This window comes from Microchirus variegatus (genome assembly GCF_963457635.1).
Source record: "Microchirus variegatus genome assembly, chromosome: 14".
NCBI lineage: Eukaryota > Metazoa > Chordata > Actinopteri > Pleuronectiformes > Soleidae > Microchirus > Microchirus variegatus.
In genome coordinates this window covers 21738982-21968903 of record NC_139815.1, presented here as the reverse complement: position 1 = coordinate 21968903, position 229922 = coordinate 21738982, and the positions used below count along the sequence as shown (strand labels likewise).

The following is a 229922-nucleotide window of genomic DNA, read 5'->3' as shown; positions in this document are numbered from 1 at the left end:
ATGTCGACCAATATTTGAAAATGTTTGAAATGTTTTTTTTTGGTCCAAAATTTGACAAAAACATCATACTATACTATGTCGTCCAAAATTTGACAGAAACATCATACTAAACTATGTTGACCAAAATTTGACAATTTTTGGAAATTTGACAAAAACATCATACTATACTATGTCATCCAAAATGACAATTTTTTTGAAAACATTTTTCTGGTCCAAAATTTGACAAAAACATCATACTATACTATGTCGTCCAAAATTTGACAAAAACATCATACTATACTATGTCGTCCAAAATTTGACAAAAACATCATACTATACTATGTCGTCCAAAATTTGACAAAAACATCATACTATACTATGTCGTCCAAAATTTGACAAAAATATCATACAATACTATGTTGTCCAAAATTTGACAAAAACATCACACTATACTATGTCGTCCAACATTTGACAGAAACATCATACTAAACTATGTTGACCAAAATTTGACAATTTTTTGAAAAAAATGTTTTGGTCCAAATTTGATAAAAACATCATACTATAGCATGTCGTCCAAAATATGACAAAAACATCATACTATACTATGTCGTCCAAAATTTGACAGAAACATCATACTATACTATGTTGATCAAAATTTGACAATTTTTTGAAAAAAAATATTGGTCCAAAATTTGACAAAAACATCATACTATACTATGTCGTCCAAAATTTGACAAAAACATCATACTATACTATGTCGTCCAAAATTTGACAGAAACATCATACTAAACTATGTTGACCAAAATTTGACAATTTTTGGAAATTTGACAAAAACATCATACTATACTATGTCATCCAAAATGACAATTTTTTTGAAAACATTTTTCTGGTCCAAAATTTGACAGAAACATCATACTATACTATGTCGTCCAAAATTTGACAAAAACATCATACTATACTATGTCGTCCAAAATTTGACAAAAACATCATACTATACTATGTCGTCCAAAATTTGACAAAAACATCATACTATACTATGTCGTCCAAAATTTGACAAAAATATCATACAATACTATGTTGTCCAAAATTTGACAAAAACATCACACTATACTATGTCGTCCAACATTTGACAGAAACATCATACTAAACTATGTTGACCAAAATTTGACAATTTTTTGAAAAAAATGTTTTGGTCCAAATTTGATAAAAACATCATACTATAGCATGTCGTCCAAAATATGACAAAAACATCATACTATACTATGTCGTCCAAAATTTGACAGAAACATCATACTATACTATGTTGATCAAAATTTGACAATTTTTTGAAAAAAAATATTGGTCCAAAATTTGACAAAAACATCATACTATACTATGTCGTCCAAAATTTGACAAAAACATCATACTATACTATGTCGTCCAAAATTTGACAGAAACATCATACTAAACTATGTTGACCAAAATTTGACAATTTTTGGAAATTTGACAAAAACATCATACTATACTATGTCATCCAAAATGACAATTTTTTTGAAAACATTTTTCTGGTCCAAAATTTGACAGAAACATCATACTATACTATGTCGTCCAAAATTTGACAAAAACATCATACTATACTATGTCGTCCAAAATTTGACAAAAACATCATACTATACTATGTCGTCCAAAATTTGACAAAAACATCATACTATACTATGTCGTCCAAAATTTGACAAAAACATCATACTAAACTATGTCCAAAATTTGACAAAAACATCATACTATACTATGTCGTCCAAAATTTGACAGAAACATCATACTATACTATGTCGTCCAAAATTTGACAAAAACATCATACTATACTATGTCGTCCAAAATTTGACAAAAACATCATACTAAACTATGTCCAAAATTTGACAAAAACATCATACTATACTATGTCTTTCCAAAATTTGACAGAAACATCATACTATACTATGTTGTCCAAAATTTGACAAAAACATCATACTATACTATGTCGTCCAAAATTTGACAAAAACATCATACAATACTATGTCGTCCAAAATTTGACAAAAACATCATACTATACTATGTCGTCCAAAATGACAATTTTTTTGAAAACATTTTTCTGGTCCAAAATTTGACAGAAACATCATACTATACTATGTCGTCCAAAATTTGACAAAAACATCATACTATACTATGTCGTCCAAAATTTGACAAAAACATCATACTTTACTATGTCCAAAATTTGACAAAAACATCATACTATACTATGTCGTCCAAAATTTGACAGAAACATCATACTATACTATGTCGTCCAAAATTTGACAAAAACATCATACTAAACTATGTCGTCCAAAATTTGACAAAAACATCATACTATACTATGTCGTCCAAAATTTGACAAAAACATCATACTATACTATGTCGTCCAAAATTTGACAAAAACATCATACTATACTATGTCGTCCAAAATTTGACAAAAACATCATACTTTACTATGTCGTCCAAAATTTGACAAAAACATCATACAATACTATGTCGTCCAAAATTTGACAAAAACATCATACTATACTATGTCGTCCAACATTTGACAGAAACATCATACTAAACTATGTTGACCAAAATTTGACAATTTTTTGAAAAAATGTTTTGGTCCAAATTTGATAAAAACATCATACTATAGCATGTCGTCCAAAATTTGACAAAAACATCATACTATACTATGTTGTCCAAAATTTGACAGAAACATCATACTATACTATGTCGTCCAAATTTGATAAAAACATCATACTATGGCATGTCGTCCAAAATTTGACAAAAACATCATACTATACTATGTCGTCCAAAATTTGACAAAAACATCATACTATACTATGTCGTCCAAAATTTGACAAAAACATCATACTATACTATGTCGTCCAAAATTTGACAAAAACATCATACTATACTATGTCGTCCAAAATTTGACAAAAACATCATACTATACTATGTCGTCCAAAATTTGACAGAAACATCATACTATACTATGTCGTCCAAAATTTGACAGAAACATCATACTAAACTATGTTGACCAAAATTTGACAATTTTTTGAAAAAAATGTTTTGGTCCAAATTTGACAGAAACATCATACTATAGCATGTCGTCCAAAATTGGACAATTTTCTTGAAAAAAAAATATTGGTCAAAAATTTGACAAAAACATAATACTATACTATGTCGTCCAAAATTTGACAAAAACATCATACTATACTATGTCGTCCAAAATTTGACAAAAACATCATACTATACTATGTCGTCCAAAATTTGACAAAAACATCATACTATACTATGTCGTCCAAAATTTGACAAAAACATCATACTATACTATGTCGTCCAAAATTTGACAAAAACATCATACTATACTATGTCGTCCAAAATTTGACAGAAACATCATACTAAACTATGTTGACCAAAATTTGACAATTTTTGGAAATTTGACAAAAACATCATACTATACTATGTCATCCAAAATGACAATTTTTTTGAAAACATTTTTCTGGTCCAAAATTTGACAAAAACATCATACTATACTATGTCGTCCAAAATTTGACAAAAACATCATACTATACTATGTCGTCCAAAATTTGACAAAAACATCATACTATACTATGTCGTCCAAAATTTGACAAAAACATCATACTATACTATGTCGTCCAAAATTTGACAAAAATATCATACAATACTATGTTGTCCAAAATTTGACAAAAACATCACACTATACTATGTCGTCCAACATTTGACAGAAACATCATACTAAACTATGTTGACCAAAATTTGACAATTTTTTGAAAAAAATGTTTTGGTCCAAATTTGATAAAAACATCATACTATAGCATGTCGTCCAAAATATGACAAAAACATCATACTATACTATGTCGTCCAAAATTTGACAGAAACATCATACTATACTATGTTGATCAAAATTTGACAATTTTTTGAAAAAAAATATTGGTCCAAAATTTGACAAAAACATCATACTATACTATGTCGTCCAAAATTTGACAAAAACATCATACTATACTATGTCGTCCAAAATTTGACAGAAACATCATACTAAACTATGTTGACCAAAATTTGACAATTTTTGGAAATTTGACAAAAACATCATACTATACTATGTCATCCAAAATGACAATTTTTTTGAAAACATTTTTCTGGTCCAAAATTTGACAGAAACATCATACTATACTATGTCGTCCAAAATTTGACAAAAACATCATACTATACTATGTCGTCCAAAATTTGACAAAAACATCATACTATACTATGTCGTCCAAAATTTGACAAAAACATCATACTATACTATGTCGTCCAAAATTTGACAAAAATATCATACAATACTATGTTGTCCAAAATTTGACAAAAACATCACACTATACTATGTCGTCCAACATTTGACAGAAACATCATACTAAACTATGTTGACCAAAATTTGACAATTTTTTGAAAAAAATGTTTTGGTCCAAATTTGATAAAAACATCATACTATAGCATGTCGTCCAAAATATGACAAAAACATCATACTATACTATGTCGTCCAAAATTTGACAGAAACATCATACTATACTATGTTGATCAAAATTTGACAATTTTTTGAAAAAAAATATTGGTCCAAAATTTGACAAAAACATCATACTATACTATGTCGTCCAAAATTTGACAAAAACATCATACTATACTATGTCGTCCAAAATTTGACAGAAACATCATACTAAACTATGTTGACCAAAATTTGACAATTTTTGGAAATTTGACAAAAACATCATACTATACTATGTCATCCAAAATGACAATTTTTTTGAAAACATTTTTCTGGTCCAAAATTTGACAGAAACATCATACTATACTATGTCGTCCAAAATTTGACAAAAACATCATACTATACTATGTCGTCCAAAATTTGACAAAAACATCATACTATACTATGTCGTCCAAAATTTGACAAAAACATCATACTATACTATGTCGTCCAAAATTTGACAAAAACATCATACTAAACTATGTCCAAAATTTGACAAAAACATCATACTATACTATGTCGTCCAAAATTTGACAGAAACATCATACTATACTATGTCGTCCAAAATTTGACAAAAACATCATACTATACTATGTCGTCCAAAATTTGACAAAAACATCATACTAAACTATGTCCAAAATTTGACAAAAACATCATACTATACTATGTCTTTCCAAAATTTGACAGAAACATCATACTATACTATGTTGTCCAAAATTTGACAAAAACATCATACTATACTATGTCGTCCAAAATTTGACAAAAACATCATACAATACTATGTCGTCCAAAATTTGACAAAAACATCATACTATACTATGTCGTCCAAAATGACAATTTTTTTGAAAACATTTTTCTGGTCCAAAATTTGACAGAAACATCATACTATACTATGTCGTCCAAAATTTGACAAAAACATCATACTATACTATGTCGTCCAAAATTTGACAAAAACATCATACTTTACTATGTCCAAAATTTGACAAAAACATCATACTATACTATGTCGTCCAAAATTTGACAGAAACATCATACTATACTATGTCGTCCAAAATTTGACAAAAACATCATACTAAACTATGTCGTCCAAAATTTGACAAAAACATCATACTATACTATGTCGTCCAAAATTTGACAAAAACATCATACTATACTATGTCGTCCAAAATTTGACAAAAACATCATACTATACTATGTCGTCCAAAATTTGACAAAAACATCATACTTTACTATGTCGTCCAAAATTTGACAAAAACATCATACAATACTATGTCGTCCAAAATTTGACAAAAACATCATACTATACTATGTCGTCCAACATTTGACAGAAACATCATACTAAACTATGTTGACCAAAATTTGACAATTTTTTGAAAAAATGTTTTGGTCCAAATTTGATAAAAACATCATACTATAGCATGTCGTCCAAAATTTGACAAAAACATCATACTATACTATGTTGTCCAAAATTTGACAGAAACATCATACTATACTATGTCGTCCAAATTTGATAAAAACATCATACTATGGCATGTCGTCCAAAATTTTACAAAAACATCATACTATACTATGTCGTCCAAAATTTGACAAAAACATCATACGTACTATGTCGTCCAAAATTTGACAAAAACATCATACTATACTGTGTCGTCCAAAATTTGATAAAAACATCATACTATACTATGTCGTCCAAAATTTGATAAAAACATCATACTATACTGTGTCGTCCAAAATTTGACAAAAACATCATACTATACTATGTCGTCCAAAATTTGACAAAAACATCATACTATACTATGTCGTCCAAAATTTGACAAAAACATCATACTATACTATGTCGTCCAAAATTTGACAAAAACATCATACTATACTATGTCGTCCAAAATTTGACAAAAACATCATACTATACTATGTCGTCCAAAATTTGACAGAAACATCATACTATACTATGTCGTCCAAAATTTGACAGAAACATCATACTAAACTATGTTGACCAAAATTTGACAATTTTTTGAAAAAAATGTTTTGGTCCAAATTTGACAGAAACATCATACTATAGCATGTCGTCCAAAATTGGACAATTTTCTTGAAAAAAAAATATTGGTCAAAAATTTGACAAAAACATAATACTATACTATGTCGTCCAAAATTTGACAAAAACATCATACTATACTATGTCGTCCAAAATTTGACAAAAACATCATACTATACTATGTCGTCCAAAATTTGACAAAAACATCATACTATACTATGTCGTCCAAAATTTGACAAAAACATCATACTATACTATGTCGTCCAAAATTTGACAAAAACATCATACTATACTATGTCGTCCAAAATTTGACAAAAACATCATACTATACTATGTCGTCCAAAATTTGACAAAAACATCATACTATACTATGTCGTCCAAAATTTGACAAAAACATCATACTATACTATGTTGTCCAAAATTTGACAGAAACATCATACTATACTATGTCGTCCAAAATTTGACAAAAACATCATACTATACTATGTCGTCCAAAATTTGACAAAAACATCATACTATACTATGTCGTCCAAAATTTGACAAAAACATCATACTATACTATGTCGTCCAAAATTTGACAAAAACATCATACTATACTATGTCGTCCAAAATTTGACAGAAACATCATACTATACTATGTCGTCCAAAATTTGACAAAAACATCATACTATACTATGTCGTCCAAAATTTGACAAAAACATCATACTATACTATGTCATCCAAAATTTGACAGAAACATCATACTATACTATGTCGTCCAAAATTTGACAAAAACATCATACTATACTATGTCGTCCAAAATTTGACGGAAACATCATACTAAACTATGTTGACCAAAATTTGACAATTTTTTGAAAAAAATGTTTTGGTCCAAATTTGATAAAAACATCATACTATAGCATGTCGTCCAAAATTGGACAATTTTCTTGAAAAAAATATTGGTCAAAAATTTGACAAAAACATCATACTATACTATGTCGTCCAAAATTAGACAAAAACATCATACTATACTATGTCGTCCAAAATTTGACAAAAACATCATACTATACTATGTCGTCCAAAATTTGACAAAAACATCATACTATACTATGTCGTCCAAAATTTGACAGAAACATCATACTATACTATGTCGTCCAAAATTTGACAAAAACATCATACTATACTATTTCGTCCAAAATTTGACAGAAACATCATACTATACTATGTCGTCCAAAATTTGACAGAAACATCATCTATCATCTATGTCGTCCAAAATTTCACAGAAACATCATACTAAACTATGTTGACCAAAATTTGACAATTTTTTGAAAAAAATGTTTTGGTCCAAATTTGATAAAAACATCATACTATAGTATGTCGTCCAAAATTGGACAATTTTCTTGAAAAAAAATATTGTTCAAAAATTTTACAAAAACATCATACTATACTATGTCGTCCAAAATTTGACAAAAACATCATACTATACTATGTCGTCCAAAATTTGACAAAAACATCATACTATACTATGTCGTCCAAAATTTGACAAAAACATCATACTATACTATGTCGTCCAAAATTTGACAAAAACATCATACTATACTATGTCGTCCAAAATTTGACAGAAACATCATACTAAACTATGTTGACCAAAATTTGACAAATTTTTGAAAAAAATGTTTTGGTCCAAATTTGATAAAAACATCATACTATAGCATGTCGTTCAAAATTACACAATTTTCTTGAAAAAAAATATTGGTCCAAAATTTGACAAAAACATCATACTATACTATGTCGTCCAAAATTTGACAAAAACATCATACTATACTATGTCGTCCAAAATTTGACAAAAACATCATACTATACTATGTTGTCCAAAATTTGACAGAAACATCATACTATACTATGTCGTCCAAAATTTGACAAAAACATCATACTATACTATGTCGTCCAAAATTTGACAAAAACATCATACTATACTATGTCATCCAAAATTTGACAGAAACATCATACTATACTATGTCGTCCAAAATTTGACAAAAACATCATACTATACTATGTCGTCCAAAATTTGACAGAAACATCATACTAAACTATGTTGACCAAAATCTGACAAAAACATCATACTATACTAATATGTCGTCCAAAATTTGACAAAAACATCATACTATACTATGTCGTCCAAAATTTGACAAAAACATCATACTATACTATGTCGTCTAAAATTTGACAAAAACATCATACTATACTATGTCGTCCAAAATTTGACAGAAACATCATACTAAACTATGTTGACCAAAATTTGACAATTTTTGGAAAAAAATGTTTTGGTCCAAATTTGATAAAAACATCATACTATAGCATGTCGTCCAAAATTGGACAATTTTCTTGAAAAAAATATATTGGTCAAAAATTTGACAAAAACATCATACTATACTATGTCGTCCAAAATTTGACAAAAACATCATACTATACTATGTCGTCCAAAATCTGACAAAAACATCATACTATACTATGTTGTCCAAAATTTGACAAAAACATCATACTATACTATGTCGTCCAAAATTTGAAAAAAACATCATACTATACTATGTCGTCCAAACTTTTTACAAAAACATCATACTATACTATGTCGTCCAAAATTTGACAGAAACATCATACTATAGCATGTCGTCCAAAATTGGACAATTTTCTTGAAAAAAAAGTATTGGTGAAAAATTTGATAAAAACATCATACTATACTATGTTGTCCAAAATTTGACAGAAACATCATACTATACTATGTCGTCCAAAATTTGACAAAAACATCATACTATACTATGTCGTCCAAAATTTGACAAAAACATCATACTATACTATGTCATCCAAAATTTGACAGAAACATCATACTATACAATGTCGTCCAAAATTTGACAAAAACATCATACTATACTATGTCGTCCAAAATTTGACAGAAACATCATACTAAACTGTTGACCAAAATCTGACAAAAACATCATACTATACTAAAATTGTCGTCCAAAATTTGACAAAAACATCATACTATACTATGTCGTCCAAAATTTTACAAAAACATCATACTATACTATGTCGTCCAAAATTTGATAAAAACATCATACTATACTATGTCGTCCAAAATTTGACAGAAACATCATACTAAACTATGTTGACCAAAATTTGACAATTTTTTGAAAAAAATGTTTTGGTCCAAATTTGATAAAAACATCATGCTATAGCATGTCGTCCAAAATTGGACAATTTTCTTGAAAAAAAGATATTGGTCAAAAATTTGACAAAAACATCATACTATACTATGTCGTCCAAAATTTGACAAAAACATCATACTATTCTATGTCGTCCAAAATTTGACAGAAACATCATACTATACTATGTCGTCCAAAATTTGACAAAAACATCATACTATACTATGTCGTCCAAAATTTGACAAAAACATCATACTATACTATGTCGTCCAAAATTTGACAGAAACATCAAACTATACTATGTCGTCCAAAATTTGACAAAAACATCATACTATACTATGTCGTCCAAAATTTTACAAAAACATCATACTATACTATGTCGTCCAAAATTTGATAAAAACATCATACTATACTATGTCGTCCAAAATTTGACAGAAACATCATACTAAACTATGTTGACCAAAATTTGACAATTTTTTGAAAAAAATGTTTTGGTCCAAATTTGATAAAAACATCATACTATAGCATGTCGTCCAAAATTGGACAATTTTCTTGAAAAAAAGATATTGGTCAAAAATTTGACAAAAACATCATACTATACTATGTCGTCCAAAATTTGACAAAAACATCATACTATTCTATGTCGTCCAAAATTTGACAGAAACATCATACTATACTATGTCGTCCAAAATTTGACAAAAACATCATACTATACTATGTCGTCCAAAATTTGACAAAAACATCATACTATACTATGTCGTCCAAAATTTGACAAAAACATCATACTATACTATGTCGTCCAAAATTTGACAAAAACATCATACTATACCAAGTCGTCCAAAATTTGACAGAAACATCATACTAAACTATGTTGACCAAAATTTGACAATTTTTTGAAAAAAATGTTTTGGTCCAAATTTGATAAAAAACATCATACTATAGCATGTCGTCCAAAATTGGACAATTTTCTTGAAAAAAAATATTGGTCCAAAATTTGACAAAAACATCATACTATACTATGTCGTCCAAAATTTGACAAAAACATCATACTATACTATGTCGTCCAAAATTTGACAAAAACATCATACTATACTATGTTGTCCAAAATTTGACAGAAACATCAAACTATACTATGTCGTCCAAAATTTGACAAAAACATCATTCTATACTATGTCGTCCAAAATTTGACAAAAACATCATACTATACTATGTCGTCCAAAATTTGACAGAAACATCATACTATACTATGTCGTCCAAAATTTGACAAAAACATCATACTATACTATGTCGTCCAAAATTTGACAGAAACATCATACTAAACTATGTTGACCAAAATTTGACAATTTTTTGAAAAAAATGTTTTGGTCCAAATTTGATAAAAACATCATACTATAGCATGTCGTCCAAAATTGGACAATTTTCTTGAAAAAAATATTGGTCAAAAATTGGACAAAAACATCATACTATACTGTCGTCCAAAATTTGACAAAAACATCATACTATACTATGTCGTCCAAAATTTGACAAAAACATCATACTATACTATGTCGTCCAAAATTTGACAAAAACATCATACTATACTATGTCGTCCAAAATTTGACAGAAACTTCATACTATACTATGTCGTCCAAAATTTGACAGAAACATCATACTATACTATGTCGTCCAAAATTTTACAAAAACATCATACTATACTATGTCGTCCAAAATTTGACAGAAACATCATACTATACTATGTCGTCCAAAATTTGACAAAAACATCATACTATACTATGTCGTCCAAAATTTGACAGAAACATCATACTAAACTATGTTGACCAAAATTTGACAATTTTTTGAAAAAAAAATTTTGGTCCAAATTTGATAAAAACATCATACTATAGCATGTCGTCCAAAATTGGACAATTTTCTTGAAAAAAAAGTATTGGTCAAAAATTTGACAAAAACATCATACTATACTATGTCGTCCAAAATTTGACAAAAACATCATACTATACTATGTCGTCCAAAATTTGACAGAAACATCATACTATACTATGTCGTCCAAAATTTGACAAAAACATCATACTATACTATTTCGTCCAAAATTTGACAAAAATATCATACTAAACTATGTGGTCCAAAATTTGACAATTTTTTGAAAAAAATGTTTTGGTCCGAATTTGATAAAAACATCATACTATAGCATGTCGTCCAAAATTGGACAATTTTCTTGAAAAAAAATATTGGTCAAAAATTTGACAAAAACATCATCCTATACTATGTCGTCCAAAATTTGACAGAAACATCATACTATACTATGTCGTTCAAAATTTGACAAAAACATCATCCTATACTATGTTCTTCAAAATTTGACAAAAACATCATACTATACTATGTCGTCCAAAATTTGACAACAACATTATGCTATACTATGTCGTCCAAAATTTGACAAAAACATCATACTATACTATGTCGTCCAAAATTTGACAAAAACATCATACTTTACTATGTCGTCCAAAATTTGACAGAAACATCATACTAAACTATGTTGACCAAAATTTGACAATTTTTGGAAAAAAATGTTTTGGTCCAAATTTGATAAAAACATCATACTATACTATGTCGTCCAAAATTGGACAATTTTCTTGAAAAAAAATATTGGTCAAAAATTTGACAAAAACATCATACTATACTATGTCGTCCAAAATTTGACAAAAACATCATACTATACTATGTCGTCCAAAATCTGACAAAAACATCATACTATACTAATATGTCGTCCAAAATTTGACAAAAACATCATACTATACTATGTCGTCCAAAATTTGACAAAAACATCATACTATACTGTGTCGTCTAAAATTTGACAAAAACATCATACTATACTATGTCGTCCAAAATTTGACAGAAACATCATACTAAACTATGTTGACCAAAATTTGACAATTTTTGGAAAAAAATTTTTTGGTCCAAATTTGATAAAAACATCATACTATAGCATGTCGTCCAAAATTGGACAATTTTCTTGAAAAAAAGTATTGGTCAAAAATTTGACAAAAACATCATACTATACTATGTCGTCCAAAATTTGACAAAAACATCATGCTGTACTATGTCGTCCAAAATTTGACAAAAACATCATACTATACTATGTTGTCCAAAATTTGACAGAAACATCATACTATACTATGTCGTCCAAAATTTGACAAAAACATCATACTATACTATGTCGTCCAAAATTTGACAGAAACATCATACTATACTATGTCGTCCAAAATTTGACAGAAACATCATACTATACTATGTCGTCCAAAATTTGACAGAAACATCATACTATACTATGTCGTCCAGAATTTTACAAAAACATCATACTATACTATGTCGTCCAAAATTTGACAGAAACATCATACTATACTATGTCGTCCAAAATTTTACAAAAACATCATACTATACTATGTCGTCCAAAATTTGACAAAAACATCATACAATACTATGTCGTCCAAAATTTGACAAAAACATCATACTATACTATGTCGTCCAAAATTTGACAAAAACATCATACTATACTATGTCGTCCAAAATTTGACAGAAAAATCATACTATACTATGTCGTCCAAAATTTGACAAAAACATCATAATATACGATGTCGTCCAAAATTTGACAAAAACATCATACTATACTATGTCGTCCAAAATTTTACAGAAACATCATACTATACTATGTCGTCCAAAATTTGACAGAAACATCATACTAAACTATGTTGACCAAAATTTGACAATTTTTTGAAAAAAATGTTTTGGTCCAAATTTGATAAAAACATCATACTATAGCATGTCGTCCAAAATTGGACAATTTTCTTGAAAAAAAAATAAAAGGTCAAAAATTTGACAAAAACATCATACTATACTATGTTGTCCAAAATTTGACAGAAACATCATACTATACTATGTCGTCCAAAATTTGACAAAAACATCATACTATACTATGTCGTCCAAAATTTGACAAAAACATCATACTATACTATGTTGTCCAAAATTTGACAGAAACATCATACTATACTATGTCGTCCAAAATTTGACAGAAAAATCATACTATACTATGTCGTCCAAAATTTTACAAAAACATCATACTATACTATGTCGTCCAAAATTTGACAGAAACATCATACTATACTATGTCGTCCAAAATTTGACAAAAACATCATACTATACTATGTCGTCCAAAATTTGACAAAAACATCATACTATACTATGTCGTCCAAAATTTGACAAAAACATCATACTATACTGTCGTCCAAAATTTGACAGAAACATCATACTATACTATGTCGTCCAAAATTTGACAAAAACATCATAATATACTATGTCGTCCAAAATTTGACAAAAACATCATACTATACTATGTCGTCCAAAATTTGACAGAAACATCATACTATACTATGTCGTCCAAAATTTGACAAACATCATACTATAGCATGTCGTCCAAAATTGGACAATTTTCTTGAAAAAAAAATATTGGTCAAAAATTTGACAAAAACATCATACTATACTATGTTGTCCAAAATTTGACAAAAACATCATACTATACTATGTCGTCCAAAATTTGACAAAAACATCATACTATACTATGTCGTCCAAAATTTGACAAAAACATCATACTATACTATGTCGTCCAAAATTTGACAGAAACATCATACTATACTATGTCGTCCAAAATTTGACAAAAACATCATACCATACTATGTCGTCCAAAATCTGACAAAAACATCATACTATACTATGTCGTCCAAAATTTAACAAAAACATCATACTATACTATGTTGTCCAAAATTTGACAGAAACGTCATACTATATTATGTCGTCCAAAATTTGACAAAAACATCATACTATACTATGTCGTCCAAAATTTGACAGAAACATCATACTAAACTATGTTGACCAAAATTTGACAATTTTTGGAAAAAAATGTTTTGGTCCAAATTTGATAAAAACATCATACTATAGCATGTCGTCCAAAATTGGACAATTTTCTTGAAAAAAAATATTGGTCAAAAATTTGACAAAAACATCATACTATACTATGTCGTCCAAAATTTGACAGAAACATCATACTATACTATGTCGTCCAAAATTTGACAGATACATCATACTAAACTATGTTGACCAAAATTTGACAATTTTTTGAAAAAAATGTTTTGGTCCAAATTTGATAAAAACATCATACTATAGCATGTCGTCCAAAATTGGACAATTTTCTTGAAAAAAAAAATTGGTCAAAAATTTGACAAAAACATCATACTACACTATGTTGTCAAAAATTTGACAGAAACATCATACTATACTATGTCGTCCAAAATTTGACAAAAACATCATACTATACTATGTCGTCCGAAATTTGACAAAAACATCATACTATACTATGTCGTCCAAAATTTGACAGAAACATCATACTATACTATGTCGTCCAAAATTTGACAAAAACATCATACTATACTATGTCGTCCAAAATTTGACAAAAACATCATACTATACTATGTCGTCCAAAATCTGACAAAAACATCATACTATACTATGTCGTCCAAAATTTGACAGAAACATCATACTATACTATGTCGTCCAAAATTTGACAGAAACATCATACTATACTATGTCGTCCAAAATTTGACAAAAACATCATACTATACTATGTCGTCCAAAATTTGACAAAAACATCATACTATACTATGTCGTCCAAAATTTGACAGAAACATCATACTATACTATGTCGTCCAAAATTTGACAAAAACATCATACTATACTATGTCGTCCAAAATTTGACAGAAACATCATACTATACTATGTCGTCCAAAATTTGACAAAAACATCATAATATACTATGTCGTCCAAAATTGGACAATTTTCTTGAAAAAAAAAATTGGTCAAAAATTTGACAAAAACATCATACTATACTATGTTGTCCAAAATTTGACAGAAACATCATACTATACTATGTCGTCCAAAATTTTACAAAAACATCATACTATACTATGTCGTCCAAAATTTGACAGAAACATCATACTATACTATGTCGTCCAAAATTTGACAGAAACATCATACTAAACTATGTTGACCAAAATTTGAAAATTTTTTGAAAAAAATGTTTTGGTCCAAATTTGATAAAAACATCATACTATAGCATGTCGTCCAAAATTGGACAATTTTCTTGAAAAAAAATATTGGTCAAAAATTTGACAAAAACATCATACAATACTGTCGTCCAAAATTTGACAAAAACATCATACTATACTGTCGTCCAAAATTTGACAAAAACATCATACTATACTATGTCGTCCAAAATTTGACAAAAACATCATACTATACTATGTCGTCCAAAATTTGACAAAAATATCATACTATACTATGTCGTCCAAAATTTGACAGAAACATCATACTAAACTATGTTGACCAAACAACATAGTTTAGTATTTCGTTTGGGTGAAATCCATGTTGTAGCTTGTTTTCTACCTTACTACGGTTAGATAGAGATGCCCATTGTGTCACGAAAACGTTTTGCCTATGATTTATTTAACTGCAAACCGCAAATCTTGTGAATCTGCCAAGTTCTGTCTGACTTTACCGAAGCATAAAACCCAGCGTTCTCAGCAGTGGCTGAACTGTTTGTTTCGAAACTTTCGGGCTTCATCAACGAGGTCATGGCATAGAGACGCACCAAAACCGCGTTAATTGGAACTTCCGGTCCATGGGAGCTTTTAATGTATGAAATTATTTGCAGCAGTTGTGGTCATTTTAACATCACAACATTTTTAGAAATGAATTACACATACTTCAGCTTAAGTTTATTCTGGTGCAGTAGTGTTTTCATTCAAAAATGCATTATTTTCATTTACCTTCCAATTTTCAGTCTGCCAAATTAAACCACATATTTGAACTGAACTTGTAATGTTACAATTTTAATTTTCCAGAAAAGAGAAATTCCCATTCGTGGCTGGATTATATTTCCCCGTGTCATAAACCCCATGGGGTGAGGCATATTTTAAATAATGATTGTTGTAAGCCACCACATGAAATTGGTAAGATACGAACATTTAATGATTCACACATGGACCTTGTTGCACCATCATTTCTGGGTTGTTTTCTGTGACAGGTTTGATAAATGAGCTCCAGCTTGTTTAAATAAGCACACGTTTTAAACATTTGTAAGTTTATTCTTGAACTGTTTGACAAAGAAAAGAAGCAGGTCCATTGTCAAGTCTACTTTTGACCATCTTTGTCTGATGAAGAACACTGACTCGGATGAAAGCTCAGACCTTGAGAGTGGAGTTATTCTGTGATAGTTTAAAAAAAAACGTGACCACTGGACTGGTGATCACCGCTAATAAATAAATAGATCCACATTTTAAAAATCCTTCAATGCAATGTTATGTAAAGCAATTTAATAATTTGTTTTCTCAAAATGTTTTTCTCAGTCAAGCTGTAAATCCAAAAGTTCAGTGTCACCACATCAGATGTACTATATAGTCATCAGCAGCCAGAGAGAAACAAGAAGAACGTCTGTTATTGAATGGCATTTCACAATGGAGCTACAGAATATTGAAGATTGAGCTTAAACACATGCAAAAGAAACCAAGTGAGTGGTAGTAAACATACCCCCCCATTCAAAATATATAAGTGCTTGATCAAAATCTTAAAGAGTTTTTTTTTTGTTTTTTTTTCAAAAAAAAGACAATTTTAACCATGAATAAGTAAGAAAATAAAAGTCTCACACAATCTAAAATCACTCAATACATGATATTGCACTTAGAACGCAGCATACACAAGACATTTTACAATGCAGCACATCAGTATGATAACCAACTCAAAGGTAACATGAATATACAAACCAGTCAGAATCAGTGTTGTGCTGGTTTTCTCTGACTCACGAGACTGAGCCGCTTCTCTTCACACGTGATATCGCTGAAATTATTTTTACAAAAAAAGGCCTGTACTACCATAGTCTGTTGCTGATGAACATATGAACAGGAATTCATGCTTTTCACAACAGCAGCTCTTCTTTCATCAGTGACATGTGACTACAATTGCAACCTTCACACGAGTGAATGGTCTTCAAGGACTCGTATCCTAAAATTCTGCAATTTTTTTATTTTATATACATACATAAATTAAACCCAGGCCTTCCACTTGCTTCTTTCTGAGTATGTCGGGACAGTCGTCATATAATCAGCTTCACTTTTAAGCGCCCTCTGTCAGAACAGAGGCAGGCAAAGTAAGCCTTTTCTATTATGGACCCTGGTTCTGGAACAACCTTAAGTCCAAATTAAAACTTGAAATGCTCATCCCTTAATATAATTTTAAACATAGAATAAAGCGAGTAGTCACTTCCAACTGCAGTTGCTTTAATTGAATTTTAAACATGACTAAATATTGCTGCATTGTGCTATAGTCTTTATTTATATTGCCTTTATGGTTTTCTGTTATGTTATTGTGGTTGTCTAGTTGTATGCAACAGACCCTGTCTTAGCTAAGTCTCACTAGTAAGAGGTTACCTAGTAGAATAAGTTTTAAAAAAACTCGGAGGTGGTATCCTTAAAAATCCGTCTTTCAACCCTGTTAACCATGATCTTTGTCACAATTCGGGAATTTAAGTTGCCATTTGTTATCCATACTTTATTTACCACAATCACGACCTTTCCTCAACCATGGTCATCCAATGATCGCTGTAACAGACGTAAATAGAAATGAATCTTTGTGAAAACATAGTTAAAACAAACTAAAAGTGCTAAAAGGCAAAATTCAGGGTTTCAGGGTGGAATTATTCAGCTTCAAACTTAGCAATGGGGTTAATTTTTTTACATTTATGGGGATTTGAAGGTCACACAACATTTTTAGACTGAGGTCACCAACAGTGGCTTTTGTACACATGAGTTAGCGTCAGTATCTTTTATTTATAAACCGGGAAAAGCCTTTGACGCAGCATCGTAGAACATTAAAACACTGGACTCTGAAACAGACACGAAGGTAATTGTCTTAGGCTTAGCAGCTCTTTAAAGCAAGGTGACATGCAAGACCTGTTTTGTGTGTATGAAAAGTCAGTGATAGGTTAAATCAGCAATGGTTTTCGAAGTTTCAGACAGTGGGTCTCCCCTCAGACGAACCATGCCTCTTTACCCTCACAGTTATGGATGACTGTTGATGCCTCAACCGCAGCCAAATGTTGCCGTCTGCTGTACAACAACAAATAATTCAACATAAAAAGGGTCTGTGCTGAGATATTTATTTGTCGCTAACTGTGGGAAACGAAGGAACTGTTAAACTCATGATGTTATGATTTCAATTAATTATATAAATCTTTGTTTTTTCACTCCCCTGAAATGGTTTGGACCACCTCCCTCTCTGAAAACCTCTAAATTAAAGGGGCAGGGTTTTGGTTTTCTTACAATCACAACAATCTATTGTGAGGTCCTCACAGTTTCATCCATCTTTGCTATTAGTAGTAACCAACAGCTCCCTCTTCAGTTGGGAACATAGCTGTGTCCAGATCTTAGAAATGATTAGATGGTCAAAAATATAACAATTAGAGCTGTTCTCCCATGTAAAACCCTTTCTATGTTTTTCGTTAATAATTTCATAAACACTTTTGAACAATTACACAAATAAATAGATTCTGAGGGGGACGAAATATGATTGCAGGTGGGTTAGGCTGGTCATTTGATGAACCTCTTACACTCTGGTGAGTGGGGCAATATTATACAACTTCAGGAGCAAACTGTTTGACTGCTGTGACACACATTTTGCAACAAACATTATATTTTTTGGCCGTAATGTTTTTTTTTAGAATGTCACTGGCAGCAGAAGTTTAGCAGGAAAGTCAAATCTTTCCATTAGATCCACACAGTGGATCGACATATGTCTTCATAATAGGAGGTTGGGTCCAGATCAGAAAATAAAGCCCCCTCTTCATTTCAGGCATTTTGATTGGCTGCTCAGTTGCCTGTACAGGAAGTTAATGAACTGGACTAAAGCTTGTCCATTTTTTTTTTTTTTTACAAACAGTCTGTGCAGTTATACAAGATTCATCTCACACATGATGTCCACCGTGTTCATCTCAATCTGTCTGTCTGCGGTGCTGCTCACTGCCACTAGGTGGAGTCGGCGTCCTGTGAACATGAGCCACAGCATCTGTGTTGGTACTTGTCCAGGTGACACAGCTTTAGTCTCTTCACCACGCTGCAGTACTGGGTTGTGTCCTTGCATTCATCTGCATGGAAAGAAGAGAGTCAAAAGAAGTCGGCACATAGGAGATTTGTTCATTTATAGAGAAATGTATATGAAGCTACACTCACCTGCCTCTTTGTTAGGTTTAACTGCTTCTTAATACAAATATCTAATCAGCAACGCACATGGAAGCATTTAGACATAGTCAAGATGACCTGCTGAAGGTCAAACTGACAGAGGAAAGGGTGATTTAAGTCACTTTGAACATGGCATTGTTGGTCCGATGTTTTTCGGGAAACAGCCAATCTATAGGGATTTTCACACACAACCGTCACAATAGTTTTGAATCGGAAAAGGAGAAACTATCTGGTGAGCAGCAGTTCTCTGTGGGGGAAATGCTTTGTTGATGCCAGAAGTCAGGGGAGAAGAGCCAAAGGGGTTTCATATGATAAAAAGACAACAGTAAGTTACCACAACCAAAGGAGGCAGACGATAAGATAAGATAATCCTGTATTAGTCCAATAATGAGGAATTTACGCTGCATGGAGAACACATGGAGCCTTAAAGCAGAAGAAATGAGGGCAATGTGGGTTGCCAGTTCAAACCCCAATGGGTCCTAAGCCCTGGTGAATGTATGCGTCTCACTGATAAAGCAGATCAGTATTTTTGTTTTCAATCACCCTGTCTAGGGACTAAAGATGTACATTAACCAATGGCTATAATCTGGCATATTAATTTGCAATGTCCCTATTCAAAATAATCAAACAAATTAATACAGATAGGACAGATTATACGGTGTGACTCAAGTCTGTGTACCTAATAAAGTGGCTGGGAATGTAGATTTCTTCGGACACTATGCTCGGGTCTCTGTTGTGTTATTGATCAGTCGTTTACCTGGTTGTTAGTGATAGGTAATTTACTTGGGTTTCTTTCGGCTAACTGTTCTGACATGAACCAGCCAATAGTGGAGGGTCATTAAGTTCATTTACACAAGTACGTGTACTGTGTTTTCTCCTAATGACTTAACACACACACACTTACCACCACAGGTGAAGGTGTTGCAGTGCTGCCAGGTGGGGGGTCGTTGGATCCAGGCACAGTGCTGGTCAGCCAGTGTCCTTCCACTTCCATGATGAACACAATCCACCCTACGGGACTGAAAGCCACTCCCACACACTACGGTGCACGCCCTCCATGGACCAGGCCGCCACTGGACATCGCACAGGTCTGAGGAACAGTTGCGCACTGAGACAGGCCTGAGAAAGAAAATAAAATTGATTTTGCAATCTGGACCTATTTTACAAAGCAGCTTTTTTTTATTTTCTTTTTAAATTAAATGAAGAACCGAGTGGAATAAAATGTGGAATGACCACAAATTTGCAACATGGACCTGGTAAAAATGTTTAGCTTTGTGTTTCTGGTAATAGGAAATAAGTCAATGTTTAAAGAAGAGATTTTGTGGAGTCACTTAGCCGGGAGGAAACGGTCTGTATTTATATAGCAATCATCCTTTTTTATTTGCATTCACATGCTGCTGCCACAGAGGGCAAGAGAAATCTGATGTTAAGTGTCCTGCCCAGGGACACTGTTAGAAGAAGAAGACCTGCTCTACCTACTGAACCACGGCCACCCTATTGAATTATGATTGTACATATATTATACTGTATGTGTTCCCACTGCAGACAGAATAATTGATGTTAGTGGGTGTTATTGGGTTTCTTTCACCAGTGTAAAGATGGATATAGAGAGATACATCAACCTACACATTTTCTGTCCATAAAGGTTCAGTATGTAACATTTAGGAAGGTTGGCAGAAGCAGAATATGCTACCCATAGTTATTTTTGAGTGTAATTGCTTAAAAAATTAAAATCCGATGGCAGTGTATTCAAGGAGCCCTAGTGTTTCACACCAGACCTCTACATTTTGGGAAAAAAACATGCATTCTTAATTTTTATGCCTTCTTTCAGATTAGTTACTCATGTTCATTTAGAATAACAAATTCACTTTATTGATTTGGGCAGCCAAATGCTTAACCTTACCCATCCTGTTCGCCATTTTTAAGCAACACATTTCTTTAAAACTTGCAGCCCGGCACTTAATATCACGTTACAATGAGTTATTTTTGTATGTTTTCTTTATTAAAAGATAGATTTTGTATCATAAATATGTTTATATTGTGAACTATTTACCATTCCATATTAAAAGAAACACTTTTATTTTGAAATAACATGAAATAGCAGCATAAATATATATATATATTTTTTTTACTTGACTGGCCCTCTATTGACCAGACACAGCCCTGGTGTAGACTTTCCATTGTATGTGTGTGTACCTGTAACTGACATCACAGTCTGTGTACAATGAGCCATTGGCATGTTGACACATGACAGATCTCCTCTGAACAGTGGTGGTGGGGCCCAAACATCTGCCTGAACACTGAAATGGAGTAAAAAAAAAAAAAAAAAAAAATCACTGAAGCAGTCGCACAAATCACTTATTTGATCTTAAGTGTTGATTTTATTGTTTAAAGGTACCTTTCCCCATGTGCTGGTCACCCAGGTGGGACAGTTATTGGCGGTGCATTGCTCTGTGTCTTTGGGTCGGCTCATCCTCTCACAGGAAGCTGCTGGCAGGATCCTCACTGCACCTCTGGCATCCAGCTGCTGACAGGAGACCTGCCGCTGTTTCCAACCACTGCCACACGAGGCCGAGCACTTTGACCAATCCAGTGCCAGCCATCTGATATTAAGTTAAAATAAATGTATTTCGAAATTAGCTATAGTTAGTAAGAGACAATTATATATTATGACCTTTTTTTATAACAGCATTGCTGTTGGTCTTTTGGTTGAAAAAAAAAATCTCCTGTGCTACATATGCCCACTGGAGACTGGGAAATAAGCTGTGATTCACACGTACGTGGTGGAGACTTCAACTGAAACACTGCTCGTTTCTCTTTGAATGGATCAGTGTGGAGTATTTACAAACCTGCCTGCTGTTGCTTCACTTTCCTGGCATTGCGTGTGGCAAAAGATGATTCATCTTTCCAAGCAGCAGCATGAGCATTAGCCAATTGAATGTTCTAATAATAACCAAGTACCAGCAGATAAAATATTGAACTCTTGAAGTTACACCATTATCACCGACGTTAAAATACAGTGGTGGAAATAGGCAGATTTATTCCCAATAAGATAATTAGTTCTCTTATCATCCTCCTGTTCACACACTGGTATTGTGAATTAGATTAAGATGGAGCGAGAGATAAGGGGAATCTAATTATTATTATTATTTAATTTATTCTTATTTTTTTGTTATTTGTTTCATTTTCTACTTCTACGCAAATTTCCTCAGCTCCACTCCAATCACATACCCTGGTATATACAGTATATACAGCAGAACAGTATTTCTAAATTTCCTCCAAGTAGCACCAGAGGAAGCTTGTGCACCACTGGTGGTACATGTACCATAGTTTTAGAACCATGGTTCTAACTCAAATATTAGCCAATCGAATCACACAATAGGTTTAGCTCGATAGCTCAAACACTGTATGGTGTAAACGATCACTTTAGCAACCCCTCGCTAAGTAGTTGGCCTCTGCTAACCTCACCAGTTAGCAGCAATTTATACATTAGGGATTATACAGTCAAAAAAAAATAAAATATTATTATTATTATTTTATATTAATGTGTTCAAAAGTGCATTATTCCTTATATCTGCATACTCCCTGTGCCAGAAAATGGCTCTGTATGTGAATTAAAGACCATAATCTTCTAATTGAAAAAGAAAAATATCCAGTGATAAGAGACGACGTTTTCGAAACACTAAACAGGAGCCTAGAGCTTTAATGAGATCTTCATCTCCACGTTGCGTACCTGGGCGGACAGTCCCGTCTGTTGCATGGAACTGGTGACGTGTTGGGTTTGGGTATGTGCTGACACATGGTCTCCTGAACGTCCTTTCCATCCAGTGAGACACAGTGAGTCTTCCGCAGCCAAGATCCTCTGTGTCCACAGGAAGCGCTGCACGTGGTCCAGTCTCCGAAACGCCAGCCATACTCTGCGGAACCAAAATGTTGAAGAATATAAAAATATTTTTTGAAAATGAGTAAATTAAGCAGGCTGGCAAGTACAAGGGCTGCATTTACATGGCTGATAAACATTTGGCGGTTGGTAAACCCGAGGGAACAATTATTTTCCCACTGCCAGAAATCACACTCCAGAATCAACCATGTGTTGTCCTGAATACAGACGGTGAGAAACATGGGTAGATGGAGGTCACTTTTGCATAATGAAACCTTCAGTCTACAGCTGACGAAAAGCTCTGATGAATGATGGCTCATCAATATTCAAAGATGACACGTTGCAAAGCACACCAAGAGAGCTCAGTGGAATTTACCAATGAGACATTTGGTACATCCCACTAAACCCAGATCTGCAGCTGCAGTGACGAGAGGATCAAATATCTTTTTAGAGATTCAGTGCAAGTGTCAAAGAATGTTCTTGGTGTTGACAGCCACAAAAGGAAAAAGTGCAGATTCGCTTGTGTTGTCAGCTCAAATGAGACTTGTGTGAGTGGGGCACTTACTGCTAAGGAGATTATTATCCTCCTACGTGATACGAGCAGCACATTCCATTTTTAATTGTTGTTACTGTGAACGAGTCAACCAGTCAAATACTGTGAGAAGAATGTGAGTGAGCGTCAGCTCCTATTTCCCCTCCAAACCTCCTCCAAAGTGTTCCCAAAGTCAGCTCATTTTAAAATGATGGTGAGACAATTACAGGAGACAACAAACAGTGTGATATTCAACTGAAAAGTGCACTCTGGGGGTTTTCATGACTGAAAATCAACATAGGAAAATCAAATTGGAAAAGCCAGGTGCTGCGTACCTTTTTTAAATTCAGCACAGGCTAGTTTGAATTATTTGCTATGCACACTCATGTTGAGTTGGTGTTTCAGTATCTACTGTAACGAGGCTGGCAAATTCAAGGAGAAAACCACTCAAGTTGAGTCAATGGCTCCTTGTTTAGTAAATGTCGCTTTTCCACTACATGGTCCCGGCTCGCCTCGGCTGAATGAAACAGCCGTGACTTAGTTTTACACGCGACACAAACTAGTGACTTGTAAAGCAGTTGTTTTCTGTGTAACTGAATCATTAGAATCAGTTAATTACAAAGATGTGTTCACAGAATTGTTCAGTACTTCCTGCATGATTGGAGCACAGACTGCGTCTGACTCAGTTACTGAACTGAGATACAGCGGCAGGGGTTGTGATTCGGCTTGCCGCTCGAAATCGTTGGCTTTCGGCAGCGATGTTGCTAAATACTCCTCTGTTAAATATTTAGATTTTTTAGACATTTATGTGCTAAATATTGGAGATTAATGCAAGTATTCCGGACTTTTTGACTGATCTACAGTTCGGCGTTAAAAAAAAACATTTACCAGTTACGTGCCGGTACCATGTAGTGGAAAAGTTTTTTGTTTTCTCTTACAGTTACAGAGTTACAAATCAGTGGAGTTGCCGCTAGAGAACACTGCTAGAGAACACTTTTACACCCAGATGCAGAAAATACAGTCTATACCACACACTCACACATACATGCAGACCAGCTGGCTCACCTTCACTGTGAATGTATATCCAGGCATGCAGCATTTGTCTGTTGCTGTTGGTGAGGGTTTGGCACTGATAGCGGCCTGAGAACTTCACATGAATCGTGTTGACCTCGAGGACACGTCCTCCCACGAGCATCCTGTACTGCAGACCCAGACCAGGACTGCGGGTCAGGGCTGGACGTGAAACCTCCTTCAGGGTCTGGTTATTGTAGTCCCAGCGCACTGGCAATTTGTGGTCGGGAACTACTGGACAACCTTTTAATCGGCAAGAAGCAAATAAAATGTGCATACGACACATTCAGAAGGGGGACCCTACTAATTTAACACATTACAGTCAGTATTCAGACTATTTAGTAAGATACAAATGTGTGTTTGTACACGTACCTATACGTAGAATGTCTCCAGGTTTGATAAAAACACTTGTTCCACGGCGCGACGCCATGAGGACTCGTCTCCTGTTCAGCTCTTGTATGACTGGAACAACCCTGCTTCCTCCAGCGTGATGAGGAGCTGTGTATCATAACACACGCTCACATTCACACCTAGTATACTGCAGATTTTATGATCCTATCATGTGTGCACATAGAGTTGTACAAAACCAATGGAATTGTTTTACGTGAACCCACCGTAGACCTGCAGGACACTCGAGGCAGTGGACTTCCCGATGATGTTAGTGGCGGTGCAGGAGAAGGTGCCTTGGTTGTGCAAAGACACGTTTCTGATCCACAGTGAGCCGGAGGGAAGGGAGACGGTATCAGAGTCTAGCGGTCCATTCCTCCTGTGCCACGTCACTGAGGGAGGAGGAACACCTGACAGACACAGGAGAACATAACACTGAGGATGACAGTGTGAAATTGACAATGAAATAATATCATGTATGGGTTATCAAATAAAAGACGTTGGTAGGTTACAAAAAATAGTGGAAGAAGTGTTTGGATATTTAGCCACTAAGCAAAGGGCTCTCCGAAAAAAATCTATGCCCGTTTAAGTGTATGCTCTTGAGTATATGTTCACACTGCCTCAACAGCCTTATCTGACAGAAGTCCATCGACGAAAACAGCACTTTCAGCTCAGAGGAAACAGAAGCTGCACAGAAGATAGTTAGTTTGTGTCACTTAGGTAAATCAAAGAAACAAAGGACATTCGGTTTCACGAATCAACACAACTTCACTTATTGATTATATGTTCTGTAAACTGAATTCACAAATGTCATCAAGACGAAGTGGCACTCATGTTCTTAAAGGGATCATATGTTTGTGTTTGATATGTAGTTGTATGAGGTCATGACCACCTATGGCAAGTCGTTTTAACAATTAATAGCTAGACTGGATATGTATTACAGATCTCTGTTAGTTAATTCTTCCTATCCACAATGTCATTCTTCCTAGGACAAATGAATGATGTCACTTTTGCCATTCATGTGTATTGGACTTTCAATTTCAGATATCCACAATGACATTCTTCCTATCCACAATGACATTCTTCCTATCCACAATGACATTCTTCCTATCCACAATGTCATTCTTCCTAGGACAAATTAATGATGTCACTTTTGCCATTCATGTGTATTGGACTTTCAATTTCAGATATACACAATGACATTCTTCCTATCCACAATGACATTCTTCCTATCCACAATGACATTCTTCCTATCCACAATGTCATTCTTCCTAGGACAAATGAATGATGTCACTTTTGCCATTCATGTGTATTGGACTTTCAATTTCAGATATACACAATGACATTCTTCCTATCCACAATGACATTCTTCCTATCCACAAGGACATTCTTCCTATCCACAATGTCATTCTTCCTAGGACAAATTAATGATGTCACTTTTGCCATTCATGTGTATTGGACTTTCAATTTCAGATATACACAATGACATTCTTCCTATCCACAATGACATTCTTCCTATCCACAATGACATTCTTCCTATCCACAATGTCATTCTTCCTAGGACAAATGAATGATGTCACTTTTGCCATTCATGTGTATTGGACTTTCAATTTCAGATATACACAATGACATTCTTCCTATCCACAATGACATTCTTCCTATCCACAAGGACATTCTTCCTATCCACAATGTCATTCTTCCTAGGACAAATGAATGATGTCACTTTTGCCATTCATGTGTATTGGACTTTCAATTTCAGATATACACAATGACATTCTTCCTATCCACAATGACATTCTTCCTATCCACAATGACATTCTTCCTATCCACAATGTCATTCTTCCTAGGAAAAATGAATGATGTCACTTTTGCCATTCATGTGTATTGGACTTTCAATTTCAGATATTCACAATGACATACTTCCTATCCACAATGACATTCTTCCTATCCACAGTGTCATTCTTACTAGGACAAATGACGTCACCAGTGCGGTTTCATTACAATTACCGTAAATGTTATTATGACTAGTAACAATTGGATTGAAGATATCTGAAATGGGAGTTTCTCCTAGTACAAATTCTATTGCAGATATCCAGAATGTTCATTCTAGAAATTGAAAGTCCAATACACATGAATAGCAAAAGTGATGTCATTTGTCCTAGGAAGAATGTCATGGTGGATATCTGAAATGTTCTTTTTGGCTAGGAAGAATTGAATTACAGATATCTGTAATACATATCCAGTCCAGCTATTAAATGGCAATGTCACTGACAACATGGCTGCAACAGGGGACACAAGGAATAACTCTGTAATTAGTTATTTGTTCAAATCCTCTACGTCAATGTAACCGTTAATAAATAAAGTTATCTAAGGAAAAAAAAACAAAAAAAGGCTGATGGAGCAGGAGTCTGGATTGTCTGGTTGGGGAAAAACTACCAGGGAAAAAACCCTTATAACAGGGAAAAAAGGTAGAAACCTTAGGGTAGAACCACAGGTGAGGGATCCACTCCCAGGACGGACAGACGTGCAGTAGATGTTACCCAAATGACCCATACACAATGATACGTCCGTCTGTTTCTCTGCTCTCTCGTCAGTGTCCTACCCTCAAAAAATAAAAACAGGGGAGCAAGGCAGCAGCTCCCAGAATGATGTCTCATGGCTTTAAGTGTATGTAAACTTTATGAGCCTTTTTTTAGTAAGTAGCTAAAACCTATTTTTTCCGTGTGGCCCCACTGGCTGTGAGGTTTTTCAGTGACAAGTGAGTGAAAATCCTCGTGTGAAGCTGGTTCTAAGCACAGGAGGTGCATTCAGCACAATTAACTATTATTTTAAAGGGGATGAAATGTCACTTGGTGTGTGAGCACTGGAAGGATCTTTATCCGTTGAAGTGGATAATCTCGTTTGTTTCATTCACAACCATGAAACAGCGGTTGAGATCATGGCTGCTTTGAGCCGCACTAATTCAGAATCTTGTAGGTCAGAAGTGGAACTTTCTTTGTTCTCAGGCCAAAACTACAGTCTGTATGTGAGGACAGCTGCTGATCTGGATTTGGCCCCCGGCACTAGGGTTAGTCAGTCTGATGATATGTGTGTGTGTGTGTGTGTGTGTTCCTTGGCCCTGGTAGATACAGTAAGATGTCTGCTTCAATTTATCACCTTCATTACACAGTCTCTTATTTACTATTATCAACCAGATCAAACATTTCTTTCAGTTTGATCGGGTTTGTTACAGCCTGCAGTCACTTTCTTCTAAAACGTTCACCCATATTATTTAAAATGTTTCAATTCTGATTATATAGGCTTTTAACAACATTTTAAGTGTTTTATTATTTATATCGACAACGATGGTCCCCCACTTGCCTGCGTCCCGTGGCGTGCTCTTCCACAAAGCTGTATTTTCAACCTGATCTTACTTCAGCCTATAGTCTTTAATTTCCTCTCAAAAAGTAATTTAAGACCAAAATGTCCATCTGTGTGAGGACATTTAGGCAAATTTGTCCTCACAGTCATAGAAAGACAGGCACAAACACACACACACTGTGTGTATAATGTAGTATTTTCTTGTTTTAATAGATGTTTTTACCACCAGGTAATTAAATGAGTTGAGTGAAGCTGTCTCAGGTCAGTGTGTGTGTGTGTGCCTGGTATTCCTTACGTTGTGGGGACCTACATCTGTTTATAAACTCACATTACGAAGTCCCCATTACGTAAATGACTACATTTTAAGGTGAAAACACGTTTTAAAGTTATGGTTGGGTTAGCGTTAAGGTCAGGGTTATACTGTAGGATTAGGCCAGTAGTATATAGTAGTTATGGTTAAGGTCAGAGTAAGTCTCCAGGAAATGAATGTAAGTCAATGGTATGTCCTGAAGTCATGAAAACCAGTGTGTGTATGCGAGTGAATACGACCATAACAGTTAAATCTATAAGCTTCTCCTACATTCACCACTGCAGCCACCCCATCGTTCCCTCCATCCACTACAGGAACAGCATCAAACCTTTTTTTTTGTGTGCTTTTCAAATAAATACATAAAACTGAAGTACATACACATTTGTCATTTGTAGCAAAGGACAGAGCAGCGGACTTGTACCCGCTGTGCTGTAGTGAGAGAAGGAGGCGTTTTGAAACACACGCGTTTGGCTGTCATACACCGCTTTGCAGCACATCGACATATATTGTGCTGCATAACCTGGATTTAAAGGTGAAGTAAGTAGTTTATAGTGCCATCTAGAGGAGAGGCTGAAACTTACAACAAAGAACTGCTCCTCTGCTCACCCCCTCCCTTCCCTGAGCGCTACGGTATCCTCAGCCGGCGGGACTTCCGCTACAGGTAAAGAGACGCTTGATTTGTTCTCTCGCGTTTGTCCTTACAGGCTCCGGTAGAAAAATGGAGTCTCGCTGCTAACAGTGGCTATGCAACCGCAGCCCGCGACCATGTTATTTTACATGACTTTTTGAAACACTACGAAAATGAAACAAAAACTATTATACATCGACTAGACAATGCAGGAGCACATAATATAAAAAAGTGGATTTTGGTTTATATAAACCCATAAATACTACACAGTGTCCCTTTAAGGTTATAGGGGATTCATGTTGATGAATGTGTGAGAGAGACAGACAGGGAGGCTGAGTGAGGAGTCAACGAGGGACCAGTTATTTGCTAAAAAGTCTTTTTTCTAGTAAATACACTAATGTAAACATACTTTTATTGAGCAGGAAAATGTCTCAATGAGTTTAAGAACCTCCTTTTTAATGGGGACCTGGCCATGACACTTGGTGGACTTCAATTTCATTACTAGCGCATCTAAAAACAGTGACATATCACAATAATCCCATGTCAGAGCCCTGAACTTGAATAAAAATTGATTTCCAGTAGAGACAGAGAAAAACTTTTTGTTGGTATGATTTTGTGTTGAGCAGTGCGGTCCCACTGAGACCACTGGCTTTACAATGGGATGATGTCACACACATAAAAAGGCTTTTAGGAATATAAAACATTCCTGGTTGACAAATTATGAAAACAAAATGACAAAAAGTGCTGTGACGTACCAGTGACGGGGCAGTGCAGGGTGAGGTTTGCGCCCGGGCGAACGCTGACTCGCTCTCCAACCACAGCCCTAAAGCCGTGTCCCAACACCAGCCCACGGTCTGAAACGTTCCTCCATGACACTGTAATGGCCGGAGGCTCTGAAAGTTCAACCCCACACACACACACACACACAGAAAGAAATCAGTCAGTCAGTCATATATAACTTTAGAATTAATGCTTTATACCATTATAGTCGCTTTGGCGACCCCTAAAGGAGGAAGCTGGAATAAGAAGAAGAAGCTTTATACTTGCATTTTTAGGATGGCAACGTTAGTTTACAATATAAATACTGACAAGAGCAAGTTTGTGAATGATGTTAATTATTTATACTGTCAATTCTGCAACACCTACAAAAAAAATCGTAAACCCTTTCTATGGAAGATTAAGACTTTAATCTCAGAGGTCAGGCTGTTTTTTTCATTTTTTTTCTAATCTTCTTCTGTACATTTCCAAAACGTACACAGTATGTTTAATGAGTGACATACTTCATAAATGAGACCACATAAATACATTGAGCTGAAGTTCATACGATATCTGCTCTTTTAGTGATGGCAATGTGCATGTGAAATATCATATACAGCTGTCTAACGGCGATGATGTTGAAATCGTAGATTTTCATAAGTTTGAGCTTTTTTGTCAAGTGTCTAAAATCAGTTTTTCTTTGTGTTTTCATTGCGAGAACGGGTCTCATGAAGAGAAGCGTGGAGGATGACATGACTACATGTCAGTGCCTCATACAACCACACCTCAAAACAAACAAACAAACTATCCTTTGAAATCTGTCTATTTATTCCACACTGACGCCGACTCCCGCGTTGCTCAAAACAGAAGGAAAACATCATCACTGTTTCTATTAAACCTTTCTTTCGACGGAGAGGATCCTTGAGCGCGAGCTCTCATTTGCAAGGACAGAACAGTGACAGACGCACTCACACATCCTCACAAATGAACAAATTAGAAGTGAAGAAGTAAATATAGAAATAAATGCATTGAATGGAATGGTTGAAGGCAGAGCAAGGAAGAATAGTCGGTGCTGAGTGAGTCTTCAATTAGTGTCTTTTAACAGAGTGTGTTTGAGTGTGTTCTGAAGATTGTTCCATTTGTCAGGGACATACAAGCAGAAAGCAGTCTTCAGTGTTTACTGTAAACGTGCAGCAGACAAGCATAGGTACTGTGTATCTGTGTCCGATAACAGTCTTCACTTTAACAGAGTGGACAGGCACAGGACTTGTTAATAAATAAAAGACAGCGAAGCTCTCTAGTCTCTTCTAATAGAGTCATATTATGATGAGTGAGATCCATCACCAGTTCTGAAGTGTAGAGAAGTGTGGTATTCATGGTTTTAGTGGATGACTTGAATTGATACCATCAAAACTGGACAAAATGACTCACATTACGCTAAACTTTGACTGCACTTATATATATTACATATAATATACTTAACCATCACCCGTCCACCCATACACATACAACAGTTCTGATCGTGGAACACTTCTGACCACACACATCAGGGACTGAGGGAATTCAGGCTTCTTCCAAAGTGGGACCTCCTGCATCTCAAAGCCTGAGGGCAGCAGTAATGGAAAACGATTCCAAACTGTGTAGTGCTGTGCCGGGCCGGGACTATGTAGTGGAAAAACCGCCCTAGGGCTAGATATTCACTGAGTATGTGTGTGAAGTCCTGTTTTATTGATGCCCGGATGCATATGAAGGCCTTGTTATTAAGTTGAATGAGGTTGAGTGTGGGGAGGCCTATTATTTTTGCAGCAGTGTTGGTCACCTCATGTTGAAAAAAACAGGTGGAACAATACAATGCAATTGTCTGAATGATGCTTTGATAAAGTAGCAGTAGTAGATGGAGGATGACTCATAAATTACCTTATATTATACTTCTAATAATTCCTCGGGACACGTACAGGCTCTTGAATCTGTTGCTGACTGATGAGTTTGTGCCATTTTTGGTGATTTGTGTTGCTGTAGATGTTATTATTTGACCTGGCTGAGGGAGCGTTTGTGTGTATACAGCAGCACTGGTGAGCAGGAGCAAAAACGCATTATCCAATCAAACTGCTTAAAGGGGAAGTAAGTAGTTTATAGTGCCATCTAGAGGAGAGGCTGAAATTTACAACAAAGACCTGCTGCTCTGCTCACCCCCTCCCTTCCCTGAGCGCTACGGTATCCGCAGCTGGTCAAATGTCGTCCTCGTCGTCTTTCTCCGTGTCAGCAGATGAGGTTCGTGAGGTGAGGGAGAGGGCGAGCTACCGCGGCCGTAGCAGACGAAGCGGAGAGAGTGGAGGCGGGACTTCCGCTACAAGTAAAGAGACGCTTGTTTTGTTCTCTCGCGTTTGTCCTTGCAGGCTCCGGTAGAAACATGGCGTCTCGCTGCTAACAGTGGCTATGCAACCGCGGTCCGCGGTCATGTTATTTAACATGACTTTTTGAAACACTACGAAAATGAAACAAAAACTATTATACAGCGACTAGACAATGCAGGAGCACATAATATGTATAAAAAAGTGGATTTTGGGTTATATAAACCCATAAATACTACATATTGTACCTTTAAACTGTTTTTTTTTTAGCAATATGAAAACTTTCAGAAGTGATTCAATTTTTCACGGTAGCTTCTTTGTGTTTTAGTAGACCAGCTGCCTTCGTCTGTCTTGACATAAATCACTTTTTGAGTGCAGCGTGAGAACGTCGCAGAGCAACACAAGATCTAAACACCAGGTAAACACCACTACTGATTGTATTCTAAACAGATCAGGAAATAAAAAGGTTAAGGAGAATGTATTCAGTTTGAAGTTTACCAAAGTGTAACAGAAAATATTGTGCCATAATGATAACTGCAACATGAGACCAGTGAATCTGAAAGAAAAGGACCCACCTGCCAACAGTAGCTGAGAAGTCTCTGAGTCGGAGCCATGCTCGTTGGCAGCTGTGCACTTGTACTGGCCCCTGTCAGACACTGTGGGCTGAAGGATGTGAAGTCCTCTGGAGTTATCCCACGAGACCCTGCAAACAGACAGAGAAAACATATTTTGTCTACCCAGCTGTTCTCAGCAGATTAGAGGCTAAACACCGCTCTCTGAGATCTGCGGCTGAAACAGAGGGAGTGACCCAGTTGAGTTGACTGGTACAGCGGGGCTTCTCAAACTTTATGAAACCAAGGATTCCAAAATGTGGGGGTGAAAGGACCAATGTCATAATCCTAACACTGATAAAGAGCATGTTTGCTGTCTTTAAAATAGTAATTTGGGGATTTTTTTTAACCTATAGGTACTATTTTTACAGGGTCCTGAAACTGAACTTTTTAAATTTAACCTTATTTTCTAAGTTTTTGAAAATCATCCTAAATAGACATGGGTTCAGTTGATATTTAGGTAAATGTCTCCCTTGGTTACGACGCCACGTACTGTTTCCTGTCATCCTTTATGTACGTAGACGAGGCCTAAGCACCGCAAACGTTAAGTCGTAATTTCTAGCGATGTGGTTGCCTCTGTCCACTGATTCCATGCAGAACAACGAGCGAGTAATGTTAAGCAAGAGAGAGCAAGTGACGTGACGTCTGGGAAATGCAAATTCCGATACCTCTGGCTCATTAAAGAGATTTACAAAAACTGACTCGCCCAAGATCCCAAGGACAATCACTTGGCCAGATGCAGAGCGTGCTGCAAATCAATAGAAGTGGACGCCATGGGCGAAGCGCGCTCTTACAATTTTGCACTCCCATCTTAAGCTGTGTCAGCACATTCTATCCTTGAATTTTAGGGAATTTGGTCCTGGAAAGTCCTTGAATTTGATGTCAACCAAGGTGTGGGAACTCTGCTATAATTTCTCCCAGTAGACACTGATGTCCTCTCTCAACCTCACTCTCGTTCATACAGTAGGGACACCGGTGCTTCAGTAGTTTCCATATCCAGGCCAAAATGGTCACTTTTAGTGGACATAACAAAGAAAGGCACAATTGCCCCACATCATTCTACTGGAACAGTTCTATAACTATTCACTTACACATCCACATTTATGAACAGCGTGATAAAATCATGGCATTTCCATTTTTAGAGAGGTTTGGATGAGATGATGATATTTTTCTTCAGTTCAGTCAGAACATCTTCTCTGTTTTACTTGCTTCAGTCTTGGTCTCATTCATACGTCTCATCTCCTCTAGTGCATGTGCACCGTCACTTCATTTCGTTTCATCTGCCCCAACAGTACTCACTCGTTTGTAGCGACTATAAATCAGGAATGAAAACGCCGCTTTCAGGCTGAGTTGGCCCTGAACCGTGACGTGTGTGTAAAAACAAAAGTCATCTTGAAGTGAAGTCGCTATAATGAAAGCTAAACTTACCTTTCTTGCATTTTTACACATTTCTTTTGTAATCTTAAATTGCTCTTAATAAGCATATGGCACTCTAAAACGTAAGATAAACCCGCCAGGTTTTGAAACTCATAATAATTTAATTCTAACATAATTATGATAAAAGTATGAGCAATTAAAATATTCGGACCGAATAAAATAATTAGCTGAGCTTCCCGTCTGTCATCTGTCGCCCGCCTCGCCGATCGCTGTCACAGCTTGTGAGCCGCGCGCATCTCTGACAGAGCAGTGCTGCCAACATGTGGAATTTGTCGCTAAATTTTGCGGTGTTTGGAGACTCTCACGTGCAGTTACTGAGCTCAACAACCAGCGTGTGTTCCAAAGCACAGTAACCTCCGCAGTCCCAGTCTACAGACAGAGCAGCGGGGAAAACCTGAGCACTTTGTGTCAAGGCTGCTAATGAATCGTGCATGCGCATAGCCGTTGCCGTTCCGCCCTGGAGGGTGGGACTTTGAGGGAGGCGGAGGTGTTCATGTTCAAATTTTTACTAAGTGCTGTGAGACATGCAAGAAAGGTAAGTATAGCTTTAAAGGTGCATTATGTAATACATTTAAAGCAAGTGGCCATAAAATCCTCCTGATATGTCACAGAGACTCAGGAATAATGTTCATATAACAAACTGAACTCACCAACAACAACAGTACAGACAAAACATTAGCATTAAAAAAAATATATTTTGCAGACTGCAAATCATGTTTATGTTTTGAAATCATGTTTTGGCATGTGGCGCCACCTACTGCCGTCTACCAATTATTGTAGTCAGTAGAGTCTCAGCTCCCCAGCAACCACGGGTTGCCAGTTACGTAAGAAAACGAAACCTAAAAGACCTGTGTTTTGAATTTGAATGTGGTAACTGTTTTTGGCCACATTCTTACATATGGCACCTTTAAGTTTATGCAATTTATTAACCGTTACAGATGAAAATGAATATTATGGTACCAAAAAAACTAAGATCTATAACGAATATCAATAGTGTAATGTGCGGTCAACAGAAAAATTACGGCGCCAAACTCACCCTCAATGTCTAAAAACTACCATGTGCATGTGAACAGGTGAATTTATCAATGAGAACAATCAGAAACATAAATTAAACTAAGGTTTTAGCTCCTACATCGTGAGTCAATCATCTCCACAAAGTCTTCGCAGTCTCATCTGATCCATCATTCATTATCCTTCATCAGTCTCATCAGGTCAACCACCACCACCATCGTCTGTCCTCGTCGCTGCTCAGAGGCAAAAGTCCTCAGCTCAGAAATCCCCCTCCTACCCCCCCCCCCCCCCCCCACCCCTTGTATCCAAAGGCCAGAGACTCAGCACGCTATTTCTTTCAGTTTGTAATAACGTCACCATCTCTCCCGATTGAACTTTATTTAATGATGGCTATCAAGGGTTTCAGAAATGAATGACGAGGTCCCCAGCTTTTTTGTACATTGTTTCACAATGAAGTCCCGTCCTGGGGACCTTTGATTAAGTAGTCACTAATAAAAAACAACAGTCTTCTGAGGTCAGTGGGATACAGCCTTTACTGCTGTGAGTAACATTATATTAAAAGAGCGCTGGTCCCCAGGGAGCACTAGTCATTCATTCCATATCATTACTCGCTCTCAGTTCAGCTTTAAAGGAGTACACTCCCATCCCTGTCATCCTTTCAGAGTGTTGTTGTATCATCAGCACGAGCCCCCTGCACCAAGAATGTAGATGTATTAATTTATTAAATGCCACAGGGAAAGAAATTTAACTCCAGTTTCACAATAAACAGAGGAGAAAACCTCCTTTCTACTGCTACTGATTCATGCTATTTTCATATTAACAAAGGCCGCGTTTTTAGACTGATGAATTCAGTCAGGATCCAGGAACCTCGATCATATCAGGCTGTAGGAAAACCCTGGTTAAAAGTGTCTGTCTGCAACCTTTAGTATTAAAAGAGCCATTTTGTTATCCCATCTCCACCTATAAATTATAAATAAATTTAATCTTTGATCGTTAAAATGAAGATAACATCACATATAAAGTTTTATATGGAGATATACTATATATATATATATATATATGTATATTAGTTGTTTGTTTTTAACTTGTTTGTTGCATTTATGTTGCAGAAAGAAATCATTAAAGAAAGAAAGAACATAAAGATAAACATGTTTTTTTTCAAAGCTACAGGGAGCCACTGCAGGGGAGATGGAGAGCCATAGTGTTATGTTTGTTACAGTATTACAGGAATACACACACCAGATTTATTTTTCATTTTTGTCTAGATAACTTTAATTAGTAATGACTATCAGGATGTGAAAAGAAAAATAATGTTTTAGAAACAAATTATGGACTAAAGCTTTAACACTTCAGTAGATTTGTTTCCAAAAAAGCAGAAAAACCAAAGAGAGAGTGCTGTGCCAGCCATCACATTAAAGAGGACTTTGCGATATACTGTATATGTTCAATAATTTAATACGGCTCTTGAAGGATGAAGTTAACATTTTGAGATTGTTCTTGATAGAAAAAAAAGGCCCCCACCCTGTTCTAAGATTCTCTCTCTGGTGGTTAGAATTAAAGGGCAGTCTGACATTTTGTCAGGAAAAAATATGTTATTTGTTATTTTGTGTCAAAATTGAAAAAGTTCAATATCAGTTTCATCTCATGGATCCAGTGCAGATGAGTCCATGACCTGATTAGACCAGCCAAGTGTCAGAGCAGATGAAGAAAATCCACAACTCAGTTTGTGGTAAGCTCGGCCAAAGATGTCATGCGTTTATCTCTGAGGTACTGAATGCATAGGGATGAAACTGATATCGATCATTTCATCTGATTCTCATTCACGTGGCAACTCTCAAAATGTCAGTGTCCCCTGAAAAGGCCAAGCAAGAGAGCAAGTTGGTTAAAAGCTATTATGGCTACACTAAATGGTTTAAATGAATGACCCTCATTAATATTTAACAGTGTGGTTCTGTGTGCTAAAATAATCATGTGACAAGACGATTTATAAAAAATGTTATATCTCAACAATCTCAGTGTACGAATGTTTCCACAATGATACGTTTGGTGGCTGAAAGCCATCATCGTGTAAACATCACACTCTTCAGATGCCTCCTTCATGGAGTTTACAACGTTAAAGGGGAAATAAGTAGTTTAAAGTGCCATCTAGAGGAGAGGCTGACATTTACAACAAAGACCTGCTGCTCTGCTCACCCCCTCCCTTCCCTGAGCGCTACGGTATCCGCAGCTGGTCAAATGTCGTCCTCGTCGTCTTTCTCCGTGTCAGCAGATGAAGTTCGTGAGGCGAGGGAGAGGGCGAGCTACCGCGGCCGTAGCAGACGAAGCGGAGAGAGAGGAGGCGGGACTTCCGCTACAAGTAAAGAGACGCTTGTTTTGTTCTCTCGCGTTTGTCCTTACAGGCTCCGGTAGAAACATGGCGTCTCGCTGCTAACGGTGGCTATGACCACCGTGGTCCGCGGTCATGTTATTTAACATGACTTTTTGAAACACTACGAAAATGAAACAAAAACTATTATACAGCGTCTAGACAATGCAGGAGCACATAATATGTATAAAAAAGTGGATTTTGGGTTATATAAACCCATAAATACTACACATTGTACCTTTAAGATATGTAATCCAGCCAAGAGGAAGAATTCGTCTAGTCTGGGAATCAGAACTCTACCATTGGAAGTTCAATTTGATCGACTAGTTTTCTTTGACAGCCTATAACCCAGCCTTTTGCCCTATGTCAGCTGCGATTGGCACATTTGAAAATTGTCTATATTGCTGGGCAAATAACACACAAAGATCACCTACTTGTCTACAGACTTCCTTCACAAATCTACACAGGACTGAGGCAGAGAAGGCTCCACTGTCATGTTTGTTTCTGCAAAGCTGTCAAACAAAAACTGGTTCCACCTTTCAGACAGTTCCTCCGATCATCATGCAGAAGCCCAGGGTCCACGCTCCGACCCACTTCTCCATTGACTTCCAGAGAAGCAGAGCTTCTGTGGAAGTGACATTTTTGATGCATTTGTCCAATCACCATCAGCTGAAGCTGAGGTTCAAGTGGTTTTAACGTTGAGGCTGCTACGGGAATATGACAAACAGCTGACATGTTGAGCGTTAAAATGTAAATACAACACAGTACATATATCTGACGACATTATAGAGGAAGCTGAGCTTCCACTGCTGTATGCACTTTCTCTGCCAGACAGAATTTGGTAACAGTTTCTCCAGTGTGTTACCTGTCAGTGCGCCGCAGCAGAACTCCATCTTTGCTCCAGGTGATTGAGGGAGGCGGGAATCCCACTGCAGGACAGCGTATGGTCAGTGATCGGGTGGCATTGGTGAGGAGCACGCTGTGTCCAACGCTCACGTTGATGTTCTTCTGGAAAGCTGGTGTGAGCTTCTGCTGCTGTCGGATGATCCTTGGACTGTTCTCAGCTGTGCCCAGCGAAGAGTGCTCTGACCAGTTGGGTAGACTGTCTGTGATGGAAAAGTACATCCAAACACAAAGTAAGGAACACAGTCAAAGAAGTGATATAAGATTACTGGTCAGCCAATATTTTTTTAAATATTTTTATATAAAATGTTTACCTGTAAACTGATTCTGGTAAATACAACATATAAACTTTGGACTTTCTTTATCGTATTGCAGGAGAGACAGAGCATAAAAAAACAAACTCTAAAAATGTATTCATAATCTACTCTCTATTCTTTTTGAGGGTCCCAGGGGGAGCTGGAGGGGAAAACCCAGCTGATAATAGTTGAAATGAATTATTAATACCTGTAACTAAATGAAAAAGAAATGGTCTTGGGAGAGAACATCCGTATGTTACCACACCTTTAAAGGTAAACACACACTGTACCTCATAGGAACCTGGATTTACCCTTAGCTTGTACTCGTCCCTCTGTTGTCCGGGTCCAGAGCTGAGCAGCAGACATGAGCGTGAGCAGTGATGCGATGAGCTCCGAGGCCTCCTCCTGCTCGATCTGCCCCCTGTCAGCCTGCAGAGTGATGTTGATCAGCTTCTCCTTCAACCGTGGCTGCAGCGAGGCCTCCTGGGCACCAGGGGGCAAAAGAGACACACGAACTCCGATCAAATGGCTACTGTGTGTGTGGCAACTGGGCATTAGATCCTCCCAGCTGGGACTTGGTCTGATTGTAGACTGTCTGATTGTAGACTGTCTGCCAGTTGACCGTCTGCCGCCGCCTATCAGCTGGAGTGTGAAGATATCTGAGGCGGGCCCGGCGACACACTTGTACACCCCGACGTCCTCTGCCGTCACAAAGTGGATCTTCAGAGAGCCAGATTTGGCGACGCCCATGTGTTTGGAGCTGGGTATCGGACGTCCGTCTTTGAACCACCGAATGAAGGACTTGGGGAACCTTCTGACGGGGCATTTGATGACCAGGGAGGTATTAGGTAGAAGATAGGCATGGCCGCCAATGGTCAAGTGGAAGCGTTTCTCCTTGTGGGTCTGGATGTAGATCTTGTGCACAGGACTTAGTGCAGGACATCGTTTAACCCCATCGTCCCAGTTCTTTGCTGGGTGGACAGAGAGAGAAAGAGAGAGTTAAGTGTCGTTTAACACAATGAAATAAGCTACGCCAATAACTGTCATGTTGTCATCAATAAAGACTCTGACCTCATATTCTCTTTTTTTGTTGTTGTTTTGAGGCTGTGGCAGTTACTGGGTGTTTTCACATACTGTTCTCTTCAGACCTGGTATGAACATCTGTCCTAAGTGATCTGATCACATGTGGATAGCTTTAAGTACTACTGTTCACACCTGTCATTAAAACACACCCTGGATGCATTTCCCGTGACCACATGAGATAGAATCTGGCTTCTTCCGTCCTGTATTTTAAACACACACACTTACATTATGTCATGATGTTTTTAACGAGTCCGAGTATACAGATGTGCCTGATGTCAACGTTCTTGTGTGCGTATGTGCAATTGTTATTCAAAGCACGCCGGCTGTTATAACATGAAACGATTTTGACCATTAGAAAAAGAGCTTGCATGTTGATGTTGTGACAGTGGCTACAAACATCAAACACTTGGAATACAGCTGGTCAGAGGATGAGGAGGTGGTCTCTACGCCATCATACTGCGTTCACCTCCAAATGTGATGTTTGGGATCAGATGTGAGGACACAGATTAGGATAGATGTGATTGGATCATTCAAGATTGATGTAAATACCAAGTCTGAAGGGGTTTTTAATGAACACAACTCAGTCCTTTCATGGGGGGGGGGGGCAAAATGCACTTAGTTTAATTTTCATTGTCCATTCAATTGAAAGGAGTCAAGTTCTCTTTCTCTACATATTCTGTATATCTAGTTCGCCTACAACACAGATCTTAAATTTGGATTATGGCTGATTTTCACTTGGAAAAATGTTGTTATTTTGATCTTATACTGCTGCTTCTGCTATTCCTTTATTACTTTGACAATTATTTTCAATATCAAGTTTGTTGCCTTTGCAGCAAAAATGTATGGGTTTGCAACCCGGTCAGAACAAGGACCTTTCTGCATATTCTCCGGTATGTGTGTTGGTTTTCTCCATATTCTAAGGGTTTCGTCCCACAGTACAAAAACATGCAGAGGTTAAGTGGACACTCTTAATTGACCCTATAGGTGTGAGTGTGAGAGTAATTGAGTGGTAACCTGTCCAGGGTGTACCCCACCTTTCACCCCCTATGTCAGTTGGGATTGGCACCAGCAGCCCCGCAACCCTCATGTGGAGGATGAATGAATGAATGAATGAATGAATGAGTATCAAGTCTTTGGCAAACTGAAGGCCGATACAGCAGGCCAGAATGTTGGCAACTGAAAGCAGCTTCAATAGAGATACAATAGTATTGCATATTGGATCTTTAAATGTCTTTGTTTTGCTTGGGGAAACAACTGAAAGAAAAGAAACAGAGGATTTGAGCAGCACTTCAATGCATTACTAAACTACATTACGCACTGGTGCCATGGAATTCTGAATGAACCACAACTGATATTTCTGTACACAACAATAATTGCTGCGCTCTTTATTTCTTTCTTAAAACAGTGATTCTCGTGATATGTGGGACTACGGTTTTATTACTGCATTCATTAGTTGGCTGGATACAGAGCAGCTCACATGTGTCTATTGTCACAACACAGCATTGATTTTGGCTTTTGCAACTTCCATCTGTGTAACATTTACACCTGGTCTTCACAAGGAATGATCCCACAGCTACATTTCGAGATGAGAACATGTCACGTAAAATGAAAATTAGAGTGCGTGACATTGTGCAGGGAATACGTTCTTGTAACAGGACTAAACTCTGTCAGAGGTTTCAACCACAGCCTCTGCTCACAAACACATTTATGTGAGCCTTAGTTAGGTGGTATATATTTTATGTCAACAAGGGGGCCTTCAGTATAGATTATAATTTAGAATCGACTATATTTAACACTGAGTAGAAAAGCAAAGTCAAGTCCACAGAGGCTCGAGATGGATTCGGGCCAAGTAGAGTGACACCTTTATTTGTGCACTAAGCACTAAAGGCCTATCACAGAATAATTCCTGACAAATGAGAGCAGCTAAGGTCAGTGTGAGTAATGATGATTGTAAAACATACTGACTGATGGCCATACTTAGACTATGAGAACATGCAAACAAGATCTCCCAACCTCCCTCCCTTGGATCTACTGGGCTAAAGGTGAAAAGACAAATATATTTGACATCATTAAATTCAATAAAAAAAATTGTTAGATAAGTGCTGGGAGAAGTTTCTTCCTCTGGACAGGGTTAGAAAAATGGCAGCGCAGTTCAAGGCCGTGGTGATTATAAGTGGATAAATAGACGTGATGACCACTGGCTTCACTATCCATCAGAGCATTGGCAAAGTGGACATTTCACCATTTTTACCTGAAAAACCGTATTGATTCTAAAAAGGTTAAGCGAGGTGAGGCTGCAGTGAAGTGCTAGAGTGAGCAGCGTTTACAACAGCAAAGCCAATTGGGTTTGGCAGGTGTGAGGAGTGCACAGTGGTAGAGAACGACATGGGGTTTCGGTGCGTCGTATCTCATCAAATATGACTGAAGTGTAAAGCATCCGTCAAAACTCTCCTTTTCTCTCCTGGAATTAAAGTGATAGTTCAGGTTTTTTTCTCAAGTGTGAGCTGCTGACATAAAGTGGATTTCTGACATACTGTTTTCATGTGCGTTTTCGGGAGAAAAAAAATCAAAATGGAAACAGAGAATTCAATCAAATATTTCGACCTTGCATAAAGGTTTTTTACGTTTGAGGGAGGTGGAAAAGTTGGTGTGAATACAAATAAGTTCAACTGGCAAGCTCTTAAAGGATGGCATTTAGAAATCACGTCACACCAGCTACTGCATCTTTATTGTCATCATACAACCAACATTGCACAACAAAATTTTGAGGTCAGATGGAGGGTTGATCAGAGCTGCTGCGACTGAGCACGCCACCATGTGGACCAACCTGACCAAACATTCTAACATGTTTTGATGGTGGGAGGATACTGGAGAGGCCTGGAGAAAACCCAACAGATACGGGAAGAACATACAAAACTCAGAGACACTTCACACAGAAAGGTCCCAGACCGGGAATCTATCCTTCTTGAGTCTGTGATGCAACAGTGCTAACCACTACTAACCGCTATGCCACCGTGCTGCGTTTTACTGCACTGTTAAAACTGCAGATTAAGGCCGACGGGAGAAGTCCGTACTGATGAGAAAACCACAAAATTATTGCAAATAAACGCGACCATATATCAACAGCTAGTGGGTTTCAGTTTGTCCTGGAGCTCTTCCAAAGTGTTGGAACTGGGTGATTCACATACGGTTACACATACAGTAATAGTTGTGGAAAATGTGGAAAACGTGGCTTTATCCACACTAATGGGTTCTTATGTAAAGTCTAGAAAATGTTTAGTTCTCTATCAGAAATGATATCTGTCCAAACACATCTAAAGAAATGCACATTATACGATCATGTGCAGGAGTAAACAGAAGGCAGTTGGTTGCTTAGCTGCAGAAAATAATACATAAAAGGAACAGCGATGGAGGAAAGTTAAAGCTTGCTAAGACCGCGATGTACGAACTGGACCTATTAGTGAAAGTCGTGGTCGGCAATGCTTGTAAGTTGTTATCCATGTTCTATCGATTAAACAGGGTGTTCCAGACTTCCCTCTTCCAAGCAACACTTTCCAGCTCCTCCTGAGGTGTTACCAGGCCTAATGGGATATGTAATCCCATCATAAGATTCTGGATTTGCCTCAACCTCCCTTCACAGTTGGGTGTGCCGGGAAAAGCTCTGGTAGGAGACCAGTGCCCAGGAGACATCCTGATCAGAGGCCCAAACAACTTCAACCTTGAAGCAGCAGCAGCAGCATCGGCTCCTTGGAAACGCCTAAACTCTTTAACCTACAGTATCTCTATAAAGCTGAGCCCAGACATCCCCGGGGAGAAAACCTATTCTGGCCACTTGTATCCACACTTCTGGTCACTACCCAAAGCTCCCGACCGTAGATGAGAGCAGGTCACGAGTAAATCAAAAGTGTTGCCTTGGGGCTAAATTTCCTCTTCCACCACAATCTGTGTTGCGTTCGCCACAGCGGAGTCGTGATTGATTAGATCCAATCAGGAGACGAAAAAGTTTCTCCGTTTTCAAAACGTTGCAGTTTAATCTGGATGTAGCCCGGTTAATTTTCTCACCGCTAAAAAAACTGGCCAATCACAGTGTAAAGTGACTCCCCATACATCTATTAAAATGTTGAAGCTGTGTCTAACTTAAGCATTTTAGCAGCGCTGAAACTCTTCCCATGACCCAGCCTTCACCTTAATTCTAATTAACTGGCTGTATTTGTGTGTGTGTGTGTGAGAGAGAGAGAGAGAGAGAGAGAGAGAGAACGGGGAGCAGCAGCTGGAGAGAACATTCCATGATACGCACTTGGACTGTGACTCTCAGGAGTCACCGTGACATTTGTAAGGCACTCAGTCATGTGTTTAACAGTCCCAGTTCCAGCTGTGGCGAGTTAGAGGGACTCATGCGGCATTACACAATCAGATTAAGTGGTGGCTCTCTCTCCGACGGTTGGAACAATGTTGTGCGCATTAACTTGCACATGCACACAGTGACTGTGAATGTGCGCACAGTGGAAGAGAACTCCCTCTCCCATAGCTTGGCCTTAAGTCTTTATGTGAACTCGTCAACGCGGAATGAACAGCTGCTTAACCTGACGCAAGATTTTCAGGACTCCTTCCCACATGACGGGACTGCACACATTATTTTTTTGCGCTGCCTGCATGTGCACGAGAGAGGAAAAGTAAGTCAGACAAGTGGAGATTGTGGAGTGAAAAGTGGAGATAAGTGTCAGTGGGATTCAAAAACGAAAAAAATGATCAACTTTGTAAGAACAGGTTGATTATGTGAGGTACTGATGGATGGCTGGATGGCGTATACATGGCTTACAATTCCAGGTGTACATACATTGTTGTTTAAAACACAAGACTCTGGTGTGTTAGCACATTAATAGCACACTAATTGCGTGGCGGTAAAAGAGAACCAATCAGATCACAAGGCGGTTCAGATAGAGAGTACAGTATTTTCTACAGTAAAAATTCTACAGTATTTGATGTTCTACACTAAGACATACTGATCTCTTCTGGTCTGGAGTAACTGTCTAATGGTGCACAGTTCCAGCATGACTCGGCACAGCTTGACTCGTGACTTTTTTATTACCTTCTCTGGCGAACCTGAGCTAATACTAAATGTGATGTTGACAGACTGCAGGCTACAGTGTCGGCACTGGAAGAGTCACAGGGGTGATGCCCCGACACAGGAATCAAACCGAACAATGCCGAAACTGTAGATCAGCTGAAAAAGACTTATAAATCCTGAAAACGTGTGTTAATCTCCAACATAATAGCAAGGAAATGTCTAAAATCTCAACATTTAACAGAGGAGTCTGGTGTATTTAGCAACAGTACTGTTGAAATGCTCCAGTCATGCAGGAAGTACTGAACGATTCTGTGAACAAATCTCAAATGATTCAGTACAGACGAAAACAACTGCTTTACTAGTCACTAGTTTGTGTGTGTGTCGCGTACTAGAGTCGAGCCAGGCTTGAACTGTATAGTGGAAAAGCCATTTAGCCACATGCTGCAAAGCAACCCAGAAAAGGAACATGTCTAAACAACAGTACAGACAAATAAAATGCATGTCAACATCTGCAGAGAGTTTCAGAGATGGCGGGACTGCCTCTGGTCTGTGATCCTAAATTGTGAGTATTTGAATAACCTGCAAATGAAACTATGAAATCAATTTTTCCAGAGATCCTGCCAACTGCAGCTTTAAGGGCACATGATTAAAGGAGGCTTTAGCACAACATTGCAAAACAAAGGCATTGGAATGGCGGCTAATTGACGAGATATGACAAGCCCACTGTTTTTGGTTGAAGCAGGAAAAACCTTCTTTGAATCAAATGCTCAAAAAACATACATGCGAGTGTCTTACTGGGACAGGTCATCATGCGGCAGGTTCGTATGAGTGGTGGGGAAGATAAACCTGAACACTCTTCCCTGTCCAGCGTCACTAGGTGGCCCACATCGCTCATCTGGCGACACAGTTGCTCCCTACGCTGCACTCCCAAACCACAGGTCACTGAGCACTACAGGGTCAAAGGGAATAGAACACAGAAATCAAATGTTTTGTAGTGACTGGGCTTTATGGATATTTGCATTTCTGTTTTAGACTTTGATGGACTCAGTTATGAATCTCATTATATCATTACTGTGTTTATAATAGTAGAACAACAGAACACAACAGACTGAAAATGCTTCTTTAGAATTCGATGGGCTTCGCCATCGCTGCATGCGTTTCTTGGTTGTTTAAACCTTGTCTACATGCCTTTAAGCTATGCCAAGAACAGAGATTATATGGATTACAGAACAGTGAATGATGCAGAAATATTTCACTATTAAAACTCTGGCTTTCATTCCAACTTGCTTCCTCCATCAACTCCGTACACTCACCTTCCCCCATTCTCCTCCTGCGATGTAAGGCAGACAGTCCGCGTTGCTGCAGCCCCTGTTGGCGGCAGGTTTGGGCCCCGAGCAGCTACTGTCCCCCAGCGTCCTGTACGCCCCTGTGGACAGAAGCTGCTTACAGTAGACCTTCCGCACCTGGACACCACGACCACAGGTCTGAGAGCACTGGAGCACAGAGGAGCAATAAGAGGATAGAGATGGAGGTAGGAAATGAGTAGACACACATTCACACACAAACACACACACACACACACACTGGTCCATACCAGCTGCCAGGGTTCGGTCTCCCAGGTTGCAGGACAGTCGACCTGGTTGCAGGGCTGCAGGATGGGAGGTTTGAATTCCTTGCACCCTTCCTCTGAAACACTCTGAATGTCCTGCTGCTCAATGGACACGAAACGCATGCAAAACACACTCCTGGTCTGTATTCCAACGCCGCAGGATGCAGAGCAGCTGGTCCACACGGTCACCTCCCAACTGTAAACGAGAGATAATACAAAAAGTCACAAAGACACAAAGCACTGGTGAATATTAGGCTGCCAGCTCTGTCAACACAATGAAACATGAACATGGCAAATCGCCTTCAGCACCACCCTTTATGGGACATTAACAATATGCTATATGACATTTCACTTGATTATCATCGCAATACAATAATAGTTGTGCAAACTGAGACAGAAATAATGTATTTTCCTGAAGCCATATCCCTTATCAACCCTGTTCCATCTCGTCCTCCTTGTCCTCCCACTCGCACTGTGCAGGAGGAATTAAAGTTGAGATACGGCTGGAGAAAATGGTGCAACTTGAAAATCAAACATTCAATCAAACATGCTCAGCCCTGGCAACATTTAGGGGATATTTATCTCCCACTTTGCACAGCCATCCCTTGGTTGATAGGATGGGATATTCTGAAGTCCTTCATGTAATTGAAAAGATACTTCACATGAGGGAGAAAAAACAGGTATATAATACACTTTAAATTATAAAAATCCACATGGTGAAATGGTGAAATGTAGTAAATGGTATAAGCATCACTTAGGAAGGGTTTAAGGGTTTAGTCTGTGAAACTGTGTTCAGCTCAAAACCAAATCAGAGCGAGATGGATCATCACTGAATTGACACGACAGTCTGGTGCAGACTTAAATTGTCATCATACCATGTTCACAGCAGCTGAAGCCCCGGTTTTTACAACATTTTCCAGGAATTAGTCCTGGAAAACCTGCAAATGCAGAGATTCATCTCTTCACACATTTGACACGTTAGAAGTAAACCCCCCCCCCCCCCCCCCAGGTCCCCTTTGCCTTAGGCCCCCAAATCCGTTGAGACAAAAATCATTCTTGGCATTTTGACACCAACAAATGATTTGAGTTGACTGCTTAACTAGAATCAAATAAATTAATTAAGTGGTGCAATACCCGATAGAATGGGCCACTGAAGACCTGAAGCATTTATGGGAAAATAAAACATAACCCTAAATGAACTACTGCCTCAAAATGTCCCAACAAAAAAAAACCCAACAAAAACTTATTTTAACCATAATAGGGCCAGAAAATGTCCTGTAACTAAGTGCTTTTGGCCATTTTTCCAGAATAACTTTCAATATCTGGCAGTTATTTACAATTTACTGCATGCTAAAATACTATATTAACAATTTTAAATGAAGAAAAACATTTTATTGAGAAAAAACACTAGTTGTACATGAACAACATATTCGGTGTGTTAAATTAGAAATTTGAGCAGTATAAAATATATTTAAAATAACATTTGTTTGAGTCTTTTTCGTAATGTCCAAAAACAGTCAGTGCGACAGTGTGACAGATTTAACAGAGTGGCACTGTTAAACAATAATAATCAACCTGATTTTACCTTACTGTTGTGTATTTTGATCAGATTCCACTTGTAGTCTATCAAATTTTCACAATGAATGAATTCATTAAATGTGATTCTTGTTGTTAAAGTTGAGAAATGATAAGAAATCGAAAATCTGTCCGATATTGTTAGACAAGCATATAGAGTATTTCTGTACTTTTAAGCAAACGTATCATTTGCATGTGATAGAGGACTCTGTCGTGGTTTATGAGGACACTGGATCTCAGACAACAAAGGAACCTCATACCCTGGTCTGTTTATGGCCTTCATAAATTTCACAGCAGACAAAGCACGAGGCAAAAGATGAATTCCCACTGAGGAGAGCGATACAGAGCAGTCATTTGTAGAGGCTGCAGGGTGAGTGGGAGAGTTATAGACAAGCACACTATAACACAGGGATAGGGGAAGTTAAGAAGCCACACTGTGTTCGTCTTGTTGGCCTCTCAAAGTCTCTGGTAGCAGAATATGCACCCTGTGTGTTGTGCAAGTCAGTTGTGTGTGTGTGTGTGTGTGTGTGTGTGTGTGTGTGTGTGTGTGTGTGTGTGTGTGTGTGTGTGTGTGTGTGTGTGTGTGTGTGTGTGTGTGTGTGGGTGTGTGTGTGTGTGTGTGTGTGGGTCCATGAAGCCCCGAATTCTGCAGCTGCTTCCTGTAAATGTCCATTAGGGGAGTGGATGATAAATCACTGTGACGCGAGTCAGATATGAGTCCATTTTGATGGGCAACTGATCATCTGCTGTGTAGAAATACTGTCACACATTAGCATGCACAATGAGATTGGGTACTGTTCACATCTGAATCGATTCTGGCACTGGTTTCTTGAATTTGGTCCTTTTTTTTCTCAGTACTTTCCCTGGAAAAACTAAAATAAGTTGTAGAAGTTTTTTTTTTAAATGTGCAATTTTACTTTTACTCAAGTATGTTTTTTTTTTTTTTTGGCAATACTGTACTTTTACACTACGCACACTAACTCACATGCGTTACTGAGTGAAATAAGAAAATAAATCATGCACTGGAAAATTTGTCAGTGAATGATGAGGACAGGTGAATAAGGACAGAGGACACATGACTGATGAGGACAGGTATATAAGGACAGAGGACAGGTGAATGATGAGGACGGTGAATAAGGACAGAGGACCGGTGAATGATGAAGACAGGTGAATAAGGACAGAGGACAGGTAAATGATGAGGACAGGTGAATGATGACAGAGGCCAGGTGAATGATGAGGACAGGTGAATAAAGACAGAGGGCAGTTGAATAAGGACAGAGGACAGGTGAATGATGAGGACAGGTGAATAAGGACAGAGGACAGGTGAATGATGAGGACAGGTGAATGAGGACAGAGGACAGGTAAATGATAAGGACAGGTGAATGAGGACAGGTGAATGAGGGCTGGGGACAGGTGAATGATGAGGACAGGCGAATAAGGACAGAGGACAGGTGAATGATGAGGACAGGTGGATAAGGATAGAGGACAGGTGAATGATGAGGACAGGTGAATGATGAGGACAGGTGAATAAAGACAGAGGACAGGTGAATGATGCGGACAGGTGAATAAGGACAGGTGAATGAGGGCTGGGGACAGGTGAATGATGAGGATAGGTGAATAGGTGCTAATTCAGGTCCCTGAGTGAGCAAGAAAGTTAAAGCCTTTGTGACCTTTGACCCATTTTGACTGATATATTATGTTTATATTTTATTTTGCCAGCACTTGAATCTTTAAAGGTTCACCTTTAATCAAAAACAATAAAGTGAGATTTGTGTCTCCTTGTCCTTTTTGCACGACAAAAGAAAGAACCCCAACCTTGTTAAAAAAGAAACTAAGTAACTTTTACTCCGATGACATTTTAAACAAGCTACTTTTTTTTTTTTTACTTTATCTTGAGTACATTTTTAGACCAGTGCTTTTACCTGTACATAAGTTAAATAGTATCAAAATAGTGGTACTTTTACTTTTCAATACTCCTTCCATCATCTATGCAGACGTTTAAACTGCACATGCCTGCAGTCAGTGAAAACCAGCAGTGCTGGGCTTCAGGGAAACTCATATTACTTATAGTAAGTGCCAATCCCTGTCAGATACAACAGCTGAGACTGTATTATTATGAGAATACGATATGTGTGTGTTTGTTCTTTCTCAGATCTGCGCTTTGCTGTATCTGAAGGTGGATCATTATTCTCTGTGGTGCATTAAACTAGAGGAGCTGTGCCACTCTCGCTCTCTCACTCGGGAGATCCCATCACTGCCTTCACTTAGCCCTTAAGATGCGGAGATTTGGTAACTATTGATTTAACACTAACGGTTACCCTGTAGTATCAGCAAAAGTCAGTCGGTTTCATTAACACAGAGAGTTTGTGACCCAACCCAAATGCACAAGCTTACATTATTAGGTAAGATAATAACAACCTTCGTGCGAAAGCTAAGTTACAGATTTTAAATTTACAGGCAGGGATGAGTTACACAAAGGCAGGATAGTTTGACTAACAAATACTCTCTATTCAGGAAATTATCTCATTTCTGTGGGTCCAAATTAGGTCAACAAATTTCTAATATCAACTTTCAAATATCAGTGACATAAATTGGCGTGAGGGATTGAAGTTCGTGCGCGTTTATTTTCATTTGTAGTCACATTTCACAAGTCAGCGCTGACCCCGGTGTCTGTACTCCCAAATAGCCACATGTCAAAAAAGACTTGAATTATTCCTTTAATATTCTGTTCAGTGCTGGTCATTATCATCTCCATCATCTTGCCTCCAGTGCAGCCAGAAAAGCATGTGGCCAAAATAAAGTGTAAGTTCACTGCCATTACAAACTGCCTGCTGGCTTTAGCCTCGCTCAGTTGATTTCATTAATGGAACAGAGGTGTATAAATCCACCTTAACTCAAGTGCACAAACGCGCAAGGACTTTTTGTTCCATTTCGAAGCTGGAAAGTATAAAAAAAAACAAAAAAACACTCATCTTGTCATCTGGCCGAGTAATCACTGTATCACTGGCGTGGTTTCCGCAATTACATCAGACCTACTGAACACCTTACGTACTCCCCTTTCTCCGAAAAAATGTGGCTGAGAAACTAATGATTGTTTCATACACCGGTGGCATGCTGTCAGGGCAAGCAAGGCAGGCACTGCACGACCAATTATAGCTAAAAACAGACATCAGCTTGAGCAAAGTGGGGTCTGGGGTCCCCCTGGGGGTCTGCAATCCAAAGCTCTGGGGCAATAACAAGTCATAAATTATACTATTATGCTTCAGTAGGCAGGAGGCAATATTCAGACTTCTGGATGCTTTCAAGACTGGAGTCAGAGCTGAGATGGGGGGAAAATGTTGTGGCCATTTGTGCAGATGGTGGCATGCAACATGCACACTCGTGGTAAGCACTCTTGCCTTTGTAGGCCTTTGTAGCAAGAAGGTTCGAGGTTTGAGACCCGGTCGGAACAAGGGCCTTTCTACATGGAATTTATGTCTCCACTGTGTGTGCGTAGGTTTTGCCCTGGTTCTCCGGTTTCCTCCCAGAGTCCAAAAACATGCAGATTTGGGGATTAGGTAAATTGGGCAATCTAAATTGAATGTAGGAGTGTGAGCGAATAGTTCTATGTGTCCCTGTGATGGACTGGTGATCTGTCCAGGGTGTACAGCCTCTCGCCCTATATCAGCTGAGATAGGCACAGCCCCCGTGATCCTCATGTGGAGGATAAAGTGTTAAAGGTCACATAGAGTGGTCCTGTTGCACATATATGTTAGTTATGGAGGTCTACTTACATATATTAACTTGTTTTTATGGTCAAAAACCTCCTTGTTGCTGTAAACTAGCCGATAGAAATCCTCTTTTCTGACAGTGTTTTTCAGCCGCGATGTTTCAGAGTGAACTTTCACCCCCAGGAGACAGAGTCTTGTGATTGACCAGTACTATCCAGCACATCCGTTCTCAGAAGCGCAGCGCCCGCCTCTGGAACGGTGGATGCACTGCTCCTCATTATCAAAACATTGTTTTAACAGTGTTTAAAAATAGCTTTGTCACGACTCCCCGCCACAGTCCCTTTATGACTTTAAACCGGAGTCAGACCCAGAGTCAGAAGACACTGTCGCTCGTGAAACACCTCCACAACGGACGTTATTCTTCTTCTGCGGTTCAATGTACGTAACCGGATGTGCCCGGACTACCGCCCGGAGCAGGACGATCGGTTGTTCAGGAGAACCGCTGCTTACGTAACTATTACGGGATTTTCAGTGATCTCGTTGAGCCCGAGATTACAATAAAACACAACGTTCTCGGCAATGGCTGAACTGTTTGTTTCGAACCGTCAGGCTTCATAAACAAGGTAATGACACAGATACACACCAAAAAAAACAGCGATAATAGGAACTTCCGGTCTAGTTCCGCTTTAACAAATTGATGGATGTAAATTGACTATGACTAACTTGTGTGTGTGCAAAAGTTACTAACTCTAATTCTCTTGCAGTAAAGTGTTGAGTTCCACCCTAAAATGATAGTTGACCCTCAGATTCTCGCTCGTTTGTTCAGCTTCAGGTTACCGTGCGGTCTCTCACCTTGGGGGGCACGGCTCAGGGTTACAGATGCGGATCATTACCGACGGCCTGCTGGACGAATCACAAAGAGAGTCGTCCACCTCATCACCTTGCTTCCTGTTAACACACTTGACAACTGCTGTCTGTTTCCCTGAACACAGGACATAGACGAGATCCAGTTGGACATGACGCTTATGGCCAAACGAGGCGGGCGCATTTCAACGCCCCAACTTTCATTCGAGAAAACCTTACCACCAGCACATGTAACCGAACAAGCGGTGAAGCCCCTGTAGTCCCAACTGTACGGTTCCTCCGTTTGGGTGTAAGAAATGCCCAGACCTTGGCTACATGGCCCCTGGTGGCAGAGCCTCTCCAGCTGGGGTCTGTCCTTGCCACACTCCTCCTCTGGAAGATCCACCTCTGTCTTGGTGAAGGAGAGCATGACGCGGCACTTCACCTCCCGAGTCTGCTTGCCTGCACCACAGGTGGCGCTACAGGGTGACCAGGACCCGGGTACGAATCTGAACACAGTGGTAGAGGACATGCAGCTGTGTTTAAAGGTACAATATGTAGTATTTATGGGTTTATATAACCCAAAATCCACTTTTTTATACATATTATGTGCTCCTGCATTGTCTAGTCGATGTATAATAGTTTTTGTTTTATTTTCGTAGTGTTTCAAAAAGTCATGTAAAATAACACGGTCGCGGGCCGTGGTTGCATAGCCACTGTTAGCAGCGAGACGCCATGTTTCTACCGGAGCCTGTAAGGACAAACGCGAGAGAACAAATCAAGCGTCTCTTTACTTGTAGCGGAAGTCCCGCCTCCTCTCTCTCCGCTTCGTCTGCTACGGCCGCGGTAGCTCGCCCTCTCCCTCGCCTCACGAACCTCATCTGCTGACACGGAGAAAGACGACGTGGACGACGTTTGACCGGCTGAGGATACCGTAGCGCTCAGGGAAGGGAGGGGGTGAGCAGAGCAGCAGGTCTTTGTTGTAAATGTCAGCCTCTCCTCTAGATGGCACTATAAACTACTTACTTCCCCTTTAAGTAACTAAACATTCCAGAAACTAAAAAGTGGCCCTCTCTTTCTTCATTTTATGGAGTTTGTTTATTGGAGACACATTAAAAGACGGGGTAACTCATGAGACCTCATTTACTAATATGTTCTTAATGTTCTTACTCTCTCCTCGCCAGATTCATGACACCAGCACAATTTGCTCCAATTTGCAGCTTATTTCCATACTGCAGATATTTGTGAAATGCTTTGCTTGTCCATTTTCTACAATCAGCATACTGCCACGTCTGTATTTATTCATTTAACCTTTATTTAACCAGGTGGAACCCATCGAGATAGGAATCTCTTTTCTGAGGGTGACCTGGCCAAGAGGTCAGCAGCACATAGTAAATATTACAGGTTTAGGAGACAATAATGAAAAAACAATAATGTAACTATAGGGTTGCAAAGGGGTGGGAAATTCCACAATTCCAAAATTTCCAGAAACGTTCCATGGAAACTTTAGTTTTATGGAATTTATGGGAATGAGAATTGATAAGAATTAACTGGAAATTTGGCATATTTTAAAGCAGTATGTTGCAAAAGTATTCACACTTATTTGCAAGTAGAACTATATGAATGCTTAATTCTTTCCCTGAACAACAAACACATGAATGTTGACTAGAATATTTCTTACAGCTCCCACTTCAAAATGTCAAATGATACTGAATTGTACAAAAGTGTCTCTAAAGTAGTTAGAAATTATAGTACATATAGTATTATATACAGTAGTACTTGCAGGTCATAATCTACCAGTTGTGAGTAGGAAGTTATAATTCCCTCTCACGCTCCACTGCACTATTAGAAACGTTGACATTTTTTTTACAGGACGTGATATATTTCCTCTAATGGTGTCTGAAAGTGTTTGTGGGTGTACTCACGTGGGATCCTCCGTAGCACTGTAGTGTTCCTCCAGTTCATGGGCTTGTTTTAACCAAGGGACCTTGGCCTCCACCGGCACAGACTCTGACAGAGAGACAGAAAAATTAATCAGGGATCAGTATTCAGTCGAACTATTTTAAATGCAGGCACTGATCCCATCAGTGAGCAGGGTCTGAATACATCATTCATCTCAGAGCAGGTAATTAAGTGCACCAGAAGTGGTGCATTTTACAGCTTAGGCATAATAAATCTGAAGAGACTGAACTGTCCTGGACAAAAAAAAAATGGCAAAACACAAGTGAATATATACATTCTTAGTATCATGTAGATGTATATGATGAAAATAGTGGTTGACGTAACATGTTTTGGAAGATGAAAGTGCTCCATCCACTCTGAGAAAAGGTCAGGGTAGGTTACATGAAAATAAACAGTTTCCAGATATTTAAAACCGGGCACATACACAAGTGGCATTAAGAAAGTACTTACGGACCATTAGATTAAGAGGAAATACATTTAAGTAAATAATTAGATCCTTCTTTTTCAGATTCACGTTTCCTATTAATGGTGGGGTATGGTGTATTCTTCATGTCTAATGTGAATTATTATTTTGTAATGTGTTCAATTTATTTTAATTAGTTTACGTACAATCACCCAAAACATTTGTCTGTGAAGAGCATGTACAGTATGTGACTGTTTTGTGCTCTAACTTCCTTGTCCATACATTTTATTATGTTTTCTTGCCACGTGTAATAATAAATTGAAATAATAAAGTAAAACTTTAAATGGCTGTTGACTGTACCCACCCCCCCAACTTAAACTAAAGTAAGGTCTGTGTATGTTTGCGAGAGTTTGACTCCCATACTGTGAGTTCTGTTATTATGGAAAAAGCCCTTAACTTGAGTTGAGACGTTAAAAGTGAAGTATGTGAAACTCTGAAGGTCTTTGTGAGAGAATAAACAGCGTTTAAAGGACTCTGCTGTTTCACGAGGAGGGATGCTCGTTCCTGGTGGACGGCAGATCATAAATCAGGCCGCATGATGGAAGCTAATGTAAATGAAACCTGGTGGTTTTATGGCGGGGGTGGCGACTGTGGGCAGTGAGGACAGGACGCGGCTAAGTGTGCTAAGCTATAACGGGCAAAAAGACCTGATTCACGACCGCCGCGGTGTTTACTCGACCATATATCACACACACACACACAGAGGGCGACACTCATGTGACACACAGCACAATCACATAACACACAGTGTTAACAATATTGGTTTTTTTTGTACCTTGTAGCGCAAAGTACTAGCTTTAAACTGTTTTCACAGTATAGTATAGTTATCTCACTCGGTATGTAAAAATGTGTCATGTCTCACTTGTTTCACTCCCTAAGTAATAATCTTTCTATAAAGCAAGTTGCATCTGTGTGTCTCATTAGGCACAACGCAATTTTAAATTTTCGATTAGCATTAGCGTAGCTAGCTGTTGTGACGGGACCGTACCTATGTTCCCTGGGTCCTATGTTACCCCGCTTTGTATGTGACCGGGGAACATAGGACCCTTTCTCTAACCCTAACCCTAACCCTACCCTTTTTCAAAAAAGGGTCCTATGTTCCCCTGTCACATACAAAGTGGGGAACATGGGACCTTTTTTGGAAAAACGGGGAACATAGGACCCGGGGAACATAGGTACGATCCCGTTGTGACTGTCAGCCACGTCAGTGGCTACGCTACGCTAATGCTAATAAAAAATGTAAAAAATTTGTCTTGTGCCTAATGAGGTTGCACAGTGTTTGTATTATGTTAGCCAATTACGTTCCTTATCATGCATTACCACAACTGAAAAGTCTTCATACATACCTTCTACGGGTACTGCACTCGTTAACTTAAAAATAACTGTGCCTTTTTTTCTGTATATCTGTTGCCACTGCTTTATTACTGCATTAGATTAAACAACACTGATGCACAGTGTAAACCAGCGATTATGTGGTCTGTGAAGCCCTGACATAATGTCAATACATTAATATCTCTCAAGTAGTGACGGCAGTTTACATTTACAAAAAGTTAACCGTGGTGAATTTTTTATCACCGTGATAACCGTGAATGGAGATAAACATTAATATTTCAAGTGAGTGACTTGAAATGTATTTCTAGCTCACTAACATACATACAGTCCTTGTGATTTATGATGATAAAAGACAAAATAATAAATAAAAGAAAGAAAGAATAAATAAATAAGTAAATACATAATTGATTAATTAATTAATACACAAATGAATGAATAAATAAATGAATTAGTACATTAATAAATAAAAGAATGAATAATTATCAATGTGTTTTTTAATGGTCAATTTTTATTTATTTATTTATTCATGTATTTATTTATTTATTCATTCTTTCTGTCTTTTATTTATTATTACTTCACATAATAATATTGTGAATTTGAATTATTTTGTTTTATAATTAATTAATTAATATAATTATTTATATTTATATGGTTTACACTGCCTCCTCTCCAGTCATCCATGTCCTACCTCTGGTCTTGTGGCAGGCGATTGGGACCAGACAGTCTTCTTTAACGTGAGGCTTCAGCGATGCTTCACAGCCTCCGATGTGCTGCCCACGATGGTCGATGCACAGAACCACGCGGTAACGCAGACCGCGTCCACACGTCACCGTGCACTGCGATGCGCAAAGACATTAAACCCTTAGTTTTCCGTGATTAATTCGTCATTACGTCTTCCAGTTTACACAGCAGAGGTGAGGTGAGTGAGTTCAGATCTGACCTGAGACCACTCCATGGCGACCCACTGCGGGCAGGAGAAAGTGTTGCATATCTGTCGGGTGATCGGTCGCGGGGAATGGGTGCACTTCCACTCCTCCACCTGGGAGAACTGTCCGTGGCTGTCCTCCTCAACACACAGCACACTGCGGTCCTGCCAGCCGCCGCCACAGGACACTGAGCACTGGGTCCAGGGTCCCTGCTCCCAGCTGTAATTTTTAATTATCATCAAACATTATCATTTAAGGATCCAATATACAACAGTGTGCTTCACAAGATATAAGGTCAAGGTCAAATGTATTTATATTGCACATTAAAACACAACCCCCGTTGCCCCAAAGTACTTACATAAAGTAAAAGGAAGTAATAAAATACAATAAGTCAAACACAAAAATAATAAAAACACATGGAATGGAAACCACACATAAAAATGGAGAAGAAACAATAATGAAAATAAGAAAAGAAATATGGTAATAAATTTGAAAAAAAGATAAAAGCTCAACTGGTATTAAAAGCCAAAGTAAATAAATAGGTTTTTGTAAGAGTCTTAAAACTGTTGAGGGTCTGGGCAGCCTGGATACTGTCAGACAGACTGTTCCAGCTAGAAATGTCCAGGAGCTGCTGCAAGATTTAACCTTCCCTATGAAGCCTCATTTGTAAAAAAAATTTAAAAAAATAAAAACCCACAACTGAATTGATGTGTTTATCAGTATTAAAACACGTCAATGAATAGAATATCTGAACTATTCCTTTAAAGCACAGAGGGCCTTCTGGGAAAAGCTCCCAGATTAAGTAACAAAAATCAGTGATCTCAGAGCTTTCATTTTCTCTTGGGGAGTGAAATATTTCATCCATATTATCTAAATCTAAATTGTTGCCTTTTCATGAAATGGGAGGCTTCCCATCGAGTACCCACACACACACACACACACACACAGACTTGCTCTGTATGTCTTAGTGAGGACATAATGCACCTTAACCATCACAACTAAGGGCTTAACCTTAACCCTTCCCTTAACCATAAAACCAGGTATTAACTCTGAAAAAAACACGTTAAAGTTGTGCAGGGCCCAGACACAATGTCCCCAAAAAGATAGATCTCTATGGGTTTTTTTTTTGGAAGCTCACAGTGATGTACTGTAAATATAGAGTACACCCAAACACCACACACACACATTCCATAGGAGATGTGTTGTTGTGTGCAGTAGTGTGTGGCAGCGGTGAGTAACAGGTGCGAGTGTGTCTGAGGGAAAACGATGGGTTACTGTGTGTGTGTGTGTGTGTGTGTGTGTGTGTGTGTGTGTGTGTGTGTGTGTGTGTGTGTGTGTGTGTGTGTGTGTGTGTGTGTGTGCGTGTGCGTGTGTGTGTGTGTTCTTGTACTTGCGGCATACTGAGGACCAGTGAGGGTTTTTAACCAACAAAGTGAGGACATTTTTACGGAGTGAGGACATTTTTCATTGAAATCACTTCCTTAGGTTGCTATAACATGCTATACTCAATTTGTCAAAAAAAAATAAAATAAAAAAAAATTTGGACGACAGTATATAGTATGACTTTTTTTGTCAAATTTTGGACCAAACATTTTGCGTAATTTTTTTTTTCAAATTTTGGACCAAACATTTTGGGTCCAATTTTTTTTTTCAAATTTTGGACCAAACATTTTGCGTCAATTTTTTTTTCAAATTTTGGACCAAACATTTTAGGTCCAATTTTTTTTTTCAAATTTTGGACCAAAAATTTTGGGTCAATTTTTTTTTTCAAATTTTGCGTCAATTTTTTTTTCAAATTTTGCGTCAAATTTTTTTTCAAATTTTGGGTCAAATTTTTTTTTCAAATTTTGGACCAAACATTTTGGGTCAAATTTTTCTTTCTCCAAATTTTGCGTCAAATTTATTTTCAAATTTTGGATGACAGTATAGTATGACGTTTTTGTCCAATTTTGGGACAATTTTTATTTTTCAAATTTTGGACCAAACATTTTGGGTCAATTGTTTTTTTCAAATTTTGGACCAAAAATTTTGGGTCAAATTTTTTTTTTCAAATTTTGGACGACATAGCATAGTATGATGTATATAGTAGATGTCATTCATGAGGTAGATATTTGTAATTTTGTTGATTTATAAAGTGGAAATGCTGGTCCTCACTTAGTCAGCAACCCAGTCCTCAGTATGCAGCAAGTACAAGAATGTGTGTGTGTGTGTGTGTGTGTGTGTGTGTGTGTGTGTGTGTGTGTGTGTGTGTGTGTGTGTGTGTGTGTGTGTGTGTGTGTGTGAGAGGCACACAGCAGCAGCAGCAATCGCTCCCAGTAGGACCACCGTGCCAGGAGCTGAGCTCACGAGCTGAAAACATCACATCTACAGAGCACACTGCCAACTACTTTAGGGAAAAAAATACATATATATATATCTATATATATATAGATATATATATCTATATATATATACACAGGTATATGCAGAGCTGGATTGCTCATTCTCCCCAACGGACAGATGGAGTCAGAGTGGAGGAGGAGAGAGGCCTGTGTTGATTGATGAGTAATGCTTTGCATTGGGAGACAGCTGCTGTGGAACTGTTTTTAAGACACAATGAAATGAAGATGGATTTTTTTCACCGTTTGCTCCTTTCTCTGTGTAAAATTGTAGCAGGTTCAGGGAAACGTATTCTCAATCTTTTTTTCTAGCAGAGGGGAGGATATGTAGGCAAACAACCAGCATACAATTTAGTATATTTTTCAAGCCCTTACCTACGATTTACTACCATGAAATTCAAGTGAGATAAAATCTGCATTATTTTTTTTGTTTTTAGTTTGGGAGCATTTAAAAACATAATGCATAGTCAGCGTGTGACATACAGTTGACACTGTTGAACAGAAAAGTAAGAAGGGGGGGAAACCAGAGAGTGATTTACATAATTTTTACTGTAAATGGGGGACACCGGAGGGAAAATGGTAAATGGTCTACTTTTATGAGCACTCAAAAGTGCTTTAAACTACAGCTCTGCCATTCACCCATTCATGCACATTCAACCATCTGTTAGAAGGACAACCGGCCTTTATAAAAGAAGACCAATAACATTCTAACTGTGTGCTCCAGTATATATTGAATATACTCAGCAGTTTACTGTGTTCTCTCTCGCACTTTTTTGGCCAAATCAGCGGATACAGTCCTTCTCTCAAATGAAAGTGTTATTGTCAGAGTGCGGCCGGCAATAACAGAAATCACAGAATGGCCGCGTCGTGTTTGGAACAATAGCAACTCTTGCTACACAGTCATCCACGACAACGACGGCTCTGGCCGTCGACAACACCAGACGTCAGGTTTGCTCATCGTATGTAAGCGACTTACACTTGAGTCCAGCATAAAAGAAACATAAGAGCAAATACAAAGAGCTCTGATGTATGTAATATGATAGTATATTATACTATCATATTTTTAAAACAGTACATGTTACACATTCAGTGTACAATCACATTATTATTCATCTGGCATCATGGTTTTATGCACCCAGTGAATATACAGTGCATCCAGTGTTCTTTTTAATTTGCTTTCATTTCTACAAACCAGAGAAAAAATACCTGGTTTACTTAAACAAGTATAACAAGTTAAATAGCTTTCTACAATAGCAATTTTTTCTTTATAATCTATAATCTTATATCTTTATAATCAGGGTGCTTGCTTGCGAGGGTCTTGAAAGTCTTAAAAAAAAAGTATGGAAAGTATGGGGGGAAAACAGCTGAAAGTTGATGCACTTTTGTGATTTTCATATGTTTTTGAAATGTTTTGTCACTAAAACATAATTGACTGTGAATTCTGCATTCATTCATTCATTCATGCTTTTATTAAAATCAACTTTTCTACTAAACACAACAGATACAATCTTAAACGAGAAAGTCTGCATTCAAGTATAAAATGACATGAATTCAAGGTCTTGAAAAACACGTTTCCTGTTTTTGGAAAAGTCTGGAAAATGTCTGCAATTTTTATTCGGGGGGGGGGGAGGGAAAGCACCCTGTATAAATTAAGTCGAAACTAAACAAAAATAAAACTAAACTATTCAAGTGAGTGCGTGTTTTCTACAGTATGAAACAGGGGCTCATAGCACCGGAGAGGGCTGTCGTGTCACTTTTTCATGGCCGTAAATTCCTCCAAGCATCTTGTGTGGACGATTTACTGCAGCACTCGCTGGGAGGTGTGTTTAATGTGTTGAATAGCATCTCCATAACTCTTATTTACAAACTCCTTACTGGGACTTAAGACTCTTGGTTACTGCAGGGTGCATCACGAGGAGTGCTCCAACCAGTAATCGCAATCGCAAATTTTTCTCAAAACTTTTGCGCCCACTCACATCCTGATTTAAATCTCAGGCACCAACAACCTCTCCAAACTGGAAACATGTCAAATGGGGAAAAAAGAAAAAAGCAGTCAAGGAACTGTCTCTTTTTTAAATGTTACTCACCGAGGCAGAGGCTGGAAATGATCATATGGCATCACCTCTTTAAATCCATCACTGGAGGAGAAAAGAAAGAAAGTCACTTTATAAGACAGTTATGTCAGGATAGCTGTCATAGAGAATCTTGGAGAAGGAACTGAAAGTGTACGGAGAATTACCCTTAAAGGTCCAATATGCAGTTTTAAATTCTGGTCTTATTTTACAACTGAATCACAGGTGGAATACACACGCTCACACAGAGACAAACCATTGACTCTCACACCTATGTGTGTCCAATTTGCCTAATCCCCAAATCATGTTTTTGAACTATGGGAGGTTCAAAACTGTTGGGTGCTCCTGTGCCAAAACTGGCCTGCCAGCATCACTATCTGGCAGATGATTTATAATATCTGATCTTAAATTATTTGCTTATCTTCACAAAAAAAAAAAAAAAAAATCATGTTGAGTTCTGACCTTTTATTCTGAAAAAAAAAAAAAAAAAACTTATTCAAATAGACTAGTGTTACTGGAATTGACAGTTAACTGAAACTAAAAGTTTGGTTTGAAAAATCCAAATAAAAACACTGGTGTTGTCATGGAGACAGCCAGATTTGGGGAGTAAATGTCCGTAAAAATAACTACTTGCATGTGTTAGGCTCGAAGTAAAAGCAGTAATTCTTAAAAAATATTCACAGTAGGAGTATGTATCTAATACACATTCGTCTTCATAAACAAGTTAGTGATTAAAGATCCAAATTATTGTTAGCTTAAGGCAGCAAATGTGGGTTTCTGTTTCTGACTGAAGACGTTTGAAGGCACTTTGCCTGATGAAGATACAACGTTTTGGCCCAATGTTCATTGTATACAAAAAAATTGGCCCCTCGACCACATTTACTTGCTGATTCCTGAACTACACCATCAGGAAAAAAACGTATTATGTGAATACATAACCCTGAACATACTGTAAACATGCTGGGTTTGTTTGTTTGCGTTCCCAGAGTGAGCACAATCAAAAACCTCAGGATGTCCAATATATCATTTGTATGTCTTGAACATAAAAGACACAACATGATGAGTTACTTGGTCGTGGCCATAATCAGGTTTTACTTATGTCGTCACAGGCAACTTTTTCAGTTAAAGGTCACATAGAGTGGTCCTGTTGCACATAAATGTTAGTTATGGAGGTCTACTTACATATATTAACTTGTTTTTATGGTCAAAAACCTCCTAGTTGCTGTAAACGAGCCGATTGAAATCCTCTTTTCTGACGCTGTTGAACTCTGACCCCCAGAAGACAGAGTGTGTTGTGATTGGCCAGTACTACTCAGCACATCCGCCCTCAGAAGCGCAGCGCCCCCCTCTGGGACGGTGGATACACTGCTCCTCATTATCAAAACATTATTTTAAAGGGGAAATAAGTAGTTTATAGTGCCATCTAGAGGAGAGGCTGAAATTTACAACAAAGACCTGCTGCTCTGCTCACCCCCTCCCTTCCCTGAGCGCTATACGGTATCCGCAGCTGGTCAAATGTCGTCCTCGTCGTCTTTCTCCGTGTCAGCAGATGAGGTTCGTGAGGCGAGGGAGAGGGCGAGCTACCGCGGCCGTAGCAGACAAAGCGGAGAGAGTGGAGGCGGGACTTCCTCTACAAGTAAAGAGACGCTTGTTTTGTTCTCTCGCGTTTGTCCTTACAGGCTCCGGTAGAGACATGGCGTCTCGCTGCTAACAGTGGCTATGCAACCGCGGTCCGCGGTCATGTTATTTTACATGACTTTTTGAAACACTACGAAAATGAAACAAAAACTATTATACAGCGACTAGACAATGCAGGAGCACATAATATGTATAAAAAAGTGGATTTTGGGTTATATAAACCCATAAATACTACACATTGTACCTTTAACAGTGTTTAAAAATAGCTTCGTCACGACTCCCCGCCGCAGTCCCTTTTATGACTTTGACCCGGAGTCAGAAGACAATGTCGCTCGTGAAACACCTCCACAACGGACGTTCTGCGTCTTCTGAAGTTCAATGTACGCAACCGGATGTGCCCGGACTAGTGGCCGGAGCAGGAGGATCGGTTATTCAGGAGAACCGATGTTTACGTAACTATTACGGGATTTTCAGTGATCTCGTTGAGCCCCGAGATTACAATAAAACACAGCGTTCTCAGCAATGGCTGAACTGTTTGTTTTGAAACTTCAGGGCTTCATAAACAAGGTAATGACGCAGATACACACCAAAAAAAACAGCGTTAATAGGAACTTCCGGTCTAGGTCCGCTTTAAAGTGAGTGAGTCTCTAACAGTCAGCGTTGACCATGCGTCAGTAACTCATACAAAAAAACCTCCAGTTGTACTTGCGATGCATCTGATAATAACGCGTACCCTTCGTTGCAGGGGTCCATGTTGCACTCCTTGAGCTTCGGTGTTGGTTTGGTGTTTTCTGGATAGCTGTCACAGTGGTGCTCAGGCAGGGTCAGGTCGGACCGGACGTCTATGCACTCGGCAGAGTTCAGCTGATAACCTGGAGGAGGAAATGTGGCAAATTGTGGCTGTTGCCTCAGATGACTGGGACCCATCACAGACAGCTGAGGACGAATAAAAATCATTCAGACATGCAGATGCCTGACGGTCCTCTTACCTCCTCCACAGGAAACAGAGCAGGGGAAGAAGTCAGTCTCTCTCCACTGGTATCTAATTGGCTGGTAGAATAGAAACTGCACAACTGTGTCCTGAGGGCCTCCATACTTCAACTGGACAACGTGTGTGGTGACAGAGCAAGAAAAGAAAAGAAGCTTTATGTTATACAAGTTGGGGGGAAGATGAAATACAGTATGTGATTAGATTAGATGCTCAGATCTGGAACAAACAACCACAGTGAGTCATGATGTATAATATGTAATGTGCACTAAATCACCAAAGGTTAGGCACTGCAGCTTTAATATGTTGATGGGCTGCAGAATATTTCCTGAATGATTCCAGTTCACTGTATTACTCTTTTACTGAGTCTTGGAGTTTTGATCAACCTTACTCTGAACTTTCAGTTTGACGTTTTGACCCAAAATGAACTCTTTCAATCATTCAGTCTTCAAGAGATACACCTTTGTTCAAAGTGCAGAGAGCTCCCTTAGATGGTAGAAAAAAAAAGTGAGCCTTTCAACAGCCTTTTTCCTTTTCTTTTGATGATGTAACTGAGGTGCAAGTCATTTATCACAACCTCACAGCAGATTTGGACTGGATGACCAAACTGCTAAATGTGCCTTTTATTACACCTGACCTTTGATACAACTATTTATCAGAGTTCAGTACAAAATTCACGTATCTGTACATTACTTTGTTATTTATATTTCTTGCAACTTTTACTCCACTACATTTCCTCTAACTATCTTTGTTACTCGTTACTACTAAAACTTACAGGTACATTTTATATGAGAAGATTACTTTTGATACGTACAGTAAGTGTCACATACTTTAAAGGGGAAATAAGTAGTTTATAGTGCCATCTAGAGGAGAGGCTGAAATTTACAACAAAGACCTGCTGCTCTGCTCACCCCCTCCCTTCCCTGAGCGCTACGGTATCCGCAGCTGGTCAAATGTCGTCCTCGTCGTCTTTCTCCGTGTCAGCAGATGAGGTTCGTGAGGTGAGGGAGAGGGCGAAGCTACCGCAGCCGTAGCAGACGAAGCGGAGAGAGAGGAGGCGAGACTTACGCTACAAGTAAAGAGACGCTTGTTTTGTTCTCTCGCGTTTGTCCTTACAGGCTCTGGTAGAAACATGGCGTCTCGCTGCTAACAGTGGCTATGCAACCACGGTCCGCGGTCATGTTATTTTACATGACTTTTTGAAACACTACGAAAATGAAACAAAAACTATTATACAGCGACTAGACAATGCAGGAGCACATAATATGTATAAAAAAGTGGATTTTGGGTCATATAAACCCATAAATACTACATATTGTACCTTTAAGGCTTTTACTACTTACTAATATTATAAAAAGTGACTTCAACTTCTACCAGTCATTTTATGGTAAGATACTTGTACTTTTACTCAAGTTTCCCTTTTAGGTACTTTATACAAGACTGACGACTGAAAGAGAATACACTATATATTTTTTCCACTAGAAATGTGTTACCATCAGCAGGCGCATGCAGCTGTTGACAGACTGACTGGATACGAGGAGTCAGTGCTCAGCTTCCAACACAAACTGAATAAATCTTCTTGCAGTCAGATAAACTGTAGGAAATCAAGGATTTGGATGACACTCCTCGCAGTGTATCTATTAAATTACCACTAACCACATTAATAGAGACTTTGCCGACAGTGCAGAACATGCTTATTAGGTTTAAGAGCTGGGAATGTCAAAATGGAAATAAGACGTTTGAGCTGTGATTTATCAGCGAGGGATGCAATTTGTGCCTGTGACTCGTTGCCATCTCGGCCACAAATTCCCTCCGTCTCCATTCAAGCTGAGTTTGAACACGACTAAGTCGTAAATCTGAAAAGACAATGTAAGCTGCAACATGGCCGCTGGCCTCCATGCTGCTTTCTACTGTACAATAACCCTGTTATCAAAGACCCAGAAACCACCGATGTGACAGCCGGGTCTCAAATAGTTTCCAATGTCCCTGAAGAAAAAAAGAAATGGGGGCATTTTGTTGAGATCTTTTTCTGCTTTTTGTGATTATTTCCAACGGTGGAACTGTGAATGTGAGGCCGATTCACAACAAGTACAACTTGTGTTATAGAAAAAAAGAAAGTGCAGCCTTACGTGTGTGATAGAAATAGTGTCGTACAATACTGTAGCGCAACGTGTTTTGATTGGTCTCCAAGGCAACCATTGATGTGCTTCCTTAGTCTCACCTTGATTATATAATCAGCTTTGAGTGGACCATGTGTCCTGAGTGTCTGTCTGTCCGTCCCCCTTTGAAAGTCCAACGATGTGTTTCCTATCACGTAGGAGCCTGTGGACGTCAGGCCGGTCTCTTCCTTCTGTCCTTGAAGAGACACAGCTTCAATGACTGTTGGAGAAACAGAACAAGAAAGAAACTCATCAGGGAGCATTTTTGATAACAACATCACATTTTACACAAGTGTTAATAAATCCTGTGGTGGGGATTTACAAATCTACTACCACTTGATGCCCCCTGCACTGCTCTCCACTCTTCTTACCTCATCCTCCTCCTTCCCCACTCAGCTCTCAGCCAAATTCCTGGCATTTTTCAAAATCAGGAGTGAGCTTCGGAAGATGGGTTTTTAGTTAGCCGTCTGTGAAATCTATGTTAAATAGCTCTACGGTATGACTGCTATCACTGATCTAGTGTGTTTCCTCAGTGACATTTTCTGGAATCGCCTGTGTTCGAATTACATGGCAGCCAATGGGAGCTCAGCTGGGTTAGGGGTTAAAAAAAAAAGTGGTTGGAAGGTACCATTAAGGGGAGGCAAATTGAACAACTGTCAGACAGGACATGTGTACGTGTGCGAGCATCAGTGAACACATCACACAACATTTTATCCAATCAGGATCCTGAAATCCACAAGCAGGTGGTTCTCTCTGCTCTTGAAAACTTGAACTATCTCTTTAAACCCCAGTACAGCAACACAATGCAGTCTAGCATAAAATAATCCATGAATTCATGTCCATACTGAATGAATAAATGCACCGGGTAACGTTTTTTTTTTTTTTCTTGTGTGTGTGCTCTAACTCTAATTGTGTTTGATTCATCTAAAAACATGTAATCAGTGAGACCACTTTAAAAACTTGACAACAACTTAGTCTTGTGATAACATTAAAGTTTCGGAGGAGTTCGTGAACTTTTACGATGGCTCAGCCAAGCCGAATGCTGAATTGATTTCCTCTCTTTTGCTGTGGTCTCTCTCTCTCTCTCTCTCTCTCTCTCTCTCTCTCTCTCTCTCTCTCTCTCTCTGTTTCCCATCCGCCCCACTGTTCTCCTGGTAGTTGATGAACGATCTGTTAAAGTAATTGCTAGGTCACTCCTCAATTCTGCAGCATCTGACAAAGCACACATCCAGTAAATCCTGCAGCTCTTTGGAACCTGCAGGAGCTTGAGTATATTAGCAGGGTGACGGCTGTGGACATGTGCTGGCTTCATCGCGGCACCGCTGCGCTCCATTCGGCCGACAATAAAAACCCGCTCAGGAAACCCCCACGTGACAAACAAATACTTTGTCTGATCTGGACACGTAAATCACAGGGTTCACGCTTTAAAAAAAGCTCCATTTTGTATTTGGAGGATTTTTTTTAAACAAACATTTTTCTTTACCCAATACTATAATAACCTATAGCTCCATCGTCTGGTACGCGCAGTGGACAAAAAAAAGGGTACGGTGGCCTGGGAGTGCAAACCGTGATTACAACGTGAAACACTTAAAAACAAAAGCCACAGTCCTTACAGAAAGGGATTGTACAAAGTCACAATTCCCAAAACAAATTGTACAGATACTGTTCTGTCTTATCTTATATAGCAACACTTCCTTTCAACCTGGCTTTCAAAATAAGAGCCTCTAATTTTAGCTTTCTAATATCAAACTTTTGCCATAATTGTCACTGTATTAGTTAATTCCAGAAAATACACATTTTAATGTCATTCCACAAGCCTCTTTTGGAAGTTTGTATGTTAAATGGTTTGTTAAATATTATGTGTCTTACTGTCAAAAATTACTGACAGCACACTTTATCACTTCCAGGTCACTTGAAACATTTGGTACATTCCTTTTCCATAAGGACTTATGGAAAAGGCTTTTCTACATTTGTTTTTGGAAACATGTAAATTAGTTTTCACTTTTGTTGATTTGTTTAGGGATTTGTAAAATTGTTTCATGTGTTTTTTTTTTTGTTTGTTTTTTTTAATTATTGATTTGCACTTCAAATCCAGAATCCCAGTCAAACCAAGGCATTTCTGTGTGGAGCATTTCCTCCAGGTCAAATTAGTTTACTATGCAAATGAACACTTATTTCTCCTTCTGTTGCTGTTTAATTTCTGCAAAACCTGAACTACCCACTTGATTTAAATATCAATTACATTGATCAAATATTAAAATTCCAAATTTTAAAATGAAAGCATACAATTACTATCTTAAATGTAACGATTAGATGTAACGATGAATACAATTAATAGAACTGTATTCATTGTAAATGTAAAATGTCTTTCTACACCTGGGTAAACGTTGTGACACAGCAGCTTTTCAGCCTAAAGCTCAGAAGTAAACATCCACATTAACTGTTCACCACAGTGCAAATATCATTGTTGGCTCTGGACACGAGTGCAAGCAGCATCTGCCTTAAAACAAACACTGTGATTCATTGAACTGTATTGATCAGTCTCTACATTGGATCCAAACACCACCACAGGAAAACAAACCGAATTTGCTTACAGAAGAACATTATTGATATATATTCATTCCACCTTATTTGAAATGCTTTCCTTCACACATAAAACTGAATTTGTGTGTGTGGTCGCTCACCTATCGCATCAGGTCCTTTGGCACCGAGTCTGAGAAGGCGACTTCCCACCGGCACCTCCAGAAGTGTCTTCAGAGCTGCAGGCGAACACAAGGTCGGACAACGTTTTCATTTCAACATTAAAGACGTGACAAAATCATGACAAAACACGATGAGGTTGTATATCAGAAGAAACTTCTGCAGAAGAGAATCAAAAACATCAGAATTCAACAAACATTCTAAGGCCCATTTTGACAAGTAAAACAAATTAGGTATTGTGTGTCTATGTTCTCTCCTATTCAGAAACGTATATGACCATCATACTGCTATATACAGTATAGTACAATTCATTACCGTATAAACATGAGCAACCTCTATGGAGTTAGATTTGTGTCTTTATTATTCAATCAAAAAAAAGTTTGCTTCAATCAAAAAAAACCTTTTCAATCAAAGAAAAAAAATGTTCAAATGAAATTTTTTGAGTCTCAAATATTTTTTGCATTCAAACTATTTTTTTCTTTGATTGAAAATGATTTTTTTGATTGAAGTGATATTTTTTATTGAAAATATTTTTTTTTGTTTGAAGCAACTTCTTCTTTGATTGAGTTATAAAGACACAAATGTCCTACCCATAATGTGGCCCAAACACAAAAAGATCACTTCACTCAAAAAAAACCTTTTCAATCAAAGAAAAACAGTGTTCAAATGCATTTTTTTGAGTCTCAAATATATTTTTGCATTCAAACAATTTTTTTCTTTGATTAAAAAGGTTTTTTTGATTGAAGTGAAGGTTTTTTTGATTGAAAATATTTTTTTGATTGAAGCAAACTTTTTTTTGATTGAATAATAAAGACACAAATCTAACTCCATAAACCTCAGTTTACACTCGACTAAAAAGGTTGGTACATTTTTTGACACGGAGACCGATTGTATGCTCTGCCAGCTTAAATATGAATGACAGTCAAATGCTAACAACAAGCTTTGTGTTATGTGACAAGGGCGGCGTAACAACTGAATGTCACCGTTGAGCTACAGCCGTAGCATAATGTACTGTATCTGAAGTGATCTATTTGCAGCCTCGCAGCTAAATCTGTAGCACGAGGGGAAACTTTGTCCAATCTATTCCAACCACCCTGTGTGCACGTCCCCTCAGTGGAATGATTGCTGCTCTGACACGGATAAAAACTGCCTATGCTGCAAAGAAAACAATAAGAGGGGAGTCTAAAAGAGAATCCGACAACAAACCTGATTTCAGGTCCTCATCAGATTAGTGGAGCTCAGGACGGATCACTGCAATCGCAATATGTGAGTATTTGAATCAATCAACTTTTTCCCCCCAATGATCCTGGGACCTACATATGATAGTTCTTTAAATCCCATCATACAGTATGTGCACATGGATAAAACTTTTTCTCAGGATAATTAGAAATCCAATCACACTGTTGCATTTGAATCTGTTTCTCTTCATGGCTTTCAGCTGGCGGACGTCCCATGCAATTCCTCCACACGGCTTTTATTGTAACAGACAATTTTATCGGTGAACAGTGCGGTGCTGCCAGTTGACTTTCACTTTAAATCTTGTCAGTGCGATCGAGAGTGTAAAATTAGAGGGTGAAGAAAATAATAAGGAGTCTGAGTGTGAAGGGAGATGAAAGAATAATGACCTGGCGTGTACCGTGTCTTCAAGAATAAAGCTGCTAATGTGAAAACACTACGTCAGCTTTCAGACCATGTCTGGGGTTCACCAAATGTGGCAGAGGAAAACAAGTAATGATAGTTAAAAAAAATTAAAACTATTTTGAGTGCGCCTGCAGCCTTTTACAGCCGCTCCTGTCCAGTCTTCTACTTTTCAAAAACAATTTCCTTTGTGATAATAAAAGTATTCTGATTCTGATTGTGATGTAGAATTTCTTTGTGTGGTTGTATCTGATAGTGACACATAGTCAGTGCTGACACGGCTGCCAGTGGAAAAAGCAGGCTAACAAGCTACACCAGCGTAAGTGTGAAATATCTTAAATAGAAGTTCTCCATTAGGAATAGTTCCTGGTGCTTTTTTAGCACCTGCTCTGGCAGAAGGTTGTAAGCGAGCTGAGCCGATACTAAAATGTGACGTCGACAGACTGACTGAGAGAATCGTAACACAGTCATGAGCGACACGAGAATCAAACCGAACAATGCTGAACTGTAGATTAGCTTTAAAAAAAATTTTTTTTAATCCTGAAATCATGCTTTAATCGCCAACATTTAGCAAGGACATTTCTAAAATCTCAATATTTAGCAGAGGAGTTGGGTGTTTTTGGTACTGAACTAATGTTTTTAATTGACCGATTCTCATGATTCAGTACACAGAATGCTTTTCTAGTCACTAGTTTGTGTCGTGTATAAAATGACACCACGGCAGTTTCGTGCAGCTGTGCTATGACGACCCTGTCCAATGTTATAGTGGTACTATAGTAATGGAAAATGATGTGTCTGATACCAAACCAAGTGGTGCTCGAATTGTATAATTGAAAAGCACCTCGAGTCTCATGACAAATTGGTTTGGCTTTGCAAGTCTCTCGCTCCCACCAAATTCCGTGGGGAAAATCTGTTATTTTTACATCATGGCACACAGGAGATACTGAGCAAACAATAAACTTTTCAACATCTGTGTATGTTTCTGCAGTCACTGCATGAAAACCCAGATTATCCGCGCCGCCCACGCCAGGTAACGCCAGCGAACGCCCGTGATTCTCCGGCGTTATTAGCCGTTCTCCGCGGCGTTCGCCTGTTCCAGATAATGCCCGATCACTGATGATAACGAACGGGGGGGGGTCGCGGGGGGAAGCCGCGGGGGAGCGGGTGCGGGGGCCGCCCGCTCGCGAACCCCCGCTAGGTGCTAACGGCTCAAATTAGCATATCAATGTAGCGATCGTCAGACCAGCGCTGACTGACACAAACAACCATTGGATGAAAGCACACACAGTTCCACAGTAAAATCCTCTGTGATTGGACAGCAAACCCCTCACTCATTGGTCACCTTTGGAACAAATGGTCATTTGCCCCTCCCATTTTTAATAATGATTATAATAATATAGATATTAATAATATTATTAATGATACTACTACACTAGTGATGTCAATCGAAGATTCAAATCAATCGAAGCTTGACATCACTTTCAGACAGTTCCCATCCCATCATACATACTGTATGATGGGATTTTCAGACAGTTCCTTTCAGACAGTTCCTCCAATCATCATGCAGAAGCCCAGCGTCCACATCCGTGCCAGAGAAGCTGAGCTTCCGTGGAAGTGAAGTCTTTGGCGCATTTGTCCAATCACTGCCGAGGTCACCGCAGTGGAAACACGGCAATCAGAGAAGGCAGACTTCACCCCATTAACGCAACAAGCCTCTGGCGGCCTCTGTTGGTCATTTTGGCAAGTGCAAGTGTGGAAGCACAAACAAACAGACACATAGAGACACTAAAAACAACACTTCACTCCCACCACGTGGGGTGAAGTGATCCGTCTTCCGTGTAAATACAACACAGTACATACTTGACGACATTTTAGAGGAAGCTGAGCTTCCCTTGCTGTCTTCGAGCAGTCGCCACCGCTGTGCTCCCCGTTTATGGTAAAGGCCTCTCGCTGTTTTTGAAAGCACTGACTAATGGCGACCACCACACGTCCAGTCAGTGCACTCCTTAAATCTGCCTGCTTTACAACTGCACAGCAGCACTGATCAACTCCGCAGACCCCGAGTAACATCCACGTGTGCTTGCGAGACGTCGGCGAGCTCGACTCACTAGTCAATCATGAGACTCTCTTAGGGTCGTGCTCGGAGCACACACAGACAGCACAGAGCTGAACTATTAAAAGTATTTACTGCTGTTTCTCTCAAGCCTGCAAGATTCCTCCCCGACTTTCCACAGAAGAAGCACCTCTCCCTCTGTGGTTAAGTGAGGAGATGTGGTAATGATGTGGGACCTTCAGAGACAAATGGAGAGTCAATTCCATTCGCACTAAGGTATTTTCTTCCAGCAAAGGACGAGTACTGAGCTGAAACAATTAAGCATCTGTGGCTGCCAGCCATGGGGCTTTGCCCCTGACATACAGTAGCATAATTATGTTTGGAAAACCGCATCTGCAGTGTCCCGAATTTATGGTAGCAATGAAAGAAATTCAGCTGCAGTCATTAGCATTTTTTTTTCTCTGTTCCAAAATAGAGATTATACACAAAGCCAAATATTTAAAAATATTAGTGAAACGAAACCCAAATAAACAGCTACGAGCTAATTTTGTGAGTCCACTTGAATCTGGTTTCACCGAATACTGCAGCCAATTCATATTCCAGATGCAATCACTGAACGGTAGAGTCATGAATAAAGAATGAACGGGAACAAAGGTGGTACTCTGTGTTTGTGCAATGGTAAATAAAGCCTTTAATCACTCGTCATTAAAGGGTAAACGGCAGGATCTCCTCTTCTAGGACATTAAAGATGAAACTTTAATGGTACGGTGTGAAGGATTTAGATGATATAATTGATGGAAATGGAATATGATGTTTGTGATTATGTGTTTAGTTGCTTCTCATGAAAATCAACAAAGTGTTGTTCATATTTTGTATCTGCATAGATAGCAGGTGCACAGCCATGCTTCCTCTGCAACTAAGGATGAACAAACCACTTGCATCGACTCCAGAGAGGTCCTTCCATGTTTTTATGTTACCTGAGAGCTTGTGCAGGTCATCTTAAAGGAGTAGGTCCATGTTTTCCAGGTTTGCTCTTACTGTAAACATGGTTGCCAGAGGGGACAGAAAATGCGAAGAAAAATGGCGTGTACCTCATACAACCTCGCTCCAATGTTTTCATAACTACAACCCTAACCCTGTTTGCTTAACATTATGTCTTTGTCTCATGCTTAAATAAATATTGCAAATTCAAATGTATACCACTGATATAATATCTTATGCTGTAAAATGTATGGCCTTTCCCTAAATACTGTTAATATTAAAAGCCACGGCAATATGTACACAACTGACACATTCATTTATTCATTTTCCATTGAAGAGACTTGGATCCAGAGATTCTCAGACTTTCAGGACACAGTGTGGATATGTGCATTTACATTAAAGTGTTTCAAGTTATTTCTTGAAATCTGATCAAAGGTGGACTATCGGTCAACTAACTGACAATACTGAGGAAACGAGAACTTTACGATACCTTATCACCTGATGTGACATCTGCATGCACCGTGCTGATGAAGAAAAAACTGTGGCCACACTTAACTCAGACAAAAGTTTTATCAGAAGTAAACTTTAAACTGATCAAGTCACTGTCCCTTTTAGCTTCATCTGCAAAACCATAAGAACCAAGAACCCACTGCAGCAGCAATAATCCTGCAGATAGTGGGGTATAAGATAAGAAAAAAAAATTCAACATGTAGAGACTGCGTCCCCATGGAGAGGAAGGCTGGAAGCCAAGAGGAAGCCGAGATCAAGAAAACCTGCCACAGATGCTACTCATAGGGGGTCAAATTTAATTTCTAAGAATGTTGGAGGGGCTCATATATCCTTCGCCTGAGGCAGAAGACTTAGCTGTGATAGGCAAAAAGAAAGTCCAGAATAAATCAGCTGCCAATGAAGGGATGCAAAATGAGTGTCCTGAAGACAGAGCTCACCCAGTATCTGCCTTGTACCAATGTGTGTTTGCAAATCAGGTTTAGAAATAAGGTTAAACATTCTTATCATGTCCCTGACATAAACTGTACATTATTTCCAGGTTTTAACTGTGACAAATCACAATATAACACAGTATTTTGTGTGTTTTACTGTGGAATTACTATTGTTGTGGCTCCTCTACCTGATAAGTGTGATATTAGTTATCAATTGTATTTACAAATGAAAATGCTGCTAAATTACTGTTAAACTACAGTAACACAGCTAATTACAGCTAGACTACTGTGAGAATACTATAAAATACTGTATTTATATGTAAAACATATTGAAATATCACTGCCAGTTAACAGTAATTTACTATAAAGCGATATAGCAACCTGTAAAAATACAAAATCAACTGTCAATATACAGTGAAATATTTTGCAGCGTACTCTTGAGAAAAACTATAGTAAAAAGGTTTTTATGTAACCTCGTGTAGACTACAGTTATGCTACTTTAATACGGTCATAAAATGTGTGCGGTTGAGGCAGTTGTGGTTCTTTTGTTGCTCATGTGATGCTCATTTTATGAATGTTTTTTAAAGATGTGCATCTGTGTGCGCAGAGTGGTGAACATTAAATATCTGTGTGTAAAAGTGTATTCATATTCCACAAACCCAGCAACCGTGCTTTCGAATCTGGTAAAAATGTGAAATAATCATGGCTGTTTTGCGCCTGTCCTTAAATGCACAAATGTTTCATGTAATTAACAAGCAACAACAAACATTAGGAAGAAAAAAAGTCAGTAGTGGAAACACCTAGATTGGCCAAAACTCTGCTGTTAATTGAAGCGCTCGGTGTTAAACCATCGTAAAGTCTTGCAGAAGAAAACACAACTGATGTGCGAATGGCGCGCCTCCATCTGCTCGTGAGCGGGTTGTAAACAGATGGCAGTTAAATAGTCCGGCCTTGATAAACGAGCGTTGGAGTCAACGAGAGGAGAGCGGGCCAACAGTGGAGATGGTTCCTGAAGGCCTCGGTCCAACTCGATGACTGACACGCAGCCAAGACAGGTGAGAGGCTCGAGTCCCAGCAGACAAACACACACATCCAGCTTTGTTATACACGTCCCACAGGGTCTGACTGGGAGGACGGCTGGATGGACAGGAACGGAGCACATGTTTTGGTCTGGGGGCTGAAGCAATATTATTTTCTAAAAAGGATCTCGAAGAGAGAGCTCACAGATTAGCTCTTGCTCAGGGAGTGGATGAAGACATGTACATGAGTTGGACACACAAGAGGGAACAACGTCACTACCAGTGTTTTAAAGTATGAATACTTTGTCACGGTACTTAAAAGTACAAAATTCACATATCTGTACTTTTTACTTTATTGACCTCCACCAAGGAGGTATATGTTTTCACCAGAGTTCGTTTGTCTGTCTGGCTGTCTGTTAGCAGCATAACTCGAAAAGTCAAAGACGGATTTGAACGAAATGTTCAGGAAATGTCCCGCAATGGGACCAGGAACAAGTGATTAAATTTTGGCCGTGATCTGTAGATGCTAGCACTATTTTTATGGTATTTTGTAGGCACTGAGCTGCCTTGGCGGAGGTCTGCGCTCTCCTAGTGCTTTTCATTTTACTACCTCTAACTATCTTTGTTATTCATTACTACCAAATACAATCTGAAGATAAAGAGGACTTGGTAACGGTCTGTATTTATATATGCTTTTCTAGCTCACAAGCTGCAACATGGGGTTAAGTGTCTTGCTCAAGGACACATATACATGAGCAGGGCTAAGAATTGAACCCATAACTTCCCAATTGAAAGACAACTCACCTTACCACTATGGCTCAATCCTAACTCCTCACTTTTTTCATACTATTACTTCTAAAACGTACAGGAAATGTCATAAACTTTAAGACATTTACGAAAGTAATATCATAAAAAGTGACTTCAACTTCTACCAAAGTAACTTTCTGGTATAACCTACTGTACTTTTTACTCAAGTATCCCTTTTAGGTACTTTATACAAGACTGGTCACTACGACTCCCATGGTCAGATACCTACGTTGTTCTGGTGTCAGGTGAGGCAGACTCTGTCCTCGCACGAGCCGACACGTGGAGCCGTCACCGGCGCAGACGCCACAGTTGTCCTCCTTGGCGCCGCTGGCCAGCTGTCGATCACAGCCCACGTCCTGCACACACATCACAAACACACACGTTATGTTTATTTGAAATACCAGCGACTGCCCCCGCTTCCAAAGGTCTGCAGCACAAGCACTATTAACCGCTTTATTAAAAATAAACACTGTTCGATTTTACTTTGTCCCATTTTATCTTTTTCTCTGTTTTATTGTTGTTTTATTGTTTTTATTATCTTTACTATTTTCTGTAACGCATCCTTGGGTGCTTTTAAAGGCACTTATAAATAAAATGTATTATCATTACCATGAGTATTATTTATACATCCATGAATTTTGAGACTAAATAAACCCAACACAGGCAACTCACGGACAGAAATATAAGAGCTGCATATTTATTTTCAAACTCAATAAAGCTTCAAAACACTCAAATGTCATTAGCAGGTTATCTCATCAGTTTCTTGCTGGAAAATAATAATCGAAATAAACAGCTATTTATATTAAGTCGTATCAAACTAGAATTGTCACATACTGATAGGAACCCCACTTATTAACCACACATTATTGCTTCATTTTAATGATATTTCAGATCAAGCAAAGCCTTAAAAATACATATTTATGTCAGGAATATACAATATGACACAAAGTCAGGTTAGACCTTTGCAAAATACCCAGATTTTGACTGATGAATATAAGCCTAAACATTATGTCACAATATACATTATGTTGCATTGCAGAGTGAATGAGTTCGGACTTGAATACATTTAAAAATATATATATATTATACTGAATTTGGCCCAACCCACCAAGTTCTGTCAAATCAGTGGATCCTAACAAGCTTGGGTCGACACTCCATTTCAAACAAGCACTGCAATCGGGACTTTTTCCCAAAAGTGTCCACAGGGCGAGTATGTGAGAATGCAAATGTTGCATTTTCCTGAGAGCTCCTTAGTTAAATTTCAGGAAGAGTCCAATAAGAAAGTTTATATGGAGCATGTACTCTGCCTCCTGCATACTCAAACCCGGTGCCACCCCTTGCTTGAATATTTTGTAAATGTCCCTACTGTTATGAGCAAAAAATAGAAAAGACTGTAGAGGATTATTTTTTTTACCTTCAGGCCTCAACACATGCACAACTTTTATAAAAACAGGAACACACACAGAATGATGTTGTCAATTTGTAATTTCTTTTAAAATATTGTCCCTTGATTATTGTCATAAATATTATTCCACTTTTATTCTATTCAATTTTAAAATCACATCAGTCCAACTTTGTTCAGACAGATGTCAAACTTGGCCTTAAGCTTTTTCTCCCACAATTTCTTTTACAAAAACATACACTGTCACAGAGTTTGATTTCATTTGCGACTGCTCTCCCACAAACACACACACAGACTCGTGTAGATCTCCTGAGGCTTGTTGGACCGGAGTATTGTGACAGGCTGCAAAAAACAAAGTGACACATACATACGGATACACAACGCTGCACAGTGTAGCTCTCCCCTCTCACTTTCCTCAGCAATTGTGTCTGTTTTCTCTTCCACGTGTGCACAGCTGGATTTCTGTGTCTGCACTCTGGGTCTATTATTAATACATGCACACGCATTAGAAGAAGAATTGGCCTCAATCCGTCAGTGAAAACGTCCTGCTACAGTACCACAGAAGCCCATCACCTCCATTACAGATGATGCCATTTCATCCCTGCCATGCCCAGGTCCCTCTCAGCATGTCAGGGTGGAGCACACACCCATCATCTCTCCCCCAATATTGCAGCAAACAACCTGTGAGTGCCTATAGTTGTTAGGTTTGATGGTGCAACGGTAGAAGCCTGAGTAGCCCGGGGTTGTCCAGAAATAGCTTTTCACTCAGGTAAATCCTGTCACCAAGTTCTATTTGAGTGGAAAATGGTGGCAAAGCAACTGAAACTGAAAGTGTGAGAAGGGTAACTTTTATAAGCTGGCAGGAAATGAGCACCATTTGTTATGCTACAGCAAACAACTAACCTAAAATTGAAGTTTCATAATAATCAGCCTTCCATTCGCACAGAGTTGATTTCCTTTCAATGCAATGGTAAATTGACAATCTCTATTTCAAAAATTCATTAAAATGATTCCTTAAGAGCTTTGCTAATATTTTCAATGGATCCTTGTTCAGGGTGACACTGACTTTTATTATAGCAAACGTCAAGTCATTTCAAGATACTTTTTGTTTTTTGGAATAAAGTCACCTCACTGTCAAAGTGCATCAGGGCAAATGGATCATTTCCTCAATTACAAAAATTCATTAAAATTATCCCTTAAGAGCTTTGCTAATATTTTCAATGGATCCTTGTTCAGGGTGACACTGACTATTATTATAGCAAACGTCAAGTCATTTCAAGATACTTTTTGGTTTTTTTTGAATAAAGTCACCTCACTGTCAAAGTGCATCAGGGCAAATGGATCATTTCCTCAATTTCAAAAATTCATTAAAATTATTCCTTAAGAGGTTTGCAAATACTTTCAGTGGATCCTTGTTCAGAGTGATGCCGACTATTATCGCAAAAGTAGATTCCTATAGGGTCATGATTTTGAAGACGTTCACCATCCATCCATTTTCTACAGCTTTATTCCACAAGGCATTCCTGAAAGTGTCGTGGTGACAATAATGATGTGAGGGACAGAGAAACCAGAGCGAGAAAGCAAGGCAAGCTTAGTTAAAGCTAAAAGAAGACATCAGTTACACTGACACCAAAGTGAAAACAATGCTTCTTCTTACGTCTCAGAACAATATTCTCTTCCATACTTCATTCGTCCAGTAGAATTCATTTTGTAATTTATAGCCCCGGGTAGGGTGTTTTCTCCACATGCTGCTCATCGTTTCCATCATTTTCACGAATGTGAAAGTGTCACGTTGACAAAGTGTGGGTCTTGTCTTCCAGTGGGGGAAAGAAAACCTTTTGGACAGACTCCAGACAAAAGGTTGACCAATAGTGGATTTTTTAAAGGCTGATAGAATAACAAAAGTTTGAAGCATGAGAAAGCCAGCAAAAGCACAGCCTTACAGAAAAGAAAATTCCAATGTCGTGAATGTCCAGGAACGTTTGCTGGAGGTTGATTTTCGTTTTTTTCTTGGAGTGGAAAAATGCACCAAGCAGTCATTCTGGTTAATAATCATCAGGGAGAAAAACACGTATACATATATTTTCAACAAAGGTGGCCATTAAATGGAGCCACCTTCAACTGTAAAGCCTCGAGTTTAATATTTCGACCAGCACCATATTGTTTTTTAAAAAGTTCACATTCTCACAAACATGCACACAAACCAATGGGGGTTTTCTCCTGGTGGTCATTCAAGAGAATACAGGTTTCTGGCTTCACTTTCTGGACCCTGGGACTACATCCATATTTTCATACACAGTTTATGCTAAAGAGCAAGGTGCTCGTCATAATTTTACATGTGTGTAGACATGTGTGGAATTAAAAACATCTAACCTTGGGTTTTTTCTATGTAAAAGTCACCGCACACCACTGAGTATCAGCATCACTGGTATAAAAAAAAAAAAGGCAAACGGGGTGGCTTTTACATTCTCAGACGAAGCTCTCCGATGAGGTCCGCTGCTTTCAGGAACTACTGTAAAACCAGCTGCGTATGTCATGAAAGAGAACCGACTGGGTCTTTATCACTGCACTCGGCTTCCTCATAGCCAGAGTAATGTTGATGTGAAAACAGTGAAATGACAAAAAATACGACCCTTTCAACTTTTCACCCATGAAAATACCTCACCCTACACTGCAGATCCTCTTGTAAACACACAGCGCAGTGGTATATACTGTTATGTTGTAGAATCAGTCAACAAACAGGAACTATGGGAAGTGGAAACTGTTTTATCCATATGCTTAATCTTAAAAAACATTGACCTTTCCTACAATGGGAGGCTGATCATCCAGCACACACACACACTCAGCAATAATTATGATAAACTGCATACTATTACATATATTATTATTCCTCTGCTCTAACACAGACAATTTACTATTTGAGGGACTAATAAGTGATGTTCTAGAATAGACAGGTTCTATTCCAAGTCATGACAACATGCTGACTTGTTATTAAATTGTCTCTGGCGGTGTTAACTCCTGCTGCAGTGATAACATCACCGTGTGACATCACTTTCAGCCTGATGCTGACTTTGATTTGTGTCCATTCCTTTTTCACTGAGGGAAACATTATTACACTCATCCTTTGATCTGACAAGTTGCCTTACGGACAAAGAGGAGTCGCTGATTAAATCCAGAATAAGGCAGTAATGGAACACAATGTTCCATTACTATCTGACAATTTGCCTCGGACGATAGTGAACCCCGACTCCTCCGCAATCACCTCAGTGCTTGATTCTACTTCTTTAGACGTTTAGCGATACCATGCACAGGTCAACAAAGGACACCGGCAAATCACAGACAATGGACAATCAGAGCGGACTGAAGCTAGTGGACGTCTCCACCCATGCAGGGGTCGCAAAGATGTTTATCCGAGAGAGCAAAAAACTCAGCTTCAAGGCTCTGAAAGAAGCCATGCAGCGTGGTAGTATGACTGACCAGCAAAACAGGAAGATAAAGGAGACCCTTTTCAAAAAGAAAGTTCAAAACTACATTGAGGCACAAGCCAAACCCTTAAAGGTTCAACTGGGTAAGAACCCTGTGTCAGAGCAAGACAGGGGGGAGGTACTAGAGAAGAGGGAAACCATGCTGCGCGAGTACGTGCAGGAACAGGAAGAAATAAAGAAACAAGTCTTTGTCGCTGGGCAACCAAAACTCTCCTCCTGGCGACTGTTGCATGAAGCTGGATATGCTCCACAAGGAGTCCCATCCTTCCAGTTTTACTGCTCTTTTAATCTGGAGCTAAGACAAAGAGTCTTAGGACTGTTCCGGCAGGCGGCGCGCAAGACAGTGATCCGATGTCGTGCAAACAGGAGACTGGCATGTTTGAAGACGCTGTCAAAGAACCATCCCAAAGTGGAAAAGAAGACTAGCGATGTGACAATCTCGCCAGATAAAGTCTTTCAGTTTTCTTTTCCTGATTTTTCTGAGGATGATGACCCACTGTCTCTCAGTAATTTGGTCATGCTGCCAGTGGCCCCTATTGATTTGACTGTCAATACACGTATTCCTTTCTTCAGGCTTCAGATTCCTCAGTACGACAAGCTTATGGGCTACAAGCCCGTCTCAACCTGGGAGGCATTTAACGCTTATATTCCCACGACTTTAGCCAGACCACTTCTCCCTGGAGCTCTGGATGAGATTGTGGACCGGTTTCCTTCTCGGGTGGAGGACGAACATCAGACTGAGACGATTGAGATAACTCCACATCAGACTGAGACGATTGAGATAACTCCACATCAGAACGAAACTATTGAGAGAACGCCACATCAGACTGAGACTATTGAGATAATGCCACATCAGACTGAGACTATTGAGATAACTCCACCAATGGAAAACATTTGATGGCACGAGAATCTACCGCCAGAGTTGATCAGAACATCAGTTTTTATCTTGAGAAGTCCTGGTTTCCAACAGCAACCACACTACGGATGTAACAGTCAAAACAGCACAGGAAGCTTCATTCACATGGAGGTGAAAGACACGCGAGTCCAAACAGAAGGCGGAAGATTCAACAAGAAGTCACATCGTTTAGCATTTTCATCTTAAAATGAAGAAATGTTAACTCACACCAATAAACCAAATGAAGCAGAATATACTAAAACTAAGACTCTATTTGTCTTTTTGGTCTGCACTCCTGTAGATCAAAGGCAGCCATGTAAATGCATTCATTATCGATACTGTGAATACGGTGAATGCCAACTCATCATTCACACTATTTGGCCAAACTGAATTTAACAAAGTAGGCTAGTGATCCACTTAGTTTGAGGCACAACCCTCCACAAACCTCTCCCTTTCCGCTTCCTCAAGTGGAATACGGTCAACTTGATGGTGACATCACTCCGAGTTCTGACTTCTGACCTCTGATGTAAATGGAACACACCACAACGGCTCGATTTTTGGAGCACCCCAATGTGTGAATACATGAAAATGCTGCAAGTGTTGGGCAATGGAATAAACATTGGGTTTTAAAGAGTTTGTATAATGAGATCTGATTGATCTGATTATTCTAATGTGAAGAATGTAGACTAACAATCAATGAAGAGACAACGCTGTGCAGTAACAGTGCTCTCATATACCATTTGGTGTACTGTACAGTCTACCTTTTATTCAATCAATATATTTTTTTGTTTTAAATATCTCATTATTATTGTTCTCCTTTGGGTTTGACAGCAGGTGGCATCCAAATTGTTGCATTGCTGCCTTCTCTATATACATTATAGATATTATAGCAACAATAACAACACGAGGACACAAGGGACTGCTTGGTTTGTGGCTGTTTGACGTGAAGCTTTGTATGAGAGCAGAATGCAGGCATTGAAGAAACACCGACCGCAAGCGAGTGACACTTTTCTGTCGCCCAATCAGTCGACTGCTGTTGGTCTAGCTCCACCCATACCACAACTCTGGTATCTCAAGGAAAGGGTACCAAAAAAATGGAACAGTTTGGGGCCATTTATTTTGGTACTATTCCTAATGGAAACGCAAAACAATACATACCAAACCATTCCACTCGAAGGAAACACACCATTTAAGGAGAACAAGAAGAAGATGGTGACGTCACACTACGTAGACATCAAAGCCATTTGACTTGAATCGGGATGACAGGCAGAACTTTCACATACCATGACCATCGGGGCAGTAATATGGCAACACCACTACTAACTCAGCAGTAATGCAGAAGAAGAAGGCAGTAAAGCAACATTACGTATGCAGCAAAACACCATCGACGCATCTAGATCCTTCAGAGTACAAATCCAAACACGCCTCGACAGGAAACCAATCCAAAGTCAACAACCAATGGACCCATCAGAACTCAAATTGATTGCTCATGTAAACTTCCCAACGAAAATTCCCCGGGTCGTGTTCCGCCAATACCTCGACAAACTCATTCCCAATGACTCCATCACGCGTGTGGCCGATAAACACATTTTAATGTGTTTATGCAAAGCCGTAATCCGTGAGCTCATTCAGTACATCACCATATGCCTACATCCCGTCGTCGCGGAGTGGGTCATAAAACACCCGCGGATAAACTCGCTTGTAGAGAGTGCCCAGTGTTTCTTCGGTATAGACGAGGGCTACATTCTGAATAAGATGAGGAGTGTCGTCGCGTGGTGTTTCTGCCACTTCATGAAGAAGAGATGGTTTCAATGTGAGAGCTTCAACCAATTCAACCGGTTGGTTGCTAAAGAGGTAGCAGCGAGAGTAAACTACGCCATAGCCAAAAAAATGGACTCCAACACCAGGCATTTGGGAGGCAGGTCTTACGAGTGCGACTGCATCACTTACGAAACCCTTAATGCCATGATTGCGCTGGCTGGTAAAAGCATGGAATGCATAGACGCGTGTTTATGCCACTGTGCGCCGCAGCGTAAGGAGGAGAGCAGCACCGCTGCCCTGCAGGACAAACAACAAAGAAAAGCCCTGTATCGGGTCATTAAGCAGGGTGACAACGAGATCATTTACACTACTTCAGAGGCAGCACTGATGGTAATCATGTCGGAGGGAACTGCAGTCCGCACCAATGAAGATGATGAAATCTGGAGTGAGAGCTCGTATCACGAGGCAAGCCTTTTATTCCAAGAAGGGAATAACACAGATGACAATGAAGACAATGATGGCAGTGAAGAACTCGAAGAGATTGACTTTCACAGTGGATTTTGAAGGGAATGGAAATTGATGGCGCTGAAAATGTTGATGATGAAGCACACCAGATTCATAACTGACATAATTATGTCGCTCTCCAGCAATTTTGTCATTGAGAGGGAACAGGATGATGCAGATGAACATCTGCGTGATGAAAAAAAATCACAGGTAAGAATCCATTCTTAATCAAAACTCTAAGTTTTGCAGCGTGAAGAAAATCTGGAAAAAGGATCTTCAACATGCCATTGATCTTTGGAGACTTTCTCAGCTTCTGCGTTGGCCACTTCTTCCAACAGGCACACGCCCCTTATATCATGATTGTATGAAATAAAAACTCTGGATATAATTATTTGCTCTTATGTCTTTATATATCAATCCATGAATCATCACACATTAAGAAGATAGCACCTCTCCAGACATCTCCCATACCGTTGCTATTTAAAGCAGTGTGGTGGTCATCTTTGATACTCCCTGACTCAGAATGTCAAGTATCCCATGAAGGCCTCTGAGTGAAGAACAGTACCCTCAAAAATGATAAGATTAATCACATTCTTCTTTTCTTGAATAACAACATCCATCTTTTTACCTCCTGATTTTCTTTGCCTGCTCAAAATGCTGCTCACTATTGCAGATCACCAAAACACCACTGTTTGGATGATGCTGATTCAAGCACTATAAAAGGGATTTATTACTTCTTAACTGACGGCCCCTACTCTCCACAAACACCGGTCGCGCCCTGCCAACAATTTGTAATTTGAACTCCCCTATCGTTGCTCAGCAAATGAGCCGATCCAAAGGAGTTTTAACAACACTGAAAACTCAGTTTTTTTGCTGCTGCTGCTACACAGCCATGCTGCCTGAGGAGCAATCTAACGGACTGTTTAAAGTCCTCTGTGTAAGAAGAACTCTGTGAAAGTCACAGAGAGGACATCGACAGTCTGACGCACACAATTACGGACGACTTAAACCTTCGAACACTGCACCCACCAGGACTGCACAGTGTTCCTCTAACAACAAACCCTGGATTAATTCTGACGTAAAAGGCTATCCTTAAGGAGAAAGAGAGACATTTTAAGTCAGTAAACAAGGAGGAATGTAAAGAAGCGGCTGAGGAGAGAGATCAGGGAAGGGGAAGGACAAGTGCAGGAGGAAGATAGAAGATGATTAGCTGCAGCAGAACTGCATCAGCAGATTTGTATCTGGAAATAAATAATATACAGGACCACAATGTTATAACAAGGAAAAAAATGTTTTCCAACTTTTAACAGATTTCTTCTTTTATTTAATAAAAGCAAATGTGCATTTATGTGTGTGTGTTTCCATCGACTGCTGTAAAATAAATTAGCAGGTCCTTCATAAAGATTAGCTCCATAAAACTTGCTTCCCATCTATTATTGTAGGAAAATATTTTTCTTGCACTAAGTCGAGGAATGTTGTGTCCACAGAGACATTGCAGTCAGTTTTTTTTTTTTTTTTTAATGTTTCCATTGCACTTATTCACATTTACCTTTTATTGATACCTGAACTTTTCCACCTCAATCAAGCATAAAACTTTGAAGTGACATTCAGTTACCAATGTGTATCATCCTGATTGGTGCAATATCAATCGAAAACAGACAAAGACAAAACACTTTTAAAAAAAATGTCTCATCCTGAGACAGCTGTCAGCCACATACTCGAGTGTGAATAGTCTTCACACAGCGTAAAATATGGTCAAATTGACAGCAGCAACAAATCTTTTCAACAAAAGCTTTTCAAAACTCATCAATTATTGTTTTTCACTTCAACTTGAGCTGACGGAAAAACAACAGCCTTCACTTGACAGTTGGATGAGAACTGTCTCCTAATAGGTTTGTACTGCAGTGCCACTTTCTGTTACATCCCCGATATTTACATATGCCAAAGAGCATATATAAATACTTGCATGAGAATGGGTCTGTCAGGTGTGACCGAGTTTCTGATCAAGCAGCAGCGAGTGAAGGGGAGTGGTCCACTGTCAATGCCACTCAGGGTGTCTAAAACAAAGTGTTGCTAAATATAGCGTCACTGACATGATTAAGACACTGCAGGGACCTGAGATTTTATGTTCCATCTTGCGCTGTCAGTTCATCATGGCCCCATTACTGTACGTGGGACAACAGTGTTGGCTGCACAGCGAAGGAGAAATTAAAGCTCACATAGAGTGGTCCTGTTGCACATAAATGTTAGTTATGGAGGTCTACTTACATATATTAACTTGTTTTTATGGTCAAAACCTCCTAGTTGCTGTAAACTAGCCGATATAAATCCTATTTTCTGACTGTGTTTTTCTGCTGCGAGATTTCAGAGTGAACTTTCACCCCCAGAAGACAGAGTCTTGTGATTGGCCAGTACTATCCAGCACATCCGTTCTCAGAAGCGCAGCGCCCCCCTCTGGAGCAGTGGATGCACTGCTCCTCATTATCAAAACATTGTTTTAACAGTGTTTAAAAATAGCTTCGTCACGACTCCCCGCCGCAGTCCCTTTTATGACTTTAAACCGGAGTCAGACCCAGAGTCAGAAGACACTGTTGCTCGTGAAACACCTCCACAACGGACGTTATATTTCTTCTGCGGTTCAATGTACGTAACCGGATGTTCCCGGACTACCGCCCGGAGCAGGACGATCGGTTGTTCAGGAGAACCGCTGCTTACGTAACTATTACGGGATTTTCAGTGATCTCGTTGAGCCCCGAGATTACAATAAAACACAACGTTCTCAGCAATGGCTGAACTGTTTGTTTCGAACCGTCAGGCTTCATAAACAAGGTAATGACGCAGATACACACCAAAAAAACAGCGATAATAGGAACTTCCGGTCTAGTTCCGCTTTAATCTTTGGAACAGTGATGCATCAGAGCTGAAGGCAAACTGACAGAATCTGGCAACAAAGTAAAGTATAGGCCAGGCACAAAGGCCAGAGCATTAGCATTCATGCACTTGTTCCCGAAAACCGCGTGGATGAGAACACAAATGTATGCAAAAAGTTCAAAGAAAGTTTAGACTGCACATCAGAGTGGGTATGAAAGGTGATTTAAGAGACTGCGAATGTGGCATTGTTATTGGTGCCAGACAGTCTGGTCTGGTCTGAGTATTTTAGAAACAAGAGAAAATATCCAGTTTGGGGCAGTTCTCTGGGAAAAATGCCATGTTGATGCCAGAGGTCAGAGGAGACTGACCAGAGTGGTTTGAAATAATAGCAAGGCAACAGTAACTCAAATAACCATTTCGCTACAACCAAGGTGCATAGGAGACCATCTCTGAACACACAACACATCAAACCTTGAAGCAGATGGGCTACAGCAGCAGAAAAATAAACTCCTCTGTCTTTAGTCAATCTTCTGTGTGCCTAATAAAGCGGCTTATCAGTGTTTATTCCATACACAGTATGGACAACAACTGCCCCAAAAACAATGACGGTAACATTTGCACAATTATACAATATAATGTATCAAAAATGTTGTTGTTTTTTTAATTCATGCCCATTTCTGTGTTTTTTCCACCCACCACTGTTGAGTTAATAATGTTCCTTCATTGAGCTTGGCAGTAGGTGGATCTCGTAATTTTAAGTCCAGGTCACCACACAAAACAATAATGACTTCAATTAACAGTGATTGTAGCTGCATGGAAAACAGCAACAAAACAGCATTCTTAATGAACAGCAACAAGCGCCGTTAATAATCGTCGTTTTGTTGCCGTTTTTCCATCCATCGTCGTCGAGTCGAACAATGCCAGTCCACACACATACTTCATCTCATTTGCGCCACTTTTCCAGCGCAGTAAAAATGCAGGAGCTGGAGTGACGTTTCAGTGACATCACTGTGAATCGTCCTTTATTTGAATCTCTTTCCATTGCACTCTTTGTCAACACAACTTTTCCACCTTAATCAAGATTTCCGAAATGTCTGTGTTTCCATGCAGGTTTTTTTTAAGAGGAAGCCAAGGCAGGAGAAGTTTCCAGGACATCTCCTGCCAGCTCCCTATATTATTGTCCAAGAACACACCAAAATTATTCAGAGAATTTTCCCAGGGCCTTTGGGTCAGAGACCAGAGATCTCTTACCTCTGACTCTAAGTGTACGGTAAAATTGACACTTATCTTTGTCCTGACCACAAGATTCCTGAGGATTATTTTTGAAATCTACTGCAACTTTCTGACTATGTGTGTTTCTTTATTGTCCCTCAGTAAAAAAATGAGCACCCTCTCTAAAGGCCACATTATACTTCTCCGACTGCGTAATGCGTTATCCGTCTGCGTCACCACGTAGACCACTCAAGCCTTTATACTTCTGCGTCGTGGTGACGGATAGGCGCTGCAATTTCGCGCCCGATCAGTAGGGGTCGCTGCGCAAGGTTGTTCTGCATTTGGCTACAGTGAGCAATGGCGTCCGAGGGAGAAAGACTGTTTTTGTCGAAACAGCGGCTGTTTGTCACTTTTCTGTGTCCCGGAACGCAGTTTTAAGATAATTTGAGGCGAGAAATTGGCCATTTAGAGTCTAAACATGTGCTGTGTGTGTTAAGATATGACGTATTTATAGTTCGGCAGCGACGAAGTCGGCGGTGTTTAGCTCCGCCTTCTGTGGACGCTCGGTGCTCACTGTGAGCCGGCACAGAGCAGCTTCGCTCGGCCTGTCCTGAGGACCAATCGCAGCTCTTGCCATCTCCGTTGTCCCTTGACGGAGTGACGGACACTTAAAAAATATTCCGTGCACCCGGAGACGACGCAGAGGCTCTTCGACAGGTTCTGCTTCGACGCAGAGGACTCTGTGTAGCCTACGCAGAGCACTTTACGCAGAAGTATAAATTGGGCTTAACTCCTGCTGTTTTCTTCTCCTCATCCTCTCTTCATTAAGTCTCTGAGCACTTTCATCAGACATCCCGACTGTCAGTATCCCATTCTGGATGTGTTGGTTTTTTGCTGTGTCGGCTAAAAGATTCAGCTTCTTTTGATGTCTCTTTGAAAACGAGTCCAGCTGCAGCGTTGCAGAACACACCACCAATGTCATCACCGTCATTGATAAAGAAGAAATAAATCCTGTAAAGAGATAAAACATAACCCTTCTTACCTGACAGACTCCGTTGATGCACATGTCAAAGGCATCTGCTCGGCATCGCGTCCCATCGAGCACCTTAGGGGCGAGCTCCACGGTGAGGCTTCTCCCGTTCGCCTGGCACTGCAGGGCACAGGGAGCCAAGGGGTTGTAAGGTGCGGGGACCCACTCATAGGTGACACCCTGGTACTTGATATCATTGTGGGCTGAACACTGCTGGGCCCGGAAATCGCCCGACTCTGCAGGGCAATCCTAAAGGAAAGAACAACGAGTCAGTAAACATAATTACAATGGCATTCAAAGAGACTATAGGTAAGAAATGTATTATATTTACTCAGAAAATGACCCTGATGTGTCATCAGCAATTAAGGAAACATGTTAATTTGAAATACTTCCTTCACTGGTTTTTGGGTTGATTAATTTTTATATATACTACAAATATTTTTCTGCTGTCTATAAACTCTTTATGTTTCAGTTTAGTGTTTTGGTCTGTCGTCATCGTCTTCTCACGGGAGCCGCACATTTAGCAAGGAAGCCCAAACCGCCCACTCTCCAACAACTTCCGCCAGCTCCTTCCAGAGGGATCCCAATGCGTTCCCAGCCCAGCCGAGAGATATAATCCCTCCAGCGTGTCCTGGGTCAGCCCAGAGGTCTTCCTCCTGGAAGGATATGCCCGAAAAAGGCGTAGAGGAGCCATCTCAACCAGATGCTCCAAAGCAGATGCCTGCAGCTGTTCAACTCTGAGCTTTGGGTCGATTGTTTCACTCATTAATACAGTTTATAGCACTTTGACACAAGAGTTATCAGTAGACTATGCACAGGGGCTTTGGGTCAGAGGATGAGAGTAGAGTGTAGTATGTGACAGAAATTAAAAATGTTACCAAAGACTAAAGGCCTCTCTACCCCTCTCAAAAATGTCTTAACCAGAGGAAAAGAAAACTGAGGGACTGCAGTGGAGAGGCATTCAAATATAAATGGCTGAAATTGGAGAGGAAGTTTTATATTTAGGTACTTTTACCTTGTTGTCACCCCCACATGTAATATTTCTCTGATGCTGCACACACACTTTTATTTTGAATCTCCATCTGTTAACCAGTATGGGTACCACTGTCATAAATACAGCTCCATGTTTCTGTGCTCCAGAAACTTTGGCAACCATGTTTTGAACTGTGAATTTCATGTTATGCACAAAAACACAATCACGTCAATCAAGTCCAACCCCCAATAACCATGTGCCTGGTATTTCTGCTGCTACACAAATTAATAACACCTGCTCCATGAGCTTTAGAGCACGAGCATATACGGTATAACCTACACATACACTCTCAAAATCATAGAGCAGCTAATATTAACAAATGAGTAATAAAGAGCAGACTCACTGTATTGCTGCAGGTTCGGTAGCGGATGTTTTTTCCATCGCAGCTCCTGCAAATCAAGGTCAAAGATTTAAACAGAAAAACGCTGGAGCACAAATGAAAACCAACAGGTGATTATAGTGTTTGAACAATGTGAAATGATCGCGACATCTGAGCAGCCTTAGTACATTTTTAGTACAATTTGACTGAAAATATGAGACAGAAATAGATATTTCCTCATGTGTTTGGATGATGATGATGCTGGTGGGGCAACTTTGTTTGAGCTGCGTTCTCGAGAAGGCGATGGGTGAGCTACATGTAAAATGGTAGTTCCTATACAATAAATGAAGCTTTACTTCACAGAAGCTTCTCCCCCGAAGAATGTAGCGAGCAAAGTTACACAAACCTCTACATCAGAAGAGCAATATAACCGTAATCTGTAATGATGATTTATTAAACTCAATGATGTGACGCTTTTTCACATTATGCCCCATAACGTGTTGCGAAAAATGTCAATAAGTTAGAAAGAAGATGCATGACAAGGCAGGTTTTTCCCACTTTCCTTCTCCCTCTTTTTTTTTTTTTTCCACCTTTTTCACTCGGACGCAAACTGCAGGTAAATTCTTTAAGTGTTAAGTAAATGTGACAGATGACTTCACACACGCAGAACCCAGCCAGCGGCTATCTCAGCACCTTAACCGAGCTCCAGCTGGCAGAGCCCGAAATGTCAAGTAAAACTGAACCCAAAGAAACATGCGCATGGTCTCTCTCACACACACTCACTCACACACACACATTGTCAGAATGGACCCGCGCTCTGTGTGAAATGTGCCACGGCAGAGCGTTTGTTTCCCCATGACAGCACAGACACGCTGGTAAAACCCGTTCCACCTTGTTAGCAATAATAACAACACCCAATCGCTCGGTGTGTGTTAACTGCCATAAAGTGCACATTTCCCCCTGCAGGCTTACAATAACATTAGACTAAACTGGTAGCAGCTCATTTGTGCCAGTGTAAAAGCAGATACGGAGCTGAGAACGACGCTGCCATTCAGACAAGTTCCAAGTAAATCCAGGCCCAGACAGCAGGCTCCATATTAATGGTCCATTTAGTAGTACAGTATTTTTCCATTGAAATGCATGAATTACTGTTTGTGTGTGGGTGTGCATCGGTTTGTGCATCTGTGTGTGGGTGAACTCTGTTTTCAGGGTCTGGGAATGTCTGCAGCGTTGGCCATCAGTCTTCCACTAAGCTCACAACACTGACAAGATAACGGTGTCGGGCTGTCGATGGCTTTTCCACACACATAATGTAAAAAGGGGGGAAAAATCACAGCAATGTCAGAGGAATACTGTGAACTTTTTTTAAAGTTTGTTTTTTATGCACAGCTGCTATAATGTAGTGCGTTTACCCTAATGCTTTCTCTTCTCTTCATCACACAAGCCACATACTTATGAGATGAAGTGGTAACCATCACCATCCACATGTTCAAAATGTCTTTTATCGCCGTTGATTATAGAAGTTCTTACAGTAATTGTGACGGAGTGCAGAAATGCTCCTGTATTCACAACTTTGAGCCACTTACTTGCGTCACCACTGATGTTCAAAGGCCTTTAAAGGGCGAGAGAGACACAGTCTGGCAACCAGAGGAAGCAAAGACGAATCTGTCTCCAAAAGAAACACCAACTTCTTATGTGTGTGTGTGACGTACTTGTATTTGTTCTTTTCTGGCACAGACATTGACCTTGTCAGGACCAGGAGTCCTCATGCAGACCAAAACCTGGTCCTGATGAGGCAGAACCTAATTTCTGAGGAACCGATTACGTTTAGAGCTAAGATTTGATTTGTGGCTAGATTAAGGTTTGGGTTGGAGATTAACTTGTTATGGTTAAAGTTTGAGTTAATGCTTTGTTTAGGCTGTCCCAATGAACGGAAGTCAATGCGAGTCCTTAAAAAGGACAGCTGTGTGAATCCGCGTGTGTGTGTGTGTGTGTGTGTGTGTGTGTGTGTGTGTGTGTGTGTGTGTGTGTGTGTGTGTGTGTGTGTGTGTGTGTGTGTGTGTGTGTGTGTGTGTCTCAGTAACCCTGATCACAGCTCTCAGCATCTGGAAATGATCGGGCTCCTGATTTCTCTGGGAGATTCACTCTCTCGTCATTCAAGACAGTTCAGGAGAGCAGAGGAGCGAGTCCACTGGGTTTGTCTATGCGTCTCTGTGCTAATTAACTGCAAGGCTGAGACACACACGCGCATGCACACACACACACACACACTGACCTCTGGACATAATAAGCAAGAGCATGCGGTAAGTGTTTGATGTGTGTATTAATAGCCTCTTCTCGCTGCATGAGAAAGTCATATGTTTGTCTGTACTAATTAGTACATTTTAATTATTAATTCACTCACTTGTTGCCTTGAAGTCCAATTTCCCCGCAGGTTATAAATAAAGGTATTATGACTCCTAAACCCTTAAAGATATGAACAACTCTTTGAAATGTGTTGTTTTTTCTATGGACTTTGCTGCAGGGAGTAGATGGTTCACAAAACTTGCCTTTCCAGTTGGAAAAGGCAGTTGAAAGGCAACATAAAGCAGCAAACATACTGTTAAATTAGTATAGACTTAAGCTGATATAAAATGTATATACATTTTGTTATGTAGCCAAAAAAACGTATTTTCTTGTGTTCAGCCATGTTTCCAGTGAGAGTTTGTGTCTCAAGCTGCTTCTCTCATAGGGAACCTGCACAGCACAATCAATACTTCATACAAACACACTTCAAAATACCTGAACAAACCTTTTAACCAGAGGTTTAACTTCAAGAAAACTGTGGCCTGCTTACAGTCAAACAAATACAGTGCAAGACTGGCCCAAATATAAGAACACAACCATAAAACTAACACCAGATAAGTACATTGGCCACTCTGAGCAGGGTATTTTCACCTCTATTATGTCTTTTTTTGGGAACACAACAAGCCTTAGCTCTGTTTAGTGTATTAACTTTATCTGTGGTCATGACTGATGGTTTGACTTTGTTGGGTTTTTCTTCTTCTTATACTGTAACGTCTCCGCATCACTACGCAACATGCCTTAAGGTAACATATGTTGTGATTTGACACAATACAGATAAAATTAGATTTCATTTGATTTCATTATCTCTGGTCATGCACTTGATTCCCGGAGAGAGAGAGAGAAATTTCCGTAGCGTAATGGCTGAGAACGGCGAGGCGGCTGAAATGCTGTCAACACAGTTGTCATAATGGAGACAAATGTGTTTGCAGGAAGGCTACAGAACGATGCTACGGGGCACAGTCTGAAAAAAAAGATCGGCTGAACAAGCAGCAAAGCATGACAAATGGCCGAGCAGAGACGGGCTGGCAGCGAGAGCAGACGGCCCGATTTGAAAACCCACACACTCGGTGTATTTATCAGTGTGAGGAACACACAGGACACACCCAGTCCAGACATCGTCTCCGTGACTTCCCCTCCTTGCTTGGACCACCGAGATCGCTTTGGACCCTCAGCCCACGCTCTGCATTTGCATGTCCACAGGGAGTTAGCTAACATGTTCCCGACACACGCACTGTTCCATTCATACTCGAATTAGAGTCTGCGACGGTCTGGTATTTACCCGCATGTGCATCTGCTCCCTCATTCCATTCGTTTCCAGTACACTGTACTTCCTTTTTACTATGACTCGACCAATAAAGTCTGCACAGTCATAAATTTTAAGCTGCAGACGGACGTCCCCCTCAGGGACCGCATGTACATAATGAAGACATCTATGTCACATGGACCACAGCAGACCTAGTTTTGGACGTGGAGCATTTCAATTAGGTTTAAAGTCGCAGTAGGCGGGATGTTTTAGTATTATTTAATCGATAATACCTTTTCAGCATAACAACAATTAAGCGATGTGATCTTTACGTCCTCTGGGCTCCGTTTACAGCCTCATAACTAAATCTGTAGCTTCATGGGAGACTGAGAATTAGAGAGGGAGAGACTAATGTGTATAAGTTACTTGTTAAAGTTGACATTTTTCTAATACTTTCTGCAGCATTTCCAATGAAATACTCAGACTGAGACAGCTGTCATACACTAGTTATGGCCATAGTTTTATTTGTCCTGCCACTATTTTACAGCTCTAACAATTAAAAAAAAAAAACGTTTTTTCCACAAAATAAAAGGTCTTTATGTGGGAAATTCTCTTTTCTCAAGCTGTATGTATACATTTTCCACATGGGTGACTTGAGATTTGCATCTTTGTATTATTTTAGAACATATGAGGTATTTGTACCCATGCATGCTTTGTAAAGTAATGTAATTAAGAATGTAAAACATCATCAAATCTGTCTTGTGAGAGATTAAACGAGGGCTCACCCTCCATTGAGGCAGCGGCGCAGAGAATAGGAGGCTCCTCCTCCACAGGTTCGAGAGCAGTCGCTCCAGGCGCCCCAGGCGTCCCACCCGATGTCTCCGTCCTCATCTGAGCGAGTTGTTCTGGATGCCTGGAGAAGAACAAATCGACACAAAGGTCAAGCACTTCAGTCAGGTCACACATGTGAGGCCAGTGAACGCCCACCCTTCAATCTGTTCCTTTTTTTTTCTCTCCCTCCCATTCTTTCCAAAGGTGTTTGCTCACCATGGGAACTGTTGGTATTCTCGCTACAATATTGTCCCTCAATATTGTCCCTATACTTCCCTCTATTAAGTATTGTTATTAAAACCTGGTAATGAAACAAACCAAATGAATAAAAATATATTATCTAAAAATGCCGATCCACCTTTATGCTCGTACCATTCAGCAAAGTAGAAGAGGCAGCAACAGCCAGACAGAAGCTCACAGACGTGATGGTTGTTCATGTTGTTATAGGCTTTTAAAATCCATCATAAAACCAACAGTGAAACACCAACAAACCAGTTATGGATGAAGTAGCAGCCAGTTAAGACTCACTCACTCTTCTTCTACCACTTTATCCTACACATCCCTGGGGTGAAAGGCAGGTACACCCTGGACAGGTTGTCAGTGCATCACAGGGCCACATAGAGACAAACCAACACAAGACAGAGACCCGGAAAAAACCCGCGCACACACACATGGAGAACATGCAAACTCCATGCAGAAAAGCCCTTGTTTTCGACCGGTCCCGCGAACCCAGGTCTTCTTGCTGCAAAGCCAAAAGTTCTAACCACTACACCGACCGTGTGGCTGCCAGTTAAAGGGACAATATGTAGTATTTATGGGTTTATATAACCCAAAATCCACTTTTTTATACATATTATGTGCTCCTGCATTGTCTAGTCGCTGTATAATAGTTTTTGTTTCATTTTCGTAGTGTTTCAAAAAGTCATGTTAAATAACATGACCGCGGACCGCGGTTGCATAGCCACTGTTAGCAGCGAGACGCCATGTTTCTACCGGAGCCTGTAAGGACAAACGCGAGAGAACAAAACAAGCGTCTCTTTACTTGTAGCGGAAGTCCCGCCTCCTCTCGCTCCGCTTCGTCTGCTACGGCCGTGGTAGCTCGCCCTCTCCCTCGCCTCACGAACCTCATCTGCTGACACGGAGAAAGACGACGAGGACGACATTTGACCAGCTGAGGATACCGTAGCGCTCAGGGAAGGGAGGGGGTGAGCAGAGCAGCAGGTCTTTGTTGTAAATTTCAGCCTCTCCTCTAGATGGCACTATAAACTACTTATTTCCCCTTTAAGACATTATAACACATAAATATCATGGAAGGATCTGCTGCAACAGCAATTACAGATGTGAAAGCACACAGTATATTTTGAAATTTTGTCTGTTTAGCTCATGACAATGACCTACAATTTAGGGTCATGGAGTTTAGAGTACATCAAAAATCCTCCTGATATACTGATGCAAAATCCATCCATCCATCCATTATCTACCACTTTATCCTCCACCAGAGGGTCACCAGGGGTGCTGTGCCTATAGTTGGGGCACAACATGGACAGTTCACCAGGCCATCGCAGGGCCACATATAGACACAAACAACCATTCCCTCTCACGCCGATGGTCGAATTAGAGTGACCAATTTACCTAATCCCCAAATCTGCACGTTTTTTTTTGGACTGTGGGAGGAAGTCGGAGAAAACCACCGATGCGAGATATTATGCGGAATTAAATGAACAGTAGGAACAGCTGGATTATTTCCATAACAACCTTTCAGCATAATGCAAATCAAATGATTTGAACGAGTGCGTCACCTCTGCTCCTCCTCTGTTTGCAGACACATCTAAATCTGTACTAGTACAGGTTTAATTTTAACTCTCGCATAATTCAATTCATACTTAAATTAACTCAGCAAATATTGTTGTGCAGATGAGTTATTTGTCACTGGCTGTGTTCAGCCACAGGATACTGCGTTTTCCACTGTAATCATTCAGTCCATCCGTCCTAAAAAACCAGTGATTCAATCACCAGTTTTAGGCAAGAATCCCCAGCAAGCTGCGACAGCATCCATCCATCCCTCTCACCACCCTGACTTTTCTCCTGTCTTATCTGCAGCGTTAAAGAGCAGATGACAGAGGGGGAAGTAGAGAGGGAGAGAGAAGCTCTGATAGAGAGGAGGAGATGGAAAGAAAGAGAGTTTTCCTGGCTGTGTGTCACCAAAAATAGGAAAATTGGCTTCCCCTGGGTCAGTGATGTCACCCCAGACCCTGTGGTGCCAGTGTGAGTGTGAGCGTGCGTGTGTGTGTGTGTGTGTGTGCGTGTGTGGGAAAGAGGAAAATTCAAGCACAGTTTATGGAAAGTGAGTCCAAAAACCTGGAAGGTTTCGTTTTTTAAAGGGGTTTAAGAGGGTTTTAAGTTGTCCTTCAACCTGTGTGTCACTGGGTGAAATATTAAAAACTTGTATTTATACAATTGAGAAAAGTGTTTATCCTGGAGAAGTGGTAGCGTGTAGGCCCTCGTCCAAAACCGTTCTTGCCGTGTCAGTGAAACTCTGCGCACGGAAACAAACTCTAATTCCTCCGACAATGTTATTAATGCCTGGTCAACCAGAATTAACATTTCTGACATGCCTCCACGGGCTTCATTTCACCCTGCCTCGCAGACCTGGATCACCGGCTGACCTTGGAGCTGCCACAGTGAAAACCTTTGCAGTCTTCACCCTTGTTCTGTTGTACCAGCATAGGTGGGATCGATCTGTATGTCTTGGACTGTTGTACTGCAGTAGAACTGGGTCTTTTTCTCTACCTGCTGCATCCAAAGAGGCAGACAGATCCGCCGGAGAGGAATTGAACGCGTTAGCATTCAGCTAATAGGATAAAACCACCTTTTGTTGTCGGGCTCAGCCAGCGGACCGCCACCGCAGACCTCCAACAGTAATAACATCGGCATGAGGAGAATCTGTTCAGCCAAGGCTTTTTTTGGCTGGAACGGTCAGTCAGGCCTATTGTGTGAGCTGTGCATAGTTCAGCATCAGCAATCTGTGTCTACCGACAACCCAGATGACCTGGTCGTGTACAGTACAGTAAGCAAACACAATTCTGCTACACAAATTACAATCTATGCTGGAAATGACTGGATTAACCGGACAATCCTTCAGAGCTTTTACAGAATTCAAGTGAAACAATGAGAGAAAAACGTCGGTTTAGCAACAGCAACAAATAATTTATTTTATTTGTATTTAGGAGGAAGTTTCCCGTTGAAGTCTTTGCCTCTCCCTGCACATCTTTGTAAAATGTGTGTGTATCTTATTGTGCAAAATAAATCACATCAAATCATTGATATGGTGATGGAAAAGTGTCACCATCCTCAGTTATGTTTATATTGGTCTCTGATAAAGTCCTGTCTACCGTGATGAAGTGTTCACACAATAAAAGACACCTCTATATTCACAGGCTGCTGCCAGTTTTCTCCTGCAGCAGGAGAGGAGTTGCAACTTGCATGTAAGAAACATGACTTCAGCTCCGTTATCACATTCCTACGACAGTCAGTGTTGTGCCATAGTAAACACTACGGTGGCCCAGAGGTGTCAGGACAAATACAAAAGCCACAACACAAATGCAAAAGCCACAACACAAATACAAAAGCCACAACACAAATGCAAAAGCCACAACACAAATACAAAGGCCACAACACAAATACAAAAGCCACAACACACATACAAAAGCCACAACACAAATACAAAAGCCACAACACACATACAAAAGCCACAACACACATACAAAAGCCACAACACACATACAAAAGCCACAACACACATACAAAAGCCACAACACAAATTCAAAAGCCACAACACACATACAAAAGCCACAACACAAATGCAAAAGCCACAACACAAATGCAAAAGCCACAACACAAATGCAAAAGCCACAACACAAATACAAAGGCCACAACACAAATACAAAAGCCACAACACACATACAAAAGCCACAACACACATACAAAAGCCACAACACACATACAAAAGCCACAACACACATACAAAAGCCACAACACAAATGCAAAAGCCACAACGGAAGTGAACGGTACCGGATGTTGACATTTCTTTTTTCTTTTTTTTTTTTTTACGGATGTTGATAATGCGGCGGTAAGGACCGTGATTATTAGTTAAGTTATTAATTATATACTAATTAAAATACTAATTATTATTAGGAATAATATCATCATCTGCATTTGTACATTCGCAAAGATATCAATTACACCCGGAGTCACTAGAGACACAAACATGTTTTACCTCTTCAAAAGTGTCACAAGCAAGAAAATACAATTTTCTGTGAGGTAACCGACATAAAAGAAGACAACACGGACACCTTTTGTTAAAGGTGAAATAGAGCTCCTGTAGATAACGTCACACACTTCTGTCACGCAACACTAACAAACAACAAAAGGACAGATCTACCAGGAACTACACGTAAAACTCCTTTCCACAACATAAACGGCATTTGCAGGCTGTAAATGTACATTTAAATGGCGTAAATGGCCGTACCATTGTCAGTATTTCAATTTAACATGTTTCCTTTTCCCCATCGCGACACAACATGGTCATTTTATGACTTATAACGTTTCTTAAAGCATCTAAGTTTTTTGTTAAACTTAGGCAAAAAAACAAAAAGTTACTAATGGTTGGAAGAGATTATGGTCTCGGTGAAGAATGCTGCTTGATTAAGAATAAAGATCCTTCCTTATTATCAGGAGAAAGAAAAAAAAGACTCAATAAAAGTTCCAGGAAGATTGTGGTTCAAAGGGAAATGTGGGCTGACTTTTGTGTCATTCTTTCATTAGTTATTTGATTTTTTTTTTTTAGAATGATTTCTTTATTGCTTCTATTTCCCCATGAATCCAGAATTGCATCACAGAGTTCCTTCTCCACATTCCTCTCTCCCTCTTTCGCTTTCCTTTGATGATGACAGAAATAAATCCCATTAGGCTTCTTCACACTTGATCCCCTGTAGAGTTTCAGAGCGGGTAAACAGACTTACATCAATTTGTTTGGTCGTAACAGTTCATACAGAGAGAAAATAGCTGCCAGTATTAATCTAAACTCATGTGCTGATATGAGTATATCCAATGGGATTAGACAGTGACTGCTGAATGCAGGATACAATCTTTTACACATGGAATCTGTTTATTGTTGAGCCTTTCTTCACTGTGATTGTGTGTGTGTTCTTGTACTTGCGGCATACTGAGGACCAGTGAAGGTTTTTAACCAACAAAGTGAGGTCATTTTTACGGAGTGAGGACATTTTGGCCGGTCCTCACTTTGTTTTCATTGAAATCACTTCCTTAGGTTGCTATAACATGCTATACTCAATTTGTCAAGAAATTTTTTTTATCTAATTTTGGACGACATAGTATAGTATGACGTTTTTATCAAATTTTGGACCAATTTTTTTTTTCAAATTTTGGACCAATTTTTTTTTTCAAACTTTGGACCAAATTATTTTTTTCTAATTTTGGACCAAATTTTTTTTTTCTAATTTGTTTTCAAATTTTGGACGACATATTATAGTATGACGTTTTTGTCAAATTTTGGACCAAAAATTTTGGGTCAATTTTTTTTTTCTAATTCTGGATGACATAGTATAGTATGACGTTTTTGTCAAATTTTTGGTCCAATTTTTTTTTGTCAAATTTCTTTTTCAAATTTTGGACCAAAAATGTTGTGTCAAATTTTTTTTCAAATTTTGGACATAGTATAGTATGACGTTTTTGTTAAATTTTGGACCAAAAATGAAAAAGAAAAAATGGTACTGCAACCAGTAGTTCTTTGTAGATGTCATTCATGAAGTAGATATTTGTAATTGTGTTGATTTATAAAGTGGAAATGCTGGTCCTCACTTTGTCAGCAACCCAGTCCTCAGTATGCAGCAAGTACAAGAATGTGTGTGTGTGTGTGTGTGTGTGTGTGTGTCCATTCTGTGCCTATGGATTTAATATTTTAACTGCAAACGGTGCTAAAAATCTAAGCACAAGGACGGATCGTTTTCCCAGTGGCCTTGGCGGGGGACTGAAATTCTGCAAATCACAGGCAACGTAAAGTTCCTGTTAACAAACCAGGAAGAGTTACCGTGCAGTGTAAAACAAAATTAGAACGCAGGGGCCCAGCAGGGTTGTGATTGAGCAGAAAAACATTTGCCTGAAACATTATATTTTATGAAATCAGTAACAAACGGCTCCTGATAGATTTCTATAGATAGATCGGTTGCGTCTTATTCACTTGTTTTTATAGCATGAAAACCAACGGCACGCTCTGTAAATATACAGAGTGTCACAATTCATATCCCTTTACGCTTCTACAGAAAATTGAACCCCCGAAGTCTAACTGCGTTGTGGTTTGTAATTTTTCTTTCCAGAAATGTCAAACTTTTAATTAACCCTCACCAAGGAGTACAGGGCACATCAATTTGAAATTACCAAACCAAAACAAGGTTCTGCATTAGACGCTGCACCTGTCACTCACACACACACACACACACACACACACACACACACACACACACACACACACACACACACACACACACACACACACACACACACACACACACACACACACACACACACACACACACACACACACACACACACACACACACACACACACACGCTATGACCACATCTAAGAAAAACAGGCGTCAGGCTATAACATTGATGGTTTGTGAAGTATTGAGTTATAAGTATTTTGTGTAGCGGTTGAGGTTGAATTATGGTTTTTCTATGCTTTACATAGGTAAGAGATGGAATTAGTAGTGGATTGCGCTCAGCTGTACAGCATCCCCTATCCCCTAGTATGTTAGAAATATAAAAATCTATTATCCAGAAAGTGAAAAATCCAGATCAACAACAGAAATGGCTTTAATTTAAAACAACTTTGAATTCAAAAATGTTGGATGGAAACCCAGTAGATGGCTCATCCCTTTCAGCTTGATGGTGAAAGTTGTTTTGGTTGTCGGGAACAAGTTATGATGATTAAGTTAAAGTCGATGATACAACAACAACAAAATGTTGTTCTAATCATAATCTGTTCTGTGGATCTGTGTAAATGTGTGAAGTATCATATGAGGATGTAACCAATTATAATCAGATGTTACGTTTCATATATATATACATATACTTGGTGGTGGTGCAAAGTAGTTTATATCAGTTTAATTCATACCAGAAAATGCCAGCTCTCTCTCATTCCTTTTGCCCCCCCATCTCTGTCTGAGAGGTTGTGCAACATGTGAAATAATTGTGCCAGAAATGTAAAATAATCCACTCAGAGCTTCCAGCGAGCCGACAGTGTGAACACCGGCGCCACTCTCTGTTCGGTGTAATTGTTCTGTTGGTCCAGTCAACCTTCAAGTCTAGTCACGTGAACCAACTCATGTCCAAGTCGCATTGTGAGTCACTGAGTTACAGGCAGAGAGCGAGTTGTTTTGATTCTGTCCAGGCGTTAGTTTGTGACTCAAGAATCTCTAGACTCGTAGGTAAACGGTTGACACAATTTTCCCGCACGCACAGTCAAAGCAAACACATTAATAGATGCAAAATTCATGGAACTTGCACTGGTCAACCTCAAGAAAGTGTGCGTTAATTGATTCAAACTATTGGTCACACACCGTTATGAAAATAATAAGCTCCAGCATTAGCCCCCAAGTGAGGCGTGCATGACAAAATGTTCCAGCAACTTAAAACTTGTGTTTTTGTAAATCTACCTTTTAAAAGTCAATAATATGAAACACTCATGTTCATCCTGAATCTGACTTAATTTCATGCAATGAGATTATATATACGCTGGACAACTGTCCAGGGTGTACTCTATCCCCATGTCAGCTTATCGGCACAGCACCCCGTCTTGCCTTTGCAGCAAGAAAACCTGGGTTCGTGAGCCAGGTTGGAACAAGGGCCTTTCTACATGGAGTTTGCATGTTCTCCCCATGTGTGAGTAGGTTTTCTATGGGTTCTCTAGTTTCCTCCCACAGTCCAAAAACATGCAGATTTGGGAATCGGGCAAACTGGAGACTCTAAATTGATCTTAGGTGTGAGTGTGGATGGTTGTTTGGCTCTATGTGGCCCTGTGATGGACTATGTCAGATGGGATTGGCACCAGCACCCCCCATGCAACCCTCATTAAGCAGTAGAAGATTGTTGGACCAAGATTACATTCAAAGTCAGTGCAGAGATGGGAGTAGACTCAAATCTACGAAATCCACACCAAGGGTGTCTGGCTAAAAGTGAGTGAGAAAGTTGGACAGTGTGGTAAATATATCGGCGTCATTTGATTAATTGTTGGTCATCTATTATTATAAACATATTTATCTCAAGCATTAGCCCAAGGCCAGCAGTCAATAGTTTTAGTCAATAGATTTACTGCATTAGTCGTCATACTTATGCATAACTAATCACAAAAGATCCAGCAAACGCTGTCTCACTAGAAACACGACATGAACGCAGTTAGACGTTCAGTGTGAACACCACGCCATGCCGTGCTGTGAAGGCTGAAGAACATTTAGAAGAGAATGTTTCAATCTTTTTGTTAAATTTTTGTATAAATCAAGGATCTGCTGGACTCCTTTGACCTTTAAGTCTGTCTCGTCCATATGGCCGTCTGACTCTGGACTTATTATAAATGATTAAACTCATTGCCTGGCTGACTGCAGCAGAGCCTTCACACTCAGACTTACAAGACCTGGCCTCAAAATGCCATGACAACTGTGAAAAACCGACGGTAGGAGCTTAAATCAGCAACACACAAATCAGCCATGCAGCCTTCAGACAAATCACTGAGCTGTTTATCATGCACAGGAGAGATATGTTTACAGCCAATAGGGTGAACTGAACGCATGTTCCCCTTCCAGACTTTACATGGGACATCATGTATAACAAAAGGACAACATTTCTCTCAAAGAAGTGAAAAGTTGACTTTTTGTGTTTTTATTTTGAAAAAAATAGGAGGTTGGTAAACCTCTCTTTTCTGGTCGGCCGCGAGTTGAAAATGTAAGACGAGTTTCACTGAGGATGATGGGATCATGCAAAGTATTCTTTGAAAGTACGGACTGCGAGAGCCAGAACTTTATTACCTCCTCAAACACGATGTTAGTCCCCCTTGTGCCGCCAAAGTAGCTCCAGTCTGCCAAGTTAGTAAATCAAAACAAATCAATGGCGTGCCGGGCACTTGGTCCTGACCAGAAAAATAACAGCTCTGGTTATTAAAATGTCAGAAATAACCTCGCTCAAACCTTTGCTGCGGACCAGGCGGCATCTGGTCGCTTACATGTGTAAGCACATTCACTGACACAATACTCTGCAATGGGAGCACAGCTGAATGGATATTCAGTCACACTTATGTTACAATATTTACGATAAACGGTTCTACAGACAGATTTCGCCCCAAAGCATTTAAACAACCTGTGGATGAAACTCAACTTATTATTGTAGTGATTATGTCTTCTACAGCTTTAGGCCTGTAACATTATCCAAGTAAGATTAACACACACACAAATGGACTTTTGGGGCCACACAACCTGGTCAGAATAAGACATGGCAGTTTTCACCAGGTTCTTCTTTGGGGATTAGGCAAATTGGACAAATTGACCTTAGGTGTGAGAGTGGGTGATTGTTTGTCTCTATGCATCCCTGTGATGGACTAGCAAACTGTCCAGGGTGTACCAAGCCTTTCGCCCTATTTCAGCTGGGATTGGCACCAATCTCCACCCTGTGGTCAAGTTTACAAGCTGCAGATGAGCTGCAGACGAAACATTAGTGATTGATTAAAGGCCACATTATACTTCTCCGACTGCGTAATGCGTTATCCGTCTGCGTCACCACGTAGACCACTCGAGCCTTTATACTTCTGCGTCGTGGTGACGGATAGGCGCTGCAATTTCCCGCCCGATCAGTAGGGGTCGCTGCGCAAGGTTGTTGTGCTTTTGGCTACAGTGAGCAATGGCGTCCGAGGGAGAAAGACTGTTGTTGTTGAAACAGTGGCCGTTTGTCACTTTTCTGTGTCCCGGAACGCAGTTTTAAGATAATTTGAGGCGAGAAATTGGCCATTTAGAGTCTAAACATGTGCTGTGTGTGTTAAGATATGACATATTTATAGTTCGGCAGCGACAAAGTCGGCGGTGTTCAGCTTTGCCCTCTGTGGACGCTCGCTGCTCACTGTGAGCCGGCACAGAGCAGCTTCGCTCGGCCTGTCCTGAGGACCAATCGCAGCTCTTGCCGTCTCCGTTGTCCCTTGACGGAGTGACGGACACTTAAAAAATATTCCGTGCACCCGGAGACGACGCAGAGGTTCTTCGACAGGTTCTGCGTCGACGCAGAGGACTCTGCGTGACCTACGCAGAGCACTTTACGCAGGAGTATAAATTGGGCTTAACACCAAAAACACAAAGACTTTGAATAATCCAACTGTGAAGTTAAAAAAAACATGGATTAGTCTTTCAAAATCTTTTGGAGGGAAGTAGCGTTTGGACAAGCAGCCAAGAAGAGCAGTGGGACAGTCCAAAAAATAATGATCTCATCGCCTTGTTTTCCTTTAGGGCTCCAAAAGTACCTGTTCATCCATGATTTGATCGTCATCGAAGCAGTCTAGCAAAGGCTGAATGGAATCCTTTCTATCGGGTTTGAATGGCAGGTAAATCTGTGCATCATCAGCAAAGCAGTGGAAGGCAATGTTATGCTTCTTAAAAATGGCAGTATATAAAAACAGGATAGGGCCAAATATGGAGCCTTGGTGGACTCCGGGAGGGTGACATGGCTGAGGAGAATTCACCTAAACGATATCTAAATGAGCTGGCTTATGTTTTAGCAGAAGATGTAATTGGTTCTGGAAGTATAGTCAATTTTGTGAGAGAGCCAGCAACTGCAGTTGTCTACTATATATAGTGTCACAGCTGTTAAATAGTGAGGGATTGCAGGATTTTGCAGAATATCAGCGGTTTTTTTTGTCTGGCAGACAGGTTGGTTTCATGCTGTGATGTGAAAGTGTTGACAGATCACACATCCTGAGCGAGGAATAGTGAGCAGATTAAAAAAAAAAAGACATGGTTGGCAACATTTGTGACAGAACAATCAACCAGAGTCAAGGAGTGAGAGCAGCTCCAAGAGTCTTCATTAGAATGGGAATTCCATATGAAACACCAGATTACTGTCAAGGTACAGTTGGCAGGATTGTTTAGCTTTAATAATAAAAGCATAAAAACCTTCCTGAAAAGTTGTGACGAGAACCAAAGCCAAACCAGTTAATGCCTTACCCCGAACGTTAACCTAACCACATTCAAATCTTAACCCTACACTTAACCAGTTAATCAGAAATTAGGTTCTGCCTCGTTGGGGCCAGGTTTTCAACGAGGTTATTCTTCGATTGACAGAAGTTCAGAGCGTTCAGAGGAGTACGGCCGATCACAGCTTGTTCAGCCAGAGCTGCAGGGATAAACCCAGAGCTCAGAATAAGCGCAGGGATTTGAGGTTTTTAAAGTATAGACGCATCCTCCCTGATCCTCACTGACTTCATGATCCTAGACACAGGTCAGTTCACTTCATCCTCCTCCCATTAAAGCGGAACTAGACCGGAAGTTCCTATTATCGCTGTTTTTTTTGGTGTGTATCTGCGTCATTACCTTGTTTATGAAGCCTGACGGTTCGAAACAAACAGTTCAGCCATTGCTGAGAACGTTGTGTTTTATTGTAATCTCGGGGCTCAACGAGATCACTGAAAATCCCGTTAACGTTACGTAAGCAGCGGTTCTCCTGAACAACCGATCGTCCTGCTCCGGGCGGTAGTCCGGGCACATCCGGTTGCATACATTGAACCGCAGAAGAAGAATAACGTCCGTTGTGGAGGTGTTTCACGAGCGACAGTGTCTTCTGACTCTGGGTCTGACTCCGGTTTAAAGTCATAAAGGGACTGCGGCGGGGAGTCGTGAAGAAGCTATTTTTAAACACTGTTAAAACAATGTTTTGATAATGAGTAGCAATGCATCCACCGCTCCAGAGAGGGAGCTGCGCTTCTGAGAGCTGACGTGATAGATTACGTCACTTCCAGATACCTGGCCAATCACAACACAGGTGGGAAGGCTCTACGCTGGCTGGCCAATCACACAACACACTCTGTCTTCTAGGGCGAGATTTACGGCTAAAAATAGCGCGACTGACAAGCGCTTCGAAAAGGACAGATTTCAATCGGCTCGTTTACATCAACTAGGAGGATTTTGACCATAAAAACAACTTAATATATGTAAGTAGACCTCCATAACTCACATATATGTGCAACAGGACCACTCTATGTGACCTTTAAAGTATTAGATAAAACACACCTGCTCATATGAGCAACACAGTAAGTACCTACGTGTACTTGGTACTATGAATCAGAGGGTGCAGTGTGACGAGGCTCGTGTTGGATGATATCATGTGCTCTACTGCTGACACCACACATCTGTAAATGTCTGTGTCAGAGCAGAACTTTTGGGGGTCTTCTAGCTCGACACTTCTTTATCCCTATTTTGCGGAACAACGTTCAGATATGAACAACCTGTGAAATAGCAATTTTTCTCTTCATTGACTTTTAATTAAATTTAACCTGGTGTAAGCTGTAACCCAGGGTCTCAAACTGAAATGACCTGGGGGCCAATGAGCGTCTGAGCTGGGCAGGAGGGGGACAGTCAAGAGGGGGAAAAAAAAAGTCCAACTGTTTGAGGAAAAAACACATTTTGAGTGGTTGGGGGTGGGTATCGTGATATTCCATCATGAATAAAAGAGTTAAAAATCATCTTCTTTGAATTCACGTGTGGGCAAAAAAGTGTTCGGTGTGTCACTGCAATGAAAAATGAATCCTCTTAATTTGTTTGTCTCCAATTAGAGAAACACACCAGTCTAATGACAAGCTGTTCCTGCAGGAAAACATGTTTCATGTTCTGTATTTGCTCCTTTCATAATTGAGCCACTGCTGCTGCTGCTGCAGCACATAGTAGAGAGCAGACTTCAGAGCTGTCAGACAATATGTTACAAGCGGCAAGAGTAAAAAGAAAAACAGTGAGAGGTTGTTTCAGAGATGTTCCATCTTCACTAATAAGACAGAGCCAGTGCAAATTCTGCATCGTCTTATTATGAATTTGTGGTGGGAATGTGTTAGTGTCTTCCCCGGGACAAGTGTTTGCATTTCCAACGGATAAATAAAAAACAGAGTTTGCACGCCTCAGGTTCCATGATTGTGGGATTGTTTGAACAAAAATGAAGATAGGAATTGACATGTTTGACATTATGGATCAATAAATTAGCCGTAATGTAAAACAAGTGAGCTGAATTCAGCCATTCTGATTATGTGAGGCAGGCCTTTTGTTACCGTTTATCTTCCACATGAGGTTCTGGTGCCAAATCCAGCTGACGTAGGGCGAAAAACAGGGTACACCGTGGACAGGTCACGAGTCCATCACAGGGCCACATGGAGACATCCACTCCACACTCACACATAGGGTCAATCTGCTGGTTTTAGAACCTGGAGAAAACCCATGCACACATGGGGAGAACATGCAAGAAAGGCCCTTGTTGTTACCTAGGTCTTCTTGCTCCAAAGACAACAGTGCTAACCACTACACCAACCGTGTGGCCTGGCTATTTGTTAAGTGGGGGGAAAAAAACATTGTCCGTGTGCAAGTTTTTAATAAGAATGGGAATCTGTAGCACACAAAATGACTGCCAGTAACTCATATAAACACACTTTGATAATCAGAAAGTGTGCAAACCGGGAAGTGACTCTTTGATGTCTCATTCCAGTGGACACCAAAGAAGTGAGACAGGCAAAAGTCCCCGAGTGCGAGTGCAGGACTGCATCATTTGTATTTTTTTTTTTTTTTTTACATTCAGGTTTTTTCAGCTGTGCAGAATCTATCACCTACCACACATAAACACTGACTCAGACAAACACAGATGCTCACTAACAAGAACCAGCAGTTTTGCAAGGGCCTGCTGGCTGCAGGCCTCCCACTCACCAGCATCAGTCATCAGTCAGGACCAAACACTCACTGCCCTGGTGTGCATCACTTGGCCACATCCTGGTGACTAATTTGTTACACAATAATTCTCAAGGTTTGGAGGAGGAAAAGTAAATTGCATTTTGCGAGAAATTGGGAGGCTCTCACTGTAAATCACTCGCCCGTCTGCGTGCTGCGTTGCTTTCACTTTGCCTTGGGGTGATCGCGTGTGTTTCAGCCTCACTCGCAGTAACTGGTGCATGGCTGTGTTCTCTCTTCATTAAACACAACACGGTCATAAATCAGCTTCTCTATTATCTGTTGAATAAACGTCTACGGGGTGTCATCACATTGCCTGACAAAGACAGAACAGTTGTGTGCATGTTTCGATTACTGACAGATTATCATGCTATCTTTATAACAAAAAAAAATATATATATATATCCTCTCCAGTGAAATGCAGGATTTATATTCAAATCCCTTGTTTTATTCCTTACGTAATGGAATAACTTAAAGCTTTCATAAAACAATCATGTAATGAGTCTGTGAAGGATGAGTTACCGCAGCAAAAGACTGCACTGCGGGCCATTTGAACGCTGCTGTAAAGACTAATGCAGCTTTATTTTAATCATACCATTTATCATCACTGCCTTGACTAGGCAAAAGATACCAATCTCTCATTTAAATCATTAAAACACACTGGTGTCAGGTCCACGGAGAGAGACTTGCAGAACGTTTAGACTCATTGCCAGTATAGAGGCTAATATTCACAACACATGTATGGGTTCATCATGGTGACTGCTATGGGTTTTCACTGCAAGCTTGAATTGATCACACAGGCTACAGGACACAGTATGAAAGCAACAAGCACGTTTGTACCACACATGCTAGGAAAAACTATACCTAACTTTAATAGATAAACTAGTTTGACAACAATAAGTAGCAGGATCAATCTGTCTCACGCCTGGGCCAGAGTGGATGCATGAGAAGAGCATCAGCTTTAAACAATACTTTGCTTTTTTACACAAGCCACTCTGTTCTTCTGGAGAATCAGGCTCTCACCGATTTTCACCACGTGCCATCAACAAAGTGAAAATGGCGTTTGACCACAGTTTCAATGACGGTAACTGTCAAGTATATCAGAATCTGATTCGTTCACTCATCTTCTTGCACTTTATCCTTCACATGAGGGTCAGCTGACATACGGCGAAAGAGGGGGTACACCCTGGACAGGTCGCCAGTCCATCGCAGGGCCACAAACAGAGAAAAACAACCATTCACTCTCACACTCAAGGTTCATTTAGAGTGTCCAGTTTTCCCAATCCCCAAATCTGCATGTTTTTGGATGGTGGAAACTGTTTAACCAAACTACAGACATTTAAGAAATATCTGTGTATCCATCTGTATATTATCGTTTTCATTCTGATGGTACACAAAAGGAAAAGATTATTGCAAGAAAGAAAAAAAAAACTTTTTAAAAACTGAAAAAAATAATCTCATGCATTTCTTATTAGTTAGTTAGGAGGCTCAGATGGCAGCTTTACAGCTTCCAATGACATGGAAAAGCTGGAGCCCGCATTGTGAAAGCCTGGTTGAATTTATTACTTTATTGCAAAAGACACCTGTTTTCTTTTTTCCGTATCAGGTCATGAAGAGGATTTTAACAAATAACATAAAAAGTGTTTTAGAAACCAATTATTGGACTGAAGCTTTCATGTTTTGTTTTGGGGGCTTTTGTAGACCTATTAAGACCTTAGGTCCTCTTCTAACTGATTAACACTAATGAAAGGCCTAGATGCTACAAAGTCACTGAACAATCTGCAGAATCACTGACATCACAAATAAACACAGAATTCACCAAGGACAACATGAGGTGCTAAACAAGGGGACTTCAGGACTCGTCAGTTAAATGAATTCCCCATGAGTTTAATTCCCCTTTTTCAGAACCCATTTTCTGTGTGTCATGTTTGGCCTTTGCACCTCCCTCTCCGCTGAATGATTGGAGTCATGACCGTGCATGCAATGAGCATAAATCGTACTCTTGATGGTGGGAAAAATAAAAACTTTAAAAAAAAACTTGGCCTTACCATGACTGACTTTTCACCTCCCCTTTAAAAATTGATTTATGTCTCAAAGAAGAGTTGTCAGCCATCTGCACTCTGGCAACACTAACATGCTGTTTGATATGTGACAAGTTTTTAAAAAAACATTTTTTTTTAAAAATACATCTATCTTTGGACAAACACGTCCTCTTCAACCTTACTTTAAAAAAAACAAAAACAGAACAACTAATAACAACAGTATGCAAAGTGAAATGTGAAAGTGTACGGAACTAATTATGATAATGTGAAAATCAGCACATAAAACAGATTGTGTCATCATCAAATTATATCTAAAATCTGGATCATTGTTCAACGTATACAATTTCTGACGCTTGATTAATAAACAACTCAAGGATGAACTCAGCCAGGATAACCGTTACCCGCTTTAATCCCAGCTCCTGACTTTGGCCTCCATGGATTACTGGTCCCAACAAGGTCAGTGTTTATACCAGAAAAGGTTCTAAAGAAATAACCAATACAAGTTAACACAAACGGGTTTGCGCAGCTATTCTTCTGAGGACTCTGCACTGACTTCCACTCATTCTGACAACCTAAAAAAAAGAATTGTCCCGTAACTTACCCCCAACCAGTTAATGACTAACTCTAACTTCAACCTAAACACAATTCAAATGATCCACATGAAATCTACAGGTTCTGACAAGGTAAGCATTGCCAGAAAGGGTCGTATAGAGGTAACGAAAACAAGTACACATACACACACACTCTGCAAAGAAAGTCCTGTTGTGACATTCCCTGTATGTAAGGTGAGTCGTTCTGCTGTGTCCCGGCTATAGAATAAACATCAAAAGACTGCACACAGACAGGGAAAGGAAGGACAGAAGCGGAGGAGAATAACAGGTGAGTGGAGGAGAGAGTGGTGGAGAGCCCATGGGAGGGTCTACAATTGTATTAATGCACTGCATAAACAAGTTTGTCAGTATACCTGTGACCATATGGACCAATCTAAACCTCCATCCATTCCATGCCTTTGACTATGTTATTCCAGCACTGGTTAATGACGACACTGCAAAGCAAGCGAAAATAAACACATAAACCCAATAAAATCTGTGAAATGCATGTGCATTTTAGTGGTAGAAATGGCATAATGTGCATTTAAGGCATACAAATACAAACAAAAGGCACAGAGACATGTCCATGGACAGTCTAAATTGACCGTAGGTGTTTATCTGAGAGTAAATGGAGTAAATGTCCAGGGTGCACTCGGCCTTTCACCTCATATCAGCTGGGATTGGCTCCAGCTCCCCTCGAGACCATCATATAGAGGATAAAGCGGTAGAAAATGGATGGATGGAGACCTGAAACGCCGTGACTGCCATTAGTCAGAATGTGATTTATGCTGAAAAAAAAGCAGGAAAGTATAGTTTCTTTTGTCCACACCACCACCCTCTCATCTACTCATCCATGCAGCCCCTAATTAAAAGTGAAATATCCTGGGGCCCGCTGTTGCCTAATACATCCTACCACCTATCAAGGGCCAACACAGGTCAGTGAGCACTCTAATCGCAGACATGGAATGAAAAGTATGTTCTTTCATACTAAAAAAAAAAGAATAATCTTTAGACACTGCATCATGAGGATGTCTGCTTTTGCTTCACAAAAGTACAGTGGTTCAAAAAAAAAAAAAAGCAGTAAAGGAATCACGCAATAAAGTTTAAGCACAGGTTTGGAAAGCTAGATACCAGAGGACTAGACAAAAGTTTGCCGTTCATGTGTCGTAAAAACGTGCTTCCTTGTGACGGGAGTGTTTCTCAAGCAGCTGCGTGTGATGTGTGGCTTCAGCTCAGTAGGTAAGACAGGTTTTTCTCCCAGCAACAATGCTCCCATTTTCTACATCCTGATTTGTCCCCGGACAAGACATTTCACCCCAAATTGCTCGTGGCAGCAGTGTGTGAAAGGGTGTGAATGATGTGGGAGAGAAAAAAAAGTGCTGCATATAGATGCACTGTAAAGGGTGGAAGAGAGAAGAGGTGGGTCAAGGGATTTAGGAGGCCGCGGGGCAAAAGGGTCCTGTGGGGCCCCCGTGAGAAAATTTGGCCAAAGCAATAGCTAATACATTTGATGTTCATGAAGTAGTGACGCGTGTTTGCCCCCCTGTGCTGAAAACCAGCTTCAGACACAGATGCTCATTCACAAGGACACAGGGAAAACAGATTCAAGCCACTTAACAAAAGACTCGCCTCATAAAATCCATACCCACAGAAGTTGTTGATCCACAATTGCCTTCACCAAATTGATCACAATGGATTTTCTTTATAGACTTTACTTGGTTAGCCTTTTTTTTTTAGCTGTTTTTTCTCGTGTCCCAAAAGCCCTGTTTGTGATCTCAACCTCTCAATCAAACCACATGTAAAAACACAAATCAATTGTGTATAAATGTAAGTTACATGTGATTCAAAAGAACAGTACTGATGCCACTTCATCACCCTGCCATATTTGGCCACTTCTGCAGTACAGATAAATATTGATGTCTGATAGTGTTTGGTTTGCAATTCAGTCAGCTCCAACCTTCAGAAGGACGCGATCCAGGCCAACACAACTCAACAACCACTGCTAAAACCTTTCCTTTTTCCCGGGCTCCATGCTTCAAACAAACGAGGTGATGAGTGAAAATCAAACAAAGACCAACGCTCTGGGTGCACTAACTCACTCACTCTTCCTCTACAGATTTGTCCTCCACATGAGGGTCACTGGTGCCAATCCCAGCTGACCCCAAATCTGCATGTTTTTGGACTGTGGGGAGGAAAACCGGAGAAAACCCACGCACACACACACAGGGAGAACGTGCAAACTCCATGCAGAAAGGCCCTTGTTCGTGACCAGGTCGCGAACCCAGGTCTTGTTGCTGCAAATGCAAGAGTGAAGTAAGTACAACTGGTCATGAATCTATTCTAAAACAACACCTGGCATTCAGCCACAACCAAAGTGAACCACCACACGAATGACCCAGTTATTAGCTCTTATGGGAACTGAAGGGGGGGGTAAGAAGACTCTATGTGACTCTAAGGCAACTATTTTGTTGCTAACAGTGATCAGGCAAACATGCCAAGCCATATTCAGCAGTGGCAACGGGCCAGAGGAAGCAGATGAAAGGCGTAAAAGAAGAATCCAGCTGGCTCAGATCAACCAGATGAGACTAACAGATGCAGAATTTACATAGCACTCATCAGAGTGATAGATTATGTGACGGATGTCCAGTGGCAGATCTGTTGCATTAGCAGAGCGCTCGCTTCTGGCATGGCCCTCAGCTACTGTGCAGCACTGACCAGAGGAGATAATAGGATGCATGTGTAGCCACGTTAACTCCATCCAATATTTCGGACTTAAAGGGATATTTCGGGGGCTTTTTGAAGTGCCGTTTTATGAGGCACTGACACATGGTCAGTGCAGAGTACGATGAGAACCGGCTTAAAGCTGAAGTGTGTGTGTAGCTTTCCCATATGAGCAGATGTCTCTTTCATCACATTCTAACCACTGTCAAATGGGTTCACTGTTTTCAGTGAAGAGGTGAAAAAGCAACTATTTATCATCAAAATAGAAATATCTGTAATGACTGATTTCACAAAAAATTTTAATAAAAGGGTCAATATATAATATAGTTCACAATAAAAATGTATTTATTATAAAAAAAAAAAAAACAGTCTAACTAACCCTAACCCACATGATTGTGTGTCTGTGTTTTCCAGTTTGTTTTCATGTCTGTGGTGACACAGAGTGACGCATTTAATATCATGGCTGACTGAGGGAAGACAGAAGCACAACAGCTCTGCAAGATGAGAGCAAACTTTAGGTCAAAGAACCAACCCCAGTTCTCTGAAACATGAGTAAGGTAGTGAGAAAATGAGAAAATGAAACAAATGTTGAAAGAGAGCGTTTGGAACATGGACCGAGGGTCATTTTTCAGACAGTTACAATATTTTTCTATTAATGGTCTCAATCAATAGTTTCCTTCTTCAATAAACATAATGTATAGTTTGTAAAGTTCGTCCCCATTTAGAGGAAAATAAATGATAAAACACGACATAAGTCATTGTCCAATAAAATCTTGATCTTAAATACTTGAGCACAAATTCCGAACTATAACTATACTAGCATTTCTCTAAACAAGGGGGTGATGTTGCCTTCATTTTCGGGTCATTTTTTTAAGTCATTTTTTTCAAATACAAAAAATAATTTAAATTTAACTAGTATGACCACCAGATTTTTCCAAATGCAAGTTAGTGTCACTTTCTAAACCTCTCTAAAAATATTTTGTGGAATGCAAATCATGTTTTGGCATGTGGCGCCACCTACCGCCGTCTACCAATCACTGCAGTCAGTGGAGTCTCAGCTGCCGAGCAACCACGTGTTGCCAGTTACTTCTGAGCTGCAATGGTGGAGAAAACGAAACCTAAAAGACATCGGTATTTTGAATACCGTTTTTGGCCACATTCTTACATATGGCGCCTTTAAGTCAATCTGAGAAAAACATTTGAAATACAAAAGTATTAAATACAAACAGAAACAAATGAAATTCCATAGTCACAAAAGACTCTCTAACAACAAGACAAAGTATATTATGCTGAACTTTAGAGCCGGGGAACGCAGAGCCACACAGAGAACTTCAAAAAACCTGGAGTGTCCCTTTAAAGTAGTGGATGGTGTGTTTACAGTGCATGCATGTTTGTGGTTAAACGCATAGTGATGGCAGACGTAAACAGACAGGCAGTGGGAAAAAATACTGTACATTGCCTGTGCGGTGCATTAGCATTAAACATTTGATACGGAACACACACACAAAAAGCAACTTCCCATGAATCGCTTCACTTGCACAGACGGGAGGAATAACAAACTGCTGAGACGCCTCCTTTGATCAGACTGTTTTTACAAGCACAGCAATTGTATTTGCCCCTTAAAAAAAAAGAAACACACAAAAAAAAACTAGCCTAATTTAAAGGCTCCACAAAAGCAAAGGCATCACCCTCGGTGAATGATGATGACTTTCCCTGAGTTAAGCAGAACTCATCAGTCATTACACTGCAATTTTCATATCAAAAGCTCTGCGGCCTGTGCTACATCGCCGCGTTTTCACTCACCACTTAATAATGAAAAGCAGAATATGAAGGTACAAAGTTTTGGTCCGCTCCAAAACTTGCCAACAAATCTAAATATGGAGGCAGTTTCGTGTGATACTGCACTATTCAGCGTTGGACCATGATTACTGCTTCATCGGGAGTGAGGGGCTACATTAAATCTGCTAAAATGACACGTATTAAAGCTGCAGTAGGCAATCAAATGTCAATTGACAAGTTTAATCTCAAAATATTTACATAACGGGATGAAGGCTGTCTGACCTGAGCCTGAGCATGGGCAGAAACAGCCACTTCATACATGAAAGATGACCAGAGGTAATCTGCTTCTCTGAAGCGCTCCAATGATAATGACGTTCTTTTACTGAATTCATATTCTAACCTTTTCACCGAAGCACATTCACATACACATATCCACTTGGCAGAACAGTCAATAGGAGCAGCATCTCTCTCTGAACTGCCCTGTGATTGTCTCTCATCTCAAGCCAGATTTCCCTAAGGCTGTACACGGAGTCAAGAGGAGGAGCAGATGTTTAGTTCTCTCTTTCAAGTCACTTGATTTACATTAGGATGGAAAAATATTATGGAATTTTGCTGAATAACACCTCAAATTTAATTCCAAGTTTGCTCCATTCTACACCTCACAGTTAAATGCCAAATATATATAAAAAGATGTTCCTCATCCTCAAAATGATCCAGTGATCTTTTCTATCCCACATTAAATTCAATAAAATGTCACTTTAAGTTAGTGCTGCTTAACACGGTCTCTGAAGAAAAGCACCTACATCCTTAGTGGTGTCTTGCTACTGATGATTTTGCCTTTTTTTGTCCCTAAGGTCCCTGCCTCTTTAAACTAAATATAAAAAAAACGTATGTCTTCTGCTTCATGAAATTTGTGTACTCATCTTTGGTCCCCTGCAAAATCTATTTAAAAGCGACACAGACCGGAAGTTCCAATTGCTTTTGGGTGTGAATCTGCGTCATCACCTCGTTTATGAAGCCCTAAAGTTGCATAACAAACAGTTCAGCCACTGCTGAGAACGCTGGGTTTTATTGTTTTCCTGAACTCTCCGAAGCTTTTCTGGAAAGTGCTTGCTAGCGACGTGACTAGCAGGTCTCACCACTCCTGAAACAGCACGGCTCAGGATCGGCTCGTTTGCAGCAACTAGGAGATGTTTGACCATAAAACCAAGTTAATGTTTGTAAGTAGACCTCCATAACTCACATACAATTATGTGAGACAGAACCATTCTATGTAACCTTTAATAAACTTCCCTGTGGGCCTCATGGTTGGTATAGTGGTTAGTTCTTGCCTTTGCAAGTGTGCTAACCAGGTTCAAGAAGACCCAGGTTTACGACCTGGTCAGAATAAGGGCCTTTCTGCGTGAAGATTTCATGTTCTCCCCGTGTGTGTGTGTGTGTTGGCTTTCTCCAGGTTCTTTAGTTTCCTCAAACAGTCCAAAAACATGCAATATGGGGATAAGGCAAATTGGACATTGTGAGTGTGAGATTGGATGGTTGTTTGTCACTATGTGGTCCTGTGACGGACTGTCGACCTGTCCAGAGTGTAGCCCGTCTGAGAAGCCCGTCTATGCCAGCTGGGATTAGCACCAGCGCCCCCATGTGGAGGATAAAGCGGTAGAAGATGGATGGAAGTACGGAAACCTTCACTGTTGTTTAACCTTCATCAATTATTTATCAAAGGGATACAATATTTATGCCTGTCATATCAGAATTCACAAAGAAAAGCCAGCACACGAGTTGTTGCTCAACTGCTGCCTCAATTACTAACTTCAAATGTGATCCTCTTTCAGGTTTGCTGAAGAAAACACAAACTTACCAAGCAAGACGGCAGCAGAGCAGAAACTTTGTCCAGTGAGCTAGTTCGGCTTTCAGTCACGTATGCGGACCCTGCATAACACCGGGCATTCCTTATCACGTAAAATGTATACTGATATTATGACAGCTCTTGTTACAAATGGCGCTTGCGCTCACATGTTCTTGACAATCAGGTTCATCATTCCTTCCCAGTGTGCCTGCTGACAGTCGTCTCTCGTCTGGTGGGCAGTAGAGGAGGAACACATTAGAGGATAATGGACCCAGTTTCGATGAGACACTGCAGCCAGAGCTAAAACTTAGTGATCACACCAGCTCAGCAACCAAAGCTCCACAAAGCACTTTAGAGAGCATGCAGGGACCCACAGTACAGAGTGAAGGTCAACGGGGGAAAAAAAGGTTGCCAACAACTCCCCACAGGGAAAACTTGGAGATGGGAGGTAAAGCATAAAGGTTCTGTGCAGCTACTGGGGAAGGAGATAGTAAAGCCCTGATTCATGGAGCTGAGAATCAGCCTGAAATATGGAACCATGCTAAAACTAAAAACATGGCAAAAGCAGATGCTAGCCACTGAACATAAGGCTCACCTAATCAAATCAATGTCACCATAAGTGTATTAAGTTTTATGTATGTAGTGAATGTTGTGCTTTTGAAACACACAAACCAGGCCCGGGAGCAGTGGGCAGCATTTATCTGTGCCCAGAGAGCAGTGGTGGTTGGGTATCTTGCTCAGGGCCACCACAGCCCCTGACCTGTACCGAGATTTGAGCCGGTGACTGGAAGATATACGGTTAAAATGTAATATTTTGTGAATTGCACAGTACTTCCAGTGCTTCCAGTGGGAAAAGGGCAGTCAGTAAGATACTGAACATTTTTAAGATATCACAAACGTGAGCAGTTTTAGATAGTTTCTATCATCTGTTTTCCAATGTTGCTGCTGGCAGCCATGTTTTCAATGAGAGCGACCCTCCAAGTCTCAGGCGTAGCGCAGTCATTATACAACCACGCTTCAAATAGCGTGAATTATCACTTTAAAGTGAAGCAATGTGATCAGATGGAGAGAGAACGCTCTGATCTCAGGGCCAAACCCACAGATTGAAAACAACAAAATAAATATATTTTTTTCCAAAACAACGTAATATGAGCAAAGACACAATTCTTATCAAATACAACAAAGCCGACCTACTTCAAAACTTGTTTACACATTTAACAGAGACCTTGTTCTGCAGCTTTCACTCAGCACAGGGGCGAAAAAAAAAAAAACACCACAGATACTTTGTGCTCCACTATCAGCCGAGTTCAAACGGAAACACTCAAATCAAATCTGATAACGAAAATGTGAAACATCGACCGTAGATTAGGATCAATAATAACCGGAGCTACTGCTGCTGTTTCTCGCACACTGAGAAGTTGATGTCAAACTTTTATGAACTCAAACAAAAACGATCATAAACCCAACCTTGTGAGTGTGCATTAAATCTGCAGCTGGAAAAATAACTGCATGTGTAAAACTTTTACACCTTTACACAAACGTTGGTGGCTTTTGTTGGAGTGAGTCGTCCTTGACTGCTAATCAACACGCCGGTGTTGCCACCAGCGTGTGCATAGTTATGAAAGATGTGTTATTAAAATTGTATGAATGTGTGAGTGAATGGCAAAACTGTAGTGTAACGCAGCTTTGAGTGGTCATCAAGACCATTTACCATTTATGTAGAGGATTTTAAATGGTAAATGAAAATCACTGAGTGAGTGTTTCTGCCACTTTTTCCAAGATAACTTTCACTTTCAATATCCGGCCGTTATTCAGCTCTTTAGGAATGAAGGTACTGTAATGAGTAAGTATGGGAGCAAAGATCTATTTCCCTGCTTTCCAGTATCCATCCATCCATCTTCTACCGCTTCATCCTACTCCTTTATCCGGCCTCGCGAGAGGTACTGCGCTAATCTCCGCTAACATAGGGCGAAAGGCGGTGAATACAGGTTGTATCTGTTACCACGGCAGACAAAAGCAAGAAGAAACTTAACTCCACTTGTTTTCTAGCAATCCCGCCTACTGCAGCTTTAACTGAGTTCACACACACACAAAGAAATCAAAGTACGAGACTGTACTTTTGCTTTTTGCTGTCGCTCCAGTTGTACCCAATCAGGGTACAAGCACTGTACCTTTCTCAGTGCGTACAGGTACATTTGTGTCACTAGGGGTGAAGAAATGTTTTTTTAGAGGTACAAACAAGCAGGTACACATGTTAAATTTACAGTGCTTGTACCCTGATATGGTACAAATGGAGCGACAAAGCATGTGTACCTCTTTAGGTACAGTCTCTTTTTTTTTTGGCTCGGACAGTTTGACTGTTTGACTGCACGGTCAGTTTGTCTTTGGCTTGTCAGCTCACATGTAAACACAGGGTCAAAAATCCTGGCTTGCCCGTTTCCAGTGTGTGTTTTTCTTTGTCACAGATTCTGAAATGTGTGTTTGTCTTTTTGAGACCGTTTTAAAATCTCACTGTTGGAGTTATTCCTGCGTAAACTGTAATGACACACACACACTTGCATCACACAGCTGCACCTAAGGTGTCTGTCATCAGATTATCAGCCCAACTGAGGCTGAGGAAAATCACTACTCAATCACAGTCGGGAGAGTGATATGAAACAGTGGGAAATACCGGGATGTTAAGGTAGTGACCACATGCAGATATTTAACTTTGTTGGTAAACTGACTATATACCAACAATTTTTCTTTGGGTTGAGAAAGCTGATGTAGTACTTGAAACCTATATACTCTCTTGAATGTGTATACTGTATATTAAAGGTGAAGTAAGTAGCTTATAATGACATCTAGAGGAGAGGCTGAAATTTACAACAAAGACCTGCTGCTCTGCTCACCCCCTCCCTTCCCTGAGCGCTACGGTATCCTCAGCCGGTCAAATGTCGTACCTCGTCGTCTTTCTCCGTGTCAGCAGATGAGGTTCGTGAGGCGAGGGAGAGGGCGGAGCTACCGCGGCCGTAGCAGACGAAGCGGAGAGAGAGGAGGCGGGACTTCCGCTACAAGTAAAAGAGACGCTTGATTGGTTCTCTCGCGTTTGTCCTTACAGGCTCCGGTAGAAACATGGCGTCTCGCTGCTAACAGTGGCTTTGCAACCGCGGCCCGCGACCATGTTATTTTACATGACTTTTTGAAACACTACGAAAATGAAACAAAAACTATTATACAGCGACTAGACAATGCAGGAGCACATAATATGTATTCAAAAGTGGATTTTGGGTTATATAAACCCATAAATACTACACAGTGTCCCTTTAAGTCTTTTTTGATGTTTTAAGACAATGATTTCTAAACTGTGGTCCTTGTAGTACACAAAGTGATTATGCAAAGTGATGTAGGGGGTAGGCAAAGACAAAAACACGATTTGCAAACAGCATGAACTGGTGTTGCTCACTGAACATAATCCAAGTATGTGGGAGTAGGGGGAAACAAGGCTGGAGGTCAAATGTGTGAAGGGGTACAGGGCCGTGATGAGTTTGACTGTTTTAGGGGATTTTATACATTTGTACCATTAGTATTCAGCTTGATGGTTGTTCTTGTGTGCGAGCTAGTGTTACTTTCGTCAGATGAGGCGAGAAAAAAGGGTTGACGAGACTGCACCAATGTCCTTAAACACTGACAAAGACTGCATTACTGTTGATGAAAAAGGCGAGACTAAAATGTTTTGCACAGACTGAAAATGAAGGTGAAATGTCTCTTTATTTTCGTCAACAGAATGAGGAGACAGATATCTCCAGATACCCAATGAGTTCATGTGCATCAGCTTTATTTCAGGCGTGTGCCGCAGCAGCGACGCTAAGGCTGCACCACATGGAGCAAGAACACTGGAGATTTCTACCAGAGCCCCAGGTTTTGACTTGTGTTGTTCAAAATATAAAAGTAAATCAAAACCAGATGTTTACTAAAATAAAGATGAATGACTAACTAAAATGACAAACATAACACTACTGTGAGCAAATGTATGTGTGCATGGAAATATCATTTTTTTATTATTCCTAATGTTTATTTAAACAGAAATCTCTCAGGTGACTGCAGTATCAATATCAAACAAGAGTATCATACTGTAAATAAACTATTGAGTACACATTTTCCGAAAAGCTCAAAAACATAAATAACAACAACAACAACAAAAAAACAGATAATAAATGTAAATGTTGTGCTCTGTTTGAACTCCAGCAGAGTCTGTGCACTTCAGGGAGCTGCGTTCCTTTTTTTAGCCACTGTTGGCAAAGACGGATGGTACAGTTAGGACTTATTAAACTGTACAAGAGCAAATACACCAGAGGAAGTGAGGGAAAGTGGGGGTAAAAAAAATTGGGGGTAAAAATAACAGCACACAAAAATAGACTTTCAGAGGAAGCTTCTTATTATGGAGCGTACGACTGTGAGATGGGGGAGCACTGAGGCAAAATGACAGAGAAAAAGAAACACAATGGAAAACGTCACAGGGGACAACGAGACACATTGTGACACTAAAATAGCTGTTAAAAATGAGCACACATTGAGCTCTGAATTACACATTTATGTTAGTCATTTAAAAGTCTAATCAAAGAGAAATCTCAGTAAAAGGAGAGGGTTTTCACCTTCTGTGACATTGTAGTTTGTAGTTGTACAAAAAAGTTAAGTTTTCATTGAGAGTTATACAATATATTTCTGTGGAGAGTAAGAAAACTGATCTCCTATTATAAAGTTTCATATTTCACGACGCCTTGCGCTACAGAGAAGGTTCAAGGGTTCAGGACTTACGGGACGTGTGCAGCGCTACAAAATCCAAAACATATTCATATTTAACGGCACCTTTGTCTTTTTATGCATTCCAAATTTATATTAAGGAGGGGGGAAGAAATGCTCGTGGCAACATAAAAGCAGTCAAAGCAGAACAACGCTGGCTGCAGAGTGATGTGGATAGTTCAGAGCAAGTATAAGCTCAAGTTCAAGAGTTTTATTCGTCTCATGCATCGTTACACTCATGTAACCCACTGTGAAATGTAACCTCGAGACCGTAAACATAAAAGAATATAAAGGGAAAAGGGAAAAATTAAATATATATATTAATATATATAGATACTAGTAGGTACAGACAGCAAATATAAGTATCTATACATACTAAGTAGTAACAATCTAATGCAGCACGAGCAAGAGTCAGTCCAGTCAAACATCCCAAAAATGTCAAATGATTTTCGACCGATGAGCAAACTTGGAACAAGCATGAAAAAGGAGACAGAATTTTATATATATTATATATATATATAATATATATATATATATTTATATAATATATATATATATATATATATATACCACAGCACTCAATATATATTATATATTGAGTGCTGTGGTGGAAGGAGCCAACAGCAATCAATAGGTAAATAGAGAGGCCAGAGGTTCGTGTTGCAAAATCTTTCATTATTTGTGTCAAAAATACATTTTAAAGCATATACTGGAGCATTCCATTTAACGTTTGTATTATGTGATTTGACTGGTGATTCTATTCTATCATGTGCATGTCCTAGTGATCGTTAAAATTGAAATTATGGCTCTTTCGTTTATATGGCTCCACTCATTTTACACCGTGAGTGATAAGTGGTGGTGTCCATCTTGTTACGTTATGAAGATTATGGTTAACTCTGCCGAGTGGCAAGATTGTCAGAGAAGGACTTAGAACTCTATAAAACTTGAAGCTAATCCTGATCTAACCCCAACTTTAACCAAACCAAAATCAGAAAGCACGTCTGTGCTATTTTCTGCAGGGTTTCTGGATTGACTCACCAGGAGCCCGTTGTGTTGTTTAATGTATGCGAATATACGCTTACAGTTCTATTCTCTTTTCTCCCTCAAGTTTGAGATGTGTGCTGAGAGTGAGCAGCTGTAGGCTGTCAGCTCAGCTGTGGAGCTCTAACATGCTGCCACGCAGGGCTGAGGAGAAGCTCTGATCCTGACTATAGAACTTTAGGAGAGTCAAGTGGAAGGAAATTAATTGGTCTGGTCTGTCAAAATGATCAGTTCTCTCACACACACACACACACACACAACAGACTGTGTTTCACCTCAGTGCTGCTCTTCATTATTTATATTTCAGACAGAAAAAGGGGGGTGAAGTATATTGGCAAACACATTCTTTCTCATACACTACTGATGTCATAGATTTGGTTAAGTGGTAAAAAAAAATCTGTTTTTCCTCATGTCCTTATTGGCAGCCATGTTTTCAGTGAGAACTCATGGAGCTTACTGCACCTTGATGATGGGTCATTGCCTCATAACCACCTTCAAAAAACTATCACTTTAATACCTATATTGAATGAATGTTTTTTGGAATCTACGCATTAATTCCTGCTCATGCTCAAGTAAAAGTGATTCAATTTTTCTCTTCCTTTAATACTTCCTGTGTCTTTATGATGTTAATACGATGTTGCTTAAGAATGAGGCAGTGGTTAATTAAAGCACTAGCTTGCCACATTTGTAGAAATATGTGAACATGATTATTTTTCTATATTTCAAAGAAACTTGTGCTCACCTGGGGTTTACTCTCTAATTAGTGTGAGTGTGTGTGTTCTGTCTTAAACCCCTGACAGTCAGTGCATTTACATGCATGTTAAAAGTCCGACTTAAGTCTAAGTCAGACTAAGGCAATAATTCGTTTTTCTTAACGTCTTAATGTAAACACATTAGTCCAACTAAAATGGACCTAGTCTTAGTCAGACTTACAGACCTGGATATTGTGATTCATAGCCCAATTACTCCTGAATGTATACACTTAGTCAGACTGGAATCAGACTGGATTCAGACTTGAGTCGGACTGGACGTTCTGCGCATGCACCAACATTTCCTCCCCAGTCTTTGACCCGTAGGTAGAAGCAGATGACATATTAACTACTACAGTGTCATGCACTACTACTACATTTTTTGTTTTTCTGTGACGTAAAGGTCAACAGGAAACTGATTCAATACACTTATAGAGATACAGCACCACCTACAGCAGAGGAGTCAGATGTGCACGGCCAATACATTTAATTTCTCCTCCACATATATACTTGGACTCAGCAGGTTGTCGTTTATCAATTGTACCATATCCAGGTGTAAATGGAGCCTCAATAAAACATAACAAAACTAAGAAGCAAACAACAACAAAGTTAACGCCTACGAATGATGCAAGGTTAAGAAAGACAATGTCAAGCCAGCGAAACAGAGAAACTTGTTTTTAGCTGCAGAGAGAAACACAGACGCAACATGTTTCGTTCTTCAATCAGAATAAACCGAGATGCTGTGAGGGTATAAGACGATCACTACAGCTCATTCATGTGTGTGTGGACAAGGAGGATAGTCTGCACACTGTCTGAGTCAAACAAGAATATCACAGTTAATTAGTGCATGAAAACAAGCCAGATAACGTAACGTGAGGCAAATGGGCCAAAGACTTGGCCAGGTGACAGAAAACAGCAGTTCCTGCTGTGCCTCTCCATTTTATTTTGGACGTACAAAGGCCCCGCAGCTAATCGTGTAATCAATGCATGCCCTCTAACCATATTATGTAAGTGATGGTAGAAGACTGCAATTGAGTGCGGGCCACGATTAATCCATCATGGAGCCACTACCTTGCGGAAAGAAAGCAGATATTCAGTGATCAGCAAATCATTGCGGTGAAAATCCTCTCAGCTCGTCTCTTTGGCTTGTGTCTGCATCTTGCTCAGATGATCACAGCCAATAATGTGCTCGTCCGAACCATGTCATGTAGGTGAATGCTGTGGCAGAGAAATAACACCATGTTTGTCTCTGGGCTCATATAAATAACTTCTAAATTGAGACAAATGTTATGTTAATGCACCGTGAAGGCAGGGTGTGTGACCGGCTGCACTGAAAGGCTTGAAAATCATGAGATGTCAGCAGAGGCGTTTAAAGGGAATTTGGAGGCCCCAGGTTAAAAAGAACACAGAGAAAAATAAGAATATTAGACCAAACCCATGTCACCCCCCAAAAAAATATGTAAGCAATAGTTTTATCTACTGACCATTAATTGTTTATAGCATTTCATTTAAAAGGCATTTCTACGGACTAAATCCCTTTTTCAACATGGACTTTGGGAAAACTCTGGATGGAGACATTTTATGTCTGGTCAGACACACTCACAGCAGCAGGAGAATGTCAGAAATCTAGAAGTTTTTACAAAGCTATCAGGAGGAGTTACAACAAAAACTCCTAAAGCAACTTTTGCAGACAGTTGCATTCTCAAACACAAGGCCATCCATACCCATCCATCCATCCATCCATTATCTATCGCTTTATCCTCCCCCAGAGGGTCGCAGGGGGTGCTCTGCCAATCTCAGGTGACATAGGGCGATAGGTGTAGGACACCCTGGACAGTTCTCCAGTCCATCACAGGGCCACATATAGAAACAAACAACCATTCACTCACACTCTCACACCTACGGTCAATTTAAAGTGACCAATTTACCTAATCCCCAAATCTGCATGTTTTCGGGGCTGTGGGAGGAAGCCAGAGAACCCGGAGAAAACCCACCCGCACACGGGGAGAACATGCAAACTCAGTGCAGACAGGCCCTTGTTCAAACCCGGGGCTCAAACCCAGGTCTTCTTGCTGCAAAGGCAAGAGTGCTAACCACAACCATGTGGCCTGCCATCCATATCATTTCAGGAAAATAGCCGTATTTAGGATAAGTCTAAGATACTCTCTCAGCTTGGGGCCCAAAGAAATTACCATGTACACTTCTGGGTGCTGGGCTTTCACAGCTCTGACAACACTTCCTGTCCATAATGTGACATAGGTCACAGATAAAATGCAGGTAGCAGTATCAGCTGTTGTGAAGCCTCTTCCTTTCTCTGTGTCAGACTTATCCAAGGCTGCCATTTATTCTCTGTACCATTATTTGTTTGGTTCTTTTCAAAACTGCGTCTCCCATTTTGAGGCCAAAAAACGGTTATGTTCAGAGTCAAGGTGTTTTAACTCAATGCACGGCCTTGATACATTGTGTCGGGATACAGGAGCATTAAAAATAAGCCTGATATGGGGATTCAGTCTTTACCTGCACTGGAGAGAGTGAAACACTCAGTGACTAATAATTCTGTCATTTCCCTGAGGCCTTGCTACAGTACAGGCTCACTGCCTCAGACGGACCCAAATCTGCTGCCATGCTTATACCGCTGGCTCAGCTGCATTTCTCTCCCCTCTGCTGTCGCTGTAAAACAGGAGTTAAAAAAGGTGATGTGAGAAGATGGATGAAAGCCATGAAGAAGATCAATGGTTGCTCATATAAAGTCCAGAGAGGGAAGTGAAACTGGGCAGAGACACGTTTGGATTTTAAGTCAACCATCAGCCTCTTCACAGAGAGCAGCGTCCAGGCCCAGGATGAACTACGTGACTGTTCTGGGCTCGAATTCTAAATTACATTCATTAAAGATTCTTTCCATATGTTTCAGTAAATCCTATGGTTGCGGTAGATGGGAAATATTCGGCATTGTTCTTTATAATGTATTTCTGTCTGCGAAGGTTATCAGTCATCCAGGTCATTGTGTCTCAAGGAGATTTGATACAGGAAACTGGACTTGCTTTAGTTTAGTTGCAGGGGTTTCTGCTCCTTGATTTCAACTTCACTAAAGTAAGTCCAGTTTATTAACACTCGAGCTATCGGAAATGATGCAGCAACTAGAAAAACAATAGAGATTCAGATTAGATTCATTTATATCATTTCAATAAATAAAGGACAATCTGAAAATAAATAGATACGCAATGTGAATATAGGTGATGGCAACAAGTGAGTAAAATGTATTATTAATTGACAGCAGCAGCTGTTGCAGACACAACTTCGATATACATTGTTTTTTGTTTTTTCATAAATAAGTCAAAAGAAATTCATCGTTTCTTAAACATTAAAGGGGAAATAAGTAGTTTATAGTGCCATCTAGAGGAGAGGCTGAAATTTACAACAAAGACCTGCTGCTCTGCTCACCCCCTCCCTTCCCTGAGCGCTACGGTATCCTCAGCCGGTCAAATGTCGTCCTCGTCGTCTTTCTCCGTGTCAGCAGATGAGGTTCGTGAGGCGAGGGAGAGGGCGAGCTACCACGGCCGTAGCAGACGAAGCGGAGAGAGAGGAGGCGGGACTTCAGCTACAAGTAAAGAGACGCTTGATTTGTTCTCTCGCGTTTGTCCTTACAGGCTCCGGTAGAAACATGGCGTCTCGCTGCTAACAGTGGCTATGCAACCGCGGCCCGCGGTCATGTTATTTAACATGACTTTTTGAAACACTACGAAAATGAAACAAAAACTATTATACAGCGACTAGACAATGCAGGAGCACATAATATGTATAAAAAAGTGGATTTTGGGTCATATAAACCCATAAATACTACATATTGTACCTTTAAAACATCAATTAATAAATGAATCAAACATGTACATCAAAGCGACTGAGAGGACGCCTCGAGTAACAAATGCGTGAGTCTGATGTGAACAGAACAGAGAGGAGTGATTACACAATGTGAGTATTTTAACAGTCAAAAAAAAGAAGAAGCTGCTACATGCTCTGCTATGTCTCACAGAGACTCTTAACTGTGTCTGTCTGTTGTTTTTTAGTGTTGAGCAGTTTAGTGTACAGTAAAATGATATGAGATTTCCTTCATTGAAAACAGCTGCTGGAATCAAAGATGGGAAAGACAAAAAAACAACAACAAAACAAACAAAACCAGAACAAACCTTTCTGCTGCAGGTTTGCCGATACTTTACTGTGGGTTCATCCCTGTGAGCAACAGGGCTGCCTTTCAGCACATGGTTTCATTTTGGTTAAGGATACCTGCATTTGTTCTGCTGCAGCCAAACAAATCCCTTATCCCTCTAAGATCATCCCTTCTGCAGCTTTCCCTTCACTGCAAGTGAAAACACATGAGGGTGTGAGACTGACTGGACTTCATTAGTGTAATGTAGATTCACAATGAAAACAACGTTGAAGTGCCATATTTGCAAAGGAGGGGGAACATAAATTCCAAGCTTGAATATGGATCCACTGTCCGTCTTATTACAGTCAGAACAAAACAAAAGCCATCTGCCTGTCCGTCTAAACCAGAGGTGAAACAAAGTTCTCCCGTTCTTTACTGCTGGGGGTGTGCAGGACTAACTCATTCATAATTAGTGGTATTTGTCTGAAATCATCGTCTATGTCAGTTTATCCCAGTATTATTTTTTTTCATTAACTTCTTCTTTGGGATTATTTATTCTGATCTTGACAGCGGCATCAGTGTCGTCTGTGGGGAGCCTCGTCTTAATACACTTTCTGTGCCAGCATCGTTTGTCAGTGTCAGTGGTCACAAATGCTCAGTGGGTGCTTTTTTTTTTTCGTGCAAATACTGTAGTGTTTGCAGAGGGTAGAACATTTTCAGGCTCCTGAACATAATCCTGCTTTAAGCTCAGAAACTTTCTGGCTGAAGTCGTTTTTTTGACCACTCACTGTGTTCCACAGAACAGGGAAATTTCCAAACCTCCTACATGGAAAGAACATTTGAATAGAATGCCACTGTGAATCAGAATTCCTACACAAAAATGGCAGCACCCATAGAACGGCCGACGGTAAATGACATCACTTCAATTGAAAATGCAACGTAGATCATGTTTGTTCATATTTCATGACAATAATGTTTTTTGTCAAATGCAAAATTTGTTTATATTTTCTGCTCAATGATATTAAAGGGGAAATAAGTAGTTTATAGTGCCATCTAGAGGAGAGGCTGAAATTTACAACAAAGACCTGCTGCTCTGCTCACCCCCTCCCTTCCCTGAGCGCTACGGTATCCGCAGCTGGTCAAATGTCGTCCTCGTCGTCTTTCTCCGTGTCAGCAGATGAGGTTCGTGAGGCGAGGGAGAGGGCGAGCTACCGCGGCCGTAGAAGACGAAGCGGAGCGAGAGGAGGCGGGACTTCCGCTACAAGTAAAGAGACGCTTGTTTTGTTCTCTCGCGTTTGTCCTTACAGGCTCCGGTAGAAACATGGCGTCTCGCTGCTAACAGTGGCTATGCAACCGCGGTCCGCGGTCATGTTATTTTACATGACTTTTTGAAACACTACGAAAATGAAACAAAAACTATTATACAGCGACTAGACAATGCAGGAGCACATAATACTTATAAAAAAGTGGATTTTGGGTTATATAAACCCATAAATACTACATATTGTACCTTTAATTAATGATATTATTAAAATATCCATGGTTAAATAAGTTGTTAAACATGTTGTAATGGTACTCACACAAACATCGTCATCGCTACCTGTTCAAGGTGTATCATCGTCTCATGAGGCCTTTACCTATTACCATATCATTGAGGGCAGTGCAGATTGAGGTCAAAACCTTTCTTGTCACATACTGGAATGTGGTATTAACCCTCTTATGACCATCGTGATAATCAGGCTGCCTGGATTTCTTTTAACCCGCAACCCTATGGCTGTAGAATTGTCAAAAATGTTCAATGAGTGAGTGCTTCTGCCCCTTTTTCCAAGATAACTTTCACTTTCAATATAGCAAAGTTCTATTTCTCTGCTTTCTGGTATCCATCCATCCATCCATCTTCTACCACTTTATCCTCCACATGATGGTCGCAGGGGTGCTCAGCTGACATAGGGCGAAGGGCGAGGTCACACCCTGGACAGATCGAAGAATTTTCTTAGATATCGGTCTCTAGGAGTTACGGAAATGAGAAGTACGCATGCCAAATCATGTTTGCCGGTGACAGGATGGTAACAGAACGGTTAAAGCTATAGGGGAAAACCTATAGCAGGCAAAGCTTTGACAAAACACTTGGAAATCTCCGCCCCACAACACAAAAAAGTTGTGTTTATTGAAGTGGAGCAGTACATTTTTGCTGCACTTTCTCTGCCATTTTTCTGTGACTCGCTCAATAACTTCTGGCAATGGTTTCTGCTTCAGTGGTGTGCGCCTCTCTCCAGCTTGCTGTGTTCCATCACTGAGGCAGCACAGGCAGGGTGTGTGTGTGTGTGTGTGTGTGTGTGTGTGTGTGTGTGTGTGTGTGTGTGTGTGTGTGTGTGTGTGTGTGTGTGTGTGTGTGTGTGTGTGTGTGTGTGTGTGTGTGTGTGTGCGTGCGTGTGTGTGTGTAGGTCAAAAGGTTATCGACAGACATGTACAGGTATCAGCCAATTATTCCATCAGGTCTTAATGAAATGTCTGGTCAAGGTTATAACTGTTTTTGTGAGGTTTAAAAACTTTTTTTTATATTATTGCAGGAGGAAGTTATGGCCCCTCAGGAAACATTGCAAAGCATATAGGCAAATTGAAGGCACACACACACTGTGTGATGGAGGCTGCTTGGCATGAGTGGACGTGTCCACCGCTGTCTGCCACACAGAGACAGACGGGCTATTGAGTGGATGTGCTGGAACTGGCTCTCTAATGGAAGTTAAAAGGGAAACTGTGGTTGTTGCCTAATGGCTCTTAGGCCTATTGTTTATTTTTGGGCTGACACATCCTGGAGATGAACTACACTGTAGCCACACTGTGGTCTGTGGTGAGTGTGTGTGTGCGTGTGTGCGTGCGCGCGTGCGTGCGTGAGTGCGTGTGTATTTTTGTTACCTCTAAAGCATTGGTTCTCAAAGTGCGGCCCGGGGGCCAATGGCGGCCCGCAGAAACATTTCTGGCGGCCCGCAATGAATTAGAGTTGATAGTTTTAATCCAGGAGCTACTAAGCTTGTTAAATGTTTATTGGACATTACTGGATACAGACCAATAAGTGTTAACTGTAGAACTGCAATCTGGTGATTACAATTATTACAAATGGGATTTCTTGCTGGGTTTTTTTCCTTTGGCGGCCCCCAGTCCGACGTTGGGTTCCTAAATTGGCCCTCAGGTATCAAAACTTTGAGAATCCCTGCTCTAAAGGACTTCCTCTGGTATAAACACTGACCTTGTCAGGACCGGTAATTCTCATCAGGACCAAAACCTGGTCCTGATGAGGCAGAACCTCATTTCTCTGAAGCCCTAGTGGAAGTTAGGATTAAGATGTGAAACGTTGTCATGGTTAAGGTTAGGGACAATGGTTTCGCTGAGGCTGTCGATACAATGTCATCACAAGAATAGCTGTGCAAATCTGTGGCATGTTGGCATGTTGATTTATAGTGCTTTGATAATGACCCGGCACATACTTCATATACAGTACATATATGGGTTGTTCCATTTGTTGCTGTTGTTTTGAATGAAACTATCACCTACATTATACACGTATTCATGTTTTTATAAGATGATGCATCTATTTTTTTTGGAAGTATTTGGAAATAAAACCCCAAAAGTGAGTGAGATTAAGCACGTGTTGACAACATGTCATGTGGTCAAAATATTCCATATTGCACAACTAAGTGGAAACTAAGGGTTCTGTTTTGCAGTATGTCCACTTATCAACTATCTGTCTCTTTCCAATAATCAACTTCATTATAGAAATAAGACTATGAATAGTCGCTGAATTTAAGCTGCCAATTGCCTCTCCTTGTCTTTTTATTCTGGCGGTCTACATGCTGACTCTGTACCTTTTACAGCACAACAAACTAAAATCATCCATTCATCACGGAAGGACCGAAGTGAACGTCATAAAAGTGTAACCACCTTAACGTTATCATCGTCTTGTTGCACTTCCTGTTTGACACAATGACTTAATGTGTATATGACACCAAACTCCTCTGCCCATGGACAAGGAGTCAATTATATTTTTAGTTTAGGTTTAATAAACCTGTTCTAATGATGTGAGTTCATACAGAGGGCAGTAGTCCTACACCTGGGCTGTCCACAATTTATTAGTGAGATTTAAATAACAGTCCTACACACCAATGCTGTCTCACGCCGTTGGCAAAGCTTTGGCACAACCTCAGCTTCCACCTTTCTATATCAGAGCTTGGCAGGCTCAAACATTTCTTATTCAATGTCATGCTTTCGGCTCCCGCTTGTTAGTTTCCCTGCTTGGATTAACATGCTGCTTAGCCAGTCCGGGGAGAATCTAAAGAGCGGAGTCTTTAGATTCTCCTTGGACGGAGATGTGTTGCTGTGTTTAATTACGACATCTGGCTGCACTGGTGTCATCTGCGTCATGGTATAGAGGCACCGAGACTTCTATAAGATTGGTGTTTATCTAACCGAGATCACGCAGAGCTGCAAATGGGCTTAAGTAAGTGCCTCCAAGCTGCTGCTGCTGCTGCTGCTGCTGCTGCACCACCGACTGTCTGCGAGCCACAGTTGTCTGCTACCACTGAGTGGTGATGGAGGGGAAGGGTGTGTGTGTGTGTGTGTGTGTGTGTGTGTGTGTGTGTGTGTGTGTGTGTGTGTGGGAGGGTGTGTGTGTGTGTGTGTGTGTGTGTGTGTGTGTGTGTGTGTGTGTGTGTGTGTGTGTGTGTGTGTGTGTGTGCTCTTGTACTTGCGGCATACTGAGGACCAGTGAGGGTTTTTAACCAACAAAGTGAGGTAATTTTTACAGAGTGAGGACATTTTGGACGGTCCTCACTTTGTTTTCATTGAAATCACTTCCTTAGGTTGCTATAACATGCTATACTCAATTTGTCAAAAAAAAAAAATCAAATTTTGGACCAAAAATGTTGGGTAAAATGTTGGACCAAACATTTTGGGCAATACTTTTGACCAAATTTTTTTTGTCAAATTTTTGACCAAATTTTTTTTGTCAAATTTTTGACAAATTTTTTTGTCAAATTTTTGACCAATTTTTTTTTCAAATTTTGGTTCAAAATTTCCTCTTATTTTTTTATTTTTTTCAAATTTTGGACCAAAAAAATTTGGTCCAATTTTTTTTTTACATTTTGGTCGACATAGTTTCAGTATGATGTTTTTGTAAAAATGTTGACCAAAAATTAAAAAAAAAAAATCGAAAACAGTTTTCCAGCCCCAGTAGTTCTATATAGATGTCATTCATGAAGTAGATATTTGTAATTGTATTGATTTATAAAGTGGTGTGTGTGTGTGTGTGTGTGTGTGTGTGTGTGTGTGTGTGTGTGTGTGTGTGTGTGTGTGTGTGTGTGTGTGTGTGTGTGTGTGTGTGTGTGTGTGTGTGTGTGCAAGCCAGCAGCTGGAAAGACATGTTTCAATTCTCCATATGCATCTGTGTTTGATCAGACTTCAGATCACTGAGTCGTGGCAGGGAAAGAAGAAGAAGAAAAAAAAAAAAACACCTCACAGGACGGCATGTGTGCATTTGATTTGTCTGTTTCCACATGGTGTCAATAGATCCAACACCAACAAGGATGTTATGGAAATATGATCATATAAGGACTGCTTTAGCTTTAAAATGTGTTCCAACACAAATAAAATACACAATTGTTATTTAGTGTAACATTATTGGGTATATCCTGGGGGACAAAAGAGACACTAAGCCATTTTTAAGTGCTAGTGTTTATCCTAGAAGTTTTGTACAGCTTGATGACAGCAAGGAAAACACTCTTTTTTTAAGTAAGCATTACTGATGGATTTAGTCTTCCGAGGCCATTCTGAGGCCAAACAGGAAATGAGAATAATACTAAATAGACTCAAGGGGGCGACTCCACTGGCTGCAAAAACAATTCAGATGGAATGGAAGTCTATGGGAAAGTAATATTACTTCACTTGCTTTTTAACCCCAGAGTTAACGGTGTCACCAGTGTGATTGACAGATCTGTTTCTTCAGTCTCATAGTAAATTATAACCTGTCCATACAAGCACCTGCACACTCAGCCCTGAGTTACTGATCGTCTCAGCCGTCATTCAATGCAGCACAGTCTCATATATATTATATCATTTAGAAGTCACAGAAATCTTTTGCACTATTGGGTCAAAGAGATTTCTCCCAATGGACATTCTGGTTAAATAAAGGTAAATAAAGAAGAGCTATATGTCATCTTAACGCTGTGTGTGTGTGTGTGTGTATTGGTCTATTAGGCAGTGAGAAATGAAGGGGACATTTTCAGTTTCCACTCATGCGGGAACAACATTAGTGCAGTTCAGTAATTAAATTGACAATTCTGAATGAGTGAGTGAGTCATACTTAATGAGATACAACTAAGACGCCGATTACGCACTGTTTAATGTGGGTAGAAAGTACAATAAAGACAAAGCAGTCAACCGTGAGTCATCGGCAGCTCGATAAATTAGATCGACGAAAGGTCGCGTCGTTGGCATTTTTCATTTCTCCTTCTGCCTTTCACGGACAGATTTGTGATAAGGTTTTCCATCACGATCACGGGTTTACATAATTATTCTTTGTGTCACAACACAGGACAACCTAAACAAAGCACGATCCCTAACCTTAACCATAAACACTGAATGCCTAATCTTAACATAATCACAATCACGGCAAGGTTAACTCTGTCTTAAAGAGTTAACACACACACACACACACACACACACACACACGAGAGGTGTGGACCTTCAGTGAAAGTGCTGAAGAATTTGTGCTGTCATAGCAACTGGCCATGAGCAGAGTGAGCGGTGACGTGTAATCTCACTGAAGTGTCCGATCAAATGCAGCAGCGTCTGTGAGTGAAAGGACGTCTCTATGACTTCCTGCCTCAACGTCGACAGCGGGTGACATTCACCACAGTGTCAGACTCATTAAAAGCCATCTGACTGCCTTTCATTTTGCGCCCGCACCACGTTTCTGCTCCACATTCTGTCTGATTCATGCTAATATTAGACGCCACACTCAGCCTGTCGTGGGATATGTAACACTTATTCAGACTAATAAGTTGCATCCATAATTAACAGAGTCTTTGAACCATAGTGGCTGCTTTCTTCTCACTTGATTAAGTTGATTTTCAAAAGAATTTTTTAAAAATTTATTTTACTCCAAAAAATCAAATAAATGTAAAACTAATTGATAAAAAATCTAATTTAAAGGGATAGAAGAATGGGGTGCAGGTGTTTCTGTCACTTATGGCACCCATTTTCAAGGGTTCTTGGTAACACTAATGGTTCCATTAAAGGTCACAGAGTGGTCCTGTTGCACATAAATGTTAGTTATGGAGGTCTACTTAAATATATTAACTTGTTTTTATGGTCAAAAACCTCCTAGTTGCTGTAAACTAGCCGATAGAAATCCTCTTTTCTGACAGTGTTTTTCTGCTGCGAGATTTCAGAGTGAACTTTCACCCCCAGAAGACAGAGTCTTGTGATTGGCCAGTACTATCCAGCACATCTGTTCTCAGAACCACAGCGCCCCCCTCTGGAACGGCAGATGCACTGCTCCTCAAAACATTGTTTTAACAGTGTTTAAAAATAGCTTCGTCACGACTCCCCGCCGCAGTCCCTTTTATGACTTTAAACCGGAGTCAGACCCAGAGTCAGAAGACACTGTCGCTCGTGAAACACCTCCACAACGGACGTTATTCTTCTTCTGCGGTTCAATGTACGTAACCGGATGTGCCCGGACTAGTGCCCGGAGCAGGACGATCGGTTGTTCAGGAGAACCGCTGCTTACGTAACTATTACGGGATTTTCAGTGATCTCGTTGAGCCCCGAGATTACAATAAAACACAACGTTCTCAGCAGTGGCTGAACTGTTTGTTTCGAACCGTCAGGGCTTCATAAACAAGGTAATGACGCAGATACACACTAAAAAAACAGCGATAATAGGAACTTCCGCTCTAGTTCCGCTTTAAGAACCATTTTGATCCAGAGAACCCTTTAAAACCACTTTCCTGAATAAAGGGTTCCAGGTGGAACCTTTATAAAAAAGGTTCTACCTAGAGCCAAAAAGGGTTCTCCTATGAGGACAAGCCGAAGAACCTTATATGGTTCTACTTGGCACTTTTATGCCTAAAAGTGTATGGATGAAAGATGAAGAAAATACAAACAATAGAGTTGGATTGTTACTCTTCATAAAGACACCAACAACAACAAACAAAAAAATGTGCACTACTTCATGTCAGCGATTTTGTCAGAGATAATCATGTTATACCGTGAGAAAGGAAAAAAAAAACTGAAAACTCAGCCTCAAGTTCAAATCCTGTAGCTGCAAACTGAAAATAAGAAGATAAAAACTGCTGATTATTGCTTTAAAAAGAAGAATTCCTGACTGCTGCAAGAAAAGAACGAAAAACAAAAATAAACATTGATGCCAGTAATTGTGTAGTGTAACCAGTTTATTATCAGCCGTTGTCATGCTTTACTGCTCAGGGGTCTCTAGAGGTCATGTTGGCAAACATCAGTTTCTTAAACAAATGTCCCAACATAACATTATTTACTGAAGGTTAAAACCATTGAGTGTCTGTGTCAGTAATTATAGAAGCAAAATAATGACACTATTATAGAGCCACAGAGTCTGTGTAGGCAGGAGGTTTGAGTGGGTATGTGTCCAACATTTGTTTTTGGTTTGTTTACCAAACCATAATAACTTCAGTATTCTTTTATTGTCACCATAACCAGTTAGGTCATTTGACCTTGAGAAATTATTTTCAGTGATAGGTCAGGTTGTATAAGGCTCTGACACAGTCAGTGCTGTGCAGAAGCACAAAAGAAGAAGTGCAAAAGCTTGCTGACCCTATTGTTGTCTTCCAAAATGTGATTTGCTTTGAAAAAAGTGTCTACCAATCGACTTAAAGTGTCTGAAATGTTCCTATTATTCTTCATTTTGGGTCTGACAGTGCAAAAGTGCTGGCACCAGCCCAGAAAGCTGCAGTCTGTGGGAGGAAACTGGGTCTCCTTCGCTTCCAAGAAACAGCTGATGAGCTTGTTTACGTGTTCCAGAGAGAAGTCGGAAAACAACACGGACACAAACGTATCGGGGGCAGTGACGACTGCTCAGCAAGGGAAGCTCAGCTTCCTCTAAAATGTCAAAGTCAAATATGTATTGTGTTGCATTTACATTTCAATACTAAACGTACGCTAGAACGCAATTAGAACGTATCACTAGTTCGTTCTGAAACAGCGGTTTATCACAAATAGCTCAGCTTCAACTGTTCTCTATGGGACGGCACAGAATAGTTTTATTTCACTGCGGTGAGCTTGGCCCTGATTGGACAAATAGGGCAAAAAATGTCACTTCCAGGGAAGCTCGGCTTCTCTGGGAGTCAATGGAGCAGCTAAAGGACGGGGGCGGATGCTGGGCTTCTGCCTGATGATTGGAGGAACTGTCTCAAAGGCAAAGTGATTGTAAAAGCTAGACTTGTGTGTGTGCTCGCCACATTTAGTTGAAAACCCTGACAGATCTGCATTGAAATCTGCCTGTTTGAGGGGAAAACATGAACTCTTCTCATACTTTGTTTTTCAAAGATCAGTCAAAGATTTCATGTTTTCCCCTCAAACAGGCAGCAAACACATGATTCTGACAGCTTGGTGCAACTTAGTGAAAGATGAGGATAATAAACACTGCAGCTGATAAGAGCAATTTCAAAAGCAGTAGCAGCACAATTTTCTCTTAGCCGAAAGGATTTTGCTGTTAGTGCAATAGCCTGGATGCTGAGACAATCATGTTATCTCTCTGCCACAGTCAGATTTACAGCTTCACTGACACCAGACACATTTCTCTATCTCGCTCATTGTGTGGCAGCTTCTGTTTGGCTTAAGTTCAGTGTTCCATCCTTTTAAGCATCAGCAACTCCATACTCTTCCTCAGCTGCCTGTATATACTCCGTATCCCTCATGTAACATTTATGGCTGCATGTCTTCAAAGAACAAAACAATGGGGTGAAAGCCACATCGCCACAACATGACTGAATGTGAGGGTCTGCTCTGTATGTTTCCAAATAATATTTCCCAAATCATGTATGATGATGGATTTGAACAGAGAGAACATCTTTGCTTCTTACAGATCTATAGATAGATAGATAGATAGATAGATAGATAGATAGATAGATAGATAGATAGATAGATAGATAGATAGATAGATAGATAGATAGATAGATAGATAGATAGATAGATAGATAGATAGATAGATAGATAAAATGAAAGTTTGCTAGCTAAAAGATAGATAGATAGATAGATAGATAGATAGATAGATAGATAGATAGATAGATAGATAGATAGATAGATAGATAGATAGATAGATAGATAGATAGATAGATAGATAGATAGATAGATAGATAAAATGAAAGTTTGCTAGCTAAAAGATAGATAGATAGATAGATAGATAGATAGATAGATAGATAGATAGATAGATAGATAGATAGATAGATAGATAGATAGATAGATAGATAGATAGATAGATAGATAGATAGATAGATAGATAGATAGATAGATAGATAGATAGATAGATAGATAAAGAGCTAGATTTATACCCAAGTTAAAGTTATGAGAAGACAGAAATTAATCAAGTAGAACACTCAACCACAAAATCTATTTTTCTGTTCAGGGATGCAAATAAATAACTATAATTTGACAATTTGATTTGACATGATCTTAATCAAGATGAAGATCATGTGCTTTACTATTTTTTCATGACCATGTCAATTAACACATTCACACAACGGTGTATTTTATCATTAAGAACTTTAGTTTCTGATGTGCACAAATGGGAACATAAAGAGTGATAAAGAGTAAAAAAAAAAAAAAAGGGCAGTCAACGTCAAACTGAGCGTGTATGTTAATCTACTTTATGCAGTGGCTTTTTTAGCAGCAGTCAGCCTGAATCTACAGGACATACAATAGATTCCAGTGGTGGGTCAGAGTAATAGCGGCCTGTCAAAATGTGCATAGACTGTACTTCTGCAGCCTGATCCACACCGTTGATCTGTGTCTGAACACAAATCAACTGTCCACAACACGGCCACATTTGCCACTACACAGCTCCAACTTTCAACACACGCAGTATTGCTTTTCACGGTTTACTGGCACTTGGAAAATACTTCTCAGAGGACGGTTTGAACACATGTCGACGTGTCCACACGCACATTCTTACAGTACAGTGTAACCCTTTACCCTAATCTTAACCATCATAAACCTAACTCTTAGCCTAACACAAACCTAAACACAGTTTTAACCCAAAAATAAAGTGGTTTGAATCCAAATGTGTCCCCTTACATCCCTAATTCTTTACCCAAACCCCAAAATATACAATACAAAAACACTATATATATCGCATGCTTCACTATGCACAGACTGTTAAAAATGTAAATAAAAATTAGCAAGAGCAATTTAACCATGAGTCATGTTTGGGCTGTTTATGTCTCCTTTTTTGGAGAACAATGTGTCACACAGTTGGAGATTTAGGTCTTTGAAATCAGCACAAACGTGTTTTTTAACAGCATCATAGTTGATAAATGGTCTAAAATGACTGTATGGGCCAAATAATGTCATCAGTATTGACACAAGAAAGTGGTATCGTCCCATCTCTAACCCCGAAAGTGGGTCTTCACCCTCAAAAAGCCTCTAGAAATTGAGGGAAACCTTTTCTTACAATGTCAACAATGGCTTTGAACCACAGTTTGTTTTCACAAACTGTTAACACACACACTCACTCTCACTCTCACACACACACACACACACACACACACACACACACACACACACACACACACACACACACACACACACACACACACACACACACACACACACACACACACACACACACACACACACACACACACACACACACACACACACACAGTTTGGCCTTGATGGTAGGATGCAAGGTTTGTGTATCTTTTCAAGTAGAAACTTTGTGTTCATATCATACATGGCTGAGAAGAAATGCAGAGTGACAGTTTTCAATTTCTACTTTGTATTTATGTGTCCTGCTCCATTGTAAAAATCGCTACACCCACACTTTCCTGACAAAAAGCAGACATTAAAGGTTACCTCGTGGCCCAACATGCAGCGGTGTGATCAGCTGTGACATCTGGCTTTAACAATTTCCCCCTGTGGTTGTCTTGGAACCGAGCCTGAACGGGCTTATGAAGCTGCTGAAAGAGGAACGTGGCATCAGCCAGAGCTGCTGCTGCTGCTGCTGCTGCTGCTTTACCTGCCAGTTATGGATCACACATGCTCTCTCTCACACACACACACACACACACACACACACACACACACGTCTGACTCCACTTTCCCATTCAAGTGAATGTCTACAGCTTCCATACAAACCACTGTATGGAACATATTGAAAACAGTGAGGTATGAAAGAAGGAAATGTGCAGCCAAGTAAATTTCACGATCCAGACATTTATCAAAGAGCGCACTCTCTTTCCCTCTGTCTCACACACACACACTACATTGATTTCCATTCATTTGGACACCCGAAAAAGGCAATATAACCTTAACCCTAACCTTAGCAAGTTAATGCCTATCTCTTTGTGAGAGTAAAACGTGTTATTCGGCCATCTCTAAAGTTATCCACTCACAGTCCTGAGCACAAGCCTAAACAACACAGGACAGTTCCTGCCACAAGTATCTAATCACAGCGGCCTCTGTGTAGCACTGGCTCCAGTCTGTTGTCTACAGAATTCATCACTTCTTATTTCCGCTGAGCCTGACCGGGACTGGGGCAGACGACTGATAACACAACTGCGCAGTCCTCCCCAAGGTCAGCTCCATGTATCAGCAGAGAAAGCACCTTTAAAGATCCTAACTCTGGGACTCACAGGCAGACTGACAGAGGACGCCCGACTCTTAACATGCTTGTTTATGTTCGGCATTGTCTCAGTTCTCCTCAGATCTGAGCTGCTTCCAATAAAGCTTTTCAACTGAACTCATCTCTGACTCCATCCTTGGTCGACTCACCAAATAATCAAATCTCCATCCATCCTCCACATGAGGGTCACTTGAGGACATCTCAGTTGACACCATCCACTCACACCTACAATCAATTTGGAGTGTCCGATTTGCCTCATCCCCAAATCGGCATTTTTTTGGACTATAGGAATAACTCTGGAACCTGGAGAACCCCACACACACACACACACACATACATTCTTGTACTTGCTGCATACTGAGGACCAGCATTTCCACTTTATAAATCAACACAATTACAAATATCTACTTCATGAATGACATCTACAAAGAACTACTGGTTGCAGTACCATAAAATGTCTGCAGGTGGAGCCCCAGAGCAAAAAGGGCTGGAAAACTTTTTCAATTTTATTTTATTTTTTAAATTTTTGGTCAAACATTTTACAAAAACGTCATACTATACTATGTCGACCAAAATTTTAAAAAGAATTTGACAAAAAAAATTTTGTCCAAAATTTGTCAAAAACGTCATTCTATACTATGTCGTCCAAAATTTGAAAAAAAAAATTTGGTCCAAAATTTGAAAAAAAAAATTTGGTCCAAAATTTGAAAAAAAAAATTTGGTCCAAAATTTGAAAAAAAAAGTTGGTCCAAAATTTAAGAAAAAAATTTGGTACAAAATTAAAAAAAAAATTATGGTCCAACATTTGAGAAAAAGTCATCCAAAATTAAAATTTTTGACAAATTGGGAATAGCATGTTATATCAACCTAAGGACGTGATTTCAATGAAAACAAAGTGAGGACCGGCCAAAATGTCCTCACTCCGTAAAAATTCCCTCACTTTGTTGGTTTAAAACCCTCACTGGTCCTCAGTATGCTGCAAGTACAAGAACACACACACACACACACACACACAGGGAGAACATGGAAACGCCACAGATTTACAGTGTAAAATCTAGTTTCTAAACCAAAATGACACGACTCATTTTCATGTCTATAAAGGCCCTTGTTCCAAAACCCAGGTGTGGTCTCCACAAATTCAAATCTTAGCCCTAAAATGAATCAGTTCCTCAGAAATTTGCTTCAGCTTCATTAGGACCAGGATTTGGTCTCGGTGGACTACTGGTCCTGACAAGGTCAGTGTTAATGCAAAAAAAAAAAATGTCTTAAAGAGATAACAAATAAAGGTACACACACACTCACACACTTGCCTTACATCATGATAAGCGGAACAGCCTTAATTGTTTGGGTCTTTTCGGGAACTGCACATGAAAGGAGTTTGCGAATTGCAGAAGTGGGTTCACATCATGCCAGATCTTTCCTCTTAGCTCATTAATCACACAGTGTGTAATTGTGGAATTATACACTGGCTGATAATGACTGTATAGTTTAGCAGGGGCCTCAATGCCTGGAGGAAAAGAAGACTGGAGGTCGACGGCAGAAAAACTGAACAGTGAAAAACAACCATTGAGCAGATGCACTAAAAGTTCTGTACTCATTTTAGATGTTATTTCGATGAAGTGAGGTCCACTCATTTAGAGCTCACAGTTCCATTTGGGTCAGTTTGAACAGAGAAATGTGACCCAATGTCTCAGTCTAGTTAATGTAAGTCGATGCTGCATGCTTACATTACTTAAAAATATAAAATAAATATCCACTGACAAAGTGAGAGAGAAGCTCCCTGTTTTGCTATCACACAGGTTTGTTTGTTTGTTTGTTTGTTCCTCCCCACTTTTATTCATTTTAATGCATCTCCTGTTGTTTTTTTCGTCTCCTCAGTTTGAGACGTTTGTGAGAGGAAGAAGCTTTTAAAGTCGGTTATCATTCAGTATTTATTTATAAGGCGACTCTACATATGAAAAAATGTAAATGTATGACTGTAATGTAAAGCTAATTTCCCTCTTCGGTCCCTTGGCAGGACAATACAACACAACAGAGACAATGTCCAACAACGACCAAGATGCCAAGAAGTGCATTATATATAATTTGTGCAAATTTTCCAAATGATAATAAAAAGAAGACGAGCAAGAAAGAAGGAAAGAAAAACAGAGAAAATTGTAATAAATACTCAAGAAATAAATAGTGCAAATGGAAGTCGACATCGACATATTTGCATCCTGTATTTGTTTTAGAATATTCTTTCTAAATTTAGTTTTCATAAATGTCATTATCCTTCCACATGATTTCATTTCACCGCTGAAGTTATTCCAGAAATTGACTTTAGTTGCGAGACAATGATATTTAGCGTTTGTTCTTAAACCTACATATTCCTCATATGTTTGCTTTCCCTCAACAGACAGAAAACAGGCGTCAACCTGGTGAGTTTTATGTCAGATTGTGGGTGAACTTTTGTCCAGTAACCATGATTTTAGATTATAGTAAATGAGCTGAGAGTGGGCAGATCACGTATAACTTGCCCTGGATGACCTTTTTTTAAGCTGGGTCTCGTCCATGGAGTACGTAACACTGTTACAGTCCCTTATTGTTGTCATCATGTGATCATTCTCCAGTGCCGCGCTCGCTCAGCAGACACACGTTCACTTTCACTCAGCGCCTGTTGCCGACACGCTAAAATTAACCAAACAAGCGCAAGGTTTGTAAAAATAAAGCTGACGGGGCACAGTGGACAGTTCTAAATGTGTAGGTGTGTGAGCATGAACCACAGTGTGATGCCAGGTGTTAGTGCAGTGTCATATTTCCATATCATCAGAGAATATGGCAAGCTTGCCGCTGCAGTGTTTTCAAATGGGATTACAGATCGGATCGTTACCATTTCTGCAGTTGGGGGGTGAGACACAATGGCACCTGGTTAGGGCTGGAAAAGGATTACGGTAATTTCATCCTCTCCAAACAAACACGTCGTGTCACCGAAAATAAAACACATCAGACTTCCTCCCGGTGGTGTTGGAACAGACTGCCACAGGTGCAGGTTTTTGTCCGACCCAGGTCTGGAAGTGGTCCGCTTCTTGGCGTACGTCACACGCACAAGTCTTGCCTTAAAGGGGAAATAAGTAGTTTATAGTGCCATCTAGAGGAGAGGCTGAAATTTACAACAAAGACCTGCTCCTCTGTTCACCCCCTCCCTTCCCTGAGCGCTACGGTATCCTCAGCTGGTCAAATGTCGTCCTCGTCGTCTTTCTCCGTGTCAGCAGATGAAGTTCGTGAGGTGAGGGAGAGGGCGAGCTACCGCGGCCGTAGCAGACGAAGCGGAGAGAGAGGAGGCGGGACTTCCGCTACAAGTAAAGAGACGCTTGTTTTGTTCTCTCGCGTTTGTCCTTACAGGCTCCGGTAGAAACATGGCGTCTCGCTGCTAACAGTGGCTATGCAACCGCGGTCCGCGGTCATGTTATTTAACATGACTTTTTGAAACACTACGAAAATGAAACAAAAACTATTATACAGCGACTAGACAATGCAGGAGCACATAATATGTATAAAAAAGTGGATTTTGGGTTATATAAACCAATACATACTACATATTGTACCTTAAAACACTTTTTTTTTTAAACACAGCATTTTGATATGTTAAAAACCAAATGTGATCCGAGGCAGAGCTGCCTAACCACGCAACTGTATAAACACTGGAATTGAAGCATATGTTTTGCCACTAGATAATTCCTCTTTCAGGCACAAGTCAGCCGTTACATTTCAGTATCCTTCCATATCCTGATTGAATAAGTTGTTGTGGAATCCTGAAAAGGAAACTGTTTCTCTCTCTCTATGGCCTCATTACCGTCTTCCACATCTCCGGCAGATCATTTCTGATATGTAGAATGTGTCCTGCTGAACATTTAAAGCGGCCTGTTGCTGATCGAGCGTCGGACCGAGCAGTCACTCATTATAAAGAACAACAGCACAGTAGCTGTCATAGTATAAATAGCTGCAGGGAAATACGGTAACACAACCACAACAACAGGTGGTCAGTATAAGGACACTTAATAATTATTCCTATTGCTCTTATAACTGATATACAGTATAATCTTCTGTCCCAGTCAAGGAGAAATTCCTAACTCTGTTTGAATCAGTTTTTTTTTCTATAATATCTCTCAGACATACAGTGTTGGTGTCACATTTATCATTTTGTGTGCATGCGTGGGTGTGTGTGAGACCTTGGGAGGACATTTTGGCAGGTCCTCACAACTTTTAAGGGCTTTTTGAAGATTAAGACATTGTTTTGTTAGGTTAGGGATCACATCCCAGAGGTCTTTTGCTCAATAAAGGGTTTTTATAAATCTTTATTACAACAGCATAACAGGTTGGTGGGGCCTGGATAATTGCAGGCCAAACACAAATGCAAAAAAGAATAAATAAATAAATAAAATAAAGTCTTACGATTTAATATTAACAGGGGCTTACTAAGTCGTTTCAGCTCATTCTTCATATTATTTAAACAGGATGTAGTTCTGAAGAATTTACAGTTATGGATTGATAATCAACATTATTGTTGTTCAAATCATTATTCTGTGAGAAAATATATATTTGTAAATCATATTCCGGGTTGGTAACATTTAAGGGGAATTATTGTCCATGTTGTTCATGCACCTCTGTTTCCTCCAGTATTACAAAAAGAAACACAACTGAAAAAGGAACAGTTTCAGATTATCAGATTTTTAGGATGTTTTTGGTGATTCGGGCTTAAATCAGTAGTCAGGCTTCAAGTGTGATTCATGACTTTGAACTGTGGAGGGCAGCGTTTCACCTCTTGGTGTACAGCCTGCCAGAATTTATCAGGAGAAGAAGAAGAGGAAGCGGAGTCATGTCAGCTCAACACTGAGGACAGAGGAGGATCCAGCCTCTGGATTGAGATGTGTGTGTAGATTGATGTGTGAGGATCAGTTACTACTCATGTTGTGGGGACCTAAATCTGATTACACAGTCACATTATGGGGACTTGTCTTCCTCGTGGGGACAAATCAAAGCAACAAACCAATATCTATAATGTAAAGTACTACAGGTTAAGGTGAAGACATGTTTCAAGGTTTGACTGAGGTTAGGGGAAGGTTAAGATTAGGAAATTAATATAAGTCAATGCAATGTCCTCTGAAGACTTGATAGCTAGCTCAATAGCTAGCTCAATAGCTAGCTTGATAGGTCGATAGATAGTCAGACAGACAGACAGATTCCTACCCATCTCTGCTGGGTTGTGACAACCTCCACTGTCACAGAAAACTAAATGTCACGTCTCTGTCGTCTTCCTCTAATGAGGAAAGAGGACATAGATGCAAGCCAGGTTGTGTTCACAGTGCCCTCTGCTGGACATATTGGTATTTTCTGATGAATTGAACAGAGTAATAATAATCATTAATAATAACTAGAATAATACTTGTGATTATCATAATTATTATCGAAATAGTCATTAGTTGCAGCCCCAGTGTCTCTTTTTTTTTTCATCATAATACATGTGCAGACAGTCCAGCGTCTCTGTCAGGGGTTCTGGGGTTCTGACACTGATGTTTGCCAAGGGAGAATTGAATCCTTCTTGCGAAACTTTACAGCTTTTGCCAAGTTCCATGAAAATACAGCTGTTTTTGAAACTTGTGACACATTGCGTCGGTGCAGTTATGTCTGCTTCACTGCTTCATTCCAGGGACAAAAGGGACATAAATTGCCTGCCAGGAAACCCAACAAAGAAATGTGACATGAGCATAAATACAGCAGGCTGAAACGCCTTTCCCTATTTAAATCACGCACAGCAAAATAAATAAATAAATAAAATAAAAGTATCCTTCCCAGAGAGTGACTTGGTCTCTTTTTCTTGTGTCTTTATGGCTCTAATGTGAAATATTTTGCCAGAGTAGTGAGCTCATTCCTCCTGTTTTAAATCAAAGTCTGCTTGTTATAAAAAATGCTCTGTTGTTTTCTTTCTGTGGGCAAACGATTCTGAATTCACCATTTTTTACGTTCAATTCAAAACTGCACCTGCATCTGTAATCAGGTTTGTGAATTCCACTAAAACGAAAAGGCAATAAGTCAAATTAAATTTGTACCAAGATGGCAATATGAAGAAAGGTCTCTCAGACGATAAGTGGATTAGGTAAAAGTCACTTATTTGGCTATTTTTAATCCAACAAAATATGAAAGATGAGGAAATATAGTTTGTGGGAAATAAGATCATTCGACAAACTCCATCACATTAGTGTTACGTACAGCACTGTGTAGAAATCTTAAGCCACCATAAGATGTGTTGTTTCAGCAAATACTATAATGAGGATAATTATTTCTATTTCACTTTACTGGAACACATCCAGAAAATATGTATGTTTTTTGTTGTTGAAAAAAAAAAATCTCTACAGGTGTGAAGTATTTAACGTGATCTACCCCTTACACTTGAACAATAACACAGCTCTGTTAATACTGGAGTGGAACCTTAATTGATGTTACTGGTAAATCCTGTGTTTGTCCTACTATTTAATTTAAAGGTACAATATGTAGTATTTATGGGTTTATATAACCCAAAATCCACTTTTTTATACATATTATGTGCTCCTGCATTGTCTAGTCGCTGTATAATAGTTTTTGTTTCATTTTCGTAGTGTTTCAAAAAGTCATGTTAAATAACATGACCGCGGACCGCGGTTGCATAGCCACTGTTAGCAGCGAGACGCCATGTTTCTACCGGAGCCTGTAAGGACAAACGCGAGAGAACAAAACAAGCGTCTCTTTACTTGTAGCGTAAGTCCCGCCTCCTCTCTCTCCGCTTCGTCTGCTACGGCCGCGGTAGCTCGTCCTCTCCCTCACCTCACGAACCTCATCTGCTGACACGGAGAAAGACGACGAGGACGACATTTGACCAGCTGCGGATACCGTAGCGCTCAGGGAAGGGAGGGGGTGAGCAGAGCAGCAGGTCTTTGTTGTAAATTTCAGCCTCTCCTCTAGATGGCACTATAAACTACTTATTTCCCCTTTAAAGAAATATCTGCTGTAAAAAAGCATCTATTACGCCAGGTTTATTCAAGACATGCTTGAGCATTACATACACATGTTGCATCAGTTAAACTCACTGGCAGCTCTCGCACAACAGGAACCAATGTTAAGAGTGGAATTTACCAATACAGATTTTATGTTAAAGTCCTAACCCTAACCCAGCAGACTGGAACAATTTAGCTGTTGATATCAGGTCTTTCCTCTTTGTGTATTTTTAGGGGGTCTTGTCCTCTTACTTTGTGATGGCCTGCTCCTGTTTTCAATCAATTCTGTCATCATGCACGCCCATTATGTTTTGTTTAATTGTCTCCATTTAGATCTCTGCTGTTGATTTAATGTTGGCCATTGTGGCGCCATTTTAGTTGTAATAACCCAATGTTTTTCATGACATAATCTGTGGTCTGTCTTTTTTTTTCTTCTTTGTTTTGTTTGTTTGTTTTCTTGTGCTGAAGGATGAGTTTTTGTTGTGTATTATTATTGTGATCTATGTTTGGACCCCCTTGAAAGTGAGATGGTACATCTCAAGGGGCTTATCCAAATAAATACATTTGAACACAATATAACGCTGACATTATTGCAAGAAAGATTTTGTATTAAGACTTTCAGCAACACATTAGATTAGGGAACACATATTCACCATTAACTAGGAGGTTACTAACATATATAAGTACTTAAGCACGTATTAAAACCTTATTCAATTTATTGTACCTCTATTACGACATGAATTAAGATGTTTCCTACATAAGGTATTAATATGTGCTTAATATTTACTAATAAAGGGCTAGTATTCTACTTATATGCATGTTAGTAAGCACCTAGTCAATAGTGAATATGTGTTCCCTAATCTTAAGTGTTACCAGACTTCTCAAAACAAAAGCAACATTGCATTTTACAAATGAAAATGTCCTTCATTCTTCATAATTCCAGTGAAAAAGATGATGAAACCTGCAGCAAGAAAACTATTTGTTTTAGACATAATCATTGTATTGTGGGATATGAGAAGCATCATCTGCAGGACAAAAATCAAGAAGACAGAAGTTTCTCTTTATCCTAATGTTAAGATAAATAAAAGATTTGCAGCAAAATACGGAACATAAAATCTTATTGGCATGTGATTTTAACTGTTTTCCCTCAACACCGAGCTGAAGGAAAACAACCAACTCAGACAATCATGTGCAACTTAAAACCCAGGAATGTTTTCAGGCAAATAAAAAAATATTTTTTTGTTAGTGTAATTATATGAATTTGCAGCACAGGAATATTGCACAAAATTATACATTATAATAAAATTATTACTGGAATTTTGCTTTCTCTCCCTTCCCCCTTGCAATTCTTCTCTGGCTACAAAACAATACAGATCACAAAATGGGTCAAACACATAAAGACATATACTGTGTTGCACAGTTTGCAATGTTTCCATTTACAGCCATGAAATAACTCCTCTTTCTATCAGCCATCGTGCTCTCCCTTACTGCAGCTGTCTGCCCGGAGCAGCTGAGTCACAAAACAGCACAACAATAACACACAGCAGAGCAGAGGAGGAGGAAAGAAAGAGTGCATGTAAGAGATGTGAAAGTAGACAATGTTTGCACAGACTTTTCATGACGAGAGAGGAGAATTTGGATTGGAATGACGTGACGAAAAGTTGGTCTCGTATAGCAGCAGACAACATGTGATGCTCGAGCATGTCTTGAATAAAACCTGGCGTAAAACAAATACTTGACACTTTGACCTGTACAACCCGCTGTTTGAATTTCTTATTTTAAAACTGCATGCATGCATTCATTCATTCATCGTCCACCCACCGTATCCTCCACGCGAGGGTCGCGGGGGCCACTGGAGCCAATCCCAGCTGACGTAGGGTAAAAGTCAGTTCACCCTGGACAGGGTCACCAGTCCATCACAGGTCAAACACATAAAGACAAACACCCGTTCACCATCACATTCACACCTATACGGTCAGTTAAGCGTGTCCAATTCACGTCTGCATGAGAAAAACCCACATTCACACGAGGAGAACATGCAAACTCATGCCGTGTGGCCTGGATGTGTTCCAGAAATAATGATATTGTATGGTCATTATAGTGTTGCAAACAAACCTACTGGCGGCCTAAGACTCTGTCAAAGGCAAAACATAATATCAGGGGGAAATATTCCCGACAAAAAAAAACGAATTTGAAAATGCATTTAAGTTGAGTGGGCGTTTTTTTGTGAGACAGGACTGACTGCCTCCACAGTCTTTTCCAATCAGTGTCTTTCACTGTTGATCCGAGCTCACTCTTAAAAGCTGTGCTTTGACTGCACCCTGTATATCTGTGAGACAGGGGAAGACAGAACAGAGAGAAATACAAAGGCCTATTCATTTCGCCCATATTTTTTCTCCCCCCCTCGCTTACAGTTCAGTGCAAATGATCTCTTAAAACTCAGTGGAAAACCACAATAGCCAAAAGACAATTAATGGGCTCCGAATTATTTTCCACTTCTCTTCAAGCCCATTTACACTATCTAGAACAACACAGCTGTTCTTCTTAGGAAGCTGCATCGACTTCCATTCATTTGAACAGGACAAATAAAGCTTGATCTCTAATCTTACCTATCCAGTTAATGCCTCTAACCTTACCCTTAGGTCTGAGGCTCTGCCTCATTAGGACGAGTTAACTTGCCATGAGGACAACTGGACTTGACAAGGTCGATGTTTATGGCAGGAAAATAACGTCTGAAAGAGGCAACAAATACAAACACACCAGTGGTGATTGTTCTAAGACGGCAAGGTGATCAAATACTGTATTTACATTTCAATACTAAACGTGGACTGGAACGTGATTAGAATGCGTCACTAGTTTGTTCAGAATCAGCCGTTTATCACAGATGACAGATCATCTACGTGATATTCATATTCCCGTAGCAGCCTCCGCATTAAAACCATGTAAGTTATTTTTTTCACTGCGGTGAGCTCGACAGTGATTGAGCAAATGCGGCAAAAACGTCACTTCCGTGGAAGCTCAGCTTCTCTCAATGGAGTCAATGGAGCAGTGGACGGGTGCGTACGCTGGGAAAATGTGTGATTTCTGAGGGAAGTTTTTACACAAATAGTTGGTGTTTGTGTGTTATTTATTATATACTTATTATGTTTAAACACTATTATAGGATTTCCGTTTTCAGTTTCAGGTTTCCTTGTTCTAGTTGTTCGTTTGCAGAATTTATGTACAAATAACTGGGCCTGAAATGAGCTTCCCCTGTTTCAGCGACCACCGCAGACGCTCCCACACAAACAAACTTACAGTACTGTAATGATGTCTCAAGCAACAAAAAAAAAATCATGCTGCGTTCAGTGTTTACGGGCGTAGACTGGATAAACGTACACTCTGTGTACAAACATTGATGTGACGCGATGAAATCATTTTAACCTTTCACAGGATTTGCAGAAAACTAAAATAGCAAAATGTTTCTGGAGGACAATGATGAGGAAAGACACTTCCCTACATAAGAAATCAGCAGCCTCACATGCTTCAATAGAGTCTGTGACTCACAAGTCTCTTCCACACAAGTACTTGCCAGTGTCATGTATCACATTTAAACCCTCCTCTGTGTCATGGGCTTCTTTTTCCACCGCCTTTTCTCTCCTTGGTTCCCTGTTGACCCAGGGTCAAGGCACCAGTCCGTTAGCCTCCCAGCCATTTTACACAGAATTAAACATGTCAACGGATGAAAAACGCTCCTCTCGCCCCCTTCCAAGTCTCTCTGTCTGGACGTAGACTTGGACACCTCCATAGTAACCACAGTAACCCCCTCTAGTTGCTGAGGAACCAGACAGTCCTGAGGCAAGTTGGACCCCAGTACGATGCTTTACACACACACACCCTTAATCAGTCAGAAGGATTTATTACAGTAGGGTTAAATAGATTAGTAGGTAGCTCCTTTTTTAACAAAAAGAAGCCATGCATTGGTTTTATGCAGCATTACCCCCTCCTGGGAAAAGCCACTTGAGCCTTTTGTGGTTCACAGAGCTTTGCAGGACACCTGCTTTGTCTCACCCTGTCCCAGAACCTCTGTCCAAAGAGCCTCATTCAACAAATCACACACACTTAGATGCTTTTCAAGCACGAAAAAAAGGAATAAAACTAAAAAGTGGGAATGCAATAATACTTATTTGAGTAAGGCAGACACCTTATAATATTATACGGAGAAGAGAAATCCAACAGTTCGCACAAGTGATCAAACAGTTGGTGTCAATGGAGAGAAAAAAATTCAATTTGAACAGGAAGGAAATCTCTGGCAGAACCAGACTCAAAGATGTCAGTCGTCTGCCTCGGCCAGTTAGGTACTCAGGTGTTCGTATTCACAAAACTACTCCAGTAGAACCACACCTGATACCGCAGTGATTCCCCCCCTACTCTAATTCAGCAGCGCACACACCATGAGGCACCTTGGCGCCACTCAAGCTCGGTGTTTCCCCAAGGATTCCTTTTTGCACAGCACTTGGTTTATTTCAGTTTGGTGTGTGCGAGTCTCCTTCCTGGGCTTCTCTGTCCTTTACCAGAGCTTTCTCTTATCCCCCCCCCCCCCTCCTTTCCCACTCTCTTTGTCTCATGTTGGCATGGCTTCACACAAAGTCGCTGCACAGAGACAAGCCGAGACATCAATGGAGTGAAAGTAACTTGATTAAACGGCAAACTCGGAGGTTTGCAGACAATAAACTGCACCTTTGCTCGAGAACGACATCTCATTCTCTCGCGTGCATGTAAATGTATGCACAACGAGAAATGAAGGATGTTGAATAAGCGCTTCTCAAAGATGAACAAACATCAACTCCAACACGAAATCTCGGCGGAGATATCAGCACCTCTAAGTCCTGGTAATACAAATGTCGCTTTGACCCATCTGAGCTGACAGAGATGAAATAGCTTTGGCTCAGGCTCGGTGCAAAAGAAGGAAAATAAAAATGTCATACAAAGACACCACACATCCCGTAGACCACAATTAAAGCAAAGGCAGAAAGAAAATACTGTCAGGGGCCGTTCACATGCAGAAGGGGTGGGAATCACACGATACAAGATACATGGACCACGATAGCAATAACGTCACGAGACAACGATTCTGTGACAATCAATATATTGCAATATTTTGAACCACCCATAATCTTTTGCGCGCACAAATAAGTCATTTTCAATGATTGTGTGATTCAATGTGTGATTTTTAATGGAGATGTGAGCCACAACCGCGTATCACAAGACAGAAATATCTAAACTTTTGGGAAGGCAGTGAGCACTTTTGGTTCTTGGGGCAGAGAAGTAAGATATACTGGTGTCTCTTGAATCCGAAAATAAACCTTACACCTCCATTATCCAGGCAAAGCTCCTTAATCAGTGGACAGGACAGGATTGACCCTTTTTTTCTTAGTTTAATGCGTAACGCAGCAACTTCAGTCGTCTCTGCAGCTCCCTGGTTTTGGTAATTTAGTATTAATGAATGCGACAACCACAAGTGCCTCGGTTAAAGAAACACTGCTTGCGTCTTCTATGTGTTTTTCAAGCGTTTCTAAACACTGCATGTGAACAGCCCCTAATATTAAATACGTTTATTAATACAGAACACAGGCACTCTGTATTGACAAGTACCAAATGTAAGTGCTCGTAGTTTGTGCATGGTATCATTCTGTTTTTTCCAATTTTTGCTCATATTTGGGTGAAGTCAGAATTCATACGTCTGTAATTTGTTTTCCATCTCACTCTGATGTGGCAAAATGGTCGGGACAAATTGCTCGTGGCTGTGTTTAAGCTGCATTGTCTCCCGAGAAAGTCTGCTGTTCATTGAATTAGACCGTTTGAAGCAGTAAATACTATTTTCGCAAGAGGAGAAGACACCGAGACGGCCACTGCGGAGAGAAATACCCACTGATCGAAAAACAACACATTTTTTACACTGACTTCATGAATTTCATGAAGCGAGAAATGAGGCCTTGGAAGGAACGGGGGGGGGGGGGGTGCAAAGATGGCAGCAACTGTGACGAAAATCATTATAAACAACACTGAAGTTTAAAGGGACGGTTGTGTAAAGTGTGGTCGTTTGAAGTGCCGACACATGATCAGCTGTGCTCGCACGCTGACAAGAACCGGCTCGAGTCCCAGATGACACACTACACGGGATACAGCGATCCATTTCTGCAGTCATTAAGTCCTGAAACACTGTGTCTGCTGCTGGATCATTTGGCTACATTTGGCTTATGTATAGTCTGATCTCAGCATAAGAATTTCACGATTGAAGATTCACTCTAACGTATTTCATTCTTCGATAGGTTTAAGAAAACAGTTGCTTAAATGCAGAATACAGGTCAAGAAGAGTTCAGACTATTCCCTTCTTCCTTTAAGGATGCTAATGCATGCTGGGTCATTCTTATGATGTTTGTCCTCCCCTCCTGCCATCTAATTGGCCCCAACTTTGTCGTTGGCCCAGAATTCACGAATACGAAAATACATTATTTCTGAATCACATGCATATTTACCATCTGGGACAACTTCAGCTGAATGTTAAGTTGTACTGCGGCAAAAGTATCATTTCTACGATGAAGGTAGTGTGAGCGCCTTTATTGTCCTGTTTTCATGTCTTTTACGGAATAAACATCACACGTTCACATTGTTATTATTGGAAATAATAATTGTTCAAATATTTCATGAAATATCAAAACAATCAGAACGTTCTCCTTCACCTGTCTCACATATTTATGATAGATAATGGATTATTAAGGGTTGACCAGCAATTCTTCATCACAGAAATGATTCATTTAAAAGGTGATGATCAGATATTATAGCTGTTGTGTGGGTTGGGTAGATTAGGTTAGATCACATATCCAGGAAATGACTGTAACTCAATGAAATGTACAGGGTCAGGTGAAAACAATTTTTCGAGGAGATGACATTGATAATGAAGTTCATGGATGTGGCATCATCATGTGACCATTTTCTCCTGAGCTTTTTGCCTAACTGGAGCCAAAGTGATGCACAAATGAGGCGTCTTCCTCCACCCTCAGCCCCACAGAGAATACAAGAGTGACGACTGTGGTTTAAAGTTAAAAAAGTTAAGAGTTAGATTCACACGTCTTCCCCAGAAAAAGGGCAGTGGTTCAGTATCTTATTGGGAAACAGTCCTAAAAATAAACAAATGGACGGTTCTCTTTGTGTTGTTGTTGCTGCCGTTGTTGTTTATAGTTACCATTCAATTTTCTTTCATTTAATTTAATTTAGCACTCGCTCTGAGCCCCGTGTATAAACGTTTTATATTAGTCACAGTAAAGCCACAGACCCAGGGAAACTGTGGAGAAAGTTTCAAATCATTAATCAAAATTTGGATACTGCGCAACCCCAGCGTAATATCCTCTGCAGTCATTGGTCACGAGACTAGGGGTGGGTCAAAATATCGATTTGGCGATACATGTATATCGTCGTCCATCCTCGTGCCATACGATAATCAATATGCCAGGGGGTGGCGCTGTTAAATGAATTAGGGAAACTCTTACTCAAGGCCGAAGTTACCAGGCCGAAGAAGAGGGAGTTTACAGCGGGATAATGGTGGAGAAAGCTACGTTAAGAGATGTCTCCTCCCCCTGGTAACTTATTTATATGGTCTTAATGAGCACTTAACAAAGTTAACATTAGTCACCCACTCAACCCCCACAGTATCTTGCCTCCACTTTGACATGTGTCAATGACGCTCAACCTCCTAATCCATAGCCACCTGTGTGCATGCGTATGTGTGAGTGCGTGCGTGCGTGAGTGCGTGTGTGCATGCGTGCGTGTGTGTGTGTGTGTGTGTGTGCGTGCGTGTGTGTGAAATAGCTTCATCTGCTAAGTTGAAAGAGCCAGGGGCCACAGCTGCTTCCCCTCTGGTCCTTCAGGAACACTGTGGTAACTCTGGCAGCTTTTTATAAACACTGCTCCAACACAGTTCTATCCAGCTTCACTACCAATATACTCCCTCTCTCTCTCTCACACACACACACACGCACACACACACACACACTCACTATGTTCTTACGTGTAGAATGGAGGATGCACACATGTACTGAATCTACGAAACCGCTTAAGGATCAGAGCTCTGAAGATGTTTATAGATGAGCCCTATTTTCTGAAAATTAACTTTGTCTCAACACTCATATATCACTCTGAAGTATAGCGAGCATGATCACGACATAATATCCCAAATGTTCTGAATGAACGGCTTGTGTGCTGCATTAAATAGCAGACCTGGATCATGATCCAGGTCACTTCATTAATCAAACAAAACCAGGCTACAGTAGTCTTTACACCTGAGAGCTTCCACCTGGACTTACTTTGACTCCAACACAATCCATCTGATCTGGCCACTCGAATACCAGAAACCATGGTAATAAACTGTAGTGTTTACCTCTGGACGCCCTGAGGACAGTAGAACCTCGCTTAGCGACCAGCTACACGACACAGTGACCCATCAAGTGTTTTAGTAACCCAGCGCTAGGTTGGCTGAGCAGGTGGAGACTCTACTCCTGTCCCATCTGTTAAGGTGATTCATGATTCAATTGTGTTCTGCTTTCTCCGCGGTTCGTATAAATACCAAGGAGATCACCACACAGGTCACAGACAGGACTCTGCGGAGGTTCGGTGAGGAAAATGCAGCTATTCAGCTATTGAAAATGGATGTAAAGAATGCAGCATCACAAACCTTAGAGCAAACCATCCACCAAAATGTACGGGCCAGGTAAGGGCAACATTAATCCGAAAGGACACCAAGATGTTAACTCTGTCCATGAAACCACTGTCAGTGATTCTGGGCTCTCTGTAAAAGTGGCCAGAAAAACATAAAAATGTTCATATGGTTTTTGCCAAAAGGCATCTGGTAGAATTGAAAGAAAGTAGTCTGGTCTAAGACTATTACTGAACTTTAGCCCAAGGAAAATGCCATGTGTGGTGCAAATAAAACATCACAGAGCTCTCGAGAAACCCATCTCTACAGTGAAGCATGTCAGTGGTGACATCAAGCAATGGAGAAATCTCCCGGGAAGCAGCTGTCAGTCTCCTGGAAAAGTGAGACAAGGACAAAGGTGGACTTTTCAGCCCGACACTGACTGCAGGCAAACTGCTAAAGCAACACTTGAGTGGTTTAAGGGGAAATGTTTCACGGCACTAAACCCTTTCCTTGTTGGCAGCTACATGAGATGCAGGAAACCCTAAGGACAAACCAAAACTGAAGAAGTCATTAAGTTATCAAGCTCCACTGTCGAGGCTCCACCCAAATTTTGATGCTGTAAAAAACCCTCTCAAAAGATTGTGAGTCTTCCCTCCTTCACCTCTGCTCCTGCTGCTTGCCCCTTCACTCCAGTCTCACCATCTCAGCCTCTAAATCCATCTTTGCCAAAGCCAAAGCGGCATCATCACTTGGTATCCTCCACAGTACAGAGACTCGAGGAAAGTGCGTTGTCAACTTGTGCACAAACCCATTTTTATACAGTATTTAGCCTCCAGCTCGTCAAGAATTCCAATACTCGTCTTTTTCTTTGTCTTCTGTGGAGAAACGCTCCCATGATGATGTCATGTCCATAAATATGTATCTATTAAGATGCATTTATTTTATCGTTTACTGTGTAGTGTGACTGATAAGGTGAATGAGTGGTCAAATACTGACCATTTTATCATTCATTTATAGTTTAATTTCAGGGTGTGCGCTGTAGCTTGTAGCTGCTGTTGAACCGTTTTTGCTTTTCACCGTTTCACAGACACACCTCTCTGCGTTCGACAGTTCAGTCTTAAAGGATAGCTCCAATGTTTAGCACAACATGGTTTGGTTTTCGTGACTAACGGTAGCATTTGCTTTTACATCATCTCCTCTCACTATGTGTCACGTCAACTTTATCCATCTGTCTGCGCACTCCACCATCCTGATTAATCCAAAGTTTATTTTCCTTAATGTGGCTTTCTGTGAAGAGGCCTTCTGGCACCGACACATCCGGCACGCCAGTGATCCTCAGAGGTATCCAGTTCCATTTTAGACAAGTCATTATGCAGTGTTTAATGGAAAACTCACTAAAAATAGACTCTACTGTAAAAGATCTTGCATTGGCTGCGTGAGGGTAAAAGATGTGGTCGGGAGTGAGTTCCTTGCTGCTCCCAGACGGCCAAAACATTGAATTTCCTTCAAATTGCTCTAATTAATTCATCTTTTTTGCTGCGGGAGTGTGACTACTCTGACATGATTTACCTCTGGGAAAAACTTAAATTAATTTTGTTCTGCAAAAGTCCTACTAGCGGTTCCAAACAGCCCATGATAGTTACAGTAAGTATTTTTTAAACACATGCTAAATGTTCGTCATCTGCCAAGGAGATCCGGGCTAATGCAAAGTAAAGCGTCCTTTTTTAAACTCAGTTGATGCGTTTTTCCAGAAGTTACTCTCCTAAAATAACCACGGCAACATTCAGACATGGCTGCTCACTGTGTCTCTGCTGACAATAATAAGATCAATGAAAGCACTGCACAACTTTGAGTGGGATGATTCACGACACACAGTATACCCATCTGGCCTCTTGGGCCTGATAGAAAAAATGACATATGGCATAAGAGTGACTTGCGGTTCTAAAATCATAATTCTATGAATAAAAACACAAAAAACCTGTACTTTCTGCACTTGGTCCCTAATATAACAGAATAGAGGCTCTGAATGAATTACCTTCAGCTCAGTCGGTCTCTTTTTCTCTCTCTGGAAGAAAACATCCCTGGAACCAGGACCCATTCAGTTGATCTGGATAATGTAGACATTAGACTAACAAACTGGCAAGAAACTTCCCACACAATGTCCAGAGAGACATTTGTGTTAATGCACAAAACCCCTCAGAACAATCTCCTAAGTGACTGTGTGTGTGTGTGTGTGATATATCCTTGAGAATCCCTGGTTCTTATTGACATCTTTCACTATCCGTCACTGCGATGTTTAATCCACGGACAAACTGTGCTGAATATACTGTGTCTGTATTCCTGTGGCAGTGATAAACACATAGTACTGCTTCAGCACTGGAAAGCTTTAAGGACCACATCAGTGTCGCTCAGCAGACCACCCCCCCTCCCCCCTCCCCCCTGCTGTGATGGTTATCGTGGGTTTGCTGATGCCGTGAAACTGCAGCAAAGCCGAACAAATGGGAGGGTCAGATGCACAGGGACTCCCAGCAGCAGGGAAAGTAGACACGTACATCCAGACCCTACTCAGTGGTCCCCTTTAGACCCGTCATTAAAATGCATTTTCTGTGATTAGCTTGCAGTTAGATCGCTTGTAAGTGCAGGTGTAAATACACCCAAGACGCACCGAGGACGGATTGTTAACCGATACCACTTTGGGTACTTGTGATCACACCGAACAGAAGTGTAAATGTCTCCGATGCACCTCCGCTCCAACTACAACAACTGCGTGAGTGGAAGTACGTTGGTGGCACAGCTAAAGGCCACATTATACTTCTCCGACTGCGTAATGCGTTATCCGTCTGCGTCACCACGTAGACCACTCGAGCCTTTATACTTCTGCGTCGTGGTGACGGATAGGCGCTGCAATTTCCCGCCTGATCAGTAGGGGTCGCTGCGCAAGGTTGTTGTGCTTTTGGCTACAGTGAGCAATGGCGTCCGAGGGAGAAAGACTGTTGTTGTTGAAACAGCGGCCGTTTGTCACTTTTCTGTGTCCCGGAACGCAGTTTTAAGATAATTTGAGGCGAGAAATTGGCCATTTAGAGTCTAAACATGTGCTGTGTGTGTTAAGATATGACGTATTTATAGTTCGGCAGCGACGAAGTCGGCGGTGTTTAGCTCCGCCCTCTGTGGACGCTCGTCCGGCACAGAGCAGCTTCGCTCGGCCTGTCCTGAGGACCAATCGCAGCTCTTGCCGTCTCCGTTGTCCCTTGACGGAGTGACGGACACTTAAAAAATATTCCGTGCACCTGGAGACGACGCAGAGGCTCTTCGACAGGTTCTGCGTCGACGCAGAGGACTCTGCGTAGCCTACGCAGAGCACTTTACGCAGGAGTATAAATTGGGCTTAACGTGAACGGTTTTCTGCTTGTTGAAGGTGTCCACACTTCACGTGCGGCTAACGACGCTATAGTCTGCGGCTGGAAATCTTAGCAGAAGATGAGTGGGGGGGGGGGGCGACTTTCATGATCGGAGCGCTGTCTGATCACAGAATAAAAACGGCATTCTACCGCCATGTGTAAAGATTGGCCAGTGTGAGTGAAGTATACTAATAAAGTGCTTGGCGAGTGTAATCTCATGCTAAAACATTCATCATATTCTACAAAAGCTTCATATTTCTCAGCGACCTCAAGCGCGTGGCTGTCTCCCAGTTAGCTGGGCCCTGACACCCCGGTGAGACATGGAGGACTGAAGCAACAAAAAAGAGCCGTGCTGAATATTTCAAAAGGAGCCTCCATGTCCTCTGAATAGAAAAGCATTAAACGACAAGCAGAAATATAAAAGCCAAGCAGAAATAAAAAGCTGGATGCACTCGATTCTATTCATACATTGCCCACAAAAACGTACCGTCGCCATCAACCTCTTTGCAGCTGTTGCCTCGCTGTAATGGTTTTTTTAAAGTCAAGAGTAGACGAGAGTTTCAGTTGTTCTGGGGGACATGAATCCATGAAGACACTTAAAAAATGTTCACTACCATTGCTCACATTGAAATAATTGAACTTCAGGGACAACATTCATGTGAAATTATGTCACGAAAGACACGGACAGTTGCTGTATGTGCACAAAAGGATTGGGTACCATGAACATTTGAATCACTACAGTGAGAATACTGGTGCGTGCACTCAACCGTACCTTTTTAGTGATTTGCTCGCTTTGATCTTGGCCTCAACATTGTGAAACATTAGTCAAAACCTCTAAATCTGTATTTGGTAATACCTTTGTAATGTGGTTGGTACGAGGAATGAGTCTGTAACACTTGGTATCAGATCAATACTGGTCAGAATCACTGGATCAGATAGAGAAAACTGTACAATCTGATACGATCCAAACTTCCTATATATGTATATAGGATTAATGTAAATAACACAATGTACACAGTTGGAGAATCATGTCTTTGAAATGGCTCTTAATAGCTGTCGGTGGTAAATTACCAAATGTGTTGTTCACAGCTTCGTAGTTTAATAGTTTTAAAATGACTGTATTAGCTATTGGTTTACATTTAAAGGGGAAATAAGTAGTTTATAGTGCCATCTAGAGGAGAGGCTGAAATTTACAACAAAGACCTGCTGCTCTGCTCACCCCCTCCCTTCCCTGAGCGCTACGGTATCCGCAGCTGGTCAAATGTCGTCCTCGTCGTCTTTCTCCGTGTCAGCAGATGAGGTTCGTGAGGCGAGGGAGAGGGCGAGCTACCGCGGCCGTAGCAGACGAAGCGGAGAGAGAGGAGGCGGGACTTCCGCTACAAGTAAAGAGACGCTTGATTTGTTCTCTCGCGTTTGTCCTTACAGGCTCCGGTAGAAACATGGCGTCTCGCTGCTAACAGTGGCTATGCAACCGCGGTCATGTTATTTTACATGACTTTTTGAAACACTACGAAAATGAAACAAAAACTATTATACAGCGACTAGACAATGCAGGAGCACATAATATGTATAAAAAAGTGGATTTTGGGTTATATAAATCCTTAAATACTACATATTGTACCTTTAAGGTTGCGATATCGGACAAGAAAAAGGTGATATTGAGCCGCCCATAGTTGGAGTGAGTGAGTTTGGCAGCCAAACCAAGCCAGAGAACAAGGACCAGGCAAGGAGGGAGAAGGCTGAGTAAATAAGTTGAAATGTTTGCATGTTGTGTTCACTCTCACACACACACACAATACTTGCACAGGCTCACAAAAACAACACAACAACCACTGGTAATGTCTCAATGTTCACACAGCACACAGCAGTACATCAGCACTCAACACTGAGCGGTGCAAAACAGCAAGAAGATTCCAGGCGTCTCCTCTGAGTAAAAATCCCTCCAGGCTTTCTGGATTTTATTTGGGGATCATCTGAATGATATTTGTCAGCTGCAAGGCCCTTCGGAACACAATGTACGCTCAGCTTCAATTGATCTCCTCATTAAGGCCAAAGGATCACTTTACCAGTGTGCTGCTTTATTGAATTAAAAAAAAGAAGAAAAGTAAAGTCTGCAAAGTCCTACGGAGAACAATGTGGAGCTGTCACTGAACTCACATCCCATAAAACATACATATGTGCATGCAGTTTGGGGTTTATATTTAGCCGTGATGCCACACAGAGAGTCTTCTTTAATTTACCGTGAGCCATGAGAACCAGAGAAATGCTCTCAAGCCCCTTTTACACTTTTGAGGCTTTTTCTTTTTTCTTCAAACAACAACATAGAGTATGAAATTACCTCACTCTCCTCATCATCAAAGCACACACACACACACAAGTCATACAGGAACACAATATTAGAGCTGAAGATACTTAAAATGCCTGTGCCTATGTAACGCACAAATACAAAGCTCACATTCACACCAGGTGTGATAGCTTTTCTAAGCATCATTTTAAACTGTGTCTAAAAAGAAAGTCTTGCTCCAGTCATCAGTTCATGACCACACCTTATGGAACTCACTCAGACGTCAACTAAAATCATCCCAACATGTTTTTTTTTTGGTTTTCGGTTCCAAAAAAGAAGAATCAGGCCTTGTGTTTTTCTTTGTTTTTTAAGAAAAAAGGGCGGCTTTTCATAAACATGACATGCAGCCAAAAATCTAACTGAAACAAGCCCCTGAAAATGTGCTTGTTTGAAAGTGGGGGATCACATCCATTCACACTCAGACGGTGACAGTGAGATGTAAAGAGAGTAAAGTTCACGTCCGCAGCCACAGACGCACGTCAAACGTCTGAATCAAATACTTACAAACCACTGCCATAAAACGAACAGCGTTCAAATGTTTGACATAAACACTCTAACCTACAGCAGGTCACCTCATGATTCGATTGAATTATTATTTTTAATGTATATGATTACAGTATAATTAGCAACGTGTGGAAAAAACACCAATAAACCTCAACGTAAACACATATATATAACAATGCAACAGTGTGACAAAGCAGCAATTAATGAATTGGATTGCAAATTGACACGCAACAGGGAAGAGAGAGTGTGTGCGTGTGCGTGTGCGTGTGCGTGTGCGTGTGCGTGTGCGTGTGCGTGTGCGTGTGTCTGTGACCGACCTGGTCGTCGTATCTGTAGGTGAGAAACTGATCCTCGGTGGCGTCTTCCATGAAACTGCCCTGAGGTGAGAGAGCAAACTCTGGCAGGAACACAGCGCTGTGGGCCTGATCCTCTGCAGCCTGACAAAGCATGAAGTGCAAATACTTTGTTACTATACTTGAGTACAACGTTCACATATATGAATACTTTACTTTGTTATTTAGATTTCTAGCAACTTTTACTTTTACTCCACGACATTTCCTCGAACCAACTGTCTCTGTTACGTGTTACCAAATAAAAATCCGAAGAAGAATTTGCACATCTTTCATACCCATTCACACACTGCGACATGAGGTTAAGTGTCTTGCTCAAGAACACACATAGGCTAGCAGAGCCAGGAATTGAACCCACAACCTTCCTGTTGAAAAACAACTCCAACAGGTACCATCGTTCAATCCTCACTTTTTTTGCACTTCTACTTTTAAAACCTAAGTATGTTTTCAATCAGATCAATTACTTCTGATACTTACATACAGTAAATGTCATATACTTTAAGTCTTTTATTAAGTAATATTGTTTTTGTCTTTGTTGTTGTTTTTTTTAAATGTAACTTCAGCTTCTACCAAAGTCATTTTCTGTTTAGATTCTTGTATTCTTTTAGGCACTTTATACAAGACTGGAAACCTGACTGTGATCATGCAAAAAAAATCTGTAATATACGCACGCACACAGTTTTGTGCAGATTCCATTCATTTAGAAACCTTATGCCTAACCATAACCATAACCAGAATCAGAATATTTTATTTATCTCCTCTTGGAAATTGGGTAAACCACAACCACTTGAGTACAATTCAAATCGTGGTCCAACACTTAACCAGTTTATCAAAAATGAGATTCTACCACATTAGAACCAGGCTTTGGTCTCCATATGGACTACTGGTCCTGACGAGGTAAACGTTTGCCTTAAGAAAATAAAGAAAATATCCTAAAGAGGTGGCAAATGTAAAATCACACACACACACACACATATTCATTTAGTGAACTAAAGCTATAATGAGATGACCAACCACATTGATCAATTACAATTCAATTCCCAATCGTTACAGATTCATAACTGTCCTCTGAAACAGCACATAATGACACATTTTGCTTGCGTCATCAATAACAACAACACAAAAACCTGATAGTGAAGCTATAGATTGAGGCGAGCACAGTAAATTAATAAGTGAGATTTAGGTCAAGAGGAAAAAAAAACAGCTCTGCTTCCAATCGTGGTTTGGGATTTGCCAGGTCGATGGTGTTAAGTGCACACGTATAGGCCCAGAGGTCGGTAACCTGTGGCTCTGGAGCTGCATGCGTCTCTTCAGGCCTTCTGCAATGGCTACTTGTAGCTTTGAATAAAAATATTATTTTATTTTCTTCTTTCCTCCTCTTATTTAGAGATCAAGGTGATAAATTAAAGTGTTTTAATGTTTTGTGCATCACATCCAACGACTACATCAAGTGTGATATTGACAAAACTTGTTCTGTCCATCTTTGGATCCACATATTTACAGTTTGCAGGTGTATAGAAGTAGGTTTTTTTCTCCACTTTATAATAGGTTGGCTGTAAACAGCAATGAAATGTCAAAGGTTTTCTGTTATTGTAGTTCTTAAATTTCCTAAATGCAACAAACTATCATTATTTTGTGTATAGTAAGTCTGTATAAAAAACGGATATGTGATAGTATCTTTCTTTTTCGGGGACAAAAATATAACGGCATTACATGACTTTACCTTTCTTACCCATGTCGTATGGACCTCATATCAGACATACTACATATCTCATCCAGGACGGCACGAAGAAGTGATATAACCCTGGTAATCTGAGCATTTCCTCCATCGAGGATCTTACAGGTGTTTTCTTGAAGTAACCTCGGCAAACAACACCTCGACACCTCCCCCAAACAACTCATCTCACAAGAGGGAAAAACCTGTGCTCCGATACGACCACCGTGACTCGTCATAAATTCTGCTCCACTTGAACGGTCAATGTTCTCTATTAGCTTCGCCGTGATTTATACGCAGCAATCTCAAGCTGGAGATTTTTGGACAGTCGGCGTGAGCCAAAGGCCCGAGAAAGACGGGAAGGGATTGAAGGAATGAATGAGTGAGTGACTCTCAGGCTGAGAGGCGACCGAGACTGAGAGTTGCTGCACACACTCGGAGTGGATAGAAATATCTGGCATCTGGCATTTAGAGGACTCCTCAGAGAGCGAGGGAGACAGAAAGAGACTTTGTGAGTGAGTGGCTGAGTGTGTGTGTGTTTCCAGGCCACTTGAACTGTGTGCGTGAGAGATGATCTACCGTTAAGATTAGTGGGAGTGGTGTCTCATGCAGGCTTTTAGAGCCACTTAGAGAAAGACACAGCAGAAGTGGCACTGGTATGCGTTTCCCTGGAGAGCGTCTGAAGACTGGCACAGTGTCAGGACTAGCTTTTCCCGACTAACTCTCCACCCTCTCTACTTTATGCTCTCTCTCTCAAATCTGTCCTAAATTTGCTTTATTGTCATATTTACCTTAAAGGTACAATATGTAGTATTTATGGGTTTATATAACCCAAAATCCACTTTTTTTATACATATTATGTGCTCCTGCATTGTCTAGTCGCTGTATAATAGTTTTTGTTTCATTTTCGTAGTGTTTCAAAAAGTCATGTAAAATAACATGGTCGCGGGCCGCGGTTGCATAGCCACTGTTAGCAGCGAGACGCCATGTTTCTAATTACTTTTATGTGTTTCCTCTTTATTTATTTATTTCTTGTAAAGCACTTTGGATCACCGAAAGGATTGTTGTAAAGGGCTGTATAAATAAAGTACATTTACATTTACATTTACCGGAGCCTGTAAGGACAAACGCGAGAGAACAAAACAAGCGTCTCTTTACTTGTAGCGGAAGTCCCGCCTCCTCTCTCTCCGCTTCGTCTGCTACGGCCGCGGTAGCTCGCCCTCTCCCTCGCCTCACGAACCTCATCTGCTGACACGGAGAAAGAGGACGAGGACGACATTTGACCAGCTGCAGATACCGTAGCGCTCAGGGAAGGGAGGGGGTGAGCAGAGCAGCAGGTCTTTGTTGTAAATTTCAGCCTCTCCTCTAGATGGCACTATAAACTACTTATTTCCCCTTTAATCAGGACATAGTGGTTTAAAATAATACGATTAATATAATAATAATACTAGTAGTTGCCAACTGAGCATCTGGTCACATGCAGCAGCTACTCTTTTAATTCTCTTAAAGCCACTTTTAAAAAAAAAAAACTGAAAACAAAGCCAAGGTCATGGTTATTGTCATACTGCAGTTGTGTCGTCTTGTCACATCAACCACAGAGTTAAACGTATTACTTATTATTATCTTCTAAGGCCGAGCTGTCAGGCGTGTTTGTGCACAACAGTCTGCATCATTCTTAACTCTATGATTTATCGCTGCACAGCTTTGACTGTTTTGTACACATGCTTTCTCACTTTGAGAGCACATGAGTCTCGAGAACACGATGCCTCCTCAGCGCCGGAGCCAGGACAGCTGATCGCACACAAAGAACTTGTGTTTTGCGTCGGTTTTCTCGTGTCACGTCGGGCTGAGCTTAGGGCTGCACAATTAATCACGACATAATCAAACGCAGCCACGCTGCAGGAATTTAACGGCACTCAAATCCTGCGCTTTGAATGGGGAAAAATGTGTGTGACAGACTTTAAATGAGAAAATAAATAGAAGTAGAAAATGTTTGTTGACAGACTGATAAGTCGTACCAGTTATGGATCAGATCGAAAAAGCAATATCTATCAAAGTAATGGAGACATGATTTGTTTTTGTCGCTCTAGTATTAATTAGGGATGGAAATCGGTATCGATCAGTATCGGTATCAGTCTGATATTGGTCAAAATCACTGAAAATCACTAATTTAAATCCGATACTTCCAAAAAAATCGCCTGCTTGACTATGCACAGACTGCAAATCAGTCATGTTTCAGCTGTTAATTACAACAATATATGTTGGAGGTTGGAGAATCATGTCTTCTGGCTACCGGGAGCTAACAGCAGTTAGCATTTGGAAAAGTGATCATTTGCAGGCTCTAGCAGGCACATTGCCGTCATATATAACATGTATCCACTGGACAGATAAATCCTCTGAGGCTGGAAGTTTGTGTAGGACTCTGTGCTGCACTGTGGAGCCAAGAATAGAACTTTTTGTGGAATTTGCAGACTTCCGGTTTTCTGATACTACTGCCCTTGCCAGCACTCTCACGTGTTTTGTGGATCTCCACGAGACAACAATTACAGGAATTTAGCGTACTGTGAGTGTTCCAGTGAGTGCGGAAGTCAACATCACGTGTTTCATCTCCTCTACTCTGAGGAGGACCCCAAAAACACGAGTGAGTCATCTTTTTTCACACTTTGCCGACTGATACGGCCTCCAGAGTCCCAAATATAAGGATTTAAATGATTAAAAAGTTGATTTTGCATAATAAGTCCCCATTAAATAAATAAATAATCACTTTAAAGTTAAAAAAAATCATCAGCTTTCTGATTCCACACGTGACCCCCTGAGGTGAATCTGACAGTTTGGGGACAGCATCAGCTGCAGCAGGTCAATTTACAGCAGCAGAGGACAAACTGCAACATGTCAGCATATGTCCTTTTACTGCCTATGTGTAGTGATGTACTTTGTCGCCTGTGCTTAAACTCCTCCAGGGACAGAGCTGGGTTTCTCCTCCTGTTATTTTGGGGGCGTCACAGGGTCACTATTTTGCAAATAGTCAGCGTGTCAAACGACTGAGACACAGGCACGTTACAGGAAAATCAATGTTGACTTAGTTTTAAGGAGGTTTGAGTGTAAATGATTAACCAGGTCAGGAAGAAGTACGCAAAAAAACAGAGCAACAGCCTGAGTCAAGAAACTAACAGCAAGGTAAGTTACGCTGGAGAAATGAAATGTGAAATACATAAGAACATAAACACATTTCCATTTGGAATAGAACAGAACAATCAGAAACAGAATGATTAAAGTGCAGCCTTGGCACACAAAAAAAAGCAATTTGACAGTTTTCATAGCTCAGTTGGACACATTATGAGACAGATTTTAAGTCTTAAAAACATTTGATTTGCTTCACATATGTCTAATTGCAGCAGAGGGGTGATTAGAGAACGAAGAGGTAATTTCCAAACTCTACATTTCGACCATTATGTTCCATTTCACTTTGCATTAAAGTCAGTCAAACTGCGTGAGTGTAGACGTACAAAAGCCTGTTTCTGTTTGAGCATTTAACACATTTACAACATGATTTCTACAGGGACAAAGACTCACACGGGTTGGTTTTGGCTTCCTGCATTATTTATTTAATGTGTATCTCTGCATAGTGACACAGCAGGAGTGGGGGGGGGGGGGGGGGTATTGGTGTCCAGTGATCAAAAGCAGAGAGCTGAGATTTTACTGCAGCAGTTTATGAAAGTAAAAATAAATAGAAGCTTATCGGAAAACGGAAACAAACCCTCTGTATGACTCTTCGTTTTGTCATTACACACAAATTCAAAGCTGTGTTAAATTGCATTCCATGGATAAGAATTAACATCATCGTCAGTTATATAATTTGGAATCATGTCTTTGTCGTACGTTGGCGCACGTTCACTCCGTCACTGTTACTCTCGCTGCTAAATCCTCCACCGTGTTCTTCAGCTGGTTATCAGAGGCTTTGAGTGAAAACTGGAAACCAGCTTTAACATTTATACACACAAGTGAAGGTAAAATGTGTAAGCATCTGAAACGCTTTGCACACCATGTACGTCTACGACTGCATTTTCCATCAAAGAACCGGGGACTTCGAGTCCCAGAAACCTCTAAAGATAAAACTAAAAGGTACCTGCAGACACCGGTATTGTTCCTTATAGGCTGTAGTGTACATTTTATTTATTATTTATATTGAGCTTTTTGTTAAGAGGCTAGAATGTCTTGTTCTGTATCTTTGAGCTGGTTCCTGGTGTATTCCTTGTAGACAATTTTAGACTTCAGAGAGTTCAAAAGGAGAACAGCCGAGAGAACAAAGGTCGCTCTCCTCGAGGATTCAGGCAGCCATACCGCTAACCTGCTACTAATAAACTGTGGTCGGGGAGCAAGTGGGAAGTCCAATGATCCTGGAACACACCCCGACTATGCCATGTAATACTAATGCGTACAAAAATCTCCATCCTCACTGCAGGTCTGTATCGATAATTACATTTGGAAAACACATGTATGCCTTCTGTAATCTCCTACAATCTACCGCTTGTTTTATGGAGTGACTGCATTTGCTTCGTCGTCCAAACTGTTACTCAGTGAAGTCACAGCTGCCGTCAGAGCCTAAAACACCAAAGCTTTACTGACAGTATAGTTCTCAGTGAGCAGCAGCATTTATTTTCAGACGTGTGAAATCTGACTGACAAGTTCACCAAATGACACTTGTTTCTGTTCCCTTTTCTTTATTTTTTTGTTGCATTTACATAGTTAATTGCAGGGTGTTTGCATGCGACTCACTCTAAAAGTGACTGTGTGAGTTTGAAACTACAGCTGTAATTATCCAGCATCTGCTACTGTTACAGCATCTGTCTCTATGTGTGTGTGAGTGTGTTTGGACCTGGCATTCCGGATGTTATAGGGACCGTAATCCGTTTACGCAGTCACATTATGGGCACTTCAATCAAGTCTCCATCATATAAATCCCTATGTTTTAAGGTGAAAATATGTTTTAATGCTCCCATAGATTGGTCCTATCGCACATATATTTAAGTTATGGAGGTCTGTTTACATACATTAACTTGTTTTTATGGTCAAAAACCTCCTAGTTGCTGTAAATGAGCCGATAGAAATCTCTCCTCACTGAAGCTCTCAGAGTGTGTTGTGATTGGCCAGCCAGCGCGGGCTTTCCCAACTGTCTTGTGATTGGCCAATACCTGGAAATGACGTAATGAGCACACCAACGCTCAGAAGCACTTGTGATGGTTAGGGTAAGGGGCTAGGGGGGCTATGTTCGGCTGTCCTAGGGTGAGGCTGAGATGAGAATGTTTTAATCTAGAGGAGTAACAACGAGGTGCACGTGTACACGCAAGACCAAAATGGTATAAATCTTGCCTTAGTGGCAACATAAGTTAAGATTAGGTGTTAGGATCTGCAAATGGTAGAGGAGGTTGTCCTCTGATTGGAAGGTCGAGGGTTTGATCCGAGGCTTCATTAGCCACCGTGTTTGTGTTGATGTCCACGGCTTTCAACTCTAGTCTTGCCCTTGACATTGCATTCTAAACACAGTGTACTGCATATGGAACATTACCCATAGGCCACACACACACACACACACACACACACATTCTTGTACTTGCTGCATACTGAGGACCAGAATTTCCACTTTATAAATCAACACAATTACAAATATCTACTCCATGAACGACATCTACAAAGAACTACTGGTTGCAGTACCATAACATGTCTGCAGGTAGAGCCCCAGAGCAGAAAGGGCTGGAAAAAAATTTAGATTTTTTTTTTTTCGTCCAAAATTTGACAAAAACGTCATACTATACTATGTCGACCAAAATTTTAAAAAAAATTTGACCCAAAATTTTTGGTCCAAAATTTGACAAAAACGTCATACTATACTATGTCGTCCAAAATTTGAAAACAATATTTGACAAAAAATGTTTGGTCCAAATCTTGACAAAAAAACTCATACTATACTATGTTGTCCAAAATTTGAAAAAAAAAAATTACCAAAAGATGTTGGTCCAAAATTTGACAAAACCATCATACTATACTATGTCATTCAAAAATTAAAAAAAAAAAATTTGACCAAAAATTTTTGGTCCAAAATTTGACAAAGATGTCATACTATACCATGTCGACATTTTTTTGGCCAAAATTTTTGGTCCAAAATTAGACAAAAACGTCATACTATACTATGTCGTCCAAAATTTGAAAAAATCTTTGACAAAAAATGTTTGGTCCAAAATTTGACAAAAAACTCATAATATACTGTCGTCCAAAATTTGAAAAAAAAAAATTTGACCAAAAATATTTCGTCCAAAATTTGACAAAACCATCATACTATACTATGTCGTTCAAAATTTGAAAAAAAAAATTTGACCCAAAATTTGAAAAAAAACGTCATACTTTACTATGTCGACCAAAATTTTTAAAAACATTTGACCCAAAATTTTTGGTCCAAAAACAAATTGAGTATAGCATGTTATAGCAACCTAAGGCAAAATGACCTCACTTTGTTGGTCTAAAACCCTCATTGGTCCTCAGTATGCCGCAAGTACAAGAACACACACACACACACACACACACACACAGGGGCATTTAGTCAAGTTTCTTGCTGTGAAGACACCGAGTTGTTGCCATGCAGAGTGGAGTTGCAGTTGTCCTGATTGAGTTTACACACCACGGGAAGGACGGTGTCAGGACAGACTTCGCCCTGCAGTGGCTGGCTCATGCTGGATCACTGGCTCACTTCAGAGGAGCCAAAAGAAGGATAATAATACCAGGAGAGCGATCCTCATCCCAAAGGATCAACATACTGCACCAGAAAGGGCAGTTGTTGCCATGTGGGATGGACTATAAAACTCCTGCGGAGCAGGTTTGTTTACATCATGAGGGGATGCTTCAGGTCAGGTCTAATAAATATGCATCACATCACTGATGTGAATGTTTGTGATGATGAAGTCCATCCTTGCCGGTAAATCAAGATGATGACAAAATAACATCACAACTTGTTGTGAGTGAATGAAGAAGTAGATATTTGTAATGGAAAGACGGTCAGAAAAAAATCTATAAGACCCGTTAGGCTTTCAAACTGCAGTCGGTGCAGGATTGTTGACAATCAACCATTGTGAAATCACAGTTCTCTGTTCTGATCCTCTGAGCAGATGAATATGGACAAATGCAACTATTTCATGTGTAGCAGATGAAATCCATCTTTGAAACTCTCGACTGACTCGTGCTTTAAATCGTTTATTGACAGACTCTTAGACTTTTTGAAATTGTCGTAGAGCAGCCAATGGAAGTACCACCGGAACCACCACTGAATATTATTATAAAACTATTGTTTTCTCCGAATAGAAGATACGTTTTTCATTGACATTAAGTTTCCGTACTCTAAAGCCGTGATATATCTATCTCTGCTGCTTCAGTCTTTTTGTATAGTTTCTCTCAGCGCTATAGATCATATTCACAAAACCTAGAAAAATGCTTGCTGTGTATTTCACTTGTAAATGAGCAGTTTTCCTACAACGATAACACAAATGAGTCTGTCCCTCACCTCTTCCAGTGTCCCAGGCCAACTACTGTAATCTTTTCTTATTATAGAGGCTGAAACAGTGGGACGAAATGCTTTGATCTCATCATGTCTAAATATATAAGGGCCTATTTTAAACAACAAGTCCACCAGTGACACACAGTGACCCACGGTGTGTCGGCTTAATAAAACACATAAGCACCATTTCCACCACGCAGCGCAGTTTGGCTCAGTTCAGTACATGACGCAGCCATTTGATTTTCCATTGTCAAATGTTGAGAAGGGTACCAAAATAAATCCATACCATCCCATGTTTTGGCACCCGTTGGTCTGGTACCAAGCCAAGTGGCCTGGCTCCCAAAAGGGTGGAGCTCGACACAGTGCAGTGTGCCGATTGGTTCGACTTCCGTTGAACAACAGGGGAAAATGACAGTGTATTTCAGGCTGCAGCATTTTCTTAAAACGTTTTTTTTTTTTGTTCTTCTTCATGGAATTTATTTGTGAGATATGCTTTTTATGTATAGCCTACATCCAGCCTACACACCCTGCAGAGTAAACTTAAGCCAAATCAGATCAGGATTTAACATTACAAATCAAAACATGGAGAAAAAAAAGCTATATATGGATGGACTAATACAAGAAACAATGGTAAGACCAGGGCTGGGCAATAATACGATAATAGGAATATATATCACGATAGACACTACAAAATAGACGGTACAAAAAACTTTGGATAAGACATTCGATAAAGTCACTCAACTGTGTTAAATAAAAACAAATGGAGAGCGTGCTAGAAAAACAAAGTTGGTTTGGTTGCATGAACAAACTCGGCCCCTCTCTCGTAACCAAATTGCACATTCTCCCCGTGTGTGGGATTTCTCTGGGTTGTCCAGCTTCCTCCCACAGTCCAAAAACATGCAATATGGGATGGGGTCAATTGGTCACTCTAAATTGACCATGTCATGGACTGGCAAACTATCCGGGGTGTAACCCTCCGCCTATCGCCCTATGTCAGCTGAGATAAGCACAGCTCCCCCAACAACCCTCATGGAGGATAAAGCTGTAGAAGATGGATGGATGAACTATATCGTCAAATGCTTTTTAGCCATATCGCCCAGCCCTAGGTAAGACCGTGCAAGACAAAGCTGGTTAGTAGTACCGCATACAGCCACTTTCCCTTCAACACCTCAGATGACAGCATGTTATCAAGAGGCGTGTGCACCTGAGTCTGAAGAGGTAGGTGTGAGAGAAGGCAGGGTTTACCGACTACTCGTGAGTGCTCGGTCACAGATGGGTGACATCTTGTTTTATTCAAACAGTGACGGAGAGAGAAAGGAGAGTGGTCAGAGACAAACAGAGAAATGAGAGGATGAGAGAGAAGAGAGAGACTCAAACCGTGCTGATTGGCAGCGCCCCAGAGCGGAGGAGAAACGGGGCTGACGGCGTCAGAGTGAATGGCCGTACTGTCTGTTTGTATGAATGAGCTTTTTCAGTCTCCTCGATATCTGCACATCCACACACACACGCAGACACACACGCACTCATAAAGTATGTATGCAGTAGCTGTGAGGGGTGAAGAGGTGACCGGTGACGCCTGCGCTCGCAGCAGTTTGTGTGCACGGCGCGCGCAGACACACAGTGATCTTTTCACTCCTCACCTGTAGCTAAAAAAAACAGAGCGGACACTGAACCTGGGCTGAACAGAGCATGTGTGTGTGTGTTTGTGCGTGCGTGCGTGTGTGCGTGCGTGCGTGCGTGCGTGCGTGCGTGCGTGCATGCGTGCGTGTATACTAACCCTGTCAGGACCGGTATTCCCCATGGAGACGAAAATCTAGTGAAGCTTACGGCTAATATTTATAGTATGGTGCGGTCAAGGTTGTGTGTTATGAATACTCTGACACTAGCAGCAGTGTTAATAATGTAATAAATAAATAATAAAGTTATTACAATTGTTAATAAAGTGATAAAGTGACTGAAAACACTTGTGGAGTATTAGGGGAGAGCGGTGATGGCGGTGCGAATAACAGGTCAGTATAAATTTAAACAAGTTTGAACTTTAAACTGACAGAACGAATGCCTATTTGTTTTTATCAGATTGTCAGTAATCATTTCTCTACACTAAACATGCAAATCTCGATTGATTTTAATATGATTTGCCATTGAACACTGTATACATATTATCAAAAAAAAACATTTTTGCTAAAAGAAGGTGTAAAGACACTGAGACAGCTCAATGATTCACTGGTGCCGCTGCTATATAAGCCCACAAATAATTATATTAGCTGCAAACAGCAGAATTGTTGCTTGAAAACATCAGTCTGTCACACTGTGTTACATGGAAGACCTTTAAAATAATCCAGGAAGGGGTTGCCATGTCCTGTGATATTTAGCAGCGGAGCCCTGAGTACGATATCGCATTTCCTCCCGTTTTAAATGTGTCGCGACTTTCCTGATCCACCTAGCGTGTGACGGCGGAGCCCGGTCCTTTCACTTAAGCGGGAATGACCCGGCGGGGGCGAGAAGGAGAGCTTGACAGGGCTATTCTGACAGGAGCTCTGAACTCCGAAAAGAGCAGTTGAAGGATAAAGCGGAATATAGTACATATACGTGAAAGAGAATCAAACACAGAAGAAAATGAGTGATATAATGTAGCAGGAGCAGAATGGCATCTCTGGTAGGTCGGATCACCCTCTGGATACAGTTTTGGGAGTCTGCTTGTGCACAGGTGTAAATCTAATAAAACGACTGCGTCTCACACAGAACAGAACGATGTGGGTGTTGTTTTTTTTATATCCTGAGTTTATTTGCTTGGCGTTGAAGCCGTGTTGTGCTTTGCTGAAGATGCACCGTGAGCAAATCTTTAATTTCGGCTCCTTCGTTTGCTACAGTGAGTAACAGCTTGTCCATCATAATTAAAACTGGACATGTGTTTCCGATCCATTAGAACCAGAACCTGTTTGTGTTACTGTGCGAAGTTAAAATGATCACATGATGAGCAACTTGTCAAAGCACATTACAAGCTTTACTGTGGACGTACTGGCTCATAATGTGCGACTGTATTGTGAAGGTGCTGATTTTTCATATACTATGCTATTTTTTTTATAATCATTTAAGGAAGATGGTTTATGTGGAAAACTATTTAACAAAGAAAGAAATTCAATATAAAAACACTGCATTTTACCTTCTTTGTACAAACATGATTAATGGCAGATATGTATTGATAATCTTTCAAGTGAATTCCACTGAAAAGAGGAGGAGTGTGGGGGGGGGGGGGGGGTCTAATCTCCCTCTTCTCAGTCTTGTAAGGTATTTTGCTGCCATCCAGGGCCTCCTCTTCTTACTTAAACAAAATGTATGTGAGCCACTGATCTAAATCTGCACCTATAACTCTGCGATTCCTGCTTACTAGCATCTCCCTCGGGAGGTATAAATCCATGGCAGTGGAGTGGTGGAGCAGAGAGCAGTCTAGAAAAATTACAGGGTAACGAGTTAAAGACCAAACTGAAAGTCAATGAAGTCAAATGCATGAACCAGTTCTCGTTCATGGCCAAGAAGGAAGGAGAGAAACTGGGGATGGAGGAGGTGATGACCTCCTCCACCGGAGGGTCGCAGGGGATACACCCTGGACACTTAGCCAGTCCATCACAGGGTCACAAATAGAGACAAACAACCATTCGCTCACACTCTCACACCTACGGTCAATTTAGAGTGACCAATTCACCTAATCCCCATATTGCATGTTTTTTAGACTGTGGGAGGAAGCCGGAGAACTCGGAGAAAACCCACGCACACACGGGGAGGACATTCAATCTCCTTGCAGAAAGGCCCTTGTTCCGAAGTTGCTCCAAACGGGGCTCGAATCCAAGAACCCGGGTCTTCTTTCTGCAAAGGCAAGAGTGCTAACCACTACACCAACCCTATAATACTAATAATAACAAAAAGAAAGACATGAAAGGATAACCACATCCCAGTTCCATGATAAACATGACCCAGGTTGTGAATAAGTGACAGGCTTATACCCAGCAGGCCACACGGTCAGAATTACATTATTCCAGATGGATAACTTCATTCCTTGTCTGGGTTTAGTTGTTTTTTTTTTTAACAGAGCTGCGTCTGAGGCTCAGGTGACTGACGGCTAGGTTCAAATTAAACGTCACTAACCTTGAAGAGGGAGACTACAGTGGGATAAAGCTGCACCAAGAGATGCCCCATCCACATTCAATACAATTTATGCACTTTGTTCTCTGTGAAATCCTGCTCTTGTAACTGATCAAAGAATCGTTGTATTGTGATATTATTGTTATTGTTTCAATGTTTTCATACAGGTGTTTCAGACTCAATGTTCTCACTATAAATAAAGCTGTTCTCTCTGTGCTCTTCCCTCCTCTCAGCTTCAATGTTTGTTCTGTGTGTTTTGAGGACAGAGCTTTAGATGCACCAGTTGCAGTGTGACCTGAATTATCACTTTAAAACTGCTAGGAAAAAGTAGATTTAGAGTTATTTTAGTGTAAAGACACAAGTTAATCTTTAAAAGGGGTTCCAGTGGAGAATAGTTTCTTGTTTCTCTTTCTCTCTGTGCCTCTTCCCTTCTTTTCCTCAGCTGATCCCTGCAGTTCCTCCAGCTCTGTCATCATTTGTACACACAATGACAACGGCATTCCTCGAAGTCATACCTCATAGCTCATTGGCATCGCAGACAATGCTGTTTTCAGAGGAGGGTGAAAGGAGAAAGCTTGGTGATTTTGTCCGGTTGTTGTTGTTGAGTGAATGTGCAGAAAAGGGGGAAGTTGTTGCTGGTGAGAGAACGGGGGAGTGCAGGGAAGGGGGGTGTGCAGTAGGTGTACGCGCTGGCACAAGTGCACATGATATTATGAGGAGGCAAAGCTTCTAGTGATGGCTGGTTTGTGAACAGATGTCCCTGCATGAAGGTTGAAGGATGGCAGGAAGAGGCTGGCACCAGGAAGGCCAGGACAACAGGAAGCAGCTCTCGCTTTAGCCTTTTTCCTTTTCCTCTCTCCACTACCACTCATTCCCTGCCCATCTCCCCTTTGCAGGGATCGTGTCAGCTTTGCCCTCTCTCCTAAGCCCCCCCCTGAGTCCTTAACATTGTATTTTTAGTTAGGGAACAAAGCTTTGTAAAATGTCAGTGACGAAGAAGAGATGGGTTATATTAGGACAAATCCAGGAGAAGAAAAGAGGGAATCGATGAAACCCAAGCTCTAAATCTTGTCTCAAAAAGCTCCCAGACAATAAAAGGCAATCAGGCATGATTCTGATCCCACATCTGCTTGTGATAATCCATGCAGTTAGCCAAGCATGTTCCCTTAACCCTCCGCACCACCACCTCTATCCTCATTTAAATTCAGCCAGCCCCCTTTAGTCTTGTGGCCTCAAAACATTCCATCACTTCTCAATTTACCACACAAAGATCAGCCCTGCAGACTCTGTGTATTGTAGATATAAACGTATTCCAGGCGACAAAGTTATTTAATTGTTGATCAAAGCAGACGCGAATGTTACATCCAGAGATTTGTCCGTCACTTTGGCGCCAAATACTATTAGCATTTAATTAAATACACCACTCCTCTGTTTCCCATTATTATTCTACAGACTGTGACTGCGCACCATATTCTAATTTGTCCTGCCACAAAAAAAGAAAAACTCATTCAAACGTCTCATAATAACACGAGAGGTCTCTTCATACGCTGCTCCCTGTAGCGTTGTAAATCTCAGAGCAGTGTGATTTGCAGTATTGTTTGCTTCATGTTGGCTTGCACGTCTGCTATCACGCATCTGTGCAGACAGCATCAACTTTTTACAGCCTCCTCCCGCACAAGATAACTGTATCTACGGTGTGTGCGGCTACATCGAAAAAATTAGGGTTAGGGCTGCAACGATTACTCGAGTGATTCGAGTAACTCGATTACAACAATTCCTCGAGGCAAAAACTCTGCCACGAGTGTTTGTTTAATTCCTATCTCACAGTGTTATGCGGCCTGTTCAGCGCAGGGATCATTGTTCCACACGGACCATTTTAGAAGACGCGCAGCGCACATCCAGATTTCAGCCGGCGCGATGGCGGAGACGGAAAGTGAAACAGCACGTAAAAGGCAGAAAAGGTCCATTTCACGCTTAAAGCGGAACAAGACCGGAAGTTCCTATTATCGCTGTTTTTTTTGGTGTGTATCTGCGTCATTACCTTGTTTATGAAGCCCTGACGGTTCGAAACAAACAGTTCAGCCATTGCTGAGAACGTTGTGTTTTATTGTAATCTCGGGGCTCAACGAGATCACTGAAAATCCCGTTATAGTTACGTAAGCAGCGGTTCTCCTGAACAATCGATCGTCCTGCTCCGGGCGGTAGTCCGGGCACATCCGGTTACGTACATTGAACCGCAGAAGAAGAATAACGTCCGTTGTGGAGGTGTTTCACGAGCGACAGTGTCTTCTGACTCTGGGTCTGACTCCGGTTTAAAGTCATAAATGGGACTGAGGCGGGGAGTCGTGACGAAGCTATTTTTAAACACTGTTAAAACAATGTTTTGATAATGAGTAGCAGTGCATCCGCCGTTCCAGAGGGGGGCGCTGCGCTTCTGAGAACGGATGTGCAGGATAGTACTGGCCAATCACAAGACTCTGTCTTCTGGGGGTGAAAGTTCACTCTGAAACATCGCAGCAGAAAAACACCGTCAGAAAAGAGGATTTCTATCAGCTAGTTCACAGCAACTAGGAGGTTTTTGACCATAAAAACAAGTTAATATATTTAAGTAGACCTCCATAACTAACATTTATGTGCAACAGGACCACTCTATGTCACCTTTAAACAAGAAGCCACCATGGTGCAGTGTAGCATCCAGTTGCTAACGCTGCCGGCACACGCTAACGCAAACATTGATGTTCGCTGATTTAATGTAGCTTACTAGGGCTGCAGCTATTGAATATTTTTGCAATCGAATTTTCTACCGATATTTCCTTGATGAATCAAGTAATCGGATTTAAAAAATAATGATAATCGTGCATTTTGCGTTCTCGATTAATAATTGGTAGAATACTCGATTACAAAAATGTGTAATTTGCTGCAGCCCTAGTTAAGATTTTATAAAGCTGGAATTAGAAGTTATTATTAAAAACAAATCTCAAACCAATTAATCTATTATAAATAATAGGTGATTCATTTACTAGTCCCGGACTAATTATTGTTGCAGCCACAGTGATAAAGTATATGCTTAGAGTAGAGCTCAGCGCTTTGTACAGAAACATAATCACAGAAATAACTGTAACCATGACTCAAGTTAAGATGTGGCAGCCAGTGGGAGTTGAGCTCCCAATGGGAGAGGTGTGAGCTCCCATTTAAGAAGTAGAATCACACACGTGGGTGGTGCCAAAACATTACCCAACAAAACATTAGTTTAATCACAAATAATGTTGTTTTCAATGTAATGAGTGCCATTTAACTAAACGAGGTAATAGCCTGACAGAAACCTTGTGTTTCCCTTGAACGGCAATGACTGCACTTTATTACCAGGCAACCGTGCACCGCTGAACGTGGAGTAATAACGACTGCGCGGCTGTTGAGATTGTGCTAACGTGAGCCCACTTTTTGCGCTTTTCCACTACGCAGTTCCAGCACGGCTCGACTCTACAAGCCTCCACGTACCAACTCAACGCGGGCGGGGGCGTCATAGCGCGGCTGCACGAAACTACCACAAAGTCGTATAATACGACTAAATAAACTAGTGATGAACAAAGCAGTTGTTTTTTCGGTGTAACTGAATCATTAGAATCAGTGAATTGAAAAGATTAGTTCACAGACACAGTCACTGAACTGAAATATGGCTGAACGGGTTGTGACGTGGCTCACGGCTTTCAGAAGTGCTGTCGTTAAAAGTAAATAAATGTTGGAGATTTGCGAAATTTTTCAGGATTTTTCAGTCTTTTTATCTGATCTACACTTCGGTATTGTTCGGTTTGATTCCGGTGTCGGACGTCGTGCTCATGACTCTTCCAGTTGAGACACTCTCTGACCAATCAGTGGTCCGGCAGTCTGTCGACGTCACATTTTAGTATCAGCACAGCTCGCTTGGAACCTCAATAGAGCAGGTACTAAAAAAGGTACCAGGTACTATCCCTAATGGAAAAGCAAAAAAAGAGTAGAACCGAGCCAAGTTGTGCTGGAACTGTGTATTGGAAAAGCACCATTTGATGAATCAGCCTTAAACGTGCTGTTATTATCAGTTATTTATGACTGAGTGTTAGACTTGCATAAAAAGGCCATAACTGCCTTCGAACTTCGTCATCATGCATTTCAGGATCACATCAAAGTCCTGCTAAAGAGACTCAAGTTACCTTGGTGGTAAAAGAAATAAACAAATTAAATGTGGACTTTGATAACACAGAGCGAGGTTATAAGGCGGCTCAGGCCTTTATTTATATTTTGCTCCTTCTCTTTGAGTAAAAATGGTTGATTAGAGCAAATACACGTTACTGCAGGCCTGTATGTGCTGGAATACAGCAGAGGGAATCAGGTTAGACATGGAAATTGCTATTGACTATTAACCTGCTGATTTTTCAATGGAAAATAATATATGTATACAATATACAGCTATGCTACACTCATGTTCTTTTGTGAGTGTATTTAACTTTGAAACAGTCGTCCAGTGTTGATATTCAAATTATGAAAAACATATTTTCATATATTTTATTTCAAATTGTCTAATCTACAAGCTTTCTTTATTCTGAATTGTATATCATTTGACCTCATCTGACCCTCGACTAAAGATGTAAAGATGCGTATCTTTGTATGTGGTGTCATCACTTTTCACATTTAAATCAGATACAGCACATTATTTCTTGATATAACTGTGGGCTGCCGTGTGTGCATATTGTTGGACCAAGTAATGACGAGCGGTGAAGTCTCTCTCCTTCTAATAATATTTGATTTAAGTCATTTAAATGTAGAGTCTTTGTGATTCTGTCATCTGCTCTGTGTGTGTGTGTGTGTGCATGAATGTATGAACGTGTTGGACTGCTGGATGAGCAGTGAAGTCTCTCTCTCTCTTCAAATTTCACATTCAAACTCTGCAGCTTTCATTACGTACTTTTCAGCAGCTTCATTTATCTCTGTTTTGTTGTTTGCTCGCCTCGACTGAAACCACAGTTTGACCACAGCATCTTGACTTTAGCTTTTCTGCACCACTAGTCACTTTGTCTAAAATAGACGGGACACATGTGGTTAAATACTAAAATAATGCTGACTCAAAGTGCAAGGTGTGTATATATAACAGTGATGGACTAATTTTTCTATAGGAATCATTTGAAAGATGATGACAAAAACACTGCATCGTGTGCATATTTCCATTTACTGTACGCATTGTTGTGAATAAATGCTAAATGCACCTTTAATAGCAAACAAACTCAAGCTCATCCATCACACAGCATTATTCATACATTCATATTATTCACACTGCAGCGGTGCAGTTGTGCTAATATCAGCAGGAGAGATTGTGCCGCCTTGGAGAGCTTGCAGAGTTGAGCGCGTCAGAGCTTCTCTCTTCAGTCACAATAAATAAATAAACAAATAATGACACAGATGGTGCAAAACAGCTCAGTGACAAGAGCTGGCTACACACTCAGCGTTACAGGACAAATCAGTTGGTGATGACGCACTAATCAGGCACAAATAAGTCTTCAGCAATTATCTCTGTAAATGAACGTCGTTTATCATATTATTCAATGACCTACTTTAGAAAACCATAGATCAAATCCATCAGTGGCTCTATTTCGAGTTCCCCTGAGGACTGTTGAGAAGCCTCATCCGCTCTCTCTCTCTCTCTCTCTAAGTCTGAGCAAAATCATTCAGGCTGCCTGTCTCCACAACCTCACTCTTTCCCGTCGTTACCCACAGCTCATGATCACAGGTGAAGGTTGGAACTCGGTTTGACTGATAAGTTGAAACCTTTGCCTTGCAGCTCCGCTGCTCCTCCGACACGACCGAGTGCGCTTTACCGCGGAACGCTGCACCAATCCACCTGTCCGTCTCCCACTCCATCCTTCCCTCACATGTCAATAACATCTCATGATACTTGAACTCATCTACTTGTGTTTTTACTTTTATGACAGAGAATCGTGACCTTAGACTTGGAGGCGTTTGTCCACGTTGACTCATAGGCAGCATAAAAAATGGATTTAATCTTCCACTTTGAAAGGTGAAGCACAGGAAGTAGGATGGAAGAAGCAGTTAGCCACCAGGGGGCAACTCTGCTGGTTGCAAAAATAATTACTTTTGAATGGTCTATGGAAGGGCTAATGTGAAGATTCCGGTTACATACAAATGTTTCACTTTTAACCCTTTAACACAGAGCATATCGAAGATGAGGCATTTTGCATTACCGTAATTACTCAAAGGTTTCTGAAAGCTGAGAAGCTGCACGTCAAAGTCAACATGTGGTTATTACTGTAATTTCACTCGCGCTGTTGCAGGAAGCCAGCGAATCAGCGTCTTTGTCACCAGAGAGGAGAGTGTTGGGAAAACATCTGTACAGTTTACTTTTTTTGGCCTGTTTTGGACATTGTGTACAAAATTTTAAATATGTTTTATACTGTTCGCATTTCAAATATAACACGTAAAATATTGTGTTCGTGTACAACAACTATTTTGACATGTAGTAAATTGTAAATTTACTACAGATATTCACCAGTAAATGTGACGATTTGCCAGATATTGAAAGTTTTCTGGTCCTTTTATAGTTAAAGGTGCCATATGTAAGAATGTGGCCAAGCACGGTTACTACATTCAAATTCAAAATACCAAGGTCTTTTAGTTTTCGTTTTTCTGATGTAACTGGCAACCCGTGGTTGCTGGGCAGCTGAGACTCTACTGACTGCAATGATTGGTAGACGGTGGTAGATGGCGCCACATGCCAAAACATGATTTCAAAACATAAACATGATTTGCAGTCTGCAAAATGTGGTTAGTGAGTTCAGTTTGTTATATGAATATTATTCCTGAGTCTCTGTGACATGTTAGGAGGATTTTATGGCCAGTTGCTTTAGATTTATTACATAATGCACCTTTAAAATAAGCCAGAAAAAAACTCTAGACAGACATTTTGAGGCTTAGTTAAGGGTTAAATGGCAATGTAAACAAATCTAAGAACTCTAATCTGGAGTCAAATAACATAATAAGCTAATATGAGATGAGTGCATGTATCTGTCGGTCACAGGTGGGCTGAGCTAATGGAGGGTGACATGTGATTGAGGCCAATTATCTGTCCCGAGTCATAAATAATACATTATATAACCGAAAATCTGACCGAGGGCCGTGATTGGCCCGGACTTTGGACATACCTGGTATATGGGAAAATTAGCTTAATTCACACCTGATGTATACTTAATGGTCTTAATGTGTAGCTTCAGGTCAACAGAGCATGATTTTAGAGGAAAGTAGACAATAAATCATGGCACATATGGGTGGACGACACCAGCGTGATTGACAACTGGTATCACTGGTTGTAAAAGCTCACACGGTGCCTGCACAATCCCAAATCTCGACGATTTACAGCATGAGCCTGTATTGCAGTGTACAGTCTATACTGTGCGTCCACACCTCTTTGCACTCAGCTGCAAACCTCCCCAGTGAACACTGGCGATCCCCGGTCCAGTTACGTCAACACAACCACATAATCAGCAGAAAGCAAGGGGAGCAATTCTGAGGTTCCCAAACCAGACCAGCTCTCCTCGCTCCAAGTGAAATCCTGTCCAATGAAAATCACAAACACGACTGCAGGGCAGAGGCCTTCTTAAACGTCTTGCACCGCACTGGAAACATGCTCGATACAAATCCTCTCACTTTATTATTTATGGTTATTTTTTAAGATTTAATAGTGTTTACAGCAGCACATATACTGAATCCTATGACATCCCTCTGGTAAACGTAAAATATCAGTGAAGTAAATAACAGTCCTGACATAGATACAGTGACACTGAGTGGACGACAGAGACATCAATCACAGCTCTGCTGCTGGAGCAGACTCATCGCCTGCAGGTAAGTGATGCTACAGAAAAGTTTGAAGTGTATAAAAAGATATGCAGCACATTACGCTCTCTTTCCTTTTGCTTCACACACACACAGCAGTCGTAAAACACACCGCAGTGGATCAGGGCAGGTGAAAATATTGCTCGTCTAATTGTTCAGCCCTTGTCGAACAGCTGGTGAGATTAAAAGAGTGTGATTAAGGTTTTTGGTTACAGTCACAGAGCTGCGAACAGTTATTGTCAGCTGTTCACCTCTGCCCCTCTTTTCCTCTCCGCATGTGCGTTCAGTTTGACTTGGCTGATGCCCCCGTGCAAATCGAAATCTGTTTTTCTGTTTGTTTTTTCAGCATTAATCCTAATCTCAATGGGATTTACCTGATCAAATAAAGGCCGCTACAGCCTGGACTCCCAGAAAAACATTGCTATGTCAACTTCAGTTTCCAGGGAGGGAAAAAAAGCAGTTAATAAACAGACAAAAACCAGTCTTACTAATGAAAAGTGTGTGTGTGTGTGTGTGTGTGTGTGTGTGTGTGTGTGTGTGTGTGTGTGTGTGTGTGTGTGTGTGTGTGTGTGTGTGTGTGTGTGTGTGTGTGTGTGTGTGTGTGTTATTGTACTAGCGGCATAATGAGGACCAGTGAGGGTTTTTAACCAACAAAGTGAGGTCATTTTTACGGAGTGAGGACATTTTGGCCGGTCCTCACTTTGTTTTCATTGAAATCACCTCCTTAGGTTGCTATAACATGCTATACTCAATTCGTCCAAAAAAAATTTTTGGATGACATAATATAGTATGACTTTTTTTGTGAAATTTTGGACCAATTTTTTTTTTTTAATTTTTGACCAAATTTTTTTTTTCATATGTTGGACCAATTTTTTTTTTTTCAAATTTTGTACCAATTTTTTTTTTTTCTAATTTTGGACCAACATTTTTTTTCCAAATTTTTGACCCAAATTTTTTTTAGTAGCATAACATAGTATAGCATGACGGGTTTTTTTTCACATTTTGGACGACATAGTATAGTATGACGTTTTTGTCAAATTTTGGACAAAAAATTACAAAAAAATAACATCGAAAAAGTTTTCAAGCCCTTTTTGCTCTGGGGCTCCACCTGCAGACATTTTATGGTACTGCAACCAGTAGTTCTTTGTAGATGTCATTCATGAAGTAGATATTTGTAATTGTGTTGATTTATAAAGTGGAAATGCTGGTCCTCAGTATGTCGCAAGTACAAGAATGTGTGTGTGTGTGTGTGTGTGTGTGTGTGTGTGCAGCACCGAGCAATGGCAATGTGAGGTCAGAGTTTCATGTTGACAGGGTACAAATACGTGCCTCTTCTCCTCCTTCACTCAGCTGTTTTACCTTTTTCTTCCTGCTCGATTCTATCCGTCAGAGACTCTTCTCCGAGGGGCTCAATCATGTAAAGCCAGGAAGAGGAGCAACCTGATGTTAAACTCACTGAAAAACTCAGTGCACAAGAGCAGAGGAAGAGATTGATCTAATATATTCAAACACACGCAGGTTCGTGCACTCCACTAAGGACCCTAACCAATACTATTAAGTTAAGAAGTTCCTCAGAAATTAGGTTCATTAGGACCTGATTTTGGTCTCCATGAGGACTAATAGCCCTGACAAACTTTTTCCTCAATATGTTCTCAATTACCCATTAACTTGAGTCAAAAATTGCAGATTTTCACTGTAGACTTTGGTGACTTTGGAGTGAGCTTCCAGAAGGAAACTGCTGGCTAACAGTGAAGTAAAGCAACAAACACATTCTTATGATATCATAGACTTAAGCTGCCATAAGGGGCTAAAATCTGTCAGTAGTAAAAACCCAGAAAAAAACCAGAAAAACCTGCACTATCCCTTTAATATTAAAAATGACTCAAGTTCCTTCTGCCTTGAACCCAAATATTTTCATGTTTATGTTTGCAAGGGCGATCACTAGGACGCTGTAATGGAGCATTAAATCCAGGAGGAGGCAGTAAAGCGTCATTACAGATGGCAAATGCCAGAAAACGCCACAGAAAAAGAAGAATCAGTCTCAGCAGCACCACAGCATAGAGATACAACTGTCACGCATATTAACGAACTAGAAATGAAGCAGAACATGAGGGAGAAATGATTCTTACTGGAACTGTCACCATAACAATCTGTGTGTGCGTGTGTGTGTGCGTGTGTGTGCGTGTCATCGTGGCAAATCGTAGACACAGAGAAACTCACTGTGAGGAGCTGTTGAGTAGTTTGGCAGGTGTTTTTACAGCAGCCTGAGAGAGAGAGCCACCACTTTTGGGCCTCACTGTGCACTGATTCTTCACCGTGATAAACCCTCAAGACTTCCCTCTCAGCCTAAAACAGCTATAAAAACACTATGTGCTAATATTATTTTTTTTTCATTTTCAATTAAGGGCTGAACACAATCTAATTGTGATTTTTCTGACATATTTGATGTGTGGTGTGCACACAGGAGGTGTTTTGTTTTACATAAACAGAGGCAACATCGCACTATTTTATATATTTGTACATTTATATTGTACATACTAGGGATGCAGTGATACTGATATCCATATTGGGTCAGATAGCACACACCCAGTACTACTACTACTACTACTAAAGTGTGACGTGGACAGACTGCTGGGCCACGGATTGGTCAGAGAGTGTCGTCACTGGAGGAGTCATGAGCGCGACGTCCGACACCAGAATCAAACCGAACAATGCCGAAACTGTAGATCAGTTAAATTAGACTCAAAAATCCTTCAAACGTGTGTTAATCTCCAACATTTAGTAAGGAAATGTCTAAAAGCGATCGTGAGCCGACTCACAACCCGAGTCTGTGCTCCGGTCATGCAGGAAGTACTGAACTTGTCTTTTGAATTAACCGTTTCTTATGATTTAGTCACACTGAAAACAACCGCTTTGCTCGTCACTAGTTTTGCGTCGCGTATAAAAACGACATCGCGGCAGTTTCGCGCAGTCGTGCTATGATGACTCCGCCCACATTGAGGAGATATTATAGTGCTGGAAAATGACGTGTCTGATACCAAACCGTGCAGAGTCAAAGTCAAATGCTGCAGTGCTTGAGCGCTAGTGTGTGCGTAAGTGTGTGTTCAGCTTCTCCAGTGCACACACTTCCAGCGTCACAGGGCAAGGAATGTTGTTTAATTTTTTTTTTTTCTTCTTCTTTTTAAAGCCACACTGTGGCTGTGTGGGCAATTTATGGCCAGTGAATAACCTGTCCAAACCTTCAAAATTAAATTCCCACTTGACCAGAATATCAAGTGACCAACAGTAAACTTTCGCAAAGGCTTGAGCCCCAGCCTCTTGGAAATAGATGCAACGGAGAAAAAAGAATTCCTCTCTCTAAATGGCTCCAGAAGTGAGTGACAAAATATCAAAACAGCCCATAAATATGTCAGCATAAGCTCTTTCTTTCTCTTCCACAGAAGAAACCTGATCCAAATAAAGATCTTTGTGGATTTAATCATGGAGAACACCGGGTCCACGGCGGTCTGTTGGCAGGGATTAAGTAGCTGCTACATTTCACTGGAGAAAATCCTGTGCTCGGGTATTTGCTGCATATAAAGAAGGTGAGTCCACATCTCATACACATGTCTGCATGTGAGGCTGCCGTGATCATCGCACTCTGCACATGCAGGTCGAGAGGCTGCAGTGCAAACTGTTTGATTTAGGGCGAGCCTGATCAAACTTAGCTCCACAGCTGACAGCGGCTGCAGGGGAGAATATGAATGCTGGCCGCGTGAAACCTGACAAGCTGCCGCTAATTGGGTCCGTGTTCGGTTTTATTCACCAGTAAACGTGACGATTCAGGCGTCACCGCGAGCACAGACGTCGACGCCGAACGCGCAGGAGTACAACAACGCTGCTGTGTGTTTCTAATATCATGCATATAGTCTGATTATAAAAGGAAAACCCCATCCATCCATCCATCCATCCATCCATCCATCCACCCCACTGTGTTCAGTACCTGGACAGAGGGAAGCATGAGGAAGACGAGGAAAACCCTGCAGAGGATAAATGATTCCATCTTCTTCTGGATTTTTCACCACGTCAGCGTGAGCCCCAGCCTGTGATCATAAAGTGGACACAACAAATTAAATTACAGATCACAAATATTAGACATTGTGCAGGAAGCCAAGCTGAAAACACTGGGCTTGATATCGCCTTTCTGTGTCCGATACGGTTCCGATATCACAACTTTGAGCACGTACTGACTCCGGTATCAGTCCAATACTGTCTTTTAATCAGTTTAGCAGGTTTAAAAACATCTGTGCTGATGCATTTAAGGACATAATGACCAATCTACACGTGCAGCCTTCCCTAAAGGTCCTATATTAAGGAGCTGAGGTATATTTAGGATCAATGGATGGTATCAGATTTTACTTTTTTTATTGTTCCTGATATCTGGTACAGTAATTTAGGGTCAGTGTCGGACACAGATGCTGGGCTCATCTGTGTGTAGTCTATATTGGCAATAAGAGTTTTGACAGTCGTCTTCAATTCAACGTTTATCACGTAAAAGACTGGAAATGAGGAACATTAACGGGTGTGTGACATTTAGTGGCATCTAGTGGTGAAGTCGCAGATCACACCAAACAGAATCAGTAAACTGTAAATGTAAAAACTCACTGAAAACATATCAATTCTTGATTTTTTGGGGGGTGAAAATAAAATGTTTTTCAACAGTGTATTAGTTTATATATCCTAATGCAAGATTGAGAATGTGATTGTTGTTTATGTAGGGGACATAAACAGTGCAGTGATCTCTTGTTGACCGCATCAATGTCTATTTTTGTTTACCGTGTGTTATTTCCCTCTTTGTTAACATGAGTATAAAGAGCCTTTTATGGAGGCTAATGTGCAGCATAATAAAGAGAAGAATCACATGCATTTAGTGTGCGTGTCATCATCGGCTCACGTGTTTAGCCTACAGCAGCTTGGTTTTGAGATAATTTAATAGGGATCGGCCGCTTTGGTTTAAATTTGTTTAAATTACATTTGTTTTATTTTATTATTTAAAAAATTTATATATATATATATAATTAAATTGCAGTCTTTAAAGTCAGGTAATTGCACTGTTTTACTTTTAAATTGTGATTTCGGGAATGAGTCATTGTTCACCTCTACACTTTTAGAAATAAAAGTGCTCAGTAGAACCATATAAGGTTCTTCGGCTTGTCCTTATAGGAGAACCCTTTTTGGCTCCAGGTGGAACCTTTTTATAAATGTTCCACCTGGAACCCTTTATTCAGGAAAGGGGTTTGAAAGGGTTCTCTGGATCAAAATGGTTCTTACTGGAACCATTAGTGTTACCAAGAATCTCAGAAGCAAATGGTTCCAGGTAGAACCTCAGCCCTTGTTGAAGGACCCTTTTGGAACCCTTATTTCCAAGAGTGTACCCCAAAATTCCATATCCTGTCTTAATGCACTCCTCAAATGAAAAATAAATGGGCTTAGTGCACAAACTCAAAAATGGGCACAATATTAGCAAAAGCATTAGCTTCTCTTTGAAATAAAATGAATAAATGTCATCTAAGAAACCAGGTGTAACTCAAAGTGCTTTTAACAGAAGACAAAGGAGCTATAAATGTGAATCAAACCCATCTGGCTGTGCGGGGTGCTGTGTTCATGGTCAGTGCTACTGTAGGAATTTACTTAAGAGGCTTTGAAGGACAGTGAAATGTGTTTTTCTAGGGTTTTTCTCAGTGTTTGTGGTGGGACCACTCACAGATTTGCTTTTGGGACCGATGATCTTAAAATACGACATATAAATTGAGCCTTACGTGGCTGCAGACGGCGTGAGCAAACACATCTGCAGCAACTGACTCCATAACAGAGGTGAGGTGGTGCTCGGGCAGCATGAGGTACAGTCTGAAGTATACAGGGATGGTACCTCATACCTCGTTTTCACATCCCATACCGATATCACAACCCTGATATCAGTGTGATATAAGTGCTGATGCATTCACCACTTACCTATAAATCAGCCACAAAGTTCAGAGGTTCGCTTTAAAGCATGGTTTCTATGTTTAGTTAAGCATTTATGTAATAAATATAGGGCACATGAAGTGTATTAAATTTGACTTTTTACTTTTCCAATATCTGATGCAGAAATGCTGACCGGTATTGATCCTGAGTCCTGGATCAGCAGGTGGTGTCAATATTGTGTGAAATGAAATAATTAATAATAAATCAAACATGATGCTTGATTTTTTTTTTTTGCTTTTCGTTGCAAAGACGAGACCTAACAAAGAGCATTAACTCATTATTAAATGAATCTTCAACTGTTTTTGATAATCGATTAATCAGCTTGAGTGTGTTTTTTAAAGAATTGCAATTAGATGTTTCATCTTCTGAAAAGTGAATATTTTTCTGGTTTCTTGACAAAAAAAAAATCATTCAAACTTAATACTAACAATTACTCGATTAATCAGGAAAATAATCGACAGATTAATCGACTAAGAAAATAATCGTTCCAGTCACAGATGGAAAGAGTGGATTTACACCGATTCTTAGAAGTGACTATACCAAGAATTAAATTTGATTTTTTTTTTTTTAAATATGATCTGAAGAAGAGTCAAACTGTGGACTCATCGTTGAATTCACCTGCAGGCGTGCACAGAGGGACACAGACACTCGGGGACAAGTCTCTCCTTCAGACAGCAGTGGGAGGCGCGTGTGCAGAGAACACAGCTGTTCATCAGGACCTGCCTGGCGCGCGCGTGTGTGTGTGTGCGTGTGTGGAGATAAACACCTCACCTTCTGAGAGGGGAGAGGTCCTGCGCTCCCTACGAGCTCATGTGCAGATGCAGCATCAGGTTATTCTCCCACAAAAAAAAAAAAAAAATTTAAAATTTAAAAAAAAAAAAACAGCTCCGTTAATGCAGCGAGTCCTCGAGTCCACACCCCGGCTCACACGCGGACACGTCCCCCGGAGAGTGTGTCAGAGAGAGCGGCGGAGAGTCTGGAGCAGCACCGCGCAGCCACACTCTGCGTCCCCGTTTAAAAAGTCTCCTGCCTCCGCGCAGCTCACAGTCCCGTCTGCCTGGCACACACACACACACACACACACACACACACATACACAACTTAGTGCCAAGTTAGACACAGACACGCAGCTTCCGCCACAGACTTTCAAAATAAAACACTGCTAATATATCCTGAATGTTAATTGTCTTAGTGTCTTATTTACTATTCATTTTAGTCAGAGATGGAAAGAAACCTTCAGTTAAAGGGCTATTTCACTCATTCTTTTAGAGTAAACAATTACGATGCTTCTGTGCTGTGTTTAATTCACATTCTATCATAGAGTTGGATTTATTTTTTTCAGATATTTTACTCATTAAGCATGTTAGAATTGACAGAAACTTAATTTTTTTTTGAAAGCAGTGATTTATTTTAAGATTTTTTTTTGGCAGTGTCAGGGATGAGACATGTATCTCAGATCCACTGTCTGGTGATCAAATAACACATTAATCTCTGGTAATAATATATTTAAAAAAAGAAGAAAATATATTTTTGGGTGAAGTGGCCCTTTAAGTACCCTGAAGTAAATTTACATTCAGGTAAACTAACAACATTTGTGAAGTCAGACTCTCCCTGTCCATGGGTGATAAAGGATTTCCATCTTTGCTGGTAAATTAAAGGGTACATTTAGCATTATCTCAGGGATGTTTTTCTAAATAATGTTGCTGTGTAATGATATAAGCATTGTTAACTCTGGCTCTTCAGTGTCCACTGGAAATTCTGGATATAAACTGTATTCACTGTGTGAAATGCTCTAGAAGAAATGAGCTTTAATTCTGAATGATAAAACTTCCTGTAACAACTTGGTCGTCTCTTGCAACTATGGGCTGCAATCTGACCAACTCCTCTGTCCCCATGTCCCACATGAAGAGAAGCAGAAAGCATATGGAAGAGCAGTCATCTTCATCATTCTAATATTCCTCCTCTCACTCTGAGATGCCAAGAGTGGAAGAGAGTTCATGTCTCTCTCTATAACACTATTCTTAGAGTGGTTATTACTGAACTGGGGGCCTTAAATGTCACAGATGTGTGATTTTACCGCGTTCATGGCAACCATGTAACTCGAACCCTGCTCTGTTGACAGGTCACCAGTACATCACAGGACCAGCGCAGCAGAGACAAGCAACCCATTACGCTCGCATACGGTCAATTTAGAGTATCTGTAACCTAAACCCAGTCATGTCATTGTTGGACTGTGGGAGATCACGGCTGCAGCAGTTGGAAGAAAACGGCACACACAGTGGACGAGGAGTGTAGAAGAAGTGAAGAATATGAGTTCAGCTTGGCTCAAGAGACAATTATGACATTTTGACAAGGTCAAGGTTGTTAAATCAGAATCTGAACCCAGTTTAGCTACAGCTATCTGTTATAGTTGTCGTGTTGTATGCATGCTTTTTCATATATACTGTATATTCTGTTGTGTTGCATTGTGGTTTCACATGGTTGCTGTAGTGGTCAGCACTCTTGCCTTTGCAGCAAGAAGACCGGGGCTCGCGATCCCGTCAGAACAAGGGCCTGTCTGTATGGAGTTTGCATGTTCTCCCTGTGTGTGTGTGTGTGCGTGCGTGCGTGCGTGTGTGTGTGCGTGTGTGTGTGTGTGTTCTTGTACTTGCATACTGAGGACCAGCAAGGGTTTTTAACCAACAAAGTGAGGTCATTTTTACGGAGTGAGGACATTTTGGCCGGTCCTCACTTTGTTTTCATTGAAATCACTTCCTTAGGTTGCTATAACATGCTATACTCAATTTGTCAAGAAAAAAATTAATCTAATTTTGGACGACATATGACGTTTTTATCAAATTTTGGACCAAAAATTTTGGGTCAAATTTTTTTTCGAATTTTGGACCAATTTTTTTTTCAAATTTTGGACCAAATTTCTTTTTCAAATTTTGGACCAAATTTTTTTTTCAAATTTTGGACCAAATGTTTTTTTCAAATTTTGGACTAAATTTTTTTTTCAAATTTTGGACCAAATTTTTTTTTTCTAATTTGTTTTCAAATTTTGGACGACATATTATAGTATGACGTTTTTGTCAAATTTTGGACCAAAAATATTGGGTCAATTTTTTTTTCTAATTCTGGATGACATAGTATAGTATGACGTTTTTGTCAAATTTTTGGTAAAAAAAATTTTGTCAAATTTCTTTTCAAATTTTGGACCAAAAATGTTGTGTCAATTTTTTTTTCAAATTTTGGACATAGTATAGTATGACGTTTTTGTAAAACTTTGGACCAAAAATGAAAAAGAAAAAATGGTACTGCAACCAGTAGTTCTTTGTAGATGTCATTCATGAAGTAGATATTTGTAATTGTGTTGATTTATGAAGTGGAAATGCTGGTCCTCACTTTGTCAGCAACCCAGTCCTCAGTATGCAGCAAGTACAAGAATGTGTGTGTGTATGTGTGTGTGTGTGTGTGTGTGTGTGTGTGTGTGTGTGTGTGTGTGTGTGTGTGTGTGTGTGTGGAAGGGGGGGGGGGTTTCTCCAGGTTCTCCAAGTTCCTCCCACAGTCCAAAAACATGCAAATTTGGGGATTAAGCAAATTGGACCCTCTAAATTGACCATAGGTGTGAGTGAATGGTTGTTTGTCTCTATGTGGCCCTGTGATGGACTGGTGCCCTGTCCAGGGTGTACCCAGCCTTGTATAAAGTTCCTAAAAGGAGAAACTAACACGTAAGTCTTAAAGTATATGAAATTTACTGTACTTAATTATCAAAAGTTATAAAACGCAGTTAAGTTTTAGAAGTAAGTTAGGATTGAGCCATGGTCGCTCAGTGTTAGGCAAGTTGTCTTTCAACTGGAAGGGTATAGGTTCAATTCCTGGCTCTGCTAGTTTCCTTGAGCAAAACACTTAACCCAGCAACCCAATGTTGCAGTGTGTGAATGGGTGAATGGCAAAACTGTAGTGTAAAGCAGCTCATCAAGAAAGCTTTCATTTGGTAGTAACAAGTGAAGTAAAGTTAGTTAGATGAAATGTTGTGGAGTAAAAGTAAATGTTGCAAGGAATATAAACAAAAAAGTATTTTAGTATTTTAGTGCAGTAGCAAAGTATTTGTTCTTTGGACTGACACCAGCGCCCCCGCGACCCTCATGTGGAGAATAAAGTGGTAGAAGATGAGTGAGTATTTGCAGTTTTTAATAAGTTATTTTACATATAAAAGTCCAGCTCACAACTGGAGTTGCAAATTAGAAATAGCTATAAACGTTTTGTGCAGCACTCTCCTGGAACTAGAGGTTTGGTTGCAGGACTGGTTTGCAGGAAGCTCCACGCTCGCATTAACAGATGCCACACACACAATTCACTATTCATGAAACCGTGGGTTGAAAAACAGACGGGTATGTGCTTCAGGGACCGCGATCAGACACTTGGAAGGACGTTGCATGAAGTCAGACGAGCTCCAACAAGATTAAAGTTTGCCAAGGAACACACAAAAACACCGCTTTGATCGGCTTAAAATCAAAATGAATTTGTGTGGATCGGATGGGGGTCGTGGACATGTTAGGACCACCACAGTGACGGCAAGGTGAAAAAGGTGAGGTACATTACAACATCTTTGGAGTATTTTAAAGGTACACTTTGTAAGATTTAGCAGCATTTACTTATCAAGTTGCATGTTAGAGCTGAAAATCCCTCAACTCGCCCTTCCAAGGGTTTTGGATAAACTATGTAGCCTTCAGTGAGCATCCAAAATTTATATATTTATATCTATGTCACGTGACCTTGTGTCTTTAGTAGGAACCAGCGTTCCTGCAAGTGAAAGGCAAAGGCGGTGCAGAGCGGTCGGTGTACGGTTTGAGAGACAGACTACGTTAAAAATGGCCTGCGTGTGGGTTCCTGAGACAAAATGCTGAAGCACAGCATTGAACACGGGGGTTGAAATGGAAGTGAAAGTTCTGCCCGTGATCCCAGTCAGAGCAGTATTATGTCCCGAGGCCTGGTTTCTGTCAGCATCCTTCATTTACCTGAGTGCAGTTCACACACCCTGATTATTCCCATGGCTGAGCCAAACTGAGAGGGGATCAAAGGGTACAGCACACACACACACACACACACACACACAGAGAGAGAGAGTGGGCTTTTATTATGAGGTGAAGAATAGAAGCTGGCACAGACTGAAGGGACTGGTTCTGAGAACATCAGAAAGCTTCAGTCAACAAATGACCTCAAGTTCCTCAGCTGTGCACAGAGCTGCTCTGTGAGATGGAAGATGAACTCATATTTACATGCACAGTGATACACTGCACTTACTCGACTAAAATACTGAAAAGTTTCTTGGGTTTTTATTGTGTCTTCTTTACGTCTTGTCCAGCGCAGCGCTGCTATTTTCTCACATCCTCTACAGTGGACACCCTTTTGCTTTTAGGACCGATTTCAAAATTGTGTTGGTTTTTGTTGGGATGGGAATCGGTATCAGTCCAACACTGGGTCGGATATCAGGCGGATAAAAATGTATAATCCGATACAATTCAAAGGTCTTATATATCACATGCTTCACAATGCACAGGCTGTAAAAGATGTAAATAAAAGTCAAGTGTTTGAGCTTTTCGTGTGAATTATGTTACACAATTGGAGAATGATGTCTTTGAAATGACTGACTGTGTTGTTAACAGCTTCATACGTTCATAATGTTCAAAGATGACTGCATCGGAATTTGTGATATCAGTATCGGACACAAAGAGATGGTCTCGTCCCATGTCTAGATTATTGTAAAAACATGTGCAACACACTTCTTACTTCCTGGGATCCTCAGATCTCTCCTGACTGATCGCTTCCATATCTAGATTGAAACTTAAGGGTGATCAGGGCTCTCAGACTGTCTGTCTGTTTTTTACATCACTCTTGAAAACTTCCTTTTCAAAATAAATAAATGAATAAAAATGGCTTTGCTATGATTTAACTTGTTTTTTCTGTGCTTTAATTTCTTTTTAATTGGCTTGTTCTTGTTGTTTTGTTATTCATGTTTTCATACTGTTGTTTTTCCTGTTGTTTTAGCACTGTTCTACTGTGTTTTTGGCATAAATAAAGATTATTCCTATTATTATTTTCATCATATTCTGTGGCTGGTGGTTCATATGAACTGTGTTTCACTTTGCAGTGGAGACAGAAGGCAACAAATAGAGCTGCAGTGTGTGTGATGGAGTTCTGGCGCCCTCTTCCATTCACTCATGTACAACTACAGAAAGGTGAAATTTACTTTTACACTCAAGGAAAATATCTAATATCTCTATATAAACACATTTTAATTGACTTTAACCCTTCTGTGTGTGCGTGTGCACCAACTGTCTGTTGTCATTAAAAATCCTCTTTATTTATTGTCTTTATTTCTGCTGCTGTCCACCAGTGAACATGTCAGGAGAGTGTGTTCAAAGCTACATTTTCCTTTAAATGTCGTCTGGTGATAAGTGACATCAGCTGTCTCCTCAATCAGCTGATGTCCTGCATGAGTCTGACTGAAGTCAAAGCTCACTGAAGTGCACTGAGAGCTGAAGGAAGTTGACTGATCGAACCTTCAAAATAAAGTCATAAATCGACGAGAAAAAGCTTATTATACAAGGTACATGTTTAAAGACTCATAACAAGTCTCTTATTTCGTTGTACACATCACAACTTTAATTTTTATGCCAGTATGTGTGTCTATATTATTTATATTTCTAGAAATGTTTACTTTTACTACCAAATAAAATCAGAAGAAGAAGAGTTGGTTAATTTATATAGAGCTTTTCTAGTCTTGATGAACAGTTTAACATTATAGTTTTTATAGCCATTCACCCATTCAACATGGGGTTAAGTGTCTTGCTCAAGGACACATAACTAGCGGGGACAGGAAGTGAATGCACAACCTTCCAGTTGAAAGACAACTTGCCCTACCACTGAGCCACCATGTCCTCGCTTGTTTTTAATACTTTTACTTCTAAATCTTAAGTACATTTTATGTCAGAAAACTACTTTTGATACTTAAGTACAGTAAGTATTATATACTTTAAGTACTTTTACTTATAGTAATATTATAAAAATTGACTTCAACTTCTACCAAAGTCATTTTCTGGTAAGAAACTTTTTACTTAAGTGTCCCTTGTAGGTACTTTCTACTTGAATATATACACTGAAATTTTTTTTTTTTAACTCAACCAAGACAGTTTTATTTTGAAAGCACTTTCCGGAAGTGTAGTGTGTGATGGTGACTTTTCACATGTCAGTGTGCGTGAAGTCGTTAAGTTAGCGTGGCCTCAGCTGTGTCCGTGTTTCTGTCCCGCAGACTCCGTCACATATAATCCACAGTGACTCCTCCATCATCATCATCATCATCATCGCTGTCCTCAGTTCGGATGGCCGTGTGTTCTCCTGCGGCATCAGCATCTTTCCATCTGAACCGCCTGGAAACTGCGTATTTGTTAGTGAATGCTGACCGGCAGCAGTGACCGCTCCACCACCACCACCGCCATGGCCTCTGTCACCTCCACCCCCGCCGCCGCCGTCGCCGCCTCCTCCTCCTCCAGCCGCACCAGCCGCTCCGCATCCCGCCGCAGCGCGGCCGCCGGCGGCCTGGCCTCATCCAGCGGCAGCCCCACCTGCCTGTCCCGCATCCACGAGAAGGATGACCTGCGGCAGCTCAACGACCGCCTCGCCAACTACATCCAGCGGGTCCAGGAGCTGGAGAGCGAGCGGGCCTCCATGCTGGTGCTGCTGGAGGAGAAGGACGAGTCGAAAAGCCGGGAGATGAGCAACGTGCGGCGGCTGTACGAGGAGGAGTTGGCCGACGTGAGAAAGTCCCTGGACGGCCTGGCCGGGGAGAGGGCCCGCCTGCAGATCGACTACGGGAATCTGTGCGACGAGTTCAGGAAAATTCAAGCCAGGTAGTGGAGTTTAACACGCAAGTACCGGAGTCCAGGATTAAAAAGGCAGATTTTTAAATGTAGTTTTGTTTGGTGCTAGACGCAAATTTACAGAAACGGACGGGAGACATTCTCACTAATGCAGTGGTTTTCATACTTTTTATACTAAGTCGGAAGTAACTATGTTATTGTTAAAAAATAGACGGAGTAAAGTCAGTTACTGACTTTTCACAGGAGGCAGATTTACTCCCAATAAGATCATTTGCTCTTTCATCATCATCCTCTTCATCACATAAACTTCACACACTGGTATACTGAAATTAGATTATTATAGATAACTCTTATTTAGTACCACTAAAGGAAGCTCATGTACCACTGGTGGTACACGTACCACACTTTGAGAACCATGGCACTTATGCATTGAAGAACCACAGCGCGATCGGTTAAAAATTATATTACCAACATAAATGACTTAACCTTAAAAAGTTTGGTGTCAATATTTAGACTTAAATTCTGATTCCTGAGCGATAAATGTTCCATGAGTGATGCCAATTTTATTAAAATCTGTTTTGGCGATCCAAGTAGTCAGGGTTTATAATAGCAGAACATGTTTTAGAGGTCGGTATTAAGATTTTTTTTTTCAGTGTTTGAATAGAAGTTTAGCGTTTTAGAATCAAAGTAAACAAAGCATGTGTGTATCAATAAGAGACTCGGGACACTCTACCTATTTTAGTAATCATACTGACTGCATTTTCAAAAACACACAACATGCTGCACTATATTGTTTCTTACTTGGTTTACCTCCTTTTTACTCTGCAGGTTCCAGAAGAAGGAGAGCGACCTGGCGAACGCGTTGGCTCAGTGGAGGAAAGTCGAGGCGTCCCTTAGCTCCAAGGATGTTGAATGCAGCAAGCTGACGTCTGAAAACAGGACACTGCAGGAAGACTTCGCTGACCTGCAGGGCCAGTTTGAGAATGTATGAGCAAAACAAAAAGAAGAAGCTACATTTACTTGCGTACAATAGGGCCAAGTACGAATGCAGTGACATGTTGTCGAGTGAGCCGTGTTTATAATTACTGGACAATATCAGTTTCCTCTTACACTTACAAAAACCCTGAACTATCCATTTTTATCCACTGTGCAAGATTTATGGCTCTTTTCCACTATACAGTTCTTGCACGGCTTGACTCTCCTCCATTTGCTACTAGGCACGTTGTTTTCCATTACTATAGTATAGTGTTTTTAAGTCTTTGTAACTGATCTAGAGTTTGTCATTGTTCGGTTTGATTCCTGTCGGACATCGCGCTCATGACCCTTCCAGTGACTAAAGTCTCTGACCAGCGATCGGTGGCCGACGATCTGTCAACGTCACGTTTTAGTATCGGCTCATCTCACTAGGAACCTTGCCAGAACAGGTACGAGTAGAGCCGAGTCGTGCTCGAACTGGACAATAGAAAAGTGCCATTAGTGACACCGTGTGGCGAAGTCCCAGATCACACCTTTAGGCGCTTTGTTGTTTAATGCGCGGCTAAAATATCGTTACAAGTTAAATGCAAATATTACTAAAACAGATTAAGTGAATAAAGGATGACGAGGTATGTGTAGAAAACCGCTAAGACGGCAAGACGCTAATGTTGTTAGAATAATGGTGCTAACAATAAGTGGCACACATGCATGTTTTGTTTTGGTGTGGGGGGCTTTTCACAGCAGGGAATAGAAATGCGAAATAATGCATTTTCTTTTAGAGTTAAAAAAGAAAATCAACTTAAATGGAGCCAACCGTGGTGTAGATGCAGTGTGGGGCGTGGTGTTCCATGTTTGAGGAGGTTCTGTGTGTCCAGGTAGAGGGCGTTTTGGCAGACACCAGGAACCAGCTGACCTCGGAGATCCTGAGGAGGGTGGACATGGAGAACCAGGTGCAGACACTCCGAGAACAGCTGGAACTCCACAGGAACATTAGCGAGCAGGTAACCCCACACGCGCACAAGTGTATGTGATTATGTTCACCTCAATCCAAGTCGAATACCAACCATTGGCTGCCCGTCTTTGGTGGTTTAATCTCCATTTTGTAGGAGATCTTGGAGATCCGCAGCCGTCACGAGAGCCGCCTGGTGGAGGTGGACTCTGGGAGACGCAGAGAGTTTGAGAGTAAAATGGCCGAGACGATGCAGCAGCTCCGCCACGACCACGAGTCTCAGCTGCAACAGTACAAAGAGGAGATCGACAAGACCTTCAGCTCAAAGGTGCAAACGCAGAACTTAAAACCCCCAACAACATTACGTTTGTTCATTTTAGCGTAAGCTTCTAATTCACTGTATAAAAGCGTATCGTGTTGACACGGAGTCCTCTGTGTGCTTTAGTTGGAGAATGCCCAGCAGGCTGCATTTGAGAAGAATGATGTCATGTCAGCCACTAAAGATGAACTGGAAACCACCAGACTGAGAGTGGAGACCCTCAGCTCTCAGCTCCAGGTGTACCAGAAAGATGTGAGTTAAGTCTTTTAACATCACCAAACGGTAGCTCTGCAGATAATGGAGTCAAAGTGCTTGAATTTGACATAAAAAAATAACATTTATGGGATCAATTAAATGTGATAAAGACTCACAGGGTAACCCTCGATGCATCTTCTCCCTCTGTTAGAAAATGATGCTGGAGAGTCGCTACCAGGACCTGGAGAGGACTCTGGACAGGGAGCGGGAGCTTTGGCAGCAGAAAATGAGTCAGAAGGAGCAGGAGCTGCTGAACATGAGGAGCCAGATGTACAGTCAGCTGGAAGACTACGAGAACCTGCTGGACGTCAAGCTGGCTCTGGACATGGAGATCAACGCCTACAGGAAGATGCTGGAGGTGGAGGAGCAGAGGTATTATCAGACGTCGGTCAAGCAAAGCATCGTCTCGTTTTGACTCTCTGCTCTTAGCGAATTGGGGAAAGAAAAAGCGTGTCGTCTTGTTTTCCGTCAGATTGCATCTGTCACCCAGTCCCTCCCAGCGCACCACCGTACCCCGAACCCACGAGCACAGCAGCCGCAAAGCCAGAGGGAAGAAACGCAAGCACGAGGGAGCCACTGGCAGCTCACCGGCCTACAAAATGTCCAGTCGATCAACAGACCACGGCGTTGTGAGCGTGTCGGAGGTCGACATGGACGGGAAATATGTACGACTGAGGAACAACTCTGAAACGGTAGGTTTTTTTTTTTTTGGTCTTGTTACTTCGGTAAAACATTTTTAATACTACCAAATGTCTATCTTATTAAACTATGTGAGAAAGTGTGCATTTCACTAAGTAAAATGTGGTGAAATATTAAAAACTAAAAGGACTTTATTGCAGCCTATGTGCTGCCATATTCCTAAGAGAGCATAGTCTATTTTTAGCTGAGCTCCCTGTCAAGTGACCAAAATAGTGTTCTCCTTTCAGCATTGACAACATGTTGGTACCTCATACAACCATAACATTTTTAAACTTGAATGCTGTACTTTTTTTTACTGTCATTAAATTGATAATTTCTTAATCATGGCACCAAGAACTTTTAAATGATTCAATTTTGGTGCATCTTGTGTGTGATGGCACTATGGGGAAACTTGAGTGCTTTCGCTCATTTCTAACAGCATCTATTTACTGCAAACCTAAAACTTTCTGTTCCGTACATGCCACGTTTGCTCAGTTTTCTTCTCTACGTTCCAGGAGCAGTCGCTGGGTGGTTGGGTCGTTCGTAGGATTTATCCAGACTCTGGCGACATCTCCTTCCACATCCCTTCCTCCTGTGTCCTGACTGCAGGGGAGACGCTCACAGTGAGTAATCACCAACTGTATGAACTGAAACCAATGCTGACTCACTGTGGAGACTGTGGATGACCACCTGGGTCAGTGTTCATGTTGAAGGGAGTCCTGCTCTACTACTCTAAGTGTGTGTGTTTGTGTCAGATCTGGGCAGCAGGAGCAGAGGTGGAGGCTGTTTCTGGGGACCTGGTCCTTCAGGGCCACAGGAGCTGGGGCCCCACCACCAATGTGAGGGTCGTCCTCCTCAACGCCAACCATGAGGTGAGCGAAATTGAACTGCGTCACTCGACTGAAACCAGTGAAATGATTTACAGATTCTTTTTGTGTTGGATGTAACTCGCCCCGAATTGACGCGATACCTTTTTCAGGAGATGGCTGAGCGCAGCGTATGCATGCAGCTCAGAGGTGACGAGGAAGAGTTCGATGAAGAAATCGTCTCGGGCAGTGCCATCCAGCATTTTCGTAGACAGGTAAAATCAGAAGTTCATAATGTAGCTGCTACGGCAGTAATGGCAAAAAAAAAAGAAATGTAATGTATTGTGGATGACAAGCAACTGCCCGTGATGGGGATGTGACCTTCACTCTCAGAAACGATAGCAACTGCACTTAAGAGCTTTAGCCTGCAAGTTCAGCCCTGCAGCACCAGACTCCCCTTATGAATATCAATTATTATCCAGCAATTTCAGCTTAACCCTCCCTTCTAATACAAAGTCATGAAGCAGTTTGTGCCAGCAAATACAAGAACACAGCCACTGTTGCACCATGTCATACTGATAAACTAACAGGAACAATATGATGCACTAGAATATTCAACCACTGTAAATCACAACCGGGGAAATTCCTTCACTGTGACAACCCCTAGTTCTTAACCTTTATTTTACTATTTAGGCAAATTTTGTAAGTGAATCCTGACTTCACTTATTTTTTCTCCCCATGCTTTCACTGAAGCCAAAGAGAAAGAAAAAGTGTTGTTCTGTGTCTTGAATGCAGAGCAGACCATAGGTGAGGAGGTTTTCACGCTCTGCTTGACTGCATGGCCCTGCTGTGTTTTGCATGGCTTCATGCAAGTACACATTTCATTTGCTGCCGTCTTTGTATTTTCTTCTGTTTAAGGGTGTGATTTTAAAATATACAACGCTACAAAAAAAAGATGCGTTTCATCATACTGACTGTTGAGATACTGCTATAATTAAAATACTGGTGCCAATCATTGATATTTTAATTTAAAGACGATTGCACTCCATGCAGATTTCTAACCAATTTGACTCACCACTGTCACCGTTTAATGAGCATAACGTAAAAGTTACATGGAGTTTCCATCCACAGATAAGATATAGTGCCATTTAATTGGTCTACCATTCTTGTCCCAGTAAACAAATACTAGTGTCAACACGCTAACATTGTTAGCTGGTTGGTAGCATGAGGGCACGATCTGATAATTTATAATGGATGCTCTTTCAGCTTAAATTAATAAATATTTTGTTATATCGTGTTCTGCAGCTTTGATTTGTCTTTGCAGTATTTCACCTCGGCCATGTATCGTGCATTAGTCGCCCTGTAATTCCCGTTTCAATTCATCAACATGCTAAACCTGTCATGTGTGATGACCTGTGTGACCTGTGCTGATGGAGTTACCTCTGTATTTAACCCCTTTTGCCCTCCCCTCCCTAACCGCATGCTCATGACTAAGCAGACATTCTGCTGCATGTGTCCAATAAGTTATCGATCACATGTGACAACACTTTCTTTTTTCTTTCAGGATCTTTCTAAAGAGGCGAGCTGTGCCGTCATGTGAATGCGTGTCCATTTTTCTGCTGTCCTTCGTGTCTGCCTGGAAAACTGGACTGGCTCTGGTCTGCTATTGTCTGGTTCCAGTGTTGACTCGTACAGAAAACGACAGTAGGACACAGTCATGTTAGTGGAGAGCTCCGATGCCTTATTGAAACAGTATGAACCTCTTGTATTTGTTTAGTCTCTGATTTGCACAAGACCAGATGTGAGCCTTGCCTTGATTTGATCTAATTTAAATAATTATTTAAATGTTTGTGTGTATGTGTAATAAATGTTGGAATAAAGTTTTCTTAACAAATACAGCAAAGTCACACGCTTTACATGTGTGGTCAAATGTGTCACTGATCACCGAAGTACACACTAATGGTAGCATATTCAGTTTGTGCCAATAAAGCCTCGAATGTTCCACACTGGAGCATAAAGTCAATGATATTTTAAGAAATTTAAGTTTGCTTTTATCTCACCGTTGCTCTTTCCTGACCAGAAAGTTTGTCACTTTATAAACTGTAAAACAAGAACAGTTCACTTACTGCATTAAAGCATATAGAAACTGACTTGTGGGTTTTTCTGACTGATTCACATCAAGCATCAGGACAGTTGAAGCTCCCATAGAGTGGTCCTATCGCACATACATGAGTTATGGAGGTCTACTTGCATACATTAACTTGTTTTTATGGTCAAAAAGCTCCTAGTTGCTGTCAGAAGACACTGTCGCTCGTGAAACACCTCCACAAAGGACGTTATTCTTCTTCTGCGGTTCAATGTACGCAACCGGATGTTCCCGGACTAGTGCTCGGAGCAGGAGGATCTGCTGTTCAGGATAAATGCCGTTTACGTAACCAGAACGTTTTTTTTCAGATCTCTTGCTGAGCGAGTGACTGTGTCCGTGTGACCGTGTTGCCAATATGACCAACAGAAGTAAAATATCCATTAGCAAATGTATTTACAAATCACTACTACATAAACTAAATTTCAATGTAATTATTTTTTTTATACTGTAATGGGCAATTAAGAGGAATTATAAAAATACACAAATGAAACCAGTAGTTCAAATAAAACAATTATACATTCAATATAAAACTTTTTTTTTTAAATGTAATTAATAATCCATTAGTGATATAAAATTGACAGGTGTAAGCTAAGCTGGCAATTGTAAGAAAAGCTAAATGTTGATCTATTGTGACCTCTTTCCTGCATTAAAACTGATCAGCTGTGGACAGGAGGCTGTGCTACGTCCCAAGGTGTTGACATATATCCCTGATTGCCATATATTTGTCGACTCATGTTATTGTGCTTTAGAAAACAATGATACTGATTGTCGGTGTGGACTGGGTGACGAATGACTGAATATACACATGTAGCCGTTTCAAAGTCTAAGTTTCCATACAAGGTTTTTGTGGTGTAACAGTCACCCGTCGGTGTTCTGGGGCCTCGTGACTCACTCCCCTTACATGTGAGGTATGTCGATTGCAGAAGAGCGCAGCCCTTACACCATCGTCTCTTTGTTGGTGGCTTTGCTGAGGCTGCTGATGGACAGAGTCTGATGGTTGTGTGTGTCGTGGCCAGACGAGGGAATCTGCAGTCGCACTGTCCGGTCCGTCCTCTTCCACGTCGTAAATAGATGCACGTGGTATCGCACGGATACCTTGGACGCAAACGATTAACATATTTCAGTACACAAGTTCTAGACTTCACAGCTTAATTATATCATGTCTTTTTTAGATTTGAAGCTCAGAACATATTTGAAGGACTACAAAATAAAAGTACAAAATTCACGTATCTGCACTTTATTTCTACTTCTATCAACTTTTACTCCACTACATTTCCCAAACCTATCTTTGTTACTCGTTACTACCAAATAAAATCAGAAGGAGTTGGCAATGGTCTGTATTTATATAGCGCACTTTTCTAGTCTTGCTGAGCTTAAGGACCAGGAACTAAACCCACAAGCTTCCAGTTGAAAGACAATTTGCCCTACCACTGAGCCACCATGGCTCAATCCTAACTCTTACTTGTAAAACTTAAGTACATTTTATATCAGAAAATTACATTTGTAATTAAGTGCAGTTACGGCCTATATGGTGAAAGCCACATACGTACCACAGTCCAGAAGACGTATATAGCAAACAGAGCCAGTGTGAGGGCCATCAGCCCCAGGGCCTCCATGCCGTTGGTGTAGTAGAGGTCTTTTGCTCCTTGGACACACAGCCATCCCGACAGGCTGGCCAGTGGCGTGATGAACAAGAAACACACCGTGTCACCACACAGCGTCCTCCTCTGCTGCTGCACGGACGGAGCACACAACCACTGCAGGGAAAAGTAACAAAGGTGAAACGGATTAGTTTAACTTAGGACGTTGACATGTGCAGATACAACACCGAGGGTGGACAATATGGCATTTTGCCAGGAGGTGGTACTAAATACTTAAGTCGCGTGAACGGTTGTACATTATTACATATAATAAAGTGTCAGGAGTGGCATATGCTGTGGTATTCTGCGTGGTGCACTTAGAGATGGTCTTCTACAACCCCCTTACAACCACTGTGGTGGTTGTAAGGGGACGTTATCCGAGTTACCGTTGCAAGAAGGGGGTCATCCTAGGTTCTAAGGCTAGTTCAGGTGGTGATGTAACACTGAGCAAGACACTTAAAAGTCCAAGATGCTCCTGACTGTAACCATTAGAGCGTGGTTGAGCGTGAAGAACCATGCTACATTCAAAGTCACTAAAATTACTTTTTTCCCTCATTCTGGTGCTTAGTGTATGAGGGAAATTCCAATAGCTGGACGTAAACATCTAAATTGTCCAGAAAAGAAGGACTATTATCTTATTGAGACTATTGAGTTCACAATATTACATTCATATTCCGATCTGCATCCATTGTGTACAGTAGCCTTAGTTTCATATTCTGTAATCGTGTTATTATTGGAGTTACTGTGCATGTGTGCAGCAAAGCCCCACAGCAGGTGCTATGATGCTGGTCACTGTGTGGTTTAACCTGGCCGGTTTTAATCAGCAGATTACTCGCCGTAGCCACACATGCAGCAAAAAAAAAACAGGAAAGGGGCGAGTCCTGTCCTCTGCCGAGCAACAAGGGGAGGAAACACCAGCTAATCTGGCTCTCAGCCTAAGTGGCTTTAACGGCACAACAGGTCCAGCCAACAGCAGCAGGTCCTCCAACGTGAAAGCAGCAAGATGCTCCTCCCACTCTCTGTGACGTCTGCTCTCTCAGTAGAGAAGAAACTGCAGATTTTCCTTACATTTGAATGTGTACGTCAGTGTAAATTCAAATGTAACCCAGTTTAACCCAGTTAAAGGGATAGTTCAACTTTTCTTAAGTGAGTTGTGTGGTGCATTAACACAGCACAGACACTAAAAACACCTGAGCTATTGTTTTTTTCCCAAATTATTTCTCCTTGTGATGTGATGGTTCACGAGTGAGAGAGATCATATGCATTTGGTTTATTGAGGTGAACACACTAAAATATACACTTCTCTTTCAGTAATTAAGTTTTTTTAGTGTATAACATTTTCATAGGAAGCTAAAATTACACAAACGCCAACATTTGCCTTGGGCTATAAAGTTAGCATTGTTTAAAAAGGTCCAATACACAACATTCTGCCTCACAAGATAGCAGGACACATATGTATCATGTAAATATATCATAAAATACTTTTAAGCTGAGTGTGACATCACACTCTATGGTAGCCAGTCTGGCTGTTGTATTCGAGGACCTGTCAGACCTGTATAATATGCTGCATTCAAATCCTGTATAAGATGTGTATGGTGTGTCTATAAGTTCCTGAGGTCCACATGAACATAGGTTTGTTTTGAGCTGCACATGGTTTGCAGTCAAGATGTGATTGAGAATAGAAAGATGTTTTAATCAATATAAAGTGATTGAGACTGCCGTGTGACGCAGGTTCCTACCTCGGTGAGAGGTTTTGGGATTCGCTTTAGTGCAAACTGGTGGTGACAGAGTTCACAGTGGCCGCTGTTGGATGTGGTGAGCCACTGCTCCAGGCAGGTGCGGTGCACCATGGCCAGGCTGCCGGAGCAGTCGCAGGGGGACAGCAGCTCCCCGGAGGCCCTGCCTTCATGGCAGATCCTGCAGAACGGCTCCTCAGCGCATGCTCTTCTGCATAAGAGACAGCGGTCATGTCAAAGAGGACAGTGAGGATGTCACCTGTAAACTTGAACCTGTTGCTATTCCAATTATCGTATACACTATTTTTAGATTTTTTGAAATAAACATGACAGAAATATAGAAAAAATATCATATGCTTATGGAGAAAACTAAAGATTGTTCTAACTTTTGAAGGTGCCATATGTAAGAATGTGGCCAAAAACGGTTACTACATTCAAATTCGAAATACCAAGGTCTTTTAGGTTTCTTTTTATGACGTAACTGGCAACCCGTGGTTGCTCGGCAGGTGAGACTCTACTGACTGCAGTGATTGGTAGACGGCGGTAGGTGGCGCCACATGCCAAAACATAAACATGATTTGCAGTCTGCAAAATGTTTTTCTTAATGCAAATATTTTGGCTGTACTGTTGTTGTTGGTGAGTTCAGTTTGTTATATGAACATTATTCCTGAGTCTCTGTGACATATTATGGCCAGTTGCTTTAGATTTATTACATTATGCACCTTTAAGTATAAATAAAGCATACATTTTTTTCACAGCACCTGTTGTTCCAGTTTTGCCATAAGATGTGGTTGCAATAAATCTTTAGATTTACCTGTCGGGCACTGCTGCAGGTTCCTCAGTGGGAATGTCTGTGTGATACTGTGCCACTTCCACGTTGCAGCTTTGGCGTTCCTCTTCTGGCATTAGCTTGACCCCTCCCACAGGACTCAGGGCCGATGGGCCGCAGGTTTCCTCTATCGTCATGTCTGCTGCACAAGGGGCCATTCAGTCCTTACATCTGTTTGCACACAGAAAGAAATATAATGCAAGAGCTGAACCCTGAAACTGACAGACTCCCATCAGAATGACTATTGTCATGGTGATTGAGCATTGAGGTGAAAGGACACTCGCACTACTGTTTAACTTGAAACTGAAGTTTGTGTCACATTCTAAACACACCTCACTCAACATACCAGAGTCCACAAAGAATATCAGTGATCTTACATCCACATCTGCCTCCGTCACTAAGTTCAAATGTGTTATTTTATGACTTTGTGGTCAATCTAAACAAATAAATTTCAAAACACCAGTGACACAGATGTCTCCCGGGTCCCCACAAATTAAAAACAAAGATTTTCAACATGGACTTTGGTGAGAAAGGGAATGCTCTGCTTCAGCTTTAAGCTTCAGCTTCCAGTCAGAAGCAAAGCAGCAACACATTCACAATTAAGCTTTTGTAGATTTAAGTGGAGGAAGACTCTCTTGGATCTTTCATTCAGGCTTTTTCCCCCTCGTGTCTCAGCTCCATGTTTTTAGAGGGAGTGAGCGTCCAGGAATCCGGCTGGTCCCTCAGACGTGACATGTTCAGGAGCAACTGGCTGGTGTCCATTCTCTCCATGGAAGGGGAGCAGTGGGGGGGATGGGGGGGGCTGCGAGCACCTTTATCTGACAGCTTGTGTAGGCAGAAAAGTGTGTGCTAACATGATACTGCAAATGCTCTAGAGCTCAAGTGGGAATATATGCAGAAACTGATAAAGATTATATGTACAGTGCATGTACAGTTTTTTTCTCTGGCTCTTTCTATGACTGTCAACACCTGATACAACTACACTTAAAAAGCTGAGCTATCCCTTCAATATCAATAAATTATGGTTTGAATGTCACAATTTATTTATAGCATTGAGTAATTAACACAGGCATTTATGACTGAATACATGTTTTCAACTACTAACTCATAACTCTTCTACTTACTGTTACCAATAAAGACAAGTGTCCAATCCAATGCTTAAATGTTTCCACATCTTTCACTTCATCGCAACACAAACTCAATCAGTATTCTGGCTTTTGTCATTGTTGAAAATAACAACCTGACTTCAACATCCACTGTCATATCCATTTTCTTCTTTCTACGAACATAGAAAGACATCTTATCCTACGGTCTCAGTGAAAAAAAAAAAAAAAAAAAAAAGCTATGAGCTGACATTTGACCTTTGCTGGTTTTCAGTTTTTAACACCATGAATAAAAACCTATTTTAGTTCTGCAAACAAATTCTCCAACAGTGTAGAAGATTCAAGTAAACAAACACGCTCACCTCCAGTTATGTTCACACAAGCACAGGAACCACAACATTGACAGCACACACACACACACACAAACACACACCATGTAAGCCTTCACTCAGCACCTTGTACACAGTAACTTAGACTCCAACAGTCATCTTACCTGTTTACCTCCGCTTCACATCCATAAACACTCAGTGTGGGTACATGCGTATGTGTGTGTGCGTGCTCCCCTGCACTAACAGACATTCCTCTCTCCGTCTCCGTGTTGACCACAGAGTCTGCGGGAGTGTGTGGAAGCTTCTCCTCCTAAAGCCTGCCAGCAGATTAGAGTAGCTGTTGGACGGTGGTGAGAATAGTGAGGGATTAGACAGTGGAGGAAAGTAAGGGCTGGGCCAGACAAATGGAAATCACATCAGAGTGAGTTACACCAAGCAGGAGCAGCACCTCACCATATCCCCTTAATCCTGTTAGGGGGCAACCAGGCATATAGATGGCAGAGCGAGCCTTTCACTGGCCTCCCAGCTCCTGTATGGTAATACAGGCTGGAGCTGTTCTCATGATGAGGAGGGACCTGCCACTGTGGTGTTGTTGTTGTTGTTGTTACTGGGTGTCTGTAGAGAGAGAGGAGTTCATCAGTCTTTGATTTATATACTAATCAATAGTCTGGTGGCTGGAGGCAAAGTGTGTCGATGGAACTCTGCTTTTGTTACAATCAGTATTACAACTTAAATGTTCCCATTAAAGTTCATTGTTGTATCGTTGTTTTTCAGGAAGTTTCTTACACTTAATCCAGGTACAGCTTGGATTGCAGCAGACAGCAAAAAAACCTTTAAATTGACTTAATCTGTGTATTAACCGCACTCTTTCACCCAATCATCGTCACTGCACAATCTTACAGTGTGACTTTATTCATGTAAGCTTCCACAAGTTTATCTTCTGCCTCAATCAGTGAGTTTAAACGTGTGCGTTCAATTTTGTGACTTTGATGTTCTGTGATGTCATTTGTAGTCACATAAGTGACACAAAAGGGGAAAAAGAGCTGTATTCATGTCTCTAACTGGTTATCTGACTGTGATGTGCAACATCCTTCAAAAACCTTGCACAATTAACTACATTAACCAACACATTTTTAAAAGAGAGTGTGTGGAGTGTAAAGTAGACGAGAAAGACTTTGAATTCTAAAGTCTCGCTTTCTTCACATAAGCTCAAATAAAACTACTTCTCAAAAATAACTCTGGAGAGAAAGACTTTTTCAGTGCCTCTCTTTTTTCCCTCTCTCTCGCTCCCTCTTTTAATCCCTTCTGTTATCCATTCCCAGACTGCTCCTTACAAAGCCCAAGGGCAATGCACATCACTGGGAATTCCTCCATGAACAAAGTGAGAGGTTGAATAATTCATTTGACAGCTTCAGGGCAGCCGTGTACAGAGCCCCAGACATACTCGAGAAAAACAGCGCGTCGTCACAACGTGCCAAAGAAAAGACACTTCCTATCCTCTCCATGGACAGTGGGTACAAACCTGATGGCTTCACGTCTGGATCGGCTGATGTGTCTGGGTTTTAGTCAAGGTCTGTTTGAAACCAGTAGCTATGGCCCCCCCCCCCCTCGTCTGCTTTGCTTTGTTAGGTGAGACATGGGCCCTTGCTAATCCTGCTCAGGGCAGGAGCAAGGGGCCACTCCGCAGTCTATCGATCCCTCGCTTCACCAGGTCCCAAAACAGCCTTTAGAAGATTTTATTGCCGCGTGTGCCTCGGTCTGGATCGATCGCAGACAAAAGCACCATAGGAAGCTGTCTGGACACCAACTCACGCATGAGCTTAATGCTTTACCTGCACAACCTCGTCATCATTATCGTGCAACATCTGATCCGTGGAGAATCATTCTTTGCAGGAGTAACAATGAGATGTAGAGTTGTTTTGAATAAAGCAGTGTGGACGCCAACAATACAGGTGCTCCTGAACTGAATGGTTCATAAGTGTTTGTGGAGTTTTTTTTCCTGTAAATTTGGGCTATTTTATGGTGGATTCAAGATGGTATCTGATGATTTGGTGACCCTCAGAGTGTACTGCATTTTGCTTCAAGCTCTCAGAGGAGTATGTACCTTCACCAAGGCCAAAAAATCCTAGAAATGTATTGTCTTGTGTAGTTGTTACAGTTGAAGCAACTCCACAGATCAATGAATATAAATGTGCTTAATTAATTTTTTCCCCTTGACATCAAGGTCTATGCATTATACCTTGATTTGCATGTTGCTGTCATGATGTCAAGTGCACACCTTGAGACAGAGTTTCAACAAATACCTGGTCAGTCAATGTATGACTTTAAGTTGACATTGGTTCTGTCGGGGTGTTTATATCTTTTTATTTATTTTATTTTTTTGAATCATGGATGGATTTGATTAATTTGTTGATATAATTGAGAGGACAATGAGAGAGCAAGGCACAGAGGTGATCAGAGCATTTGTTGAAAATCCTGAGCGCAACAGAGAGAAGATGTTTTAGTCTGAAAGTTGAAGATGAAAGTTCTACTGTACATGGAGTTAGTGACTACTGATCACACTGAAGGACAAAAGAAATGAGTGTCTGCAACAAGGACATTCTACAGGTGTGAAACATGAGGGAAAAACACTAACATACATATGTTTTCTATGCTAAATGTTCCTGTTCATGTCATAAATAGAAAGTGAGCAGAGCATCGAGAGAGAGAGACTGAGACGTGGACTGTTTGATGTAAGGACAGGGGGGTCACTGAGCGTTTTATCTGAGGAACAGGATGATTTGATTCTTGTAGACCTTTCAAGGGTCTTTTTTTAAACACAGATAAGAAGGCTGGCAAGTGGCTGAAGAGGAGCAGTCAAAACAAGCCTCGCAAGACACCGGACTGAACTGCCATCATTTTTTTTGGCCAGAGTCGATTACTTCTTGTGTGTAACATCGGAGTAAGTGGAGTAAGTGAGAATTACAGCTCACTATCTAAACCCTGCCTCTCCATTAAAAGGATGAGCCTATTAGTTTTCAGAGGTTTAATCATTGAAGAATGTTCTACCAGTCGGCATTATCAGCTGGCCCTCTGGTAAAGGAAGGATGATGTCCCTTGGTTTTAAAATGGATCCTAAGAAGTGAACATGTCAAGTGGACATCCTTATCTGTAAAAGAGGGGAAGGCTCTCTCTCTCTCGCACTGGTCCCACTGCTCTCAAGGCAGTCAGACACAGGGGAAGTTGACCACAACTTAGGAGGCTAGGGACTTGATTTCAGGGGAAATTTGTTTTTTTAGAAATGACATCAAAATGAAGAACAGATGGTAGAGAATATTCAGTGGAATATGTTTCAGGTCTTTTGGACGAAGGTTTAGGGTTTCAGCAAATCCAGTAGGTCAGAGGTTCAGGAGGAGCGGTGGATCAGTCCAGAGCAGACTGCTCTTGTCCAGGCAGCTCGTCCCTCCTCGAGGCAGCCATCAGCCACAGGCCACCATGACAGAGTGGACCCTGCTCAAACGTCTCCTGGATGCAGTCCACCAGCACTCTACCATGATTGGTCGCCTGTGGCTCACCGTCATGGTCATCTTCCGGCTGCTCATTGTGGCTGTGGCAACCGAGGACGTGTACACCGACGAGCAGGAGATGTTCGTGTGCAACACCTTGCAGCCAGGATGCTCAACTGTCTGCTATGACGCATTTGCACCCATCTCACAACCTCGCTTCTGGGTGTTTCACATCATCAGCGTCTCAACACCATCCCTCTGCTTCATCATCTACACATGGCACAACCTATCCAAACTGCCCAACAACACCACCCAACGGCAGGGACAAGGACTGGGGGATATTCCAAGGCAGGGAGGCCCAGACGCAGGGCGTGATGGTGGACGGGAAGCGTACGATCGCAGCTGTGACTCAGACAGCTGCTCCATCCGCTCCCACAAGCATTTAGGTCACAGTTTGGCAGATGTGCTGGAGGGCATCACCAGCCAGAGCCTCCAGAGGGGGGACCCCAAGAACATAGTGTCCTTGAGCCAGACCCAAGCCTGCGCTGTCAGAGAGGCGAGTGCAGAGGGTCATGTGGTCTCTGGTGGGGTCCTGTCCAAATGTTACATCTTTCATGTGTGTTTACGTGCTATTCTGGAGGTGGGGTTTGTCCTGGCCCAGTGGAAGCTGTTTGGCTTCCAGGTGCCTGTCCATTTCCTTTGTACTTCAGCCCCCTGTAGTCAGCCAGTAGACTGCTATGTCTCCAGGCCCACAGAGAAGACCATCTTCTTGTGCTTCATGTTTTGCGTTGGGGTTTTCTGTATCCTTCTTAACCTGCTGGAGCTCAACCACCTGGGCTGGAAAAAGATCCGACAGGTGGTGAAGCTGAGGGAGAGGAAAACATGGGGAGGTTGTCCGGGTTTAAGGGGAGGATATGAAACCTTTCCTCCAGACAGCCCCTCGCTAACATCCTCGTTAGGCTACAGGGACGTGACCAGCACCACCTCTCTCCCTACTTTGGATCTTGTGGTGGGTCACCAGCCCGACTGGACTTGTGCTGAAAACTGTGGCACTATGAGGAAGCCTGAAGAGGTTAGAGAAAGTAGACCAGAGCAATCGAAGAGACAGGACTCCCATAGAGGAGAGAAGCAACTTCTGAAGAGTATGAGGGAGACTAAAGGGTCCAAACAGAGGAGTGCTCAGGTCTGGATTTAGTCTATCACCCATACAAGTGACTTGTTGCAGCTATTATTGCTTTTCATGGCAGAATTAAAAGTCTTCTGCAAAATGTATTGTTCAAAGAAATAGGTCAGCCACATTCCAAAACCCTGCACAATTTCTTACTTACCTATAACTGAATGGCAGCATTAATCATGGTAAAGCTATATGCTTTCAGTATTTTTGCAGTTATTTGGCACCAAGTTATCTTATTGTGCACCACAAAGTGAATTCCATCCACAAATTTACTGATTCCAAGACAGATTTCTCATAATCTAGACATAAATCAAATATTAAGATCATGAGACACAACAAAAGTACAACAGATAACACACAAGGCCAAGTGAAAGGGTTCAAACCAACTAAGCAGAGGGTAAATCCAAAGTTAAAAGGATTGTTCTATTTTTTTTATTTTTGTATTGGACACATAGGCAACACTGTCTGCACAGTGGAAAAACAATACTTAGCCACTGAACAAAAGGCTCACCTATTAAAATCACACCGTTTTAAGGCTACAGATGAGTTTGCCTCTTTATCTCACTGTTAGACTGTCTTTTCCCAACGACAAACCAAAGTTTATAAACCACTTATTCTCCTACACAAAAGTCTACAGAGAGATTATGTTTTATCGCATGGGGACAGTGCAAGCAGTCATGTTTTCACCAAGAGTGAGTAGTATCCATGTTCCAGACTGAGTTAAAACACTGTAAGAGACGTATATATGGTCATTGTACAGGCTGCCATTTATAGTGTTTTTGGATTGCATTGGATTAGCATGGCATGATGAGACACTGACTTAAAAGGCAAACATGCCGATAACAATAGTGATCAAATAATCAAACCAAGAAGAATGGACGTTGAAACATGTCTTTTTGCAATGTGTGTGTTTTTGCAATAAATTTCAGCAAACACAAACTATAGGCTCTAAAATGAAGCTGAATTAACATGCCCACTATGAAGGCAAACATTAAAATAGATTGATAGATAGTCTTCTCTCGCACTGCATTTAGGTTTAATTATAGACTTAAATAATATCAACTGCTCTGGCTGGGTTCAATCTGTCAACAGTGTCCGTCCTGTGCTTTGACGACCAGCCCTTCACATGCAGCATTCCTAAGAGACAACCTTCACTGAACACTCAGTGCAGCACTATCTGGAAAAGCAGACTACGGGATACTTATTTCAAAGGGAAGTTGTGGAAAGAGCAGCAGATAGATTTTTGTCAATGAATGCTGGTCTGTCAGTAGATGTAAGCAATGTATTGTATACACATCGTCTTTAGATAATGATTGCTGAAAACTGTTGATAATTGAATGCAGTTTTTTCCACACAACCTCTTAATAAAAACCTAATACTCTTTGTCATAGGTTGCATGATTTGTGGTCAAATTAATAATTTTCAGACCATTTAATGCTGATTATTTATGCTTACTTAAAACTTGCAACAACAAAAAATGTAATGTATTTAACATTTTCTGCAATTTCTTTTGCTGTTGAAAATAAAGTGTGTGTCCTGCCAATGACCTATACAAGGGCAGACTAGATTGATATTTCTATGGGAAGTTCCTTTTCGGGTTTTTACAGTTTTCTTCCCAGTGGTAATTACAGACTAATGTGATCTCAAGTGGGCCAAACTGGTAAAATATTGGCATAATAACCTATAAACAACAATAATCTTTCTACAAAACATGTTATGAACAACCTGAAATTTCTTAAGAAAAATAACTGCATTTTCAACAATATTATGCCTAAGTTTAACTATTTTGCCACAAGTATCTGCAGCTGAAAATACAGTATCTAATCATAATATGACGTTTTCACAAATTCATCCTGTGGGCCAGATTGGACCATCTGGTGGGCCGTATATGGCCCGTGTGCCGTATGTTTGCAGACACCCCTGGTTTAGGCTGTGGTTTAAAACATTGAAAATCGGTTACAAAGTTGTCGGTGGCCACGTTTTTAAATAAAGTCAGATTTGAAAATCCTCTAGTGTGGGGCAGGCATTAGTAAGTCACCTGTCAAGGTTGGACAGACAGACGCTATTTTGATCTTCACGGCAGCCATTAAAACACATGAAAGGAAGGTAATGGATGTCGTTTTGATTTCCCCTGCAGGCACTAATAAGGAAAAATCCGACAATGTCCGACGGCACTTGAACGCAGCAAAAGGACGTTGTCGTGTTATGCGTCATGACGTCATTACGCGCTGTTCTCGTTTCCCCCACAGTTGGGTTGTTTCGTTTACTCGGTGTTTGTTTTCCCGCGTCGTGATAAAAACAGCCGACATTCGGCTCCGCGTGTGGGTCGAGAAGATGATAAAGACGGAGAGGATTCTTCACCTGAAGAGCTGCCGCGGCCGGAAGGTCCGCGTGGTCCGGGAACATTATCTGAGGGAGCGAGTTCCCTGCTACAGCGGCGTGTGTCAGGCGGGATGTAACAACGGTACGGACACAACAACACAACAGTCCCAACACAAAACACCACAACAGTCGGCACAGCACTCAAAGTAGTGTGAGCGAAGACTACAATTTATCTCAATATCGACACCAATAAATATATTGTGACATCGACGTCAGTCTCATATATTCATGACAGTATTGATTGACTGGGGCTGCAACGAACGATTCTTTTCATAATCGATTATCTTCTCGATCAATCGCGTTTTGGTCCATCAAATGTCCACAAACTAAAATTATTATTTATTTATTTGTTGTATGGAGCGAAGAATCAGAAAATAGTCACATTTGAGGAGCTGAAAAATAAGAAAACTAATTATTAATACCAAGATTAATACCAATTAATCGACGATCAAAATAGTTGACGATTAATTAGTAATCAAGTAATTATTCGGCCCTAATCGATACCAATTACCTCACATTGGTTATGTGTCTTGTATGTGATCATTGTACAGTAAGATGACTGGTTTTTAAAATAAAAGTAAAATTGTAATTTTAATGATAAATGGGGAAAATAATAAAGAATGCAATACAATAATAGAAGAGGAACTCGGGGTCGGAACTGGTGCCATCTAAATCAATACATAAAAACAAACTGTATCGTTGCTTACTTACAGAATGTTTAAATACATTTTTTATCTCATCACACTCTCTAACCAAACAAAAACAGTGGGAAATAACACCAGCTAACTTTGTGTGCTTAATAAATAAATGTTTAACGGTCAGTGTGGGTATGTGATAGCCCAGCCTTCGATAATCTTGAGTGACACAAACTTCAACACTTACAAAAAACTCAGCGATTAAGCTAAAAAACAGAAAACACAGGAGTGAGTTCCTCACAGCTGCCACAGGTGGTAATTTGTAATTGAAGGGCAGTAATAAATGCAGGTCCAGCAGCAGGATCAACAGGGTCCTGACCAGTCGAGTGAAGCAACAACTAAGATCAGGGTCCTGACCAGTCGAGTGAAGCAACAACTAAGATCTGACCAATTCAGGAGATGCTGTGGATGAATCTGAAGTCCTATCCCCTCTTCTGTTACACCAACCGTCCTCACGTCCTCTTTCACAACATCCATAAATACACTGCGTTGCATAACATAGCAGAGGATAACACACACAGAGCCCCACAGCAAAAAGGTTGCTGCTTTGCATTCCGATTTGGGCATTTCTGTGTGGAGTTTGTTATGTTCTCCCCTGTTTCCCAATGTCCAAAATCATGCATAGGAAAATCCCTGCCTTTCACCCTATGTTTGCTGGGATTGGCACCAGCAGCCCTCATGTGGAGGACAAATGAGTAGACAATGGATGGATGGATGGATGACAGAGAGGCAAAAGGCCGTTTTTTTTTTCTGGTTTCCCTGCTGGCAGCCATATTTACACAGAGGGGAAGCATTCATGTCTTAAACAACCACACTTTAAAATACTCAAACTAGTTACGTTCAAGCCTGAACTGAAGAAGCCTCTTGGGTGAGAGGTGAAAACGTCTTCAGTTTAAGTCCAACAACAAGTCCAGCCGACTACAGCTAACCACAGAAGATTACTACGGATGACCGAGACAAACTTACTATACCTGATCTTTTGCGCAAATGTAATGTGACTGCTGCTACAATCTACACACACCAAAACAATATAAAAAGCAGGCATGTCGGTGAATGTACTTGAACTAACCAGGTGAGACCAAAAAAATAAAAAATAAAAATATGCTTTACCTGCGTTGACTTCAAAACCAGATGGTAAGGTGTTGCCTGAAGATCTCACCCACTATGTCGTGCCTGATGTCGGGGTGGTGGTCGACTACCTGGAGATCCTGGAGTTCAGAGAAGTGCAGGGCATTATCTTCACGCAGACCGCCTGCCAGGCTGTCCAGCACAGCAAGGGACGCAGGTACGACCCACACAAAAAAAATAAATCTATTTTACTTTTAAATGGTTAGTCTTTCCCCAACCCTGGTCCTCAGGGGACCCCTGCCCTATATATGTTTTAGATGTTTCCCTGTTCCAAACACACCTGATGCTAACGGTCAGCTCGTCATCAAAAGCCTGGTAACGAGCCATTCATTTGAATCAGGTGTGTTGTAGCAGGGTAACATCGAAAACATGCAGTGGACCGTGGTATCAGGATCGGGAAACATTTTTGTTACTTATTTTAAAATGTTTAATTAAGATCATTATTCCAAGAATAATTTATAGATTTTCTGGGGTTGAAGTTTTTTGATTAATTGAAGAATGTGTATAGCCCGTGCTGAGGCTTATCTGCGATGAAATACCTCCTAAGCCCACCAGAGGCCTGCAGACTACATCTTGGGAAGCACTGTTCTGGAAAATCAGTTCACTAGAACTTTGCACTTTAGAACTTTTCACTGGAGCTGTAGTTACACCTAGTGTCCACATGACGCTGCAGTTTTCCAGCTCATGCTAGTCCCATTTTTTTCTGGAAACTTCTGGGTTGTTATTTTTGATGTTTTAAGGCCTTTACTCCTCGATGTTGACACAAATTAACAGGACAAAGTTGTGTATATTTTGGAGATTAATAACAAGAAACTATGCCAGTGATGTGAAAGCTTGCATTGATTGTACGTATGTTCTAAAAACAAAGTAAACCCACATTAATAAATCACACACACAAAAACACATCTTGTGTGCAAAGGCCTTAAGTGTAGAGAATAATGGTCTCTGTGTCTTGTCTAATCACTGTGTTTTCTTGTGTCCCTTTGTGTTTCTGTACAGACAGTCCAACCGTCTGCGAAACCTGCTGAAAGATCCTCGCCATGACTGTGTTCTGTTTGCCAATGAGTTTCAGCAGTACTCCTTCTGTCCACGAGAGAAGGGCGAGAGCCAGGAGAAGTGGCAGACGAGGTCAGAGCCCACAGTTTCACCTCCGCCATTATCGTTAGCATGTCTTGTTTTGTCCGTAAAAAACAAAATTATGAACTTACTGCAATGTCTTTGTTGTACTGAGCAAAGAAACATCAATGAGCTTGTTTTGATTATTCAAAACACTAATGTTGTGAATCCCTTTGGCGTATGTGTAGGTGTGTGTACTCTGCAGCAGTGTGGTACTATAACCACCTGGCCGGGATGATGGACATTGTGATGATTACAGACGACCAGGAAGCTGTGACTCAGTACAGCAACCTCAGCTCTGGAGTCTACGTCATCACCGTCCAGGTACGTGACACATCTCTGCTCAGAACCATGCACAATACCACTCCACTAACAGAGCATACCTTTGAGATTGAGCCAAAATGGGTTATCCATCTTCTTTGACAGGATTATTTGCAGAACTTCTGGCCGGACCTACAAGCAGCCCACGAGTTGTACACCTCTGTTTCTCTGGCGCTGCAAGAAAAAGAGAGTGAGGGCAAGGAGGGAGAGTATGGTGAGCATCTGCCTCCAGAAGTCTTAGAGGCAGGAATCAAGTCTGGACGGTACATTCAGGTACACACAGCAAATAAATTCAATGTGTACAAGAAATGAGTGAGGTTTTACATGTTCCTAAAACGTTTCCTGGGACTTACCGTAGATACCCAGGCAGTGAAGCATCAAGCTTTGAGGGGAGTTCCTAAATTCAGGGTTTTCTTCCATCTTTGTTCTCAGGGTACTTTGAACGTCAGCAAGCACCGAGCACAGACTGAAGCTTTCGTCATGATGGAGGGTTTTTCTAATAAAAGCTCAGGTGTGTGTAGGACTTCCTCTGTCATTCATGTAGAGTTTGTAGTATATTTATGACATTAAACATTACTTTTGTCTGGTAAAATCTGTTAATTGCCACATTGGGATCCATTTATCAATGTATAAAGAGGCAGTATTTGTTTTCTGTGTCTATTGATTATTTGTTTTTCTTTGTTTTTGTTGGACCCCCGTCAAAAATGACCCAACTTCCTCTCTCTGTCGTCCACCTCAGATATCGGTTGTCGTGTGTTGGTGCACGGCGATAAGAGTCGTAACAGAGCTGTGCACGGCGACGTGGTCGTGATGGAGCTGTTGCCAAAGAGCGAGTGGAGGGGGAAGGTCACGGCTCTGTCAGAGGGTCAGGGGGCGGAGAAGTGTGGAGAGGACGAGAGTAAACCACTGCCCACAGGTGGGAAGGCTTCACTTGGTCACTTTAGTGTGCATCGTTAATCACTGTTTACACTGAGAGTGAGCATCCATGTCTCGAGTATAAAGCATACCGTACGTTTCAGGCCGTGTCGTGGGCATCCTGCAGCGGAACTGGAGGGACTATGTCGTGACTTTTCCTCCCAGGGAGGGGCCTCAGTCCCAGAGTAGAAACTCCCAGCGTATCCTGGCTGTGCCCTGGGACTATCGCATCCCAAAGATTCGCATCAGCACGCAGCAGGCAGACGCTCTGCAGGTGGGCTTTACCTCAGACACTCAATCACATACACACATAAAGTTTTAAACTCACCACCACATGTGTGATGTCATGTCAATTCCTTTATGTCTTAATTACACAGGACCACAGAGTGGTGGTTCGCATCGACTCATGGGAAAGCTCATCTGTCTATCCCAATGGACACAGCGTGCGGGTTCTGGGTCGGGCTGGAGAGCTAGAGACCGAGGTCCAGACCATACTCATCGAGAACTGCATCCATGTTCCTCCTTTCTCAGATGCACAGGTGAGAGGAAAAACTTCCTTCTCAGATATGTGTCCCTCTCTGTAGCTCTGGTAGCGAGCAACGTTGTGTGTGTGAGACGTTGACTGCCCTGCGTAACTGTCTGTTTTTGTGACTGCGTCTGTGCGTCCTCAGTTGAGAGAGATGCCAGTCAATTCTCCTGAAAAACCGTGGAAAGTGGATCCCGCCCAGGTGGCGGCGCGGCGGGACCTCAGGGAGAGTCACCTGATCTTCAGCATCGACCCAAAGGGCTGCGAGGACGTAGACGACACGTTGTCAGTGCGTAGCCTCGCTGGTGGGAAGTTGCTTGAGCTCGGGGTTCACATTGCTGATGTCACCCACTTTGTGAAAGAGGGCTCGATCACAGACCTGGAAGCACGCGCCAGGTGAAAAACTAGCACCTGCGCCAACACTTGAGCAGTTGCTCATGTAGTCCAAAAGCTGAGTCAGAGTCATGGTTGTCTCCTGAACCGCCACGCCTTTTTAAAGGGGCTTCAAGTAACATACAGTTTGTATATTGTGACTGGCTGTGTTTAAAACGGCAGTTACAAGTACTGGAGAGTGTTGGTTGCCTGGAAGTTGCTGAAACACAGAAACGTGGTATTACACATGTGTTAACACACACATAACTCTCCCACTGTCTGTTTCATTTGAATAAACATAAAACTATATATATATTTATCTCCAGAGAAAAAACATTCAAAAGAGAGAGAGATTTTGGCTGAAGCTCACTAGCTAACCTGTCCACACTTTTCATTACTGGGTGGTTGGCAAAACATAAACAAAAGCTGTATTCTGTATAATACATTTCTACATATGTACCAACATGTTTTTACGAATCATCCTCAGGGCAACAACTTACTACTTGGCCGATCGCAGGTACGACATGCTGCCTGCTGTTCTCAGCGGAGACCTCTGCTCGCTGCTGGGAGGAGTCGACAGGTCAGTGATCATGGTGTTTTCAAATGTTTTTTTTTTAAGTCAAAGTGAAAAAATACATTAGAAAAAAAAGGTGTCTTTGTTCAAACCTCAAATCTAGGTATGCGATGAGTGTGATGTGGGAGCTTGACGCGCACACCCTCGCGGTAAACCAGGTGTGGTACGGTCGCACGATCATCCGCTCCTCCTATCAGCTCCATTATGAGCTGGCCCAGGCGCTCCTGAACGGAGAGCAGGCAGAGGTGCCTGAACTGGCCCGGCTCGGCTCAGAGCAGAAGGATGCTCGGCTGGCGGAGCTCTCCCAAGCTCTGGAAACACTCACACACATCGCCAGACAACTGCGAGCACAGAGGGATCAAGGGGGAGCGCTGGAGCTAGAGGGGTTGGAGGTATGCTTGTTTCTGCTGTTGTTGCTTAGTTGATTAGTTTGTAGGGTTGTCCTACTTACACTACCGTTCAAAAGTTCGGAGTCACCTACATAATTTTTTGTGTTTTCCATTAAAAATCACACTTTTATTCCTCAAAAAAGTTGCAAAATGAATTAAAAAAAATATAGACATTGACAAGTTTAGAAATAATTATTTTTATTCAAAATAATAATTTTGCCCTTAAAACTTTGCTTTCGTCAAAGAACCAGCAAAACTGTTTTCAGCTGTGCTAACATCATTGCACAAGGGTTTTCAAGGGTTTTCCAATCATCCAATAGCATTCTAATGCGATTAGCAAACATAATGTACCATTAGAACACTGAAGAGATGGTTGCTGGAAATGGGCCTCTATACACCTATGTACATATTCCATTAAAAAACAGATGTTTGCAGCTAGAATAGTCGTTTACCACATTAACAATGTATAGAGTGTATTTCTGATTAATTTAATGTTATATTCATTGAAAAAAACTTTTGAACGGTAGTGTAGATATAACATGGTGTTTCTCCTCCTGTTTCATCCAGACATTTTTTATTATAAACTAGCTAGAATAGGCATAATGGGGTTCCAGTATTACATATTGGACCTTTTGGTCTTTTTAATTCCAAACATTTTCTCTGAAAAACAAAACAATCACATTAAATCAGCAGTGGAGTTATCCGACACTTGTTTTACACACCTTTTTTCCTCTGCCGCCTCTCAGGTGCGCGCTCAACTGGACGAGGAAAAGAACATCACAGCGCTGGTTCCTCGTCAGCCCCTGGAGGTCCACGAGACCGTGGCAGAGTGCATGATTTACGCCAACCACTGGGTGGCGCGCAAGATCCAGGAGACATTTCCTCATCAAGCTCTGCTGAGGCATCACCCACCACCACGACAGGAGTTCTTCAGCCTGCTGTTAGAGAGCGCCAGGGCCAGAGGATTCACCATCGACACCTTGTGAGTGATTTTACTCTCCTGCTTATTTCACCCGTTGCTGTTGAAACATCTACAGATTCAATATTTGATCAGTTAATTCTGTGTTTTTTCAGGACCAACAAGGCTTTAGCCAACTCTCTGGACCGAGCTGTGGACCCAGATGACCCGCTGGTGAACAGGCTGCTGAGGATGATGACCACCCAGGCCATGTCAGAGGCTCTGTACTTCTCCACTGGTTCTCAGTCCCTGGATCAGTTCTATCATTACGGTACATTACATATTTAATAATGTATTAATGTAGAAAATCCATTGAAAAATACTTCAAACAACAACTATGGCGAGTGCTGCTCTAAGCACTAAATACATGTTAGTTCGAGGACTTAAAAAACAAAACATGTCTTTGTCTGTTTTCATAGGTTTGGCTCTGGACCGCTACACGCACTTTACCTCACCCATTCGACGCTACGCAGACATCGTGGTTCACCGACTTCTTACTGCAGCCATTGCTGTGGAAGGGGGAGGGGCCCCTGGTAAAGGGCTGGCTAGCAACAAAGAATTGGAAGAAATGAGTCGGCACATCAACAGCAAGAACAGGGTCAGTGCCTTTTCTGCGATTCACGTCTTCATCACATGAAAATAAGGGTTTGAGCACTGTCTGACCTTTGACCTCTGCTTGACCTCTGCAGGCAGCAAAGCGAGCACAGAAGTTGTCCACGGAGTTGTTTCAATGTCTCTTCTTTAAAGACAGAGACCCGCAGACTGACCTGTGCTGCCTTGCCGATGCCGTCATCTACTCGATCAGAGACGATGGCGTGTTGGCGTTTGTCTCGGAGTAAGTTTCGTCACGAGAACGCCACATGGCGTTACAAAGTTAACCCAAAGTTACAAAATAACACATTTCAACTTCCTGATGGAGGCAGATGTGAATCAACAACTCATGTGCGCTATGATGTAAAAATGCAGATTTTTCTCGATGGACTTTGGCGCAGGGAGTAAGCAATTCTCAAAAGTAACATTTCATTCAGTTAATGTCATTAAGCAGGAGTAGATTAGGTGAGTCTTGTTATGTGCCTAAAATCACATTTTCACAAGAGCCAGCATTCACGTCTAAAGCTGGTTCCAAATGCAGAGAGAACCACATTTTAAAAGCGTAAACTATCCATTTAATATCCATAATCATCTAATTATCCCTGCCCTTTTCTGCAGTGAAATGTCAAATAACGAGCAATGACAATGCCAAACATTAAACCCAAACGTTGACGTCACCTGTGTTCTCCTCCTCAGGTACGGCGTGAAAGGGCCGGTGTACCTGAAGAACCGCGAGGGGCAGGTGGTGACGTTCGGACAGGACGGCAGCTGTGAGTGGCAGGGTGGTTCAGTGCGACGATACCTGGACCACATCAGCACCACGTCTGCATGCAACACGTCCACTCTCAGACTGTTCGACCACATTACTGTGAGTAAGAGAGCAGAGCAGAGCTGATTACCACACAGGCTGTTACTGATCAAGTGTTGAATTCATTTTATAATCTGCATTTTCCCCCGAAAATGTGACTACAAAGCAAAGAAAGATTTACGCAGACAATTGTGACACAGGTCAATGTTAAAGCTTGTAACACGTATTTGTGCTGATTGAGTTTCATAATAACCTTTCAGCATATTGTAAATTGTTATCTTACAGAACGAGACTTCTGCACCTCCTCTATGCTATGTTTCCAGTCTTGTGGCCTGTGATGGGAGACTTTAACCAGCCAGTTCAGGGAGAGCCGCTCCCTTGAGCATGTACTAAAATAGTGTGATGCTACCGTTGCTCACCATTGGTGTCGGGGGTTTTCAATATTTGCATTTTCATGACTGTGCTAATGGTCTGGAAAGATCCATGCCTTTGTTGTGCTAAGTACAAGTTGTTATAGGCTGGTCTGGTATCGCCATGCAGGACACAAGAGAATGCACCACAATTAAATAGTGTGAATGAGGTAGCCACCTTTGAGTGCTCATCATTGTTTCTGCGTTTTCAATATTTGCATTTACATGACTGTGCTGACAGTGCCGTACATTTTGTGATAAGTACATGCCATTATGGGCCATATTACCACATACATTCTCTTTTAACCACACGGCTTCTCAGTGATCGAAACACACTTTCTCTCACATCTTACACATACTCACTCAATGTGGTTTGCATGCAGTTCCAAATGACGCAATTCGCATCTTGTGCATGGTGTGCAGTGGGTACCAGGGCCTTTAGACTGCTCTGATATATTGCTTGACAGAGCTGTTTTGAAGACAAAACGGAGGCTGAATAATAACATCAACAAACAACAACCACCAAAAGTTACACACTGCAACTTTAATCCAAGGAAGCTGCAGATGACATTTTCATTGTCTTCTTCCACAGGTCCGTATTTCTGTCCACTCATCACACTGCCACGCAGACCGTTTAAACCTGGGGGTCATCAGCAACAAGCCATACCGCAGCACCGAGGCCCAGCAGCCGCGCTCCGAGGGCCGCTGCCAGCTGGTGCAGGAAGTGGTGCGTCTTGCTGAGGAAGCACATCAGCAGGCACAGGAGAAGGCGGCCCGTGGACCCAAACTCTCCAGAGAGGAGCGAAAGTTCTGCCAGAGCAAAACACCAAATCTGTACTCGCTGCTGGAGGAGGTGCGAGAGCTCGCGCTGATGGACCCTGAGATGATTCCTCAGGTCTGTGCAACAGAAGAGTAAATCAGGACTGACGCACAACTGACCGATGAGATTGGTATTAATTGTACATGAATGCAGTGAATGCCACGTGGCTGACATGACTCTGTATCAGAGAACAACCACATTTCTAAAAATCTGGATGTAACATATCTAGATTTTGGATCAGCAAAATGGCAGACATGTTTTATTTATTATGTGTAAAAAAAATTTGATCATGTGAGATATAAACAATATTTGATATTAAATGATGATTTAGCAGCTGTTTTTGTGGACATTACTTTTTCCAAACCATACTTGAAAGTTTTTTTTACGCTTGCTGAGACAAAGTTTGGTGTTCGAAAATTCTAAATGTTCAAACATTTATAAAATAATGAGACGCAGATGTCTGAGTTGTCACTGTACAAACATGAAGTCAGAATATCTACTATCTTCTATAAACCTAGGTTCCTCTATTTTATAAGGATTAGGTAATAAGTTGAAATCATGAAGAAGCAACCCCATGCTTCACATAACGGTATTGGGGGCCTTAAAGCCATATACTTTTTATTTGATGTTCAGCTATTT

At 40.5% G+C, this 229922-nt stretch overlaps 5 protein-coding genes across 5 annotated transcripts; 3 read left to right on the top strand and 2 right to left on the bottom strand.

Moving 5' to 3' along the window:
• Positions 1 to 16803: 16803 nt before the first annotated feature.
• Positions 16804 to 193903, bottom strand: adamtsl3 (ADAMTS-like 3). The gene is made up of 32 exons (XM_083901045.1): positions 193764 to 193903; positions 190972 to 191071; positions 165685 to 165804; positions 96794 to 96921; positions 92444 to 92489; positions 91080 to 91316; positions 78137 to 78263; positions 70453 to 70527; positions 67831 to 67988; positions 65611 to 65722; positions 65355 to 65493; positions 62999 to 63049; positions 58548 to 58752; positions 58296 to 58443; positions 55776 to 55860; positions 54091 to 54359; positions 53860 to 53989; positions 47708 to 47918; positions 47427 to 47606; positions 46909 to 47062; positions 40274 to 40933; positions 39629 to 39869; positions 33915 to 34042; positions 30988 to 31125; positions 26162 to 26344; positions 25920 to 26045; positions 25542 to 25790; positions 23798 to 23981; positions 22463 to 22667; positions 22261 to 22364; positions 20969 to 21183; positions 16804 to 19970 (listed from the first exon to the last, which is right to left on the bottom strand). Exons 2-32 carry the CDS (start codon positions 191029 to 191031, stop codon positions 19852 to 19854), a joined length of 5187 nt encoding a protein of 1728 aa, XP_083757171.1. The 5' UTR covers positions 191032 to 191071; positions 193764 to 193903; the 3' UTR covers positions 16804 to 19851.
• Positions 193904 to 200274: 6371 nt separating this feature from the next.
• Positions 200275 to 206903, top strand: lmnl3 (lamin L3). Its single transcript, XM_083900412.1, has 12 exons — positions 200275 to 200884; positions 201683 to 201839; positions 202705 to 202830; positions 202936 to 203106; positions 203224 to 203349; positions 203504 to 203724; positions 203825 to 204044; positions 204546 to 204653; positions 204786 to 204902; positions 205010 to 205111; positions 205590 to 205643; positions 206401 to 206903. The coding sequence occupies exons 1-11, from the start codon at positions 200430 to 200432 to the stop codon at positions 205623 to 205625; spliced, it is 1839 nt and encodes a 612-aa protein (XP_083756538.1). The 5' UTR covers positions 200275 to 200429; the 3' UTR covers positions 205626 to 205643; positions 206401 to 206903.
• A 1015-nt stretch (positions 206904 to 207918) lies between these two features.
• On the bottom strand, positions 207919 to 211324 carry LOC310936530 (E3 ubiquitin-protein ligase MARCHF3; the record flags this gene model as incomplete). Its single annotated transcript, XM_083900603.1, has 4 exons — positions 207919 to 208077; positions 208533 to 208739; positions 210362 to 210569; positions 211173 to 211324. The coding sequence occupies 4 exons, from the start codon at positions 211322 to 211324 to the stop codon at positions 207919 to 207921; spliced, it is 726 nt and encodes a 241-aa protein (XP_083756729.1).
• Positions 211325 to 216093: 4769 nt separating this feature from the next.
• Positions 216094 to 217299, top strand: gjd6 (gap junction protein delta 6; the record flags this gene model as incomplete). The annotated part of the gene is made up of 1 exon (XM_083900409.1): positions 216094 to 217299. The coding sequence occupies one exon, from the start codon at positions 216094 to 216096 to the stop codon at positions 217297 to 217299; it is 1206 nt and encodes a 401-aa protein (XP_083756535.1).
• A 2309-nt stretch (positions 217300 to 219608) lies between these two features.
• dis3l (DIS3 like exosome 3'-5' exoribonuclease) lies at positions 219609 to 229385 on the top strand. The gene is made up of 18 exons (XM_083901231.1): positions 219609 to 219742; positions 221487 to 221640; positions 222483 to 222611; positions 222788 to 222923; positions 223026 to 223193; positions 223353 to 223431; positions 223660 to 223836; positions 223940 to 224109; positions 224213 to 224374; positions 224507 to 224757; positions 225221 to 225313; positions 225411 to 225699; positions 226443 to 226678; positions 226771 to 226925; positions 227074 to 227252; positions 227344 to 227489; positions 227942 to 228113; positions 229056 to 229385. Exons 1-18 carry the CDS (start codon positions 219613 to 219615, stop codon positions 229377 to 229379), a joined length of 3150 nt encoding a protein of 1049 aa, XP_083757357.1. The 5' UTR covers positions 219609 to 219612; the 3' UTR covers positions 229380 to 229385.
• Positions 229386 to 229922: the final 537 nt, after the last annotated feature.

Bases quoted from the DNA above. Each gene is read 5' to 3' on its own strand.
- adamtsl3 (XM_083901045.1), bottom strand. From the start codon at position 191,031: ATGGAATCATTTATCCTCTGCAGGGTTTTCCTCGTCTTCCTCATGCTT. The intron at 47,919-53,859 runs GTGAGAGACCGC...TCTCGTTTACAG, and splicing joins CCTGAGCCGTGCCCCCCAAG to TTGGGAGGTGACCGTGTGGA. The intron at 34,043-39,628 runs GTAACACACTGG...GTCTGTTTGCAG, and splicing joins CTGCTGCGGCGCACTGACAG to GGTCTCGTGGGATAACTCCA.
- lmnl3 (XM_083900412.1), top strand. From the start codon at position 200,430: ATGCTGACCGGCAGCAGTGACCGCTCCACCACCACCACCGCCATGGCC. The intron at 200,885-201,682 runs GTAGTGGAGTTT...TTTACTCTGCAG, and splicing joins TTCAGGAAAATTCAAGCCAG to GTTCCAGAAGAAGGAGAGCG. The intron at 205,112-205,589 runs GTAAAATCAGAA...CTTTCACTGAAG, and splicing joins TCCAGCATTTTCGTAGACAG to CCAAAGAGAAAGAAAAAGTG.
- dis3l (XM_083901231.1), top strand. From the start codon at position 219,613: ATGATAAAGACGGAGAGGATTCTTCACCTGAAGAGCTGCCGCGGCCGG. The intron at 224,110-224,212 runs GTGGGCTTTACC...TTAATTACACAG, and splicing joins AGCAGGCAGACGCTCTGCAG to GACCACAGAGTGGTGGTTCG. The intron at 226,926-227,073 runs GTACATTACATA...CTGTTTTCATAG, and splicing joins GGATCAGTTCTATCATTACG to GTTTGGCTCTGGACCGCTAC.